Source organism: Squalius cephalus (assembly GCF_949319135.1).
Source record: "Squalius cephalus genome assembly, contig: scaffold_48, whole genome shotgun sequence".
NCBI classification, from domain to species: Eukaryota; Metazoa; Chordata; class Actinopteri; order Cypriniformes; family Leuciscidae; genus Squalius; species Squalius cephalus.
This window is the reverse complement of record NW_027645803.1, coordinates 620804-890935: the sequence shown is the minus strand read 5'-3', so window position 1 is coordinate 890935 and position 270132 is coordinate 620804. Positions and strand designations below refer to the sequence as shown.

Here is a 270132-nt window from a genome sequence, read left to right as displayed (position 1 = left end):
GTGTGTGTGTGTGTGTGTGTGTGTGTGTGTGTGTGTGTGTGTGTGTGTGTGTGTGTGTGTGTGTGTGTGTGTGTGTGTGTGTGACAGAGAGATTTTCTGAAAAAGATTTTCTGATTTCTGATTAAATGAAAAATTGTGCCGTTTAAAAGGCTACTGATTTAGCCGAAAACACTTGAGTTAATTTTGTTTTCTCATATTATGACTTTTACAAAACAGAGAAATACACTGAGCAGAAATATTTAACACACACAGTATAGCCTCATATACTTGATATTGATATACTTCATACTTGATATGCAAGATTTGCAGTTGGCATTAAGATACTAGACTAACCCGATGAGGAACACTGGCAGCTGAACTTGAACTTTACTCAAGCGTGTCAGAGGTGTTGGGTTCTAATCCGCATCCGTAGTTTTTTTTTTTTTTTTTTTTTTTTTTTTACCGATTATGCTCATCAGTGGTTGTATGTCAAGCAGGGACACTTTGTGTCCATTATATTTTGTGAGACTTATATATATTTTTATATTTATATTTTTCAAACTTCATTCACGCACATATGAAACCCTTGCATTCATATAGCCTACTAAGTAGTCACACATACATGTATACTGCTGAATGCTCAAACTAATACATATGAAATGCACAACGTCACATCTAAAGTCGCTCACGCACACACACGCAAACTCTACACACACGAGACGCGCGGAACTCTCCGCGCACATACTCATCTGACACGCGAGCACACACACACACACACACACACAAACTCTCCGCGCACATAATCATATAGACGGCGCCTCATAAATAGATCGATCTCCGCAACGTATTGAAGCGCGCGTCCGAGTGCAGTGCGGTGTGCGCGAGCCACAAGAGAAAACACTGTATCCGCGCCACTGATCGCAGTGGCAACGAGCACTTTGATCACTTGATTTAAAAAAAACACATTTCAGCGCTAGATCTCTTATATAACAAACGAACTAAATGAACGCTATGCTGGTTAACTGGAGATGTTTTATTATTGGATCATTCGTGCCGCGAGATGTTTTATAGGGGGCGGTAAAAAACGTCAGGCACCGAAATCAGGCACCGAAAGTTTCGTTCTTATTCGGTCTCGTTACTACCGTTTACGTCGGAACCGGTTCCCTTTTGGAACCGGGTTTCGGTACCCAACCCTAGTTTTAATAGTGACACTATGGTAACACTATGGTTATAATGGTAACAAGGCATGATGGATCCATGTTCTCATTCTGTTTACGCCAAATTCTGACTCTACCATCTGAATGTCTCAACAGAAATCGAGACTCATCAGACCAGGCAACATTTTTCCAGTCTTCAACTGTCCAATTTTGGTGAGCTCGTGCAAATTGCAGCCTCTTTTTCCTATTTGTAGTGGAGATGAGTGGTATCCGGTGGGGTCTTCTGCTGTTGTAGCCCATCCGCCTCAAGGTTGTGCGTGTTGTGGCTTCACAAATGCTTTACTGCATACCTCGGTTGTAACAAGTGGTTATTTCAGTCAAAGTTGCTCTTCTATCGGGTTGAATCAGTCGGCCCATTCTCCTCTGACCTCTAGCATCAACAAGGCATTTTCGCCCACAGGACTGCCGCATACTGGATGTTTTTCCCTTTTCACGCCATTCTTTGTAAACCCTAGAAATGGTTGTGTGTGAAAATCCCAGTAACTGAGCAGATTGTGAAATACTCAGACCGGCCCGTCTGGCACCAACAACCATGCCACGCTCAAAATTGCTTAAATCACCTTTCTTTCCCATTCTGACATTCAGTTTGGAGTTCAGGAGATTGTCTTGACCAGGACCACACCCCTAAATGCATTGAAGCAACTGCCATGTGATTGGTTGATTAGATAATTGCATTAATGAGAAATTGAACAAGTGTTCCTAATAATCCTTTAGGTGAGTGTATATATATTTATATATTTATATATATAGTCCTTGCATCCTTTCCTGTGGCTCAGTGACACACCTGAATGAAAGGCTCATTATGTATGCGGCCCCCATTGTCTCCTCAGGTGTGAATTACTCTATATTCATGATGGTGTAGGATCGTTGACGCCCCTGCGCATATTGCCTTTCCAAACAAAAAGTGTTCTACAAAATTTAAATCAATGTATTGTTTTATGTGAATGATTAGGCAGGATTATTTTCACATCATTTTGAAGAAAAAACTCTAGGCGACAAAATGCTTTAGTCAAAAGTCTTGTTGACACATATTTAGTATGTGTTTTGTGGCCTTATTTCAAAAACTTTCATTTTTAGTTTTCAATAACCATGCATAAACATTATTCTCTCAAAAATACAAACATGTACATACATTTTGCTCACATATTATGGTAGCCCTGTTTGTGCTAAATAGAGTGTAATTATACCTTTGCCATTAATATGTTTATAAGCAACTGAAAAAAGCACAAATGTCAGGGCATGTCAGAACATCTCAAGGACCCCAAAAACACCTTAGACCCCAGAGGGTTAAATATTATACTTTCTATCTGAAGGTGTCTAGAATTTGTATCCCGTTATCCCTGGGAGACAGTGTGAAAAAATGTTTTCATTGCAGAGATTCTAAGTGTCAATGGTTTATGTTAACTAAGATGATTTTTGTGCATTGTGCATAGTATGAGAATGAGATTGGGTGACCAAATTTAAATAGAAATTGTGATTTGAACAAGCACATAACAGACATCTTAGAGTCATTTTATTTTGGTTTCTTGTAAAAAAGAGAAAAGACAAAGAAATTTACATTTACATTATACACTATTCTAATTAGAGTAGTTTTCTTGCTTTTTCCTGCGTTTTGCAACGGAGAATGCTTGCTTTTTTCCACAATGAAAGACTAAGCTTTTTAATAAAATGAAGAACTGCTGTGTTCTTCACAGAAGAGACTTTTGGAAATTAAGCTGTTTAATTTTTGCGGTTCTCTGAGTGTTCAAAATTTCATACAGCTGCCTTGAAAGGTGTGATGACTGCAGAAAAATAAAAGAGGAAGTGGGGCCTGCAGCCACCCTCCTGAAAGAGGAATTTGACACCTCTGAGAGGGGTCAGCATGGGGAGACTGATTCAGTGCAAAGGTGACAATTTCACTTGAGACTAAAGACAATTTTGCAACGCATTATGCAATTTTGTGGCAGGATGGCTCAAAAGCCAGACCGAGGAGAGTGTCACAGCCAGACGATCCAATGTATCAGCCTGAAGTCAACTGAATGACAATCCACACAGAAAGACATGTATCAGCCCAGTGGGCTAGGTGCTGCATTTTCAATGATCACTACAGAGACCGTTTCAAATTTAGTTAATTATATTAACTTGATTGTTTTTGATTATCCACTGGTTTCAGCAATTCTTCATATTTCTTCAACTAACACTTTGAATCTGCTTTCAATAGGTACCAGTAACAGCCCTATTGCAGGAAGTTCAATAGCGGAAGTGAGAACATGACTCACAAATCAGTTAAAACTGGGGCTGGATTCTCTGGAAAAGACATTATGACATTAACCAACTAGTTGTAAAAGCATGAATAGGTTATTGACTACGCAGAATTCTATGGAAAAGAAAAATACAATATATGCCACAAGGCGTCCAAAGAGAAATTATGGCTAGAAAAGCAAAAATATTGATCACTCCATTTCACTTAAAGGTAATTTTCATTTCAATAAAAACAATGAATAATTATTGAAATCACTTTTGAAATCACATGCTGTCATCACCAGGGCGAGATGGAAATGTTATTTTTTCTTTTTGGCCATGAATCCAAGATTGTGTGAAGATCTTCAGATCTTCTTTTAAATAAGCTTACGAGCAACAACTAAAAGTTTGGAAAATTGAAATTGTGCAATGAATAATAAATTGCATTTGAGAAATTAAAACGGATTCTCTCAACAGCAATTGTAGGTCTATATGATTATTATTTTAAAGTGTTTAATCTATTTGATTTTTAAAAGTTAGGTTTACATTCACTGTGTTAAACTCAATCACATGGCGACTGCATCGGACAATTGAAAATTGATATACTAACGTTTAGACACTGTCGCAAGGGAAATACCACAGTGTGTCTACGTTCAGTAGCTCTGTCGTCGTAAAAGTTGTTACCGTTCAGAATTGGTGGTATTCCATACATAATAAATATATATGTTCCCCATTCAGTTCATAAACTGCTAAGGCAGACAAAAAGGTATGAATCTCTGGCCAGAGTGGGGTGTGTGAAAGTGGGTGTGTGAAAGATGGTGTTCTGAGAAACACCAAGACAAATAAATGATGTATCTAAATTTATAAAGTGGGCCCACAGGGTAAAATATGCCCAATAAAATAACGGCCATGGATGATTTTGGCTAACTATCCTGGCCTGTGTTATTATTGTGGCAGAAAGAAACAGTGCCACACCTAACGCAGCTAACTAAGCTTGCCCTGTCCATCCCATAATTAACTTTTTCCTTTTTACAAAATGTCATGATGGATCCCATCGAACAGAACTGATTCTGCTCCAAATGTATAAAACATTTTTTTTGTCTTGTTACTGTTTAACATGAAATTTCACAGGTATCATCAAAAAAAGGACGACCGGCCAGACAAGCAGATGAGTTAATACATGTTGTCACGAACAAAAATACTTAAGGTCTCCATTCACAGGTGAAAGCAGCCAGGAAATGGTTCACTCCACAAACAAGGTCCAGTGGGGTGCGGTTGTGATCTGAGGAAAAATCTTGCAACTATCAGCAAGAGTGTGACACCTCCATCCAAACCTCTCACCTTAAACTACACCAATCAGCCTCAGCAAACCCCACACGCCAACGGCAACGCCAACGCAAAGCATAAAGTATGGGATCAAGGACGTGCTAGTAATGTCAAGGGAAAACCCATTGCAACAGTTCGCAAAGAGTCACCCTGGTGAAGATGGAACGTCCATGGGGCAACGAGATGATCAACACATCTGGAAGAAAATGTGGACAAACTAATGCTTTAAGCTTAGCATAAAAAACAATTCGTTTGATGTTTATTGATGTTTATTAATGTTTATTTGGTTCAATTAAACTATACCATAGGGCTAAGTATTTAGATCTCATGATTTGAACAATTACTGATTAATTTGAAATTTCAGGTACATGTAAATTGAGAAGAAGAAAATCTCTTAATTCTGTAGAGTATAGGGACTCTAAATAGGTACATTACTGTAAAAATAATAAATAATCTAGGGACTATTTTTGAAGAAACTTGAGGGTTTTAAAATCCTAATGCAGACATCATAGATGCTAAAAAAAATAAATTAATAATAATAATAGTTGCAATAGTTGTTCCCTAATAAGAGAGAATGGGTGATAAGTTACTTTGACGGACTAAGTCCGAATAGATAATTGGGTAAATTTCTATATCGATGAATGAATGACTACATTAAATATATTTTAGGTGTTTCCATTTGCTAAAATAGCAAAAGAAAAAAAAAAAGAATTGATTTTGGGAAACATTTAATTTCTGGATTATTATTAAGTTGAAGAGCTTTATAGCATAACCAAATTTCCAACTTATTACTAAAGATTTTAAAGTTTTAATTAAGCTCAGAGCATGAATTAAAACAAATTATGTAGTGGGCACACAGTTAAAACCTAGACCAAGAACAATGTGACCCAAACATGTTAAATTTAAACTAAAAATTAGTCTAAACATGTTTAGACATTTCAGCGAAATTCTGAAAAGCTTTCTTAATTCACAATGAAGATTTAATGATCTGGATCAATGGATCCATTATGACCTATTCCGCATTACCAAAAAATAGATGCATAGAGGCTTCATAGAATTTCATCCAGCGCTGCAGAAAAAATGACCATTTCCCCCCCATGACAGGAAAAAAAAACCCTAATTTAATTCCGGCGCTTTCTGGCGCTTGCGCACACGTCACACACCAGGAAGCGCTCAGATCACTTGGATGTGTTTTTTTTTTTCCTGTCATGGGGGCTGAGAGTGGACGGAGGAGCTGAACGCAGCGCCTCTATGCGCCTCTATATGGGTAAATAAAGGGAATTTATGTCGGTTGATAGGTTAAAGAAGTATAGGAAAGTGTCAATGGTCCATTTCTGAGATAGGTGGCGGTAATGCACATATTTCTTTGCGATCCGCCGTGAAAAAAACAAGCAGCAAGCGCCGGAAGCGCGCGCGCCCTCAGATCACTTGGATGTGGTTGTATACAAGAGGTAAAAACGATATAAATACTGTTCGTTTTCTCACACAAACCGCTCGTTTCGTGTCTTAGGCCATCAATGTGTACTTACGATGGGGAATTGTTTAATTTGGACTTCTCTGTGCATGCTCTTTCAGATAGTGACCATACACCTGCATTATATGACTGACAGACAAGAACGGTTTGACCTAAAAATATCAAAATTGAAACTACTGCAGAAACAAAGACACCTACATCTTGGATGCCCTTGAGGTAAGCTAAAACATACCAAAATTTAATTTTAAAGTGAACTATCCCTTTAAACAGAGTTAATTTTAAAGTAATGACATTGTTTGAAACAAAATAATAAAGTTATTGATATTTGTGTTAAGGATAAAAATGAAAAAATTCTAGATTTTCTTTTTTGGTTAGATTTTATTACACAGATCTTTAAATAGAGCTTACTAAGTAAAAAAAAATCGCCTGCTTTAATTAAAAGCTAACAAAATAAGGTTAAGAAAAATGGTTAATCAGCAGTATCAGCCTGTTAAAGGCCTAATAGATCAAAATTGTTTATTGTATTTGTTTAATGTGTTTATTGCAGCCCTGAGAGGACTACAGACACTCGATTTTTATACTCTCATTTTCAGAGTACTTACATTTTAATTATGTATTGGTATATAAAGACAGTTTAAACAAATTTGGGAAAAAGGTTTTTAGAAAAAAGCCTGCCTACCCTGCCTTTAAGAGAGCAGCCAGAAAAATGGAGCGCAACTGGAAGAAAACAAAACTAGAGGTATTTCGCATTTCATGGAAAGAGAGCTCGATTGCATACAGAGAGGTCTTAAAAGCTGCTAGATCTGCTTATTTTTCAACCCTATTAGAATAAAATAAACAAACCCCTAGGTATTTATTTGAAACAGTGGCTAAACTAACAAAAAACAAATCTTCAACCCCAGATGTTTCCAAGCAGCACAGCAGTAATGACTTTATGAACTTCTTCACTTACAAGATTGATAATATCAGGGAGAAAATTATAACTATGCAACCGTCTACTACAGTATCGCATCAGGCAGTGCATTGTAGTCTCCCTAAGGAAAAATTTGATTAATTCATTGCTATAGAAGAGGAAGAATTTGTTAAACTTGTTAAATCATCTAAATTGACAACATGTATGTTAGACCCTATACCGACTAAGCTACTGAAAGAGATGCTTCCAGAGGTCACAGATCCTCTTCTTATTATCATTAATTCATCTTTGTCATTAGGATACGTACCAAAAACTTTTAAGCTGGCTATGATTAAACCGCTTGTTAAAAAAACGCAACTTGATCATACAGAATTAGTCAATTACAGGCCGATCTCTAATCTACCTTTCTGTCAAAGATACTAGAAAAGGCGGTATCCTCACAACTATGTTCCTTTTTAGAAAGAAATGATATCTGTGAGGATTTTCAGTCAGGATTTAGACCGTACCATAGTACTGAGACTGCTCTCATTAGAGTTACAAATGATTTGCTCTTATCATCCGATCGTGGTTGTATCTCTCTATTAGTGTTACTCGATCTTAGTGCTGCATTTGATACTATTGACCACAACATTCTTTTAAATAGACTCGAAAATTATGTTGGCATTAGTGGAATTGCATTAACATGGTTTAAATCATACTTATCTGACCGTTATCAGCTTGTAGCAGTAAATGAAGAGATGTCTCATTGATCACAAGTTCAGTATGGCCAGAGATGGGCATAAATACATGGAAATGTATTTAAAATACAAATACAAAATACTGTGTGGAAAAATGTATTTAAATACAAATACAAAATACTGTGTGAAAAAAATCTATTTAAATACAAATACAGTATTTTGTATTTTGAAAATACACAAAATACAAGTGGAATTGGCCATCCAGTGCAGGTATAGGTCACAGTGAATGAAGAAACTACATAGGCCTACTGACTTTTCATTCTTAACCACATCTCTGCCCTCTCTGTCATTCTTTCTGTCTTTCTTTCTTTCTTTCTTTCTTTCTGGCAATTACAAATAAACTTGTGCAAAATAGCAGCCATTTATATACTTATTTCTGGTTACAATGTAGTCTATTACTTGTGGAACACTATTAAAAAATTCATACTGTATGTAAAACTGTGGGAACATTTTCTAATATCTAGCAAAGAATATGGGTGGGCGATATGACCAAAATCTTAATTTTACTTCACAGTAACAATATCATGTTTTCACAATTCTCAATATCAGTTTTGATTCCACAGCATAAACTGAATTTCAAACTCTTTTTTTTTTTTTTTTTTTTTTGCAGGTAGTCCAATGCTTTTTAACCCTCTGGGGTCTAAGGTGTTTTTGGGGTCCTTGAGATGTTCTGACATGCTCTGACATTTGTGCTTTTTTCAGTTGCTTATAAACATATTAATGGCAAAAAAACAGGGCTACCATAATATGTGAGCAACAAGAATGTACATGTCTGCATTTTTGAGAGAATAATGTTTATGCGTGGTTATTGAAAAAACTAAAAACTAAAGTTTCTGAAATAAGACCACAAAACACATACTAAATATGTGCCAATAAGACTTTTGTCTAATGGATGTCATCGTCTAGTGTTTTTTCTTCAAAATGATGTGAAAATCACCCTGCCTAATCATTCACATAACACAATACATTGATTTGAATTTTGCAAAGCACTTTCTGTTTGGAAAGGCAATATGCGGAGTGGGCGTCAACGATCATGCATATTTAGTGGTTCACACCTGAGGAGACAATGGGGCCCGCATACTTAATTAGCCATTCATTCAGGTGAGTCACTGAGCCACAATAATGCAAGAGCAACAGTTGGAAGCATCTCAATTCTTTTTCATTTTTCCACATATTGTGCTTGCAATTTGGCCTATAATATCCAAGGAAAACATGTCTAGTAATTGTGCAGTTAATTCTCATACTGTATTTTCAGTTTTGGAATATTTATCCTCTCCCCAAATTTGTCACTAATAAAACACAATAAAAATTATTTAAAGAAAAGGCTTATATTTACCTTTTAATAGTTTGTTTACATCTACCTTGTAAATATATTTTTTTATTAAAAAGGTTACAATTACAACAACAATTCAAGTGTAATCTTTCGTTGTAAAAACTAAAGTATACATTTTATCATACATATTTCAAAGTTAAGGATTTGATTGATTATTTGATTACTTTATTTTTGACAAAACACTATATTTAACATGAGCAAAAATTGGCAAACAAAAGCTTATTTGAGGTGGCAGATATTTTACAGTAAAAATGTATAATCTATCCAAAACTAATCAACGAAATGTTGTCTTTCATATGTCTGTACATATAGGTCTTTCATTTTTATTATAAGAAATATAAATGTTAATTTGCAGTTTAATACGTTGCTTATACAAATACATTTTATTTCAACATATTTCAGTCGATTTTTTCTCAGTATAGCAATACAGTTTGCTAAAACCGAAACATTCATGCACAAACAGAAACGCCTGACTGTAACGTTGTTTTTATGAAATATTAGGGCATATAAATGTTAATTTTCAGTTTAATACGTTGCTTATACAAATAGCCTACATTTTATTTCAACATATTTCTGTCGATTTTTACTCAACTCAGTATAGCAATACAGTTTGCTAAAACATCATCATTCATTCACACAGAGACGCAATTTAAATTTAAACTGTCTTTTTGCGAGCTGTGGTAAACAGCGCGCATCTCTGCGGCTGCCGTTCATTCATTCACAGAAACGCGATTAACTTGAGAAGGAAAAAAAACTTACTACAGTATTCGGATCCTCTCTCCTCGCAATACCCGCACTCTGAGGTAGATTTTCCATTATTATTATTCCTCACAGCGCTGCCAGATGGTGTAAACACGTAGGTTACAATGATATGATTAAACTTGTGTTTTCTCGAGCTGATATGGGGGGCGTTCACAGGTTTGCTTGGATTGCCTCAGTAATTTGCGTGTGAATAGCACGCGCTCTCCGTGGGCGGGTTCACATTACCTTTGAATGAGCTCTAATTAGCTCGACTGGAATCGCTCTCTTTTAATACAGATTTCACAAGATGAGAATATTTGTTTTTTATATAAATTACCTCATTTAAAAGAAGAGAATTCAAGCTTCATGCCTGTGTGTCTGTATGCCTGTTTGACTGAGTATTCGCTGAGTTACAGTTCATTTTCGGACGCGTTTCAGAATGGTCTTCACTGACAGAGAGAAGGCAGAACTTGCATCACGTTTATTTTTCTTTATTTGGCAAAAAGCACAACACTTTGTTTTTATTGTGAGTATACACAAAAATAATACACATTTAACAGAATCGATTGATGTATGAAACTTGCTTGTAATATCAAAGTCCACAGAGCAAAATTAATTTCTTTTGAACTGAACTGAAAAAAAGCGAGCTGGTATCGCCGGCGATACCGTCGACCCCAGGGGGTTAAGTAATTTCATGTTTATTTTATGTAAAGTTTATTTGTTTCTATAAGTTTATTCAAATTAGAAAGTGTATCTAAATAGAGATTTCATTTAGAATTAATTTAGATTCATTTGACACTATTTTCCCCTTTTTTATTATTATTTTTCATGTACAATAAAACTAAAAGCTGAAGATTTTTGTGGAGTATCATTCATCAGTGTTTGTTTTTCCACTCCAACGTTCCAATAATTCCTGCCCACTAAAAGCTGCACGGATAAATTTGCTTACCCCACAATTAGGCCCATCTATGTCAACGATTTAGAAAAAGTTCCATCAATTAACACTTTATATCATCACTATGATAGTGTCATATCACCCAGCCCTAACATGCAGTAATGCTTTAAACACATTTGACAAGATAGTTGATAAAAATCAACAACCGGTCAAGACTGATTGGCTAACGCTATTTTCCTAGCCTGGTTAAAACCAGACCATTCTCAGTAATAACTGAGTTATGGTCTGGCAAAGCTTCATCAATAACTAATTTCCAAGGGGGCGTCACCAACGGACAGGGATGGATTACTGACCGGGCCTATGGGGCCAGTGCCCAGGGGCCCTTGCCTACCAGAAGTCCGGGGGGGCCCTGGGGTTTAAGGCCACGCAATCCAGTTTGGTTCAGAAAACCCATTAACAATGAAAACAAATGTTTATTAATTCTGTAATATATGTGTACCATAGCCTACACAAGGCCTCTTAAACAAGGCACTTGGACTATGAGGGCTCCCTGGAACTTACTGTTGGGCCCTATGTGAATATGAAGGCCCTGTGGAGTTACAAATTTAAGAATCTGTATAAGATCTGCTGATCTTATGTCCTTACATATCATAACTAAGTTAGAACAATACTAAGGTAGAGCACATTGAATTTAGCATTTAAGGTTATGATGATGATATCAGCTGTTAATCAAAGTTTCCAGCAAGAGATTCGTGCCAGTCCTGTTCTCTCTATTGTAAGTTAAATGAGTCAGATTGGTAGTCTAACAAAGATATCAATAGCAAGATTAGTTTTAATATTATGTGACCATTGCATATCGACATGATGAAAATATTCATTCAAAATCATTTGTGTATTAATGCTGCATAGAATGCGTTGACGAGTTTCCACAGCGCACAATGCTTAAGGGAACGTCTGCCAATTCCACCAGCTGCGGTAAACGTAGCCTATAATTTCTATTATTTAAAATGACTTTTAACATTTAAAAACAGTCGTTTTCAAATTCCAAAGCTTGCAGAAGGTTCCTAATGGCAATACTGACTTAGGCTACAGCTTTCCTGGTAGCCTTGAGTAAATTAACTTGTCTAAGAAAATGATTCATAAAACGTATAAATATCAGTTGAGCCTATGTTTACTTTCGTCACTGACACAGACGAAAATGAAAAGACTAAGTTCAGCTTTAGGAGGGGAAGAAATAGGCCAGGATAAGAAGACTGGGAGAAAAAGAAATATGAAGATGAGGAGAGAGCAGGTATTGAAAAATAATCTAATGACAAGGTTTTAAAGCTTGCCTATTTCTTATAATTTTTTGGCCTTCAAAAGTCCTAAATTGCACATATGTAGATCAGAGAAATCCAAATTTGAGTCTTGTTGCCCAGGGCACAGGAAATTGTTAATCCGGCCCTGAGCTCAATGAAATAACAACTTATGATTTCGGGGGTTTTCATAGCAGGCTATTGTCCGGTTTCCCCCGCAAAATCGACTGACGCCGCGTCTGATCAAAAGTAACCTGCCTTGTCTTGTCTGTTGGTGTCAGTGGCCTCTTTGCTTCGGGATTTTTCATTGCGTGAAAAAACGGAGAACAGTGTCAAAACGATGCGTGAGATTTGGCAGCCCTGTCTTCACCAACAACATTGTGCATTATATTTATCGAAAAACGATTTTATTATCGAACTGAGGGGGGGCTGGGGGGGCCTTTGGAGATAACTGGCCCCAGGGCCTTTACAAGTCATAATCCGTCCCTGCCAACGGACGTCGCTCAAATGCCTCTGGGCGCAATTGGATAGACCTAAAACCAGTCAGAGCGATCGTCATCGTGTAAAGCCCGCCTCAACGTTTCTGATTGGTGCCTCGATTTGGACGGATTAGAAATCGGCTTGAATGGGCTCTTTGCCAGTCTACTTGCAGAGCAAATCTAAATTTGCCGGAAGTTTGTCTGGGTTTTCCAAGGCTACTATTTTCCCACTTGTCTGTGCACTTTTATTCTTTCATGTTAACTAAAGTGAATAATGCACTATTTTAACTTTAACCCTCTGGGGACTAAAAACGCGCCTGCGCGTTTTGCTCGTTTTTTTTTTTAGCAATGTAAAATAATCACTAAATGCTCTGTTAATTTTGATCTTTCATTTTCGTGTAATACATCAATCGATCCTGTTCAGTTTCTATTTTTTTCTGTATACTCACAATAAAAATAAAGTGTTTTGCTTTTTGCCAAATAAAGAAAAATTAACATGATGCGATTTCTGCACTCTCTCTGTTAGTAAACTCCAATTTTAAACGCGTTCGAAAATGATCTATAACTCCGCGAAAATTCAGTCAAACAGGCAAACAAACCCACGGGCATAAAGCTTGAGATCGCATCTTTTAAATGAATATATAAATGAATTTTATATAAAATGAAAATGAAAATAAATTTTTTTATATAAAAAACAAATATTCTCAGCTTGTGAAATCTGTATTAAAAGAGAACGATTCCAGTCGAGCTCATTACGAGCTCATTCAAAAGTAATGTGACCACTCCCCGGAGAGCGCGTGCTATTCAAACGCAAATTCTGAGAACCATTTCAGACCTGTGAAACGCCCACATCAGCTGTAAACAAAGCGCCGCGAGTGAGGCATAATATAGCCTACCTTATGGAGAAAAGTTTCCTCAGAACAGTGCTGATATGAGGAGCAATAGATCCCGCTGAGGAGTGAGGTAGGCTGTTATCTTTTCTCAAGTGTTAATGTGGAATAACGTTATGGAATAACGTTAGTGTAGGCCTATGTAAACTGCAAAAAGATGAATCGCGTTTCTATAATATTTCTGTGAGATGAATGAAGGGTACATATTTGTAAAGACTGTTTAGCCTAAATATGAATCGCGCGTCTGTGTGTGAAAGAATAAAGTGCTTTGCTATAGCCTACTGAGATGAGTAAAAATCGACTGAAATATGTTGAAATAAAATGTATTTGTATAAGCAACGTATTAAACTGCAAATTAACATTTATATGCCCTAATATTTCATAAAAACAACGTTACAGTCAGGTGAAGTATGAAAGACAACATTTTGTTGACTAGATTTGGGTACAGTTTTTACTGTAGAATATACTGCCACATCAAATAAGCTTTTGTTTAGCAATTTCTGCTCATATGTTATATATATATATAAAATACTATTTTTGTCAAAAATAAAGTCATAGACTAAGATGTTAGATGTTCCAATGTTGGCTATATTCAAACTAATGAATACATATGATAAAATGTAGGCCTATAATCTTTTTTTTTTTTTACAAAGAAAGAGTACACTTGAAATATTGTTGAAATTGTAATTATTGTTGTAATTGTAACCTTTTTAATAAAATAGCAAAACATATTTACAAGATAGATGTAAGCGAAATCTTAAATGGTCAATATAAGTCTTCTTCTAAATATATATTTTGTCCTTGCATTGTGGCTCAGTCAGTGTCACACCTGAATGAATGGCTAATTATGCAGAGTGGGTGGGACATTGTATTCTCAGGTGTAAACCACTCCTCGTTCACGCCCCCCTTGCATATTGGCTTTCCAAGCAAAACCTGTTTCACATCAATTTAAATCAATGTATTGTTTTATGTGAACGATAAAGCAAGACTATTTTCACATAATTTTGAAGCCAGAACTCGAAGGAACAACATCCATTAGTCAAAAGTCTTGTGGACACATATTTAATATGTGTTTTGTGGTCTTATTTCAGCAACTTTCATTTTTATTTTTTCCAATAACCACGCATAAACATTATTCTCTTAAAAATACAAACATCTACATACACGTTGCTTGCATATTATGGTAGCCCTGTTTGTGCTATATAGAGTGAATTTACACCTTTGCCATTAACATGTTTATAAATAACTGAAAAAAGCACAAATGTCAAGGCATGTCAGAACATCTCAAGGGCCCCAAAAACACCTTGGTCCCCAGAGGGTTAATCAACAAGTAGAATAGATCATGACATTCTCACCTTATTCCAAAAAAAAAATCGTTGATCCAATACTGAGCTAGTGAATGGGCCCTATTTTAACGGTCTGAAGCGCAAGTATCAAGCGAGAAACACAAGTAACTTTGTGGGCGGGTCTCGGGCGCTGCTGCTATTATACCGGCGGGATAAATGACTCTTGCGCCAGACGCAAATCAAAAATGTGTTGGTCTGAAGTCGCTTCATTACTCATAGGTGTGGTTTGGTTAACGTGAAATAAACCAATCAGAGCGTCATCTCACATTCCCTTTAAGAGCAGGCGCGCTTGTTCCATGGCGGATTGCTATTATAACGGCGGATTTGCAAGACGCACGCCAGGAGCGGTTCACAGCCGAGGAGACCGACGTTCTCGTCAGGGCCGTAAAACACAGAGAAGTGACATTGGGGATGGAGAAACACACCCAGATTAACTTCGGTTAAACAGGCGTATGATAATTTGGGTAAATGTGTAAGCTAGATGTATGCTTTTATAATAAACTATCTATCTATCTATCTATCTATCTATCTATCTATCTATCTATCTATCGTAATAATGTATGATTTGCAAAAATGAAAACTGCTGCTTTTGTGTAGATGAGAGAATCAAAGTGCATGCGCGTTGTGCACACGCTACGCTACATTGATTATGGCCAAGCATGCGCCCTTAAAATAGCATATGAATAACATGCGCAACGCGCCACTTAGTGGCGGAATTGTTTTCTAAACCTGCAAAATAGCATGAGGGAACGTTTGTGCCGGAACACGCCTCCTCTTTGCGCTGAACCGCCCCGGGGAGTGCAAGTGTATTTCTTAGTTAACCGATGTGCGTCTGTGGAGGGAAAAGTCCGCTGTGCGCGGGTGCAAAATAGGAATGATACATGCGTCGGTGTACAAAGTCAATTGCGCTGGGTGCAAGATAAGGCCCAAGGTCTGAACTAGTTGATGCACAAAATCAATACCCTGATAAAGAGGTTACAAAACTGGCAAAAAGTATTTTATGTATTTTGAAAATACAAAAATACACACCTTAAATGTATTTAAATACAAATTACATTTGAATTTTTCCAAAGGCTTTAAAATACAAAATACAAAATAGTATTTTGTATTTCAAATACGTATTTTAAATACATGTATCTGAAATACTGCCCATCCCTGAGTATGGCGTACCACAAGGTTCAGTACTAGGACCGTTGCTGTTCACTCTGTACATACTACCCTTGGGAGATATCATTAGGAAGCATGGAATTAGTTTTCACTGTTATGCCGATGATAATCAGCTCTATATTTCTTCACGCCCTGACGAAACTTTCCGATTCACTAAATTAACGGAATGTATAGGTGATATAAAAAATTGGATGACTAGTAATTTCCTACTACTTAATTCTGAAAAAACAGAGATTCTAATTATTGGACAAAAAAACTTCCTCACGTAATAATCTAGAATACTGTCTAACACTTGATGGCTGCTCTGTCAAGTCTTCGTCGTCAGTTAGGAACCTGGGTGTGCTCTTTGATACCAATCTTTCATTTGAAAGTCACGTGTCTAGTATCTGTAAAACCGCATTTTTCAATCTAAAAAATATATCTAAATTATGTCATATGTTCTCATTGACAAATGCAGAACAATTAGTCCATGCGTTCATGACATCAATGCTAGATTATTGTAATGCTATTATGGGTGGTTGCCCTGCATGCTAAAACAAATTACAGCTGGTCCAAAACGCAGCAGCTAGAGTTCTTACCAGAACCAGGAAGTATGACCATATTAGCCCAGTTCTGTCAACACTGCACTGGCTCCCTATTAAACATCGTATAAATTTTCAAATATTGCTGATTACATACAAAGCACTAAATAGTTTAGCTCCGCAGTACTTGAGCAAGCTCTTAACGCATTATAGTCCTTCACGTCTATTGCGATCTCAAAATTCCGGCCAGTTGATAATACCTAGAATTGGCAGTAGATCCTTTTCCTATTTAGCACCAAAACTTTGGAACAGTCTTCCTAACATTGTCCGGGAAGCAGACACACTCTGTCAGTTCAAAGCTAGATTAAAGACACATCTCTTTGACCTAGCATTCACATAATACATTATAGACTTCTATAATTCAATGTTAGGCTGCATAGATTAGGTCAGCCGGAACCGGGAACACTTCCCATAAATCCTGATGTACTCATTACATCATAAGAAGAATGGCATCTACGCCAATTTTAGTGTCTTTGTTTATCCCGAGGTTTTCCCGCAGCCTGCCGGATCCAGGTTGTATCCAGATCTGACGGAGGACCTTCGCCTGGACCCGATGACAACGCAGTGCTGAAGTGCCAACTAGTCTCTCCCTATGGAGGATCCCTTTCCCACTCTACAGATAAAGCGTTGTCGGGAAAATTCATTTCACGTACCTACCCCGAAGTGATAAAATAAAATAAAATTCTGTATCAAAATTTATAAGGAAAGACCAGTACTTTGTTTAGGCTTGGTTTGTAGGGAATTACAAACCTGCGTACATATATTCAAACGTACATAACTAAAGAATCGATTCTTAATGCTCGTGAACGCCATCAGCGTTTATCACAGGTTCGCGTTTAAAGTCTGTGTAGAGAGAATGGTGTCGTCTTGGAGGCCCCTAATTTAATAACATATGATCGTTACGATGGAAGCGAATCAATCAAAACTAACTTTAGCTGGAAAATAACTATTAAAGAACCTCTATAAAGCCAAAACAATCTCTGTTACCTTAAATTATACGTTTATCTCTGTAAAGCTGCTTTGAAACAATCTACATTAGTTAAAAGCACTATATAAATGAAGATGACTTGACTTGACACACATTCCAGCATTGCAATCTTGACATCGCAGCCTGTTCATTATAGCCTTAATAAAATATAATAATAAAATAGTCAACCTAACATATAAAAATGACACTGCTCTGTTTAAATAGTCAGTAGTACAATTCGTACATTCACAGTAAGCACCGCTCCACTGTGATGTTTCCAAGCACATTTTTGCGCATGTGAAGAGGATGATTTTTTTCTGTCGATATTGGAAAACGAGTGAAGTACAAAGCCTATAATAAAGAATAGTTTAGCATCCAAATACATTGCAAATGTTGAAACATTTTGATTCTAATGAGAGAGTTACGTGAGCCCAACACCGCTTACTTTCACTTTTGCTGTAAAATATTTTGTTTTGGCTTGTTTATAGTTATTTTTTTATTCTTGTTCTGTTCTGAATATCATTCAATTTAAAGTATTTGTTGTGGAATATTTTGAGCGTATCATAAAATCACAATAATTCTCTCGGTTTAGTGATTCCCTAGTTATTTTTTAAAATGTTTTTTTTTTTTTCATTGAAAAAAAAATTAAAAAAATAAAAAATTATATATATATATATATAGTGCCCCCTACCTCCTTTTCTAAAGTTTCAGTAAGGGACAGCACCAGGTTCAATAAACTAGTGCCTAAGAGATGTTGTATTACAAGGCCCCTCTGATGTCACTGAAATAAAATTAATTTTCTTTTAGAAAATTAGAATAATAATCTATACTTTCCTTTTACGAAGTTACTCAGAATTAAATCTCTACGCCCCTTAACTGATGAAGTCAACATAAATACTTCTGAAAGAATAACACACTGGTAAGGATTAAATAAAGATCAAAAGGATTTAATTAGAATAGAATTATCAAATACTGTGTTTAATGTTTTAGCACTTCTCCATAACATTATCTAAACAAGAAATTCTTATGGAGCAGCAGAGGAACACTGTAAGGATGGTGCAAGATCTCAAAGGAAACAACGTTCAGGAGATCACAGAGGCACAGAACCAAAGTCCAAAACTGTTTCCAAATGAAGACTTAAGGTCATTAACTTCCCTGGAAAGTGATCTTCGATCATGTCCAGTAACAAGACAAAAAGTGGTAGGTAACACTGTCAGTAATGCACAGTTGCATGCCGTTATCACTCACAAGTCTGGTTGTAATTACTGTTGCAATTAAATGGTGTGTGTGATCAATCTAAAACATGAAAAATCTAACAATAACAAAAACTATTTATATTTTTCTAATTTGGTAAATATAATATCGATATTAGAAACAAAAGCATGTTTTAGTGTTTTGACTTAATAGTGATGGCATGTTTTAAAATATTTCAGGTACTTGAACTGGTATTGTTGGGTGGAGCCGACATAAAGGACACGTCTGGCAGATTATGAGGCAAGCAATCAAAAATGACTTTGCCAAAGTGGTAAACTGGAGAGGTGTACATGGGAAAACACCTTTCCGAAGCTTGCAGCTTAAAAACATTGTGATTGGTAAGTGCATTTTTATTGTATCTAAGTCTATCTGGAACTTCATGACTATTCCCTCATGTCATGAATGAATGTTGAAAGTTTTAATTCTTTGACTGGTGGTGTCTTTTAATACAAATGCTTTACGTCTCTATTGTTCATTTTATTTAAAAGTATTTTTTAACTCTGTATTTGTATGCTCCTATTCTAGAGGCTGTAAGAAGAAATCCTGTGTGTACACAGACATCTGAGCTGGAGGTCGAAAAAGTTATTAAAAGGTGGTTTCATCTAGCTGGTGATCGCGAGGGTGATAGAAAAAGGACACCATTAACCAAATGTTAATGTAAACCACACATTTTAAGTTATTAGGGACTCTGTTTTGCATTGTTGCACCTTATATTTTTACCTTTTTTGCACATCTGTAAATATAAATTGTATTTAATTTGTCTTTTATAACCAGCTTTTAGTTTGTTTCTGTATTTTACAATTTATGCATGACACTTTTACACTTTTGCTTTATTGTTTGTATCAATTTAATTTATTGCATGGTTTCTGTTGCTTTTTAGTACGGTGGCCGAGAGGGCTCAACACGCTGCAACAGAAGGAAACGCATGGAAATAGAAAAAACAAGCAAATTTAGAAAACATCTTCATTAGTTTGACAGCACATGTGCTGCAAATATGCAAAGCACAACCAAATACAGAAACGCGCTGCAAATGGCAGACCAACAACGCAAATATCTACAGTGGTGTTTGTTTTTTATTTTGTTATTATTATTTATTGGTTGCATTGTATTTGCAGCATATGTGTTGTGAAACTGATGTTTTCTTAACTTGCTGGTGTTTTTCCTATTTGCATGTTTTCTTCTGTTGCAGGACGTTGAAGTCTCTTGCTGTTTGCAGCGAGTTTTTGTATTTGGTTGCGTTGAGTATTTTCAACATGTGTGTTGTCAAACTGATGAAGATGTTTTCTTAATTTGCTGGTGTTTTTTCCTGTTTGCATGTTTTCTTCTGTTTCCATGCGTTGAGATCTCTCGGCCACCGTATTTTGGTTCGTTTCTGTATTTCATTATTTAAGCATGCCACAAACTTTTTTTTCAATTGCATAATTGCATTATTTTTGTAACATTTTAATTTAGTGCTCTGTCTTTTTTATTATTCTTGTATTGTGACTATTTGTTACTTTTCTTTTGCCTTACTCTAGTATTGGTTTATCTTGTCTTTTTCCCATAGTTTTTATTTTTACATTTATCTGGCTGAGCTTTTCTTCCCCTCTCAATAAAATGCTGTACTTTGCATTTGTGTAGTGTCATTATTTTATTATTCCTTGCACAATATATAAGTATTACACAGGGATAATTTCTGGTTCGGTTTTGGGCACTGGTATAATATTGGCCCCGTTATGGCTGAGTTCTGGGGTAAAGCTGGTGGCAGTTTGGCCCTTGTCTGGCTGACATCTGGGGATTACGGTGTTGTTTTGGGCCAGTTCTGGATAATGTCTAAATTATTAAATGAATAATTGTAAAAAATGTACATTGTAAAACTCTGGGTGAGTTTTGGTCTGCTTCCGGCATTGATCTGGTTGACTTTCGGCAAACAACACTTGGGCCAACCTTGGACCGTAATTCCATGCGGTATGTGGGCCAAAATCTCAGACGAAATTTAGCCAGATTCGATTGCTATCTGGGATGGCATTTAAATCTGACACAAATTAACCCCTGAAGGGCAATATCTCAGATGCCAGACCTACTGAAATTAATCTCTAGGTCAAATACACTCAGTATAGATTGAACCAATGAACTCAATGGGATGAATGTATACAATAACTCACAGATTCTAAAACATATACTCTGAGTATTCACATATTCTTTTCAGTGCACTGAATAATACTAAATGAACCAATATTTAATGCTGTGGGCCCACACACACACACACACACCAGTGCGTTCGCAGGCCTGAAACGTGGCTCGTGTTCGTGGTGGCCGGGAAACTGACAAATGGCCCCTTCACTCTCCTGAGCACAAAACAAATCAAAACGATTCCAGAGATTAACGTGTCTCTTAGAATAGAGGCAACTCTCTGATCAAAGGGTGTAAGTTCATCGGCCCCTGTACCACCGCCTGTTCTGCCCACACTTTGTCGGTGCGCAGCAGTTCTCCGCTTAACTTCCACCTTTATGTCAGACCATTTCTTCTTCAGTTCATTTACGGTGCGACTCTCAGATCCCACCGCGTTGACGGCATCAGACAAACTCTCCCACTCTTTTTTCTTTCTTTTGTTATTAATTCCAGAGAACAAAGTTCCAAATAAAATATTTTTTCTTGTTTCTACCTCTGATAGTAGCACCTCTAATTCATTTTCAGTGAAATTTCGTTTCTTGCTTGCTTTAGCCATGTTCTTGCAGGTTTCTTTTGCCAAATTGGACTAATTACCATATTTAAATTAATTTAATTGAGGGAGGAGACAGGGTGTGGTGTTGTGCTTGTGCATGTGCGCTCAATTTCGCGTTAATTGGGATGTACAAAGAGAATGTATGTGGAATGCTGTGTACGCAGAGATTCATACATCTGATTTTTTTGGTGCGTACGCACATTTATAGCTTTTTCCCTACGCAATGTTTTACTATGATTTCAACGCAAGCCTTTGTACATCAGGCCCCTGGACTGTTTTTATTTAATGTTTTGTTTGATTATGTGTGGTGGCAGTCGTCCGTGAGGGGCTGCCGTCTTTACTTTCATTTTGTTTATTTATTTATTTATTAAAGTCTTTAAATGTTTGCCGGTTCCCGCCTCCTCCTTCCCATAACAACTCTTTGGATGCAGAAAAAATATGAAGGTAATATGATACCATTAAGAATCGCATGCGCAGGGTAAGATTTGTGAAAGTGTATTGCAAGTGTAAATTAAATTTGCATGCACAAGAGAAGATTTGTAAAGGTGTAAATCACCTTTCAAGTGTAAGAACAAAATATTTGCAGCATTTTACTGTTATTCGTAAGTGTAATTCATGTATTGTGAAACTGCAGCTTCATGTTAACTTGCTATTTCGGTCCTAAATTCATTGATATGATTCCTGTTATATAGAAATCCATCGGCAACTGTCCATACTAACTCCGATTTATCTTCACACTTAAATTCGTCAAGGGGAACCAGACAGGGATCCGCTACTTTTTGATCTGGCGGTGGAATCCCTGGCCATTGCAATACGGGCACACAAATCAATCTTTGGGCTAGAGACAGGAGGCTATGTACACAAAATATCATTGTACGCGGATGATGTAATATTGTATCTTACCAACCCTGAATCATCTCTGCCTACATTGGCAGACCTATCTTGTCTACCTAATAATTGACCAATTATTGGAAAACTTAAGATAAATATCTAAATATAAAATTAATATAAGCAAAAGTGTTATGATGTCACTGAATTTGGCTGTGGAGTAAATGCCCTTAAATAACATCCCTTTTCATGGAATTCAGAAAAGTTTATTTAGGACTAAATATTCATTCGAAGTTGGAAGAAGCATTTTTTAAAATTATTTTCCATTACTTAAAAAGGTAATGAGAGACCTGCAAAGATGGAACTCACTACAGTTATCACTAATTGGCAGGATAAATTGCATAAAAATTAAAGTTCTTCCTAAATTATTATATTTTTACAAACTCTTCTGACTATCCCAAAAAAGTGTTTTAATAATCGTAATAGTTTGGATAGAAAATTTATTTGGAATAATAAAGCTCAGAGAGTTAAATTTAAGACATTACATATGGCATTTTAAAAAAAGGAGGATTACAACTCGATTTTTTGCTTTATTTCTGGGCAGCACAAATGAGAGCAGCATTGTTTTGGCAGCTGAATAGTACATCTCCACCTCCATGAATACAAATTGAAAAATATCATGTAGGAGAAATACCTCTCGAAAAGGCTTTATTCATCCCCCTAACTTGTGTTACGAATAGGGATGGGTATCGTTAAGGTTTTAACGGTACTTTAACGGTATTCTTATCGGTTCTTTTTGTTATATAAAAAAAAAAGAAAAAAAAATTTGAATATAATTAATATTGCTTTATATTTTGAAATGTAAAATAAATATCTACAGCAAAAGAAAAAGCAATGCTTTAACAAAACAAATAAAACATGTATGTAATGCAGAAGGGTGCAGGCTTTTGTGTTTTATATACAGAAGACATAGGACATCAAAAACAAAATACAAACACATGGTCAAACAAACAAAAAAGTACACAATAAAACAAATATACAAATTATATACCCAGTGCTTTAATTTCAGTAATGTTTACTGACATTACTGTTCAGGAGTAATATGGGGTAAAAAGACATCTAATAAAGTCAGATGCAAAATAACACTGCATAGTTTATCATAGATAGGCCTAGATTAAAAGCCAAAATGATTCATTCAAGAGCTGCGACTGATTTTCTCTTTGCCTTTTGTTGTTTGATTCACATTAATGGAGCAATCGTCAGCAGGTTTATTAGACTGCTGCCTCTTTAAGACCAAATGTAGATCTAATCATTATTACGCATCATATTTTCTCCCAACTATTTACGTCCATTTAAGGCATAAACTGTATTTAAGTGAATAAACTGTTTAAGTAAATCTCCAAGATGGCCATTTTGACATATTTGTGTGTATATTTGATAGTTTAGATGCGCACACGAAGCCCAAAATATACGTTGCTTGTCTCGTTGCGGTGTGTTTCGGAGCGCGCACCGCATTTGGAACAGCGTCTATTGCTCAATTTTGGTACTTTTAATAGCCTTTTATTATCAAACGCGTCCCGCAGTTTAGCAACAGTATAGACTACATTTTACAACAATCACCGATCATGCAGATTCTGACGTTACGTTTGGGTTTTAAACGTAACGTGGACGTTCCACTAGAAAGTGGACGTTCCACTAGAAACAAACATTGATGTATTGTTTTAATTTACTACTGTGAAGCTGCTTTGATACAACCTATGTTATGAAAAGCGCTATATAAATAAACTTGACTTGACTTGATTTGACTTTTAGGGAGAAATGACAGCGCACCGCTGTGAAGGGAAGGAAGTTGCACTAGACAGAATGCGGCTTTAGTTTTTATTGGAAGCCAAAATCTAAATCTAAAATAAAATTAGTTTAATATCAAAGATCTAAAGTGTAACCGTTTGAATGTTTAGTTCTGTCCTCATCGTCACTCATTAAGCAGGGCTGTAGTGTTGTGCGCGCCGTGGCTCCGAGTGAAAGATCGCTCTCTCTCTCACACACACAAACTCTCTCTCTCTTTAGCAAAAATGCATCACAGACAAATGGTTCAATATTATTATATATAGAAGTGGCTGGCGAGATTAAATTAGCAAGATAATAATTTCTTAATAGCAATAATAAATAGCACATGTATGTAGGATTATCCTTGAACAGTCCATTTCATATGAACCCAACACCACATTCCACAGTTCGGAACGATTCCCCAGTGAACCATTAGTAAGTCATAAAACACAGTCATGGTGCCGAGATGGCTAAAGGAGATGTCACCCCCCTTCCCCTTGTTGTGCGTGTCTAATCTCATACCAGCAATGCCAGGAAAGCAGGAAAAGATTCCTCTTTGTTCCCCAAACTTAAGACCAAATGGCCAAGAAACCCTGTGGTGACCCCAATGCATAAATCCACAGCCTTATCAGGAAACGAAGGATGCTAAAGCATTCCTATGGCCCAGAATCACCACAAACCCTAAACCAGGGGACACCTCCTTTCTGCAGTTGTAAATTCCAGAGACTTTTGTCTCCAAAACCAACAGACTGAAATTAACCCACTTGTGGTTTAATACAAACAACGGTCTCAAAATTGCTTCCAATAAGCTGAATGGATCACCAGTATTTACCTCACATATATCTTATGTATCATGTATGTTTTATATAACCTGTGGAGTTCTTTCTGTGTGTTTAACTTTCATTACAGCATATTTGTAAGGTTTTCTACCTCAGTTATAGGAACTAATCACCAGAAGTTGCCTCATACATGTGTATTCTCTGTATTATGTATGCTTTATATTACTGAAGTTAATTTTGTGTTAAACACTTATCACAGCTAAATCCTTATTTACTTCCACCCCAACTATGGGAAGTATATGTATTTTGGTACCTACTTGATGGGTAAATTATTTCTAGAATTTTGATATAAAGTAGATGTGTGTAGGATGCACCATATTTAAACTATTAAGTTTGCTTATTAAAGCGTTTAACTAAACTCTCAGGAGTTTGGGCACACGTGATCACGTGGACATTACGCTAATTACATGCAAGAACCGGAGAACGGGGCGTAGGTCCCGCCCAAGACAATATCTGATTGGCTGTCGCACTAGGAAGGACGGGTCAGATGGACACGCTTATAACCCAATGACAAGCAGCTATGCGTTGCTTTTTGCCTGCCTTTTGCCTCCCTTTTGCAGGGACTTTTGCTCTTGCCTATGTTTGTGCTGACCTTTCCATCGTCCAGCGTGTATGCTTACATACTCTTCAAACCACCAAGAGCTCACTCAAAACTCATCAACTCTTCCGTAAGATCCTTCGTTGAACTTCGTCAAAGAAACCCCTCTCAGAGTCGCTCCAGACTCAGAGGAAACTCCGTTGCATAGCAACACGCAATCCAGGAAATCCCGCGAACGAAGCGCCACCCGGCAAAGCCAACCAACCACTCACCATCGAGTGCTGTCCCTCAGAACGCATCATCGACCGACTGCCAGCCAATCAGCGCCAGAGATTCCCTCTCCAGCAACTTCGTCACAGGGAACGCACGCGCTCAGGAGCATCCAAACGCAAGTACACAATATCTCCTAATTCTGGCTGAACTGGTGCAAATCTTATTAAGAAAACGAACTAAGATTAAAGTGCTAGTAGATTGATTCTCTCAGGTTGCGGTCAAGAAATAGTGTCTAACTCTAGACATTTGGGACTCCATTCACCCTCCGTTAATAACATCACTTTCTCTGTCACTGTTTGAATGAATGTTTGTGTGTTTTCGTTAGTTTAGTTTGTGTGTATTAGAGTAGTTCAATAAAGTCTTGGTTGATTTTACATACAAGCGTCTTGTGCTGTGTGCTTACAAGTTACTGCCTTAAACTGTAGATTTTGCTACCTTGCTCATTTTAATCAGTTATCATAACTTTATGATATTATTACCGTAGGCCACGGGATAATATTCTGTCCAGAATTGATAAAATACCCTAATCTCAACTTATCGGTGGACGAGTAGTTGATAGTGTTAAATATTAATTCTGAATAATTTGCATATTAATTTGGTTCTTATTCCCTGTAATTCAATCCCCTTTGAATTATATTGATCCTAATTCCTTTATTAATCTTACATGTACTTTCTTAATTTCTCCAGTACCGACAGCAGAACCGATAACATCCAAGCTTATCGATCCAGCGGTCTTTCATAATTCAGCACCGGGGCCCGTTTAATACCGGGTTTCGGTACCCATCCCTAGTTACGAAGGAGGTTAATAACCCATTTATTAGACACTTGCAAATTGGGATTTGAGATCAAGGAAAAATTTAAATGGCTATTACCAGTATATAACAATACTCAGCCTCTTCCTGAAGTACTAAAAGATGCGATAACACAATATTGGTTGAAAAGGGGCATTCAAGTGTTTGGAGATTTACAGTAGTCCACATATGAATAGCCCACACTGCGCATGGGTGTGGCCACATTACAGATAAAGAGCAGAGACGTGAGAAACTGTACCTCTTGTTTGTTTCATATGATTACATAAACAGAATTTTTTTTTTTTCGATATGACTTCATTTAAAAGTAGATACATCAAGCTTTCAAAAGACACATCTCTCATGTCAGTGTGGCAAGTATTCGCTGAGTTTCAATTCATTTTACAAAATTAACTTTTTTTTTTTACATGATGAACATATATTTTACAAAAGCACATAGTTTTGTTGTTATTGTGGGTGTACACAAATAAAAGCAGACCCTTTAAAGTTTCTAATGATGTCTTTCAAAAATGTCTGACCAAAAATTTAGTATTTCAACCCTTCTGGGGTCTGAGGTGTATTCTTGGCCTTGTAGGCGTTTTGATATTCCCTGATATTTGTTCTTATTTCTGTTATAACATTTTCATGGCAAAAGTTTGATTACACTGTATGCAGCACAAACTCTGCTACAATAATATGTGAGCAGCATGTATGAAAAAGTTTATAGTTTTGAGAAAATTACATTTATGCATGGCAAGTGAAACTTTAAGTCATTGAAATAAGGCCATAAAACCCACACTGAATATTTTTTTCCAGAAGACTTTTTAGAACTGGGTCTTGTAGCCTAGAATAATTGCTTCAAAACTATGCGAAAATCATCCTTTTCCACTCCTTCACATAAAACAACATGTTTTGTGTCTGAAAGGCTGTATGCAAAGACGCATGACTGATCATAAATATAGATGATTTTCACACCTGGGAAGAAAAAAAAACCTCCCCCTAATGACCCTTTCTGTTGAACAGGACTGCGCAGGAACTAGAAGAAATAAATAAATATTAAAATATTGGCTTTTTTGATTTTATTTACAACACAGCATAATCCAAATATACACAACGAAGGACAAAAAATGGACATTATTGAGCACACTGATCTAAACACTGAGACTTGAACAGTCACACACCTTTGTGCCATTCCTTAAACAGTTCCTGTTCAAAATACCTGGCATTTCCAAGGTGTTTGCTTTTTCTTTTGCCATGCACTGAAGAAAAAACTGCCCTGCCATCAGTAGTCAGTAATGAAGCTTATTTAACCATGTTCATGTAGAATACCAGTCCAGTGTAGTTGAACAGCTTGCTGATGATGGTGCAGCACTCTCAGATTAAAACAGTTTGAAGAGACCTGCATGAAAGTTTGAATCAGCAGGACTCATCAGAGGATTCTGGTCCCTGTAAAAACAACAACAACAACAAAACAACTGTGAACATGCTGATATTAGGAGCAACTAGGGATGCACGCTTTGGGAAAAAAATCTAATTTTTTTTTTCTGGTTAAAATTGTGATTTAAAATTCACAATTTGGCCCAAGAATTTAGTGCTTATATATCAATATGACTAATAATATTAATAATTATGATTGTTATCAATATTACTAATAATAATTATGATTGTTATTAGTACTAAATAAAATGATTACAAAATAATAATATTACTGTAGTAACAACACCATTTTATTATTGAAAATACTATAAAATACTATATATTCTGCCCCATTCTGTGAGAAGCAAAATCAGTTCACAGAAGGAAGTTATTTCAAACTGGTTGCCATGAAAATGTTGTTTCTTTTGTATGCAATGATATAATTTATTTATTTATTTTTAATAAAGTTAAACATTGCATTATTTAATTACATTTGTTTTCCAATATATCGTTATCGTGGATTCTTTTGGCCATAATAATCGTGTACTGAAAATGTGATATTGTGACAGCCCTAGAGTCATACAACATTTATATATTTCTATATATTATACCTATATATTTCATATTTCAACATGTTTCACTCGATTTCACACATTTCAGTCTGGCCATATACAGTAGTCAACATATGAAATGGATCAAAACCTTTAATCAAAGTTATACATGAATTTTGAACAATATTTGAAAATAATATTTTGGAACAATATGTTCTTGTCTTAGGACAACTTTGATTAACTTTTTTGATCCACTTCAAATGTTGACTACTGTAGTTTGAGAAAAGCCCAAGAAGTAACATGAGTACAAGTTTATGTAAAAATAACAAGTTAACTAAAGTAAGAAAGAGTAAATTACTTACTCGTTACATCTGAAGGAGCTCTTCTGAGGTAAACTCAAGGCTTATTCCTCACAGTCCCTCTTCTTCCAAAAACGATGAAAAGTAGATAAACGAAATGCTTTGTTTGATCAAGGTGATGGGAGGTGTTTACATGTTCATCTGGCTCACACAGATAGTTACTGTAAGAATAGCCTGCGCTGCGCGTGGGTGTGACCACATTACAGATAATGAGCTCAGATGGGAAAGGCTGTAAGCACTTGAAATACTCCTTAGTATTGTGTTGTGGCAGGAAAAAACAACATAGAAACAAAGGATGACAATGATAATCTCAGGTACTGATTATGTGATTTATTTAATGTTTTAAGAATTTAATGTGAGCTTGAATATAATTTTGGATGACCTTTATAGACATACTGGAAGCAACAATAGATAATTCATCTGAGATCTTGAAAATATTTGAAAGGAAACAAGAATGTCCAACTGCCAACTCAAGGTGAACAAACAAGAGTATATTACAAAAATTGTTTCAGAATGTTAATAATGTTAAAATGGTGTAATATTTATGAATTTGATTATGCACTTATCCATACTGTTGCGAGTGCCGTGTACCTGCAGAGAGAGCTTGCCCACATTTTCTTCTGATTGGCTGTGATTTTTGGTCTCTTAAGCCCGGGGACACACTTAACAACCATAAGGCCGATTATGAATGTAATTTGATACTTAAGACTGATCATGCCCAACACGCCGAGTCGCATTCAGTCGGTGTTCACAGTCGGTGTTTAAAATCTGCTAAAGTCAATGGAAACAGTCTGTAAGTGTGTTCAGTCAATCTTAGAATGTTTCAGCTAGTCATTAATGTGTCCCCGGCATTAGTCGCATCGCGTCTGGTGTGGACAGACAAACTGCTTGTCGCTGGAATCTTATTGCATCGCATCTGGTTAGAACATGGTGTAGTGCTGTTTAAAGAGTAGACAAAATACAATATATAGATTTATCAGTGATAAATCTACTCTTACAATAACTGTTCTGTTAATTATCCTCTTGATTCAACTGTCCATGAACAGGGACACAAAAATGCTATCAAATCTAACTTCACTGACATTTTTGAACCGGAACAAAAACTTGAACTAATTGCAGCTGGATAATGACAACACAGTCTTCTGTAGAGCAGCTTTTGAAGTTGTGTATGTAGATGTAATGTATAAAGCACTATACAAATGTGAAAAAGGAGTGGTATCAGCACTACTTTGTATTGTGTTACTTTAGCTAGTAACACAATACTTTTAAACTGGCTATTATTTAACCTCCTTTAAAAAAAACACAACTTGATCCTAAAGAATTAGTTAAACAGACCGATCTTGAATCTTTCTGTCAAATCTTTTCTATCTTTTCTGTCAAAAATACTAGAAAAGACAGTATCCTCACAACTTTGTTCCTTTTTTTTTTTTTTTTTTTTGGAAAGAAATGGTATCTGCGAGGATTTCCAGTCAGGATTTAGACCGTATCATAGTACTGAGACAGCTCTCATTAGAGTTACAAATGATTTACTCTTATCATCCGATCGTGGTTGTATTTCTCTATAAGTGTTTAATGGACCTTAGTGCTGCATGTGAGTATAGAGAATAGACCACAACATTATCTTTCAAATAGACTTGAAAATTACATTGGCATTAGTGTTATTGCATTGGCATGGTTCAAATTATACTGATCTGACTGTTACCAATTTGTAGCAGTAAATTAAGAGGTTGTCATTTCAATCACAAATTCAGTATAGAGTATAGCAAGGCTCAGTACTAGGACCGTTGCTTTTCACCCTTTACATGTTACCCTTAGAAAGTAACATTAGGAAGCATGTGTAACGACTGAGTGCGAATCAAACACAAATGAAGCTTCCAGGTGTTTTGTTAAAACGTAACTCCACACAGAACTCAACATTCCAGACCCCAAATCACCCATCCCGGCACCAGCAAGGCTACAAGAAGACCTTTTTATGGCCAAACTAAAGGAAGAACTTGTCAATGTGAGATGGTTTGGAAAAGAATGATTGATTCAGAGAGGGCACTGCTCGGTGCCCGACTAAGAGGTTGCCTGACCCCCACAGATACACAAAACAGACTTCCTCCTCCTTAAGGACCTCTGAATGACCCAGAGTAAAATCTCTCCAAACCACAAGAGAACTGAGATTTTACCTATAACAATAAAAAAATGTACCTATAACCAGAACAGTTTTCGATGGACTTATAATCAAACATCATGCAACTATATAATTCTGTTGTTTCTACCACTTATATCCATGTTTAATAAGCTTAGATCCCATGTAAGTCATTTAATGATTATAACTGTTAGATGTTTGAATGAAAGTGTGTTGTGTTTCATATCAGTATGATCGTATGCTCGTGATTCAAAAGATGGCTTGATTGAAATCTGTGTAAAATGTTTTGTGTTCTTATAATAGTAATGATGTCTAAACTGGGGCCTCTGTTCTCTCTGCTAGTAACGAGATCCCAGATAAGCAATGATTTATGGTAAGAAGTGAAGAGAACGCCACCTCCTAAATAAAGCCAGTGTCCAATTAGTCAAATCTCTTCAGGACGTTGGACAAACTTTTGAGTTTAAAATCTTAGACCCGAAACAAAGGTCTCTCTCTCAAGAAAGTCTCTCTCTCAAGAAAAAGCAACCATGTAGACGCGCAGAGACAAAGAACCCAAATCAAGATCAGAAGAACAGGTTCAACAGCTTCATTCAAGCCATCTAACTACTCTCGTCTCAATTTTCTTTCTTTTCTTAGTTCTCTTATTTTCCGTTGTGAGTCTCGGTTGTAAGTTAAGTTTTGCGGCAAGATTTCGGTCCACGTTTCTTCTGCAAAGCCAGCTTCAACAAAGACTTTCATTCATCCGCCAACACACCACGTGATTGGCCGCCCCAGACATCTATTCAAGCACGAGGACATCAACCAACGAACAAACCCAGGAAACCCCCTTTTACGCTGACAAAAAGGGAATCCCTACGCAACACAAGCAAGTAACCTCCAGACTAAAAGCTGAACTGGTGTATTGTATTGATTTAATAACCTGCCTAAGAAGGGTTATATTAATGATTGATGGTTCTTCAGGTCATGTCTTATAAGTGCATAGAATCTTGAGATTTCATCATCTCACTCTTTAACTCACTCTTTCCTCACTCTCTTCCTTTCTGCAACTCGTATGAATGTGTGTGCGTGTGTTTGTGTTAGATATTATTTTTAGTCTATGTGTTAGAATAATCAATAAAGTCTTGCTTGTATTTTAAAGAGAAGTGTTACTTGTGTTATGTGCTTACGAATTTAATATCTTAAACTGCTGTTCTAAGTTACCTTGCTAATAAATAGTGTTTCACTATAGTTTGGAAATTGATATCCACTGCAGAGCGGATGGTTATGGCCGGTTCAAATGAACCCTGAACGAGTCATTTGCTCGGTCGTAATAAGTGATTCTTTCGAATTCCCTATAAATTGATTAATAATTCCTTTTAGCTAAATTAAATAGTCAGAATCACTCTATTAACGCTACACATGGCATTAGTTTTCAGTTACGCTGATGATACTCAGTTCTATATTTCTTCGCACCCTGATGAAACATACCCATTCACAAAATTAATGGAATTCACAAAATTAACAGAATGCATAGTTGATATAAAAAAAGTTTAAGAACTAGTCATTTCCTTCAACTTAATTCTGAAAAAACAGAGATTCTAATTATTGGACCAAAAACCTCCACACATAATAACCTAGAATATTGTCTAACACTTGATTCTCAGCAGAGACCACAAGAATCAGACAGGTCCTCCGCACAGACCCTATTGCCAGCTTCAGCTCCATACCGGCGTTGTTATGATGCAGAGCAGGATCAAAGGAGGAAACAGGATCCAAATCCACATGCAGCACTTTATTAAATAAACCCAGAACTTCACAGATGCAGACAGACTCAAGATCAAGACTCAGGAACAGAACAACATTCAACATCAAGAACCCACAAACACTGACACAAGACAGGGTTTAAATACAGAGGCAAACAAGCTAAACAAGCTAACAAGGGGGTGTGGCTAATCAGAAACACCTGGGGAAACTAATCAACATAACAGGGAACTGCTAACCATGGGACAAGACAAGGGAACACAGACATGAATCATAACATAACCCACCCTCTATGGGCGGCTCCCGACGCCCATCAAAAAAAAAAAAAAAAAAAGTTCAGGAGGGTGGTGGAGCGGAGGCGGACCCTTCGGGCGGCCAGGAAGGAGACGACCCGTCAGGCGGCCAGGGCGGAGACGACCCTTCATCCATCTTGTCCGGAGACACTGGCTCGGCGGGCGTGACGTGAACAGTCTCTGGATCGGCAGAAGCGACGTGAACAGTCTCTGGATCGGCAGATGTGACGTGAGCAGTCTCTGGATCGGCAGAAGTGACGGGAACAGTCTCTGGATCGGCAGACGTGACGGGAACAGTCTCTGGATTGGCAGGACCAACGTGAAGCTCTGGCTCGGCAGGACCAACGTGGAGAAGCTCAGGCTCGGCAGGGCCGATGTGGAGAAGCTCAGGCTCAGCAGATGCCAAACTCACATAAAAGGGTGAAAACAGTTGCAGGGCCAAGACAATATACTGTTTCAGAGTCCAGCTAGGGTCATGCAATGGCATAAGGTTGTTAAGCGGTTCAGATAGTCCTCCCCGAAAAAATATCATCAAGCATAACTCTTCCATGCAAGTCTGGTGAGCAAGCTCCAAAAAGTCAACCACGTACTTCTCTATGGTTCGATCTCCTTGACGGAGAAGCATAATTTGTGCTGCTGGATTCATCTTTGGTGGGTTCTTCTGTTATGATGCAGAGCAGGATCAAAGGAGGAAGCAGGATCCAAATCCACATGCAGCACTTTATTAAATAAACCCAGAACTTCACAGATGCAGACAGACTCAAGATCAAGACTCAGGAACAGAACAACATTCAACATCAAGAACCCACAAACACTGACACAAGACAGGGTTTAAATACAGAGGCAAACAAGCTAAACAAGATAACAAGGGGGTGTGGCTAATCAGAAACACCTGGGGAAACTAATCAACATAACAGGGAACTGCTAACCATGGGACAAGACAGGGGAACACAGACATGAAAAGCTCTTCAAGCAAAAGGAACTGGATGCATATTTGAATGCTACCGATCCCAATCTGAATTCTGACTTGTGAATGCAGCCTGAATCATAATGACACCGTTTTCATTCGTTGGCCAGAGAATTGCCCCCCCCACCTGAGCCTGGTTTCTCCTAAGGGTTTTTTCTCCATATTAATTTTCTCCTGATGGAGTTTGGGTTCTTTGCCACTGTTGCCTCTGGCTTGGTCAGTTGGGGACACTAAATATTCAACAATATTATTGATCTGACTGTACTAACGCTGTTGTATGAGAACTGAACTGAGCTGGAGAATGCAGAACTGTTTTATAGATGAAATGAACTACTTTAATAATTGATTATTTTTACAATGGAATTGAATCAACACTGAACTGACTTCAGCTGATCTACAGCTGAAATTCATATTTTTAACTTTTATCACTGTAAAGCTGCTTTGAAACAATCTGTATTGTATAAACCTCTTTATAAATAAAGGTGACTTATTGTACAGTGAAACATAACTAAGGTGACAAGATATTTGTATTAACTGCTGAAGATCTGGAATCATGTCAACCCCAGATCATAGTATAAATTAGTCAAATCCAAGATCCTGTACATCACTGGTTTTCAATCCTGATCCTGGGGACCCAGCACTTGGCACATTTTGTATGTTTTTTTATCTGACACACTTCACAGTTAATTGAACTCTCACCTATTCACCTAATGAGCTGACGATCTGAATCAGGTGTTAAATAATATACATATAAAATGTGCGGAGTGGTGGATTCACAGGACCAGGATTGAAAACCAGTGCTGTACTGTGATTTTTGCATTACTTTAGTTGCATCAAGTTTTTTTTTTTTTTTTTTTTTTTTTTTTTAACCAGCATTTTAATTTCCTTTAATTTGATAAAATATTTGTGAACCATAAAAAAAAGTAAAAATTTACATTTGGAACTAAACTAAATTAAGACATTTAAAAACAAACTGATGTCTTTGGTACATTTTACTAAAAGTTAACTCTCTTACCTACTAGTGCAGGCTGCACTGTCAGTAATTGGCTGGAAGAACTTGGAGGAGCTGATTTTTTTGAACTGAGCTTGTTCGTTTGGGTACAATAGGATCAGTGGAAGGGTAAAGTCGAATGTGATCCTCAAACCATCCACCATTTCTTTACAGAGATCCTCACTGTAATGGAAGAACAAAGAAAGCCCACTTAGCTTCAAGATCTGAGTAATTTCTGTAAAATTTCAAGTAGACTTGTATCACATGGCATCTCTTCACATAAGAGGTTAGAAAGACAAATGTGTGCATCTGGATAGAATGATAAGCCGTACTGTATCGTGAAAACAGTCATGGGTGAGGGGGTTTGTCACGACGTGAATAGCATCAGTAAACTGCAATAGAATGTTCCCCATGCTAGGAACATTTCCCTAACAATATCCGTCGACTACTGAATTGTCCCTAGCAATAATTTTGAACAAACAATTAAATATATATTTATATGCAGCCACTGTTGTAATTTTGGTCACATCTGAAATGGGTCATACCATGACATTACCTCATTACATTACATTACATTACAGGAGTCAAAGTAAATACGTTAGTAAGCTGCATGCTCTCTTTCAAGGCCATGCAATTTAATGCAAGAACGGATAACATAAGGTAAGTGTTTAAACGTACAGTTCAGTTGAATGATAAAAGTTACCTTCTTTAACTTTATGTTGCTAAACTGAATGTACAAGGCTAACTGTTAAAAATCAAATTAAAAACAACATTGAAAAAACTAAATGACAAACAATGAAATAAAAACGTGAGGTTTATCTGTTAAACCCCAGGTGGTCGGCTGGTTTGTTATCAGTGCGAAAGAGACTCAAAATACTCCATTGATTTTGGTAATACAGATAAGTGTTGTACATCATTCAAAACTGTTAAGTGTCTACTTTTATTTGTGTACACACAATAAAAACAAAATGTTGTGCTTTTTGCAAAATAAAGAAAACAAACATGATGCGTGATCTGCCATCTCTCTCTCAATGAAGTCGATTCTGATACTCATCAGAAAATTAACTGTAACTTAGCGAATTCTTGTCACACAAACATGTGACATGTCTAAAGAAATGTTGAAATGTCAGGTTTTAAATAATGCAAGTCAAATCGACAACAAATGTTCTCTGTTTATGTAAAATTAACATTTATAGGCTCTATAATATAACAAATACAGTACATAAAATGTCATAGACGTAATATGAATGTTTAGACAAGATTTCTTTGGCCTGTTTTGTACAGATTATGAAGTGTTTACTCCAAAATAGCTTAGTGCCACATCATTGAAGCTTTTGCTCGCATATTTCTGCTCAGATGCTAAATACAAAACCGGTCAAAAGTTTGGACACATTACTATTTGAAATAATGTTTTTGAATGAAGTCTCTTAAGCTCATCAAGCCTGCATTTATTTGATCAAAAATACATAAAATATTAAAATTTATTATTAAAATATTATTAAAGTTTTAAATAATGGTTTTCTATTTGAATGTACTGTAAAATATAATTTATTTCTGTAATGCAAAGCTGAATTTTCATCAGCCATTACTTAATTTATTCATCAAAGAATCCTGAGAAAAGTATCACAGGTTATAAAAAAATATTAAGCAGCACAGCAGTTTCCAACATTGATGACAAATCAGCATATTAGAATGATTTCTGAAGGATCATGTGACACTGAAGATTGGAGTAATGGCTGATGAAAATTCAGCTTTCCATCACAGAAATAAATTATATTTTGAAGTATATTAAAATAGAAAACCATTATTTTAAATTGTAATATTACACAATATTACATTTTTTTTCTGTATTTTTGATCACATAAATGCAGGCTTTTTTTAACCAAATAGATCTATTCTGCCTGTTTTAACTTATACATAAAATGGATTTGGTTCTAATATTTGTATAATTTTATATATACCGGTATATAAAAAGGTGTATAATTAAATATTTCAAATATATGAGACATTTCCTGCTTCCTTTTCTGACGTGTTTAATCCCTCGCCATAGCAAAACTGTTTGAGATATTCAATATCCGTTCACAATTTAGCATCTTTAATGTATTTATAATATTGAAAAAATTTGGCGAGAATAAAATAAACCACCTAAGAAGAGTGGGTAAAAATTCAGAAGCTGATTTTTCAAAAAAATCCACATTCAGACCAAAATATCTGACTTCCTGTAAGTCGGAGCTAATGACTGTAAATTAGAAAGTTGTCCGGCTTGATGAGAATGATATACGTACCGAGTTTTGTGACTGTAGATAAAACTACACCCCAAAAGGTGTCAAAAGGTGGTGCTACTGAGCCCCTCATGCAATTTCAAACATGCTAAGAGTCTCAAAAGCATCCAAAAAGAATATTAAAGTTTAATATGTAAAGATCTCAATAATCCTTTCAAAGGTCTACATCTGCCATGTGTTTTCATTACACAGATAAAGTTTTAAGCAAATCAGGTAAAAAATTAGAGGGTGATTTCAAACCACTTTGAAAGTGACACACTTCCTGCTGCCAGTTGGTGGCACTATAACTTTGACTCACAATAGTCACATCCATGTGATCGGCCTCTTACAACGAACACACAGCTGAAGTTTCATCAAGCTCAGTTAATGTATGCAGAAGTTATAACACACTTCCTGTTTCTCTTTTCTCGCCATAAACCGTTCGAGATATCAAAAATCTGTCCACAATTTAGCATCCTCAATGTCTTGAGTTCATGCTGACAGAGTTTCGATCGGATGAATTCCCTAGGAGTATTATTTCAAATTCCAAATTCCAACTGAATATTCAGGGCTTGAATGTTCAGGGAAATTCCTTTCAGGGCTTGGGCCCTAATAAACGGAGCAGATCCAATAGGGTCCTCTCACCATCGGTGCTCAGGCCCTAATTAAAGCTGCAAACAGCAATAAAAAGGGCCCTTGCATCCGTGCCACCGCCACCCGGCAGCTTTAGGAAAACAGAGCACAGTGAACAGTATGTAAATATAGGAGGACTATGTCAAAGTCATTTGTATTTGCCACACTTCCTGCTACCAGCAGGTGGCACTATTACTATAACTGAATATTGGCATGTAGATGTCTTCAGGACAGGACTCTTATCAAACATGTGAAGTTTGGGGCAGATTGGACATTGTATGCCAGAGTTACAACAACTTCCTCTTTCGTGGCGTTAATCGCATAAATGAGCACTTAGCCAAGTGTTGCATGATTTAACATGTTTCTATCATATTTGGTACTTCATGGCATATTTAAATATGTTTCTGGGAGTGAATTACAGTGTAAAGCATTTCCTGTTGCCAGCAGGTGGCACTATGACTAGCTGAATATTTTAGTAAGAAGAATAATAATAATAATAATAATTAAAGCTGCAAGCAGCATTTATCGGGGGTTCAAGCAATTAAGGCCTTTAAGGCCTTTAAGCACAAAAGCATCAAAAGTTAAGTTTTATTTAACAAGCATGTAACCACTGACATAATAGATGGAAAAGACCATTTACAGCCAATACTGGCAATGTACCATAGGAAATATATGGTTTTAAAGCTTTTTAACAGTTATAGTGCCACCTATCGTCCGATCTCCATAAAATAGTGCATGCTTGTTAATGATGTTATGTCACATATGCTCACCAATGTTTGTGAAGTTCTGAGTTTTCATTTAGGATTTATAGGCTTTTTAGTGTATTTTGCCACACCCCTTTTCTAAATGACCCTATTACAGCCATCCAAATGCAAAAGTTCAACTTTTTTTTTTATAATTACTGATCTAGAGTGTCCAGAGAATTGTTCTAGACTGGTCTGGTTCCGATCAGGCGAAAACCTAGGACTAGTTAGTGCTCAGCTGGCAAGTGACGCTGCACATCAAGAAAGGTGCCGTGAAGCTGAGGAAGAGGACGAATGCCATGCTCAGCTGGCAAGTAACGCTGCACGACTGAAAAGGCGCCGTGAAGCTGAGGAAGAGGACGAACGCCGTGCTCGGCTGGGAAGTAACGCTGCACATCAGGAAAGGCGCCGTGAAGCTGAGGAAGAGGACGAACGCAGTGCTCGGCTGGCAAGTAACGCTGCACGTCAGGAAAGGCGCCGTGAAGCTGAGGAAGAGGACGACTGCCATGCTCGGCTGACAAGTAACGCTGCACGGCTGAAAAGGCGCTGTGAAGCTGAGGAAGAGGACGAACGCAGTGCTCTGCTGGCAAGTGACGCTGCATGTCAGGAAAGGCGCCGTGAAGCTGAGGAAGAGGAAGAACACCGTGCTCGGCTGGCAAGTAACGCTGCACGTCAGGAAAGGCACCGTGAAGCTGAGGAAGAGGACGAACGCCGTGCTCGGCTGGCAAGCGACACTGCTCACCATGCTAACATGAGAGATAAGGAAACACCTGAGATACGAGCGGATCGCCAGATGCATGACTGTCAACGACACAACCTTCTGAGAGAGGAGGAGACCCCTCAGCAGCAAGAGGAACGACGAGCAAGGGATGCCACGTGCCATCAGATGCGTCTCGCCCGTCTGGAAAAGGCACGAAAAGACAATCGCAACCTTACTCGGTGTGACGATACAGACTTCTTCCAAGAGGAACTTCATGGTGATTATAGGCACATGCTGAGCAAGACCTCACTGTTTGAATGTCCAACATGCTAACACTGTGGTGCCTATGTATGGAAAGAGGAGAGAAAAGGATTCTGTTGCAACTCCGGTAAGATTAACCTTACATATAACGCCACAAATCCCAAGCCTGGCTCAATCCCACCACAGCCTCCAGATGCTATTAAGGACCTTTTCCTTGATCAAAGTTTTGTGAAGCAAGCAAAACAATACAACAATGCGCTGGCAATGGCAAGAATTGGTATTAAAGAGATAGCTATGCCTGGCTTCAACCCAGGTGTGCGTATACAAGGCAAAGTTTATCATTACATTGCCGGCCCCCTTCCTGAACAAGGTCGCACACCACTATTTGCTCAGATCTATTTCCACGATCCTGCTCATGAGCTGGAAAACCGTTGAGCCCATGCCTCAAACAGTGATCTGAATGAAGATTTTTTACTGAGGACGCAAGAGGCCATTCACATGTGCAATCCATACGTGCAACAGACTTAATAGCTTAAGTCAGCCATTGAGTATGTGACCCAAAATGACAATGCCAATGAATTGAAAATTGTCCTAACAGCTCGCACACGACGTCATGACCTTCATCGTGGCACTGTGAATCTTCCATCACTGAATAGTGACGTGGCTGTCATTGCTCCAGGAGTAACAACTACACAGCAGTTTGGGAAACTGGCTGTCACTCTTCATCTCAGAGGAGGAAGGCTTCAGACAATCGACGCCATGCATCCAGCATATGACCCATTGTCATATGTGCTTCTTCTGCCTCAGGGTTCCCAAGGACACCACACTGAGCTGGCAGGCATCACACCAACATGCTTTTACCATTACCATCTTCAAGTGCATGACATTGCTCAACACTTCAATTTGCTGATTCGTGGTGGGAGACTGACACAGCAATACGTATGTGACATGATGGCAAAAATTTAGTCACACCGCCTCAACTGGATCCGCCACAACCAGAAGTCTATCAAGGCTGAAAAGTATAAAATCATTGTTGATGCCCTGAATAGTCACTCTGAGATCATTCCTGGACGCCTAACCATCCTGCCACCCACACTTTACGGATCACCCCGATGGTACGCCAAGGAGTTCCAAGATGCCATGGCCTTGGTACGAATCAAAGGAAAACCTGACTTCTTCCTCACCTTCACTTGCAACCCGCACTGACCTGAAATCAAAGGATCACTTTTTGAGGGTCAACAGACCAATCAGAGACCAGACATCATTGCTCGAGTATTTCACATGAAGGTGGAGGCACTGCTCACAGACCTCCTCAAGCGTGACATCTTGGGACACATTGCTCATGACCATGGTAGCAAGCGACAAACCCAGGACCGCCAGCGATATTGACCATGTGGTGTCTGCAGAGATTCCTGACAAAAGCACAAATATGGAACTACATCGCATTGTAACATCACACATGATTCACGGTCCATGTGGACAATGGAACAGTGCCAGCCCCTGTATGGTAGACAAAAAGTGCACCAAAGAGTATCCCAAACAATTGAGACAGAACACAAGCTTTTTAGACAACTCCTACCCATTGTACCGAAGACGAACAGAAGGAGCACCTGGTTCTCCCATCACCAAGACCATCAGAGGTGGCGTCAATGTACCTGTCAATAATACATGGGTTGTGCCATACAATCCGTACATCCTGCTCCGATACAATGCGCATATTAATGTTGAAATTGTGTGTGCTGTCTCCAGTGTCAAATATCTGTATAAATATTTGGAGAAGGGACCTGATCAGTGCATGGTGAGACCCGTGAGATACTACGACGTGATGAGGTAACACGTTATGAGTTAGGGCGTTACATCACTGCATCTGAGGGATACTGGCGCATATACGACTTCCCCATTCAGCAGAAACAGTAAAGACGCTTGCAATTCATCTAGAGGATGTTCATCATGTTCAATGATGAAGGCACTGCCCAGAACCTGCTGGACTCAGGGCCACCTGCCACCACACTGACCGCCTTTTTGAAGCGATGTCTCTTCATCCACACATGCGACACATTGTGTACCCAGATGTGTTTCAACTCTTCACATACACACGAAAGAAATTTCAATTGCGTAAAAAAAGACTGAGTTCTCACGATGACCGCATGGCTGACACCGTTGGATGAATTCCAATGATTGCCTTCAACCCTCACACTGCTGAACTATTCTATCTCTGCATCCTTTTGTACCGCCTGCCAGGGCCAACGTGCTTCAAAGACCTCCGACGAGTTGGAGATGTGGTCATGGACACCTATCTGGCAGCTTGCATTGCGCATGGCATTGTTGACAATGACCAAGAAGTAGATTCTGTTATGGAGGAGGCTGCAAATGTGACATTTGGCTCAGCACTGCGTGAGGTATTCGCCAACATGCTAATGTTTGTTCTTAGAGGGGAACACTTGCAGTTCTGGGAAAGGCACAAGCATGTGCTGTGTGAAGATTTCATGCACAGGGCCAATGTGAATGAGCCAGATGAATTTATTGTGACTCAAGTGCTACTTGACCTTAAGGACCATGTTGAAAGACATGGTTTTAATTTAAATGGGAACTTTGGCCTCCCTGAGCCTGATCCACTTCACGTCCGGAGTCAAATTCCCTGCATCATTCAGCATGAGACTGAGCACAACATAGAGGAACTTCAAACTATCATTACTGACACAGAAAACAGCCTCAATGACGAACAGCAAAAAGTTGTCGAAACAGTGATGGTGGCTCAGAGGTTCAGACAAGCCATTTGGTGGCATCACAATGGTTTTCAGCGGTGACTGGAGACAAATCCTTACTGTTGTCCCACATGGTAGCCAAACCCAGATCATAGGGAGGTGTTTCAAGAGCTCACACCTATGGAAAAATGTTGAGATTCTTCGTCTAACAGAAAACATGAGGATCACTCAAGCTGCTGGAGATCAACAAACAGAAGCAGATTGACAAATTCCTTTTGAACCTTGGTGAGGGGAAAATTCCTGTGGTTCCAGAAGAGGGTGAATTTGCAATTGAGCTCAATGAATCACTATCAATTTCTGGCGAGAACCTTGAGGACATTGTCAATTGGGTATACAGTATGATGACATGACAGTCAACATTTCCAATCCAAAGTGGCTATGTGAACGTGTCATACTGTGCCCAACCAACTCTGAAGTTGACAAAGTGAATGAATATATGACAAAGAATTTTCCTGGAGAAGAGCATGTTTGCAACAGTGTGGACACTGCAGAATCTGAGGGTCACCATATGTACCCAACTGAGTTTCTATACCCTCTGCCCATCTGGTATGCCTCCCCATCGCATCACTTTAAAGGTGGGAATCGTGATCATGCTACTTCGAAATTTCGACCAACAAAATGGACACTGCAATGGATCGAGATACATCATTGAACAAATCCTGCCTCATCTTTTGGTTGCGACTTCTGTGATCGTATTTTTGCTCAAGATGATGAAACAAACAAAAAGCGCCACTTTCTGAGCAATGTTGTCTATAAAGAGGTGCTGACACAATAACAACATGTAATCTTCAAGAACAGCCAGTCTGCACTAACAAAACACAAATATCCACTCTAAATATATCCTCCAATGCATCATTATGTCAGTATCAGTATTTGCTTTCTACCATGCACAAATAAAAATGTCACTGAACTTTTGCTGTGTAATTGTAACAATGAGCACTCAAACACACCAAACCAACAATTACTAAAAATGCATACAAAAACTGATTTTGCACGGGCACTTTGCACTAGGTTATATATAAATGGGTCAATGACGTGACGGGTCATTTTTTTTGTCCAAAGGCCTTAATAATAATAAAAAAACAAATATATAACATCCAAAGTATGTAAGGTAGTACAACTTGATCTCTTATACTGAATCCAAAAGGTTTTAATTATATTTTACTACAAATAAAGGTATTTTAAAGATTTTGAAGTGTCAAAAGGTCATTCGGTAAAACCGATATAGTAAATATTTAAATGGAATAATATTGTTTTTAATAACTAAAGGAACTACAATAATACAAATATAAAGCAGATAAGGCTCTTTTTTTTACATTTCCCCTTTTCTCCTTTCCCTGTGCAATGTTTTACTTTAATATGTTTGAGTGTTTAGAGTAGTCCAATAAATGATTACATTTATGAGATCAGTGATAATTTGTTTTAATATTTCTTCTGTGGTACACACTATATACTATCTCAACATCTTATACATCTCAACAAGATATACTATCTTTTCCATCTTGTAAAAAATGACAAAAAACAGTGTTAATTGATTGTACAAACCACAAAATCTTAAACTAAAAAAACTAAGTAAACTAAAAAATGGTTTCAAATATAGTTATATCTCCATTCTATTTTTTTTTTACACTTTTAAAAACCTTATTCGTCAATGACCCAAATACAATAAACAATGGGCCTACCTGATTTTGAACACAAGAGGGCAGTATAAACCTATGTATGACATGATTTTTTATTATTTGACTAAATAGCGCATCCTGGCTGTTTTTAAACTTATTCATAATTCTTAAATTGAAAAAAAAAAAAATAATAAAATGGATTTAGTTCTGATATTTGTATAATTTTATTTAGAAATAATGGTGTATAATTAAATTTTTAGAAGATATGAGGCTTTTAATGTTTCCTTTTTATTTTTACATGACTTTAATCTCTAGCCATAGCAAAACCGTTATTTTTCGGATATTTCATATCCGTTCACAATTTAACATCTTTAATGTATTTTCATCATGTTGAAAAAGTTTGTTGGGAATTAAATAAAAAACTTAAGAGTAGTGGGTAAAAATATCTGACTTCTTGTTGGTCGGAGCTAATGACTGTAAATTAGAAAGTTGTCCGGCTTGATGAGAACAATATACGTACCAAGTTTTGTGACTGTAGGTAAAACTAACCCCCACCGCCATTATGTGTATAATGTGTTTACATTATACACAAAGTTTTAAGCAAATCGAGTAAAAATAAGAGGGTGATTTCAAAGCATTTTGAAATTGTCACACTTCCTCCTGCCAGTTGGTGGCGCTATAACTTTGACTCACAATAGTCACATCCATGTGATCGGCCTCATACAACGAACACACTGCTGAAGTTTCATCAAGATCAGTTAATGTATGCTGAAGTTATAACACACTTCCTGTGTTTCCTTTTTTTGCCATAAATTCGTTTCCTCGCCATGGCCAAACCGTTTGAGATATAAAAAGTCTGCTGGCAATTTATCATCCTCAATGTCTTGAGTTCATGCACACTGAGTTTGGTGGCGATCGGATGAATTGCTTAGGAGGAGTATTTCAAATTCCAGAGCATGCGTTTCCAAACAACTCTTTAAGGGCTTGGGCCCTAATAATAAAAATCCTAAAGAAAACAATAGGGCATTCGCCCTTTCAGGGCTTGGGCCCTAATAAAGAATAATCCTTAGGAAAACAATAGGGCATTTGCTCTTTCAGGGCTTGGACCCTAATAATAATCCTTAGGAAAACAATAAGGCCTTCGCCCTATCAGGGCTTGGGCCCTAATAAGAATCCTAAGGAAAACAATAGGGCCTTCGCGCTTTCAGAGCTTGGGCCCTAATAATACAAATATCATATAAATACAATAAAACCAAGCAAACAAACACAAGTCATATTATACATTTTTTTTAAATTAACATATGAGAAGAACAATCCGAGAATCCGAGACAATTCCTCCATTGTCCAAAACAAGGAGTGTCTTGGAGGAGCTATTTTCAGAGGAGAACAGAAAATTGAGGTTGATGATCCAACAGGATACCTCGGCCCTCACCCTCAGCGAATGTGTTGACCTAGAGGTTAAGCTCTACAAAAGCCTGCCTCCCATTCCTATGGCTGAAAATCCTGTGATGTGGTGGTGGGAGAAGAGAGCTATTCTGCCCTTCCTCACAAACATTGCAACAAGCTACCTCTGTGCTCAAGCCTCCTCCACCCCAAGTGAGAGGGTGTTTTCAACTGCAAGGAACACATTAGGCCAGAAGAGGTCCCGTCTTTTGCCAGAAAAGGCAAATATGTTAATCTTTCTCCAGAAGAATTGTAAAAAACTCTTAGTCCTTTTGTTTTACGTTGCTCAGTTGGATCATCTTCATATTAGATGTTGTCTAATAGTGCCTATCACATTGATCTGACATCGCTAGTTTTTAATTAAATCGTTATCGCTAGCACAACGCGCTAGCATTTCGCTAGCCTGTTAACCTGCCATCCGTGTTTGCCGTCTTTTCCACTCACGCCTTTTACGAGTCCATCAAACGACTGTGGTGAGTTGGATCGTGAGTCATGTCTTCTCCTGTTATTGTCACTTGCACTGCCTGCTACATGTACAGTATTGACTTCTCTGTCAGTGAAGAAAGCTTCACATGTCATAAATGCAGGGAATTAGTCAGGCTGACGGAGAAGATTTCAGAACTAGAGACACTCATACAAACTTTAATCGAGAATAGTAAGAATGCAACGGCTTTAGATACTGCTTTGGATGCAACTAACTTAGTGAACTCTGTACATTGTTCAGTACCAGCTGTAGAGTCTGTGCAGCAGGGCAACTGGGTGACCACGAGACGCTATAGTCGAGGGACAAAACACTGCTCTTCCGTTCCGATTACAACATCAAACAGGTTCTTCCCACTCAGTGACGCACCCACTGAAAATCCTGTTGAAAGTGCCCTACTTATTGGAGACTCTATTACACGTGTAATGGAAAATTTTGATTCTCATTGATTTACAGTGTTGATTTTCATTATTTTCATTATTAAGACATTGAAATGATCTTTGCTGGACTGTATGTAGTCTGCCAACATATGACTAATGTGTGTGTGTGTTTTTAAACACTGGGAAACAGATGAGACATCAAGAGGAGGCAGATTGAAAAGGGGCTCTGACCCCTAGGGTCAGAGGCCGTCCAATTTAGAACTTGTGAGTTTGTAAGAATAAACTCAGCAGAATTAGATGACTAGCAGAGAAACCTTCCCTTGTTTAGATAAGGGCCTGTAAGCAGGAGACCTTGAAAGCAGTATAAAGGCTCCTCTGCCCTCCCTCTCGTCGTCGCACTTATTTTACAGACTGTACTGGTGACTTCTGTGTGGCAACTGGGCCTTCTTGCAAGAATAAATACTTTTAAAAGACAATTTGACTCAGAAATGTCTCTTACGCAGTGATTGATTGTTTAATGAATATTTTTGCCACAACACACGGAACGTGAAAATAGAGACACCAGCCACCATAGTCACATGTTTGTCGGGTGCCGGGAGCACCTGACATCAAGGCAAATTGAAAAGTGCTGGCTAATGCTAATTGTAAATTATCTAAGATTATTGTAGAGTTAGTATTGGCTTTAGATAAAGTTCTTATTGTTGGCGATTTTAATATCCATGTAGATAATGAAAAAGACGCATTGGGATTGGCATTTAGAGACATTCTGAACTCTATTGGAGTTAGACAACACGTGTCAGGACCTACTCATTGTCGTAATCATACTTTAAATCTAATATTTTCACATGGAATCAGTTGATGTCGTTGAAATTCTGCAGCAGGGCGATGACATCACAGATCATTATCTAGTCTCATATATACTTCATTTAGCCAAGGTTTCTAAGCCGACTTTGTGTTACAAATGTGGTAGAACTATCAATTCTAACATTAAAGATTGCTTTATAAATTTTATAAATGCTTTATAAAGATTCCTAATCACTTTCATCTCCTCAGCATCCCAGATAGCTTAGAAGAATGTCGATGTTGCAACAGAAACTATTGACTCTCTTTTCCAGCACTTCAGACACAGTTGCTCCTTTGCGCTTAAAGAAGATTAAAGAAAATAGTCCAATGCCGTGGTACAACGAGCACACTCGGGCCCTGAAGAGAGCATCCAGAATACTGGAGCGCAACTGGAAGAAAACAACATTGCGTACAGAAAGGCCTTAAAGGGATAGTTCACCCAAAAATGAAAATTAGCCCATGATTTACTCACCCTAAAGCCATCCTAAGTGTATACAGTATGACATTCTTCTTTCAGACGAATAGAATCGGAGTTATATTAAAAAATGTCCTGTCTCCTCCAAGCTTTATAATGAGAGTGAATGGCTGGAGAAAACTTGAAGCCCAAAAAAGTGCATCCATCCATTATAAAAGTAATCCATATGGCTCCGGGGGGTTAATTAAGGCCTTCTGAAGTGAAGCCATGTGTTTGTGTACGAACGTTTGTGTACAAAATCCATAATCACCCGCTTCCAACAGACGGCTGTACGCATCGATTTACGGTGGAAGACTACCCCTGACCTGACGCACAACATAATGACGAATGCGGAAGCTCAGAGGAAAGAGCAAAACAAAACACCGGTCACAAATTAGCCATTTTGAAGAAATTTTGAGTATTTCTTTATAATAGAAGATGAGATTCAGTTTGTTGCACAGCTTCAGTTTGTTGTTAAACTGCGAAAATCCTACGTCATACAAGCGCCACGAGTTAGTCTTGTGGCGCATGCGTACAGTCGTCTGGCAGAAGCTAGTTATTTTAGATTATAAAGCTGTATTTATGGTATGGGCTGCAAATTTTTTCCAGCCATTCATTTCCATTATAAAGCATGGAAGAGCCAGGACATTCCTTAATATAACTCCGATTGTATTAGTCTGAAAGAAGAATGTCGTGTACACCTAGGATGACTTGAGGGTGAGTAAATCATGGGCTAATTTTCCTTTTTGGGTGAAATAACCCTTTAAAAACGGCTAGATCTGCTTATTTTCATCCCTCCAAGATGAAAACAAACACAACCCAAGGTATTTATTTGAAACAGTGGCTAAATTAATGAGAAATAAAGCTTCAACCCCAGACGTTTCCAAACAGCACAGCAGTAATGACTTTATGAACTTCCTTACTTACAAGATTGATAATACTAGAGAGAAAATTATAACTATGCAACCGACAACTACATTATCACATCAGAGAGTACAGAGAGTACATTGTAGTCTCCTGGAGGAAAAATTTGATTCATTCATTGCTATAGGAGAGGAAGAATTGTCTAAACTTGTTAAATCATCTAAATCAACAACATGAATGTTAGACACTATACCAGGGGTTGGCAAATAAGTTTGGGATCGGGCCAAAAAACAATTTCGCCACTAGATGGCGGACCAGAACATTGTCAAAGGATAATTTAAGAAATTAGTTGAAAAAATGCACCTAGAATTGCCTGTTACAGACTGTTGATAGTGTCTTTTGTAACTGGTAGTGAGCTGTTACTCTGTGTTAAATCCTATAGAAGGACAGTCATTGACAAAAAGCCACATATGTGTGGCGGTGTCCGGGTTTTACACTGGATAAATTAATAAAGCAGTAGTGACACGTAACCTGGCAAGTATCTTCATTCACCAACTTGCAACACAGTTACCTTGCTAAAACAAGATGCAGAATGGATAAAAACTCAAAAAATAAAAAAGGATTTGAATAAGCCCATTAATGGCATGTTTGAGTCATGCTCTTAACGAACAATGTTTTATTTCCTCTTCCCATATTGTGAATAATAAATTTGTATAATTTTAATTTGCTTGTTACACAATGGAGTCTAACTTATTGTAATAATTATTTGACGTAGCCTACTTTTACAATCAAAATTATTCCTTGGCATCCTCACATACTAAACTGCATTTTTTTTTTTTTTTTTTTTTTTATTGTTTGCGTGCTGGAGGTAAGCTATTACCGTAAAACTTCAAATAATAGCCCAGGCTTTTATTTTTCCAAATCGCCGAACTGCACCGGCTTGTATTTGAGACAGGCGTCTATATGAGACAGGCCTTTAATTTAGTGTTGAGATGAGCATGACAGTAGGAGGTTACCATATCTGTGTTTGTGTTTAACAAATCAGTTAATGTCAGAATTAGCCTACTATATTTCCGTATGTCTAAAGGGGGTCGCAGACCAGAAGAGAAGCGCAGCGCCACGTCTTTAAAATTCGAACACATAATTCTCTGAGTGTACATTGTCTCAAATCGTCTGTGCTGCAATATACATTCAGTTTTACATTCATTAACAGAAATCAGCTGCTTGAATGAAAATTGCTGATGTTATCCGATTTTCAGGTGATATTCTCAATTCATTCAGTTAACGGACGCTCTGAGGTAAAGTGAATTCAGACTGCAGACTAAGCAACGATTGTATTTAATTGCACAGTACAATCATAACATAGTACAGACATGGTATTAATTCCATAATATCCTTAAACATAATCGTTCGTTCGTTCGTTCATTTATTTATATAGCACCTTACAGACTACCACTGTAGTTCCAAAGTGCTGTACATTGCAATAAAACCGACAGGACAGAAAAAAAAATATCAACAAGACATACAACATCCATGTACAAAAGTGCTAAAAAGCCAAAGAAAACAGATAAGATTTTAAACGGCCCTTAAGATTCAAGGAGGATCTAACGTCCAGTGGAAGATTATTCCACAATCTAGGACCAGCAACAGTAAAAGCACGGTCACCTTTCATTTTAAGACGCGCACGGGGAATCGTTAAGAGAAACTTGTTTGCTGATCTTAGTCTTACACCTGCGCTATAGGGCTTAATGAGCTCAGCCAAGTATTCTGGCGCCATTCCGTGTAGTGCTTTAAAAACATATATCAGGATCTTGTACTGTATCCTAAATTGTATTGGTAGCCAACCTAACACAGATAGAAGGGGAGTAACATGGTCTGTTTTCCTAGCATTCATCAACAGCCTTGCAGCAGCATTTTGTACTAGCTGCAAGCGGGCAATGTGCGTTTGACAGGTCCCAACATAAAGTGCACTACAATAGTCTAGATGTGAAAAAATATACGCGTGGACAACTTTTTCCAAGTCGCTGGCTGAGAGAATTGGTTTCAGTTTTGCTATTGCTCTTAAATAAAAGAAGCAATTGCGTACTACTGTCTTTATCTGTCTATCAAAAATTAAGGATGAATCAAAAATGACTCCCAAGTTCTTTACTTGATCCTGCAAGTATCCCTTCCACGGGCCCAATTGATCGGTTAACATTTGGCTACCAGCTGTGCGACCAAAAATAATAATTTCTGTTTTATTTTCATTCAATTGGACGAGATTTTCAACCATCCACAGCTTTACTTCCTCCAGACATTTAAGAAGAATGGCATTTGAATCCCTACCACCGGATCTCAAAGGCACATAGACTTGAGTGTCATCTGCATACAGATGGTAAGAGATGCCATACTTCCTAAAAATCATTCCCAGCGGGAGCATATACAGTGAAAACAGAGTGGGACCTAAGATGGACCCTTGCGGAACCCCACAGCAAATAGGTGACGGTACGGAGTAATTATTACCAATCTTCACTAAAAAGGATCTACAATCCAAATAAGAGGCAAACCATTTTAGGACCAACCCCTGAAAACCAACGAGCTGCTTTAAACGAGTCAGAAGGATTCGGTGATCAATGGTGTCGAAGGCTGCTGACAAATCCAATAAAATTAATGCTGCATGATTACCTGCATCTGTAATTAAAAAAAGATCATTAACAACCCTTAAAAGGGCTGATTCTGTACTGTGACCACCCCTAAAGCCGGACTGAAATGTATCCGAGATATTATTCTTTGTTAGGAGAGTGGATATTTGTGTAAGCACAACTTTTTCAATTATCTTGGACAAGGCAGGCAATTTTGAAATCGGCCGATAGCTTTTTAGATCATAAAGATCCAGGTTTGTTTTTTTAAGATAGGGCTCAACAATAGCTTGCTTAAGGCAAAGCGGTACGATGCCATTCTGTAAACTACTATTAATAATAGATAAAATACTTGGGCTGACTATATCGACACCTTCTTTAAGAATGGACAGCGCAGCTGCATCAGAGGGACAAAATGATCGCTTTAAGTGAAGAATGACATTTCTAATATCAGAAATTGACACTAGTTTAAACTGGCTAAAAGAGGCCATCTCAATTAAATCTGTTAACACTGGGTTAGCAACCATAGATGAAAAATTTCCCTTGATGCCATTTATTTTCTCGACAAAAAATTTCAAGAAAGAATCACACATCGCCGAATCTACAGTAAGGCTAGGTTTTGTGCTTGGACAGATCAGTCTATTGATAGCAGCAAAAAGTTCATGTGGTGGATTTTTAGCAATCACATCAGACAAGTAACATGCTCTAGAGTCATTCACAGCTTTTTGGTATTTTGTCAGACTTTCCCTTAACATTTGTAAGGACACCTGCAACCTATCTTTCCTCCACCTCCTTTCTGTTCTTCTGCACTCCCGCCTAAGAGCCTGAGTCTGTTCGTTTAACCAGGGTTGTGTTTTGTGTTTCCTTTCCTTTGCTTTATATGGAGCAACAGAATCCATGATATTCATACAGACAGAATTAAACTTTGTAGTCAACTCATCTGGATCGACAGAGGGGGGTGCTGACTCGATACAAGGGATTTGTGGAGAGGCAATAAAATGATTTAAAAATTCTGATACTGTAAGTGGGGTGAGTATACGGGAATATACCACCGACATAGGAACAGAAGGACATACACTTGGGAGATTCACATTAAATACCACTGGACAGTGATCAGAAAAACTATGTGCAATAATATTAAGATCACAGATCGAGATTCCTAAAGACAGAACAAGATCGAGAGAGTGACCAAGTTCATGTGTGCCACTCCTAACAGACTGAATCAAATGAAAAGAGTCCAACATTCCTAGGAATTCGGCAACCATAGGTTTTCCTGGGCAACAAACATGAACATTAAAATCACCAACAATTAAGATTGCATCAGACAATAGTACAATGTGGGACAAAAAGTCTGAGAAATCCTCAATGAAATCTTTGTGATATTTAGGTGCACGATAAACATTTACACAGAGCACCGGATTTTTATAGTCCAACATCATCACTTGGGCTTCGAAACTCTGATAGGTCCTAAAGGTAATAAGCGACATTTAAAACGTTTGTTAAAAATAATGGCAAGGCCACCGCCCCGCCCAGAGTTTCTAGGAGAGGTGAAAAAGTCACAGTCGGCCGGAGTTGCTTCCATAATAGGGGTGAGATCAACAGCATTCATCCATGTTTCAACAATAAATAGAAAATCCAAGTCGTTGTGTATATAGAAATCATTTAAAATTAATGATTTGTTTGCAAGGGATCTGGCATTGACTAATGCCATCCTTACCAGGGTAATCCCAGTCGGTACATCCGCGCCCCCACACTCTTTTATCTTCTGCACGTAGCACAAATTACCGTGATTTATACCTTTCCTGACGTGGTCCGACCGCCTTGATACAAAAGGTCTGGGCACGGACAGCAGCACTACTGGACAGGCAGCGCGAAGGCACGGAAATCGCAAATCCCGCGTCCTCAAGGAAAAAACATTCCACGCTTTCTTTGCTTTCTCCGCCGCACCCGCTCTGCAGCCACGCTTCCTCCGGCGTTTTTTTCTTTTTCTATCACTGGCATTCCCCGTCGGTTGAATTATCTCCGTGGGTAGGGTTCTTACAAGCCAAGGATGAAAACAATATTGTCCAGCACCAGAGAGGTTGGGTACAGATAAACGGATATTTAATAGCGCTTGACGATCGTAAGTCCATAAAGTTTGGCCATATTGAGGAAGTAAACACAGCACAAAAAGTGATAACAATAAAACAAACTGAGCGAGACGAGCAGCCAACACACCACCGGGCGCCACAATATTGCTGGCCATAAAATGACAAAGTGCGTGTCCAGTGTGCAATACCTCGAGTTGTCATAGATGCGACGCGGCGCTTCTCGTACGGTGTGCGACCGCCTTTAGATTATTGGCAGCATAAAAATGTTACAGCCATGGGCTGAACAATACAAGTTACCGGTAATATCCATCGATCCTATGAACTAGTTGCCCGAAACACATTAACAAGAAAGAATGAAGGCTACCCTGTAAAACAACTGCAATCATGTGATACAAAAGGACCCTATATTCATCACTATCATCATCACCGATCCTCAACTACAAATTCATTGGCGAATTCCTCCTCCTTGTCGCTCTCCTCCACTTCCCTCTCCGGCCTCCGCTAACTCTGCCTGCCTTGCTTGCGCTAACAGCTCCCGCCCAGATGCGCAGGGCTCTCTTGCGTGCGCAATCTGCTCCATAGAACTGGCTTAAACAGACGTTCTGACAGGTTTTAGAAGATTAAATACAACCTGAAACTAAAAACAGACCGGGCCTCTATTTGAGACCGGCCTTTATTTATCCAAACCTGTAGCCACACCAGGCGTGTAAAAGAGACAGGCGTCTATTTGGGACTCGGCTATTATTTGAAGTTTTTCGTTATGTCGTGTGCAGAGTGATGTTAACATTTAAGCTAGCTGGTGAGGGAAAATGGCACCATCAAAGAGTCTAACGAGGAAAGTTGACAGCGAAAATGGGAAATACAAAGAAGAATGGAAAGACAACTATGCATTCATCCTACCTAGTTTTGTGAATGCAAAGCCGGTGTGTCTTATCTGCAAAGAAGCGATCCACAGACTCCTTTGAATGTCTTTCAGAACTTCTCAAATTAAAAGCTCTCAATTCATCTCAAAATAAAACATTGCTTCAAAAACTTTCTCGTACTTTTATTTTGAAGGCAAAATCACTAAAGACAAAGTGATTGTGAGTAACTGTTGCTCTCATGACAGATCTATTTCAGAACCAGCCGCTACCAAAATAATCTGGCTGTGGGCGTGGGCCAGATATTATTGCTGGCTGGCCCGCGGGCCGCCTGTTGCCGACCATTGCCCTATACCGACTAAGCTATTAAAAGAGATGCTTCCAGAGGTCATAGATCCTCTTCTTAAAAGGGTAACCAAACCCCAAAACTTTTTTTAGTTAATGATTTGTAAGACTGGGGCTTTATTAGTGCTGTTCATTGATTTGAGTAAATTTTTTGACATTTGGGTATAAAGTGTTTTAATTCTACAATATATGGTGTAAAAACATCTGAGTGCTGCCCTCTTCAGGTTGAATGGTGGGTACTGCAGTTGAATTTTCCTATTGGAAGCTGTGGTGCCGCGTGACGTAAGCATGCACCAGCTCACCAAGCCCTTGGTACGAGCTCACCATGCCCTTGGCATAGGCTCAGCCCCTTGTATAAAAAATTCTTGTTCCGTCAAAACCACTGTAGCGAGTCAGGAGTTGGAATTGCGAGTATTGAAAATGATCAGGATAGCGTATTAGCATCTAGTTAGCATAACATTTATATAGTTATTTAGCTTCTCCAAACAGCTCGCGCTGAAAAGCGACACAGTGCCAAACGCTGCTCCTCCTGCCAAACGCTGCTCCTCCTGCATGGACTCCACCTCTGCAGAGGTGTCATATATTTTTAATCACAATTCTGAGCATATATTTTTAATCACAATTTATGTTCCTTCCTATTAGGCTAAAGTTAACCCTCTGGGGTCGACAAACTCGCCAGCACGTTTTTGCTGGATTTTTTCACATAGCAGCACAATAGACTAAAAATACTCATTTATGTCATACAGACTTAAGAAATATGAAAAAATAAACTGTAAAACTGTACTTTTTTATGTGTTCACTTACAATCTAATCAAAACATTGCGCTTTTGTAAAATAAAGAAAATAAACAGGGTATGCTTTCTGCCTCTCATCTCCGTGAACTTTTTTCTGGAGCAGGTCTCTAAACTTAAACAAAGCTCAGCAAATACTAGTCACACAGGCATAAGCAATATATCTTTATAAACATTTAAGTCTCTGCTATTAAATTATCTAATTCAAAATGAAAAAATTATTATCTGTTTATGTAATCTGTATGAAAAGATAGAGATGTCAGTTGTTCTCATGGCAACTCATTATCTGCTAATGTGAACATGCCTACAGAGAGCGTGCGCTATTGAGACGCAGGTCTCAGGTGCACGCCCCCCGCTCAGCCCCACCCTCGGTTCATTCCCTCTATCTCCGCTGGGCACTGCCCACTTTTCCAGCATTTTTCAAATATTGCCAGTGGGTGGAGTCAGGCTCTGACCAGGGGCTGAGTTACCCTTTAATATCATTAATTAATCTTTGTCATTAGGATACGTACCAAAAACATTTAAGCTGGCTATTATTAAACTGCTGGTTAAAAAAATGCAACTTCATCCTACAGAATTAGTCAATTACAGGCCGATTTCGAATCTACCTTTTCTGTCAAAGATACTTCAAAAGGCAGTCTCCTCACAACTATGTTCCTTTTTAGAAAGAAATGGTATCTGCAAGGATTTCCAGTCAGGATTTAGACCGTACCATAGTACTGAGACAGCTCTCATTAGAGTCACAAATGATTTGCTCTTATCATTCAATCCTGGTTGTATCTCTCAATTAGTGTTACTCGACCTTAGTGCTGCATTTGATACATCAACCACAACATTCTTTTGAATAGACTCGAAAATTATGTTGGCATTAGTGGAATTGCATTGGCATGGTTCAAATCATGCTTATCTGACCTAGTGGAATTGCATTAGCATGGTTTAAATCATACTTCTCTGAACGTTATCAGTTTGTAGCAGTAAATGACAGAGGAATGTCTTATCGATCACAAGTTCAGTATGGAGTATCACAAGGCTCAATACTATGACCGTTGCTGTTCACTCTGTATATGCTAACCTTGGGAGATATCATTAGGAAGCATGGGATTAGTTTTCACTGTTATGCCGATGATACTCAGCTCTATATCTCTTCGCGCCCCGACGAAACTTGCCAATTCTAGAAATTAACCGAATGCATAGCTGATGACCGGATGACTAGTAATTTCCTTCTACTTAATTCTGAAAAAAACAACAAAAAAAACAGATTCTAATTACTGGACAAAAAAAATCATCATGTAATAACCTAGAATACTGTCTAACACTCGATGGCTGCTCTGTCAAGTCTTCGTCGTTGGTTAGGAACCTGGGTGTGCTCTTTGATACCAATCTTTCATTTGAAAATCAAGTTTCTAGTATCTGTAAAACCACATTCTTCCATCTTAAAAATATATCTAAATTATGTCATATGCTCAATGACAAATGTGGAACAATTAGTTCATGCGTTCATGACATCAAGGTTAGATTGTTGTAATGCTATTATGGGTGGTTGCCCTGCACGCTTAATAAATAAACTACATCTGGTCCAAAATGCAGCAGCTAGAGTTCTTACCAGAACCAGGAAGTATGGCCATATTAGTCCAGTTCTATCAACACTGCATTGGCTCCGTATTAAACATCGTATACATTTTAAAATATTGTTGATTACTTACAAAGCACTAAATGGTTTAGCTCCCCAGTACTTGAGCGAGCTCTTAATGCATTATAGTCCTTCACGTCTATTGCGATCTCAAAATTCCGGCCAGTTGATTGGGAAGTGAACCGGGAACACTTTCCATAAATCCTGATGTACTCGTTACATCATAAGAAGAATGGCATCTACGCTAATTTTAGTGTCTTTTGTTTATCCCGAGGTTTTCCCGCAGCCTGCCGGATCCAGGCCGTATCCAGATCTGATGAAGGACCTGCGCCTGGACCCGTTGACAACGCAGTGCTGAAGTGCCAACTAGTCTCTCCCTATGGAGGATCCCTTTACCACTCTACAGATAAAGCGTCGTCGGGAAACTCAATTCGTATATCTACCCCGAATTGATAAAATAAAATAAAATTCTGTATCAAAAATTATAAGGAAACACCAGTACTTTGTTTAGGCTTGGTTTGTAGGGAATTACAAACCTGCGCACATATATTCAAGCGCACTTAACTATAGAACCAATTCTTAATGCGCATGTGATCGCCATCAGCGTTTCTCACAGGTTCGCGTTTAAAGTCTGTGTAGAGAGAATGGTGTCGTCTTAGCGGCCCCTAATTTAATAACAAATTATCGTTGTGACGGAAGCGAATCAATCAAAACTAACTTTAGCTGGAAAATAACTTTATTAAAGAACCGCTATAAAGCCAAAACAATCTCTGTTACCTTAAATTATACGTTTATCTCTGTAAAGCTGCTTTGAAATAATCTACATTGTTAAAAGCGCTATATAAATGAAGATGACTTGACTTGATAATACCTAGAATATCAAGATCGACTGCTGGTGGTAGATCCTTTTCCTATTTTGCACCAAAACTTTGGAACAGTCTTCCTAACATTGTCCGGGTAGCAGACACAGTCTGTCAGTTCAAATCTAGACTAAAAACACTTATCTTTGGCCTAGTATACACATAACATATTATAGACCTCTATAATTCAATGTTAGGCTGCATAGATTAGGTCAGCCGGAACCGGGAACACTTCCCATAAATCCTAATGTACTTGGTATATCATAAGAAGGATGGTGTCAACGCAAATATTAGTCTCTCTGTTTATCCCGAGGTTTACCGCAGAACGCCGGATCCATGCCGTATCCAGATCTGATGAAGGACACGACGACAAAGCAGTCCTGAAGTGTCAACTAGTCTCTCCCCTGTGAAGGCCTCCTTCCCTTCCCTTTACCTCTGTACAGATAAAACATTGTCAAGACGATTCCGGTTGACATGGATACATGGAAGCGACAAAAAAAATTCTGTATTGTGAATTTTTAAGGCCAGACAAGTAGTTTGTTGAGGGTTGATTTGTAAAGGACTACACGCCTGCACACATATATATTCAAATGCGCATACCTATGGACTGAACACGTGATGCGCATGTACGCGACGTTGCCGTTTTCACAGGTTTGCGTTTTGCACAGAGATAACTGATAATCGTTTGTAACTTGGAACCTATTTCAGGGAGTGTCGTTCTCAAGCCACCAGGCACTGTTTTGTGCGGATGAGCAACCGGAGCGCGTTAAGGGTTTTCTGTTAGAACGGTGTCGTGTTAACGGCCCCTAGTTAATAACTAATGATCTTCGCAATGGAAGTGAATCTATCAATTAAAACTAACTTAGCTGGACAATAACTTTATCCTAGAGCTGCTGTAAAACCAAAACAATCTGCTACTGTAATTTCCTATTATCACTGTAAAGCTGCTTTGAAACAATCCATATTGTTAAAAGCGCTATATAAAAAATATATCTAAATTACAACATATGCTCTCAATGACAAATGTTAGTTCATTAGTTCATGACATCAAGGCTAGATTATTGTAATGCTCTTATGGGTGGTTGCCATGTACGCATAATAAACAAACTACAGCTGGTTCAAAACACAGAGTTCTTAGATTAAAATTAAAAAAATTAAAATATTGCTGATTACCAACAAAGCACAAAATGGTTTAGCTCCTCAGTACTTGAGTGAGTTCTTAATGCATTATAGTCCTTCACATCTATTACGATCTCAAAATTATGGCCAGTTAATAATGCCTAGAATATCAAAATCGACTGCAGTCAATAGATACTTTTCCTATTTAGCACCTAAACTTTGGAACAGTCTTCCTAACATTGTCCAGGAAGCAGACACGCTCTGTCAGTTTAAATCTAGACTAAAAACATATCTCTTTAACCTAGCATACACATAACACATTATCAACTTCTATAATTCAATGTTAGGCTGCATAAACTATGTCAGCCAGAACCGGGAACACTTCCTATAACACCTGATGTACTTGTTAATTCTTAAGAAGAATGTCGTCTATGCTAATATTAGTCTCTCTGTTTATCCTGACGTTTACTGTAGTCTGCCAAATCCAGATCTGATGAAGGACCTGCGCCTGGACACGACAACAACGCACCCCCAAAGTGTCAACTAGTGCTGTGAAGGCCTCCTTCACTTCCCTTTACCTCTGTACAGAAAAAAACTTTATCAAAATGATTCCAATTCACATGAAAACAACTAAAAATTCTGTATTATGCAGGCCAGACAAGTAATTTGGTGAGGTCAAGTCAAGTCATCTTCATTTATATAGCGCTTTTAGCAATGTAGATTGTTTCAAAGCAGCTTTACAGAGATAAACGTATAATTTAAGGTAACAGAGATTGTTTAGGCTTTATAGCGGTTCTTTAATAAAGTTATTTTAAAGCTAAAGTTAGTTTTGATTGATTCGCTTCCGTCACAACGATAATTTGTTATTAAATTAGGGGCCGCTAAGACGACACCATTCTCTCTACACAGACTTTAAACGCAAACCTGTGATAAACACTGATGGCGTTCACATGCGCATTAAGAATTGGTTCTATAGTTATATGCGTTTGAATATATTTGTGCAGGTTTGCAAACCAAGCCTAAAAGTACTGGGCTTTCCTTATAAATTTTGATATAGAATTTCATTTTATTTTATCACTTCGGGGTAGGTACGCGAAACGAATTTCCCGACAACGCTTTATCTGGAGTGGTAAAGGGATCCTCCATAGGGAGAGACTAGTTGGCACTTCTACTAGAGAGACTAGTTGTTATCGGGTCCAGGCGAAGGTCCTTCGTCAGATCTGGATACAGCCTGGATCCGGCAGGCTGCGGGAAAACCTCGGGATAAACAAAGACACTAAAATTAGCGTAGATGCCATTCTTCTTATGATGTAACGAGTACATCAGGATTTATGGGAAGTGTTCCCGGTTCCGGCTGACCTAATCTATGCAGCCTAACATTGAATTTTAGAAGTCTATAATGTATTATGTGAATGCTAGGTCAAAAAGATGTGTCTTTAATCTGGCTTTGAACTGACAGAGTGTGTCTACTTCCCGGACAATGGTAGGAAGACTGTTCCAAAGTTTTGGCACTAAATAGGAAAAGGATCTACCGCCAGCAGTCGATTTTGATATTCTAGGTATTATTAACTGGCCGGAATTTTGAGATCGCAATAGACGTGAAGTACTATAATGCGTTAAGAGCTCGCTCAAGTACTGCGGAGCTAAACCATTTAGTGCTTTGTAAGTAATCAGCAATATTTTATAATGTATACGATGTTTAATAGGCAGCCAATGCAGTGTTGACAGAACCGGGCTAATATGGTCATACTTCCTGGTTCTGGTAAGGACTCGAGCTGCTGCATTTTGGACCAGCTGCAGTTTGTTTATTAAGCGTGCAGGGCAACCACCCAGTAGAGCATTACAATAATCTAGCCTTGAGGTCATGAACGCATGAACTAATTGTTCCGCGTTTGTCAATGAGAGCATATGGCGTAATTTAGATATATTTTTAAGATGGAAAAATGCGGTTTTACAGATACTAGACACGTGACTTTCAAATGAAAGGTTGGTATCAAAGAGCACACCCAGGTTCCTAACCGACGACGAAGACTTAACAGAGCAGCCATCAAGTGTTAGACAGTTTTCTAGGTTATTACGTGAGGACGTTTTTTGTCCAATAATTAGAATCTCTGTTTTTTCAGAATTTAGTAGTAGGAAATTACGAGTCATCCAATTTTTTATATCAGCAATGCATTCCGTTAGTTTTGTGAATTGGTAAGTTTCGTTTTGAAGAAATATACAGCTGAGTATCGTCAGCATAACAGTGAAAGCTAATTCCATGTTTCCTAATGATATCTCCTAATGGTAGCATGTACAGAGTGAACAGCAACGGTCCTAGTACTGAGCCTTGTGGTACGCCATACTGAACTTGTGATCGATGAGACATCTCTTCATTTACTGCTACAAACTGATAACGGTCAGATAAGTATGATTTAAACCATGCTAGTGCAATTCCACTAATGCCAACATGGTTTTCTAGTCTATTTAAAAGAATGTTGTGGTCAATAGTATCAAATGCAGCACTAAGATCCAGTAACACTAATAGCAAGATACAACCACGATCGGATGATAAGAGCAAATCATTTGTGACTCTAATGAGAGCTGTCTCAGTACTATGGTACGGTCTAAATCCGGACTGAAAATCCTCACAGATATAATTTCTTTCTAAAAAGGAACATAGTTGTGAGGATACTGCCTTTTCTAGTATCTTTGACAGAAAAGGTAGATTCGAGATTGGCCTGTAATTGACTAATTCTGTAGGATCAAGTTGCGTTTTTTTAACAAGCGGTTTAATCATAGCCAGCTTTAAAGTTTTTGGTACGTATCCAAGAGACAAAGACAAATTAATGATATTAAAAAGAGGATCTATGACCTCTGGAAGCATCTCTTTCAGTAGCTTAGTCGGAATAGGGTCTAACATACATGTTGTAGATTTAGATGAATTAACGAGTTTGCAAAATTCTTCCTCTCCTATAGCAATAAATGAATCAAATTTTTCCTTAGGGAGACTAAAATGCACTGCCTGATGCGATACAGTAGTAGACGGTTGCATAGTTATAATTTTCTCCCTGATATTATCAATCTTATAAGTGAAGAAGTTCATAAAGTCATTACTGCTGTGTTGCTTGGAAACGTCTGGGCTTGAAGCTTTCTTTTTCGTTAGTTTAGCCACTGTTTCAAATAAATACCTAGGATTATGTTTATTTTCTTCTAATAGGGTTGAAAAATAAGCAGATCTAGCAGCTTTTAAAGCCTCTCTGTATGTAATCGAGCGCTCCTTCCATGAATTCTGGCTGCTCTCTTAAGTGTGCTCATTGTACCACGGCGTTGGACTATTTTCTTTAATCTTCTTTAAGCGCAACGGAGCAACTGTGTCTAAAGTGCTGGAAAAGAGAGAGTTAAAAGTTTCTGTTGCAATATCAAGTTCTTCTAAGCTATCTGGGATGCTGAGATGATGAAACTGATTAGGAAGATTATTGATAAAGCAATCTTTAGTGGCAGAAGTGATAGGTCTAACATATTTGTAACACGGAGTCGGCTTTGCAGCCTTGGCTAAATGTAATTTACATGAGACTGGATAATGATCTGAGATGTCATCGCTCTGCTGCAGAATTTCAACGGCATCAACAGTGATTCCATGTGATAATATTCGATCTAGAGTATGATTACGACAATGAGTAGGTCCTGACACGTGTTGTCTAACTCCAATTGAGTTTACAATGTCTTTAAATGCCAAACCCAATGTATCTTTTTCATTATAGATGTGTATATTAAAATCACCAAAAATTAGTACTTTATCTGCAGTCAATATTAATTCTGATAGAAAGTCAGCAAATTCTTTGATAAAATCTTTATGGTGCCCTGGTGGCCTGTATACAGTAGCCAGCACAAATCTCAAACGTGATTTATCGTTTACATTATATATTTTTACATTAAGAACCAACACTTCAAAAGAAGTATATTTAAAACTTGATTTCTTAGTGGTTTTGAAAATATTACTATAAATTACAGCAACACCTCCCCCTTTGCGTTTCAGACGAGGTTCATGTTTATAACAGTAATCTTGCGGGGTGGACTCATTTAAAGTAATGTAATCGTTTGGCTTTAGCCAGGTTTCTGACAAACACAGCATATCTAGGTTATTAACTGAAATCATATCATTAACTGAGTGCTTTTGGAGTAAGGGATCGAATATTCAGCAACCCAAGCTTTATCATTTGCTCATCTGTATTATAGCTGTTTTTTATTTGTTGAACATCAATTAAATTTTTAACCTTAGAAGGGTTTGGACGTTTTTTTGGATTTTCAAATTCGGGGAACAGACACAGTCTCTATGTGATGATAGCTAGGTGAAAGAGGCTCTATGTGAAGGGATTTATCTGACCTTGGTGACGCGAGGCCGCTAGCAGACAGTCAGTTAAGCCAGTCTGTCTGCTTCCTGACCTGAGCCCCAGATTGTCATGTTTTATCTAAGACTATGAGCCAAATTACTAGAGAGAAGAGCAGAACCATCCCAGGAGGGATGAATACCATCTCTTTTCAACAGGTCAGGTTTGCCCCCAAAAACTTTTCCAATTGTCTATGAATTCTATATTATTTTGCGGACACCACCGAGACAGCCAGTGATTCAGTGAACACAATCTACTAGCTATCTCATCACTCCTGCGAACGGGAAGGGGGCCAGAGCAAATTACAGTGCCTGACATTGTACTTGCGAGTTCACACACCTCTTTAATATTAATTTTGGTGATCTCCGACTGGTGGAGTCGAACATCATTAGTGCCGACGTGAATAATAATCTTAGAGAATTTACAATTAGCATTAGCCAGCACTTTTAAATTTGCTTTGATGTCAGGCGCTCTGGCTCCCGGCAAACATGTGACTATGGTGGCTGGTGTCTCTATTTTCACGTTCCGTGTAATAGAATCGCCAATAACTAGGGCACAATCAACAGAATTCTCAGTGGGTGTTTCACTGAGCGGGGCAAATCGATTTGTTATGGTAATCGGAACGGAAGAGTGGTTTTTTGATCCGCGACTAGAGCGATCCCTCACTGTCACCCATTTGCCCTGCTGCATGGGCTCTACTTCAGCCAGAACCGAGTCATGTAAAGAGTTCACTATGCTAGGCGCATCCAAAGAAGTATCTAAAGCTCTAGCACTCTTACTATCCTCAATTAAAGTTTGGATGCGTGTCTCTAGTTCTGAAATCTTCTCCGTCAGCCAAACTATCTCGTTGCATTTATCACATATACATTCTGTATTGCCAACAGAGAAGGCTATGCTAAACATGTTGGTGACAATAACAGGACAAGACATTACTCACCGTGTTTGTTGACTGATTCTTACTCACCTGGGCTTTTTATGAACTCAAAGGCGCGAGCGCGCGAGAGAAAAATACATAAAAAATAACTGAGCGCACGGGTGGCACGTTAACAGGCTAGCGAATTACTAGCGTGTTGTGCTAGTAGTAACGGAAGCTAGCGATGTCAGGTTAATCTGAGATGTTGGGTAAGCTGTATTTAGTAGTATAAACAACCTGAAATTGTAGTAAATGATGGTTCAAAAAAAACAACAACCGAGGCTAAGACGGAGCTTACAGCACCGAAGCAAACAAACTCACAGCAGGCAGCGAGGCAGACAGGAGCAATCGATCAGCAATTCTCAATTTGGTCAACTTGTAAAGAAAGACTACGTGCCTGTGCAGATATATATTCAAATGTGCATAGCTATAGACTAAACACATACTATGCATGTGCACGCCGTTACCGCTTTCACAGATTCATGTTTCATTCATCTCTCACACAGAGATGATAACGTTTTTCAAAAATGTTCAAAACTTGCACCTTGGAACCCATTTCAAAGTTTGCATTCTCGAGCCACCAAACACTGTTGTCTTGCAAATGAACGGCCAGAACACATTAAAAGTTTTCTGTTTTCAGTTAAAACGGTGTCGTGTAAGCAGCCCCTAAGTTAATAATTAATGATCTTTGCAATGAAAGTGAACCAATCAAAAACTAACTTTAGCTGGACAATAACTTTATTCTAGAGCTGCTGTAAAGCCAAAACAATCAGTTACTTTAATTTCCTATTATCACTGTAAAGCTGCTTTGAAACAATCAATATTGTTAAAAGCGCTATATAAAAGAAGGTGACTTGACTGGACTTCTAATTTTGTTAATTTGTGTCCTCATAGTAATATTCTCATATCTACAGGTAGTACTTTCTCCATTAGTTAGGTCAAGTGATTGCCTCCCATATTGGTTGTGGTTTGTGTAGTTTACTTAAAGTGTTGAATACGCTAAAGATTTCAGTGTTGTTTCTAAATTTTTTTTTTTTTTTTGGTAGACAATTTAGAGGGTGTGGGCTATCAGTTATGGGAATCATTTGGTTTTGATCCTTTCTTTGATTTGGTAACACTCGTTTCCTTTTCTTTCTCTATGTTCATACTTATTTTATTTCTATTGTGTAAATTGTCTAAGAAATAATACTCATTCTTTGTTGCTGGCTGTTTCTGTTTATTGCACTTACTGTAACAAAAATATCTCACTTAAATGTTAAGCAATCGTCGCTTTACAACATCAAGCATATAACACTGTGCTTTATAGTGAAGTAGTCTACTAATACCCTGTATTTCATTTTTATTTATTTATTAATTCTTAATATCTATTATGTTATTTTCTCCTTGCAATAAAAAACTAAAAAAAAACTATAGAAAATGTGAATTATATAGGCTACATATTTGCATGGGAGTGTTAAAGGGATACTCCACCGTTTTTTCATATTAAACTATGTTATTCCCTTAACTAAGACGAGTTGATACATACCTCTCTCATCTCAGTGCATGCACTTAATTGCTCTAGCGCGCGGTGACACTTTGAAAGCACTTAGCTTACCCCAGTATATTCAATGGTATCTAACAGCAATAAATTTAGAAGTGACCAAACACATCAACGTTTTCCCAATTTAAAAACAGTTACACGAGTAGTTATAGGACCAAGTATGGTGACACAAAATAAAACGTGGCGCTTTTCTAAGCGGGTTAAAAAGGATAACTCTAATGTATGGCGTAATAGCACTTTTGAAAGTACTTCGACTCGGCGCAGTAAAAAGTCACGCCTGATCCTCTTCCTCTCACTTCTGTCAATGGTGGAAAGAGGATCAAGCGCCACGTTTTATTTTGTGTCACCATACTTGGTCGTATTTAATATGAAAAAACGGTGGAGTATCCCTTTAAGAGTGATCGCCTAGTTTCTAATACATAAATGAGTAGGTTTTCCCAGTGTTGTGACCACATTAGCCTATTTGTCACAAATTAAAACATCTGAAATGTACAGTTTGCTGATCAAGCAAACAGGTCTGTTGATCATGCAGTCCACATGGGAAATGCACATGCAAAATCTGGACAAACCAGGGACTTATGTGAGGATCCTGTTTGTGGACACTATAGCCCCTTTCACACAGTGCTTTGAACCCGGAAAATTGCCGGCAAATTGCCAGAGTGCCTTCTGTGTGAATGCAAACACGACCCGGGATTGATGCTGGCATCGATGCCGGGTTGGGGACCTACTAACATTGCCGTGTTCAGTCCCGGAACGTGTGCTGTGTGAACAAAAGCCATAATAATGCCGTGTCGTAGTGATGACGCTGAAGCCGGGATTGTTCGCCAGCTAGTGAAACGGTAGCCTACGTAATGCGCAAGTTTATGATCGAATCAGAGAAAAAAATGCACAAGCGTGGTTTCTCAAGAGAGAAATCGCAGCTCATAAGCAAACTTAAGATGCTGCTGAGACATTACAAGTCACATCGACGTCATGTGTCTTTACGGGATTTTTTCGGGTTGTGTGTGAACGCACTCTCTGATTCCGGAAAATCACTGGCAATGTGAATGAACCAAAATCAAACGAACCCGGGTCAAATCCCGGGTCACTTTATCCGTGTATTTTCCGGAATCTCTGTTTGAAAAGGACTTATCATTCCAGATATCCTCCAGACTAAACTAAATCAGCTCTCTGTACCCACCTCCATCTGTCAGTCGATAATCAACTTCCTGACAGACAGACAAGCTGGGAAAAGTCTCATCCAACACCCACACGATCCGCACTGGCCGCCTACAGACAGGAGGTTAAAGAGCTGGCTGTCTGCTGCAGTCACAACAACCTGGAGCTAAACAAGCTCAAAACAGTGAAATTGATTGTGGACTTGAGGAGAAACACCCAGCACTCCCCCCACTCACCATCACGAGCAGCACTGTAGGTGCAATGGAATCATTCAGGTTCAACCTGCCATAGGAGTTGCTGATACAGTTCTACTCAGTCATTGAGTCTGTCCTCTGCACTTCTATAACTATTTGGTTCTGCTCAGCTACCAAATCAGAACTTAGAAGACTACAGCAGATAGTCCGGACTGCTGGAAGAATCATCGACACACCCCTTCCCACTCTCCAAGAACTGTACTCATCCAGAGTGACTAAAAGGGCTGGCAGATCATTCTGGACCCCTCACACCCAGGTCACTTCCTTTTTTGAACTTTTGCCTTCTGGTCAGTGCTACATTGCACTGAACAACAGAACAGCCAGGCACAAGAAAAGTTTCTTTCCTCAGGCCATCTACCTCATGAACAGTTATATGCCCCCACTGGACAATAAACGTGCAATACAGAACACTATTTATACTTATTAACATTATTTATAACACACCATACCTCTTATTTACATTTCCTTGCATTTGTATATAACATATCTATACATTAATATATTATTGTCTATTTTGTGTATTTTTTATCTTTTATATATTTGCATTTTTTATTCCCTTATTCCATTTTTATTATCGGTCTTGTCGCTGTCATTAGGTAATGTGGAAGCTTCTGTCACCAAGACAAAATTTCTTGGCAATAAAGCGGTTTCTGATTCTGAGTTTACTTAGTTTATTTATAAAGCAAAATTTAATACAACTGCAGTTGCCCAAAGTGCTGTACAAAGATAAAAATAAATAAAACTGGACATACAGAGGTGAATTCAAAGTACATACAGAATTTAATTTAAAACATGCCTCAATAACTCAGTAGAATTAAAAGCCTGAGATAATAAATTAGTTTTCAACAGAAAAATACATCACACAGTGAAAACAAAATGAATATGACACAGTGGGCAACTGGATATAGCACAGCATAAGCTGATCTTCTGTTCGCATTCACTCACTTCGCACGGACCGAGCGTCACTCGCAGTAACACGTTTTTGCAGGCTACAAATGCACACTTCACAAGATATCACAGCTGGATTCCATTAAATCTGCAAGCTTTGATGAAATTAAATGTTTATTAGATATTCAGAGATTTGTTTAAATGATGTAGAAGATGCGCATTTTCTGAATGTTGACGGTAAATGAATAAGTATTTTAGCCTGATTGTTTGCCTTTTCTGTCACAAATAATATAAAAGCAAACACTTTACTTTTTCACATACCATTTAATTTCTTTGTTTACCAGTTCTGTCTAACAAAGTATTAGATATGACTGACAGAGATGGTAAACTAATGAAGACGGAGAATGTGAGTGAGCGCTGTGTGATCCAGTGTTGCCAACTATTTTCAATAAAAAAAGTAGCTAAAGCCTGCTCGAAAAGTAGCTAAATGTCGCCACATGACGTCATGCGTCATTAGTATATTAATGATGTCATCACGTCGTATTTACATTCTGCCTAATTTGTCTGTACTTCAGTTTATAATAATGGTTATCTCCCCTAAACCGTACTCACATACGTTTTTTATATAAGTATATAGCCGAATGTCCAGTAAAGCTGTTCTCAATTACATATTTTCTGAACTTAGGCTAACGTTACATGTTAACCAGCAGTTACTTACACAGCACTGACAAATTTCCGGATTTGTAACCTCGACGTTGTTGGACAAAATCACTATACATGTAAGTTGAAGACAGCATAACTGCTGTGATATTATCAGTTATATTTACATGTACATTGATAACTCATAGAGACAATTAGATTCCACAGAATGTGTTTCTTATTCTCTAACAACATAGGCCTATAAGCCACAACAATGATATTCAGTTCCAGTCAGAGATGTTAAGGATAATCTGCCCCTAGAAGGTAAACCTTAGGTTGAATTAATTATATATATTTACAAACAAACTATGTGCAGATGTACAAAAACAAAAGCAAACCTGGGCACATTTACAAGCAAACTGTGTTTATATTTACAGATCACATCATTAGAATGTTGAGACCGAATTCATCTTCATCTACAAGATCCATACCCTGAGTGCTCCTCCTTCTGTGGGGTGATATAGGATGCAGAGGATGAGCCTGGACAGGACTTAAAAGAATAAGCAGCTGAAGTTCCAAAGAGCTGCAGCACTTTATCAGGCAGTTTGTGCTCATAGCATGCTTCTCCAGCCAACCTCAAACCATATTTGATGTACAGAATAAAGCTGAGGGTCTGCAGGGACATGCGGTTCCTCAGCTTGTTTTTAACGACACTCATTTGACTGAACAGCCTTTCTACCTCAGCGTTTGAGTGTGGGAGGGAGAGGACAGAAACTGCAGCAGAAGCCAAGTCTTCATATGGGTTTATGCCAGCTGAATCTCTGTACTTTTTAACTTCAGCTCAGAATGCCAATGTGTTTGTTGTTTCCTCCCATTTCTGAAGGTGAATAGACCTCCACTGATTAATAATTGCATCAATTGTGTCCGGGCAATATCCTAAAAGATTTGCAAATTTGACCATGTCTGTCAGGCTCTTGTTGTGGTTTAGTGTCTCCCCCACATTGAACAAAGACATGTGCTGCAGTATCTCCAAATTTTCTGGAAGCCTCGCTCTCAGTTCATTTGCTAAGGAGATGGTGTAGGTCACACATCTCCTTCAAACACAGTCCTCCTCCTCTGGAGAGAGGTTTAGCTGTGCTGCCTTGGACTCAAATATATAGCCAAGGTATGGCTTGGGAGAAATGTGGCCATCTATTGATTCTTTTAGAACATAAATTTTTGCCATTGGGTTAATGACCCTGCTGCAAACAGACTTTATTAGCCTCATTAAACAGTCAAGCAGCTTGAGCGGATCTGACTGTTCCCCCTCAAAAGCCTTAACAGCGGACTGCACCTCATTAATAATAGATTTTTAAAAAGTGAGATACAGGAGGTTATGTGGGTCACTGTACATGGAATGTAGAACATCTGCCATGTAACAGTGTTCACTTGACATGGTAAGGCTGAAATGCAATTTTAGCTCCTCCAACTGATCAAGGATTCTGGACACAGCAGGCTCTATGGAAAGCCAGCGTGTGGCACAGACCTTTGTTATCAGCAAAGGCTTTTCCCCACAGTTTATTGTTTGATAGACAGCCTTGTATGCCTCTCTGCGCTTTGAAGAAAGAGAGAACCAATTGTATGTTTCTCTAACAAGAAATTCTACACTACGTGGAAGAGTGTTTTTGGAGGCATAGCTTACAGCTAACTGCAGTGAATGACACACACACAGAGGATAAGGACAATATGTTGTAAGCCTTCCTCCTCCCTAAGAATTTTGTGTACACCATTGTACACTCCTGTCATTACAGATGCATTATCTGTGCCAATGCCAAGCAAGTTCTTCTCCTTGAGGCCACACTTCCCAAGAAAAGCTAGAACTGCTCTGGCTATTGATCTAGCATCCCCTTCCTCCAGCTCAACAAGGACTAGGTAGGTGGCCACTACATTTGCTGTCTCCTCACTAAAATACAGAATCACGATTCCGAGGTATTTTGAGACTTTTGTACTTACATCGGTGCTCTCATCAAGGAGGCGGCTGTATTTGGAGTCACCAATATCAGCCACCAGTCTTTCAAAGAAATATGGGGCCAACACCCCATTTATCATTTCCGTACACTTGGTACGGTGCATCCGAAAATGTTGGGCTGCAGTAGAATCGGAAAAAGCAGCTTAGCATGCCTTACCAATGTGGTCACAAGAAAGAATGGAACAATGCTCTGCAATCGCCATTGCCATGGTTGCCTCTGCATGTTTGCAAGAGTCTGCATTTTTTGGAGCAAATGTTAACATTTTTTGCTTGGATTGATTGAAAGGACTTTTCATTGTGCTTTTGAGTTGAGGCATGCTTTTTAACATCGGACAACTTGGCCCAAAATTCTGTCTTGCAGTACAGACAGTAAGCCCTTGTGTCATTGCCCACATAGGGCTTCAGCCACCCCTTAACCCCCTGAGGTCGGCAATCACGCCGGCGTGATCTACTCGTTTTTTTTTTTATCAGTGCAAAATACTCTGTTGATTTTGATTTTACATACTTGTGTTGTACATCATTCAAAGCTGTTAAATGTCTTCTTTTATTTGTGTACACTCATAATAAAAACAAAATGTTGTGTTTTCCGTAAAACAAAGAAAATAAACATGATGCGCGTTCTGCCGTCTCTCTCAATGTGAAACTCATTCTGAAACGCGACAGAAAATGACCTGTAACTCAGTGAATGTTTGTCACACAGACTTGAAACGCATGTCTATACAACGCTTGGAATCTCTATTTTTAAAGTATGTAAATAATATAAAAAACAAATATTCTATTTTTAAGTAATCCATACGAAAGCAGCGGCATGTACAGTTTCTCAAACGCGTCCTCATTAAATTTAATTTGAACACGCCTACGAGCGCACGAGCGATTGACATGCAAATGATCCATGCGGAGAAACGCAGACCTGTAAACGCCCTCATCACCTCAAAACAAAGAAGCAGAGACTTCGTAACTTACTCCTTACTGTGTTTGAAAGACGCGCCAGAGCTTACATTGGATTTAGGCTACCTCAGAAGAAGAAGAACGCGATTTGAAGACAATAAAGATTTAAGGTAAGAAATTTTTACATATTAGTTTGTTATTGTTGCATAAATGTCACATTGCAGTTGAACTGTTGCTAGATATATGGGGAATATTATAATATTTAGACCCGTGTTTACTGTTAAGCCTACTGTGTTTGTGGATATCTGGTCAAACGTAGATATGTATGGTAACCATAATGTTTTATATTTGAGCGCGATCGCGTTTGAATGTATCAGATTTTGCAGCGCGATCGCGTTTGAATGTATCATTTGAACATTTGAAAAGCAAAACGCACCAAACGGCTTCATGTTTTTACTATTATCTCATTTCATATCATCATAACGAATGGAAACATTTGAAGTAACATGATAATCAATATATTTTTCTCTAGCTTGGTTGTTACTGAAATATTTTGGAAGATTTATACTGCTATCTATTGTTATTATTATTTTACCCAGCACTGCGCATAGCTTATGCCTACAACCTTGTGTTCATTATATTATATATTGTTGGAAACATTTGTGTGTGCGTGTGTGTGTGTGTGTGTATTTTGTGAACTTTAAAAAGCAATTTTAACCAGAAAAATCTAATATTTATTTCCAAAATCGTGCAGGCCTTTCTCTTGATATCAGTATGTTCACTTTTTTTTCAGGGCCCAGATGCCACTGAGTCCTGCCGACTTCAACATTCACATGAGTCTCTGGAACATGAACATGGTAAAGTGAAAATCAAACACCTTGGAAATTAAAGGTATGTATAATGTTTTTAGGAATGGCACAAAGGTCTGTCTTTGAAGTGTTTTTTTTGGCATTTGTTGTGTATCTTTGGGTTATGTTGTGTTGTAAATAAATCCAAACAATTTAAAAGCCATTCTTTTTTAAATCTCCTCATTTACAGTATTGTGCAAGGTTGCTCAGAATGACAGGGCTATTAGGAGCTATATTAGGATAGCTCCTAATAGGGCCGTTGGGGAGGTTATTTGTCTTTCTCAGGTGAGAAAAGCTTACATATTAATGAGCTGCCGCATAAGGCTTTCTAACACAAAACACGTCGTACAATTTTTAAATCAATATATTGTCTTCTCTGAATGAGCAGTCAGGGTGATTTTCACATTGTTTTGGAGCAAATATTCTAGGCTACGTGATACAATTTTCAAAAGTCTTGTGAAGAAATAATCAATATGGGTTTCATGGCCTTATTTCAGTGAGAATTTTTTTTTTGTATTTTCACAAACCACGCATAAATGTCATTATCTCAAAACTACAAACTTTTACATACATGCTGTTGATATATTGTTGTAGCAGAGTTTGTGCTGAATACAGTTTAATTATTCTTTAGCCATGAAAATGTCACAAGTAACAGAAATAACCAGAAATGTCAGAGCATGTCAGAACACCTCCAGGGCCCAGAAAACAGCTCAGACCTCAGAGGGTTAAATTCAGGAATTAACTCCCATTCTTTCCTGTACTTTTGTAAATATACCTTACAGTGTGACATGTTTGCTATTTTAAATGTTTGTAATGTTCTAGCTGTGTGTATTTGTATTTATATTTGCTTGTTTATATATCCGCCTTTTATATTTATATTATGTTCATATATTTAATAAAGCTGAATTTAGATTGTGTGTATATGCGTTTTTGTATGTGTATATGAGTTTGAGGGAAAAAAACGGTCAAATTAAATGGTTTGAATTAAAAACAAAGGAGAAGGCAGCTGATATGTGATCACTGATTGGTCCCTGCTAACACAGCGTGCACATGCGCAGCTCATTCATTTCTATGTCAGCTGGCATGCAGTCAACGGAATGTGTTGCTCCTCTCAGCCGCTCACTGAACAGAGCAGACACAGAGATGTGGCTGCAGCGGGGAAGTAAGACCTCACGCTTGCAGTACTGGCGATATTTGGAAAGTTGCTAAGGTTTGTCCAAAAAGTCGCTAGATTTGTCGCTAGTCGCTTTTTTGAAAAAATGTCGCTAAAGGGGTCTGAAAAGTCGCTAAAAATAGCGACAAAGTCACTAAGTTGGCAACAATGGTGTGATCAGGCACTGCTGTTCTCTTCTCAGGTGCTGATGTTCTCAGCGCCGGCCGTCAAAATTAAAGTCCCAATTCCAACACATCGGCCAATTAGAAAAAGTTATCAGCCGACGCCAATATTTTAAAAAATGCCATATATCGGCCTTGGCGATATATCGGTCGACTACTAGGTAAAATATTCCACAGTCTAGGTGCAGCTACCGAAAAGGCCCAGTTAACCCATAGTTTTAATCTAGACCTATAGGAACAGATAATGCATTTTAAAAATACATTATCCTTATGAAAATTCCAGAGATGGGTTGAAGAACACAGATAATCCATAATGCTGTCGCAATGTTAACTTTCTGTATGCTTAGTATTATACATATCAGTCACAATGTCTCTATCTACATTTTATTCATAGGACCTCAGAGATCTAGTAGATGTTAGTGGTGCAACGGATCATCATTGATCCGTGATCTGTTCGGATCAATATCTTTGGTTCGGCACACACGTGATCCGCGGATTGATTTATGAAAAAAAAAAAGTTGTGCGCATGTTCAGTCCACACACAGCGTGGTCATGGCGAGCGGAGTAACGGAGGAGCTTGAACGCCCCGTGTCATTTAAATCCCCTGTATGGGAGCATTTTGGCTTCCCTGTCAAATATAATGATGAAGGAAAGAGGTTAGTGGATAAAACCGTGACGGTGTGTAGGCACTGTGGCACAAGAAAGCCATATGAGAGTGGAAACACATCAAGCATGGCCACGCATTTGAAGCGACATCACCCGGTGTTTCACTGAGTAAAAACGAAGGCTGCTCAACAACCGCTTATCACTGCGGCATTTAAGCAGCCCCTTGTTGCACAATCAGACCGGCTAAAGCCATCACAAACGCTATCGGTGTGTATTTATGTTTTTCATTGATTATGTTATAAAGAAGATATTATGCCTTGTGCACTTTAAGTTGATTTTATATATTTTAATTTAATAATTTAAAAGTGTTAATAAACAAAAAGACAAAACTTATGTTTATTTGTCTTGTCTTTTGTTTTGTTTTTTGCTGATCCGAAAAATTATCCGATCCGTGACTCTGATCCGAGAAACGATCCGAACCGTGAGTTTTTTGATCCGTTGCACCCCTAGTAGATGTGTGCCGTTTTAGAAGGTCTGCAAGGTAAGGTGGCGCTAACCCATTTAATGATTTAAAAACAAACAATAAAAGCCTAAATTCTATTCGGGAATGTACATGCAACCAATGAAGGGAAATGTGCTCTCGTTTTCACGTACCAGTCAGCATCTTAGCGGCTGCATTTTGGACTACCCGAAAACGCAACAACGCTGTCTGACTGAATCCTATATAAAGAGAATTACAATAATCAAGCCTTGAAAAAATAAAGGCACGAATGACTTTCTCAATTTAAACAATCAGTTTTAGACACTTCAAGTCCTTCGGATGAGACGTTAAACCGAGGCCCTAACTCTCTGTGGTCATTAAAGATCCCTTGGCACTTCTTGAAAAGAGTAGGGGTATAACCCGGGTGTCCTGGCCAAATTCCATCCATTTGCCCTTGCCAATCATGGCCTCCTAATAATCCCCATCCATTGAATTGGCTCCATCACTCTCTCTCCTCTCCACCTGTAGCTGGTGTGTGGTGAGCGCACTGGCGTCGTAGTACTGTGGCTGCCGTCGCATTATCCAAGTGACACTGGTGGTGGTTGAGGAGAGATCCCATGATATCATTGTAAAGCGCTTTGGGTGTTCAGTAGTGCATATGAAAGTGCTATATAAATGCCTCATTAATTCATTCAAGTAAAAACTGCACCTTTGCATTTGGAAGCGAATTTTATGAATCAGGCTACTCTGTAGTCATTCAGACCAATAAGTCACATCTGCTATACAGAACCTCTAGCCTGTGCTGAGTTCGAACAATCTGCAATAGTCATCTTCATAAAAGGTTGACATGTAAATTAATATATATAGGCCTAATACATATCTCATTAAATGAGTTATGAGGTAGAGGTTTTATTGACCTAGCACAGGACCTAATAAACATGGGGGATTCCAATGGTCGCATCTCAGGGGAAAGTGTGCAAACAGGTCTCTGTGTGGGCCCTCAATGAAAAGAAGCTGGACTGAATCACTACAGACAACGGGGGAAAACATTAATCGATGTAGGCTACAGTTCAATACTCTGAACTAGGCCTTTCACGATATCAGATTGTTCACTAAACTGTTATAGTGGCCAAAAGAATTCACGATAGCGGTATATCATGATATCTATAGAAATCTTGAAAAAAAAAAAAAAATGTTATCAGTCAAATAGAAATTAAAAATAAATTATTTTATAGTATTTTAAACAGTGATAAAGGCCATGTCAATTTGCATTGCATTTTAAAAATACATTATCCTTATGAAAATTCCAGAGATGGGTTGAAGAACACAGATAATCCATAATGCTGTCGCAATGTTAACTTTCTGTATGCTTAGTATTATACATATCAGTCACAATGTCTCTATCTACATTTTATTCAGCTACAGTGAAGGATTTCCTGGAACTTATTGCTCATCATGAGTCTCACTTGTGGACTTTCTGTGTGAGGCCCTCCAGCGTCGAGTATGAATTAAACATAAATTACATCTCAATCTCAATTTATTTATAAAGCACAATTAAAAACTAGATTAAAAAGTTCGTCGAGACAAACTTTAAGTTGGCTTGAGAAAGCCGGACCAGAAAGTTTGAAGAAGTTTAAAGTAGTTTGGAGTTTAAAGTAGTTTGAAGTTAGGATAGGTTTAAAGGTTAAATTAGTTTGAAGTTTAAAGTAGTTTAAAGTTTAAATTAGTCTAAAGTTTAAATTAGTTTAAAGTTTAAATCAGTTTGAAGTTTAAAGTAGTTTAAAGTTTAAAGTAGTTTACAGTTAAAAAGTTGTTGGGGGTTTTCTAGTGGGTTGCTAGGGTGTTCTGGGTGGTTGCTATGGTGTTGCTAGGCGGTTGCTAGGGTATTCTGGGTGGTTGCTAGGCGGTTGCTAGGGTGTTCTAGGTTCTAGGTGGTTGCTATGGTGTTGCTAGGCGGTTGCTAGGTTGTTCTGGGTGGTTGCTATGCTGTTGCTAGGCGGTTGCTAGGGTGTTTTGGTGGTTGCTATGGTGTTGCTAGGCGGTTGCTAGGGTGTTCTGGGTGGTTGCTAAGGTGTTGCTAGGCGGTTGCTAGGGTGTTCTGGGTGGTTGCTATGGTGTTACTAGGTGGTTGCTAGGGTGTTCTGGGTGGTTGCTAGGCGGTTGCTAGGGTGTTCTGGGTGGTTGCTATGCTGTTGCTAGGCGGTTGCTAGGGTGTTGCTAGGTGGTTGCTAGGCGGTTGCTAGGGTGTTCTGGGTGGTTGCTAGGGTGTTGCTAGGTGGTTGCTAGGGTGTTTTGGGTGGTTGCTATGATGTTGCTAGGCGGTTGCTAGGGTGTTTTGGTGGTTGCTATGATGTTGCTTGGCGGTTGCTAGGGTGTTTTGGCGGTTGCCTTGGTGTTGCTAGGCAGTTGCTAGGGTATTCTGGGTGGTTGCTAGGGTGTTGCTAGGCGGTTGCTAGGGTATTCTAGGATGTTGCTAGGGTGTTTTGGTGGTTGCTAGGGTGTTGCTAGGCGGTTGCTAGGTTGTTCTGAGTGGTTGCTATGCTGTTGCTAGGGCGGTTGCTAGGGTGTTTTGGTGGTTGCTATGGTGTTGCTAGACGGTTGCTAGGGTGTTCTGGGTGGTTGCTATGATGTTGCTAGGTGGTTGATAGGGTGTTTTGGTGGTTGCTATGGTCTTGCTAGGGTATTCTGGGTGGTTGCTAGGGTGTTGCTAGGTGGTTGCTAGGGTGTTCTGGGTGGTTGCTATGGTGTTGCTAGGTGGTTGGTAGTTGTCACATATGGTTACTATGGGGTTTTTATAGAGTTCTTAGCATGATCTTGGCATGATTTAGCATTTAACTAATCGCTATTAGCATGTAGCTATTCACTGCTAGCATGTGTAGCATGTTGGAAGTGCTGTTTGCTAGCATGAGTCAAAAGAGCCAAACCTCATCTCTATACGATGTTCTGATACAGAGATATAGGTCTTGCAAAACGGTTGCTAGGGTACTCAAGTTTGGGTGCTATGGAGTTGCTTGGGAGCTGGCAGCTTTAAACTTAAGAAGTTTAAAGTGGTTTGAAGTTTAAAGTAGTTTACGAGTTTTTGAGTTTTGAGTTTTGAGTTAAGTTTAAATGAGTTTAGAGTTTAAATTTAAATGAGTTTACAGTGTGTGTGTGCGTGTGTGTGTGTGCACACACACACACACACAGAGTTTATGAGTTTAGAGTTTATAAGTGTATAAATGGATGAGTTTATAAGTGTACACGTTTTTGAGTTTAGTTTATAAGTTTAAATGAGTTTAGAGTTTATAAGTTTAAATGAGTTTAGAGTTTATAAGTTTGAATGAGTTTAAGAGTTCAGAGTTTATTAATTTATGAGTTTTAGAGTTCATAAGTCTATGAATTCATTAGTTTATAAGTTAATTAGTTTATAAGTGTATGAGTTTAGAGTTCATTAGTTTAAATGAGTCTCAGTGGCTCATATAGTATATAGAATGGCAGTTTGGTTTAGTCTTCAAGGTGTTTAGATTTAAATTTTCGTCGGTTGGTGAGTTTGAATCTGGATTTGAATTTTTTAGAACTCCCCAATGCAAGTCAATGGGAGTTTTTCCGAGTTTTGATCGTCATTTTTAGGAAAACCGTAAGTCCGATCAGTCTGAAAAGATATAGCAACTCGAGTCAGAACAGTTTGAAGGTCTGAGCCGAGTTTGGAGTATGTAGAGTTAAAGCTCTAGGAGGAGATGCATTTAGTTTTTTTGAGTAAGAAGAAGAATAATAACTAGATTAAAAAGTTCGTCGAGACAAACTTTAAGTTGGCTTGAGAAAGCCGGACCAGAAAGTTTAAAGAAGTTTAAAATAGTTTGGAGTTTAAATTAGTTTAAAGTTTAAAGTAGTTTAAAGTTTAAATTAGTTTGAAGTTTAAAGTAGTTTAAAGTTTAAATTAGTTTAAATTTTAAAGTAGTTTAAAGTTTAAATTAGTTTGAAGTTTAAAGTAGTTTAAAGTTTAAAGTAGTTTTAAGTTTAAATTAGTTTGAAGTTTAAATTAGCTTAAAGTTTAAATTAGCTTAAAGTTTAAATTAGTTTAAAGTTTAAATTAGTTTGAAGTTTAAAGTAGTTTAACGTTTAAATTAGGTAGTTTAAAGTTAAAAAGTTGTTGGGGGTTTTCTAGTGGGTTGCTAAGGTGTTCTCGGTGGTTGCTAGGCGGTTGCTAGGGTGTTCTGGGTGGTTGCTATGCTGTTGCTAAGCGGTTGCTAGAGTATTTTGGGTGGTTGCTAGGCGGTTGCTAGGGTGTTCTGGGTGGTTGCTAAGGTCTTTTGGGTGGTTGCTAGACGGTTGCTAGGGTGTTCTGGGTGGTTGCTATGGTGTTGCTAGGTGGTTGCTAAGGTATTTTGGGTGGTTGCTAGGCGGTTGCTAGGGTTTTCTGGGTGGTTGCTAGGGTGTTCTGGGTGGTTGCTATGGTGTTGCTAGGTGGTTGCTAGGGTATTCTGGGTGGTTGCTAGGTGGTTGCTAGGCGGTTGCGAGGGTGTTCTGGGTGGTTGCTAGGCGGTTGCTAGGGTGTTCTGGGTGGTTGCTATGGTGTTGCTAGGCGGTTGCTAGGGTATTCTGGGTGGTTGCTAGGCGGTTCTGGGTGGTTGCTATGGTGTTGCTAGGCGGTTGCTAAGGTATTCAGGGTGGTTGATATGGTGTTACTAGGTGGTTGGTAGTTGTCACAGATGGTTACTATGGAGTTTTTATAGAGTTCTTAGCATGATCTTGGCATGATTTAGCACTTAACTAATCGCTATTAGCATGTAGCTATTCACTGCTAGCATGTGTAGCATGTTGGAAGTGCTGTTTGCTAGCATGAGTCAAAAGAGCCAAGCCTCATCTCTATACGATGTTCTGATACAGAGATATAGGTCTTGCAAAACGGTTGCTAGGGTACTCAAGTTTGGTTGCTATGGAGTTGCTTGGGAGCTGGAAACTTTAAACTTAAGAAGTTTAAAGTGGTTTGAAGTTTAAAGTAGTTTACAGTAGTTTGAAGTTCATGACAGATAGATAGATAAATAAGTTAGATACACACACACACACACACACGCGCACACACACACACACACACACACACTAACTCGCTCACACACTCACTCAGACACACACGCACACTCAAGAGTTTATGAGTTTAGAGTTTATAAGTGTATCAATTGATGAGTTTATAAGTGTATGAGTTTTTGAGTTTATAAATTTAAATGAGTTTAGAGTTTATAAGTTTAAATGAGTTTAAGAGTTCAGAGTTTATTAATTTATGAGTTTAAGAGTTCATAAGTCTATGAATTCATGAGTTTATAAGTTAATTAGTTTATAAGTGTATGAGTTTAGAGTTCATTAGTTTAAATGAGTCTCAATGGCTCATATAGTATATAGAATGGCAGTTTGGTTTAGTCTTCAAGGTGTTTAGATTTAAATTTTGTCGGTTTGAATTTTTTAGAACTCCCCAATGTAAGTCAATGGGAGTTTTTGAATGAGTTTTTTCGAGTTTTGATCGTCATTTTTAGGAAAACCTTAAGTCCGATCAGTCTGAAAAGATATAGCAACGCGAGTCAGATCAGTTTGAGTGTCTGAGCCGAGTTTGGAGTATGTGGAGTTAAAGCTCTAGGAGGAGTTTGAGTTGTAAATTTTTACGGTCAGAATAATAATAATAACTAGATGCAAAAGTTCGTCGAGACAAACTTTAAGTTGGCTTGAGAAAGTTTGGACCAGAACGTTTTTTTGATAGGCGGTTGCTAGGGTGTTCTGGGTGGTTGCTATGCTGTTGCTAGGCGGTTGCTAAGGTATTTTGGGTGGTTGCTAGGCGGTTGCTAGGGTGTTCTGGGTGGTTGCTATGGTGTTGCTAGGCGGTTGCTAGGGTGTTCTGGGTGGTTGCTAGGGTGTTTTGAGTGGTTGCTAGGCGGTTGCTAGGGTATTCTGGTTGGTTGCTATGGTGTTGCTAGGCGGTTGCTAGGTTGTTCTGGGTGGTTGCTATGGTGTTGCTAGGCGGTTGCTAGGGTATTCTTGGTGGTTGCTAGGCGGTTGCTAGGGTGTTCTGGGTGGTTGCTAGGCGGTTGCTAGGGTGTTCTGGGTGGTTGCTATGGTGTTGCTAGGCGGTTGCTAGGGTATTCTGGGTGGTTGCTAGGTGGTTGCTAAGGTATTTTGGGTGGTTGCTAGGCGGTTGCTAGGGTGTTCTGGGTGGTTGCTAGGGTGTTGCTAGGCGGTTGCAAGGGTGTTCTGGGTGGTTGCTAGGTGGTTGCTAGGGTGTTTTGGGTGGTTGCTAGGCGGTTGCTAGGGTATTCTGGTTGGTTGCTAGGGTGTTTTGGGTGGTTGCTAGGGTGTTCTGGGTGGTTGCTATGGTGTTACTAGGTGGTTGCTAGGGTATTCTGGTTGGTTGCTAGGGTGTTCTGGGTGGTTGCTAGGCGGTTGCTAGGGTGTTCTGGGTGGTTGCTATGGTGTTGCTAGGCGGTTGCTAGGGTGTTCTGGGTGGTTGCTAGGCGGTTGCTAGGGTGTTCTGGGTGGTTGCTATGGTGTTGCTAGGCGGTTGCTAGGGTGTTCTGGGTGGTTGCTAGGGTGTTTTGAGTGGTTGCTAGGCGGTTGCTAGGGTATTCTGGTTGGTTGCTAGGGTGTTTTGGGTGGTTGCTAAGGTGTTCTGGGTGGTTGCTAGGCGGTTGCTAGGGTGTTTTGGGTGGTTGCTATGGTGTTGCTAGGCGGTTGCTAGGGTATTCTGGGTGGTTGCTAGGCGGTTGCTAAGGTATTTTGGGTGGTTGCTAGGCGGTTGCTAGGGTGTTCTGGGTGGTTGCTAGGGTGTTGTTAGGCGGTTGCAAGGGTGTTCTGGGTGGTTGCTAGGTGGTTGCTAGGGTGTTTTGGGTGGTTGCTAGGCGGTTGCTAGGGTATTCTGGTTGGTTGCTAGGGTGTTTTGGGTGGTTGCTAGGGTGTTCTGGGTGGTTGCTATGGTGTTACTAGGTGGTTGCTAGGGTATTCTGGTTGGTTGCTAGGGTGTTCTGGGTGGTTGCTAGGCGGTTGCTAGGGTGTTCTGGGTGGTTGCTAGGCGGTTGCTAGGGTGTTCTGGGTGGTTGCTATGGTGTTGCTAGGCGGTTGCTAGGGTATTCTGGGTGGTTGCTAGGCGGTTGCTAAGGTATTCAGGGCGGTTGATATGGTGTTACTAGGTGGTTGGTAGTTGTCACAGATGGTTACTCTGGAGTTTTTATAGAGTTCTTAGAATGATTTAACACTTAACTAATCGCTATTAGCATGTAGCTATTCACTGCTAGCATGTGTAGCATGTTGGAAGTGCTGTTTGCTAGCATGAGTCAAAAGAGCCAAACCTCATCTCTATACGATGTTCTGATACAGAGATATAGGTCTTGCAAAACGGTTGCTAGGGTTCTCAAGTTTGGTTGCTATGGAGTTGCTTGGGAGCTGGAAGCTTTAAACTTAATAAGTTTAAAGTGGTTTGAAGTTTAAAGTAGTTTACGAGTTTTTGAGTTTTGAGTTTATAAGTTTAAATGAGTTTAGAGTGTGTGTATGTGTGTGTGTGTGTGTGTGTGTGTGTGTGTGTACACACACACACACACACTCAGAGTTTATGAGTGTAGAGTTTATAAGTGTATAAATGGATGAGTTTATAAGTGTACAAGTTTTTGAGTTTAGTTTATAAGTTTAAATGAGTTTTGAGTTTATAAGTTTAAATGAGTTTAGAGTTTATAAATTTAAATGAGTTTAAGAGTTCAGAGTTTATTAATTTATGAGTTTTAGAGTTCATAAGTCTATGAATTCATGAGTTTATAAGTTAATTACTTTATAAGTGTATGAGTTTAGAGTGCATTAGTTTAAATGAGTCTCAATGGCTCATATAGTATATAGAACGGCAGTTTGGTTTAGTCTTCAAGGTATTTTGATTTGAATTTTCGTCGGTTTGAATTTTTTAGAACTCCCCAATGTAAGTCAATGGGATTTTTGAATGAGTTTTTTCGAGTTTTGATCGTCATTTTTAGGAAAACCGTAAGTCCGATCAGTCTGAAAAGATATAGCAACGCGAGTCAGAACAGTTTGAGTGTCTGAGCCGAGTTTGGAGTATGTGGAGTTAAAGCTGTAGGAGGAGTTTGAGTTGTAAATTTTTACGGTCAGAAGAATAATAATAATAATAATAATAATAATAATAATAATAAGTTTAAATAGGATTTCAATATGTTGGCTCTCTCAAGCCAACTTAATAATAATAATAATAATAATAATAAGTTTAAATAGGATTTCAATATGTTGGCTCTCTCAAGCCAACTTAACTAGATGCAAAAGTTCGTCGAGACAAACTTTAAGTTGGCTTGAGAAAGTTTGGACCAGAACGTTTTTTGCTAGGCGGTTGCTAGGGTGTTCTGGGTGGTTGCTAGGCGATTGCTAGGGTGTTCTGGTTGGTTGCTAGGCGGTTGCTAGGGTGTTGTTAGGTGGTTGCTAGGGTGTTCTGGGTGGTTGCTATGGTGTTGCTAGGCGGTTGCTAAGGTATTCTGGGTGGTTGCAAGACGGTTGCTAGGTGGTTGCTAGGGTATTCTGGGTGGTTGCTATGGTGTTGCTAGGGTGTTCTGGGTGGTTGTTATGGTGTTGCTAGGCGGTTGCTAGGGTGTTCTTGGGTGTTGCTAGGCGGTTGCTAGGGTCTTGTTAGGCGGTTGCTAGGGTGTTCTGGGTAGTTGCTATGGTGTTGCTAGGCGGTTGCTAAGGTATTCTGGGGGGTTGCTAGGCTGTTGCTAGGGTATTCTGGGTGGTTGCTAGGCAGTTGCTAGGGTGTTCTGGGTGGTTGCTATGGTGTTGCTAGGCGGTTGCTAGGGTGTTCTGGGTGGTTGCTAGGCGGTTGCTAGGGTGTTCTGGGTGGTTGCTATGGTGTTGCTAGACGGTTGCTAGGGTGTTCTGGGTGGTTGCTATGATGTTGCTAGGTGGTTGCTAGGGTGTTCTGGGTGGTTGCTATGATGTTGCTAGGTGGTTGCTAGGGTGTTCTGGGTGGTTGCTATGATGTTGCTAGGTTGTTGCTAGGGTATTCTGGGTGGTTGCTAGGTGGTTGCTAGGGTGTTCTGGGCGGTTGCTATGGTGTTACTAGGTGATTGGTAGTTGTCACATATGGTTACTATGGGGTTTTTATAGAGTTCTTAGCATGATCTTGGCATGATTTAGCATTTAAAGGGGGGGTACAATGGTGTTTCATGTATTCAGAGTTGTTTACAGTGTTAAAGAGATAGATTCTCATGCTAAACATGGGCAAAGTTTTAAAAAAATATTTTGGACGAATAACGGAGAATTTCTATGCTGAAAATCTTACTTCCGGGTTGGTACAAGTTTCGGCTGTTTTTTTTTAGATCGTGGATCTAATGACGTAGATAAGAGTGGAACTCCTTATATGAGCATTTCTCTCGGAAAAGCTCGCCCGCGAGCACGTCGACTAGAGGAGAGCGAGACCGCGCACATCAACGCGCTTCAACAGGAAATCATCGGCAGCGCTGCATAGGATTTGTTCAAGAATGTCTCCAAAAAAGTGTGTATTTGGATGTGAGGGAAAGCTTACCGTGTTCAGTTTTCCAAAGAACCCAGTGTTACAGGAACAGTGGATGCAGTTTGTTTTTCCGGGGCAGCAACGGAGTGTAGGAAGTGCGGTTGTGTGTTCTGGTCGTTTCAGTGACGAATGTTTTATTAACAAGGCTCAGGTCGACGCTGGATTTGCAAATCGTTTGCTATTAAAACGTGGAGCGGTCCCAGTGATAAAAGACCACATTCATGTAAGTACAACTGGATCAGATTTCTGTCTTTTGCTGGAAATCAAGAACTACCGCTTGACTCTATAGCTCCGCCTCCAGGACCTCGGCTTTTTCCGGAGAGAATCGGAAAGCTGTATTTTTCTTTTCTAAATATAATAAAACTAAACACTTTTTTGAGATATTAAAGATGCACTACTACTCTATAGGTACTCAAGATTAACATGAGATTAGGTGAAACTGTGCATGTTATGTACCCTTTAACTAATCGCTATTAGCATGTAGCTATTCACTGCTAGCATGTGTAGCATGTTGGAAGTGCTGTTTGCTAGCATGAGTCAAAAGAGCCAAACCTCATCTCTATACGATGTTCTGATACAGAGATATAGGTCTTGCAAAACGGTTGCTAGGGTACTCAAGTTTGGTTGCTATGGAGTTGCTTGGGAGCTGGAAGCTTTAAACTTAAGAAGTTTAAAGTGGTTTGAAGTTTAAAGTAGTTTACGAGTTTTTGAGTTTTGAGTTTATAAGTTTAAATGAGTTTAGAGTATAAGTTTAAATGAGTTTAGTGTGTGTGTGTGTGTGTGTGTGTGTGTTCACACACACACACACACACACAGAGTTTATAAGTTTAGAGTTTATAAGTGTATAAATGGATGAGTTTATAAGTGTACAAGTTTTTGAGTTTAGAGTTTATAAGTTTTAAATGAGTTTAGAGTTATAAGTTTTAATGAGTTTAAGAGTTCAGAGTTTATTAATTTATGAGTTTTAGAGTTCATAAGTCTATGAATTCATGAGTTTATAAGTTAATTACTTTATAAGTGTATGAGTTTAGAGTGCATTAGTTTAAATGAGTCTCAATGGCTCATATAGTATATAGAACGGCAGTTTGGTTTAGTCTTCAAGGTATTTTGATTTGAATTTTCGTCGGTTGGTCAGTTTGAATCTAAATTTGAATTTTTTTAGAACTCCCCAATGTAAGTCAATGGGAGTTTTTGAATGAGTTTTTCCGAGTTTTGATCGTCATTTTTAGGAAAACCGTAAGTCCGATCAGTCTGAAAAGATATAGCAACGCGAGTCAGATCAGTTTGAGTGTCTGAGCCGAGTTTGGAGTATGTAGAGTTAAAGCTCTAGGAGGAGTTTGAGTTGTAAATTTTTAGGGTCAGAATAATAATAATAACTAGATGCAAAAGTTCGTCGAGACAAACTTTAAGTTGGCTTGAGAAAGTTTGGACCAGAACGTTTTTTGCTAGGCGGTTGCTAGGGTGTTCTGGGTGGTTGCTAGGCGATTGCTAGGGTGTTCTGTTTGGTTGCTAGGCGGTTGCTAGGGTGTTCTGGTTGGTTGCTAGGCGGTTGCTAGGGTGTTCTGGGTGGTTGCTATGGTGTTGCTAGGGTGTTCTGGGTGGTTGCTATGCTGTTGCTAGGCGGTTGCTAGGGTATTCTGGGTGGTTGCTATGGTGTTGCTAGGCGGTTGCTAGGGTGTTCTGGGTGGTTGTTATGGTGTTGCTAGGAGGTTGCTAGGGTGTTCTGGGTGGTTGTTAGGCGGTTGCTAGGGTGTTCTGGGTAGTTGCTATGGTGTTGCTAGGCGGTTGCTAAGGTATTCTGGGTGGTTGCTAGGCGGTTGCTAGGGTGTTCTGGGTGGTTGCTAGGCAGTTGCTAGGGTGTTCTGGGTGGTTGCTATGGTGTTGCTAGGCGGTTGCTAGGGTATTCTGGGTGGTTGCTAGGCGGTCGCTAGGGTGTTCTGGGTGGTTGCTATGATGTTGCTAGGCGGTTGCTAGGGTATTCTGGGTGGTTGCTAGGCGGTTGCTAGGGTGTTTTGGGTGGTTGCTATGCTGTTGCTAGGGTGTTCTGGGTGGTTGCTATGCTGTTGCTAGGCGGTTGCTAGGGTGTTGCTAGGCGGTTGCCAGGGTGTTCTAGGTGGTTGCTATGATGTTGCTAGGAGGTTGCTAGGGTGTTTTGGTGGTTGCTATGGTGTTGCTAGGCAGTTGCTAGGGTATTCTGGTTGGTTGCTAGGGTGTTGCTAGGTGTTGCTATGCTGTTGCTAGGCGGTTGCTAGGGTATTCTGGGGGTTGTTAGGGTGTTGCTAGGCGGTTGCTAGGGTGTTCTAGGTGGTTGCTATGATGTTGCTAGGCGGTTGCTAGGGTGTTCTGGGTGGTTGCTATGGTGTTGCTAGGCAGTTGCTAGGGTATGCTGGGTGGTTGCTAGGGTGTTGCTAGGTGGTTGCTATGGTATGCTAGGGTGTTGCTAGGCGGTTGCTAGGGTGTTTTGGTGGTTGCTATGGTGTTGCTAGGCGGTTACTAAGGTATTCTGGGTGGTTGCTAGGTGGTTTCTAGGGTGTTCTGGGTGGTTGCTATGGTGTTGCAAGGCGGTTGCTAAGGTATTCTGGGTGGTTGCTAGGTGGTTGCTAGGGTGTTCTGGTCTGTTGCTATGGTGTTACTAGGTGGTTGGTAGTTGTCACAGATGGTTACTATGGAGTTTTTATAGAGTTCTTAGCATGATCTTGGCATGATTTAGCACTTAACTAATCGCTATTAGCATGTAGCTATTCACTGCTAGCATGTGTAGCATGTTGGAAGTGCTGTTTGCTAGCATGAGTCAAAAGAGCCAAACCTCATCTCTATACGATGTTCTGATGCAGAGATATAGGTCTTGCAAAACGGTTGCTAGGGTACTCAAGTTTGGTTGCTATGGAGTTGCTTGGGAACTGGGAGCTTTAAACTTAATAAGTTTAAAGTGGCTTGAAGTTTAAAGTAGTTTACGAGTTTTTGAGTTTTGAGTTTATAAGTTTAAATGAGTTTAGAGTGTGTGTGTGTGTGTGTGTGTACACACACACACACACACACACACACTCAGAGTTTATGAGTTTAGAGTTTATAAGTGTATAAATGGATGAGTTTATAAGTGTACAAGTTTTTGAGTTTAGTTTATAAGTTTAAATGAGTTTTGAGTTTATAAATTTAAATGAGTTTAAGAGTTCAGAGTTTATTAATTTATTAGTTTTAGAGTTCATAAGTCTATGAATTCATGAGTTTATAAGTTAATTACTTTATAAGTGTATGAGTTTAGAGTGCATTAGTTTAAATGAGTCTCAATGGCTCATATAGTATATAGAACGGCAGTTTGGTTTAGTCTTCAAGGTATTTTGATTTGAATTTTCGTCGGTTGGTCAGTTTGAATCTAAATTTGAATTTTTTAGAACTCCCCAATGTAAGTCAATGGGAGTTTTTGAATGAGTTTTTCCGAGTTTTGATCGTCATTTTTAGGAAAACCGTATGTCCGATCAGTCTGAAAAGATATAGCAACGCGAGTCAGATCAGTTTGAGTGTCTGAGCCGAGTTTGGAGTATGTAGAGTTAAAGCTCTAGGAGGAGTTTGAGTTGTAAATTTTTACGGTCAGAAGAATAATAATAATAATAATAACTAGATGCAAAAGGTCGTCGAGACAAACTTTAAGTTGGCTTGAGAAAGTTTGGACCAGAACGTTTTTTGCTAGGCGGTTGCTAGGGTGTTCTGGGTGGTTGCTAGGCGGTTGCTAGGGTATTCTGGGTGGTTGCTAGGCGATTGCTAGGGTGTTCTGGTTGGTTGCTAGGCGGTTGCTAGGGTGTTCTGGGTGGTTGCTATGGTGTTGCTAGGCGGTTGCTAGGGTGTTCTGGGTGGTTGCTATGCTGTTGCTAGGCGGTTGCTAGGGTATTCTGGGTGGTTGCTATGGTGTTGCTAGGCGGTTGCTAGGGTGTTCTGGGTGGTTGTTATGGTGTTGCTAGGCGGTTGCTAGGGTGTTCTGGGTGGTTGTTAGGCGGTTGCTAGGGTGTTCTGGGTAGTTGCTATGGTGTTGCTAGGCGGTTGCTAGGGTGTTCTGGTTGGTTGCTAGGCGGTTGCTAGGGTGTTCTGGGTGGTTGCTAGGCAGTTGCTAGGGTGTTCTGAGTGGTTGCTATGGTGTTGCTAGGCGGTTGCTAGGGTATTCTGGGTGGTTGCTAGGCGGTCGCTAGGGTGTTCTGGGTGGTTGCTATGCTGTTGCTAGGCGGTTGCTAGGGTATTCTGGGTGGTTGTTAGGCGATTGCTAGGGTGTTCTGTGTGGTTGCTATGGTGTTGCTAGGCGGTTGCTAGGGTGTTCTGGTTGGTTGCTAGGCGGTTGCTAGGGTGTTGTTAGGCGGTTGCTAGGGTGTTCTGGGTGGTTGCTATGGTGTTGCTAGGCGGTTGCTAAGGTATTCTGGGTGGTTGCTAGGTGGTTGCTAGGGTGTTCTGGGCTGTTGCTATGGTGTTACTAGGTGGTTGGTAGTTGTCACAGATGGTTACTATGGAGTTTTTATAGAGTTCTTAGCATGATCTTGGCATGATTTTGCACTTAACTAATCGCTATTAGCATGTAGCTATTCACTGCTAGCATGTGTAGCATGTTGGAAGTGCTGTTTGCTAGCATGAGTCAAAAGAGCCAAACCTCATCTCTATACGATGTTCTGATGCAGAGATATAGGTCTTGCAAAACGGTTGCTAGGGTACTCAAGTTTGGTTGCTATGGAGTTGCTTGGGAGCTGGAAGCTTTAAACTTAATAAGTTTAAAGTGGTTTGAAGTTTAAAGTAGTTTACGAGTTTTTGAGTTTTGAGTTTATAAGTTTAAATGAGTTTAGAGTGTGTGTGTGTGTGTGTGTGTGTGTGTGTGTACACACACACACACACACACACTCAGAGTTTATGAGTTTAGAGTTTATAAGTGTATAAATGGATGAGTTTATAAGTGTACAAGTTTTTGAGTTTAGTTTATAAGTTTAAATGAGTTTTGAGTTTATAAATTTAAATGAGTTTAAGAGTTCAGAGTTTATTAATTTATGAGTTTTAGAGTTCATAAGTCTATGAATTCATGAGTTTATAAGTTAATTAGTTTATAAGTGTATGAGTTTAGAGTGCATTAGTTTAAATGAGTCTCAATGGCTCATATAGTATATAGAACGGCAGTTTGGTTTAGTCTTCAAGGTATTTTGATTTGAATTTTCGTCGGTTGGTCAGTTTGAATCTAAATTTGAATTTTTTAGAACTCCCCAATGCAAGTCAATGGGAGTTTTTGAATGAGTTTTTCCGAGTTTTGATCGTCATTTTTAGGAAAACCGTAAGTCCGATCAGTCTGAAAAGATATAGCAACGCGAGTCAGATCAGTTTGAGTGTCTGAGCCGAATTTGGAGTATGTAGAGTTAAAGCTCTAGGAGGAGTTTGAGTTGTAAATTTTTACGGTCAGAAGAATAATAATAACTAGATGCAAAAGTTCGTCGAGACAAACTTTAAGTTGGCTTGAGAAAGTTTGGACCAGAACGTTTTTTGCTAGGCGGTTGCTAGGGTGTTCTGGGTGGTTGCTAGGCGGTTGCTAGGGTATTCTGGGTGGTTGCTAGGCGATTGCTAGGGTGTTCTGTGTGGTTGCTATGGTGTTGCTAGGCGGTTGCTAGGGTGTTCTGGTTGGTTGCTAGGCGGTTGCTAGGGTGTTGTTAGGCGGTTGCTAGGGTGTTCTGGGTGGTTGCTATGGTGTTGCTAGGCGGTTGCTAGGGTGTTCTGGGTGGTTGCTATGCTGTTGCTAGGCGGTTGCTAGGGTATTCTGGGTGGTTGCTATGGTGTTGCTAGGCGGTTGCTAAGGTATTCTGGGTGGTTGCTAGGCGGTTGCTAGGGTGTTCTGGGTGGTTGCTAGGCAGTTGCTAGGGTGTTCTGGGTGGTTGCTATGGTGTTGCTAGGCGGTTGCTAGGGTATTCTGGGTGGTTGCTAGGCGGTCGCTAGGGTGTTCTGGGTGGTTGCTATGATGTTGCTAGGCGGTTGCTAGGATATTCTGGGTGGTTGCTAGGCGGTTGCTAGGGTGTTTTGGGTGGTTGCTATGCTGTTGCTAGGGTGTTCTGGGTGGTTGCTATGCTGTTGCTAGGCGGTTGCTAGGGTGTTTTGGTGGTTGCTATGCTGTTGCTAGGCGGTTGCTAGGGTGTTTTGGTGGTTGCTATGCTGTTGCTAGGGTATTATGGGGGGTTGCTAGGGTGTTGCTAGGCGGTTGCTAGGGTGTTTTGGTGGTTGCTATGGTGTTGCTAGGCAGTTGCTAGGGTATTCTGTTGGTTGCTAGGGTGTTGCTAGGTGTTGCTAGGCTGTTGCTAGGCGGTTGCTAGGGTATTCTGGGGGTTGTTAGGGTGTTGCTAGGCGGTTGCTAGGGTGTTCTAGGTGGTTGCTATGATGTTGCTAGGCGGTTGCTAGGGTGTTCTGGGTGGTTGCTATGGTGTTGCTAGGCAGTTGCTAGGGTATGCTGGGTGGTTGCTAGGGTGTTGCTAGGTGGTTGCTAGGGTATTCTAGGTGGTTGCTAGGGTGTTGCTAGGCGGTTGCTAGGGTGTTTTGGTGGTTGCTATGGTGTTGCTAGGCGGTTACTAAGGTATTCTGGGTGGTTGCTAGGTGGTTTCTAGGGTGTTCTGGGTGGTTGCTATGGTGTTGCAAGGCGGTTGCTAAGGTATTCTGGGTGGTTGCTAGGTGGTTGCTAGGGTGTTCTGGGCTGTTGCTATGGTGTTACTAGGTGGTTGGTAGTTGTCACAGATGGTTACTATGGAGTTTTTATAGAGTTCTTAGCATGATCTTGGCATGATTTTGCACTTAACTAATCGCTATTAGCATGTAGCTATTCACTGCTAGCATGTGTAGCATGTTGGAAGTGCTGTTTGCTAGCATGAGTCAAAAGAGCCAAACCTCATCTCTATACGATGTTCTGATGCAGAGATATAGGTCTTGCAAAACGGTTGCTAGGGTACTCAAGTTTGGTTGCTATGGAGTTGCTTGGGAGCTGGAAGCTTTAAACTTAATAAGTTTAAAGTCGTTTGAAGTTTAAAGTAGTTTACGAGTTTTTGAGTTTTGAGTTTATAAGTTTAAATGAGTTTAGAGTGTGTGTGTGTGTGTGTGTGTGTGTGTGTGTGTGTGTGTGTGTGTGTGTGTGTGTGTGTGTGTGTACACACACACACACACTCAGAGTTTATGAGTTTAGAGTTTATAAGTGTATAAATGGATGAGTTTATAAGTGTACAAGTTTTTGAGTTTAGTTTATAAGTTTAAATGAGTTTTGAGTTTATACATTTAAATGAGTTTAAGAGTTCAGAGTTTATTAATTTATGAGTTTTAGAGTTCATAAATCTATGAATTCATGAGTTTATAAGTTAATTAGTTTATAAGTGTATGAGTTTAGAGTGCATTAGTTTAAATGAGTCTCAATGGCTCATATAGTATATAGAACGGCAGTTTGGTTTAGTCTTCAAGGTATTTTGATTTGAATTTTCGTCGGTTGGTCAGTTTGAATCTAAATTTGAATTTTTTAGAACTCCCCAATGCAAGTCAATGGGAGTTTTTGAATGAGTTTTTCCGAGTTTTGATCGTCATTTTTAGGAAAACCGTAAGTCCGATCAGTCTGAAAAGATATAGCAACACGAGTCAGATCAGTTTGAGTGTCTGAGCCGAATTTGGAGTATGTAGAGTTAAAGCTCTAGGAGGAGTTTGAGTTGTAAATTTTTACGGTCAGAATAATAATAATAACTAGAATGTACATTTCCTGAAGAAAATGTGAAATGGTGCTTGCAGTGGCAAAACTCTCCACTCGGTTGCTAGGGTGTTGTACATGATTGCATACGAGCCAACAACCATGTCTGTACGATGTTGTGGAGCTGAAATATAGCTTCTATATGTTGCAATATGGTTTATATGTGGCTCTAAACGGTTGCTAGGGTGTTCCGGGTGGTTGCTAGGCAATTGCTAGGGTATTCTTGGTGGTTGCTAGGCAGTTGCTAGGTGGTTGCTAGGGTGTTCTAGGTGGTTGCTATGGAGTTGCTAGGCGGTTGCTAGGGTATTCTGGGTGGTTGCTCGGGCGTTGCTAGGCAGTTGCTAGGGTATTCTGGGTGGTTGCTATGGTGTTGCTAGGCGGTTGCTAGGGTATTCTGGGTAGTTGCTTGGGTGTTGCTAGGCAGTTGCTAGGGTATTCTGGGTGGTTGCTATGGCGTTGCTAGGTGGTTGCTAGGGTATTCTGGGTAGTTGCTAAGGTTTTGCTAGGCAGTTGCTAGGGTATTCTGGGTGTTTGCTATGGCGTTGCTAGGCGGTTGCTAGGGTATTCTGGGGCGTTGCTAGGGTATTCTGGGTGGTTGCTATGGCGTTGCTAGGTGGTTGCTAGGGTATTCTGGGTGGTTGCTAGGCGGTTGCGAGGGTATTCTTGGTGGTTGCTAGGGCATTGCTTGGCAGTTGCTAGGGTATTCTGGGTGGTTGCTATGGCGTTGCTAGGTGGTTGCTAGGGTATTCTGGGTGGTTGCTATGGTGTTGCTAGGCGGTTGCTAGGGTATTCTGGGTGGTTGCTAGGCGGTTGCTAGGGTATTCTTGGTGGTTGGTAGGGCGTTGCTAGGTGGTTGCTAGGCTGTTCTGGGTGGTTGCTAGACAGTTGCTAGGGTGTTCTGGGTGGTTGCTACGGTATTTTTGGTGGTTACTAGAGCGTTTCTAGACGTTGCTAGGGTGTTCAGGATGGTTGCTAAGGTATTTTTTTTAGTTGCTATGGTGTTACTAGGTGGTTGGTAGTTGTCAAAGATGGTTTCTATGGAGTTTTTATAGAGTTATTAAAATCTTTAATAACGAGTGCCTTCAGTACGAATAGTACTGAATCATACTATGGCCGAATAGGCACAAGCATGGAGCAATATCGCAAGGCCACGAGTGTAATATTGCGTTAAAAAATACAAAAAAATTTAACCCCCTGAGGTCGGATGACGCGCGGGCGCGTCAAATCGATGTTTACTAAATGTTTCTATTAAGGCGAGACACTACAGGTGAATAGGGTAAAAATTTTAACTAGCAGATATCATCATGAAACTTTTCCAGTTGATTACCAACATTAAGATGAGAAAAAAATGTATTACAAGTTTTCTGTAATTTGATGTTTAAATATGCAAATTAGGCAATATCTAATCAAATATGCACTAATTTGCATATATTTTAAAAAACGAAATCTGAGTATTGGATAAAGCCAGGTTAAAAATTATTTTTTCATTGTGTTCACATATTAGATGGGAAAAAAATTACAGAGGGATTTATGGATATCTACTTTTGTTATCCTGTAAATCAGAAAATACTGTAAATAGCCTTAAAAAAATTATTTTCGCCATGTTTTTTGGAATAAAATGTTATATAAATCAGGCTAGGAATAATTTATTTACAAATCCCTCTGTAAATGTCTTCATAATATAACTAGGTACAAGACTGGAAGGTTTGGTGTATAGGTGCTACTGAAGTGGAGATTTCGAACTTAGAGTATGAGAGAAAAGTCATTTTGAGAAAACGGGCTTTAAAGATTTTTCATCAGCCAATGAGATTGCGCATTCAGCCCTTTTACTTTCGCGATTGGTTGCTGATAAAAAGGAAATGACCATATTTGGATCCGACAGGATTGTACACAAGAGAGAGAGCTTCCTAACGGTGCTTCTGATGAAAGGGTGCCGGCAGAGATCGCGGAGCAGCATGTTGATTAAGAACGCAAACTTTTGTTGAATTTATGAGAAATCTACAGACGCAAACAGGCAAAGTGTAATAAAATAAAGACCTAAATGTGTATTTCGGACTTTTTTTCAACACAAGTCTGAAAGAACACATGTTATTGAAGACAAATATCCAAAAATCTCAAAATTGACCAGTAAAAAAAAAACGATGTTTTTGCCTGCCGTGTCTCGCCTTAATATCTCCGCGATTGTGCAGCACACATAAATGGTTCTGATTTTGCCGTAATCGATAGATTCTCAGCTTCAACGTCCTTATTCTCGCGAGATCGTACGTGACTCACACAGAGAGCAAGAGGGAAGACAAGATGACTGTTCACCTTGTGTGATTGGTGGGCTAGCTTGCCTGTCTGCATTTTGTGTAAAACCAACCAATAGATTCGGTTGAAATCGCTAAGTACCCTCCCATCTCCTCACAGTGAGGAAAATACCAAGCTGACATGGAGAGAGAAAGAGTAAAAAAGTCCGCGAAAGAAAAAGACCGCGAAAAAAACATGGCAAAAACATATATAAAGAAGAGGAAAAGTAAGAAGAAGACGAGGAGAGATAATGGCGAAGACACTGATATTGAAAGACGTACTTGCGGCGGTTTTGGAGAGCAGCGACGAGGATGAACGAGTTTCCGAGCCTGATGGATTTTCTTCTGATGTAGATGATGACGATTATGATCACAGAAGAGATCCAGTTGAAGACGGGTAAGCATATTTATTTTATAAAAACCTTGTTCGCATGGTGCACTTTGTGCTAGGCTAACTGTGACCATCTTGGCTAAAATAAGCTGCGCTGCTTTGTGTAAATTATCTGAACTTGCGCCTTTAGCAAAGTGTTTACTTTATGTAAAAGTTATTTTCTTGTGTAAAACTGGGGTAAGTTACACTTAAAAATAGTAACGATGTAGGCTGTTCTTAGTGTTCTCCTTTTGATAACTAATGTAATATTTCTTCACCTCAATTCACAATTTGAATAACATTATCTCTTGTAGTGATGCATCGATATGTTTTGGGAATTGACTATTTTATCATATTTTTTATACTTGTATAGATGTGGCTTGATCTTTCATATCATTTTATTTATTTTTGTTTAGTAGGCCTATATTTATACTGAATATAAAATTGTAAATCTCTGTAGAGTTTTGAAATGGAAGAGACAGTATTCACACATCTCATTCAGGTGTGTTTTTTTTTTTTTTTTTTTTTGCTGTGATTTGGGGTGGACAGGACAGCTAGCACATGTGATAAATTGGAATAGATAAAGAGAAGATTAGCTGAAGGATATGTCAAATCCTCACACATCCTCCACATTCTTGTTAGGTGTAGATTGATTTGTGTGTGTGTGTGTGTGTGTGTGTGTGTGTGTGCGTGTGTGTGGAATCTGGAATGAAGATGAGAGGTGTAAACTTTATTTCAATGAAATTGATAATGCAAGTACTAACTTATTTGTTTTTGTTTTTTTTCAGAGAGGATTCACAGCTACCAGGGCCCACTGTAACACAGGCAGCCTCACCTGTGCCTGCCATCAGGTCACCACCAGCCCCTACACCGCAGTCATCATCGCCACCCCGGCCAGCCAAGAGGTCCCGTACCCCCCAGCATCAACCAGCACCCCCACCTACACAGCAACCATCATCATCAACCCGGCCAGCCAAGAGGTCCCGTATCCCCCAGCATCAACCAGCACCCAAACCTACACAGCAGCCAGGTCCACTGTCTACACAGCAGCCAGGTCCACTGTCTACACAGCAGCCAGGTCCACTGTCTTGGAAGACGGAAAAAGACCCAGACATCGCTCCCCCTGTCTCCAGGTTTCAACCAGCTCGAACACCAGGGCCACAGCTCAGCTCCACTTCCACATATACACCTCTTGACCTCTTCAAACTTTTCTTCCCTGTACAAACTGTACAAACACTGTGCCAAAACACAAACAAGCAGGCTGCTAAACAAATGGCACAGGGAAAGAAATATAAATGGTTGGATGTGAACGTAGGGGAGTTTTACAAGTACATTGGACTGCTTCTGTACATGGCCATGGTGAAACTCGACAGCATTGCAGATTACTGGAGACAGAATCACTTCTTTTCTTTGCCAATTCCAGTACAGATCATGCCACGGGACAGATACAGAACACTTTCTTGGAACCTTCACCTTAGCGACCCTGAAGAGGATGTCCAGAACGACAAAAAAAAGGGCACAGCCGACCATGACAAACTTTTCAGACTGAAACCTCTGTTGAACACCATCAAAAATGCCTGCAAGTCATTTTATCATCCTCACAGAGATGTGGCTGTGGATGAAAGAATGGTTGCATCAAAGGCCAAAACTGGGATGACGCAGTACATGAAGGCAAAACCGATAAAGTGGGGATTCAAGTTGTTTGTCTTGGCAGACTCACGGAATGGCTATACAGTGGACTTTTCCGTTTACACCGGCAAAAGTGACATCCCCTCTGGACATGGCCTTTCCTATGATGTTGTGATGTCCCTGGTACAACCAGGTTACCTTGGCACGGGCTACCACATTTACATGGACAATTTTTATTCTAGCCCCAAGCTCTTCAGGGCTCTCCATGAGCAAAAATTTGCTGCCTGTGGGACCTACAGGGAGAACCGCAAGGACTGCCCTCGTACAACAAATAACGCCCTCACAAAAAAATCAGAAAGAGGCTCCATAAGATGGATCCGGGACGGCCCCCTCATCTATGTAAAATGGATGGACACGAGGGAAGTATCAGTCTGCTCCACACTTCACACAGCACACTCTGGTAACGCTGTGCAGAGGAGGGTGAAACAACAAGATGGCTCTTGGACAAAGACATCAATCCCCTGTCCCACACCAGTTATGGAGTACAATGCACACATGGGGGGAGTTGATCATTCAGACCAGCTCATTCAGTATTACTCTGCACAACACAAAACAATGCGCTGGTACAGACACCTGTTTTACCATTTTCTGGACATTGCCACCACCAACAGCTACATCCTCCACAAGGAACTCTGTCTGGCCCAGCAAACAACACCCATGACACACAGAGCTTTCATGGAGGAGCTGACTGTTGAACTCTGTGGTAAGCCTCTCCACACTGCTCCGGTCCCGGTACCTGCAGGTCATATTCCTGTGCCAATTGCCGTTCATGCAGCAGATTCTTCCACAAAAGCCACCACAGGTCGCAGCAGGTGTGCGCATTGCCAAAGCCAAGGCCAGAGAAAGGACACACCTTGGAAATGCAGGGAGTGTGATGTTGCGCTTTGCGTGCAGCTGGACAGAAACTGTTTTGCAGCATGGCATGACAGCTGAAAAACTGAAACATTAAAACATGCACATTGTGTAAATATTGTAAATAGTGGTGGGTTTCTGTGTTATTTCTTATATATATATAGTTCATCTTTGGTTTGAAAAAAAAAATGTTGACAAGTTGAAAACATGAAAATGTGTAAATTTTGTGAATATTGTTAGTAGTGAGTTTTTTTCACAAAGTAAACGTTTTGCTTGAAAGAAAGACCTGTTGTAATGCTACTTTTTCATATGCACACATCCCATAAAGCTTGATATGTAGTAGGAAGTTATTTTAGTCCTATTTTATCTCAGTCCCTCTAACATTTGGTGAAGGCAGAGTCACAGACAAAACTTGCACTAAAAAAACGATTTTTCAAAATGTCACTTTAGACAATTATTATTCATTATCTACTATTTTATTCATATATTACACTACTTTTGTGACCCAAAGACTTTGGTAAACCCATATCAAGGACCAAAATAATTCGTCCACATGAGTAATGGTATGTTTCAACAAGAGATTTGAAGAATTTCAAAAATCGGACTTATATTTTTCACCTTTTAGAGCCAAATTATCCCTCTCTCTTTCTTTACACAATGCTCTAGGACAAGTGGTGAGTTCATCAGTAAGAGAGCTGGGTTTTCTCTGCACATTTTGATATAAAACACATGGGATTATGTTATGTAATTGCCTTTTAAAAGGTGAATTTAATAAGATGTGTAAAATCGAAGAAAAAATGAAAAAATGCCCTTAGACCTCAGAGGGTTAAAACATTTTTTTTTTTTGGTTTAGGGTGGTTGCTAGGGAGCTCTTAGTGGTTGCTAGGGTGCTGAAACTGGTTGCTAGGGTGTGGCTATGAAGATTTTAGGCCATTACTTATTGGCTGCTTGATAATATAAATCCTCTGAGGGAGAGAGAGAGGGAGAGACGCAGGGGTGTCAGGCCCTTTGGAGTCTGTGTGTGTGAAAACGTCGGTTTGGATTTGAATATTTTTAGAATGCCCAATGTTAAGTCAATGGGACTTTTTTGGCCACTTTTTCGTCCGCTGTGCGAACATCGTACACCCGATCGCTTAGAAAAGTCATAGCACACCTCTCCTCAATGAGCCGGTCGATTTGACACCTCACTCAGGGGTCTGTGACAAACGGTGCGGGGCGCATTACGCGCCAAACTTTGTGTGGAATATAAGTATGAGCAATAACAATAGTGTTGCTTTGAAAAGCACCACTAATAATAATAATAATAAGTTTAAATAGGATTTCAATATGTTGGCTCTCTCAAGCCAACTTAATAATAATAATAATAATAAGTTTAAATAGGATTTCAATATGTTGGCTCTCTCAAGCCAACTTAATAATAATAAGTTTAAATAGGATTTCAATATGTTGGCTCTCTCAAGCCAACTTAACTAGAATGTACATTTCCTGAATAAAATGTGAAGTGGTGCTTGCAGTGGCAAAACTCGCCACTCGGTTGCTAGAGTGTGGTACATGATTGCATGCGAGCCAACAAACATGTTTGTACGATGTTCTGGTGCTGAGATATGGCTTATTCATGTTGTTCAGGTGGTTGCTAGGGTGTTGCTAGGGTGTTCTGTGTGGTTGCTAGGGCTTTGCTAGGTGGTTGCTAGGGTGTTCTGGGTGGTTGCTATGGTGTTCTGGGTGGTTGCTAGGCGGTTGCTAGGTAGTTGTTAAGGGGTTCTGGGTGGTTGCTAGGCAGTTGCTAAGGTGTCCTGGGTGGTTGCTAGGCGGTTTCTAGGGTATTCTTGGTGGTTGCTAGGGCGTTGCTAGGTGGTTGCTAGGGTGTTCTGGGTGGTTGCTATGGTGTTGCTAGGCAGTTGCTATGGTATTCTGGGTGGATGCTAAGGTGTTGCTAGGCGGTTGCTAGGGTATTTTGGGTGGTTGCTAGGGCGTTGCTAGGCAGTTGCTAGGGTGTTCTGAGTGGTTGCTAAGGTGTTGCTAGGCAGTTGCTATGGTATTCTGGGTGGTTGCTAGGCGGTTGCTAGGCAGTTGCTAATGGGTTCTGGGTGGTTGCTAGGCGGTTGCTAGGCAGTTGCTAAGGTGTTCTGGGTGGTTGCTAGGCGGTTGCTAGGGTATTCTTGGTGGTTGCTAGGGTGTTCTGGGTGGTTGCTATGGTGTTGCGGGTGGTTGCTATGGTGTTGCTAGGCAGTTGCTATGGTATTCTGGGTGGATACTAGGGTGTTGCTAGGCAGTTGCTAGGGTGTCCTGAGTGGTTGCTAAGGTGCTGCTAGGCGGTTGCTAGGGTATTCTGTGTGGTTGCTAGGGCGTTGCTAGGCAGTTGCTAAGGTGTTCTGAGTGGTTGCTAAGGTGTTGCTAGGGTATTTTGGGTGGTTGCTAGGGCGTTGCTAGGCAGTTGCTAGGGTATTCTGGGGGTTGCTATGGCGTTGCTAGGCAGTTGCTAGGGTATTCTGGATGGTTGCTAGGGTGTTGCTATGGTGTTGCTAGGGTATTCTTGGTGGTTGCTATGGTGTTGCTGGGCAGTTGCTAAGGTGTTATGGGTGGTTGCTAGGCGGTTGCTAGGGTATTCTCGGTGGTTGCTAGGGCGTTGCTAGGGGGTTGCTAGGGTGTTGTGGGTGGTTGCTATGGTGTTTCTAGGCAGTTGCTATGGTATTCTGGGTGGATGCTAGGGCGTTGCTAGGCAGTTGCTAGGGTGTTCTAGGTGGTTGCTAGGTGTTCTGGGTGGTTGCTAGGCAGTTGCTAGGGTGTTCTGGGTGGTTGCTAGAGTTTTTTGGTGGTTACTAGAGCGTTTCTAGATGTTGCTAGGGTGTTCAGGGTGGTTGCTAAGGTATTTTTGTTAGTTGCTATGGTGTTACTAGGTGGTTGGTAGTTGTCAAATATGGTTACTATGGAGTTTTTATAGAGTTCTTAAACTCTTTAATAACGAGTGCCTTCAGTACGGCACGAGGCCTGCGGCCTCGTGCCTATGGCCGAATAGGCACAAGCATGGAGCGATATCGCAAGGCCATGAGAGTAAAATTGCTTTAAAAAAAAAAATGTTTTTTTTTTTTTTTTTAGGGTGGTTGCTAGGGAGCTCTTAGTGGTTGCTAGGGTGCTGAAACTGGTTGCTAGGGTGTGGCTATGAAGATTTTAGGCCATTACTTATTGGCTGCTTGATAATATAAATCCTCTGAGGGAGAGAGAGAGGGAGAGACGCAGGGCTGTCAGGCCCTTTTGAGTTTGTGTGTGTGAAAACGTCGGTTGGGATTCAAATATTTTTAGAACTCCCAATGTAAAGTCAATGGGGACTTTTTTGGCTGCTTTTTCGTCCGCTGTGCGAACATCGTACACCCGATCGCTTAGAAAAGTCATAGCACACCTCTCCTCAATGAGCCGCTCGTTTTGACGCCTCACTCAGGGGTCTGTGACAAACGGTGCGGGGCGCATTACGCGCCAAACTTTTGTCCAGAACAATAAGAAGAAGAAGAATAATAAGTATGAGCAATAACAATAGTGATGCCTTGCTTTCAGCAAGCACCACTAATAATAAGTTTAAATAGGATTTCAGTAAGTTGGCTCTCTCAAGCCAACTTAATAATAAGTTTAAATAGGATTTCAGTAAGTTGGCTCTCTCAAGCCAACTTAACTAGATTAAAAAGTTTGTCGAGACAAACTTTAAGTTGGCTTGAGAAAGCTGGACCAGAAAGTTTGAAGAAGTTTAATGTAGTTTGGAGTTTAAAGTAGTTTGAAGTTAGGGTTAGTTTAAAGTTTAAATTAGTTTGAAGTTAAAATTAGTTTAAAGTTTAAATCAGTTTGAAGTTTAAAGTAGTTTACAGTTAAAAAGTTGTTGGGGTTTTTCTAATGGGTTGCTAGGGTGTTGCTAGGCGGTTGCTAGGGTATTCTGGGTGGTTGCTAGGCGGTTGCTAGGGTGTTCTGGGTGGTTGCTATGGTGTTGATAGGCGGTTGCTTGGTTATTCTGGGTGGTTGCTATGCTATTGCTAGGCGGTTGCTAGGGTATTTTGGTGGTTGCTATGGTGTTGCTAGGCGGTTGCTAGGGTGTTCTGGGTGGTTGCTGCGGTGTTGCTAGGTGGTTGCTAGGGTGTTCTGGGTGGTTGCTAGGCGTTTGCTATGCTGTTGCTAGGCGGTTGCTAGGGTGTTCTGGGTGGTTGCTATGGTGTTGCTAGGTGGTTGCTAGGGTGTTCTGGGTGGTTGCTAGGCGGTTGCTAGGGTGTTCTGGGTGGTTGCTATGGTGTTGCTAGGCGGTTGCTAGGGTATTCTGGGTGGTTGCTAGGGTGTTTTGGGTGGTTGCTAGGCGGTTGCTAGGGTGTTCTGGGTGGTTGCTATGGTGTTGCTAGGGTGTTCTGGGTGGTTGCTAGGGTGTTCTGGGTGGTTGCTATGGTGTTGCTAGGGTGTTCTGGGTGGTTGCTAGGGTGTTTTGGGTGGTTGCTAGGCGGTTGCTAAGGTGTTCTGGGCGGTTGCTATGGTGTTGCTAGGCGGTTGCTAGGGTGTTCTGGGTGGTTGCTAGGCGGTTGCTAGGGTGTTCTGGGTGGTTGCTAGGCGGTTGCTAGGGTGTTCTGGGTGGTTGCTAGGCGGTTGCTAGGGTATTCTGGGTGGTTGCTAGGCGGTTGCTAAGGTGTTCTGGGTGGTTGCTAGGCAGTTGCTAGGGTGTTCTGGGTGGTTGCTATGGTGTTGCTAGGCGGTTGCTAGGGTATTCTGGGTGGTTGCTAGGGTGTTTTGGGTGGTTGCTAGGCGGTTGCTAGGGTGTTCTGGGTGGTTGTTATGGTGTTGCTAGGCGGTTGCTAGGGTGTTCTGGGTGGTTGCTATGGTGTTGCTAGGGTGTTTTGGGTGGTTGCTAGGCGGTTGCTAAGGTGTTCTGGGTGCTTGCTATGGTGTTGCTAGGGTATTCTGTGTGGTTGCTAGGGTGTTGCTAGGTGGTTGCTAGGGTGTTCTGGGTGGTTGCTATGGTGTTACTAGGTGGTTGGTAGTTGTCACAGATGGTTACTATGGAGTTTTTATAGAGTTCTTAGCATGATCTTGGCATGATTTAGCACTTAACTAATCGCTATTAGCATGTAGCTATTCACTGCTAGCATGTGTAGCATGTTGGAAGTGCTGTTTGCTAGCATGAGTCAAAAGAGCCAAACCTCATCTCTTTACGATGTTCTGATGCAGAGATATAGGTCTTGTAAAACGGTTGATAGGGTACTCAAGTTTGGTTGCTATGGAGTTGTTTGGGAGCTGGGAACTTTAAACTTAAGAAGTTTAAAGTGGTTTGAAGTTTAAAGTAGTTTACGAGTTTTTGAGTTTTGAGTTTATAAGTTTAAATGAGTTTAGAGTTTGTTTAAATGAGTTTAGAGTGTGTGTGTGTTCACACACACACACACACACACACACACTCAGAGTTTATGAGTTTAGAGTTTATAAGTGTACAAGTTTTTGAGTTTAGTTTGTAAGTTTAAATGAGTTTTGAGTTTATAAGTTTAAATGAGTTAAAGCTTAAGTTTGAAGTTTAAAGTAGTTTAAAGTGTATATTAGTTTGACGTTTAATTTAGTTTGAAGTTTAAAGTAGTGTAAAGTTTAAAATAGTTTGAAGTAGATAGATAGATGAGTTTATTAGTTTAATTGAGTCTCAATGGCTCATATAGTATATAGAACGGCAGTTTGGTTTAGTCTTCAAGGTGTTTAGATTTGAATTTTCGTCGGTTGGTCAGTTTGCATCTGGATTTGAATTTTTTAGAACTCCCCAATGCAAGTCAATGGAGTTTTTGAATGAGTTTTTCCGAGTTTTGATCGTCATTTTTAGGAAAACCGTAAGTCCGATCAGTCTGAAAAGATATAGCAACTCGAGTCAGATCAGTTTGAGTGTCTGAGCCGAATTTGGAGTATTTAGAGTTAAAGCTCTAGGAGGAGATCCATTTAGTTTTTTTTAGTCTCAGAAGAATAATAATAATATGTTTAAATAGGATTTCAGTAAGTTGGCTCTCTCAAGCCAACTTAATAAGTTTAAATAGGATTTCAGTAAGTTGGCTCTCTCAAGCCAACTTAACAACCACAGTTGACCAATGTGCTGTACAATGTTCTAAAACCAAAAATAATTAATAAATATACCTGCAAGCAGCAATTACCGGGGTCAAGCAGAATAAGACGACAAGACATGCCAACATTGCTGAAAGTGTCAGATCAACTGCAACAATCAGCAATTAAAGACATTTAAAGAAGATTTTAGGCGAAATGCCTGAAAAATCATATAAACAGTAATTAAAAATATGATTTAATGGATTATCACTTTTCACCAATAGGTGGCGCAGTCACAAAACTGATGTGATGTGGTCAGAGTGAGGAGACAATGACACATACAAAGTTTGGTGTCAATATGTCAAGGCATTGCAGAGATAAAGCCTGAATAGTCCTTGTGTCATAATGCCTCAACTTTGCTGCTGCGGTATACAAAAACGGTTTCGTCAATCGACACAAAATACATAACTTTTAGTCGGTACAGTCTGGAGATGATACGATTCGATTTTGGTGACAATCGGACAAACGGTCTAGGAGGAGTTCGAAAAAGTAGGTTTTGAATGAAAATCAAAATGGCGGACAAGAAGTTTGACCAAATAAGGAAAATTTGGTATCTATGTTCTCGGCTTGACCCAAGGAATCTATTAAGGCCAGTGGCATTTACATAGGCCGATGTATTCAAAAGTTATTAGCAGTTTTGGAAATTTTGTTATAACTTTTGACCACTAGGTGGCGCTGTCTCTAAATATTTTGGGTACCTTCAGGGGATGGTGCTGATGGCGCATTCTGAGTTTCGTAATATTACACCAATGCATTTGTTAAGTATAGCGTTTTATCTCACAAAACTGCATTGAAGTCAATGGGAATTTCATGTTTTGTTCTATTATAGCGCCACCAAGAGGCTCAGTCCCACCATTTTTTTTATGTGTCCTCAGAGTGAGCCCATACATATGTGTGTCGATTTTGGTGAAAATATCTCAATTTGCTTCGGAGTTATAGACATTTATATGAAAAAACACGTAAAAAATGACTGACACATGACTTTGATTGGAATTTACTACCCCTAAACATCAATATTTTCGCATTTGGGGATTGGCATATTGCTATCGACCTATGTTTCCAAACTTTTGACGGTGGTTTCGTCTCGATCGGACTAGCGGTTTCGAAGACATAGCCAAATGTTTTTTAAGCGCTAAATCACAACGCTACACAAACCGTAAGGCGAAACCTAGCATGTTTGGTATCGTAGGACTCGGCAAGGTTTCAGGAGTCTAATTAGATGAGTCTCGTGAAAATAAGTCCACCACACCCAATGTTATAAGCATTTGAAAAAAAAAAATTCACCAATAGGAGGTGCTGTTTCGAAACTTCTCACGCTCGTTCAGGACATTGTGCTGATGACCCATACCAAGTTTCGTAACAATCCGTTCATGCGTTCTTAAAATACATCATTTTAGCACAAAATTCAAAATGGCCGACAGTCAAAATGGCCGATATGGTAAAATTGGATATCAGTCGACTCGGCATTATGCCCTGAATCTAACGAGACCAATCTTATGATTTTTGGACAAATTGTTCAGAAGTTATAAGCTAAAATAGCCATTTTTCATATCTCTGGACCAGTAGGTGGCGCTGCGCCGAAACGCAGCATGTTGCCTCATGTCATGCTTGTGATGACATGTACCAAGTTTGGTCTGAATACAATAAACCGTTGCGGAGATACAGCCTTACGACTGTTTTCGCAAGCGCTACGTAAAATTTGTTCGAGCGTTTATCAAAAACGGTTTGACGAATCAATTTGAATTCCATAACTTTTTGTCAGCACTGCCTGAAGATGATCTGGTTCAATTTTCGTGCAAATCGGACAAACCGTCTAGGACGAGTTTGAAAAAGTAGGTTTTTTGAAAAATTCAAAATGGCGGCCATATTTTTATTATGGAAAATGAAGTCATAGGATGCAATCGAATCGGCATGAGCTCAGGAATCAGAGGAAAAAATAATTTTGTTGATTGGCCTTACATTTCAAAAGTTATTAGCAAAATAAAAGTGAAACTTTGGACAGGTGGTGGCGCTAGAGGGAATGACTTAGAAACACCAAAATTGGTGTATTTAATGTTGGGACTGTGCTCTATCAGAATGTCAAACCAAAACAACTTTCCCGCAATCGGTTCTATGGGCTGCCATAGACTCCAAGAGCGGAAGAAGAAGAAGAATAATAAATATAGCTGCAAGCAGCAATTACCGGGGCCAAGCAGAATAAGACGACAAGACATGCCAACATGTCTGAAAGTGTCAGACCAACTGCGACAATGAGCAATTAAAGACTTTAAAGAGGATTTTAGGCAAAATGCCTGAAAAATCATAGAAACAATAATTAAAAATATGATTTTATGGATTATCACTTTCGACCAATAGGTGGCGCAGTTACAAAACTGATGTGATGTGGTCAGAGTGAAGTGACAATGACAATGACAAAGTTTGGTGTCAATATGTCAAGGCATTGCAGAGATAAAGCCTGAATAGTGCTATTATCATCATGCCTCAACTTTGCTGCTGCGCTATACGAAAACGGTTTCGTCTATCGACACGAAATCCATAACTTTTAGTCGTCACGGTCGGGAGATGATACGATTCGATTTTGGTGAAAATCGGACAAACGGTCTAGGAGGAGTTCGAAAAAGTAGGTTTTGACTGAAAATAAAGATGGCAGACAGGAAGTTCGGCCAAATAAGGAAAACTTGGCATCTATGTTCTCGGCTTGACCCAAGGACTCTATTAAGACCAGTGGCGTTTCAATAGCCATATTTTATTCAAAAGTTATTAGCCTTTTTGGAAATTTTGTTATAACTTTTGACCACTAGGTGGCGCTGTTTCGAAATATTTTGAGTACCTTCAAGGGATGTTGTTGTTGGCACATTCTGAGTTTCGTAATATTACACCAATGCATTTGTTTAGTATAGCATTTTAGTACACAAAACTGTATTGAAATCAATGGGAATTTCATGTTTTGTTCTATTTTAGCGCCACCAAGAGGCTCAGTCCCACCATTTTTTTTATGTGTCATCAGAGTGAGCCCATACATATATGTGTCGATTTTGGTGCAAAAATCTCAATTTGCTTCGGAGCTATAGACATTTATATGAAAAAACACGTAAAAAATGACTGACACATGACTTTGATTGAATATTACTACCCCTAAACATCAATATTTTCGCATTTGGGCTTTAACATATAGTTAACAAGCTATGATTCCAAACTTCTGACGGTGGTTTCGTCTCAATCGGACAAACGGTTTCGAAGATATAGCCTAATGTTTTTTAAGCGCTAAATCACAACGCTACACAAACCGTTAGGCGAAACCTAACATGTTTGGTATCGTTGGACTCGGCAACGATTCAGGAGTCCAATGAGATGAGTTTCGTGAAAATAAGTCGATCACACCCAAAGTTATAAGCATTTGAAAAAAGAAATTCACCACTAGGTGGCGCTGTTTCGAAACTTCTCACACTCCTTCAGGACATCGTGTTGATGACCCATACCAAGTTTCGTAACAATCCGTTCATGCATTGTTAAAATACAGAATTTTAGCACAAAATTCAAAATGGCCGACAGTCAAAATGGCCGATATGGTAAAATTGGATATCAGTCGACTCGGCATGTTGCCCTGAATCTAACGAGACCAATTTTATGATTTTTGGACAAACTGTTCAGAAGTTATAAGCAAAAAGAGCAATTTTTCATATCTCCGGACCAGTAGGTGGCGCTGCGCCGAAACGCAGCATGTAGCCTCAGGTCATGCTTGTGATGACATGTACCAAGTTTGGTCTGAATACGATAAACCGTTGCGGAGATACAGCCTTACGACTGTTTTTGCAGGCGCTACATAAAATTTGTTCGAGCATTTATCGAAAACGGTTTGACGAATCAATTTGAATTCCATAACTTTTTGTCAGCATTGCCTGAAGATGATCTGGTTCAATTTTCGTACAAATCGGACAAACCGTCTAGGACGAGTTCGAAAAAGTAGGTTTTTTGAAAAATTCAAAATGGCGGCCATATTTTAATGACGGAAAATGAAGTCATAGGGTGCAATCGAATCGGCATGAGCTCAGGAATCAGAGGAAAAAAGAATTTTGTTGATTGGCCTTACGGTTCAAAAGTTATTAGCAAAATAAAAGTAAAACTTTGGACAGGTGGTGGCGCTAGAGGGAATGACTTAGAAACACAAAAATTGGTGTATTTAATGTTGGGACTGTCCTCTATCAGAATGTCAAACCAAAACAACTTTCCCGCAATCGGTTCTATGGGCTGCCATAGACTCCCATGGCGGAAGAATAATAATAAGAAATGGAACAGATACAATAGGTGCCTCCGCACCTTCGGTGCTGGGCCCCTAATAAGAAGAATGCGAACGGATACAATAGGTGCCTCCGCACCTTCGGTGCTTGGCCCCTAATAAATATAGCTGCAAGCAGCCATTACCGGGGCCAAGCAGAATAAGACGACAAGACATGCCAACATGTCTGAAAGTGTCAGACCAACTGCAACAATGAGCAATTAAAGACATTCAAAGAGGATTTTAGGCAAAATGCCTAAAAAAATCATACAAACAATAATTAAAAATATGATTTGATGGATTATCACTTTCGACCAATAGGTGGCGCAGTTACAAAACTGATGTGATGTGGTCAGAGTGAAGTTACAATGACACATACAAAGTTTTGTGTCAATATGTCGAGGCATTGCAGATATAAAGCCTGAATAGTCATTTTGGCATCATGCCTCAACTTTGCTGCTGTGCTATACGAAAACGGTTTCATCAATCGACACGAAATCCATAACTATTTGTCGGCACAGTCTGGAGATGATACGATTCGATTTTGGTGAAAATCGGACAAACGGTCTAGGAGGAGTTCGAAAAAGTAGGTTTTGACTGAAAATCATGATGGCGGACAGGAAGTTTGGCCAAATAAGGTAAACTTGGTATCTATGTTCTCGGCTTGACCCAAGGAATCTATTAAGACCAGTGGCATTTCAATAGCCAGATTTATTCAAAAAGTTATTAGCCTTTTTGGAAATGGTGAAAATAAGTCGACCACACCCAAAGTTATAAGCATTTGAAAAAAAAAATTCACCACTAGGTGGCGCTGTTTCGAAACTTCTCACGCTCCTTCAGAACATTGTGCTAATGACCCATACCAAGTTTCGTAACAATCCGTTGATGCGTTCTTAAAATACAGCATTTTAGCACAAAATTCAAAATGGCCGACAGTCAAAATGGCCGATATGGTAAAATTGGATATCTTCGAAACCGTTTGTCCGATCGAGACGAAACCACCGTCAGAAGTTTGGAAACATAGGTCGATAGCTATACGCCAATGCCCAAATGCGAAAATATTGATGTTTAGGGGTACTAATTTCCAATCAAAGTCATGTGTCAGTCATTTTTTACGTGTTTTTTCATATAAATGTCTATAACTCCGAAGCGAATTGAGATATTTTCACCAAAATTGACACACATATGTATGGGCTCACTCTGAGGACACGTAAAAAAATTTGTGGGACTGAGCCTCTTGGTGGCACTATAATTGAGCAAAATATGAAATTCCCATTGACTTCAATACAGTTTTGTGAAATAAAATGCTATACTAAACAAATGCATTGGTGTAATATTACAAAACTCAGAATGTGCCATCTGCACCATCCCCTTAAGGTATCCAACATATTTAGAAACAGCGCCACCTAGTGGTCAAAAGTTATAACAAAATTTCCAAAATTGCTAATAACTTTTGAATAAATTGGCCTATTGTAATGCAACTCATCTTAGTAGATTCCTTGGGTCAAGCTGAGAACATAGATACCAAGTTTACCTTATTTGGCCTAACTTCCTGTCCGCCATCTTGATTTTCATTCAAAACCTACTTTTTCGAACTCCTCCTAGACCGTTTGTCCGATTTTCACCAAAATCGAATCGTATCATCTCCAGACCGTGCCGACTAAAAGTTATGGATTTCGTGTCGATTGACGAAACCGTTTTCGTATAGCGCAGCAGCAAAGTTGAGGCATGATGCTAATAGCACTATTCAGGCTTTATCTCTGCAATTCCTTGACATATTGACACCAAACTTTGTGTGTGTCATTGTCACTTCACTCTGACCACATCACATCAGTTTTGTAACTGCGCCACCTATTGGTCAAAAGTGATAATCCATTAAATCATATTTTTATTTACTGTTTCTCTGATTTTTCAGGCATTTTACCTATAATCCTTTTTAAATGTCTTTAATTGCTCATTGTCGCAGTTGGTCTGACACTTTCAGCAATGTTGGCATGTCTTGTCATCTGATTGTGCTTGGCCCCGGTAATGGCTGCTTGCAGCTATATTTATTCTTCTTCTTCTTCTTCTTCTTCTTCTTCTTCTTCTTCTTCTTCTTCCGCTCTTGGAGTCTATGGCAGCCCATAGAACCGATTGCGGGAAAGTTGTTTTGGTTTGACATTCTGATAGAGCACAGTCCCAACATTAAATACACCAATTTTGGTGTTTCTAAGTCATTCCCTCTAGCGCCACCACCTGTCCAAAGTTTCACTTTTATTTTGCTAATAACTTTTGAAATGTAAGGCCAATCAACAAAATTATTTTTTCCTCTGATTCCTGAACTCATGCCGATTCGATTGCATCCTATGACTTCATTTTCCGTAATAAAAATAGGGCCGCCATTTTGAATCATTCGAAAAAAACCTACTTTTTCGAACTCGTCCTAGATGGTTTGTCCGATTTGCACGAAAATTGAACCAGATCATCTTCAGGCAGTGCTGACAAAAAGTTATGGAATTCAAATTGATTCGTCAAACCGTTTTCGATAAACGCACAAACAAATTTTACGTAGTGCTTGCAAAAACAGTCGTAAGGCTGTATCTCCGCAACGGTTTATCGTATTCAGACCAAACTTGGTACATGTCATCCCAAGCATGACCTGAGGCAACATGCTGCGTTTCGTCGCAGCACCACCTACTGGTCCGGAGATATGAAAAATGGCTATTTTTGCTTATAACTTCTGAACAATTTGTCCAAAAATCATAAAATTGGTCTTGTTAGATTCAGAGCAACATGCCGAGTCGACTGATATCCAATTTTACCATATCGGCCATTTTGACTGTCGGCCATTTTGAATTTTGTGCTAAAAAGCTGTATTTTAAGAACGCATGAACGGATTGTTACGAAACTTGGTATGGGTCATCAGCACAATGTCCTGAAGGAGCGTGAGAAGTTTCGAAACAGCGCCACCTAGTGGTGAAATTTTTTTTCAAACGTTATAACTTTGGGTGTGGTCGACTTATTTTCACGAGACTCATCTAATTAGTATCCTGAAACCTTGCCGAGTCCTACGATACCAAACATGCTAGGTTTCGCCTTACGGTTTGTGTAGCGTTGTGATTTAGCGCTTAAAAAACATTTGGCTATATCTTCGAAACCGATTGTCCGATCGAGACGAAACCTCCGTCAGAAGTTTGGAAACATAGGTCGATAGCTATACGTCAATGCCCAAATGCGAAAATATTGATGTTTAGGGGTAGTAAAATTCAAACAAAGTCTTGTGTCAGTCATTTTTTACGTGTTTTTTCATATGTCTATAACTCTAAAGCAAATTGAGATATTTTCACCAACACTGACACACATATGTATGGGCTCACTCTGAGGACACGTAAAAAAAATTGTGGGACTGAGCCTCTTGGTGGCGCTATAATAGAACAAAACATGAAATTCCCATTGACTTCAATACAGTTTTGTGATATAAAATGCTATTTTCATTCAAAATCTACTTTTTCGAACTCCTCCCACACCGTTTGTCCGATTTTCACCAAAATCGAATCGTATCATCTCCAGACTGTGCCGACTAAAAGTTATGGATTTCGTGTCAATTGACGAAACCGTTTTCGTATAGCGCAGCAGCAAAGTTGAGGCATGATGCTAAAAGCATTATTCAGGCTTTATCTCTGCAATGCCTTGAGATATTGACACCAAACTTTGTACGTGTCATTGTCACTTCACTTACACATATGTACCGAATTTCGTACACATACATGGAACATAGCGGGAGGCGCACTCTGTTGAACTTTTATAGGTGGCGCTATCGAGCCATTTTGCCCCGCCCAATTCTGAAACCTATATCAGATGTAAATTTTCACCAGTTCTGACGCGTGTGCAAAGTTTCGGGAGTTTTGGAGCATGTTTAGGCCCTCAAAAATGCGATTTAATGCGGAGAAGAAGAATAATAAATATAGCTGCGAGCAGCGATTACGGGCCCAAGCCGGTGGCACCGCCACCCGGCGGTGCCGCCGGCTTTGGCCCTTCATCGCTGCTCGCAGCTATATTTATATATATATATATATATACACGTACACATGTACATTATATATATATATATACAGTGCAATGCATAAGTTAATACACCCATGCTAAAGTTGACTAAAAAGAGGAATAAAAAATCATATTTTGGAAATTGAACTTAATGCCTTAATTTAAAAAATTAGGAAAAATCCAACCTTTTAGGACACCAATTTTCTTTGTGAATGAATAATGTATCGTAAATAAATAAATGTTCTTCCTTAAAATACATGGTGCATAAGTGTGTACACCCCTATGTTAAATTCCCATAGAGCCAGACAGATTTTTATTTTTAAACTTTTTTTATTTTTAGACTCGTTTCATTTTTGCGGTCAAATTTCCAAGTCCAGGGAAGACAACGATTTCTACACGGTTGGTTGACTGAGATTATTACTCGTGACAATAAAACAAAATATATGGATATGAGAATGTGTATACAACATAACTAAATAAACGATCTCATACATATTTTCTAATTTCACTAAACATTTCATTAAGTTTCGTTAACATTTTTATTAAACATGGACCTTTATGTTCATTAAAAATACTTTTTATGCTATTGTATGCTCATTTTTTAAATGTAAGCAACTAATTTAGACGTGCAAACTGGGTGCCGGTGTGGTGAGAAGTTCGAGCTCGGCCAGATTCGGCTCGAAGTCGGATGCGGATGTGGAGCCGCGCGCGCTGTTACAAAAAAAGCAATGAACACCGCCAAGCGAAATGTGGTCTAGCGCACCGCCAACGCGCACGACCGCCCACACCGCAATTATGTCATTTTTGCCGCGCACACCTTCGCGCTTGTGCGGACGCGTCGAGTATACCTAGTTTTAAACCGCAGCGACACCGGCGAGTACCATCTGTAGTTAGGGGGCCCCCTAGTGGCGGCGGGGCCCTAAGCAGCCGCTTAGTTCGCTTATAGGGAGAGCCGGCTCTGTTACTGATCAATGGTAACAAGGTTGCGCTGCTGAGGCTCGTGCAGCTTCTCCAGGAGAAATGTAAACAAGTAAGCGCAGCACACATAAAATAAACTCAGTTAAGAACATAGGCCTAACGACTAAAAATTACAAATATGGAGGTTTTTTATATTTTATAACATATGATAGGCTACAGTTAAGCAACCTCGAGTCACTTGACGAGTGTTATTTCCTGAATAAATTAACAGTTGAAACTGTGACATACAACAGGTTAATAAACAGTTACAATTAAGTCACTTACATTTTAGATGCAGTATTGACTGTTTTTGTTCTGTTTCAGCAGCGAAAATAGTTAAACAAAGATCACAGCAGAACCATCACGCATCACGTGTTTTCTCATAACTGAACAATTCAGCATTTTTAACGAATCGGTTGACTCAACGTTTGAATGATCAATCCATAAACATCTGTCTTAATCATGATCGACTCATTCGAATGAATCGTTTGAACGAATTAATCAATGACTCGCTTATTAAGATGGATGCCTGGCGACACCTAATGGCGATTTAGTGTTGTTTAAAAGCATCATTCTTTCCAACGTGTGTGTGATTTGTGTGTGCAACATTATCAATGTCAGTGCGGACGTCCGTATTTTTCTTTCACTTTTATATTAGCAATTTAAAAGCACCCGCTCGTGTCACACGTCGATTAACCGGTGGGAAAATATCCTCAGACACATACCTAATAAATGTATATTTAAATACAATATTGGCCTACCTGGTAAAAAGTTTTATATACTATTTTGATGTCCTTTTGGACACAAGAGGGCAGTATAGCCCTATGTATGACTTTTTTTTTTTTTTTACTTAACTGTTTTTAATTTTAGAATAAAATTAGAATAAAATTCTTTTTAAAAACAGAATAAAATGGGTTTAGTTGTAATATTTGTATACTTTTATATAGAAATAAATGGTATATAATAAAAATTTTAGAAGATTTGAGGCTTTTAGTGTTTCCTTTTTGGACATTACTTTAATCCCTCGCCATAGCAAAACCGTTTGAGATATTTATTATCCATTCACAATTTAGCATATTTAATGTATTTTCATCATGTTGAAAAAGTTTGGTGGGAATAAAATAAATAGTTTAAGAGGAGTGGCTAAAAATTCAGAGGCTGATTTTGCAAAAAAATCCACATTCAGACCAAAATATCTGACTTCCTGATGGCCGGAGCTAATGAATGTAAATTAGAAAGTTGTCCGGCTAGATGAGAACAATATACAAACAAATTTTTTTTTACTGTAGTTAAAACTAACCCCCCCACTTTTGTCAAAAGCATGTTGAAAGTGACACACTTCCTGCTGCCAGTTGGTGGCGCTATAACTTTGACTCACAATAGTTACATCCATCTGATCGGCCTATTACCACGAACACACTGCTGAAGTTTCATCAAGATCAGTTAATGTATGCAGAAGTTATTCCACTTCGTGTTTCTCTTTTCTCGCCATAAATTTGATTCCTCGCCACGGCCAAACCGTTCGAGATATCAAAAATCCATCCGCAATTTAGCATCCTCAAAGTCTTGACTACATGCACACCGAGTTTGGAGGGGACACGGTGAATTTTCTAGGAGGAGTATTTCACATTCCACAGCAAGCGTTTTCCAAACAACCCATAATAGCCGACTTCCTGTTGGGCTGGCGTAAAACTTGACCGGGGAAAGTTGTTCGGCACGATGAGATCTATATGTGTACCGAGTTTCATATTAATTCATGCAAGCGTGTTTGATCTATGGACCAAGTTTTGGGACCCCGTTCAAGAGGGCGCTGTTGAGCCCCCCTGCCACGCCCGGGTACCAGCTTCAGCCCGTCCCTGATGGCAGGGGGTTCTGACTTGTGTGCAAAGTTTCAAGAGTTTTTGAGCACGTTAAGGACCCCAAAAGCCCCTGAAACCTTGATTAACAATATAAAAGCAACAGTCAAATCCCCCCCTCCCCTCACACACACAGAGACACAGAAAGAGGGAGAGAAAATTCTTCAGAAAATCCACATTCAAACCAAAATATCTCTCTTCCTGTTGGTCGGAGATAGTTAATGTCAATTAGAAAGTTGTCCGTCTTGATGAGAACAATACACATACCAAGTTTTGTTGCTGTTGATAAAACTAACCCCCCCACTTATGAGTAAAGGTGGCGCTGTTGAGCCCCCCTGCCACGCCCGTTTCTGAAACTTTGCACATGTCTACTGGCTAATAAGTATTATGTGTCTGTCGAGTTTCATCCAATTTCAAGCATGCTAAAAGTCTCAAAAGCATCAAAACAGAATATTAAAGTTTGAAGCATTGCCACGGCAACAGTATCTAACATATCAATCATCCTTTCACAGGTCTTCATCTGCCGTGTGTCTACATTATACACAAAAAGTTTGAAGCAAATCAGGTAAAAAGAAGAGGGAGATTTCAAAGCATTTTGAAAGTGACACACTTCCTGCTGCCAGTTGGTGGCGCTATAACTTTGACTCACAATAGTCACATCAATGTGATCGACCTCTGACAACGAACACACTGCTGAAGTTTCATCAAGATCAGTCAATGTATGCAGAAGTTATAACACCCTTCCTGTTTCTCTTTTCTCGCCATAAATTCGATTCCTCGCCACGGCCAAACCGTTTGAGATATCAAAAATCTGTCCGCAATTTAGCATCCTCAATGTCTTGTCTTCATGCACACCGAGTTTGGTTGCGATTGGACGAATTTTCTAGGAGGAGTATTTCAAATTCCAGAGGATGCGTTTTTCAAACAACCCATAATAGTTGACTTCCTGTTGGGCTTTTGTAAAACTTAGAGCACGAAAGTTGTTCGGCCCGATGAGATCTATATGTGTACCGAGTTTCATATTATTATATGCATGCGTGTTTGATTTATGGACCAAGTTTTCGGACACCATTCCAGGGGGCGCTGTCGAGCCCCCCTGCCACGCCCGGGTACCAGCTTCAGTCCGGCCCTGATGGCCGCGGGTTCTGACCCGTGTGCAAAGTTTCAAGAGTTTTTGAGCATGATAAGGGCCCCAAAAGTGCCCGAGAAGTAGAAAAAAAAAAAAATAATAATAAATATATATATATGTTTGTATAATATATATATATATATATATATATTAGGGATGCCACAATTCTCAATATAATATTGAACCGTTCGGTACGACATCCACGGTTCAATACGCGCTTATGAATTGCGGTTTTTTTGGTTTTACGTTTAAATAATTTATTTCTCTCCGAATTGACTCTTTGTGTGTGCCTGTAAGTCTACAAGCTGATAAGGAAATTCCCCGCGAGTAAATATTCAATCACTATGCTCTAAAGTTAGGGGGTGCTTAACCATCATTCCACACTTTAACATGGCAAGCGGCGGTGAAGTGAGGCTACAGTACGAGGAAGCGCCGGCGTCTTTCAAATCCGTGGTGTCGGGACATTTCGGTTTTGCCGTTGAGTATAGTGCCGAGGAAGAAAAAACGGTAAAAAATAAAAATAACTGTGTGCAAGCATTGTTATACACGTCTAGCCTACTCAAACAGAAACACTTCCAACATGACTGCACATCTGCGGCACCATCACCCAGCAATATCACTGTCTGAAGGCACAAATATGTTTATTTGAAATGGTCAATTTAAAGGGGTCGCACACCGAACGCGCAGCGCCACGTCTTTTAAATTTGAACACATTATTCTCTATGAGTGTACGTAGCGCTACACACACCGTTGGCGCCTTTCGGCGTCTGTCCGCGGCGCCCAGCAACGGCTCAGGACCGTGTTCAAAATCCTGCCGCGCCACAGAGCGCCATCTACATAGTTTTACATTAAATGTACATTTATTTGTCTCAAATCGTCGTTCATGTATATACTGACTTCACCCTGTGCTGCAATATACATTTAGTTTTACATTCATTCACAGAAATCAGCTGCTTGAATGAAAATTGCTGATGTTATCGGATTTTCAGGTGATATTGTCATTCATTCAGTTAACGGACGCTCTGAGGTAAAGTGTTCAGACTGCAGACTTAGCAACGATTGTATTGTACAGTACAATCATAACATAGTACAGGCATTATCTTAGTTTCATAATGTCCTTATAAACATAACAATATTGCTGGCCATAAACTGAGAAAGTGCGCGTCCGGTGTGCGATACCTCGAGTTGTCCTAGACTGACCCCCTTTATGTTTACTAAAATGTAGGCCTATGTTTATTTTCAAAATTTAGGAATTTGTGTGTTCCCCAGTTTACATGGGCTACCAGCAGCTGTGAGATGTCAGTGTTAATTGTATATTATACAATACACTAGGAACTAGTGGACTTTGCTTAGCTTTTAAGTAAAATAAAGGAGTATTGCAATAAATCGTTTTTATTTTTTTTCTCCTTAACCTCTTACTGTTCTTATTGCCTTAGCACAGAATAACAAAAAAAACACTCTTATGTGTCAAGCCATCAGAACCGAACCGAACCGAAAACCGTGGTTAAAAAACCGAGGTATGTATTGAACCGTGGGCTAACTGTATTGTTGCATCCCTAATATATATATATATATATATATATATATATATATACCGTTCAAAAGTTTGGGGTCAGGAAGATTTTTAATGTTTTTAGGAGAAGTCTCTTCTGCTCACCAAGGCTGCATTTATTTGATTAAAAATACAAACAAAAACAGTAATATTGTGAAATATTATTCCAATTTAAAACAGCTGTTTTCTATTTTAAAATATTTTACACTGTAATTAATTTATGTGATCAAAGCTGAGTTTTCAGCATCATTACTCCCATCTTCAGTGTCACATGATCCTTCAGAAATCATTCTAATATGATGATTGATGGTCAATAAATATTAATTATTATTTTCAATGTTGAAAACAGTTGTGTACAGATTTTTTTCAAAATGCGTTGATGAATGTAATGTTCAAAAGAACAGCATTTATTTCAAATATAATTTTTTTTAACATTTTAAATGTCTGTACTGTAACTTTTGATCAGTTTAACTCATTCTCGATTAATAAAAGTATTGATTTATTTTATTTCTTTCCCCCAAAAATAAAATTAAAATTATTACTGACCCCAAACTTCTGAACGGTAGTGTTTAATGTTACAAAAGCTTTAGATTTCAGATAAATGCTGTTCTTTTGAACTTTCTATTCATCAAAGACTGTACACAACTGTTTTCGACATTTAAAATAATAATGAATGTTTCTTGAGCATCAATCATCATATTAGAATAATTTCTGAAGGATCATCTGACAGTGACGACTGGAGTAATGATGCTGAAAACTCAGCTTTGATCACAGGAATAAATAACAGTTTAAAATATATTAAAATAGAAAGCAGCTGTTTTAAATTGGAATACTATTTTACAATATTACTGTTTTTGTTTGTATTTTTAATCAAATAAATGCAGCCTTGGTGAGCAGAAGAAAACCTCGCTTAAAAATCTTACTGACCCCAAATTTTTGAACAGTAGTGTATATATATTATATAAAAATGTAATGGATAAGACACAGATAGTTTTACTTGCCTGACCTGATTAGAACAATGAAAAAACTTAAATGAAAAAATAACTTGGGAATCTCTAAAACGAGGGCGCGATTAAACAGTGGACACATAAAAACATACTCTGTCATTTTGTTCAGAACGTCATTTTGTTCAGAACATCATTCAAACTGCAAAGTGTTAACTTATATTTTTGTACAGTAGCAATAAAACACAACATTGTGCTTTTTTAAAATACATTCAAGCAATCCTCCCCGAAAATGAAACTAAAATGCTCACGGCTGCACAGGCATTCATAATGGTGCGCGTCCTCAGCGAGGAACGAGCAGAACAGAGTCAACGTTTTTTAGGTCATTCCTCCTTCCATAGGAAGTTATTGAAAATGCTCGCTCTGCTCCGCACCATTATCAATGTCCGTGCGGACGAACATATTTTACTTTCGTTTTTAAGTTAGCGATTAAAAAGCCCCCAGCGGTGTCACACGTCAGTTAACCGGTGGTAAAATATTCTTACCGTCACATACCTAGTATATTTTTATATAGATATAATAGGCCTACCTGATTTTGAACACAAGAGGGCAGTATAGCACTATGTTTGACTTTATTTATTTATTGTTTAGACTAAACAACCATTCTGGCAGTTTTTAAACTTAAACTTCATTCTTAAATTAAAAAAAAAAAAAAAATGAGTTAAGTTCTGATATTTGTATACTTTTATATAGTAATAAATGGTTTATAATTAAATTTTTAGAATATATGAACCTTTTAGTGTTTCCTTTTTAGACAATACTTTAATCCCTCGCCATAGCAAAACCGTTTGAGATATTTATTATCCGTTCACAATTTAGCATCATTAATATATTTTTATCATGTTGAAAAAGTTTGGTGGGAATAAAATAAACCACTTAGATAAAGGTGGCTAAAAATTCAGAGGCTGATTTTGCAAAAAAATGCACATTCAGACCAAAATATCTGACTTCCTGATGGTCAGAGCTAATGACTTTAAATTAGAAAGTTGTCCGGGTCGATGAGATCAATATATGAACTGAGTTTTTTTTACTGTAGTTAAAACTAACCCCCCCACTTTTGTCAAAAGCATGTTGAAAGTGACACACTTCCTGCTGCCAGTTAGTGGCGCTATAACTTTGAATCACAATAGCTACATACATCTGATCGGCCTCTTACCACGAACACACTGCTGAAGTTTCATCAAGATCAGTTAATGTATGCAGAAGTTATTCCACTTCGTGTTTCTCTTTTCTCGCCATAAATTCGATTCCTCGCCACGGCCAAACCATTCGAGATATCAAAAATCCGTCCGCAATTTAGCATCCTCAATGTCTTGACTTCATGCTGACTGAGTTTGGACGTGAATGGATGAATTCCCTAGGAGGAGTACATTAAATTCCACAGCATGCGTTTTCAAACAACCCATAATAGCCGACTTCCTGTTGGGCTGGCGTAAAAAGGAAAAGTACGAAAGTTGTTTGGCCCGATGAGATCTATATGTGTATTGAGTTTCATATTATTACATGCAAGCATGTCTGATTTATGGACCAAGTTTTCGGACCCCGTTCAAGGGGGCGCTGTTGAGCCCCCCTGCCACGCCCGGGTACCAGCTTCAGCCCGGCCCTGATGGCCGCAGGTTCTGACCTGTGTGCAAAATTTCAAGAGTTTTTGAGCACGTTAAGGACCCCAAAAGTGCCCGAAAGGTTGACAGAAAAATAATAATAATAATAAATATAGCTGCGAGCAGCGATTACGGGCCCAAGCCGGTGGCACCGCAACCCCGGTGCCTTTAGTTACCTAAAGGCACCGGGGTGGCGGTACCGCCGGCTTTGGCCCTTCATCACTGCTCGCAGCTATATTTATATATATATATATAAAAGACCAAAAATATTGCTTGACTTACCTTATTCTGATTTTATGATACACTCAAAATATTCCACAACAAATCCTTTAAATTTAATGTAAAAATAAAAATGAAAGAAAGCAGTGTTGGGCTCACGTAACCCTCTTGTTTCAACATTTGCGATGTATTTGGATGCTAAACTATTCTTTATTATAGGCTTTGTTCTTCACTCATGTTCCAATATCGATGGAAAAAATCATCCTCTTCACAAGCGCAAAAATGTGCTTGGAAACATCACAGTGGAGCGGTGCTTACTGTGAATGTATGAATTGTACTACTGACTATTTAGAGCAGTGTAATTTTTATATGTTAGGTTGACTATTTTATTATTATATTTTATGAAGGCTATAATGAACAGGCAGCGATGTCAAGATTACAATGCTGGAATGTGTGTGTGTGTGTGTGTGTGTGTGTGTGTGTGTGTGTGTGTGTGTGTGTGCGTGCGTGTGTGTGTGTGTGTGTGTTCATGTTTTTCTATCCCGGTGGGGACTTCAACCTGAATGCACACCGACTCATGGGGACTCGTGTCACAGTGGGGACCTAAATAGAGGTCCCCATGGGTAAACAAGCTTATAAATCATACAGAATGAGTTTTTTTTGGAAATGTAAAAATGCAGAAAGTTTTCTGGGATAGGTAGGTTTAGGGGTAGGGTTAGTGTGAGGAGATAGAATATACAGTTTGTACAGTATAAAACCATTAAGTCTATGGAGAGTCCCAACAAAGATAGTAAACCGTGTGTGTGTGTGTGTGTGTGGCGTGGGTGCGATTGAAAAAAAAAAACATACTCCGTCATTATACAGGACGACATTCAAACTGCAAAGTGTTAACTTATATTTGTGTACAGTCGCAATAAAACACAACATTGTGCTTTTGTAAAATAATTTCAAGCAATCCTCCCCCCAAAAGGTGCTAATTTTAAAATTAAACTAAAATGCTCATATTAGCGATTTAAAACGGTGCGCATCCACGGTGAGGAACGAGCAGAACAGAGTGAACGTTTTTCAGTTAATTCCTACTTCTATAGGAATTCATTTGAAACGCTCGCTCAACCACTATCAATGTCAGTGCGGACTAACATATTTTACTTTCGTTTTTAAGTTGGCAATTCAAAAGCCCCCAGCGGTGTTACACGTCGATTAACCGGTGGGAAAATATCCTCAGACACATACCTAATAAATGTATATTTAAATACAATATTGGCCTACCTGGTAAAAAGTTTTATATACTATTTTGATGTCCTTTTGGACACAAGAGGGCAGTATAGCCCTATGTTTGCTTTTTTGTTTAACCAAATAGCACTAAATAGCCTGTTTTTAACTTTTTCATTCTTCTTGAATTGCAAAAACAGAATAAAATGGGTTTAGTTGTGATATTTGTATACTTTTATATAGAAATAAATGGTATATAATTACATTTTTAGAAGATTTTTAGTGTTTCCTTTTTGGACATTACTTTAATCCCTCGCCATAGCAAAACCGTTTAAGATATTTATTATCCATTCACAATTTAGCATATTTAATGTATTTTCATCATGTTGAAAAAGTTTGGTGGGAATAAAATAAATAGTTTAAGAGGAGTGGCTAAAAATTCAGAGGCTGATTTAGCAAAAAAAATCCACATTTAGACCAAAATATCTGACTTCCTGATGGCTGGAGCTAATGAATGTAAATTAGAAAGTTGTCCGGCTTGATGAGAACAATATAAAAACAATTTTTTTTTTACTGTAGTTAAAACTAACCCCCCCACTTTTGTCAAAAGCATGTTGAAAGTGACACACTTCCTGCTGCCAGTTGGTGGCGCTATAACTTTGACTCACAATAGCTACATCCATCTGATCGGCCTCTTACCACGAACACACTGCTGAAGTTTCATCAAGATCAGTTAATGTATGCAGAAGTTATTCCACTTCGTGTTTCTCTTTTCTCGCCATAAATTTGATTCCTCGCCACGGCCAAACCGTTCAAGATATCAAAAATCCGTCCGCAATTTAGCATCCTCAAAGTCTTGACTACATGCTGACTGAGTTTGGAGGTGATTGAATGAATTCTCTAGGAGGAGTACATCACATTCCACAGCAAGCGTTTTCCAAACAACCCATAATAGCCGACTTCCTGTTGGGCTGGCGTGAAACTTGACAGAGGGAAAGTTGTTCGGCCCGATGACATCTATATGTGTACCGAGTTTCATATTAATTCATGCAAGCGTGTTTGATATATGGACCAAGTTTTCAGACCCCGTTCAAGGAGGCGCTGTTGAGCCCCCCTGCCACGCCCGTTTCTGAAACTTTTCACATGTCTACTGGCTAATAAGTGTTATGTGTCTGTCGAGTTTCATCCAATTTCAAGCATGCTAAGAGTCTCAAACGCATCCGAAAAGAACATTAAAGTTTGATGCGTTGCCACGGCAACAGTATCTAAGATATCAATAATCCTTTCACAGGTCTACATCTGCCGTGTATCTACATTATACACATAAAGTTTGAAGCAAATCGGGTAAAACTAAGCGGATGATTTCAAAGCATTTTGAAAGGGACAAACTTCCTGCTGCCAGTTGGTGGCGCTATAACTTTGACTCACAATAATTACATCCATCTGATTGGCCTTTTACCACGAACACATTGCTGAAGTTTCATCAAGATCAGTTAATGTATGCAGAAGTTATAACACACTTCCTGTGTCCCATTATTCGCCATAAATTCGTTTCCTCGCCACGGCCAAACCGTTCGAGATATAAAAAATCCGTTCGCAATTTAGCATCCTCAATGTCTTGACTTCATTCACACCGAGTTTGGTGGCGATCGGATGAATTCCCTAGGAGGAGTATTTCACATTCCATTGTATGCGTTTTCCAAACAACGTATAATAACCGACTTCCTGTTGGGCTGGTGTAAAACTTAGAGCACGAAAGTTGTTCGGCCCGATGAGATCTATATGTGTACTGAGTTTCATATTATTACATGCAAGCGTGTTTGATTTATGGACCAAGTTTTCAGACACCATTCCAGGGGGCGCTGTCGAGCCCCCCTGCCACGCCCGGGTACCAGCTTCAGCCCGGCCCTGATGGCCGCGGGTTCTGACCCGTGTGCAAAGTTTCAAGAGTTTTCGAGCATGTTAAGGGTCTCAAAAGTGCCCGAAAGGTTGACAGAAAAATAAGAATAATAATAATAAAATATATATATATATATATATATATATATATATATAAATATAGCTGCGAGCAGCGATTACGGGCCCAAGCCGGTGGCACCGCAACCCCGGTGCCTTTACCTAAAGGCACCGGGGTGGCGGTACCGCCGGCTTTGGCCCTTCATCGCTGCTCGCAGCTATATTTATATATATATATATATATATATATATATATATATATATATATATATATATATATATATATATACAGTATATATATATATATATATATATATATACACACATATATAAATATATAAAAGACAGAAAATATTACTTGACTTACCTTATTCTGATTTTACGATACACTCAAAATATTCCACACCAAATCCTTTAAATTTAATGTAAAAATAAAAATGAAAGTAAGCAGTGTTGGGTTCACGTAACCCTCTCATTAGAATCAAAATGTTTCAACATTTGCCATGTATTTGGATGCTAAACTATTCTTTATTATAGGCTTTGTTCTTCACTCGTGTTCCAATATTGATGGAAAAAATCATCCTCTTCACATGCGCAAAAATGTGCTTGGAAACATCACAGTGGAGCGGTGCTTACTGTGAATGTACGAATTGTTCTACTGACTATTTAGAGCAGTGTAATTTTTATATGTTAGGTTGACTATTTTATTATTATATTTTATTAAGGCTATAATGATCAGGCTGCGATGTCAAGATTGCAATGCTGGAATGTGTGTGTGTGTGTGTGTATATGTGTGTTCATGTTTTTCTATCCCGGTGGGGACTTCAACCTGAATTCACACAGACTCATGGGGACTCGTGTCACAGTGGGGACCTAAATAGAGGTCCCCATGGGTAAACAAGCTTATAAATCATACAGAATGAGTTTTTTGGGATATGTAAAAATGCAGAAAGTTTTCTGTGATGGGTAGGTTTAGGGGTAGGGTTAGTGTGAGGAGATAAAATATACAGTTTGTAAAGTATAAAAACCATTAAGTCTATGGAGAGTCCCCACAAAGATAGTAAACCGTGTGTGTGTGTGTGTGTGTGTGTGTGTGCGTGTGTGTGTGTGGCGTGGGCGCGATGGAACAGTGGACACATAAAAACATACTCCGTCATTATACAGGACGACATTCAAACTGCAAAGTGTTAACTTATATTTGTGTACAGTCGCAATAAAACACAACATTGTGCTTTTGTAAAATAATTTCAAGCAATCAACCCCCGAAAGGCGCTAATTTTAAAATGAAACTAAAATGCTCATGGCTGCACGGGCATTCATAACGGTGCGCATCCACGGCGAGGAACGAGCAGAACAGAGTGAACGTTTTTCAGTTAATTCCTACTTCCATAGGAATTAATTTGAAACGCTCGCTCAACCACTATCAATGTCAGTGTGGACGAACATATTTTACTTTCGTTTTTAAGTTGGCGATTCAAAAGCCCCCAGCGGTGTCACACGTCGATTAACCGGTGGTAAAATATTCTCACCGTCACATACCTAGTATATTTTTAAGTAGATACAATAGGCCTACCTGATTTTGAACATAAGAGGGCAGTATAGCCCTATGTATGACTTGACTTTTATGGGACTAAATAGTACAATTACTATTTTTAAACTTATAAATATTTATTAAATTGAAAAAAAAAAGAATAAAATGGGTTTAGTTGTGATATTTTTATACTTTTATATAGAAATAAATGGTGTTTAATTACATTTTTAGAAGATGAGGCTTTAAGTGTTACTTTACTTTAGTCCCTCACTATAGCAAAACCGTTTGAGATGTTTAATATCCGTTCACAATTTAGCATCTTTAATGTATCTTTATCATTTTGAAAAAGTTTGGTGTGAATAAAATAAACCAGTTAGGAAGAGTAGCTAAAAACTCAGAGTCTGAAATATCCAAAAAATCCACATTCAAACCAAAATATCTGACTTCCTTTTGCTCTGAGCTAATAACTGTAAATTAGAAAGTTGTCCGGCTCGGTGAGACCAATATATATACTGATTTTTGTAACTGTTGGTAAAACTAACCCACCCACTTTTGTCAAACGCATGTTGAAAGTGACACACTTCCTGCTGCCAGTTGGTGGCGCTATAACTTTGACTCACGATAGTTACATCCATCTGATCTGCCTCTTACCACGAACACACTGCTAAAGTTTCATAAAGATCAGTTAATGTATGCAGAAGTTATAACACTTCGTCTCCTCTCTTTTCTCGCCATAAATTTGTTTCCTCGCCACGGCCAAACCGTTCGAGATATCAAAAATCCGTCCGCAATTTAGCATTCTCAATGTCTAGACTTCATGCTCACTGAGTTTGGAGGTGATTGAATGAATTCTCTAGGAGGAGTACATCACATTCCACAGCAAGCGTTTTCCAAACAACCCATAATAGCCGACTTCCTGTTGGGCTGGCGTGAAACTTGACAGAGGGAAAGTTGTTCAGCCCGATGAAATCTATATGTGTACCGAGTTTCATATTAATTCATGCAAGCGTGTTTGATATATGGACCAAGTTTTCAGACCCTGTTCAAGAGGGCGCTGTTGAGCCCCCCTGCCACGCCCGTTTCTGAAACTTTTCACATGTCTACTGGCTAATAAGTGTTATGTGTCTGTCGAGTTTCATCCAATTTCAAGCATGCTAAGAGTCTCAAACGCATCCGAAAAGAACATTAAAATTTGATGCGTTGCCACGGCAACAGTATCTAAGATATCAATAATCCTTTCACAGGTCTACATCTGCCGTGTGTTTACATTATACACATAAAGTTTGAAGCAAATCGGGTAAAAGTAAGAGGGTGACTTCAAAGCATTTTGAAAGTGACACACTTCCTGCTGCCAGTTGGTGGCGCTATAACTTTGACTCACAATAGTCACATCCATGTGATCGGCCTCTTACAACGAATACACTGCTGAAGTTTCATCAAGATCAGTTAATGTATGCAGAAGTTATAACACACTTCCTGTGTCCCATTATTCGCCATAAATTAGTTTCCTCGCCACGGCCAAACCGTTCGAGATATCAAAAATCTGTTCGCAAGAATTCATCCTCAATGTCTTGACTTTATTCTCACCGAGTTTGGTGTCGATCGGATGAAATCCCTAGGAGGAGTATTTCACATTCCATTGTATGCGTTTTCCAAACAACGTATAATAACCGACTTCCTGTTGGGCTTTTGTAAAACTTAGAGCACGAAAGTTGTTCGGCCCGATGAGATCTATATGTGTACTGAGTTTCATATTATTACACGCAAGCGTGTTTGATTTATGGACCAAGTTTTCGGACCCCATTCCAGGGGGCGCCGTCGAGCCCCCCTGCCACGCCCCGGTACCAGCTTCAGCCCGGCCCTGATGGCCGCGGGTTCTGACGTGTGTGCAAAATTTCAAGAGTTTTTGAGCATGTTAAGGGCCCCAAAAGTGTCAAAAAGGCAAAAAAAAAAATAATGAAGAAAAAAAAAAATAATAATCCTTACGGAAACAATAGGGCCTTCGCCCTTTCAGGGCTTGGGCCCTAATAATAATAAATAATCCTACCGAAAACAATAGGGCCTTCGCCCTTTCAGGGCTTGGGCCCTAATAATAATCCTACCGAAAACAATAGGGCCTTCGCCCTTTCAGGGCTTGGGCCCTAATAAATAATCCTACCGGAAACAATAGGGCCTTCGCCCTTTCAGGGCTTGGGCCCTAATTAAAGCTGCAAGCAGTGATGAAAGGGCCCTCGCACCCGTGCCATCAACACTCGGTGGCTTTAGGAAGGCAGAGCATGGTTGGGAAATGTACATTTAAGGAGGTATATATAGTAAGAGTATGTCAAAGTCAGTTACAAAATGTTTTGTATAATGGTGATAATAGCATGCTTCATGACTCAGCTAAGTGTTGCTAGCATGTTCAGTCTGTTTCTAGCATGCTTAGTACACAATAATTATGTGGTTAGTACTGCATTACTGTGTTAACCATGTCAGTTTCTGTTGCCAGTAGGTGGCGTTATGACTATAACTGAATATGAGCATGGATGTGTGTTCAGGACAGAACTCTTATCAAACGTGTGAAGTTTGGTGCAAATTGGACATTGCCTTCTTGAGTAACAACAAAGTCATGTTTCATTGAATTAGCATTCTTTAGAACTTAGCTAAACATTGTTAGCATGTTTTAACATGTTGCTAGAACGGCATCAACGTGTTAAACATGTCACTTCCTGTTGCCAGTTGGTGGCGCTATTACTATAACTGAACATTCTCATGTAGATGTGTTCAGGCCATGACTCTTATCAAAAGTGTGAAGTTTGGGGCAGATTGGACATTCCATGCCTGAGTTACAGCAAATTCCTATTTAATTGCAATAATAGCATGCTTTAGCACTTGGCTAAGAGTTTGCTAGCATGTTTTAGCATGTTTCTAGTATGTTGTTAGCATGTTTAACACTTGCTGGCACTTTTTTATATGTTATTAGGAGTCCACAACAGTGTTAAACATGTCACTTCCTGTTGCCAGCAGGTGGCGCTATGACTGTAACTGAATATAAGCATGGTCATGTGTTCAGGACAGAACGCTTATCAAAAGTGTGAAGTTTGGGGCAGATTGGACATTCCATGCCTGAGTTACAGCAAATTCATATTTAATTGCAGTAATATCATTCTTTAGCACTTAGCTAAGTGTTTGCTATTATGTTTTAGCATGTCTCTAGTATGTTGGTAGGATGTTTAGCACCTACTGGCATTTTTTTATATGTTATTAGGAGTCAAGAACAGTGTTAAACGTCACTTCCTGTTGCCAGCAGGTGGCGCTATGACTATAACTAAATATGAGCATGGACATGTGTTCAAGAGATAACTCTTATCAAACGTGTGACGTTTGGGGTAGATTGTACATTGCCTTCTTGAGTAACAACAAAGTCCTGTTTCATTGAATTAGCATGCTTTAGCACTTAGCTAAGTATTGCTAGCATGTTTTAATATGTTTCTAGCATGTTTAGAACTCAATGGCATTTTTAACATGTTGCTAGAACGGCATCAACGTGTTAAACATGTCACTTCCTGTTGCCAGTAGGTGGCGCTATTACTATAACTGAATTTGAGCATAGGCATGCGTTCAGGCCATTATTCTTATCAAACATGTGAAGTTTGGGGCAGATTGGACGTTCCATGCCTGAGTTACAGCAAATTCCTATTTAATTGCAGTAATAGCATGCTTTATCACTTAGCTAAGTGTTTGCTAGCATGTTTCTAGTATGTTGCTAACCTGTTTAGCACTTGCTGGCTCTTTTATATATGTTATTAGGAGACCACAACAGTGTTAAACATGTCACTTCCTGTTGACAGCAGGTGGCGCTATTACTATAACTGAATATTCTCATGTAGATGTGTTCAGGCCATGACTCTTATCAAACGTGTGAAGTTTGGGGCAGATTGGACATTCCATGCCTGTGTTACAGCAAATTCCTATTTAATTGCAGCAATAGCATGCTTTAGCACTTAGCTAAGTGTTTGCTAGCATGTTTTAGCATGTTTCTAGTATGTTGTTAGCATGTTTAGCACTTGCTGGCACTTTTTTTATATGTTTTTATATATCCACAACAGTGTTTAACATGTCACTTCCTGTTGCCAGCAGGTGGCACTATGACTGTAACTGAATATGAGCATGGTCATGTGTTCAGGACAGAACGTTTATTAAAAGTGTGAAGTTTGGCGCATATTGGACATTGCCTTCTTGAGTAACAACAACATCCTGTTTCATTGAATTAGCATGCTTTACCACTTAGCTAAGTATTGCTAGCATGTTTTAACATTAGCTAGCATGTTTTAACATGTTTCTAGCATGTTTAGACCTCAATGGCATTTTTAACATGTTGCTAGAATGGCATCAACGTGTTAAACATGACACTTCCTGTTGCCAGTAGGTGGCGCTATTACTATAACTGAATATTCTCATGTAGATGTGTTCAGGACAGAACGCTTATCAAAAGTGTGAAGTTTGGGGCAGATTGGACATTCCATGCCTGAGTTACAGCAAATTCCTATTTAATTGCAATAATAGCATGCTTTAGCACTTAGCTAAGAGTTTGCTAGCATGTTTTAGCATGCTTCTAGTATGTTGTTAGCATGTTTAGCACTTGCTGGCACTTTTTTATATGTTATTAGGAGTCCATAACAGTGTTAAACATGTCACTTCCTGTTGCCAGCAGGTGGCGCTATGACTATAACTGAATATGAGCATGGCCATGTGTTCAGGACAGAACTCTTATCAAACGTGTGAAGTTTGGGGCAGATTGGACATTCCATGCCTGAGTTACAGCAACTTCCTGTTTCATGGCGAAACATCGAAATTTGTAAGGCCGCCGAGGACCCGCCCTTCGACGAAAACTCAAGATCTTCGCAATTTAACGTCGCAAAGGCCTTAAGATTACACTCACCAAATTTGAAGATGATCAGATTAAAACTGTAGGAGGAGTTCGTTAAAGTACGAGGCCTGAAAATGGCAAAAACTGCACAAAAATCTGAGAGGAAGTTCAAAATGGCTGACTTCCTGTTGTGTTTAGGGCTATGCTCCAAGAGACTTTTTTGTAGGTATTAGGTCATTACACGTATGTACCGAATTTCGTGCACGTACGTTGAACGTTGCGGGAGGCGCACTCCGTTGAACTTTTATAGGTGGCGCTATCGAGCCATTTTGCCCCGTCCAATTCTGAAACCTATATCAGATGTAAATTTTCGCCAGTTCTGACGCGTGTGCAAAGTTTCGCGAGTTTTCGCGCATGTTTAGGCCCTCAAAAATGCAATTCAATGCGGAGAATAATAATAATAATAATAAATATAGCTGCGAGCAGCGATTACGGGCCCAAGCCGGTGGCACCGCAACCCCGGTGCCTTTAGTTACCTAAAGGCACCGGGTGGCGGTACCGCCGGCTTTGGCCCTCCATCGCTGCTCGCAGCTATATTTATATATATATATATATATATATATATATATATATATACATACATACATACATACATACGTACACACAAATTCATATATATGTATATATATATATATATATATATATATATATATATATGTATATATATATATATATATATATATATATATATATATATATATATATATATTATTGTTCAAAAGTTTGGGGTCAGTAAGATTTTTAATGTTTTTAGGAGAAGTCTCTTCTGCTCACCAAGGCTGCATTTATTGATTAAAAATACAAACAAAAACAGTAATATTGTGAAATATTATTCCAATTTAAAACAGCTGTTTTCAATTTTTAAATATTTTACATAGTAATTCATTTCTGTGATCAAAGTTGAGTTTTCAGCATCATTACTCCAGTCTTCAGTGTCACATGATCCTTCAGAAATCATACTAATATGATGATTGATGCTCAATAAATATTCATTATTATTTTCAATGTTGAAAACAGTTGTGTACAGATTTTTTTTTTTTTCAAAATGCTTTGATGAATGTAAAGTTCAAAAGAACAGCATATATTTCAAATATATATATTTTTAACATTATAAATGTCTTTACTGTAACTGTTGATCAGTTTAACTCATCCTTCATAAATAAAAGTACTGATTTATTTTATTTATTTCCCCAAAAAATTAAATTTTAATTATTACTAACCCAAAACTTTTGAGCGGTAGTGTTTAACGTTACAAAAGCTTTAGATTTCAGATAAATGCTGTTCTTTTGAACTTTCTATTCATCAAAGACTGTACACAACTGTTTTCGACATTTAAAATAATAATGAATGTTTCTTGAGTATCAATCATCATATTAGAATTATTTCTGAAGGATCTTGTGACAGTGACGACTGGAGTAATGATGCTGAAAACTCAGCTTTAAAATATATTAAAATAGAAAGCAGCTGTTTTAAATTGGAATAATATTTTACAATATTACTGTTTTTGTTTGTATTTTTAATCAAATAAATGCAGCCTTGGTGAGCAGAAGAAACTTCTCTGTTATGTGCGCACCACAGACTGCACGCACGTCCGCTTAGAGTTCCGCCTTTTGCCTTCCGTCAATATTACGTTATTAGAAAATATTTTTTTTAGAGAATCGATTTTTTGACATTTGTAAATCGATTCAGAATCGTCCACGTCCGCATCGCGATGCATCTAAGAATAATTTTTTTCTCCCACCCCTAGATTTCATACAACAGGTTAATAAACAGTTACAATTAAGTCACTTACATTTTAGATGCAATGTTGACTGTTTTTGTTCTGTTTCAGCAGCGAAAATAGTTAAACAAAGATCACGGCAGAACCATCACGCATCACGTGTTTTCTCATAACTGAACGATTCAGCATTTTTAACGAATCGGTTGACTCAAAGATTGAATGATCAATCCATAAACATCTGTCTTAATCATGATCGACTCATTCGAACGAATCGTTTGAACGAATGAATCAATGACTCGCTTATTAAGATGGATGCCTGGCGACACCTAATGGCGGTTTAGTGTTGTTTAAAAGCATCATTCTTTCCCACATGTGTGTGATTTGTGTGTGCAACATTATCATTATTTTTCTTACACTATTATATTAGCGATTTAAAAGCACCCACTCGTGTCACACGTCGATTAACCGGTGGGAAAATATCCTCAGACACATACCTAATACATGTATATTTAAATACAATATTGGCCTACCTGGTAAAAAGTTTTATATACTATTTTGATGTCCTTTTGGACACAAGAGGGCAGTATAGCCCTATGTTTGCTTTTTTGTTGAACCAAATAGCACTAAATAGCCTGTTTTAACTTTTTCATTCTTCTTGAATTGCAAAAACAGAATAAAATGGGTTTAGTTGTGATATTTGTATTCTTTTATATAGAAATAAATGGTATATAATTACATTTTTAGAAGATTTTTAGTGTTTCCTTTTTGGACATTATTTAATCCCTCGCCATAGCAAAACCGTTTGAGATATTTATTATCCATTCACAATTTAGCATATTTAATGTAGTTTCATCATGTTGAAAAAGTTTGGTACGAATAAAATAAATAGTTTAAGAGGAGTGGCTAAAAATTCAGAGGCTGATTTTGCAAAAAAATCCACATTCAGACCAAAATATCTGACTTCCTGATGGCCAGAGCTATTGAATGTAAATTAGAAAGTTGTCCGGCTTGATGAGAACAATATACAAACTATTTTTTCTTTACTGTAGTTAAAACTAACCCCCCCACTTTTGTCAAAAGCATGTTGAAAGTGACACACTTCCTGCTGCCAGTTGGTGGCGCTATAACTTTGACTCACAATAGCTACATCCATCTGATCGGCCTCTTACCACGAACACACTGCTGAAGTTTCATCAAGATCAGTTAATGTATGCAGAAGTTATTCCACTTCCGTGTTTCTCTTTTCTCGCCATAAATTCGATTCCTCGCCACAGCCAAACCGTTCGAGATATCAAAAATCCGTCCGCAATTTAGCATCCTCAATGTCTTGACTACATCCACACCGAGTTTGAAGGGGGCACGGTGAATTTTCTAGGAGGAGTATTTCACATTCCACAGCAAGCGTTTTCCAAACAACCCATAATAGCCGACTTCCTGTTGGGCTGGCGTAAAACTTGACCGGGGTAAAGTTGTTCGGCCCGATGAGATCTATATGTGTACCGAGTTTCATATTAATTCATGCGAGCGTGTTTGATATATGGATCAAGTTTTAGAACCCCGTTCAAGGGGGCGCTGTTGAGCCCCCCTGCCACGCCCGGGTCCCAGCTTCAGCCCGGCCCTGATGGCCGTGGGTTCTGACCTGTGTGCAAAGTTTCAAGAGTTTTTGAGCACGTTAAGGACCCCAAAAGCCCCTGAAACCTTGATTAACAATATAAAAGCAATAGTCAAATCCCCCCCTCCCCTCACACACACACAGACACAGAGAGGGAGAGAAAATTCTTCAGAAAATCCACATTCAAACCAAAATATCTCTCTTCCTGTTGGTCAGAGATGGTTCATGTAAATTAGAAAGTTGTCCGTCTTGATGAGAACAATACACATACCAAGTTTTGTTGCTGTTGATAAAACTAACACCCCCACTTATGACTAAAGGTGGCGCTACTGAGCCCCTCACCACGCCCGTTTCTGAAACTTTGCACATGTCTACTGGATAATAAATGTGATGTGTCTGTCGAGTTTCATGCAATTTCAAGTATGTTAAGAGTCTCAAAAGCATAAAAAAAGAATATTAAAGTTTGATGCGTTGCCACGGCAACAGTATCTAAGATATCAATAATCCTTTCACAGGTTTACATCTGCCGTGTGTCTACATTGTACACATAAAGTTTGAAGCAAATCTGGTAAAAATAAGACAGTGATTTCAAAGCATTTTAATAGTGATGTACTTCCTGCTGCCTGTTGGTGGCGCTATAACTTTGACTCACAATAGTCACATCTGTGCGATCGGCCTCTTACAACGAACACACTGCTGAAGTTTCATCAAGATCAGTTAATGTATGCAGAAGTTATAACACACTTCCTGTTTCATTTTTTCGCCATAAATTCGTTTCCTCGCCACGGCCAAACCGTTCGAGATATCAAAAATCCGTCCGCAATTTAGCATCCTCAATGTCTTGACTTCATGCACACCGAGTTTGGAGGCGAATCGATGAATTCCCTAGGAGGAGTACTTTAAATTCCACAGCATGCGTTTCCAAACAACCCTAAATAGCCGACTTCCTGTTGGGCTGGCGTAAAACTTAGAGCACGAAAGTTGTTCGGCCCGATGAGTTCTATATGTGTACCGAGTTTCATATTATTACATGCAAGCGTGTCTGATTTATGGACAAGTGTTCGGATCCCGTTCCAGGGGGCGCTGTCGAGCCCCCCTGCCACGCCCGGGTACCAGCTTCAGTCCGGCCCTGATGGCCGCGGGTTCTGACGTGTGTGCAAAATTTCAAGAGTTTTTGAGCATGTTAAGGACCCCAAAAGTGCCCGAAAGGTTGACAAAATAATAATAATAATAATAATTAAAGCTGCAAGCAGCGATGAAAGGGCCCTCGCACCCGTGCCATCAACACTCGGTGGCTTTAGGAAGACAGAGCATGGTTGGGAAATGTACATTTAAGGAGGTATATATAGTAAGAGTATGTCAAAGTCAGTTACAAAATGTTTTGTATAATGGTGATAATAGCATGCTTCATGACTCAGCTAAGTGTTGCTAGCATGTTTAGTCTGTTCCTAGCATGCTTAGTACACAATAATTATGTGGTTAGTACTGCATTACTGTGTTAACCATGTCAGTTTCTGTTGCCAGTAGGTGGCGTTATGACTATAACTGAATATGAGCATGGATGTGTGTTCAGGACAGAACTCTTATCAAACGTGTGAAGTTTGGTGCAAATTGGACATTGCCTTCTTGAGTAACAACAAAGTCATGTTTCATTGAATTGGCATTCTTTAGCACTTAGCTAAGCATTGTTAGCATGTTTTAACATGTTTCTAGCATGTTTAGAACTCAATGGCATTTTTAACAAGTTGCTAGAACGGCATCAACGTGTTAAACGTCACTTCCTGTTGCCAGTAGGTGGCGCTATTACTATAACTGAACATTCTCATGTAGATGTGTTCAGGCCATGACTCTTATCAAAAGTGTGAAGTTTGGGGCAGATTGGACATTCCATGCCTGAGTTACAGCAAATTCATATTTAATTGCAGTAATATCATTCTTTAGCACTTAGCTAAGTGTATGCTAGTATGTTTTAGCATGTCTCTAATATGTTGGTAGGATGTTTAGCACCTACTGGCATTTTTTTATATGTTATTAGGAGTCAAGAACAGTGTTAAACGTCACTTCCTGTTGCCAGCAGGTGGCGCTATGACTATAACTAAATATGAGCATGGGCATGTGTTCAAGAGATAACTCTTATCAAACGTGTGAAGTTTGGGGTAGATTGTACATTGCCTTCTTGAGCAACAACAAAGTCCTGTTTCATTGAATTAGCATGCTTTAGCACTTAGCTAAGTATTGCTAGCATGTTTTAATATGTTTCTAGCATGTTTAGAACTCAATGGCATTTTTAACATGTTGCTAGAACGGCATCAACGTGTTAAACATGTCACTTCCTGTTGCCAGTAGGTGGCGCTATTACTATAACTGAATTTGAGCATAGACATGTGTTCAGGCCATGATTCTTATCAAACGTGTGAAGTTTGGGGCAGATTGGACATTCCATGCCTGAGTTACAGCAAATTCCTATTTAATTGCAGTAATAGCATGCTTTAGCACTTAGCTAAGTGTTTGCTAGCATGTTTCTAGTATGTTGCTAACCTGTTTAGCACTTGCTGGCTCTTTTTTATATGTAATTAGGAGACCACAACAGTGTTAAACATGTCACTTCCTGTTGACAGCAGGTGGCGCTATTACTATAACTGAATATTCTCATGTAGATGTGTTCAGGCCATGACTCTTATCAAACGTGTGAAGTTTGGGGCAGATTGGACATTCCATGCCTGTGTTACAGCAAATTCCTATTTAATTGCAGCAATAGCATGCTTTAGCACTTAGCTAAGTGTTTGCTAGCATGTTTTAGCATGTTTCTAGTATGTTGTTAGCATGTTTAGCACTTGCTGGCACTTTTTTATATGTTTTTATATGTCCACAACAGTGTTTAACATGTCACTTCCTGTTGCCAGCAGGTGGCACTATGACTGTAACTGAATATGAGCATGGTCATGTGTTCAGGACAGAACGTTTATTAAAAGTGTGAAGTTTGGCGCAGATTGGACATTGCCTTCTTGAGTAACAACAACATCCTGTTTCATTGAATTAGCATGCTTTAGCACTTAGCTAAGTATTGCTAGCATGTTTTAACATGTTTCTAGCATGTTTAGAAGTCAATGGCATTTTTAACATGTTGCTAGAATGGCATCAACGTGTTAAACATGACACTTCCTGTTACCAGTAGGTGGCGCTATTACTATAACTGAATATTCTCATGTAGATGTGTTCAGGACAGAACGCTTATCAAAAGTGTGAAGTTTGGGGCAGATTGGACATTCCATGCCTGAGTTACAGCAAATTCCTATTTAATTGCAATAATAGCATGCTTTAGCACTTAGCTAAGAGTTTGCTAGCATGTTTTAGCATGCTTCTAGTATGTTGTTAGCATGTTTAGCACTTGCTGGCACTTTTTTATATGTTATTAGGAGTCCATAACAGTGTTAAACATGTCACTTCCTGTTGCCAGCAGGTGGCGCTATGACTATAACTGAATATGAGCATGGTCATGTGTTCAGGACAGAACTCTTATCAAACGTGTGAAGTTTGGGGCAGATTGGACATTCCATGCCTGAGTTACAGCAACTTCCTGTTTCATGGCGAAACATCGAAATTTGTAAGGCCGCCGAGGACCCGCCCTTCGACGAAAACTCAAGATCTTCGCAATTTAACGTCGCAAAGGCCTTAAGATTACACTCACCAAATTTGAAGATGATCAGATTAAAACTGTAGGAGGAGTTCGTTAAAGTACGAGGCCTGAAAATGGCAAAAACTGCACAAAAATCTGAGAGGAAGTTGAAAATGGCTGACTTCCTGTTGTGTTTAGGGCTATGCTCCAAGAGACTTTTTTGTAGGTATTAGGTCATTACATGTATGTACCGAATTTTGTGCACGTACGTGGAACGTTGCGGGAGGCGCACTCCGTTGAACTTTTATAGGTGGCGCTATCGAGCCATTTTGCCCCGTCCAATTCTGAAACCTATATCAGATGTAAATTTTCGCCAGTTCTGACGCGTGTGCAAAGTTTCGTGAGTTTTCGAGCATGTTTAGGCCCTCAAAAATGCAATTCAATGCGGAGAAGAATAATAATAATAATAATAATTAAAGCTGCAAGCAGCGATGAAAGGGCCCTCGCACCCGTGCCATCAACACTCGGTGGCTTTAGGAAGACAGAGCATGGTTGGGAAATGTACATTTAAGGAGGTATATATAGTAAGAGTATGTCAAAGTCAGTTACAAAATGTTTTGTATAATGGTGATAATAGCATGCTTCATGACTCAGCTAAGTGTTGCTAGCATGTTTAGTCTGTTTCTAGCATGCTTAGTACACAATAATTATGTGGTTAGTACTGCATTACTGTGTTAACCATGTCAGTTTCTGTTGCCAGTAGGTGGCGTTATGACTATAACTGAATATGAGCATGGATGTGTGTTCAGGACAGAACTCTTATCAAACTTGTGAAGTTTGGTGCAAATTGGACATTGCCTTCTTGAGTAACAACAAAGTCATGTTTCATTGAATTAGCATTCTTTAGCACTTAGCTAAGCATTACTAGCATGTTTTAATATGTTTCTAGCATGTTTAGAACTCAATGGCATTTTTAACATGTTGCTAGAACGGCATCAACGTGTTAAACATGTCACTTCCTGTTGCCAGTAGGTGGCGCTATTACTATAACTGAACATTCTCATGTAGATGTGTTCAGGCCATGACTCTTATCAAAAGTGTGAAGTTTGGGGCAGATTGGACATTCCATGCCTGAGTTACAGCAAATTCCTATTTAATTGCAATAATAGCATGCTTTAGCACTTAGCTAAGAGTTTGCTAGCATGTTTTAGCATGTTTCTAGTATGTTGTTAGCATGTTTAACACTTGCTGGCACTTTTTTATATGTTATTAGGAGTCCATAACAGTGTTAAACATGTCACTTCCTGTTGCCAGCAGGTGGCGCTATTACTGTAACTGAATATAAGCATGGTCATGTGTTCAGGACAGAACGCTTATCAAAAGTGTGAAGTTTGGGGCAGATTGGACATTCCATGCCTGAGTTACAGCAAATTCATATTTAATTGCAGTAATATCATTCTTTAGCACTTAGCTAAGTGTTTGCTAGTATGTTTTATTATGTCTCTAGTATGTTGGTAGGATGTTTAGCATCTACTGGCATTTTTTTATATGTTATTAGGAGTCAAGAACAGTGTTAAACGTCACTTCCTGTTGCCAGCAGGTGGCGCTATGACTATAACTAAATATGAGCATGGACATGTGTTCAAGAGATAACTCTTATCAAACATGTGAAGTTTGGGGTAGATTGTACATTGCCTTCTTGAGTAACAACAAAGTCCTGTTTCATTGAATTAGCATGCTTTAGCACTTAGCTAAGTATTGCTAGCATGTTTTAATATGTTTCTAGCATGTTTAGAACTCAATGGCATTTTTAACATGTTGCTAGAACGGCATCAACGTGTTAAACATGTCACTTCCTGTTGCCAGTAGGTGGCGCTATTACTATAACTGAATTTGAGCATAGACATGTGTTCAGGCCATGATTCTTATCAAACGTGTGAAGTTTAGGGCAGATTGGACATTCCATGCCTGAGTTACAGCAAATTCCTATTTAATTGCAGTAATAGCATGCTTTAGCACTTAACTAAGTGTTTGCTAGCATGTTTCTAGTATGTTGCTAACCTGTTTAGCACTTGCTGGCTCTTTTTTATATGTTATTAGGAGACCACAACAGTGTTAAACATGTCACTTCCTGTTGACAGCAGGTGGCGCTATTACTATAACTGAATATTCTCATGTAGATGTGTTCAGGCCATGACTCTTATCAAACGTGTGAAATTTGGGGCAGATTGGACATTCCATGCCTGTGTTACAGCAAATTCCTATTTAATTGCAGCATTTGCATGCTTTAGCACTTAGCTAAGTGTTTGCTAGCATGTTTTAGCATGTTTCTAGTATGTTGTTAGCATGTTTAGCACTTGCTGGCACTTTTTTATATGTTTTTATATGTCCACAACAGTGTTTAACATGTCACTTCCTGTTGCCAGCAGGTGGCACTATGACTGTAACTGAATATGAGCATGGTCATGTGTTCAGGATAGAACGTTTATTAAAAGTGTGAAGTTTGGCGCAGATTGGACATTGCCTTCTTGAGTAACAACAACATCCTGTTTCATTGAATTAGCATGCTTTAGCACTTAGCTAAGTATTGCTAGCATGTTTTAACATGTTTCTAGCATGTTTAGAAGTCAATGGCATTTTTAACATGTTGCTAGAATGGCATCAACGTGTTAAACATGACACTTCCTGTTACCAGTAGGTGGCGCTATTACTATAACTGAATATTCTCATGTAGATGTGTTCAGTACAGAACGCTTATCAAAAGTGTGAAGTTTGGGGCAGATTGGACATTCCATGCCTGAGTTACAGCAAATTCCTATTTAATTGCAATAATAGCATGCTTTAGCACTTAGCTAAGAGTTTGCTAGCATGTTTTAGCATGCTTCTAGTATGTTGTTAGCATGTTTAGCACTTGCTGGCACTTTTTTATATGTTATTAGGAGTCCATAACAGTGTTAAACATGTCACTTCCTGTTGCCAGCAGGTGGCGCTATGACTATAACTGAATATGAGCATGGTCATGTGTTCAGGACAGAACTCTTATCAAACGTGTGAAGTTTGGGGCAGATTGGACATTCCATGCCTGAGTTACAACAACTTCCTGTTTCATGGCGAAACATCGAAATTTATCAGGCCGCCGAGGACCCGCCCTTTGACGAAAACTCAAGATCTTCGCAATTTAACGTCGCAAAGGCCTTAAGATTACACTCACCAAATTTGAAGATGATCAGATTAAAACTGTAGGAGGAGTTCGTTAAAGTACGAGGCCTGAAAATGGCAAAAACTGCACAAAAATCTGAGAGGAAGTTCAAAATGGCTGACTTCCTGTTGTGTTTAGGGCTATGCTCCAAGAGACTTTTTTGTAGGTATTAGGTCATTACATGTATGTACCGAATTTCGTGCACGTACGTGGAACGTTGCGGGAGGCGCACTCCGTTGAAATTTTATAGGTGGCGCTATCGAGCCATTTTGCCCCGTCCAATTCTGAAACCTATATCAGATGTAAATTTTCGCCAGTTCTGATGCGTGTGCAAAGTTTTGTGAGTTTTCGAGCATGTTTAGGCCCTCAAAAATGCAATTAAATGCGGAGAAGAATAATAATAATAATTAAAGCTGCAAGCAGCGATGAAAGGGCCCTCGCACCCGTGCCATCAACACTCGGTGGCTTCTGGAAGACAGAGCATGGTTGGGAAATGTACATTTAAGGAGGTATATATAGTAAGAGTATGTCAAAGTCAGTTACAAAATGTTTTGTATAATGGTGATAATAGCATGCTTCATGACTCAGCTAAGTGTTGCTAGCATGTTTAGTCTGTTTCTAGCATGCTTAGTACACAATAATTATGTGGTTAGTACTGCATTACTGTGTTAACCATGTCAGTTTCTGTTGCCAGTAGGTGGCGTTATGACTATAGCTGAATATGAGCATGGATATGTGTTCAGGACAGAACTCTTATCAAACGTGTGAAGTTTGGTGCAAATTGGAAATTGCCTTCTTGAGTAACAAAAAAGTCATGTTTCATTGAATTAGCATTCTTTAGCACTTAGCTAAGCATTGTTAGCATGTTTTAACATGTTTCTAGCATGTTTAGAACTCAATGGCATTTTTAACATGTTGCTAGAACGGCATCAACGTGTTAAACATGTCACTTCCTGTTGCCAGTAGGTGGCGCTATTTCTATAAATGAACATTCTCATGTAGATGTATTCAGGCCATGACTCTTATCAAAAGTGTGAAGTTTGGTGCAAATTGGACATTGCCTTCTTGAGTAACAACAAAGTCATGTTTCATTGAATTAGCATTCTTTAGAACTTAGCTAAGCATTGTTAGCATGTTTTAACATGTTGCTAGAACGGCATCAACGTGTTAAACATGTCACTTCCTGTTGCCAGTTGGTGGCGCTATTACTATAACTGAACATTCTCATGTAGATGTGTTCAGGCCATGACTCTTATCAAAAGTGTGAAGTTTGGGGCAGATTGGACATTCCATGCCTGAGTTACAGCAAATTCCTATTTAATTGCAATAATAGCATGCTTTAGCACTTGGCTAAGAGTTTGCTAGCATGTTTTAGCATGTTTCTAGTATGTTGTTAGCATGTTTAACACTTGCTGGCACTTTTTTATATGTTATTAGGAGTCCACAACAGTGTTAAACATGTCACTTCCTGTTGCCAGCAGGTGGCGCTATGACTGTAACTGAATATAAGCATGGTCATGTGTTCAGGACAGAACGCTTATCAAAAGTGTGAAGTTTGGGGCAGATTGGACATTCCATGCCTGAGTTACAGCAAATTCATATTTAATTGCAGTAATATCATTCTTTAGCACTTAGCTAAGTGTTTGCTATTATGTTTTAGCATGTCTCTAGTATGTTGGTAGGATGTTTAGCACCTACTGGCATTTTTTTATATGTTATTAGGAGTCAAGAACAGTGTTAAACGTCACTTCCTGTTGCCAGCAGGTGGCGCTATGACTATAACTAAATATGAGCATGGACATGTGTTCAAGAGATAACTCTTATCAAACGTGTGACGTTTGGGGTAGATTGTACATTGCCTTCTTGAGTAACAACAAAGTCCTGTTTCATTGAATTAGCATGCTTTAGCACTTAGCTAAGTATTGCTAGCATGTTTTAATATGTTTCTAGCATGTTTAGAACTCAATGGCATTTTTAACATGTTGCTAGAACGGCATCAACGTGTTAAACATGTCACTTCCTGTTGCCAGTAGGTGGCGCTATTACTATAACTGAATTTGAGCATAGGCATGCGTTCAGGCCATGATTCTTATCAAACATGTGAAGTTTGGGGCAGATTGGACGTTCCATGCCTGAGTTACAGCAAATTCCTATTTAATTGCAGTAATAGCATGCTTTATCACTTAGCTAAGTGTTTGCTAGCATGTTTCTAGTATGTTGCTAACCTGTTTAGCACTTGCTGGCTCTTTTATATATGTTATTAGGAGACCACAACAGTGTTAAACATGTCACTTCCTGTTGACAGCAGGTGGCGCTATTACTATAACTGAATATTCTCATGTAGATGTGTTCAGGCCATGACTCTTATCAAACGTGTGAAGTTTGGGGCAGATTGGACATTCCATGCCTGTGTTACAGCAAATTCCTATTTAATTGCAGCAATAGCATGCTTTAGCACTTAGCTAAGTGTTTGCTAGCATGTTTTAGCATGTTTCTAGTATGTTGTTAGCATGTTTAGCACTTGCTGGCACTTTTTTTATATGTTTTTATATGTCCACAACAGTGTTTAACATGTCACTTCCTGTTGCCAGCAGGTGGCACTATGACTGTAACTGAATATGAGCATGGTCATGTGTTCAGGACAGAACGTTTATTAAAAGTGTGAAGTTTGGCGCATATTGGACATTGCCTTCTTGAGTAACAACAACATCCTGTTTCATTGAATTAGCATGCTTTAGCACTTAGCTAAGTATTGCTAGCATGTTTTAACATGTTTCTAGCATGTTTAGACCTCAATGGCATTTTTAACATGTTGCTAGAATGGCATCAACGTGTTAAACATGACACTTCCTGTTGCCAGTAGGTGGCGCTATTACTATAACTGAATATTATCATGTAGATGTGTTCAGGACAGAACGCTTATCAAAAGTGTGAAGTTTGGGGCAGATTGGACATTCCATGCCTGAGTTACAGCAAATTCCTATTTAATTGCAATAATAGCATGCTTTAGCACTTAGCTAAGAGTTTGCTAGCATGTTTTAGCATGCTTCTAGTATGTTGTTAGCATGTTTCGCACTTGCTGGCACTTTTTTATATGTTATTAGGAGTCCATAACAGTGTTAAACATGTCACTTCCTGTTGCCAGCAGGTGGCGCTATGACTATAACTGAATATGAGCATGGCCATGTGTTCAGGACAGAACTCTTATCAAACGTGTGAAGTTTGGGGGAGATTGGACATTCCATGCCTGAGTTACAGCAACTTCCTGTTTCATGGCGAAACATCGAAATTTGTAAGGCCGCCGAGGACCCGCCCTTCGACGAAAACTCAAGATCTTCGCAATTTAACGTCGCAAAGGCCTTAAGATTACACTCACCAAATTTGAAGATGATCAGATTAAAACTGTAGGAGGAGTTCGTTAAAGTACGAGGCCTGAAAATGGCAAAAACTGCACAAAAATCTGAGAGGAAGTTCAAAATGGCTGACTTCCTGTTGTGTTTAGGGCTATGCTCCAAGAGACTTTTTTGTAGGTATTAGGTCATTACACGTATGTACCGAATTTCGTGCACGTACGTGGAACGTTGCAGGAGGCGCACTCCGTTGAACTTTTATAGGTGGCGCTATCGAGCCATTTTGCCCCGTCCAATTCTGAAACCTATATCAGATGTAAATTTTCGCCAGTTCTGACGCGTGTGCAAAGTTTCGTGAGTTTTCGCGCATGTTTAGGCCCTCAAAAATGCAATTCAATGCGGAGAATAATAATAATAATAATAATAAACAGAGCAATTCCAAGAGGGTCCTCACACCATCGGTGCTCGGGCCCTAATAATTAAAGCTGCAAGCAGCGATGAAAGGGCCCTCGCACCCGTGCCATCAACACTCGGTGGCTTTAGGAAGACAGAGCATGGTTGGGAAATGTACATTTAAGGAGGTATATATAGTAAGAGTATGTCAAAGTCAGTTACAAAATGTTTTGTATAATGGTGATAATAGCATGCTTCATGACTCAGCTAAGTGTTGCTAGCATGTTTAGTCTGTTTCTAGCATGCTTAGTACACAATAATTATGTGGTTAGTACTTCATTACTGTGTTAACCATGTCAGTTTCTGTTGCCAGTAGGTGGCGTTATGACTATAACTGAATATGAGCATGGATGTGTGTTCAGGACAGAACTCTTATCAAACGTGTGAAGTTTGGTGCAAATTGGAAATTGCCTTCTTGAGTAACAACAAAGTCATGTTTCATTGAATTAGCATTCTTTAGCACTTAGCTAAGCATTGTTAGCATGTTTTAACATGTTTCTAGCATGTTTAGAACTCAATGGCATTTTTAACCATTGAACGTCTAGAACGGCATCAACGTGTTAAACATGTCACTTCCTGTTGCCAGCAGGTGGCGCTATTACTATAACTGAATATTCTCATGTAGATGTGTTCAGGCCATGACTCTTATCAAACGTGTGAAGTTTGGGGCAGATTGGACATTCCATGCCTGTGTTACAGCAAATTCCAATTTAATTGCAGCAATAGCATGCTTTAGCACTTAGCTAAGTGTTTGCTAGCATGTTTTAACATGTTTCTAGTATGTTGTTAGCATGTTTAGCACTTGCTGGCACTTTTTTTATATGTTTTTATATGTCCACAACAGTTTTTAACATGTCACTTCCTGTTGCCAGCAGGTGGCACTATGACTGTAACTGAATATGAGCATGGTCATGTGTTCAGGACAGAACGCTTATCAAAAGTGTGAAGTTTGGCGCAGATTGGACATTGCCTTCTTGAGTAACAACAACATCCTGTTTCAGTGAATTAGCATTCTTTAGCACTTAGCTAAGCATTGTTAGCATGTTTTAACATGTTTCTAGCATGTTTAGAACTCAATGGCATTTTTAACATGTTGCTAAAACGGCATCAACGTGTTAAACATGTCACTTCCTGTTGCCAGTAGGTGGCGCTATTACTATAAATGAACATTCTCATGTAGATGTATTCAGGCCATGACTCTTATCAAAAGTGTGAAGTTTGGGGCAGATTGGACATTCCATGCCTGGGTTACAGCAAATTCCTATTTAATTGCAATAATAGCATGCTTTAGCACTTAGCTAAGAGTTTGCTAGCATGTTTTAGCATGTCTCTAGTATGTTGGTAGGATGTTTAGCACCTACTGGCATTTTTTTATATGTTATTAGGAGTCAAGAACAGTGTTAAACGTCACTTCCTGTTGCCAGCAGGTGGCGCTATGACTGTAACTGAATATGAGCATGGTCATGTGTTCAGGACAGAACTCTTATCAAACGTGTGAAGTTTGGGGCAGATTGGACATTCCATGCCTGAGTTACAGCAACTTCCTGTTTCATGGCGAAACATCGAAATTTGTCAGGCCGCCGAGGACCCGCCCTTTGACGAAAACTCAAGATCTTCGCAATTTAACGTCACAAAGGCCTTAAGATTACACTCACCAAATTTGAAGATGATCAGATTAAAACTGTAGGAGGAGTTCGTTAAAGTACGAGGCCTGAAAATGGCAAAAACTGCACAAAAATCTGAGAGGAAGTTCAAAATGGCTGACTTCCTGTTGTGTTTAGGGCTATGCTCCAAGAGACTTTTTTGTAGGTATTAGGTCATTACATGTATGTACCGAATTTCGTGCACGTACGTGGAACGTTGCGGGAGGCGCACTCCGTTGAACTTTTATAGGTGGCGCTATCGAGCCATTTTGCCCCGCCCAATTCTGAAACCTATATCAGATGTAAATTTTCGCCAGTTCTGACGCGTGTGCAAAGTTTCGTGAGTTTTCGAGCATGTTTAGGCCCTCAAAAATGCAATTCAATGCGGAGAAGAATAATAATAATAATAATTAAAGCTGCAAGCAGCGATGAAAGGGCCCTCGCACCCGTGCCATCAACACTCGGTGGCTTTAGGAAGGCAGAGCATGGTTGGGAAATGTACATTTAAGGAGGTATATATAGTAAGAGTATGTCAAAGTCAGTTACAAAATGTTTTGTATAATGGTGATAATAGCATGCTTCATGACTCAGCTAAGTGTTGCTAGCATGTTCAGTCTGTTTCTAGCATGCTTAGTACACAATAATTATGTGGTTAGTACTGCATTACTGTGTTAACCATGTCAGTTTCTGTTGCCAGTAGGTGGCGTTATGACTATAACTGAATATGAGCATGGATGTGTGTTCAGGACAGAACTCTTATCAAACATGTGAAGTTTGGTGCAAATTGGACATTGCCTTCTTGAGTAACAACAAAGTCATGTTTCATTGAATTAGCATTCTTTAGAACTTAGCTAAGCATTGTTAGCATGTTTTAACATGTTGCTAGAACGGCATCAACGTGTTAAACATGTCACTTCCTGTTGCCAGTTGGTGGCGCTATTACTATAACTGAACATTCTCATGTAGATGTGTTCAGGCCATGACTCTTATCAAAAGTGTGAAGTTTGGGGCAGATTGGACATTCCATGCCTGAGTTACAGCAAATTCCTATTTAATTGCAATAATAGCATGCTTTAGCACTTGGCTAAGAGTTTGCTAGCATGTTTTAGCATGTTTCTAGTATGTTGTTAGCATGTTTAACACTTGCTGGCACTTTTTTATATGTTATTAGGAGTCCACAACAGTGTTAAACATGTCACTTCCTGTTGCCAGCAGGTGGCGCTATGACTGTAACTGAATATAAGCATGGTCATGTGTTCAGGACAGAACGCTTATCAAAAGTGTGAAGTTTGGGGCAGATTGGACATTCCATGCCTGAGTTACAGCAAATTCATATTTAATTGCAGTAATATCATTCTTTAGCACTTAGCTAAGTGTTTGCTATTATGTTTTAGCATGTCTCTAGTATGTTGGTAGGATGTTTAGCACCTACTGGCATTTTTTTATATGTTATTAGGAGTCAAGAACAGTGTTAAACGTCACTTCCTGTTGCCAGCAGGTGGCGCTATGACTATAACTAAATATGAGCATGGACATGTGTTCAAGAGATAACTCTTATCAAACGTGTGACGTTTGGGGTAGATTGTACATTGCCTTCTTGAGTAACAACAAAGTCCTGTTTCATTGAATTAGCATGCTTTAGCACTTAGCTAAGTATTGCTAGCATGTTTTAATATGTTTCTAGCATGTTTAGAACTCAATGGCATTTTTAACATGTTGCTAGAACGGCATCAACGTGTTAAACATGTCACTTCCTGTTGCCAGTAGGTGGCGCTATTACTATAACTGAATTTGAGCATAGGCATGCGTTCAGGCCATGATTCTTATCAAACATGTGAAGTTTGGGGCAGATTGGACGTTCCATGCCTGAGTTACAGCAAATTCCTATTTAATTGCAGTAATAGCATGCTTTATCACTTAGCTAAGTGTTTGCTAGCATGTTTCTAGTATGTTGCTAACCTGTTTAGCACTTGCTGGCTCTTTTATATATGTTATTAGGAGACCACAACAGTGTTAAACATGTCACTTCCTGTTGACAGCAGGTGGCGCTATTACTATAACTGAATATTCTCATGTAGATGTGTTCAGGCCATGACTCTTATCAAACGTGTGAAGTTTGGGGCAGATTGGACATTCCATGCCTGTGTTACAGCAAATTCCTATTTAATTGCAGCAATAGCATGCTTTAGCACTTAGCTAAGTGTTTGCTAGCATGTTTTAGCATGTTTCTAGTATGTTGTTAGCATGTTTAGCACTTGCTGGCACTTTTTTTATATGTTTTTATATGTCCACAACAGTGTTTAACATGTCACTTCCTGTTGCCAGCAGGTGGCACTATGACTGTAACTGAATATGAGCATGGTCATGTGTTCAGGACAGAACGTTTATTAAAAGTGTGAAGTTTGGCGCATATTGGACATTGCCTTCTTGAGTAACAACAACATCCTGTTTCATTGAATTAGCATGCTTTAGCACTTAGCTAAGTATTGCTAGCATGTTTTAACATGTTTCTAGCATGTTTAGACCTCAATGGCATTTTTAACATGTTGCTAGAATGGCATCAACGTGTTAAACATGACACTTCCTGTTGCCAGTAGGTGGCGCTATTACTATAACTGAATATTATCATGTAGATGTGTTCAGGACAGAACGCTTATCAAAAGTGTGAAGTTTGGGGCAGATTGGACATTCCATGCCTGAGTTACAGCAAATTCCTATTTAATTGCAATAATAGCATGCTTTAGCACTTAGCTAAGAGTTTGCTAGCATGTTTTAGCATGCTTCTAGTATGTTGTTAGCATGTTTCGCACTTGCTGGCACTTTTTTATATGTTATTAGGAGTCCATAACAGTGTTAAACATGTCACTTCCTGTTGCCAGCAGGTGGCGCTATGACTATAACTGAATATGAGCATGGCCATGTGTTCAGGACAGAACTCTTATCAAACGTGTGAAGTTTGGGGGAGATTGGACATTCCATGCCTGAGTTACAGCAACTTCCTGTTTCATGGCGAAACATCGAAATTTGTAAGGCCGCCGAGGACCCGCCCTTCGACGAAAACTCAAGATCTTCGCAATTTAACGTCGCAAAGGCCTTAAGATTACACTCACCAAATTTGAAGATGATCAGATTAAAACTGTAGGAGGAGTTCGTTAAAGTACGAGGCCTGAAAATGGCAAAAACTGCACAAAAATCTGAGAGGAAGTTCAAAATGGCTGACTTCCTGTTGTGTTTAGGGCTATGCTCCAAGAGACTTTTTTGTAGGTATTAGGTCATTACACGTATGTACCGAATTTCGTGCACGTACGTGGAACGTTGCAGGAGGCGCACTCCGTTGAACTTTTATAGGTGGCGCTATCGAGCCATTTTGCCCCGTCCAATTCTGAAACCTATATCAGATGTAAATTTTCGCCAGTTCTGACGCGTGTGCAAAGTTTCGTGAGTTTTCGCGCATGTTTAGGCCCTCAAAAATGCAATTCAATGCGGAGAAGAATAATAATAATAATAATAAACAGAGCAATTCCAAGAGGGTCCTCACACCATCGGTGCTCGGGCCCTAATTAAAGCTGCAAGCAGCGATGAAAGGGCCCTCGCACCCGTGCCATCAACACTCGGTGGCTTTAGGAAGGCAGAGCATGGTTGGGAAATGTACATTTAAGGAGGTATATATAGTAAGAGTATGTCAAAGTCAGTTACAAAATGTTTTGTATAATGGTGATAATAGCATGCTTCATGACTCAGCTAAGTGTTGCTAGCATGTTCAGTCTGTTTCTAGCATGCTTAGTACACAATAATTATGTGGTTAGTACTGCATTACTGTGTTAACCATGTCAGTTTCTGTTGCCAGTAGGTGGCGTTATGACTATAACTGAATATGAGCATGGATGTGTGTTCAGGACAGAACTCTTATCAAACATGTGAAGTTTGGTGCAAATTGGACATTGCCTTCTTGAGTAACAACAAAGTCATGTTTCATTGAATTAGCATTCTTTAGAACTTAGCTAAGCATTGTTAGCATGTTTTAACATGTTGCTAGAACGGCATCAACGTGTTAAACATGTCACTTCCTGTTGCCAGTTGGTGGCGCTATTACTATAACTGAACATTCTCATGTAGATGTGTTCAGGCCATGACTCTTATCAAACGTGTGAAGTTTGGGGCAGATTGGACATTCCATGCCTGAGTTACAGCAAATTCCTATTTAATTGCAATAATAGCATGCTTTAGCACTTGGCTAAGAGTTTGCTAGCATGTTTTAGCATGTTTCTAGTATGTTGTTAGCATGTTTAACACTTGCTGGCACTTTTTTATATGTTATTAGGAGTCCACAACAGTGTTAAACATGTCACTTCCTGTTGCCAGCAGGTGGCGCTATGACTGTAACTGAATATAAGCATGGTCATGTGTTCAGGACAGAACGCTTATCAAAAGTGTGAAGTTTGGGGCAGATTGGACATTCCATGCCTGAGTTACAGCAAATTCATATTTAATTGCAGTAATATCATTCTTTAGCACTTAGCTAAGTGTTTGCTATTATGTTTTAGCATGTCTCTAGTATGTTGGTAGGATGTTTAGCACCTACTGGCATTTTTTTATATGTTATTAGGAGTCAAGAACAGTGTTAAACGTCACTTCCTGTTGCCAGCAGGTGGCGCTATGACTATAACTAAATATGAGCATGGACATGTGTTCAAGAGATAACTCTTATCAAACGTGTGACGTTTGGGGTAGATTGTACATTGCCTTCTTGAGTAACAACAAAGTCCTGTTTCATTGAATTAGCATGCTTTAGCACTTAGCTAAGTATTGCTAGCATGTTTTAATATGTTTCTAGCATGTTTAGAACTCAATGGCATTTTTAACATGTTGCTAGAACGGCATCAACGTGTTAAACATGTCACTTCCTGTTGCCAGTAGGTGGCGCTATTACTATAACTGAATTTGAGCATAGGCATGCGTTCAGGCCATGATTCTTATCAAACATGTGAAGTTTGGGGCAGATTGGACGTTCCATGCCTGAGTTACAGCAAATTCCTATTTAATTGCAGTAATAGCATGCTTTATCACTTAGCTAAGTGTTTGCTAGCATGTTTCTAGTATGTTGCTAACCTGTTTAGCACTTGCTGGCTCTTTTATATATGTTATTAGGAGACCACAACAGTGTTAAACATGTCACTTCCTGTTGACAGCAGGTGGCGCTATTACTATAACTGAATATTCTCATGTAGATGTGTTCAGGCCATGACTCTTATCAAACGTGTGAAGTTTGGGGCAGATTGGACATTCCATGCCTGTGTTACAGCAAATTCCTATTTAATTGCAGCAATAGCATGCTTTAGCACTTAGCTAAGTGTTTGCTAGCATGTTTTAGCATGTTTCTAGTATGTTGTTAGCATGTTTAGCACTTGCTGGCACTTTTTTTATATGTTTTTATATGTCCACAACAGTGTTTAACATGTCACTTCCTGTTGCCAGCAGGTGGCACTATGACTGTAACTGAATATGAGCATGGTCATGTGTTCAGGACAGAACGTTTATTAAAAGTGTGAAGTTTGGCGCATATTGGACATTGCCTTCTTGAGTAACAACAACATCCTGTTTCATTGAATTAGCATGCTTTAGCACTTAGCTAAGTATTGCTAGCATGTTTTAACATGTTTCTAGCATGTTTAGACCTCAATGGCATTTTTAACATGTTGCTAGAATGGCATCAACGTGTTAAACATGACACTTCCTGTTGCCAGTAGGTGGCGCTATTACTATAACTGAATATTATCATGTAGATGTGTTCAGGACAGAACGCTTATCAAAAGTGTGAAGTTTGGGGCAGATTGGACATTCCATGCCTGAGTTACAGCAAATTCCTATTTAATTGCAATAATAGCATGCTTTAGCACTTAGCTAAGAGTTTGCTAGCATGTTTTAGCATGCTTCTAGTATGTTGTTAGCATGTTTCGCACTTGCTGGCACTTTTTTATATGTTATTAGGAGTCCATAACAGTGTTAAACATGTCACTTCCTGTTGCCAGCAGGTGGCGCTATGACTATAACTGAATATGAGCATGGCCATGTGTTCAGGACAGAACTCTTATCAAACGTGTGAAGTTTGGGGGAGATTGGACATTCCATGCCTGAGTTACAGCAACTTCCTGTTTCATGGCGAAACATCGAAATTTGTAAGGCCGCCGAGGACCCGCCCTTCGACGAAAACTCAAGATCTTCGCAATTTAACGTCGCAAAGGCCTTAAGATTACACTCACCAAATTTGAAGATGATCAGATTAAAACTGTAGGAGGAGTTCGTTAAAGTACGAGGCCTGAAAATGGCAAAAACTGCACAAAAATCTGAGAGGAAGTTCAAAATGGCTGACTTCCTGTTGTGTTTAGGGCTATGCTCCAAGAGACTTTTTTGTAGGTATTAGGTCATTACACGTATGTACCGAATTTCGTGCACGTACGTGGAACGTTGCAGGAGGCGCACTCCGTTGAACTTTTATAGGTGGCGCTATCGAGCCATTTTGCCCCGTCCAATTCTGAAACCTATATCAGATGTAAATTTTCGCCAGTTCTGACGCGTGTGCAAAGTTTCGTGAGATTTCGCGCATGTTTAGGCCCTCAAAAATGCAATTCAATGCGGAGAAGAATAATAATAATAATAATAAACAGAGCAATTCCAAGAGGGTCCTCACACCATCGGTGCTCGGGCCCTAATAATAAACAGAGCAATTCCAAGAGGGTCCTCACACCATCGGTGCTCGGGCCCTAATAATTAAAGCTGCAAGCAGCGATGAAAAGGGCCCTCGCACCCCTGCCACCGCCACCCGGCGCCTTTAGGAAATGCCTTAAGATTACACTCACCAAATTTGAAGAGGATCAGATCAAAACTGTAGGAGGAGTACGTTAAAGTACAACATCAGGAAATTACGAAAAATGTCCAAAATCTTGGAGGAAGTTCAAAATAGATCACTTCCTGTTGTGTTTAGGGCTATGCTCCAAGAGACTTTTCTGTAGGTATTGGGTCAATACATGCATGTACCAAATTTCATACCTGTACGTGAAACCAGGAGCCGGGGCAAAATGTGGGGGCAATAATTTACCGAATTTGCCCCCCCCAATTCTGAAAACCATATCACACGTAAATTTTCACCACTTCTGAGGCGTGTGCAAAGTTTCATGATTTTTCGAGCATGTTTTGTATTTGCCACACTTCCTGCTACCAGCAGATGGCGCTATTGCTATAACCAAATATGAGCATGGTCATGTGTTCAGGACAGGACTCTTATCAAACATGTGAAGTTTGGGACAGATTGGAAATTGTATGGCTGAGCTACTGCAGGCTGTCTGTGGTTGCCTAGCAACATCGGAACTGCATTCAACATTAATATTGAACTTATCTGATCATGTATATCACCAGAAGGCCGAAATTGGGTGAACGTTTGTCAGGCCGCCGAGGGCACACCCTTCGACGAAAACTCTAGATCTTCGCAATTTAACGTCACAAAGGCCTTAAGATTACACTCACCAAATTTGAAGAGGATCAAATCAAATCTGTAGGAGGAGTTCGTTAAAGTACAACATCAGGAAATTCCGAAAAATGCCCAAAATCTAGGAGGAAGTTCAAAATAGCTCACTTCCTGTTGTGTTTAGGGCTATGCTCCAAGAGACTTTTCTGTAGGTATTGGGTCATTACATGTATGTACCAAATTTCATACCTGTACATGAAACCAGGAGCCGGGGCAAAATGTGGGGGCAATAATTTACCGAATTTGCCCCCCCCAATTCTGAAAACCATATCACACGTAAATTTTCACCACTTCTGAAGCGTGTGCAAAGTTTCATGAGTTTTCGAGCATGTTTAGGCCCTCTAAAAAGCGATTCACTTTGGAGAAGAAGAAGAAGAAGAATAATAAACGGAGCAAAAACAATAGGGTCCTCTCACCATCGGTGCTCGGGCCCTAATTAAAGCTGCAAGCAGCGATGAAAAGGGCCCTCGCACCCCTGCCACCGCCACCCGGCGCCTTTAGGAAATGCCTTAAGATTACACTCACCAAATTTGAAGAGGATCAGATCAAAACTGTAGGAGGAGTACGTTAAAGTACAACATCAGGAAATTACGAAAAATGTCCAAAATCTAGGAGGAAGTTCAAAATAGATCACTTCCTGTTGTGTTTAGGGCTATGCTCCAAGAGACTTTTCTGTAGGTATTGGGTCAATACATGCATGTACCAAATTTCATACCTGTACGTGAAACCAGGAGCCGGGGCAAAATGTGGGGGCAATAATTTACCGAATTTGCCCCCCCCCAATTCTGAAAACCATATCACACGTAAATTTTCACCACTTCTGAGGCGTGTGCAAAGTTTCATGATTTTTCGAGCATGTTTTGTATTTGCCACACTTCCTGCTACCAGCAGGTGGCGCTATTGCTATAACCAAATATGAGCATGGTCATGTGTTCAGGACAGGACTCTTATCAAACATGTGAAGTTTGGGACAGATTGGAAATTGTATGGCTGAGTTACTGCAGGCTGTCTGTGGTTGCCTAGCAACATCGGAACTGCATTCAACATTAATATTGAACTTATCTGATCATGCATATATCACCAGAAGGCCGAAATTGGGTGAACGTTTGTCAGGCCGCCGAGGGCACACCCTTCGACGAAAACTCTAGATCTTCGCAATTTAACGTCACAAAGGCCTTAAGATTACACTCACCAAATTTGAAGAGGATCAGATCAAATCTGTAGGAGGAGTTCGTTAAAGTACAACATCAGGAAATTCCGAAAAATGCCCAAAATCTAGGAGGAAGTTCAAAATAGCTCACTTCCTGTTGTGTTTAGGGCTATGCTCCAAGAGACTTTTCTGTAGGTATTGGGTCATTACATGTATGTACCAAATTTCATACCTGTACGTGAAACCAGGAGCCGGGGCAAAATGTGGGGGCAATAATTTACCGAATTTGCCCCCCCCAATTCTGAAAACCATATCACACGTAAATTTTCACCACTTCTGAAGCGTGTGCAAAGTTTCATGAGTTTTCGAGCATGTTTAGGCCCTCTAAAAAGCGATTCACTTTGGAGAAGAAGAAGAAGAAGAATAATAAACGGAGCAAAAACAATAGGGTCCTCTCACCATCGGTGCTCGGGCCCTAATAAACAGAGCAATTCCAAGAGGGTCCTCACACCATCGGTGCTCGGGCCCTAATAATAATAAACAGAGCAATTCCAAGAGGGTCCTCACACCATCGGTGCTCGGGCCCTAATAATAATAAACAGAGCAATTCCAAGAGGGTCCTCACACCATCGGTGCTCGGGCCCTAATAATAATAATAATAATAAATAATCCTACCGAAAACAATAGGGCCTTCGCCCTTTCAGGGCTTGGGCCCTAAATAATAATAATAATAATAATAATAATAATAATAAATAATCCTACCGAAAACAATAGGGCCTTCGCCCTTTCAGGGCTTGGGCCCTAATAATCCTAACGAAAACAATAGGGCCTTCGCCCTTTCAGGGCTTGGGCCCTAAATAATCCTAACGAAAACAATAGGGTCTTTGCCCTTTCAGGGCTTGGGCCCTAATAATAATAATAAATAATCCTACCGAAAACAATAGGGCCTTTGCCCTTTCAGGGCTTGGGCCCTAATAATAACAAATAATCCTAACGAAAACAATAGGGCCTTCGCCCTTTCAGGGCTTGGGCCCTAAATAAACAATAATCCTTACGAAAACAATAGGGCCTTCGCCCTTTCAGGGCTTGGGCCCTAAATAATCCTAACAACAATAGGGCCTTCGCCCTTTCAGGGCTTGGGCCCTAATAATAATCCTACCGAAAACAATAGGGCCTTCGCCCTTTCAGGGCTTGGGCCCTAATAATAATAATAATCCTAACGAAAACAATAGGGCCTTCGCCCTTTCAGGGCTTGGGCCCTAATAATCCTACCGAAAACAATAGGGCCTTCGCCCTTTCAGGGCCCTAATAGTAATCCTACCGAAAACAATAGGGCCTTCGCCCTTTCAGGGCTTGGGCCCTAATAATAATAATAATCCTTAGGAAAACAATAGGGCCTTCGCCCTTTCAGGGCTTGGGCCCTAATAATAATAATAATAATAAATAATCCTACCGAAAACAACAGGGCCTTCTCCCTCTCAGGGCTTGGGCCCTAATAATAAATAATCCTACCGAAAACAATAGGGCCTTCGCCCTTTCAGGGCTTGGGCCCTAATAAACAGAGCAATTCCAAGAGGGTCCTCACACCATCGGTGCTCGGGCCCTAATAATAATAATAATAATAATAATAAGAACGCGAACAAAAACAATAGGTGCCTCCGCACCTTCGGTGCTTGGCCCCTAATAATAATAAGAAACGGAACAGATACAATAGGTGCCTCCGCACCTTCGGTGCTTGGCCCCTAATAATAGGAACGGGAACAGATACAATAGGTGCCTACGCACCTTCGGTGCTTGGCCCCTAATAATAATAAGAAGAACGGGAACGAAAACAATAGGTGCCTACGCACCTTCGGTGCTTGGCCCCTAATAATAATAATAAGAAGAACGAGAACGAAAACAATAGGTGCCTACGCACCTTCGGTGCTTGGCCCCTAATAATAAGAACGGCAACGAAAACAATAGGTGCCTACGCACCTTCGGTGCTTGGCCCCTAATAATAATAAGAACGCGATCGAAAACAATAGGTGGCTACGCACCTTCGGTGCTTGGCCCCTAATAATAAAAATAGGAACGGGAACAGATACAATAGGTGCCTACGCACCTTCGGTGCTTGGCCCCTAATAAGAACCGGAACAAACACAATAGGTGCTTGGCCCCTAATAATAAGAAACGGAACAGAAACAATAGGTGCCTCCGCACCTTCGGTGCTTGGCCCCTAATAATAAGAACGGGAACGGATACAATAGGTGCCTCCGCACCATTGGTGCTTGGCCCCTAAAAATAAAACAAAACAACAACAGACAACAAGGGACATCACAAGTTACAGGCTACAGAGAAGAGATACGTTTTTAATTTTAATTTAAAAATATAGCTGCGAGCAGCGATTGCGGGCCCAAGCCGGTGGCACCGCCACCCTGGTGCCTTTAGTTACACTAAAGCCACCGGGGTGGCGGTGTCACCGGCTTGGGCCCTCCATCGCTGCTCGCAGCTATATTTATATATATATATATATATATATATATATATATGTGACCTGATCCAGCAAAATGAGTCACAGTGACCCAAATTTCAAAATTGAGATTTTGGTATTAATGGAAAGAGGAGACCATAAGCTTTCAAATGATATCCAAGTCAAAGTCATACCTTGAATGGTTGTAAAGATATACACATTTGAATTATGGTCGTCTGTCCTCTTTTTACAAGTGAAAACCTGAGAAAATCGCTTTTAAAGTTTTTTGCCCGTTTTTTGTTGATATCTTTCAAAATCCATTGCATTTAAAGGGGTAAACTATTTATTGTACAGCTTAATTTGACCAAAGACATTAATATATGCTATTAAACCAGGCTGAAGCTCAAATTATTTTAAAGTTTTTATTTTAATACATAATTTAAAAGGCACTTTTACAAACATTTACTAAAATCAGAAAGATTGAACAGAGGTGCTACAGTTTTCCTTGAGATAGGGTGTGTGTGTGTGTGTGTGTGTGTGTGTGTGTGTGTGTGTGTGTGTGTGTGTGTGTGTGTGTGTGTGTGTGTGTGTGTGTGTGTGTGTTTGTGTGTGTGTGTCTGTGTGTGTGTGTGTGTGAGAGAGAGAGAGAGAGAGAGAGAGAGTGAGAGAGGCAGATAGACAAGGAAACAGAGAACAAAATAATGTTAGCCTATGCAATCATATCTTTGTGTAGGCTAGTTGACAATAATAGTTTAACACATTCATAACGGAGATACCAACAGTTAAATATTGGGTTAAAATAAATCAAACACATTGTAATGGATTCTCCTTGCAGATAAATACACTCACAGAATAATTGCACTCACTCACATCCATACACAATAAATACCACAGGGCTGTCACTGCTGTCGCTGTCATCAGAGGATGACACGTCTCCAGATCCAAAACAATCACTGACTAGCCTTAGCCACTCTTGATGACCAGCAGCAGAGCTTAGGTTAGAAGCCTCTAGTTATTTCAACGCTTTTGGCGACTTTGCTCTCTTTTGACAGCGACATTTCTCAAATTAATAATATTTAATCTTTCTGAGGAGATCTGCTAGCTTGTTTACACATAGCGCTACGGGTCTGACAGGAGGATGGCTGGACCAATCGCGTGCCGGTCAGTCGAAACGGGGCTTCCCATTGACAAATGATCAGCGTTTGTGTACATTTCTAAGCTCTTTGATTGGTTCTATACAACGTGAAACTCCATTTGGAGAGCAGAGACGTTTGAGGGGATTCCCGGGAAATGCTCAGAGGTGTCGAGAGGAGTTGAGAAAAGCAATATTCATTTTCAGCGAATTTAGTAAAACTTTGTAAACTTTAATAGTCATTTAAATACCTTTACTCAATTATCTGGACTACGAAACTTTAGGAGATTATTTTTGAATGTCTGTTCTTTGGATTTTAGCAAAAAAATTTTTTTTAAAAAAATCTATTATTTCATTGTTTTTCCACATAATCGGCCCATATCTTAAAATGGAACGTTGCGACTTCCGACTCATTTCGCCAGATCGGGTCACATATATATATATATATATATGCCAGTTGGTGGCGCTATAACTTTGACTCACAATAGTTACATCCATCTGATCGGCCTCTTACCACGAACACACTGCTGAAGTTTCATCAAGATCAGTTAACGTATGCAGAAGTTATATTACTTCGTGTTTCTCTTTTCTCGCCATTGTTTCCTCGCCACGGCCAAACCTTTCAAGATATCAAAAATCCGTCCGGAATTTATCATCCTCAATGTCTTGACTTCATGCTGACCGAGTTTGGAGGCGATTGGATGAATTCTCTAGGATGAGTACATTAAATTCCACAGAATGCGTTTTTCAAACAACCCATAATAGCCGACTTCCTGTTGGGCGGAGCTAATAACTTAGAGTGCGGAAGTTGTTCGGCCCAATGAGATCTATATGTGTACCGAGTTTCATATTAATTCATGCAAGCGTGTTTGATATATGGACCAAGTTTTCAGACCGTGTCCAAGGGGGCGCTGTTGAGCCCCCCTGCCACGCCCGGGTACCAGCTTCAGCCCGGCTCTGATGACCGTGGGTTCTGACCTGTGTGGAAAGTTTCAAGAGTTTTTGAGCACGTTAAGGGCCCCAAAAGCCCCTGAAACCTTGAAAAACAAAGATTAAATGGAATAGACAAATCCCCCCCCACACACACACACACAGACACACAGAGAGAGAGAGAAAATTCTCCAGAAAATCCACATTCAAACCAAAATATCTGACTTCCTGTGGGTCTGAGGTTATGACTGTAAATTAGAAAGGTGTCCTGCTTGATGAGAACAATATACCTACCAAGTTTTGTGATTCTATGAAAAACTAAGCCCCCATTTTTGACTAAAGGTGGCGCTACTGAGCCATTCCACCACGCCCGTTTCTGAAACTTTGCACATGTCTACTGTATAATAAATGTGATGTGTCTGTCGAGTTTCAAGCATGTGAAGAGTCTCAAAAGCATCCGAAAAGAATATTAAAGTTTGATGCGTTGCCACGGCAACAGTATCTAAGATATCAATAATCCTTTCACAGGTCTACATCTGCCGTGTGTCTACATTATACACAAAGTTTTAGCAAATCGGGTAAAAATAAGAAAGTGATTTCAAAGCATTTTGAAAGTGACACACTTCCTGTTGCCAGTTGGTGGCGCTATAACTTTGACTCACAAAGGTCACATCCATGTGATCGGCCTCTTACAACGAATACACTGCTGAAGTTTCAGCAAGATCAGATAATGTATGCAGAAGTTATAACACACTTCCTGTGTCCCATTATTCGCCATAAATTCGTTTCCTCGCCACGGCCAAACCGTTCGAGATATCAAAAATCTGTTCGCAAGAATTCATCCTCAATGTCTTGACTTCATTCACACCGAGTTTGGCGGCGATCGGATGAATTCCCTAGGAGGAGTATTTCACATTCCATTGTATGCGTTTTCCAAACAACGTATAATAACCGACTTCCTGTTGGGCTTTTGTAAAACTTAGAGCACGAAAGTTGTTGCCCGATGAGATCTATATGTGTACTGAGTTTCATATTATTACATGCAAGCGTGTTTGATATATGGACCAAGATTTCGGACCCCATTCCAGGGGGCGCTGTCGAGCCCCCCTGCCACGCCCGGGTACCAGCTTCAGTCCGGCCCTGATGGCCGCGGGTTCTGACCTGTGTGCAAAGTTTCAAGAGTTTTTGAGCATGTTAAGGGCCCCAAAAGTGGCAAAAAGGCACCAAAAAAAATAATGAATAAAAAAAAAATAATAAATAAAAAAAATAATCCTTACGAAAACAATAGGGCCTCCGCCCTTTCAGGGCTTGGGCCCTAAATATATAATGTTGGTGCAGTTCTAATATGAATCGGTACACTTGTTTACATGTGAGACTTTAGCCCTCCATAATGCTCACATCATCCTATTTTGGGTAAAAATAGAATAATACGGCTCTCTAAAGATATTTGAAGTAAACACGATAATCCATGTGTTTTTATCCGAAATGCACACTTTTGAACTAAAATCCCAGAGGGATGTTAATATAATAAAACAGAAAGGCATCAACAGTTAACAGGTTAAAGACTAGCAAAATAATGACAACTTACTCTATGTAGAGTGGCCAAATCTGAAGGATAAGGAAGGCTTTGCCCCCTTTTCTGCAGACTGGGCTGATTAACAAGTAATTTTCACAGAAACCAAAAAAATTTCCACACTGGCGAGCAAAGTTTCTTGAAGTGCGGGTAGAGTGTCTCGTCTGTCATATCCGATGACATACTTTAATGCGGCAGTAGCAGCTGATTGCTGTGTGTGTCTGCTTGTGTTACATGACGTGGCAACCAGCGTTAAGGTGCAATACCGACACCTACTGTGCCTATCAGATGTTTTTGATAAATCAGCGTGCTACCATTGACAAGGAAACAACCAATAATATCTAAACAGCCAGGTTGCGTTGCTCTCGTGTTCAGTTGAGTCACCGCTTTGACATCCCAATATCTCTTACAGCTTTAGAGGTTTGTATCGTCCTAGGGGTGTAACGATACACGTATTGGTATTGAATCGTTCGGTACGAGGCTTTTGGTTCGGTTGCCCAACATCAATAGGCAGACATAATGAAAGTGGAACGAAACCGCACTACTGATTTTGTGCTTCACAGACCGCTTTTAAGTTTGGACCAATGTAAATGCAGCGCGAGCCGATCTTGATCAAGCGACACTGTTACTACACAGCACAAAGACATCCAGTTAAGAAATAATTTGAATTCGCCACTGAATTAATAACATCGCTGCGAGATCTAGTGAGCAGCATTCAAATTTCTCTGTTATTAACGGATCAAACAGTACTGATGTGGAAACCAGGAGAAACATTGTGCCATGAATGAACTATAGTTTTAAGCTTTAAGTCCACAGATCAGCAACATTCACCATAGATTTAATGTAGTATTACCTGTAACGACTGAGACAAGTCAGACATGAATATTTGTTATAGTTTAACAACTGATATTTAGAACTCACTCGGGGAATCTGTGTCCCAGCCCCCAAACAGGCCAAGAAGATCTCAGTTACCCCGGCAACGATCAGATAAGGAGTTTTATGACTTTTAGCAATGTGGACAGAGCCTCTGCTGCAATACTAGAACAAACTCTCCTGCATTCATTTAGCAATGAACTGACTAACATGAAATTAACATACATTCCAGAACATTTTGTGAATGATTTACTGGCTTGTGTACTATTATGTATATACTTTGATATATATTTGATTATACAACCAAAACGGGACTCTCACTTAATTCTCGCTGAGAAGGAGAGATAAACCCTATTAATCATATGTATTCTATGTATAACCTCTTGAGAAATGTGTAGACATGTATCTAATTTTCCCACCTCATGATTTTCAGACTTTGTTGCATACTATGGTTTACCAAAATCAGATGTGTGGCGTATTTGGTCTCTATAAACTCCAATCTGCGTCCCCAATTTGTTAATTTACATTACATTTTGCTACCTTTGTGACGCATTAGAATTATAAGAATCTTGAAGATTATTTTCTTAAGCACCCAATGAAAGTACACATTGCAAATGAGCATGCTTGAACAAAGGTCATAAAAAATACATTTTCCCTCCAAAGGAAGACACTTCTTATTGGCTCTTGCACCTCCAAATGGGTGTGCCATCTTCACGCTTTAAAAGTCACTGACCACAAGATCCGGCCCTCTTAGCTCTTGTCCTCGGACCTAAACTGCAGCTCCAAGTGAATCCTGTGGGGGGGGGGGGGGGCTTTCCCCCCACTGGGCCCTGCAGGCCTCTGCAGGCCGAGTCAGACTGCCTTTCTTAAATCCAACCAAGAAGAAAACGGTTGAGGCGTGGCCTCAACAGGCCCAGGGCAGGAGGCTTCGAAGCATCCAGGACATGTGCTCACTCCAGCATCAAGGACAACCTCAGCAGTTCAGTGACTTCATTCAACACAGACGAAGTCCCTCGCAACTCTCACCATGTGCTCTTTGTGTCCTGCTGGCCTTTTATAAAACTAAAAGTTTCAAGATATAGGAAAACTCACACTTATTTAAAAAGAATTGTTCTTTTAATAAATATTGATACTTTGCAGTCACGTGATATCTGGCGGGCAACAAACGCGGTTAGTGCATCCAATCGCACAACAACTATCTGGCATGTCGTGTACACCTCAAAACACCAAATTTTGTATATTAAAACTGGCAACGTCCTGCCAAGATCCTTGATTAGTTTACTGGTTTTCGTTGCTAGAGAATGACGTTCTTGCCCGCCAGCCAGTACAACTGACGTCACGTGCAAAGTATCAATATATATTTTTAAAAATCAAGGAAATTTCTCTGGCATTTCTTTCTTTTTGTTGTATCGAAAACGTACCAAACCGTGACACCGCTATGTCGTATTGAATCGAACTGTGAATTTTGTGAACCGTTACACCCCTGCTTATTACATGTTGATCTACCTCAAAGTTTGCCTTGATTGTTCAACGTTTACACTTTTACACTTTTTAGTTCGAGTTTCTTTAACACTTATTTTATCTTAATATAAGACATAAAGAAGATATTTTTGTATACATTTTATTATTTGTTTTTGATTGCTAAAACTAATATAATTTGTTGTTTGCCTTAATAATGTGGATAAAAAAAAGTGTTTTAAATTCAAACTTTTCTTCTTTAAAAAAAAAAAAAAGGTTATAAAAATGTCAATAATTATCGATACCGAACGATATGAAACATTATATCATGATAATTTTTTTTTCTATATTGCACAGCCCTAGTACCTACAGAGTGAAATTTAAGCATTTCTCCAGCACTTTCAAGTTTTACTTGTGCGGCAATAAAGCAATGCACACAATATGAAATGATTCATGATTTGTTTTTTAATAAAAAGGTTGTTTTTTTGTTTGTTTTTTTTAACAACATTGGATTCTATATTCAAAATTCCAGCACATTTCAAACCCTGAAAACATAACAGTTTAAATCAAGCATTTTCAAAACTCTGAACAAACCCTGTAAATCACTTGTCATATGTAGGATTGTGGGAAATCTGGAATCTATCCCATTGTCTCAGGCCAAAAGCAGGGAGCCGAAGCCTGGATGGATGACGAGTGTACCATTATGTATATAACAAATAATTTTTTTTTTTAAATGGCTACAACTTACTTCCTCTCAGGTGGCATATAGTGTAGACTCATATTGGTCTGCGTGGAGCTCTGAGGGTGCCGATAGCGCTCATTAGCTGAGAAAGCTGCATTTAGGGTGAAGTGTTTCACATAGGACTCCAGAATGTTTACTACATTCATCAGGCATGGAAGCTTCACCAGCTGTTGTCAATGAAACAAAATTAAATAATAATTTTTGTTAACATTAGACAATGCCCTTAAAAGGAGACTAATTTTGAAAATGTTAAGCTTTAAGGTCAAGAAACCAAAGTAAATCTGAACTTATTGGTAGACCAAGAGAGATGATGTGGTGTTTCCATTTTAATCATATTAATTAGAGACATTAAATCAAGTTCTGGTAAAGGGCTGCACGATTAATCGAAATCGAACCGAAATCGCGATTTGGCTTAGTGCGATTATGAAATCGCAAAGGCTGCGATTTTTAATTAAATAAATATATGCACAGCGTGTTAGTGAAGAGCACTCTGACTCTCAGAAGCGTGTCTCATGTCTGTTTTAGAGACATGTTACAGCTTTTTGATAAAGCTCTAATTGGTTTCCTTTGGAAATATGTTTTAAATTCACACTAAATGCATTTATGAATGTAAAGCGTGTCTGTGCGTGTCAAAATTGTGATTCAAATCGAAATCGCAAAATTGATCAAAGAAATCGTGATAGTTTTTTTCGGTCCATATCGCACAGCCCTATTCTGGTTTGCATTGAATCATGCTCTTTTATGTACATGTTACCTAAGGAGTAACATGATTACCTTCTTTCTTTTGTTGATATAGTAACAGTCATCCTCCAGCTTCTTCTTGAGCACATCAGGGATGTCAATATTTATAGTGATGCTCTTGTCTTCACTCTCCCTTTTGGTCTGCGGCTCTTGCTCTTCCCTCTGTGTAAAAGCATAGTATTAAGGTTAGAAGAGCATGTGTAATTCCATGTTCCAAGTCATGCAAATTCAGATTACAAATAATAAACAAAGTAGTGTCTTGACCAATTAGACGGACAATTATTCATTATATTTTATTAATGATCCAGCAAGCCCCTAGCGAAAACCCCCCAAAAGGGCAGAACAGGCCCCTGGTTACCAGGGTAACAAAAGACAAATCATCACAATAAGACTGGTTGGTTTATAACTCAAAAGGAATGTAGTGTCTCACTCTAAATTCACTCTGAAACAGACAAATGTACCCTTTTCCTAAACAGTGCATCCTAATTCTACACCCTCTACAGTATATATAATCACTTGATATATGTACAAACGCGTATCCAGTTTTCCCAAGTAATCATACTGTATGTTTCGTCAGGGCGTGAAGAAATATAGAGCCGAGTATGATCAGCATAACAGTGAAAACTAATGCCATGCTTCCTAATGATACCTCCCAAGGGTAGCATGTACAGAGTGAACAGCATCGGTCCTAGTACTGAGCCTTGTGGTACTACATTTTGAACTTGTGATCGATAAGACATCTCTTCATTTACTGCTACAAACTGATAACGGTCAGATAAGTATGATATAAACCATGTTAATGCAATTCCACTAATGCCAACATAATCTTCGAATCTATTTAAAAGAATGTTGTGGTCAATAGTATCAAATGCAGCACTAAGATCAAGTAACACTAATAGAGAGATACAACCATGATCTATGGAGGGATTATTGGGTCAGATTTAAAACAAAGTCTAAAACTAAAAGTCTTAAATGAAAACTAAATGTCTAAATTTGAAACAAAGTCTAAGTTGAAAACTAAAAGTCTAAGTCGAAAATGAATTTGGTATTTAGGATTGGGCATTTGATATTTAGGATAGGGCATTTTGTATTTAGGATTGGGCATTTGGTCATTTAGGATTTAGGATTGGGCATTTAGGGATTTAGGATTGGGAATTTGGTATTTAGGATTGGGCATTTAATCATTTAGCCATTTAGGATTTAGGATTGGGAATTTGGGGATTTAGGATTGGGCATTTGAGGATTGAGGTTTGAGGAGTGTATGCAAATAAGGAGGCGTGGCCCAAATACTGGAGGCTGGGTTTGAAATGGCTGGTGCGCAGAGGCACCTTATGGACAGCAGAGGAAGCTCCCATTGCTAAGGAGCACTGTAATGAAACCAAACAGAGCAAGTGAGCAGGGCTGGAGCGAGGACTGTACTTTATGTAAGGGATAATGTACAGTATAGGGGGCGGTTGTTATAGCGAATAACAACCCCGACAGGCTGAACTTGAATCAGCCTGTCGTCGGGGTTGTTATTCGCTATAACAACCGCCTCGCTATACATTATCCCACTTATTACATGGCTACCTACAAAATACATAAATAATTTGACACAAAATATTGATTTAAGAAGGAGTTTATTGATTTAAAAACGATTGTATTGCTTCCGCTAAAGAAAATAGTCCGTTCCGCGTCCATAGCAACGCTCAGTTTTTCATGGCAACGGTGTGTTATACTTCGCAGCGGTCTGTTATCAAGAAATAACAGACCGCATTCTACATTAGAATTCAACCAAGCCAAGTAAAAAAAATATATATTTTAATGCAACGCATCAGAAAAACAAGGTTAGGAAACAGTAACTGTACGTTTACAACGCCGCCGACTTGAGCTGCAACCCTGTCAAGGACGCTTGTCAAAAAGTACGGGCCACTACGGTGAAGCTTGTTGACGCTTGTTGACAATGACAACGGTTGTTGATAGTGAGTGCGCGCGCGCAGATCTATTGTAACAGTACACAGTGATATTGTGAAAGCCGTGGCAAGAGACAAAGCAGCTTCTTTATTACTATACCTGTGTGCTGTCTATTACAACTTATGCTTAAACTGGTGGTTCCTATCATTATCGGATTAATTGCACAGTTTAACCATCATAGAGTGAAAGTTTATCATTTGCATGTCAGTTTAACAAGGGCGCGCTTGACAGGGCATATATATTCAAGAACGAGCAGAGAGAGAGAGAGAGCCCCGGCCGCGCGCGCGCACTCACTATTAATAATAATAATAATAGTTATTCTCGTCGTCAGACCGATAGCACTCCTTTCACTGGTGACTTTGTGTGCGAGGCCACATAAATGTTACAACGCTGTAATTAAGTTGAAGTTATCACATTGTAAAGTACAGTCCTCGCTCCAGCCCTTCTCACTTGCTCTGTTTGGTTTAATTACAGTGCTCTTTTTCACTGGGAGCTCCCTCTGCTGTCCATAAGGTGCCTCTGCGCACCAGCCATTTCAAACCCAACCTCCAGTATTTGGGCCACGCCTCCTTATTTGCATACACTCCTCAATCCTCAAATGCCCAAACCTAAATCCCCAAATTCCCAATCCTAAATCCTAAATGGCTAAATGATTAAATGCCCAATCCTAAATACCAAATTCCCAATCCTAAATCCCTAAATGCCCAATCCTAAATCCTAAATGACCAAATGCCCAATCCTAAATACAAAATGCCCTATCCTAAATACCAAATGCCCAATCCTAAATACCAAATACATTTTCGACTTAGACTTTTAGTTTCAAATTTAGACTTTTAGTTTTCGTTTAAGACTTTTAGTTTTAGACTTTTAGTTTTAAATCTGACCCAATAATCCCTCCATAATGATCGGAAGATAAGAGCAAATAATTTGTGAGACTAATGAGAGCTGTCTCAGTACTATGGTACGGTCTAAATCCTGACTGGAAATCCTTGCAGATACCATTTCTTTCTAAAAAGGAACATAGCTGTGAGGATACTGCCTTTTCTAGTATCTTTGACAGAAAAGGTAGATTCGAGATCGGGCATGTAATTGACTAATCCTGTAGGATCAAGTTGAGGTTTTTTAACAATCGGTTTAATCTAAGACTTGTATTATATCTTGTAAAAATGTAAAACACACACATAGGGTTGGGAACCGAGAACTGGTTTGTGACGGCCCGAGTGGTGGCCGCACAAGAGCGGTAATGTGCATGTATCAACACACACACACACACACACACACACACACACATTTACACGAAGGACATGTATTTAAGAATAATCTTTATTTAAACTTTATATATATAATTAATTATTTATTGTTAGGTTTTCATACGTTTACATTTTTATATACATTGTTACTGATTTGAAGTGCACACAAATTAGCTACGTTGTATATGTTACTTATATTTGTTTCTATTTTGAGTTTAAGTTTACCGTGATGAACTTCAGACATGGTCCGCTGCAGCCGCATCCTGGCGTGATGAGGATTAGAGTCCGGGCAGGAACAGAACTTAAGCATTATTGGTTCCGCCCGGACATACCATTTGCTGGGAATTGCCCGGGGGAAGAAGAAACATTAATGTCTTTATTAATTGATTTAATTAGTGATTTATTTATGATATTTGACTACATTTTGCTTTCCTTATCTTTATTTACTATATACCTCTGTTTGATTTGATTTTCTTAAGGTTGTATGATGAATGTAAAGTTGAATTGTTTTCCCTCTTAATTTGTAATGGGCCCATCCTTTCCTTTATATGCTTTGTTCATTTGAGCAGGTCAGCTTTAGTTCGTTTGGTTTGTTTTTGTCTAACTGGTTTTGATCTAATTTTCTGTTTGTTTATTTTATTTTTGTTGTAAGAAATGTATGAGTTTGTAAAGTAAAATTTTTTTCTTGGGTTCAAATAAAGTTAAAATAAAAAATTTTGTGCAAAGCTTGTGTTCCTTGTTCTTGGCTTCTCGGCCCCTCACACGGTTCTTATGCAGAACCGATTATGTGGGTTTTTTTTACCACATAAATACCGGAACCAAACGAAATTTCGAAGTTTCGGTTCCGAAAAAAGCTGTGAGCGTATCCTTTAACCCCCTGAGGTCGGCTATCGCGCCGGCGCGATAGGCTCGTTTTTTTCCTTATCAGTGAAAACAAATAAATAAAATAAAATATTACTTTTTATCTTATATGCTTGTGTTATACATCAATCGATCCTGTTAAGTGTGTATTATTTTTGTGTATACTCACAATAAAAACAAAGTGTTGTGCTTTTCGCCAAATAAAGAAAAATAAACATGATGCGAGTTCTGCCTTCTCTCTGTCAGTGTAGTCCATTCTGAAACGCGTCCGAAAATGAACCATAACTCAGCGAATACTCAGTCAAACAGACATACAGACACACAGGCATGAAGCTTGAATTCTCTTCTTTTAAATGAAGTAATTTATATAAAAAACAAATATTCTCATCTTGTGAAATCTGCATTAAAAGAGAGCGATTCCAGTCGAGCTAATTAGAGCTCATTCAGATGTAATGTGACCCCGCCCACGGAGAGCGCGCGCTATTCAAACGCAAATGGCTGAGGCAATCCACGCAAACTGTGAACGCCCACATCAGCTCGAGAAAACACATCAGATCATTGTACTTGTTTACACAGTCTCGCAGCGCTGTGAGGAATAATACTATAATGGAAAATTTACCTCAGAAGTACGAGGAGCAACAGATCCGAGGCTATGGAATAATGTAGTGTTTTTTTTTTCATTCTCAAGTGCGACGCGTATCTGTGCATGAATGAATGAATGAACGGCAGAGATGCCGCTGTTTACCACAACTGGCAAAAGACGGTTTAAATTTGAATCGTTTCTGTCTGTGAATGTTTCGCTTTTAGCAAACTGTATTGCTATAGGCTACTGAGTAAAAATCGAGTGAAATATGTTGAAATAAAATGTATTTGTATAAGCAACGTATTAAACTGCAAATTAACATTTATATTTCTTATAATAAAAACGAAAGTTACTATGTTACAGACATATGAAAGACAACATTTCATTGATTAGTTTTGGATAGATTATACATTTTTACTGTAAAATATCTGCCACCTCAAATAAGCTTTTGTTTGCCAATTTTTGCTCATATGTTAAATATAGTATGTTTTGTCAAAAATAATCAAATAATATGTTATAGTGTTTATTCCAATGTAGCCTAGGCTATATTCAAGTAATGAATCCTTAACTTTGAAATATGTATGATAAAATGTATACTTTAGTTTTTACAAAGAAAGATTACACTTGAATTGTTGTTGTAATTGTAACCTTTTTAATAAAATAAAAAAATACAAGGTAGATGTAAACAAACTAATAAAAGGTAAATATAAGCCTTTTCTTTAAAATATTTTTTTATTGTGTTTTATTAGTGACAAATTTGGGGAGAGGATAAATATTCCAAAACTGAAAATACAGTATGAGAATTAACTGCACAATTACTAGACATGTTTTCCTTTTGATATTATAGGCCAATTTGCAAGCACAATTTGTGTAAATATAAAAAAAACACGAGATGCTTCCAACTGTTGCTCTTGCATTCTTTCTTGTGACACACCTGAATGAATGGCTCATTAAGTATGTGGGCCCCATTATCTCCAGGTGCGAACCACTAAATAAGGCATGATATTGCCTTTCCAGACAGAAAGTGTTTTGCAAAATTTAAATCAATGCATTGTGTTATGTGAATGATTAGGCAGGATAATTTTCACATCATTTTGAAGAAAAAACTCTAGGCGATGACATCCATCTTATTGACACATATTTAGAATGTGTTTTATGGCCTTATTTCAGAAACTTTAGTTTTTAGTTTTTTCAATAACCATGCATAAACATTATTCTCTCAAAAATACAAACATGTACATGCATGGTGCTCACATATGATGGTAGCCCTGTTTGTGCTATATAGAGTGAATTTACACCTTTGCCATTAATATGTTTATAAGCAACTGAAAAAAGCAAAAATGTCAGGGCATGTCAGAACATCTCAAGGACCCCAAAAACACCTTAGACCCCAGAGGGTTAATAGCAACATCTCACCTCATGAACATCCATTAAGTTCCCCACCGCTTACAGGAGCGCAACCAATTAACTAACTCACTCACTGCTACTCATTTACGATTTGTGTAAGATATTTTCTTGTTGACCAGCATGGCGAAGAGAAAGTCAAAAGTTGTGGATTCATTTCGAAAGGTTTAATGATGATTAAGTACAATGTAACACGTGACGAGCTAATAACATGCAATGCAGGCTGTATTAGCAATATGACTAAATATTTGCTACAGCACAGAATCAACCTCAAACCATGCAATGTTTTTGACTGTTTCAAAATTCTCTAAATTCTGGCCAGTTGATAATACCTAGAATATCAAAATCGACTGCTGGCGGTAGATCCTTCTCCTATTTAGCACCTAAACTTTGGAACAGACTTCCTAACATTGTCCGGTAAGCAGACACACTCTGTCAGTTTAAATCTAGACTAAAAAACACATCTCTTTTACTTGGCATTCATATAGAACATTATACATTTCTATTATTCAAATCACAAATGATTATTAGGCTACATAGATTAGGTCAGTCGGAACCGGGGACACTTCCCATGACACGGATGTTCTCGTTACATCATAAGAAGAATGGCATCTACACTAATGTTAGTCTTTCTGCTTATTCCGAGGTTTACTGAAGTCAGCCGGATCCGGGCCGGATGCAGATCAGATGGTGGACCTGCGCATGCACCCATCCACAATGCATCCCTGAAGTGCCAGCCTCATCAGCCTTGTGAAGGCCTCATCGACACGACAGCCATCGGCACTGATCCTCAACAAACTCGTCTCCATACTGGCGTGATGACTCCAACTTCCAACCAGATGGAACTGGATAAATATTCTGATCCAATCTGACTTCACTCTTTGGCCAGAGGAGAACTGGCCCTGACTGAGCCTGGTTTCTCCCAAGGTTTTTTTCTCCATTCTGTCTGTGATGGAGATTTGGTTCCTTGCCACGGTTGCCTTGGCTTTGGCTTGCTTAGTCAGGGATATTTAATATTCAACAATATTCTTGATCTGCCTTACTTAAGGTGAACGATGATGCAATTTTCTTCTAGAAACAAACTTTGTTGTATTATTTTCATGTTATCACTGTGAAGCTGCTTTGATACAATCTGTATTGTAAAAAGCGCTATATAAATAAAGGTGACTTGACTCGACTGTTTAAAGAAGACTACTGCACCTTGCACGTCCCCATTGCCAGGTAGGAATTCATTAGGGCTGGGAGAAAAAAAAAATCGATTCACCTAGGTATTGCGATTTTTTTTTTTCCAAACGATTTTAAAACCGATTTTTTTATTACAGAATCAATATTAATCAGGCATGTGATTGGCTAAGGACAAAAAAGCAGGAAAATATACCGGGATTAAATCAATGCATGCTGATGAATAGTGGTCTTAATCTGCATACCCTAGTTTTGCACTGATGTAAAAAGACTGACAGTGACAAGACCTCATGTTAGCAAAATGTTTTAATCTTTTAACTCTCAAAAAAACTATTAAAAAAACATGTATGTTCTTTAATGTTTGATTATAATTTTACTGTCTTCACATAGGGATGGGAATTGATAAGATTTTATCAATAATAGGCTAATGCCACTGACGATTCTGATTATCGATCCGATTCTTTAACGATTCTCTTATCGATTCTTGATAGCACTGTGTGGAAAAATGTAGTCATATGCTTTTCAAAAAAACAAGTGGTTTTATTTATTTTAAAGCTTGCTTGAGTAAGCAAACTGTACTTTTTATGTCATTTATGTAATAAATAGAACCTTATTGTAAAGTGTTACTGATTAGTTATACACCGATTCAGATGTCTCCTGAGTTCTCTGTTGGAAAGATCAGTTGTTTTAACCATTCATTAAAATTAATCGGTTCAAAGGAGTCATTAGTTCGCGAATTGGACGAGTCATGCGCGTTGTGTGATTATCCCAGCACTGGACATGGACATCCAAGATTTCTGTCAACACAGAAAACATTTCATCACTGGATAGTTTTTTTCGTTAAATTAAAGTAAAAAACACATTTACTTCCTGCTCAGCTACTGTTCGGACGCTCTTGCTTACTGCTCCGCGCTTTGCTCTATCGCTTTTACATTTTATTTCCTATTTTTTTTATTTTTTTTTATTTTTTTTATTTCCTTTTATCACCTAATTTTAACTTCAGCAAATCAACACAGTGCTCATACGACAAAGTTTGGATTACTACAAAAACGCAGAATTCTTTTACCCGACCAGCTTACATTCCGGGAAAGGAAAACACAACTGCCTACAAGGATAAGAGAAAATGCCTCAAGAATCTACTTGCTGCACTAACTGCCACAGACTTTTAAAAAGGATTGCAGTTCTTGAAACAAAATTACTTACGGGACCAACAAACCAGACGGAGCACACAACAGAGCTTCGTCATGGACACCCTCAGCATATAGCCGGTGAGTCCCATGAATCTAGTGCTCCTCGACAGGTAGAGAAACAAGCCGATCGACTTACTAATCGATGGCACAAACAGGGAGCGAGACCCAAAGGCACTCGAGACATCAGATTGTCACGAGCCTCACATATTGCCGCAATAGCATCCTCTACCCCAGATACAGCTCTGACAAGGATTGCAAACACTGGTCTCCTACCACCGCCTATACATCTTGAGAACAGATTTGAAGTACTAATGAATGTAAATGAGGAATCCCCAAATGTGATGAATGTGATCGAACACAGACTGAATGGGCCAGTAGCTAACACTGATGCTAACTGGCGCTCAAGGTCGAGCAGACAGCGGCACTCAGCTCTGAGCGCAGCCGAGCCCAGGACTCTGATAGTGGGGGACTCCATAATCAGAAACATTAGCGGCAGGGATACAACTACGTGCTGCCTTCCACAAGCAACAACTTCTGATGTAAACAGGGAACTTCAGAACATTCTGATGAAACATAAGACTGCAAATCGACTCATCATTCATGTGGGGAAGAATGATATTCATAAAGAGCAGTCAGAACTCCTTAAGAAGGATTACAATGAACTTTTTGAAACACTTAAAAGACTGAAAGTTCAAACATTCATCAGTGGACCTCTCCCAGCAAGAGGAACAAACAGGTTTTCACGGCTGCTTGGGCTTAATACGTGGCTGCAAAAAACCTGCAATATAAAAGGAGTGAACTTCATTGACAATTTCAATCTTTTCTGGAGTCAACGACAACTGTTTCATCGGGATGGCCACCACCCAAACAAACTTGGTTCAAGAGTGCTAAAGGACAATATCTACTTCTCCCTCAATCATCCTTCTGCAGTGTGTGCCAATCCACTCAATCTGAACAGCACACACACACCCGGACACAGTATGAATGACGACAGGACTTCACTTCAGCAGCAAAATGGACATGCAGTTGACATATCACACAAGGACAATGATAACACCACTCCGCCACAACAACCTCTGCTCACGGACTCAATCTCAGCTGAGCCCTGCCCACAGAGCTCACCACAGACAGACATATTAGAACTGCTCGAAGATTCAGCACCCAAGGACGACTTCCTGGAAAACAGCCAAGGAAGCCAAGACAGCATATCACAGCCTCCGATAACACCAGAGCAACAGGCCCTCTCACCAGACACTTTTTCCCTCTCTCCAGCATCGCCACTTCTGTGTTTCTCACAGAAAATGGAAGAACTGGTGTATGCTGGAACCAAACTATCCCACTCTTTTGCTGCAAGCCCCCAGATACCAACCAAAAAACGTCAGGCACCTCAACCACCCGTACCAAAGCCTGCGGGCCCAGCTCGCCCTCCCCCTCCTCCTGTGAGAGCTCTTCGGCCTCTGCCACAATGCCAGGGCCCACACCCTCCTCCATCTGCTCGAGGTGAACCAAAAACAACTGATACCAGCTCTCAGTGATATGTGTCGGGTCCCCGCTCTGATAACAGTAACTTTCTCAAATGTTTACAAAACAAGCGGGAACCCAGTGTGCCTGTATCTTTCTCTATTGCTGTTCTATTACATGATAGAAAGTCAAAGGCCTTCAATAGCCGTACAGCAAACCCAACTAATCTGGTGCCTATTACACGTCAAACTAATATTGCTGTGGGGAAAAGTAAGACTGTTAAGTAGGCACTTTTTAACATTCGCTCACTTAAAAATAAATCACTTCTAGTCAACGACTTAATAACCACAAACAACCTGGATTTTATGCTTCTAAATGAAACCTGGCTAGAAGACAGCTGCAGTGCAACAATCCTCAATGAAACATCCCCTCCTAACTTTACTTTTATGAGTGTCTGCAGAGCTGTTAAGAGAGGTGGGGGTCTAGCTGCGCTTTTTAAAGATATCTATCAATGTAAGCAAACATCATTTGGGAATTACCCGTCTTTCGAATATCTGGGTATTGTGTTAAAAGGTCCTCCACGCATTTTACTTATCATTATTTACAGGCCTCCAAAATACTCTCCAGCCTTTGCTGAGGACTTTACAGAACTGTTATCAACAATTACCTCAGAGTTTGATTGTTTTGCCATTGCTGGGAATTTTAACATTCACATAGATATTGCAGAAAACAATATGGCAAAAGAAATCAAAACTGTTTTAAAAACTTTTGATCTGACTCAGCATGTACATGGACCCACACACAATCATGGACACACTCTAGATTTACTTATCAGTAAGGGTCTAAACATTTCATCGATTGTTATTAAGGATGTAGCGCTGTCTGATCATTTCTGTATTTTCTTTGATATATTGATCTCTTCTGCCATTGAAGCTAGATCTGTGTCTGTAAAGAAGAGATGCTTAAATGAGAACACTAGTGTGCTATTTATGAAGGCTATATCCTTAACACCAAGCATATCTGCAGACTCTGTTGATTTTCTCCTTGATTCTTTTAACTCAAAAGTTAAAAGTGTAATTGATGAAATTGCTCCTGTTAAAGTCAGGAAGAAGAGTGGCAGACAAAAAGCACCTTGGAGAAACTCAACAACAGTGCAAAATATGAAAAGACAATGCAGAAAAGCAGAGCGCATGTGGCGAAAGACAAAACTTGTAGTCCATTATAACATCTACAAAGACAGCATCCATGCTTTCAATATGGAACTAGGCAAAGCTAGACAGACTTTCTTTTCAAATATTATAAACAGTAATTTAAACAACACACGCACTCTTTTTGCTACTGTAGAGAGACTGACAAACCCCCCAAGTCAGATTCCCAGTGAAATGCTCTCAGACAACAAGTGCAGTGAGTTTGCTTCTTTCTTCTCTGAGAAAATCAATAATATCAGAAAGGTGATCAGCACATCCTTGAGTTGCGCTGGGGTCAGACAGATCAGACCACCTGAGAAAGTAGTTACTATGTCTGATTTCAAAGAAATTGATGGCAAAATTTTGGAAGAAACCGTACAGCACCTTAAAACATCAACCTGCGCTCTTGACACGCTTCCCACATCATTTTTCAAAAGTGTGTTAAACAGTTTAGAAGCAGATCTTCTAGAACTGGTAAATGCCTCACTTCTCTCTGGGAGTTTTCCAAACTCCCTGAAAACTGCAGTTGTCAAGCCCCTCCTGAAAAAGAACAATCTGGATAAGACAATATTAAGCAACTATAGGCCGATTTCAAATCTTCCTTTCATAGGCAAGATCATTGAAAAAGTTGTCTTCAATCAGCTGAACAAATTCTTATGCTCGAATGGATACTTTGACAATTTTCAATCTGGTTTCCGACCACACCACAGCACAGAGACAGCGCTCATAAAGATAATAAACGATATTCGCTTAAATACTGATTCAGGTAAATTATCAGTGCTGGTACTACTCGACCTCAGTGCTGCATTTGACACTGTCGATCACAACATACTTCTTGACAGGCTGGAAAACTGGGTGGGGCTTTCTGGGATAGTCCTAAAATGGTTCAGGTCATACTTAGATGGGAGAGGTTATTATGTGAGTATAGGAGACCATAAGTCTGAGTGGACATCCATGACATGCGGAGTCCCTCAAGGCTCAATTCTTGCGCCACTCCTGTTCAACCTGTATATGCTCCCAATGAGCCAAATAATGAGAAAGAACCAAATTGCTTACCACAGCTATGCAGACGACACACAGCTCTACTTAGCCCTATCGCCTAACGATTACAGCCCCATTGACTCCCTGTGCCAATGCATCGATGAAGTCAACAGTTGGATGTGTCAAAACTTAAAGATGAAGTTCTCAAGGTGAACGCATACCTTCACTCTAGGGGTCAAACAACTAAAAATCAAGTTAGGAATCTTGGTGTGACACTACAGTCAGACCTTAGTTTCAGTAGTCATGTCAAAGCAATAACTAAATCAGAATACTATCATCTGAAAAATATTGCAAGAATTAGATGCTTTGTTTCCAGACAAGACTTAGAGAAACTTGTGCATGCTTTCATCACCAGCAGGGTGGATTATTGTAACGGACTCCTCACTGGCCTTCCCAAAAAGACCATAAGACAGTTGCAGCTCATACAGAATGCTGCCGCCAGGATTCTGAGCAGAACCAGAAAATATGAACATATCACACCAGTCCTCAGGTCTTTACACTGGCTCCCAGTTAAATTTAGGATTGATTTTAAAGTATTATTACTGGTATATAAATCATTCAATGGCCTAGGACCTCAATATATTGCAGATATGCTCACTGAATATAAACCCAACAGATCACTCAGATCACTAGGATCATATCAGCTAGAAATGCCAAGGGTTCACTCTAAACATGGCGAGTCCGCTTTTAGCTACTATGCCAGCCGCAGCTGGAACCAGCTTCCAGAGGAGATCAGATGTGCTCCTACAGTAGTCACATTCAAATCCAGACTCAAAACACATCCGTTTAGCTATGCATTTAATGAATGAGCACTGTGCCAATATTCGTCCGACTGTACTGTACTGTATTTTATTTTTTATTTTTCTAAACTGTTTTAATTATTCTCATTTCTTTTTATTATTTTAATTTCTTCTATGTAAAGCACTTTGAATTGCCATTGTGTATGAAATGTGCTATATAAAAAAACTTGCCTTGCCTTGCCTAAAGTGTTGTTTTATGTCAGCTGAATGTCCGGAAGGCTTTTCAGAGAAGATAAGGCAACTTATTTAGCACAATTCACACTCAGCGGTAATTCAGGAAAAAAAAAATCTCCGAATGCTCCACATGAAAATTTGGTCTTCCGACCTTTTACCACCGTGTCGATTTATTTTGATTATATGTGCGAGGGAGAGAGAGCAAGACAGCGCTTAGTTTGGAGACGGTGAAGTCGTTCATACTTTCGCCTGGCTCCGAAGAGAGAGAGTGTGCGCGCGCTCTCTGCTCGTTCTTTCAGTTAAACATGCGCCCTGTCACAACAGTTCAGCGCAGCAGTTCATCTACATTACTCACCGATCAAATAAGACTTTGGTGGGACAGAAAAATCACTTTGGTGGGCGCTAAAACAAGTTCAATGCAGAAAAATTCATGCGTGAATTTAACTGAGTACATGACCATGCACTCGCACAAATGCGACCACATAAAATTTTACCTCGCACATTCTCAAAAAATGGTCGCAGTCTGGAACCCTGACCATTCACAAGAAATTAATTTATAAGTTGCCAAAACCTTGAAATCGACTCATACATCATACAACGATTCATATACAGCAAAGTTTTAAGGGTGGCTAGTAGTAGCTAACTTAGCTATCTTATTATTATATTGCTAGCAAATACAAGTAAGTTAATGTTAACGCAGCTTAAACATCCTGCCATAGTGGAAAATCAATCAAAATCGATTATCTAATCAATCGACAACAAAGTCAAATTAGTAACTTATAGGTTATAGACACAAGCAATAATACATACTCAGATATCCGATCCGGCGATGTTCTTGTCACGATACCACTGTAGCGCGAGAGCGACTGAGGTACAGTGAAATTGAGCAGGTGAATAAGCTGAACTCAAATACGTCCTTGTTGATACTTGGAAAGGAAGGAAAAATGCATCTCTTTGCCATCTAACCATAGTGACGTGCCGCCCGGTGTGGCCCTGTTGCACGGGGACGGCGATTGTGGTTCCGTCCCGGGTTACCATGGTGACGGCTGTGAGATGCCAGTGTTGCTGTGGTCATTCCCTGTGTGCTCCGGCACTGGTGACGGTCACATTTCCTAAAAGAGCAACACGGGTGCGTTTGCATCTTTAAAAAAAAAGATGTCATTCTTGCCCGTGCGTTTCTGGATGCATTCGTTCCCTGTCTCTCTCTGAAACGGTCACAATTGTTGCAGTCTTACCTGGTGGCTAGACTGGCTACCTCATATGTTCAGTGTCAAGCTAAAAAAGCTGTCAAAGAAACTGTTCAGAACTAGAGTGCGGATCGGGCCGAATTTTTCTGTCTGAGCCCGGCCCGCGTCCGACAGAGCAGTAACCGAACCCGACCCGAGACCGACAGTTAAAATCCCATTTTTTTCCTCATACTAATGACACATGTACGTTTGTTTGTGTGGAAAGCCCGCTTTTATTAAGCAGCACGCACGGAGCAACAAGCGCACTTAACACAGGTGCGCATGCACGTGTTTCGTTGTCACGGCTACATAAACAAATTTCCGCACACAGGAAGACAGATGTTATGGTAATATTTTAATCACAAAAACGAACGTTTGCATCAAGTGAAAGCATCAGGCACATTGGTTACCTACATAATAAGCTGTTTTAAATTTAAAATGTTCAATGCCTTATCGCGCTGATGTGCCCGAACCCGACCCTTCTAAATATCTGTCCGAACCCGGCACGGCCCATCGGGCTCGGGTCGGTTATCCATCCTCTATTCAGAACAGGCCACTTGCTGCACTTTTTAACTCTCCATTGTTAATTGCAATACTGCCCTTTCAATAAATGGAACTAATTTTCTCAACATATCTTTGATTATTTTTGTCCAGCATTTGCAAGCTGTAGACTCTCTGTCCAGTCAGAGACACATATTGTGTAATTGATGTTTTTAGTTTTCAGTTCAATTAATTCAATCCAAGTAAACTGAACACTCACAAGATGTCACTAAAATCACTCTGTCCCCTTTAAATCTTTCATAAAATGATGTAAGTGTATCGAATTATATCGAATTGTATCGTTGGCTGAATATCGTGATATATATCGTATCGTGAGCTGAATATCGTGTATTGTATCGTATCGTGAGATTAGTGTATCGCTACAGCCCTAATCAGTAATACCGTAAAACTTCAAATAATAGCCCGGGCTTTTATTTTCCCAAATCGCCGAACTGCACCGGCTTGTATTTGAAACAGGCGTCTATATGAGACAGGCTTTTAATTTAGTGTTGAGACTTCACCCTGTGCTGCAATATACATTTAGTTTTACATTAATTTACAGAAATCAGCTGGTTGAATGAAAATTGCTGATGTTATCAGATTTTCAGGTGATATTCTCAATTCATTCAGTTAACGGACGCTCTGAGGTAAAGTGAATTCAGACTGCAGACTAAGCAAAGATTGTATTTAACTGTACAGTACAATCAAAACAAAGTACAGACATGATATTAATTCCATAATGTCCTTAAACATAACAATATTGCTGGCCATAAACTGACAAAGTGCGCGTCCGGTGTGCGATACCTCGAGTTGTCATAGACGCGATGCGGTGCTTCTCATCCGGTGTGCGATACCTCGAGTTGTCATTGATGCGACGCGGCGCTTTTCGTCCGGTGTGCGATACCTCGAGTTGTCATAGACGCGACGCGACGCTTAACTCTCTCTGCCTGCCTTGCTTGCGCTAACCCAGATGCGCAGGGCTCTCTTGCGTGCGCAATCTGCACCATAGACCTGTCTTAAACAGACGATCTGACGGGTTTTAGAAGATTAAATACAACCTGACACTAAAAACAGACCAGGCCTCTATTTGAGACCGGCCTTTATTTATCCAAACCTGTAGCCACACCAGGCGTGTAAAAGAGACAGGCGTCTATTTGGGACTCGGCTATTATTTGAAGTTTTACGGTATTGTTGAATATTAAATGTCCCCAACTAAGCAAGCCAAAAGCCAAGGCAACAGTGGCAAGGAACCAAAACTCCATCAGGTGACAGAATGGAGAAAAAAACCTTGGGAGAATCCAGGCTCAGTTGGGGGCCAGTTCTCCTCTGGCCAATGAGCGAACAGTGGAATTATTAGTGGAACTAGTGCAAAGTGCCCGTGCAATCAGTTTTTGTGTGTGTTTTTAGTAATTGTTGGTCCGGTGTGTTTGAGTGCTCGTTACAATTACACAGCAACTGCTCAGTGACTTGAGCAAATAGTTTGTGAATAGGCTACTACAAATGATGGTCACGAAAGAGACTGTGAATGCATTGAATAGGATATGTTTAGTTGGTGAATAGCATAGGCTACTATTACACAGTAGCGATAACGTTAAGCGCACCAGAATAAAATATAATATTCAGAAATAAACGTGTAGCTGACTTACAGATTCAATTGACCCTTCGCAAAGACCCGCCCCCCTTAGTTACTGTCACTATGCCCGACAAGCTACGCTGCTCTCACGCCACTCCATGTTCTCACGCAGTGAAAAATACATCGCGGAGCAGAGAGGAGACTGACAACACGCTGACAGACAGGACGGACCAGGTTACTTTTCGGTTACTTTTGATATTAGACATATTAAACAAAGTCTCACCTTTCAAATTTGGTCATTTTTTAAAAGAAATTTAAACGATACATACCGTTTTGTAGCTCTTAAATGTGTCTGACAGATCGCTGTAGAGCATCAGTTAAAGCTGCTCGTGAACCGATCATCTCTTCCTTCTAGTTAATTTATAGCATCAAATAAACATGAATGAACATAAGAAGGAATGTTGTTTTAACCGTGGAAAGGCGTCAGTACATTCCGTTTTTCAAGTTCAAATTCTCCCATGTTAATCTGCTATCTCTCCTGACTGCTTTGTCGGACAAAATGGCGGATGGCGGATTATGATTGGTTAGATCGCCTGTCAATCAAGCTCCCTGCGAAGGGTCAATTAACATCCACAAATGAATAAGCACGACCATTCAGGAAACAGGCTACACAGTGAACTCCGAGATGTCAGTTTGAAATCCATCTGACTAACGGTTCGAGAGATATGCAAATAACAGACACACACACACACACACACACACACACACACACACACACACACACACACACACACACACACAGAGACAGAAAGACGTACCTGTAATTTATAGATATATATAATATTCAGAAGTAACAGATTGAGTTAACATCCACAAATGAATAAGCGCAACGGTTCAGGGAGCAAGCTACACAGTGAACTCCAAAAAAAGCTACGCTTAAATAATAATAATTAATAATAATTCGTTACATTTATATAGCGCTTTTCTAGGTTCTCAAAGCTCTTAACATGGAAGGGGGGAATCTCCTCAACCACCACCAATGTGCAGCATCCACCTGGATGATGCGACAGCAGCCATATTGTGCCAGAACGCCCACCACACACCAGCTTACTGGTGGAGAGGAGACAGTGATGAAGCCAATCAGTATATGGGGATGATTAGGAGGCCATGATGGACCGAGGCCAAGGGGCAAATTTGTCTAGGATGCCGGGGTACTCTACTCTTTTTCGAAGGACATCCTGGGATTTTTAATGACCACAGAGAGTCAGGACCTTGGTTTAATGTCTCATCTGAAGGACGGTGCTCTTTTGACAGTATAGTGTCCCCATCACTACACTGGGGTGTTAGGACCCACACAGACCACAGGGTGAGCACCCCCTGCTGGCCTCACTAACACCTCTTCCAGCAGCAACCTGGTTTTCTCAGGAGGTCTCCCATCCAGGTACTAACCAGGCTCAACCCTGCTTAGCTTTAGTGAGCAACCAGTCTTGGGCTACAGGGTGATATGGCTGCTGGCTTGAGCAAACAGTTTGTGAATAGGCTACTACAAATGATGGCCGTGAATAAAATATAATATTCAGAAGTAAACAGTGTAGCTGACTTAGGGCCTGCTCACATATCGCGTCTTTTGCGCGCGCAAGTTCGTTATTTCAAATGTAGCCGCGCGGTATGCGCGCTCATAATGGAAGCGACGCGGTCGCGGTGCGACGCGCTCGTTTTTTCCAAGCGCGTCCGCGCCGCATCGAGATAAAAACATCTCAACTTTTCAGAATGCCGCAAGCGCACCGCAGGTCACGTGACAAGAACCAAGCTTAGCAACGACAGACGCCTCCGGAGCGCAACCACCCGAGCGCTTTGGAAAAAGGAGAACGCGTCGCGCCTAGCGTTTTCGACGCGTTTTTATGCGCGATATGTGAGCGCGGCCTTAATGTTTAGCTGACAGAGTGTTTATGTCAGAATGTTTATTTTTAAACCACAACCCTCTAATGTCAGAATGTTTATTTTTAAACCACAACCCTCTAATGTCAGAATGTTTTTTTTTTAACCACAACCTTCTAAGTGCTTCTTTTACCGATATATTTAACAATATCTTTTGCATTTCTAATCCAAACAACGTCAAACTTGGCACTGCACTTTCTCGAATCCAAACAACAAACTTGGCACTGCACTTACTCGTGCCCGTAGCAAGACACCTGTCAAGTTTGAAATCCATCAGACTAACGGTTCGAGAGATATGCGAATAACAGACAGACAGACGTTTCTGTAATTTATAGATAAATATTAAACGAAATATAGTAACACATAGCTGTGGTGCGCAAGCTGATAAGAGAAAACCGCGTAGTGGATTGAGCGCACAGCAGCACAAATGCGCGAGCTATTCGAGCGTATCCCTTTTTACAGACATCAGTGGAAAGTTAGTAGTTCAATCGGATGTCAAACTTCTGTTGAATGCACTTGATTGCTGATCGTTCACTCAGCACGTTTTATTTGGATTAAAACTAAATCGTATATGTAAGTAAAACATGAACTGTTACCTGATTTACACTTAACAAAATTATAAACGCAACACTGAAGGGCATTTATTATAATGGGTTTATGTGAAGATTGTTTTAAGTTTACTTAAATTAAAAGTTCTATTATTTAAAGCTTAATAAATGTTTAAAAAGTATAGCTTTCAATTATAATCTAATGCTGAATGCCTATTATTAATGGCTAAAATTGAGGGGGGGGGGGGTTAATTTCATAGAGACATCATAGCAGTATTGGTATTGGTGATACTGGCCTTCTTTCATAAAAAGATGCCATTAAACAATTAAAATACAGGCTACTGTCTTTATGCCGTTTCTACGCTAATGTGGAGATTAAATGTGAAATGATTACAACATAAAAATATATTAAAAACTTTATTTTAGGTTTATTAATCGCAATTAATTCTATTCTATTCTATTCTATTGTTATATACATATATATATTACAGTGACGATTACAGTGATATTTAAAAAAAATTAAATATCGTTGTAGTGTTAATTAGCAGTGTTGCAATATAGCGGTATTGGTGATAACAGTAATATTTCAAATGAATAGTACACGCATGATAATATGGCATGTAAATTATCCAGCGCCAGTATCTGGTTGACATCCCAACATACAGTAGGTGTCGGTATTGCACCTTAACGCTGGTTGCCACATGTCATAAAACAAGCAAACAGCGTGCAGCTGCTACTCACGTGTAAAACATGCGCTCAATATATATATATATATATATAGTATATATATACTGTATATATATATATATATACTTGGTAGCACAGCAAAAATTTAGGAGCACCCACCAAATTTGACGTTTAGCTCTGCCAGTAGAGCAGAACGACCGGCAGCATCCTGGCGATTAAAAGCCTTAATAATCGAACCTGATGAACCTGATTTGTTTGCCACACACTTGTCCCTGCATTTTTTGTGCTTGGCACTCTCTCTGTGTTTAACCCTCTGGGGTCGGCAAACGCGCCAACGCGTTTTGCTGGATTTTCTGTGTTCACTTACAATCAAATCAAAACATTGTGCTTTTGTAAAATAAGGAAAATAAACAGGGTGTGCTTTTCTGCCTCTCCGTCTCTGTGAACTTTTTTTTCTTGAGCACGTCTATAAACAAACAAAACTCAGCGAATACTTGTCACACATTTATAAGCCATATATCTTTATAAACATTTAAGTGTGTACTTTTAAATGATTGGATTCAAACTGAAAACAAATATTCTCTGTTTAAAGCTACACTGTGTAACTTTCTTAGTTGATTCTTAGCAAAAAACACTTAGTTCTTTCAAAAATATATGTGCTCATTAATGTATATTTACTTCTTTCAAGTAATAAAGTATTCTCTTAAGTTTATAATCTGCCATTGAAAGTACATACGGGTGAGGGGTTCGTATGCCGGTCGCCATGTTGCCCCTCCATCTTGAAACTACATTAGCCAAAGAGGGACATGCCTGTAAATTCAAGCTTCGCCTTTTGCGTTTTTCACTCAGTGACACCTGACGAATGCGAGGGGGAGATTAATCGCGAGCTCGCGAGTGCCGGCAGATTTGAAAGATAGTGTGGTGTGTGTGTGTGTGTGTGCGTACTCACATTTGAAAGAGAGAATTAAAACGTCAACGCGACAGACAAATCAGCAAGACCATAGTCAATATTGGAGTAACTTTTCCCAGATGGAAAGAGCTCATGAGGAGAAAATATTTTAAAACGGACGCCGAGGTTGCCTGCTTTCTTCTCGACAGGTAATTCAGCCTGTTGTAATTCATTTGTGTAAATTCGAAGTTTTATAGTTGCTTGTCTAACCATAGCATGGTTGTGCATAACGCCAGATCGACCTCTAGTATAACTTCATCCTCGCGTCAATGGTGAAAAAGTATTGTTTACCTTGTAACATAAATCTGTGCTGCGACAGATCACAGGTAATGAATAGTTTTAAAGGTGCAATTTTTTAAGCTATATAAAAAAAGGACACTGTAAATTTTAGTTATTTTTAATTGCTTTTACTTTGTACACATTGTAACATTAGCCTAATCTGATTATGCTGGGATAGCCGATTCCAAGGGTGACGTTTACCTCCTGACATCTGTCCTGTAGTTTTATTAATTTTAGATGTATTGTTTATTATTGTCATGGACGAAGTGATAACTGGAAGCCATGTTAATCTTGGAATAATACGGCCACCGTAGGAGTTAAAACGCTCTCGGAATTGAGAGGAACAGAAACTAATTTTCACTGGGTAGTCATATACAATTTCACCGCTAGATGGGGGTAAAAATCACACAGTGTAGCTTTAAGTAATTTGTATAAAACCAACAAGATGTCCAGTTTCTCAAACCCTTGCTCATTAGTTTGACCACGCCCATGCGCACAAAATAGATTGACATACAAATCATCCACATGGAACGCGAAGGCGCTCATTACCTCAAACACAAAGCACCAAACTTCATCAGTCTCTGCTTTTCGTCGAGTTTGGAAGACACACCGTGAGCTTACATTGGATTTACCTCAGAAGAAGAACGCGATTTGAAGACAAGAAAGATGTACGGTAAGAAATGTATTCTGAATTATATTAGTTAATGTTATTGTTGCATAAACTTCACATTGCAGTTGAACTGTTGCTAGATATATGGTGAATATTATAATATTTAGACCCGTGTTTACTGTTAAATACTGTGTTTGTGGATATCTGCTCAAACGTAGATACTGTATGTATAATATGGTAACCATAATGTTTCATATTCAAAACGCGCTGTGCGTTTGAAAAGCAAAACGCACCAAACATTAGGCTTCATGGTTTTACTCCAATCTCATTTCATAACATCATAACGAATGGAAACATTTGAAATAACATATGATAATCAATATATTTTTCTCTAGCATAGTTGTTACTGAAGTGTTCCTTTTTAAAGATTTAGGGCTATAGGCTGCCTGCTATAGGCTATTGTTATATTATTTTATGCAGCACTTCGCTTAGCCTATGCCTACAAGGCACAACAAACCTGATGTTCATTATATATTGTTGGAAACATTTGTGTGTGTGTGTGTGTGTGTGTGTGTGTGTGTGTGTGTGTGTGTGTGTGTGTGTGTATTCTGTGAATTTTAAAAAGCAATTTTAACCAGAAAAATCAAAAATGTATTCCCAAAATTGTGCAGCCCTATAGTTTCTCTTCATATCAGCATGTGCACCATGTTTTTTTTTTTTTTTTTTTTTTACAGGGACCAGATGCCCCACTGATGAGTCCTGCTGACTTCAACATTCACATGAGTCTCTGTACATGAACATGGTAAAGTGAAAAATCAAACACCTTGGAAATGAAAGGTATGTACAGAGGTCTCTGTCTTTGGATCATTGTTTTCAGTAATGTGCTTTTTTATCATTTGTTGTGTATCTTTGGATTATGTTGTGTTGTAAATAAATCCAAACAATCAAAAAGTCATTATTTTTTAAATCTCCTCATTCATTGTGCAAGGTTGCTCAGAATGATAGGGCCTGATAGCACCTAATAGGGCCATTAGGGGAGGGTCTTTGTCTTTCTCAGGTGTGAAAGCCATTAATATTCAGGATGTGTTTACGCCTACTCGCATAAAGCTTTCTTACACAAAACACGTCTTACAAATTTTAAATCAATATATTGTCTTATCTGAATGAGCAGTCAGGATGATTTTCACATAGTTTTGAAGCAAATATTCTAGGCTACGTGATACAATTTTCAAAAGTTGTGTGAAGAAATAATCAAAAATGTCATGACCTTATTTCAGTGTTTTTTTCTTTTTTTTCAAACCACGCATAAATGTCATTACCTCAAAACTACAAACTTTTACATACATGCTGCTGACATATTATTGTAGCAGAGTTTGTGCTGAATACAGTGTAATCAGACTTTAGTCATGAAAATGTCACAAATAACAGAAATAAGCACAGATGTAAGAGCATGTCAGAACACCTCCAGGGCCAGAAAACACCCCAGACCCCAGAGGGTTAATCAAGCTCTCACGCTTAAAATGTATTGATTCAGTTGCGAATGCTGTGTTACCTCATTAAACCATCAGCATAGCGGAGCCACTTGAAATATTTTAGCCACTCTCTCCGAAAGCTGTACGATTTCTTTTCAGCTGGTGGATCCACATTAACCACATCACAAACTCCAGGATTATTTGTGATTTAGGTGACGGCTTACAAGAGAAATCTGTCAGCATTACAGGGTTTTTCATGGGTCAAAATTGGTGGTGGCCGACGGACAGTGTCATCCTTTCTTGCCTTCTTTTTCTTTTTAGCTGTAATTTTACCACTGGATTTCACGGCTTTGTAAGATAAAATTACTTATTTGCTAGACCTAATAATTATTTTGGTATATAATCATATCAATATCAAAAAGTAGAATAAAAAAAGTAGTATTAAAAAGTTTATTTTAACTAATAGTCCAATTTTCTACCATATACAATTGAATACAAACAGCAGCTAGCTAAAAACAACTTGTTTTGCCTTTTTTTTTTTTTTTTTTTTTCTTCTGGTTTCACCTCACCCCAGTCTAAACGAAAAGTTTTTTTTTTTTTTTTTTTGGTAAGTTTTCTACACATTGTCATATAAATAACCTGAAAATACTGTAGTTTATTAAGGTTAAATCTTACTAACCACTCTTACTAAAAAAAAAAAAAAAAAATGGGGTAAGCACACTTACATTCTCATTTTAAGAAGTGTTCTCAGTAAATGTGGTTTGATTTGTTAACATTAGTTAACCCTCTGGGGCCTAAGGTGTTTTTGGGGTCCTTGAGATGTTTTGACATGCCCTGACATTTGTGCTTTTTTCAGTTGCTTATAAACATATTAATGGCAAAGGTATAATTACACTCTATTTAGCACAAACAGGGCTCCCATAATATGTGAGCAACATGTATGTACATGTTTGTATTTTTGAGAAAATAATGTTTAAGCATGGTTTTTGAAAAAACTAAAAATGAAAGTTTCTGAAATAAGGCCACAAAACACATACTAAATATGTGTCCACAAGACTTCTGCATAATGCATTTTGTCGCCTAGAGTTTTTTCTTCGAAATGATCTGAAAATCATCCTGCCTAATCATTCACATAAAACAATACATTGATTTAAATTTGGTAAGACACTTTTTGTTTGGAAAGGCAATATGCGCAGGGGCGTAAACGATCCAACACCATCATGAATAATAAGTGGGTCACACCTGAAGAGACAATGGCCCGCGTAATGGGGCTGCATACATAATGAGCATTTCATTCAGGTGTGTGACTGAGCCACAAGAAAGAATGCAAGGACAAATAAATAAATATATATATATATATATATATATATATATATATATATATACACACACACACACACACATTATATATATATACATATACATACATACATACATATATATGTATATATATATTAGGGGTGTGCAAAGCAGCCGGTATTTGTATCTGTATTTGTTGAGGGGGGAAAAGTATTTGTATTTGTATTTGTATTCGAATAAAATTCAAAATAGGTGTAAAAATCCAGTTTTTTGCGTTACACTTCTAATTTACGTTATAGTGTAAGTATTCTTTAATTATATCCATTATAATAATTATGGATATGCAATATTGGTTGATGTTTTTCCATAAATCCAGCAATGAACATGTAACAAGAAACGTCATTGAAAAGAAAATAACATAACAGCCATTACCAACGTTAACGTTACTCTGTCAACAGCCTATTGTCTAAATTACCGAGCTAACAGAGCTACTAGTGTTGTCACGGTACCAAAATTTCAGTATTCGGTACCAATACCAGTGAAAACCCACGGTTCTCGGTACCAATTTCGGCACCAAAGCTTAATTTAGATTAAATGTACATATATTAAAGTGTACATCACGGTTACAAAGATGGAAAATGTAGTATTAAAAACACTTTACAATAAGATTCCATTTGTTAGATAACATTAGATAAAATGACCTAACAATAAACAATTATATACTGTTGCAATTATTCTCCTTGGGGTTAATTTAAAAATACATTTTTAAAATCAAAAGTTAACATTATTTATGTTAACATTATTTAATGCACAATGAATGAAGTGAACAAACATGACCAATCAAGTGTTTGTATTAAATAACATTCACAAACATTAATTAATGTTGTAAAAATATATTGTTCACTCAATGTGTTGATGTTAGATAACGCATTAAGTAATGTTAATGAATGGTATCTTATGTTACCAAACTATACAGGAGATAGAACGTGTTTTATTTGACTTGACTGTACTTTTATTTAATCCAAAACTGCATTCATATTTAATTTTAAAAGGGCTTTTTAAACCTGCTAAGAGTTATCCAGCCAAGAATAAGCCTAGAACTGCTTTTCTGACGGACTGATATTAATGACATAATGACGGCTTTTTATTTAATTTCTCATCTCCATATCTAAAGATAATGTAAGGGCTAAAAAAAATCAATTAATTCTTTGCTGATACTTCCTCGTCATCATGGAGAGCGCAGTTCGCAGCGCTTTCTCCTTTCCACAAGCGCTTGCTCTGTCGTGGCGTCTGTCGTTGCTATTCAACCATGGACATAGGCGCGCCTGGAAAAACGAGCGCGCCGCTCGCTTCTATTATAAGCGTGCTTGCCGCGCCTAGATTTGAAATCTGCACGCGCAAAAAACGCACTAAGTGAACGGCCCCTTATGACAACGTGACATTAGCCTAATCCAAAATATATCCATATGTGGCTCTTTCCTCCTTTCTTATCAACAAGTGGATTTACAGCCACCACATCAGCAGCGCCGCCTGTCGCCATGTCTCATGAGGAAACGTAGCTTTTTGATATAAAGTTTTTCTTGTTCCCGAATACAAATATTTTTAAAGTATTTGTTCGAAATAAGTATTCGTAGAAAACACATTATTTGTGCCTTTCCGAATACCGTATTCGGGTTCGGCTCCACCCCTAATATATATATATATATATATATATATATATATATATATATATATATATATATATATATATATATATATATACATACACATACATATACATATATATATATATATATATATATATATATATATATATATATAAAATTGTTTCACAGTTGGAAACACAGTTGTTGTTTTTTTCCACAAATTGTGCTTGCAAATTGTATAATATCCAACGTAAACATTTCTAGTAATTGTGCAGTTAATTGTTCTCATACTGTATTTTCAGATTTGGAATATATTCTCTACCCAAATGTGTCACTAATAAAACACAAAAAATATTAAATATATTAAGGCTTATATTGACCTTTTAAGATTTTGTTTACATCTATCTTTGCATATATATATATATATATAAAATTTACCTCAGAAGTGCTGGAAGTTTCATTTCGAGGAGCAACGGATCCAGTTGAGGAATAGGTCAGTTTCTTTATTTGCTTTGTTCTAATCGCAATAGTGTCTGTATGCAAAAAGACTGTTTAAATATGAATCGCGTTTCTGTGTGTGAATGAATGAATGCACAGTTGCGCGCTGTTGTGTAGCTACTACAGCTGGCACAAATACTGTTTCAAAATAAATCTCGTTTTTGTGTGTGAATGAATGAACAGCTTTTACCGAACTCTATTGTTTTACTGAGATGAGTAAAAATCGACTACAAAAATCGGATGGATTATAAAGTTTTTACTGTAAAATACTGCCACATCAAATAAGCTTATACTGTTGCCAATTTCTGCTCATATGTTAAATATATATATATACTATGTTTTGTCAAAAATAAAGTCATCAAAAATTTATATATATATATATATATATATATTTTTTTTTTTTTTTTTTTTTTTCTATTTTATTAAAAAGGTTATACAATTACAACAACAATTAAAATTGTCACAATATTTCCAGTGTAATCTTTCTTTGTAAAAACTAAAGTATACATTTTATCATACGTATTTCAAAGTTAAGGATTCATTAGTTTGAATATAGCCTACATTGGAACAAACACTATAATAACATCTTAGTTGATGACTTTATTTTTGACAAAACATAGTATATATATATATTTAACATATGAGCAGAAATTGGCAACAGTATAAGCTTATTTGATGTGGCAGTATTTTACAGTAAAAACTTTATAATCCATCCGATTTTTGTAGTCGATTTTTACTCATCTCAGTAAAACAATAGAGTTCGGTAAAAGCTGTTCATTCATTCACACACAAAAACGAGATTTATTTTGAAACAGTATTTGTGCCAGCTGTAGTAGCTACACAACAGCGCGCAACTGTGCATTCATTCATTCACACACAGAAACGCGATTCATATTTAAACAGTCTTTTTGCATACAGACACTATTGCGATTAGAACAAAGCAAATAAAGAAACTGACCTATTCCTCAACTGGATCCGTTGCTCCTCGAAATGAAACTTCCAGCACTTCTGAGGTAAATTTTCCAGGATTATTATTAAGATAGTATTATTCCTCACAGCGTCGTAAAGTACATGACTCTGATTACTCGCGGTGTGTGTTATCCAGCTGATGTGGGCATTCACAGGTTTGCATGGATCGCCTCAGATCATTTGCGTTTGAATAGCGCGCGCTCTCCGTGGGCGGGGTCACATTAAAACATAATGACCTGAGATGAGAACGACTGACATCTCTCTCTTTTCATACATATTACATAAACTGAGAATATTTGTTTTTTATAAAAATTCAAGGTTCATGCTTATGTGTCTGTATGCCTGTTTGACTGAGTATTCGCTGAGTTATAGTTCATTTTCGGACGCGTTTCAGAATGGACTTCACTGACAGAGAGAAAGCAGAACTCGCATCATGTTTATTTTTCTTTATTTGGCAAAAAGCACAACACTTTGTGTTTATTGTGAGCATACACAAAAAAAATACACACTTAACAGGATCGATTGATGTATGAAAATTGTATGCAAGATCAAAGTCAACAGAGTATTTTGAGTTTCTTTTGCACTGATAAGAAAAAAAGTGAGCCTATCGCGCCGGCGCAATTGTCGACCCCAGGGGGTTAATGTATTAGGCTAACTAACATGAACCATGAGCAATACATTTGTTACTGTATTTATTAATCTTTGTTAATGCTAGTTAATAAAAAATACAGCTGTTCATTATTTGTTCATGTTAGGCTACTTCACAGTGCATTAGGCTAACTAATGTTAACAAATACAAATTTTGATTTCACTAAGGCTACTAATAAATGGTGAAATTAACATGAACAAAGATTAATAAATGCTGTAGAAGTGCAGTTTATTAATAGTTAATGTTAACTAATGTAGTTAACTAGAGTTTAATAAATGGAACATTATTGTAAAGTGTTACCGATTTGTTATACCCGATTCAGACGTCTCGTGAGTTCAGTGTTGGACAGATCAGTTGTTTTAACCATTCATTAAATGGAATCGGTTCAAAGGAGTCATTAGTTCGCGAATAGCAGGGTTTCAGTCACGTGATTATGATGACGCGCAAAGGCGGGGCAATTTCAGATGGAGGGCAGGAAGTAAACATGGAGAATTGTTGTCAGCTGGCTGATTCGGTTTGGAGCTTTCGGCTGTCTGCGTCAGATCCGGGCTCTCATCTGTCTGTTGGAGATCCAACATAGCCTCTGCACATTCCGACCGTCTTTGTTGGTCTTCCTTGAGCTTCATCCTCTGCTCTCGCTTAAGAGACGCCTCTGATTTGGGCTTAGTTTTTTGATAACCTAGGTTGACCGTCGGAGCCCAATCTACCGACTCAACGTCACCCAAAGCGCTAGGGCAGCCTAAAAAGCCCCAATGAAGTCCATATTAGACTACCGGTAACTTAATAATCATTACTAAGTAAATGAGCATTTAACGACAACCTAATGCTATATAAACACAGACACAAAAAACACGTTGGCTAGCTAACATACCTCCGACAAAGTGGTCGCTGCAGACACGGGCATTAACAGACTCTGCTCCTCCCGACCGCAGACGTCCGTTAAAAATCCACTTTTTACGGCGTTGTTCTGTGAGCTTTTTACATTTCTCACTTTTATGAGTGTTAATCTTTGGTACTCTGTAAAACCCCTTTCCCTTTTCTCGGTTAGAACGATTGGAGCAGCCGTAAACTACACAAAACATTGGCATTTTTTCAGACGGCAGATCCTCAGCTATTTCACTTCCTGCCCTCCATCTGAATTTCGCGCTCTCGTGATGCAGCAGCGTGACCGTGAGCATGAGCGAGCGTTGTTAACTGACAAGCTGAGCCATATCGCATTAATTATCGCAGGCGATACGTCCGCAATATTAATGCGATATGGCTCAGCTTGTCAGTTAACTACGGCTCTTTGTAGTGAATGCCGCTCCATCTGAAAGCAGGTGATGGCGATTTACTACTAATCAAGGAACCGGCTTTACTGACGAGATGCGCCTAACAATGTCATGCGATATATCGCCCAGCCCTAAATTACACTATAACAGAATAACAAAACAAAAAGACCTATCGACGTATACAACGTCATTGTTTCAATCAAGCACGTCATCACGCTTATAAGGCTACAAGACTATTAGTTTGAGACAAAAAGTATTAGCTTGAGAACGTTGCATCAGAATGAGTAAAGACAGCAGCCAAGCAAAGAAAAGGAAAAAAACATACTATTTTCATGAAGAATGGGAAAGTGAGTTTTTCTTTACAAATGTAGGCGAACATGTGTGTGCCTAATTTGCGGCGCTAGCATTGCTGTCAGTAAAAAGTGTAACGTTGCGCGGCATTTCACTCAAGTTTATGGGAACTTAGCACGAGACTTTCCTGCGGGTAGCAGGCTGCGGACTGAAAAGGTAAAACAGCTGAAAGCAACACTACTGTAGCGACAATGCCTGACATGCGGTCACATGCTGTTCCAATTAGTAATTCCTTGTTTCCAAACCCATCCTTCGTTGTCTTTGTAGACAACGGGTCTGTCCACGGCGTCACTAAGTCTGCTTGGACATGTCAAAATGGCAATTTGGTGCTCCCCAGAGGGACATTTTTAGTCACAAAAGGAAACCTGTTCTGGACAATCTCCTCTAAAACCCCCATTTCAATATGGACTTCCTGTGACCTTACAGCCTCGTGACATTCCACACACACACACACACACTCGTGGACTTTCAACCAGAAACCCACCACGAGATGCAACTGAAGCACATTTCCATATATGGACTTCCACATAGTAAAATTTCATTTTACCATTCATTACAAATTTATAATAGAGGTGTGACTTGCTAGAGTAAAATCTTTAATTCTGAAGGTTCATGAAAGAAGTTCCTCAATAGTGTCTTGTGGTAACCCTACCTCAGACCATAAAACTTTACAACCCAAGAAAACTAACATTCCAGCGAGTCACGTCCCAAACGCACCACACACACACACACAGATTTTCCATTGACTTACCCACATAGGACATTACCAAAATGTTGATATGTATTCCTATGTTTCTCAAGTGTCTTCACATGCCATAACGGAAATACTGACCATTTCATTGTGTGTTTAATCAAACTTTATTTGTGTGTAATTATGCATATAAATGTAACGTTATGTTTCCCCAATCTTTACCTGTCATAATGGATATCTATGTAATCCTCTCCATCTCACGGAGACGAATCTTGACTGCAAAGTACAATAATATGCATTTGTTCCAGGAAATATCATATTTCTAAGTATGAATCCTTTCCCTCATGAAACATAGGGTAAGAGGGGGCGTGCTTTTCTTCACACAAAGAAGACGTCTTCCCGCTACAGATCAGAAGTTTTGATTCGCTCTGTCACAAAACAAGGCGTAAACAGATTGTCTGTTAAAAGGAAGAGACCCCCACTCTTCACTCTCTTGCTCTTTCTTCCCGGATCTTCTCTCTCATCGATCCCGCTGACCTCCTCCTCCTCTTCTCCACAGCTCCAAGAAACATCTGAAAGGCTCCGGCCTTCTCCTCGGACGAACACATGTTCGAGTCGTAGCTGCCGTTCTTTGCAACTAAGTTATATCTTGCCTCTTCCTTCACGGAAGATGAAGACGAACTTTCTCGGTAACGTTACATTTCAGTGAGCCTTTTCAAGCTTCCCGCGACACCGGAAGACGCAGTCGAAACAGGACCTCGTCCGCGCTTTCAGCATCAACCAAACAGAGAACAGACTTGCAAGTATATTTAAAAGCTGCTTTTCTGGGGTCCGGCTTTTAGGTTTCTGTATGTAACAATTACTAGCTGTTCCTCTTCTCTTTTCTTTTTTTTTCTTTCTTTCATTTCATTCTGATCACTTATGTTATTATTGTTTAAATGTTTGTTTGTGTTTATTGTTTGCATTTTTACGTACGTTTCTATTCGTAGCTCATATAATCTTTAGTCACATTTATTAAAATACATTTATACTTTTCACTGTCTCTGTGTTTGAAAACCCACCATTCTAAAGTCAATGAAACAAAAGATCCAGCTACAAGCTCGATATTAGACTACATGAAAGTGAAAGTGACACGTGACGGCCAAGTATGGTAACCCATACTTGGAATTTGACCTCTGCATTTAACCCATCCAAGTTAATGCACACACATTAGGAGCAGAGTAGTGAGTAGTTAACACACACACACTGCAAACGTGGATACACACCCAGAGCAGCGGGCAGCCTTTGTGTGGCGCCCGGGGAGCGATTAGGGGTTAGGTGCCTTGCTCAAGGGCACCTCAGTCATTTCCCACCAGTTCTGGAATCGAACCAGCAACCTTTGGGTTACCAGTCCAACTCCCTAACCACTAGGCCATGACTGCCCCATTCAGTAGTTTTAATTAATAAACTCATAAAGTTTACTGTTCGTGGCCAGAACCTAAACTTTATTGGAGTTTGTAAATACCCCCTTCTTAACTGTACTGACCTTACATCTACTCGCTGGCCGAGTTAAAGGTTGGTCAGACCAGTTACAGAACCAGGTAATCTCGATAATTGATAAAATAAATGTACATGCGACTTATGAATTATGACCATGAGTCATAAATATTAATATTCCGAGAATTCCCCATATTCTTGAGCTAATTCATATTTACCCAGAGTCGTATTCGTTACACTACAAAAACAGAAATCTTTATTCACCAAACCGATAAAGAGAGGAAATGCTGTTACGGAGGCATCATTTAAAGTGGCAAGCATCTTAACAAAACACAAGAAACCATTTACTGATGGTAAACTCGCAAGGAAACTCTCCTTGCCACGGGTGTTGGCACATAATTTCAACCTTGCTTTTGTGGTCCTTCAATAAAGTTTCAGCCACCACTGTCATTGCGTGCATTACCATGGCGCCATCGGTGAATGGTTTCTTGTGTTTTGTTAAGATGCTTGCCACTTTAAATGACGCCTTTAGATACAGCAATCTTTAGTGAATAAAGATTGCTGTATCTATGACAACAGACGGAGCACCAGCCATGATAGGGCACCACTCTAGATGTATTGCGCATTGCAAGAACAACCCAGATTTTCCTGCATTTCTGAACTATCACTGCATCATTCATCAGCAGGCAATCTGCAGTAAGGTTATGCGCTTTGATCATGTCATAACACCGGTTTTTAAGATTATCAACTCAATTCACGCAAAGTTCAAACAACACAGATGCTTCAAAGTGTTTCTTGATGAACTTTCTGCAGAGTATGGTGATCTCTTACTTCACAAAGAAGTCAGATGGTTGAGTAGGGGTAAGGTACTTCACCGCTTTATTTCCTTGCTGAGTGAAATTAAAGCTTTTATGGAAGCAAGGGGGGAAGAAACCAAACTGCTGTCTGATGCTGGGTGGCTGCTTGATATTGCATTCTTGGCTGATGTGACAGAGAAACTCAATCAGCTCAATCTTCAGTTACAAGGTAAAGACAAATTAAGTCCTTAAAAAAGACCTTATGTGATATGATCAGTGCTGTGAAGGCTTTTAAAGCAAAACTGTCATTTTATGTTCATCAATTGAAAAATAACAGATTGCAGCACTTCCCTTCAGTGTTGATGTTAGAAAGCCACACAGATGCAACTGAAATTTTTGATGTACACAAGTATTGTGACCTGTCCAGGCTTGGGCAGGAGTTTGAGGGATGGTTCAGTGATTTTGAAAAACTTGAGCCATACACCTTGAGCATATACCTCTTCAACCCTTTTATGGAGATGGACATTGATAACATTTCAAAGCAGATAGCTGAACTCTTCAGTGTCAGTGCTTTAGAGATCTCTCACTGAAAGCATCTGCTTTATATGGATCTACATACCTTTGTGAAGCAGCATCTATAACATCAATAGGGTTGCAAAGGGGCGGAAAATTTCCGGTAAATTTCCGGAAAGTTTCCGGTAAATTTCCATGGGAAGTTAAGCTGGGGAATTTTGGAAATATGCATTACCACGGCAACCGCTTGCGCGTCCACTCTGAAAGTAACTGTATACATAAGAGACGGATAGATACATTAAGGTTATTTCTATTCGTTAGAATATTGATATATGAACTTGTCAATTAAACCCCGTTGTGAGCATGTGCGTCTCTCTAAACTTTCACTGTGCTGCACTGCTCTAGTTGACTTCTGCGCCCGAAAATATCACGTTAATTTTGAAAACATAATTCCTTTTGTGGATCTTCTTGGTCTTTCTTCATGTTTCTTTGACAAATATCAGTGTCTCAGTCTCACGCACGCTGCACGCGAGTTAACCACGCCTACTTATTTACATGTCGCGTATACACGGAATAAAAAAATCTGTTACGGTTGACATTTTCTTCCGCGGTAACGATATATACCGTCATACCGCCCAGCCCTACTTATGTGGTAAATAAAGTTATGCTAGCTTATTTAGCATCTAACTTATCAGCTTGCTATTTACTAGATGAATACATTTGTATGTGATATTTGCAATTTAAACATTTAATAAATATATTTCCCCATAATATCATCAAAACTTACTTCACATTGTTTAGTCCACAGGCTCAAATGTGTGCCTTCAATAGTCTTGTGCTTTGGGCTTCTGTACATGTGATGGAGGCGTGCACAGTGCCAGTAGGGGGTGTGGTCTCAATAGCCATGCAGTAAGCAGTGGGCTATGTGCATGTGATTGAGGAATGGCATGGATATTCAAGTGTATTTGAATGGCATCTGTTTGTTTTAGTCAAGATTATGCTAAAATATACTTTCCTCAACTATATTTAAGTTCCCTATGAAGAGCCAACCCTCAACTTTGAAAATTCCCAGTTTATTCCTGTTTATTCCCATAAATTCCTGTTAATTCCCTTAAATTCACATTAATTCACATGGAAAGTTTCCATCTTTGAAAATTCCCATAATTTTGCAACCCTAAACATCAATAAGACTATTTAACCCTCTGGGGTCGACAAACACGCCCGCGCGTTTTGCTGGATTTTCTTCACACTGTAGCACAATAAACTTAAATTACTCCGTCATTTATGGTCATACAGAAAAAAGAAATATGAAAAAAGAATCTGTGATATTTCTACTTTTGTATGTGTCCACTTACAATCAAATCAAAACATTGTTCTTTTGTAAAATAAAGAAAATAAACAGGATGTGCTTTCTGCCTCTCCGCCTCGCTGAACTTTTTTTTTCTTGAGCACGTCTAAAATAAACAAACAAAACTCAGCGAATACTTGTCACACATTAATAATATATCTTATCTCCATATATCTTTATAAACATTTAAGTGTGTACTTTTAAATGATCGGATTCAAACTGAAAACAAATATTCTCTGCTTAAGTAATTTGTATAAAACCAACAAGATGTCCAGCTTCTCAAACGCTTGCTCATTATTTTTAATTTGACCACGCCCACACTCGCAAAAAGAGATTGACATGTAAATCGTCCATGCCTCACACGAACGCGCTCGTTACCTCAAAAACAAAGCACCAAACGTCACCAAAGTCTCTGCTTTTCGTCGAGTTTGGAAGACATACACGCCGTGAGCTTACATTGGATTTACCTCAGAAGAAGAACGCGATTTGAAGACAAGAAAGATGTAAGGTAAGAAATTCTTAATTATTAGATTATGTTATTGTTGCATAAACTTCACATTGCAGTTGAACCGTTACTGTGTTTGTGGATATCTGCTCAAACGTAGATATGTATAATATGGTAACCATAATGTGTCATATTTTGGAGCGCGGTCTGCGTTTGAATGTATCATATTTTGGAGCGCGCCGTGCGTTTGAATGTATCATATTTTGGAGCGCGATCTGCGTTTGAATGTATCATATTTTGGAGCGCGCCGTGCGTTTGAAAAGCAAAATGCACCAAACAATAGGCTTCATGTTTTTATATTGTAATCAATATATTTTTCTCTAGCGTAGTTGTTACTGAAATCTTTTGGAAGACTTAATTTATTGTTATTATTATTTTATGCAGCACTGCGCGTAGCCTATGCCTACAAGGCACAACAAACCTGGTGTTCATTATTGTTGGAAACATTTGTGTGTGTGTGTGTGTGTGTATTCTGTGAATTTTAAAAATAAATTTTAACCAGAAAAATCTAAAATCTATTCCCAAAATCGTGCAGCCCCAGTTTCTCTTGATATCAGTATGTTCACAGGTTTTTTTTGTTGTTGTTTTTTTTTTTTTTTTTTTTTTTTTTTTTTTTTTTACAGGGCCCAGATGCAACTGAGTCCTGCTGACTTCAACATTCACATGAGTCTCTGTACATGAACATGGTAAAGTGAAAATCAAACACCTTGGAAATGAAAGGTATGTACAATGTTTTTAGGAATGGCACAAAGGTCTCTGTCTTTGGATCATTGTTTTCAATAGTGTGCTTTTTGTCATTTGTTGTGTATCTTTGGATTATGTTGTGTTGTAAATAAATCCAAACAATCAAAAAGCCATTCTTTTTTCAATCTCCTCATTCTTTGTGCAAGGTTGCTCAGAATGACAGGGCCTGATAGCTCCTAAAATAGGGCCATTAGGGGAGGCTCAGATGTGAAATCCATGCATATTAATGATGTGATCACGCCTCCCGCATAAAGCTTTCTTACACAAAACACGTCTTACAGTTTTTAAATCAATATATTGTCTTCTCTGAATGAGCAGTCAGGGTGATTTTCACATAGTTTTGGAGCAAATATTCTAGGCTACGTGATACAATTTTCAAAAGTCTTGTGAAGAAATAATCAGTATGGGTTTCATGAGCTTATTTCAGTGACAATTGTTTTTTGTATTTCCACAAACCACGCATAAACGTCATTATCTCAAAACTACAAACTTTTACACACATGCTGCTGATATATTATTGTAGCAGAGTTTGTGATAAATACAGTGTAATCAGACTTTAGCCATGAAAATGTCACAAGTAACAGAAATAAGCACAAATGTCAGAGAGCATGTCAGAACACCTCCAGGCCCAGAAAACACCTCAGACCCCAGAGGGTTAAAATAACATTTGCTCGCCATCTAATGGACAGGTATATCTGTGACCACTGAGATGGCTTCATGGCCTCCCCCTGATGCTCATTCTCTTGGTTTGTTGCTGTCTTGTCTAGGAGTTTTGTTGTGTATGTGGTATTTATGTTCTGCAGAGCAGGAACCTTTTTATACTGAGTCAGGCCCGATTGTCTTTAATCTTTTCATGTTTAAAATATAAATAAATAAATAAATAAATAAATAAATACATTTTCTGATATGAATTTGATCAAATGTAAATTCAGAACAAGACTGACAGATGAACATTTGAATGATTGCATTAGAGTGAACCTAAGTGCATACACACCAGCATATACCTCTCTTGTGGAAACAATGCAGTGTCAGTCAGCTCATTAAATGTAAGAAAATGTGAATGCACATCATGTGTCCCTTCATGAACTTTTGTCATTTAGCTACACTCTTATTTATGTAGCATACATATTAGTTCAGAATGAAGACCAACATTTGAAATTGTTCTGCTGTTTGTTTCCCAGTTTAATTTACTTTGAACTTTACTTTTATTAATGCATAGAAATGAACCATATAGTTATGTGTAGCCAACAACTTATCTGATTCCGTTCTGTAAATTTAAAGAATGAAATGAGTTTACAAAAACTTATTTGAGAGTTATGATGATGAACTATAAACAATAATAAATAATAATAATGTTTATTTTTATAGCGCCAAAATCAAGCAAACAAACAGAAAAGCAGATGGAAACAAGCAGACACTATGACTTAATGAACACAAGTCAAAGATAACAAACATATAAGCCTTTTTGCAACATATAAATTTCGGCAAAGTATGTAAAATAAAATAAAGGTGAGAGAGTGGTAGACAGAGAAATAGAATTGAAGATTATTTATTGAGCATGGTAAATGTTACGATGAGGTAGAATCAAAGGAGGAAGCAGGATCCAAATCCACATGCAGCACTTTATTAAATAAACCCAGAACTTCACAGATGCAGACAGACTCAAGATCAAGACTCAGGAACAAAACAACATTCAACATCAAGAACCCACAAACACTGACACCGGGTTTAAATACAGAGGCAAACAAGCTAAACAAGATAACAAGGGGGTGTGGCTAATCAGAAACACCTGGGGAAACTAATCAACATAACAGGGAACTGCTAACCATGGGACAAGACAGGGGAACACAGACATGAATCATAACAGTAAATGGGTCAATGACGTGACGCCTAAATTTTCTGTCCGATTGCATTTTTTCAGGCAAAAATGGGTTTAAATGCATAAAAAGATACTGTATATTTATAGTACACCTCTCCCATGTATGTACTCACTTTAACTTTTAAAAAACCTTTACTTTGTTATTTTGTTTGTTATTTAAAGTGTCAAAACATCATGTGGTGCGACCGTCCGGCCATAACTTCTGTTTTGAAAACGTCTTTGAAATTACTCTGAATTTATTCAAATTTATTTTCTGCACTATTTGGCATGATTTCCAAAATGTTTTGTAATCCTTTAAAAAAATTCAAAGCATTTGCATTTATATTTCCATCATAATATACAAACAAACTTTGTCCGATGATGTCCATTTTATGAAATATCATGTGGTGAGACCATCAAGGAACTACCATTTTGGGACTTATATGTTGAAAACTATTCAAACACAGGAAGTTACATCATAAACCAATTTACCAAGGACCCATGGAAGCAGCAAGCAGGTTTGTAATTCTCTCAAATTGGAAAAAAAATAAACCTTTGTAATGGTTGGTATGTAGTTGCCACATTTGGATGTCATGTGGTATGACCTCAAAAAAAAATTTATATTAAAGTTATTTCTACAAATATATATTTTTATTATAAATTTCATAGTGACCTTTTTTGGCAAGCTAGCTTGTTTTGTTTAGGTGGCCAATTCTGTGCCTGTAAATTATGACTGAATTTGAAAATATCATGTGGTGCGACCACTGCAGACTATTTTCCATGATAGATATATGTCCTAGATTGGCAGTTTTATGCTTTTATATTCAATTGACGGTTTATATTAAAAAGTACTTTACTTTAGTATCATTTGGAATAGATTTTTATGCAATTTGGGATCTTTTTTATAGATTTCAGACAGTTTGTGTTTACTCTTTCTACAATATGAGAAAAATGCAACAAAAAAAAAATTAGAGCATGTAATTTCAGTTTAGTAATAATGCATTTATTAGTAGTGTATTTATTATTGCCTATTTATTTATTTAAAACTATTTTAATCTATTTTACCAGATGCCACTGCCAAGCGAAAAAATTCTAACCCTGCAGCAAGAGCAGAGTACCTTCATAGGAGAAGAGTGAAATATTATTACAGTTTAAAATATCTGTTTTCTATGTGAATATATAGTAAACTGTAATTTATTCCTATGATCAAAGCTGAATTTTCAGCATTGTTACTCCAGTTTTCAGTGTCACATGATCCTTCAGAAATAATTCTAATATGTAACCCTAGACCACAAAACCACTCAATGGGTCAATGTCACATGGGTAAATTTTTTGAAATTGAGATTTATACATCATATGAAAGCTGAATAAATAAGCTTTCCATTGATGTATGATTTGTTAAGATAGAACAATATTTGGCCGATACAATTGAAAATCTGGAATCTGAGGGTGCTACAAAATCAAAACATTGAGAAAATCGCCTTTAAATTTGTCCATTTATGTTTGCAATATTGCTATATTCACTCACAAAAATAAATGTTTATAAATTTATGGTAGGACATTTACAAAATATAAAACATGATCTTTATTTAATATCCTAATGATTTTTGGAATAAAAGAAAAATCGATAATTTTGACCCATACAATGTATTGTTGGCTATTGCCACAAATACCGTGTGCGACTTGTGACTGGTTTTGTGATCCAGGGTCACTAATGATTTGCTGCTCAAGAAACATTTCTGATTATTATCAATGTTCATATTTTTTTTGGAAACTGTGATACATTTTATATGTCAGGATTATTTGATGAATAGAAAGTTCAAAAGAACAGCATTTATTTGAAATAGAATCTTTCGGAACATTATAGCCTGCGCCTGAATGTGACACTGAATGTGTCCTTGATTAATAAAGTATTAATTACTTTAAAAAACTATTGACCCCAAATGTTACCTGTATACAATACTTTTATGAAATAATTTATATCTATAACATTATTATTTGTTAGAAAGAAATTCTAAGTCAAGTTAAATTAAATGGTGCACTTGTGTTTGTGAAGTGATTTTTTTTATAAAAGTGAGTTTATAAAATGTTTATGTTCAGGAAAATTCTGTGAAATTTGTATAAAATCTGGTTTAAATAAAAAATGTTGTATAAAATGTATTGTTCATTGATCTCTTTAAATAGATTTTTAACTATATAAGGTTTTCGTGTCATTTGGAGCGACCACTTATCATGTGGTGCGACCAATAAAAGCTATCACTGTATTAAATTTAAAATAAAATATCTTATTTCTGTGGCTGAAATATGAATCACTGATACAGTATGCTTTAGTAAATTATATTTTAAAACATTTCTATCAGTTTTATGCGATTTACAGGAAAAATAAGTCTGTTAACTGCATTTTAGAAGGCGACTGAAATTGCAGAACAAGAATATGAGATCATTATATACAAAAACTCAAAAGAAATTCAAATACTCTGTTTTTAAACACTTTAATTACTGAGAACATGTAAAAAAAAATACATTTATGTTAAAGGTCCCGTTCTATGTGATCCCATGTTTCAAACTTTAGTTAGTGTGTAATGTTGTTGTTAGAGTATAAATAATATCTGTAAAATTATAAAGCTCAAAGTTCAATGCCAAGCGAGATATTTTATTTAACAGAAGTTGACTACAAAAAACGGCTGGATTGGACTACACCCCTCTACTTCCTTCTATAGTGATGTCACTAGAACCGTAACCTCCGCCCACAGGAACACAGGCGTATTGATGGCGAAATGTCAACAGACGTGGTTGATGTTTATCTATAATCGGATACCGCAAAAGTTTAATTCGAAGTTGTTAGTTTGCTCTGTCCATTTCACCACGGACTGTTTTTCTAACCTGGAATAATATCAAGCAGGCTTCTCTCAGCGTTTCATAATGACGAAGGGGACAATTTCAACTATATTCCAGCAAGCGGTAATTAGTGATTTAATATGGAAGTAGCGATCACTCTTCACATCGTTCGTTTCTCTTATTAGGATGAAAATAATCTTACTTAAACTGTGATTAATATACAGAAAGCGATCAAAGAACAATCCCTTTCCAATCGCCCAAGCTGCTGTCGGTGACACAGCGCGAGTTTATCTGGACACTTGCCAAAACTCGTTATGAAATCAATGACGCTGTTACACTGCACAACGAAGCTCTTAATGTATTTATATGCCTCATGTTTGCATTGGTGAAATCATTAGTGAGAGTGCAGAAACTGCGTTGCAATGATAAGATCTTTCACGCGATCAACAGACTGTCATCTGCTCAATGCTCATAACTGCAACCTTTTATGTGATGGTAATAGATCTAAATACTTAAAAAACTTCTCATGATTCGTTAATCCCGATAGCTGTAATAGTAAAAACGTATAATAGCTGTAATAGTAAAAGTTTTCCAGATAGTTCCACATGTAATGCCAGATATTTCATATGCAAGCATGTCAGCCAATCACAGCAGAGGGCGTTTACACTGAAGTCTCACAGCAGACACGCCCCTTCAAACAGAGTGTTCAAACCAGGGAATGAAATCAGGCTAGGAAATATGCCTTTTATTTCTAAATTATAACAATTTTTGATCTAAAAAACATACTAACATTATAAGGGCACCCCTGGAAACATTATAAAATAATAAAAATAATCCATGGTATGGGACCTTTAAGGAAATTAATTAATTTTAAGATAAATCACGGTCGCCCCACATGACATTTTTTAAGCCTATGGACAATTCATCTAGATGAAAAAACACTAAAATCACTTAATTTAAATGTTTTATTTGAATTTATATGTACACAACATTCTTAATGATTGAACAATTGCAATATATATTGTTAATTTTCGTATTTTAAAATTGGCCTGTTGAAAATCCTTATACGTCATTGACCCAATATATGAGTTTTAAATTTTGATTTGAAGATCTGGAGGTTGTCGATGGCACGAAGATTAGGGGGCAGTTTATTCCATAGCTTAGGGCCTACAACACTAAAAGCCCTACCACCCACAGTAGATAGTTTAAACCTGGGGACGACAAGCAAATTTTCGTTTTGCTAGATCTAAGAGTAAACAACTGGTATGTTTAGCCAACAACTTCTCTGATACTGTTCAGTAAATTTAAAGAGTGAAATGAGTTTACAAAAACTCAAATTTTGCTCAATTTAGAGTTAGAATGCACTATAAATATGTAACTTATTTGTTGACAACTACGGTATAATTAGCAACGGTACTGTTTTCCATGAACTGATTTGTTTTTATCACTCTGACATTAAAAGGTGATATGTATATAAAAACTCTTTCAGGTAACAGTTTGGATTTTTGTCAATTTGAGAGTTATGATACATTATTTAAGAGATTTAAGTGTTGGAAAATACGAGTAGCTCTCAGCCACTTTCATTTAATAAAAAAAAGTGGTTCTCAAATTAAATAAGATTGGAGACCCCTGTTTTAGAGGCTCTGTAATACGGTGCTAAGAATATCATGAGAAGAAACTCAAAACGCTGATAATCTGCCACAATAATTCAGTTGTGTTTGACAATCACTAAAGAATCACTAAACAGCTGCCATGAAAACACTTCTTGTATGATACATTTATTTTCATTAAATAATTTTAAATTCATTAGATTTTAGAGAAAACTAGAAAACTAAACAGGGGCAATAGTCTGGAAATGAAAATATTTTTCCATACTCTGCTTTCTTTTTTCCATACTTTTCCAACCCGGATGAGCAGAGCATTTGACGTACAGTAAACTCTAGTGTGAAGGCGCACGACTCGTTGACAGGGCCTCAGACAGGCAAGAGAAGAGCGCCCGCACACGCACGGTAAGAGTCTCACATGCCACGTAGAATTGATGGGCCACATGTAAATGATATTCTCATTCAGAATTATTCTCATTTGGAATTATAAGAACAAGCAGAAGCAAGCCAATGCCAGTTTCTCTTGTAGTGGGCGGAACTAATGCGCAAACGGCAATCTCATTGGCTAACACTCCCCTATTATCGTTCCTGTTTTGATTTGAGCAAATCAGCTCGAGCAAACGCAAATAACGCAATTAATATTCATTAACCTGGCAGCTCACCAATCCTTAGTGAGATCTCCAACGAAGTTCAAACAAGACTATTAAAGGAACACACCGACTTTTTTGGACTTTAGCTTATTCACCGTATCCCCCATCGTAACTCTGTCTGATGCACCCACCGCTAGCCTAGCTTAGCACAAAGACTGGAGGTAAACGGCTCCCTAAACTACCTCTAGCAGTAGGCCTCCAGTATTTGTACCACCAGTGCTAAGCTAACATAGCGGTGGGTGCGTCATACAGAGGTACGGCATGCACGGAGATGAGAAGGGTATGTGTTCCTTTAAGGCTGAAATGAAGGAGGCGTGTTCCTTTAAGGCTGAAATTTAAGGAATAACGTATATTCATTGTACACTTACTACACTTTTTTTTAACACAGAAATAAATTACACTGACATGAAATATTGAATTGAGATGTTTTAAAATCTTACCAGTTTATAAATCCATTTTGTACAGTGTACAAAACAATCATCCAGACAAGATGATCACAACAATATTATATTAATACTAAAGTTCTCTGATTTCATTTTCAATACAATCAAAAACTGAGACGCAAGATGCCAAGTTGCATTTGAATGAAACGAGAGCGTGTCCGCGGTACCATGGATGTGTTATAATGCATTGCTATTGACGACGGTCATTATAAGGAAGGAAATGTCGCCGAAAAGAATATTGCTTTAAGAAAATTGCATAGAGCTGCTTATTTTATTTGTTGATTTTCTAATATAAATTGTTGAAATGTTTTCAGTGTGTGTATTAGTTCTTTTTGAACAATTTCATCTTATTTTAGCAAAACCGTGTAGAATTGATAATCGTGTTAATTTTGGTCACCATAATTAGTAGGGTAGGAAGGGGGGGTTCACCTGCACCCGAAAGGTATATTTTTTTAACCTAGTTTTTTGTAATCCTTAAGGTGTCTAGTAAAGGAATTGTGATGTTCCCCACGCAAATTATTGTCCCATATGTGATTTTTTGTATCATCTTTTGTGTCCGTGCTTGATTTTCGGCTGTGAAAAATAAAAACTTTAAATCTACATAGAATCTGAACAATACATCCTACAGACACAATCCACCCCATTTTCTATTCGTCTTTGCATGAGGAATTGATAGATATGAGGATTGTCATGATTAGATGATGTATGGTGCATTAAAACTCAAATAAACGCAAAAAAATAAAAAAAAAATCGGTGACATTGGATCACTGGAACTCCTCCCCTATGGACCCTATTGATATATGTTTTCTAACTTTTTATTTTTATAGTCTTTATGATGTCTAATAAGCAAATGTTGATGATCCCTACTTGAAAAATTGACACATGTTGGTCCAAATGAACATCTCCCATAATAAGGAGTTACTATTCAAACCGTTATATTGGTATTATATTTATTGAAACAAAACAGATAACCACTCATATAGTCAAATGTGTGTATATATAGGGTATAACAAATCCCCATTAGAATAAACTGAAATAGAAAAAAGGGATTCTAATCAAAGGTCAAAAGGTCAAGGGCAATGATGTCTATTCATCATAAAGCAGGTCTTCATAATAGTCCTCTTGCTCCTCGTCTTCTTCACCATCTCCATCCATCTCCTCGACTGTTTCCTCCAGCAAATTAGTGAGTAAAGTGGGGAGGATAGGTCCACAAGACCACACTGGTTCCAGGGTACCCTCTTCAGTCTTTTCCCAGCCTTGGCCAGGATCATGGGGAACACCAGAATATCGGTGTGGCTGCTCTCTTGTAGTTGGCCAGACGGTGGTCGACACGGTTGATGTGTGGGACCAGGTTGTCTCTCCTGGGCGGGAGCCGGGACAAATCCACCTTGAATCTGGTGGTAAGCGTCTCTGTTAGGATGAATTAATCTGTGTTCGTTTGGTAACGCCTCGCTGCATGTTTAGGTTGCAGCTGTTTTGGTCTGAAATGTTTGGTTCCGGTTTGTCCGAAAAGTAAAGAGAGTTGCATGCATAAATCTCTCGTCCAGCATCCTTTTTTATACACAACAATTGGCGACGAGGATGGCTGAATTTTCTCTTCCTCCTCCACCTACTTTCCTCGCACTTCCCGGTGAGCCTACAATACCGTGGAATCACTGGCATCAGTCTTTTGAAACATACCTACAAGCTACGGGACTAGCTGACGTGAGTGCAGTTCGGAAAACAGCATTGCTGAGGCACTGTTTAGGAGTCGAGGGACAACGGGTACTGGAGACGTTAACTGGCAACGGGACAAATACAGACTATGCAGGGACAGTGAAACTTTTAAAAGACCAGTTTGCTGCCCCACAGAGTGCTTTATTGAGACGGTTTATGTTTAGACAACGACACCAACTACCAGGGGAGTCCATCCATCAGTACGTCTCCAACCTAAAAGGTTTAGCCAGCCATTGTAAATTCAGCGCATTGACAGACGAGATGATACACGATCAACTGATTGAGCACACTACACAGGCTAAAATCAGGGAGACGTTGCTACTCGAATCAGACGACTTAACACTAGCTAAGGCTGTTGCCATTGCATTCCAAATTGAAAGTGCAGCGGAATGTGCAGCTAAATTAACACAGACAGAATCATCATTAAGCCAAGCAGTATGCATAAGAGCACAGTCACATGACCAGCAACAGCAGCAGCCATCTAGCTCTGGTTTGGATATACCAGATACAGCCCCAGACCCAGTCATGCATCTCACAAGACAACAAGGGCCGCGTCAGCGTCAAAGGCAGTTTTCCTGCGGTAACTGTGGATCAAACACGCATGCCACCAGAGCCCGGCACTGTCCAGCTAATGACCACACATGCCGTAACTGTGGCAGGAAAAATCACTTTGCAAAAATGTGACGCTCTGCCCCCTCCAGGTCGGATGCACACACTCCCCGTGGTTCACCCACCATAATTCGCCATGTAACATCGGGGCCCATGCAATTCAAATCATGTACAGTGAATATAAACACAGTGTGTATTCCCCTGCTGCTAGACACAGGTGCAAGTGTCTCCCTTCTGAATGCCAGTACATACCATAAGTTCTTTCATTCCTGTCCACTGTCCATGCCCACTGCTGTCCTACATGGGTATGGTAACTCAAAAATTGACTTGTTGAGGTCCATCAGAGTGACTGTTAGCTATGGCACTAGGGTCTTGCCCTCCTTTGTCTTCAATGTGGCCTGACGAGGGGTGAATTTAATGGGGCTGGATCTGTTCATGGCATTGGGATTTTCACTCATTGACACAGGGGGGGCTGCCATTATGACTGTCGCTGCCGGACCACATCAGAAGTGGTCATCACTGTTTGAAGGGCTGGGCTGTCTGTCTGCTTTTGCCCATCAACCCCTCATTGACTCCTCGGTGACGCCAGTCGTCCAGCCACTGTGCCGTATTCCACTGGCCCTGAAGGGATGGAGTGTCTGTTGAGCTGCAGCGGCTGCTGGATGCCGGTATCATTGAGCCGGTTGATGCTTCACCATGGATTTAAAATTTGGTTGTGGTAAGAAAGAAAACAGGGGCTCTGCGAGTCTGTGTGGACCTCCGCGCAGTAAATAAAGCAGTCATCCCAGACAGATACACATTGCCCACGTTGGAGGAGCTCACGGCACAATTTCACGGCTCCACTCTCTTTTCGAAACTGGATCTCAGAGAGGGCTATCTCCAGGTGCCCCTCAACCCTGAAAGCAGAAACCTGACGGCCTTCGTTACACACCTCTGTGTTTTCCACTACACGAGGATGCCGTTTGGCCTTAGCTCCACCCCCTCCTGCTTTCAAAAGGTCATGACCTCAGTACTGGCAGGTATACCAGGTGTTGTTATTTACCTTGATGATGTGGTGGTACATGGTGCTACTACGGCTATCCATGACAGTCGCCTGCAGAGTGTGTTCGAAGCCCTCACCAAGCACAGTTTAACCCTCAATGGCAGCAAATGTGTTTTTGCTGTGCCGGCCATTGAATGTGTAGGCTTCCGACTTTCCACAGAGGGCATCTCTCCCCTTCAATCTAATGTGGAGGCCATTCCTCTCCGTTCCTGAACCGACCTCGGCTGCCCAGCTTGCTTCATTCCTGGGCATGACGGGCTACTACATGAAGTTCATGCCTCACTATTCAGCCATAACAGCCCCACTGCGCCAGCTGCTTTGGAGAGATGAGCCGTGGGTCTGGTCGTTAGAATGCACCAAGGCAGTGCAAACTCTTAAAGCTCAACTTACCCCACCTCCAGTGTTGGCACATTTTGACATATCCAGTCACACCCTGGTCACCTGTGATACCTCGGCCATGGCGATAGGGGCTGTACTGTCACAAGTACAGAATGGCGTGGAGAGGCCTGTTGCATTAGCCTCCTGAGCTCTGAACCAAACCAAACAAAGATACTCAGTTGGGGAGCGGGAGGCACTATCTTGTACAGTATGTGGGCTTGTGAGAGATGGCACCTCTACCTTTATGGCCGCCAGTTTACGCTGAGAACAGACATCCAGGCCTTGACAGCTCTGCTTTCCTCTACTGGCACCGGGCACAGGCCGCTGAAACTGCATCGTTGGTATGACCGCCTCCGCCAATACAACTATACTCTACAGTTTACCCCGGGCCGGGATAATGTCGTTGCAGACCTTCTCTCTCGGTCAGTTCCTGCCCAGGCCCTGCCTACCAGCGTCAACCACATCGAAAGTGAGATTATTCTCACGCTACACACTCTGCTCGAGTCCACGGTCACTCTACAGGAACTGAAGGCAGCCTCAAAACAGGATCCAGTTATCTCCCAGCTCTGCACCTACATTCGTCAGGGATGGCCACGGGAATTACCAGAGGAGCTGTTAGCATTTTCTCTGGTTAAGCAGGAGCTCTCTTGTTGGAATGAGACATGTGTGGCGCGTGGGTTTTGCACCGTGATTCCAGGGGCCCTTCGCGCCCGTGTGCTGGACATGGCACATGAGGGCCACCTGGGAATAGTGAAACTTAAACAGAGATGCCGCGACCTGGTGTGGTGGCCAGGCATAGACAAAGACATTGAGGCCCTTGTTAAAGAATGCCCAGCATGTCTTGTAAGTGGAAAGACTGGTCGTCGACCCCCGCCACCCCTGGCCTGGCCCTCAAAACCATGGGAGCATCTGCAATTAGACATATGTGGCGAGATCCACGGTGCCCCCCACTATCAGCGGTTCTTGGTCGTAGTGTATGGTTTACACTCCAAATGGCCTGAGCTGACCACTACCGCCTCCGTCACCTCCCAGGTCATTGTGGACTTTCTGGAGTCTCTCTTCTCCCGCTGGGGCCTTCCACAGACCATTACCACCGACAATGGTCCACAGTTTGTATCTGTGGAGTTTACTTCATACCTGGAGAACAGGGGGATTCGACACATCGGAAGCCCTGTATCACCCACAGGCAAACGGCAGGGGGGAACGCTTCCATCAATCCCTAAAAAATGACATCAGAGCACATCAGGCCCAGGGCTGTTCCTTTAAACAAGCCATACGTCTAACACTGCTACACTACCGTGCTACCCAGCATTCAACCACAGAGGTTTCCCCAGCCTCGCTCATGCTGGGTAGGGAGTTACACCTACCACTGGACAGGCTCCACCCCACCGCAGTCCAGAACACACTCACACCAGTCAAAGCCTCAGTCACCCGCTGTCAAAAGCGGATGAAACAGTGGTTTGACAAGAAAAAGAAGGTCAGGATACCAGATATCGCTGTGGCAGACTGGGTGAGAGCTCGCCAACCGCACAGGGAAAACAAGATGGCATCATTTTGGTCCACTCCACAGCAAGTGGTCCGCCGACTGGGACCAGCCACATACCTCCTAGATGATGGCACCCGCTGGCACGCCAGCTGCCTTCAGAAGGTGCCAGCACCTCCTGCAATGTTAACTCAGAACAGCGGGGACATAATGCCACCCAGAGCGGAGCAGGAGGACTCCATACCACAAGCAGCCGCACAGCCTGAAGATACTCCCTCGTTGTCACACCCAGTGCCCCCATCATCATTGTTGCTGCCCCTTTCCCCAGCCTCCCTACCACTGTTCGCCTCACCTTCAGCTGTGTGTTCTCCACAGCCAGTGCAAAGTCACAATGTATCAATACCTATGTTAAGCATTAATTGCCATTACATGCTACAGGATATCTGACTAAAAATACTCACTTGAAGGCTGCATGGTACTTTGGATTACTCTGCAGCTTTTTCAGAGGCCCAACCTTCCCTTTGCCTCTAAAGGTACTTGTAACGTCTTCTCCTGTGAAGACATATAGGCAGAGTATTGTTGTGCAGTAGTCTGTCCCCTTACATTCTACCAGTTCGCTGACATTTAGGATCCGCCTGTGCTTTCCGTTACCAATGTCGACGTACTAATTATTTATGTCCTCAGAAAACTTGGTGATCAGTGCTCTGTGGAGCCAGATGTGGTGGAGGACATTGAGGTATTTACATGTGTAATGTATGGCCATGCCCGTGAAAAATCTGTGAACAACGTGCGCAGCATCATGCTGAAAAAAATGATTGGAGCGGATGAGACGCTTGCCACCAGATTCAAGGTGGATTTGTCCCGGCTCCCGCCCAGGAGAGACAACCTGGTCCCACACATCAACCGTGTCGACCACCGTCTGGCCAACTACAAGAGAGCAGCCACACCGATATTCTGGTGTTCCCCATGATCCTGGCCAAGGCTGGGAAAAGACTGAAGAGGGTACCCTGGAACCAGTGTGGTCTTGTGGACCTATCCTCCCCACTTTACTCACTAATTTGCTGGAGGAAACAGTCGAGGAAATGGATGGAGATGGTGAAGAAGACGAGGAGCAAGAGGACGATTATGAAGACCTGCTGTATGATGAATAGACATCATTGCCCTTGACCTTTTGACCTTTGATTAGAATCACTTTTTTCTATTTCAGTTTATTCTAATGGGGATTTGTTATACCCTATATATACACACATTTGACTATATGAGTGGTTATCTGTTGTGTTTCAATAAATAGAATACCAATATAACGGTTTGAATAGTAACTCCTTATTATGGGAGATGTTCATTTGGACCAACATGTGTCAATTTTTCAAGTAGGGATCATCAACATTTGCTTATTAGACATCATAAAGACTATAAAAATACAAAAGTTAGAAAACATATATCAATAGGGTCCATAGGGGAGGAGTTCCAGTGATCCAATGTCACCGATTTTTTTTTAATTTTTTTGCGTTTATTTGAGTTTTAATGCACCATACATCATCTAATCATGACAATCCTCATATCTATCAATTCCTCATGCAAAGACGAATAGAAAATGGGGTGGATTGTGTCTGTAGGATGTATTGTTCAGATTCTATGTAGATTTAAAGTTTTCATTTTTCACAGCCGAAAATCAAGCACGGACACAAAAGATGATACAAAAAAATCACATATGGGACAATAATTTGCGTGGGGAACATCAAAATTCCTTTACTAGACACCTTAAGGATTACAAAAAACTAGGTTAAAAAAATATACCTTTCGGGTGCAGGTGGACCTCCCCTTCCTACCAGACTAAATCATGATATGAAATTTTCATACGGTTTCATCAGTATTAAGTTTTTTTCTTTTTCTTTTTACAGATACACTGACCAACAATGTCTCAAGCACCACCACCAGTCCTAAGGTCTGTTAAAAAATGACAAATATGCATTATACATTTTTATTCATAATGGTTACCATGTTTTAGTTCTAATTACTTAAGTTCTATAATAAAAAAAAAAAAGCTTTATTGACTGATGTAATGTAATTTCAGATCACATCAAATATGAATGCATCTTAATTAAAAAAGATGTGCCATTTTACAAAGATAAGCTGTTTTGGTGGAATACTTCATAAACAGTAGGTAGTCAACCAGAATGCCTATTACCAACGCGGCAAAGATAAAACAGCTGCATTTCAATTAACAGTAAGGATGAAACTACAACTATGGTAAACAGAATAGAAACATTTTTTAGAACAGAAAAATAGAATCAAAAGTTAATAATAGAGATGACAACAATATAGCCTATAAATAGCTTATTTCATATTGTAGACATTGGTGGGCAACATGCCTATTCCCTGGGGGAGCAGCGTGATAAAAAAAAAAAAATGAATAACAAAAATAACAAAAAATTAAAGCTGCAAGCAGCATTTATCGGGGTTCAAGCAATTAAGGCCTTTAAGGCATATTCTAGTATTATTTACTATGATTTACCATGTTTCTAGCGTGATTTACCATGATTTACCACATTACTAGCAATTATGTGAAGTGTCAATGCAAATGAAGTGATAACACAAAATATGATTGTGTTATAATAGTTATTGTTATATAAGTGATTTTTTAAGTGTCTAAATATGAATGATACAAAATCACATGTAAAAAGACTTCATTGATAAGTAGAATGGCCAGCAGAGGGCAGTAGAAGACCACTTATTGGCTCACTTTCACTTTAAACTTCATGATTTTCATCAGTTTTCTGCACTAAAGCAAAACAGTTTTTCCATGTTTAACTCCATAATGCATGCTTACACACACACACACATTTTTAATGTTTTTGGGATATGTTATTGATAAAATATATTTAATTGTCTATAGGCATTTCTTTGTGATCTAATAATATAAAACTTCATCATAATCATAAAAAAAAAAAAAAAAAAAAAAAAAAAAATTATATATATATATATATATATATATATATATTAGAGGTGGGCATAGATTAATTTTTTTAATCTAGATTAATTTTGAAATTAATCTAGATTAATCTAGATTAATTTTGAAATTAATCTAGATTAATCTAGATTAAAATGGCTCATTTGAATTCTGCCGAAGGCATTCAGAATATGTGTGCTACCCAAATAATGACTATAAAAGTAAGTCTTTGAGAACGGGTTTCTCAAGCCAGGTGGCGCATTAGACCAAGGGCTCATCTCCTGTTTCCAAAATGCATCACAAACTGCTTGAGAAAGCTGTTCTACTCATAGACTGTAAAAGGTTACTACTGTACTGTTACCGTCCGTAGGCAACATTAGGTAGGCCTATGTTATTATCAACTACTATAGGCTATCAATTAGGGATGGGCGATATGGCCTAAAATCCATATTGTGATATACATTGCAGCCTCTTGCGATAACGATATTATAATAAAACCATTTCAGAACAGGTTACACAGACCCTGCAAAACAACTGCTAAATGTTTTTTTTTTTTTTTTTTTTTTTTGAAAGGGTGTATGTAGTTCTGAGAACATATATTGTGCAAAACTGTAAGTATACAACATAATTTTGCAGATAAATAAAATTTAAGTACACTAGCTGCAGAGACTTAAGTAGGTCTAATGTTTATTATGGCTTGGAGCTTATGAAACCCCAAATTTAAAATTAGAATATTGTCTAACTGATGTCTTTTCAGTTAAAAAGAAACACAACAACGATTCTTAAAATCGGGCGCTTTTAATAAAAAGAGATTATATGCTACACCACTCACTAAGCTTTATTGGGAATATTACGCGTGCGCTGGTATTCAGTGATATGTTTCGTTTTGAATTTGAGGTGGTAGAACGGATTAGTCGTGTGTTAATTTACCGAACTGTTACACCACATAGTCTACGTCGGATGTCTTAAATACAAACCAAGTCCAAATAATGGATGTTGCACCGATCTTTTACACCAGCTTTCACTTTCAGCCGTGTTTACTTAAGATGACGACGAATACGATGCGTTGCAGCCGGGTGATCCTCGCGGCCGCGGGTAGATTGCGTCATCATAGCTTGTGTAGCTTGAGCCAGCTCCCAACCCAACTTGGAGAATAGATTAACAGCTATATTTTTTTTATCGCGCGATAAGAGTCTCGCGTTAACGCCGATAACGGCCCACCACTAATATATATATATATATATATATATATATATATATATATATATATATATATATATATATATATATATATATATATATATATATATATATACACAAATATCATAAAAAAATAAAAAACATCATAATAAAAAAGATTGCTTTTTAAAGCATTTGTTTGTTTCCCAATACTGAAAGCTAATGAAAAGATAATGTGTAATCCTGCTGCTCCCTCAAGTGGACAGAAGTGGTATTATAGCTTACATTTTACAATGAAGTGTTTGAATGAATGAGTGAATGAATGGGAATTTGGTTTTTCACTTATATCTTGGTAACCAGAAGGCGAAAAATTCTGAAACTCAGAGCATAGATAGTGCTCGAGGAGCCCTGTTCAATGAGACCATCACTTTGTTTTTGGGCGATTAGGGCCGGGAGTTATGACCATTCAAAGGCATATCTTTTTGGGCTTTTATCTCTGGAATGCCCAGGGCAAATAACACCACATTTGAATCGAAGCTAGCCAACGACGGGCCCTTTCCAATGAGCTCTCACACAAGGTTCGGGGTGGTCTGGGTCAGGAGTTACGGCCGTTCAAAGTCGGGGGTCCCACCTTCTAGCGATCCCCGGGGGGCGCGCTCCCAAGGCCCGCGACGACACGTTTCGATCAAGAGCCTGGAGAGGACCTTACCATCAAAATTTGAGCATGCAACGACTTTCCGTTTTCGAGTTATGAGTGAATTTGTATTCGGGGGCGTGGCTTAAATGGCCGTTTTACTTTTTGTTTCTACTATTCACTTTATGTGACTCAGCTATCAATAGTAATACTCCAAAAGATGAATTTTGACAAAATGTGATTGTAAATGTTAAAATAATGATTTTATAAAGTCTAAATATGAATTCTATAACAATATTAGGGAGTAGTATAATGAAATGACAGCAGGGGGCAGTAAAATACCACTTATTGGCTTAATATGCTATGTTATTCATATAATTTTCACCTTTTTTAACTGTTATAGAGGCAAATTTTGTCCGATCTGTCTGAAATGTTTCATTCTTGTCAAGAGTCACATGTTCTGACTAGATATGAGCATTCATTTAAAATATATAGGCTTTCGGGGACACTTGGTCAAGACTACATATTGAAGTGACCCTATTATAGCCATCCAAATGAAGAAGTTATACTTTTCTGATAATTATTGATCTAGAGAGCCAGAGAATTGTACTGCACTGGTTTTGAACATTATGATATGAACATTATATGATCATAGATGGAAAACACCATTCACAGCCAATAAAGGCAATTTACCATAGGAAATATATGGTTTTGAAGCGTCTTAACAGTTATAGCGCCACCTAAGGTCTGATCACCATAAAATTTTCCTTGTTTCTTTAGCATGTTATGTCACATATGCTAATCAATTTTTGTGAAGTTCTGAGTTTTTGTTTAGGATTTATAGGTTTTTGAGTGCATTTTGCCATGCCCATTTTCTAAATGACCCTATTATAGCCATGCAAAAAATGCAAAAGTTCAACTTTTTTTTGATAATTATTGATCGAGAGAGTCCAGAGAATTGTCCTAGACTGGTCTGGTTCCGATTGGGCAAAAAACCTAGGACTAGTTTGCAAAAATAGTTTTTTTACATATTTGCGAATATTTAATGAACGGTTTGATTGACAGCAATGGTTCTTGAGGCAAAGTTGTTCAGGATGAGGAGACATACATGGCACTTTGGACCAAGACTAACGGACTAACGGTCAGGTGGTCTTAGCTCTTTTCATGTTTTTTTTCAATTTATAGCGCCACCTAGTGGTAAAAGTAGTCAAAAGTCTTGTGGACACACATTTAGTATGTGTTTTGTGGCCTTATTTCAGAAACTTAATTTTTTTGTTTTTTCAATAACCATGCATAAACATTATTCTCTCAAAAATACAAACATGTACATACATGTTGCTCATATATTATGGTAGCCCTGTTTGTGCTAAATAGAGTGTAATTACACCTTTGCCATTAATATGTTTATAAGCAACTGAAAAAAGCACAAATGTCAGGGCAAGTCAAAACATCTCAAGGACCCCAAAAACACCATAGACCCCAGAGGGTTAAACGCTCATTATGGTTAGGTATTCCCCTTAGTATATTTAAGTAAATTAATATAAACGTGTGATTAGTTCCCTTTTGGCTTAAATGAACTAGTCGACTAGAAAAACCTTTAGTCGGGGGCAGCCCTACAGAAAATACAGTTTTGTGAGCATCACCTTTCAAACAGATGGTTTACTTTGCTGAATATAGCAAATGATGACAAAATGAACATTATACAGACACACAAACACAAAACACTGCCACCGTCACATCCCTATATTACAGTCAGCATTCGGCAATGTATGAGGGTGCACAATGGTAGAGCCTTTGTAAACAGGATGAGTGCTGCATTCATCCAATAAATGACACTGACACCACAAATATGCAAATAAGAACATTATAGATATGGTAGGCAATGTTTTTCGTGAACACTTTGTTATAGTGCTTAAAACTCCACATCCTGATAGCAATAATAGAAGGGGTCTAAATATAAAAAATAAAAAAAACTCTTCTGTGGAAGTATCAGGGCCAAAAATATATCCTACTTACCCGTCAACGAATACCTCTGTGCACCCTGCTCTCGCAGACGTCACACATCATCAGCACGTTTTATGAGGCTAAACAGAGTTGTAGACAGAAAGTCACTGAGCACCACAAACAAACAGCAGCCACCTTTTACATTTCCTCCTGAACAAAAACAACGAGCTTATGCTGCATTCATGCCATAACTACCGTAATTAAAGGGGTGATATAATGATTTTATAGAGTATTTCACACTTTAAGGTCTCCAAATAGGGTATGTAACATTGGTTGGGCTGAAAATGCCCCGGTGGCTCTTTTATACGCCCTAATGCAACCCTGAGAAATAGCCCCAGAATGAAACAAGAGTTTTTTTTCCCTTTTATGGTATGCTCATGAATATTTAGATGAGCTGCATGCTGATTGGTTGGTTTACAACGAGGAATCTCCAAAGCAAAGACGCAACATGCCCAATGAAGATTGGCAGCACTCACTGTGTATCTTAACTACTATCGAATAAATATTTAAATTAAACCAAACCGTCACACTAACTGTACCTGCTACATAACAATAGCTACAGGGTGTCTACAGATATGAACCATAAACGGAACCAAGCCATGAACCAAGTCTGTTACCATAAATTAAACGTTTATCTCTGTAAAGCTGCTTTGAAACAATCTACATTGTTAAAAGCGCTAGGCTATATAAATGAAGATGACTTGACATGAACAAGTTAAATTTAAGTCTTTTTAAGACCTTTTTAATACCACCTTATATGAAATTTAAGACCAAACCTGCTATGGAAATACACACGTACATAAAAAAAAAAAATGTATATATATATATATATATATATATATATATATATATATATATATATATATATATATATATATATATATATATATATATATATATACACTGCTCAAAAAAATTAAAGGAACACTTTGAAAACACATCAGATCTCAATGGGGAAAAATATCATGCTGGATATCTATACTAATATGGACTGGGTAATGTGTTATGAACGAAAGGATGCCACATCGTTTGATGGAAATGAAAATGATCAACCTACAGAGGATTGAATTCAAAGACACCCCGGAAATCTAAGTGAAAAAATGATGCAGCAGGCTTGTCAATTTTGCTGAAATTTCATTGCAGCAACTCAAAATGCTACTCAGTAGTTTGTATGGCCCCTACGTGCTTGTATGCATGCCTGACAACGTCGGGGCATGCTCCTAATGAGACGACGGATGGTGTCCTGCGGTATTTCCTCCCAGATCTGGACCAGCGCATCACTGAGCTCCTGGACAGTCTAAGGTGCAACCAGGTGATGTCAGATGGACTGAAACACAATGTCCCAGAGGTGTTCTATTGGATGTAGGTCAGGTGAGCGTGGTGGCCCTTCAATGGTATCATTCCTTCATCCTCCAGGAACTGCCTGCATGCTCTCGCCACATGAGGCCGGGCATTGTTGTGCACCAGGAGGAACCCAGGACCCACTGCACCAGCATAGGGTCTGACAATGGATCCAAGGATTTCATCCCGATACCTAATGGCAGTCAGGGTGCCATTGTCTAGCCTGCAGAGGTCTGTGCGTCCCTCCATGGATATGCCTCCCCAGACCATCACTGACCCACCACCAAACCGGTCATGCTGAACGATGTTACAGGCAGCATAACATTCTCCACGGCTTCTCCAGACCCTTTCCTGTCTGTCACGTGCTCAGGGTGAACCTGCTCTCATTTGTGAAAACCACAGGGCACCAGTGGCGGACCTGCCAATTCTGGTGTTCAATGGGAAATGCCAATCGAGCTCCCTGGTGCTGGGCAGTGAGCACAGGGCCCACTAGAGGACGTCGGGCCCTCAGACCACCCTTATGAAGTCTGTTTCTGATTGTTTGGTCAGAGACATTCACACCAGTGGCCTGCTGGAGGTCATTTTGTAGGGCTCTGGCAGTGTTCATCATGTTCCTCCTCGCACAAAGGAGCAGATACCGGTCCTGCTGATGGGTTAAGGACCTTCTACGGCCCTGTCCAGCTCTCCTAGAGTAGCTGTCTGTCTTCCTGGAATCTCCTCTATGCTCTTGAGACTGTGCTGGGAGACACAGCAAACCTTCTGGCAATGGCACGTATTGATGAGCCATCCTGAAGGAGCTGGACTGCCTGCGCAACTTCTGTAGTGTCCAGGTATCGCCTCATGCTACCAGTAGTGACACTGACCCTAGCCAAATGCAAAACTGGTGAAAAACAGTCCGAAAAGATGAGTAGGGAAAAAATGTCAGTGGCCTCCACCTGTAAAACCATTCCTGTTTTGGGGGTTGTCTCACTGTTGCCCATCTAGTGCACCTGCTGTTAATGTCATTAACACTAAAGCAGCTGAAACTGATTACCAACCCCCTCTGTTACTTAACTGACCAGATCAATATCCCAGGAGTTTAACTGACTTGATGCTATTCTCTGATTAAAACGTGTTCCCTTTATTTTTTTGAGCAGTGTATATATATATATACAGTGTATATATACAGTGTATATACTATATATATATAGTATATATATACATATATACTATATATATATATACAGTGAGGAAAATAAGTATTTGAACACCCTGCTATTTTGCAAGTTCTCCCACTTAGAAATCATGGAGGGGTCTGAAATTGTCATCGTAGGTGCATGTCCACTGTGAGAGACATAATCTAAAAAAAAAAAAATCCAGAAATCACAATGTATGATTTTTTAACTATTTATTTGTATGATACAGCTGCAAATAAGTATTTGAACACCTGAGAAAATCAATGTTAATATTTGGCACAGTAGCCTATGTTTGCAATTACAGAGGTCAAACGTTTCCTGTAGTTTTTCACCAGGTTTGCACACACTGCAGGAGGGATTTTGGCCCACTCCTCCACACAGATCTTCTCTAGATTAGTCAGGTTTCTGGGCTGTCGTTGAGAAACACGGAGTTTGAGCTCCCTCCAAAGATTCTCTATTGGGTTTAGGTCTGGAGACTGGCTAGGCCACGCCAAAACCTTGATATGCTTCTTACAGAGCCACTCCTTAGTTATCCTGGCTGTGTGCTTCGGGTCATTGTCATGTTGGAAGACCCAGCCTCGACCCATCTTCAATGCTCTAACTGAGGGAAGGAGGTTGTTCCCCAAAATCTCGCAATACATGGCCCCGGTCATCCTCTCCTTAATACAGTGCAGTCGCCCTGTCCCATGTGCAGAAAAACACCCCCAAAGCATGATGCTACCACCCCCATGCTTCACAGTAGGGATGGTGTTCTTAGGATGGTACTCATCATTCTTCTTCCTCCAAACACGTTTAGTGGAATTATGACCAAAAAGTTCTATTTTGGTCTCATCTGACCACATGACTTTCTCCCATGACTCCTCTGGATCATCCAAATGGTCATTGGCAAACTTAAGACGGGCCTTGACATGTGCTGGTTTAAGCAGGGGAACCTTCCGTGCCATGCATGATTTCAAACCATGACGTCTTAGTGTATTACCAACAGTAATCTTGGAAACGGTGGTCCCAGCTCTTTTCAGGTCATTGACCAGCTCCTCCCGTGTAGTTCTGGGCTGATTTCTCACCTTTCTTAGGATCACTGAGACCCCACGAGGTGAGATCTTGCATGGAGCCCCAGTCCGAGGGAGATTGACAGTCATGTTTAGCTTCTTCCATTTTCTAATGATTGCTCCAACAGTGGACCTTTTTTCACCAAACTGCTTGGCAATTTCCCCGTAGCCCTTTCCAGCCTTGTGGAGGTGTACAATTTTGTCTCTAGTGTCTTTGGACAGCTCTTTGGTCTTGGCCATGTTAGTAGTTGGATTCTTACTGATTGTATGGGGTGGACAGGTGTCTTTATGCAGCTAACGACCTCAAACAGGTGCATCTAATTTAGGATAATAAATGGAGTGGAGGTGGACATTTTAAAGGCAGACTAACAGGTCTTTGAGGGTCAGAATTCTAGCTGATAGACAGGTGTTCAAATACTCATTTGCAGCTGTATCATACAAATAAATAGTTAAAAAAATAATATATTGTGATTTCTGGATTTTTTTTTTTAGATTATGTCTCTCACAGTGGACATGCACCTACGATGACAATTTCAGACCCCTCCATGATTTCCAAGTGGGAGAACTTGCAAAATAGCAGGGTGTTCAAATACTTATTTTCCTCACTGTATATATATATACATATATATATATAGAATCAGCGATGTGATTTTATATATATATATATATATAAAATCACATCACTGATTCTTGACAAAACATGTCCCACATAGAAAAGTCTAATTTATAGCAAAAATTAAGAAATTCATCATGATTGACATGCTTACAAAGTTAAATCTAAAAGGAATTGTATATACCTATCTGATTTTTAGAATAAACTTTATCTTTTTGGGGAAAATTTGTTTAAATGTATGGTCTGTGGTAGGGGTGTGCAAAGCAGCCGGTATTTGTATCTGTATTTGTATTTGTATTTGTTGAGGGGGGAAAAGTATTTGTATTTGTATTTGTATTCGAGTAAAATTCAAAATAGGCGTAAAAATCAATTTTTTTGCGTTACACTTCTAATTTACGTTATAGTGTAAGTATTCTTTAACTATATCCATTATAATAATTATGGATATGCAATATTGGTTGATGTTTTTCCCTAAATCCAGCAATGAACATGTAACAAGGAACGTCATTGAAAAGAAAATAACATAACAGCCATTACCAACGTTAACATTACTCTGTCAACAGCCTATTGTCTAAATTACAGAGCTAACAGGGCTACTAGTGTTGTCACGGTACCAAAATTTCAGTATTCGGTACCAATACCAGTGAAAATCCACGGTTCTCGGTACCAATTTCGGTACCAAAGCTTAATTTAGATTAAATTTACATATATTAAAGTGTATATCACGGTTACAAAGATGGAAACTGTAGTATTAACAACACTTTACAATAAGATTCAATTTGTTAGATAACATTAGATAAAATGACCTAACAATAAACAATAGTTATATACTGTCGCAATTATTCTCCTTGGGGTTCATTTAAAAATACATTTTTAAAATCAAAAGTTAACATTATTTATGTTAACATTATTTAATGCACAATGAATGAAGTTAACAAACATGACCAATCAAGTGTTTGTATTAAATAACATTCACAAACATTAATGTTGTAAAAATATATTGTTCACTCAATGTGTTGATGTTAGATGCGCATTAAGTAATGTTAATGAATGGTATCTTATTGTAGTGTTACCAAATACAGGAGATAAAACGTGTTTTATTTGACTTGGCTGTACTTTTATTTAATCCAAAACTGCATTCATATTTAATTTTAAAAGGGCTTTTTAAACCTGCTAAGAGTTATCCAGCCAAGAATAAGCCTAGAACAGCTTTTCTGATGGACTGATGATGGCTTTTTATTTCATTTCTCATCTCCATAAATATATCTAAAGCTAATGCAAGGGCTAGAAATCAATTAATTATTTGCTGATACTTCCTCGTCATCATGGAGAGCGCAGTTCGCACCGTGTCTGTCGTTGCTATGCAACCAACATAGGCGCGCTTCTAATATAAGTGCGCTTGCCGCGCGCCTACATTTGAAATCTGCACGCGCAAAAAACGCGCTGTGAACGACCCCTTATGGCAACGTGACATTAGCCTAATCCAAAATATTTCCGTGTCATTTCCTCCTTTCTTATCAACAAGTGGATTTACAGCCGGAGGAAACGCAGCTTTTTGATATAAAGTTTTTCTTGTTCCCGAATACAAATATTTTTTAAGTATTTGTTCGAAATAAGTATTCGTAAAAAACACATTATTTGTGCCTTTCCGAATACCGTATTCGGGTTCGGCTCCACCCCTAGTCTGTGGTTAGAAGGTCCATGTTATTGCACTTGTCCTCAGCAAGAGGTCACAATTAGCCTGGATGCCAGCCGAACTTAGCCCCGCCCACAAAATGTTTAGGTCGGGAAGTTCGGTCTGGACTCGATCCGCTGATGAGCTATTATGCCCGAACAAAAATTGTTCGGACCAATCAAATTGTCAGGGCGGGGTTTATACGATGATGGACAGATGAGCAACGGTAACGTAATCATGCACGTCATCAACGAGCGCTTGGGTTGAATTCAAATGACTGCCGCTGGAGAATTGAGATTTCACGAGTTCACGCTTACAAATAAGTCAGATAGAATAAATGCATATTTGGCGTGCTGTCTGAGGAGAGGGCTCGGGCTCGGTATTCGTCCCGAAACCAAAGTACTCCCCCCGTATTCCTGGCTGTGGAAGAACAAGCCGAGAGTAAGTGGAGGGATGCTGAAAACTGTCAAGGAATGTTAGGTGAGTTGACAGAGTGAATAAATATGCTTCCTCTCATGCTGATAGTGTAGTAGACTGTAGACGGTTGATTGGATTGATTATTTGAACCTGCTCCTCTCGAACTTTGTTTATAAAACATTATGTGTAGATTCCGCCATCGCGTCTGTTATAGAAGATATCGAAGCGCATTCTTTTTAAAAGAGGAACAGAGAACCGCGATCAAGGCATTTGTCAATCGGAAACATGAATGAAAAACATGCGTCACTTACTCCGTTGCTCTGATTGGTTAGGTCTATCCAATTGAGTGCAGAGGCTCTTTTTTTTTCTGGCTCGGTTAAAACACGCCCCATAATCAAAGCTCAATGGAGCAGTATCAGACTCACATTCTGACTAGAATCAGAGTATGACGACGTCAGGCTAGGTCACAATATTAACCATCCCAAAAAAACTTTAAAAAAGCTCTACAATTGTGAAAACATATATATCAAATAAAAAAATAAGGGGTATAAATATAACAAAACAATGCATGAAGTGAACATCAAACAATATTTTCCATAAAAATCTGCCTATTAAAGTTGTGTCCTCAGTTTCTGTCAACTCCGTCAGGTTTTTTCATAAAGCTCTTTAAATCAGGAAATAGCATGGTCAGCTATATCCCTGAGGACCCCTTTTCATCTCCCTGCCTGTGGTGAATGCAGCACTACCACACATGCTCTGGTACGTTTTAAATTTTTTTATATTTTAGACAAACAATGTCAATATTCCTATGGACACAGCTGCACCATGCCAATACCATCTTTCTGTTAAGATACTTTTTTTAAACCATAGTGGATTGAATTGAAGCATTTTAGTGAGGTTATTGGGACAGCTAGCAACTGAGGAAAAACTACCTAGCTGCAGTGTACAATACATGTTTTGGAGGGAAAATACATGCCCTTACGTCAACTCCGTCAGGTTCTATGTCTGACGGAGTTGACCTGTAAGCTGACGGAGTTGACAAATCCACCAATAACCTCTTAATGTGCAAATATAATATTATTTGTGAATATAGTGAAGGGTTAAACTGTTATTTCAGGGTTTTATTTACACATAAATGCACATACATAGCATGCATTACATTATTTAACCATACGCATCTGACTTGTAGAGAATGGGCAGGCAGTGGTCTGCTTATTATTGTGTAACATGTAACTTTGCCAGCACTTTAACCTGTTAAGCTGCAACCCCACTTTTGAAAAATCCCCAGAAATGACATACCCAAACTGAAACAGATACAGTTCATGAACCCTTTGCACTAAAAGCACAAGTATGATCTCATTTGAAAGCTGACACCTGGTAGTTTATTGTAAATGTAGAATTAATTATTGTCATAATGATTTTTTTTTTTTAAATAGCTTCAAAGTTTTGTAAAGTTATTAGAACTTTTTTTTTATGAAACATATTAATGAAAATAAAATTGAAGTTGGCACTGGAGCAATCTAGAAATGCACTACAGCTAAAGCCACATGTCTGACCATGTTATATTTAAAATATGAAGATAATAAGTCTAAAACTCTGTATTTAGTTAAATGTTTTTCAAGATCATGTCATGACTTTATTTTGATTAGGCTACTCTAAAAATGCTACTGATGTTTAGTCGTCGTCTAAGCATCCATTCAGTCTTTTGTCTCTATTGTTTTGTGGTGCAAACGAGCCCCATTCAGTCTCAGTCTCCCCCTGCACACATTCACACCTCTCCAGCCTGGTTATGGCTCGAAATATGCATTTCTTTTGTCTGCATTATAGTTACTAACGACTGGCTATTCACAGGGTTTTAATCCCTAATTTCTTTTATCAAAGTTCTCACTTCACATTTGAAGTGCACTAAATAGTGGTCAAATGCACTAAAACATATCAGTAAGCATTCTTATTTAGAACAAAATTCATAAAAGAATAACCCCTGGTGGCAGGTGCACCTGGGCTAGCTAGCATGTTAGCTTAGCACACCATCAATACACGACCATTTATGAGATTAAAACCATGTTTGTGCTCCAAACTTACTTCATAATGCAATCGAGTGTTTTAAATAATCTTCTGTGATATAATTTGGCTTCAGATAAAAAAAAAATCAGACAGAAAACATTATTTATAGTTTTATGCACAATGATAAAGTCTATATCGATTAGCATTACATTATAAATATAATATAAAATATAAAATACCTGGCATGGCTTGAAGAACACAGGCAAATCAAATATCATAGCAAACATGTTTATTGTCTTCAAAACATCTTTTATCTGCATATTACAGCGATCTCTGTAGCTTTGTGTGTAGCAGTGACGTCCTGGAATGTCACATGATTATGGCTCTTCTTCATGTCCCATATATGGATTATTTTTTGTGCATATAGCGCCCTCAGGCTATTGGTATGAATTGAAAACACTGCACATCTCAGTAAGAAGCGATCATAATGATTACATCGACGCATTTGGGTATAAATTCAATAAATATTATTCCTGTCTTTAGAAATATGACGTGAATCTATGAGAATATATCAATATTTCTCCAAGTTTGCACATTTTTGAGCTAAAAGCCCTGAAGGACGTTGTTTTGTGTATCGCTGTCATGACGACAGCACGGGAGTTTTTTATGAATGGAAGCGACTGACGCGCATAATTCATATTAAAGGTATGGACTCATTTTTTCATTTCATAACTCCTGACACAAATTAAGACATAACTGTCACTATAAGTTTCTCAGAATACAATAGTGGTCAAATACTGAAACTTGAGTATTATATCTTTTTAATGATGTATAGTTTGTCAAGGTATAACATTAAATCTGATAGTTAACTTTGAACTATATAAATAAAAAAACGCTTCAGTGCGCCCACGCACTGGTGAAGCTTAACAGGTTAATATATATTATTTATTTAGAGACAGAGATAGAGAAATGAGAAGCCAGTGTGTAGATTTTCACAACATCTGGTTATGAAAACTACATGCTGCACCTTGAGGATTTTACATCCATCCATCCATCCATTCATCCATCAGTCAATCAATCATGTCAAGTAAATAAAAATCTGATTCTATAGTCTTATTCAAGTACATTTTTCTTTATTTCAATTTGTATTGTAGGAAAGCATGGCTGGGCAGAAATTGTCAGTTGAGGAGCAAGGAAGAAGAAATAGAGAGTATCAACGAAAGAGAAGAGAAAAATTAAACAGTGACCAAGAGAGCAAGCATGCTATGCAAGAGAAGGAAAGACAAAGGTGGAAGAAGAGAGTTAAAGACAAAAAAGTAATACAAATAGACGAGATGGGAGACAGGGCAAAGAGGAATTGGAGAAAGTATTGGAGAGAGGCACAGAAAAGGTCCAGAGAGAAAAGATCCAATGAAGATGCAGTGTTGAAGGCACACACCCCTCCAGATAGTCCGCAAGATCAGGATATTCAAGAATACAATGCCAGACACAGCAGACAGTCTCTCAGACAGGAAAGGGAGAGAAGTAAAACGAGAAAAAGGCATTCAAGAGAAATAAAAACTTTGAAAGAGAAGCTTAAAAAGGTAAAAAAGCAACGAAACAAAATGAGAAAGAAAATATATTGAAGAAGAAACGCTACAAATAAAACACCACTTGACTCCCCAGGCACAGAAACAAAGAAGATGCTATCAGGAAGCAACATTAGGAATCCAAAAATCAAGAAAGCCCTTCTATTCCACAACATCCTCAGAAGAGAGCTGAAGAAAAACAAACAAACTCCTGGGCCACGGCGTCAGGAACCAGCACTAAGTGTGTCATCAGGCAAGATTCCAAAAAGTATCGTCTCCTTCACCAAATCCACCAGTTTGGGATAACCTACAAGTTAATGAGAGGAAAGAAACAGACAAAGAAAAAGCCAACATTCCTAAAGGGTATAACAGAGACTGTTAAGGATTTCTTCCTGAACTCTGCACGTGTGACCACTGATAAGACTGACACCATCACTAGGAATAAGATAAAGCAGCAGAGAATGACCCTGGCAGACTCCATGATCAACCTCTACTCTGATTTCCTCATTAGGAACCCCACTGTGAAGCTGAGCTATTCTTCTTTCTATACTCTGAAACCATTCTATATTACAGCACCAAAAGCATCTGATCGGAAGACATGTCTATGTCAAAAGCATGAAAATGCATACTTAATGCTTGAGGTCCTTAGAACATCTGGTGTTGTGAAGTCAAACAAACTGGATGACAGTTTTCAATTAGTTTGTTGCTCTCCAGCAAGTGAGGCCTGCCTTCTTCGCACCTGCTCACGATGTCTAAAAGGAACAGTTACAACCCAAGAGCAAGACAAAATCCATGTTCAGTGGAAGCAGTCCACACAGGGCGGGGTTTATACAGTGGCAGTCTTTCAGAGCTCATCAAACTCTGAGCAAATACTCAGAAATGAAACCACAACACGTGTGTTTAGTGCAAAACCAGTCAAAAGCATACAGAAACACAATTGAGACTTGTGAAGAAAGTACAGCAATTGTTCACGTTGACTTTTCAGAATCCTGGAGATGCAAGTATCAATCTGAAGTACAGGCCTGCCATTTTGGACAAAATCTGCCACAGATAACGCTACATACCGGAATGTATTACATTAAGGGTGGAAAGGCAGGGTTTTGCACACTTTCAGAGTCAAAGAGACAGGATGCTGCAGCAATCTGGACACACATGGATCCAGTCCTAAAAGATATCAAAACGAGATATCCACAGGTCACCACCGTGCACTTTTGGTCTGATGGTCCAAGTAAACAGTACAAGAACAAGAAGAATTTTTTCCTTCTGTCTTGTATCCCCCCTACATTTGGGTTTGAAAGAGCAACATGGAACTTCTTCCCCACTTCCCATGGTAAGGGCGCACCAGACGGCATTGGCGGAACAGTGAAAAGGACAGCTGACAACCTGAGTTGGATGAGGAGCCTCTGAAAGGTCCTGAGGGTACTGTGACAGTAACGACTGTTAGCAGCCTTAATAATGGAGACTGGCTAGCAGTAGTATATGATGACCACTGGTGGCTAGCCAAGACCATTGCTGTGGATACTGAGCATCAAGATGTGAAAGTGGAGTTTCTGCATCCCCATGGTCTAACAGCAAAGTATCAGCCTAAGCTTCTCACAAAGGATGTCTGTTTCTGCCCAGTTGAAGACATCAAAGTGAAACTAATGGGAAACGCATCACCAGTCAAATTAAGAAAACGAGAGATCTACAGTTACAGAGAGATCTACAGAAAACGAGAGAGCTACAGTTATCCGGCAAATGGAAGATGATCTAACAGTATGCAACTGCTTTTAAGTGTCTTTAATTTGTTTGTGTGATGTTTATCTGTGATGGAATTGATTGTACTGCTGCACATTTTGGCCAGGACACTCCTGTGAAAGAGATTTTTAATCTCAGAGAGCTTTTTCTGGTTAAATAAAGGTTAAATAAAATAAAAATAAAAACAGCATAGCCCCTGATGTGATGGACTTCATAGAGCGTGAGCATGTCCGACGCCTGCTGCTCAAGGCATAAGCGCAGGATATACAAAAATTAAATCTTAAGTAAGCTAATTGAACCTGATTCTAAGCTACAGATTATGTGTTGCAGTATTGTCAAGGAATGTCAATTTAAGATCACACCCAGTATAAAGTAGGCAGTGCAGGGCAATCACACATCCAACACACACATGCACGCACGCACACACACGCCACTTTAAAGTAAATGGCTACTTACAAAGGAGGAAAGGAAGAGGAGAAGAGGTGGATGAGAAAAAGGAGAACAGGAAGTGGTATAGGGGAGGTAGATGAAAACAGAGGGGGAGGAGGGCCCCTGGTTTCCCTTATTGTTTTTTTTTTTTGATAGTTGGAAACGGTGTAAGTTATAATAGTTGGAAACGGTGTATGTGCAATATGTTTATTATAGTTTGCTTTACAGTAAGTTCAATACTCTAATAACAAGGAGTAGTTTTTGTAGTAGTGTTTAAAAAGCACATCTGTTCAATAATCAGCAATGCACACATTTTTTGTCAACACCGTCAGTTTTTCGTCAACACCGTCAGATCTTCGTCAACAGCGTTGGATGTATGTTTTTGTTAATTTTTTGGGAAAAAAAATATTCTTCCTTCAGTTTATGTTGTTTTTATAATAAAGGACCATCTGATCTACATCCTCTTATGTTTTATTTATTTAAGGAATTTGTTTTTACAATATTGAAATTAAAATCAAAGTTTGAAAATGCAAATATTTAGAAATCTGAGCTTTCAGAATAGTGTGAAATCACAACTTAAGTTTATATATCGTATTTTTTTTACATAGAGTAACTAAACACTATTGCAATATACTTCAGAACTTTAGATTCTAGTTGGATTGGAATAATTAAAATTGTATACTTTTTAGTGTGTCTGACGGAGTTGACACAAATCCAGTTCTGAAGGGAAACATGTTTATTTGTTAAAAATGTGCTTTTATTTAGAACCTGTTCCTTTACATGGTTAACCCTCTGGGGTCTGAGGGGTTTTCTGGGCCCTTGGGATGTTCTGACATGCCCTGACATTTGTGCTTTTTTCAGTTATTTATAAACATGATAATGGCAAAGGTGTAAATTCACTCTATATAGCACAAACAGGGCTACCATAATATGTGAGCAATATGAATGTAGATGTTTGTATTTTTAAGAGAATAATGTTTATGCATGGTTATTGAAAAAAATAAAAATGAAAGTTGCTGAAATAAGACCACAAAACTCATACTAAATATGTGTCCACAAGACTTTTGACTAATGGATGTTGTCGCTTCGAGTTCTGGCTTCAAAATTATGTGAAAATAGTCTTGCTTTATCGTTCACATAAAACAATACATTGATTTACATTGTGTAAGACAGGTTTTGCTTGGAAAGCCAATATGCAAGGGGGGGTGAACGAGGAGTGGTTTACACCTGAGAATACAATGTCCCACCCATTATGCGTAATGACTCTGCATAATGAGCCATTCATTCAGGTGTGACACTGACTGAGCCAAGAATGAATGCAAGGACAAAAGATATATTTAGAAGAAGACTTATATTGACCATTTAAGATTTTGCTTACATCTATCTTGTAAATATGTTTAGCTATTTTATTAAAAAGGTTACAATTACAACAATTACAATTTCAACAATATTTCAAGTGTACTCTTTCTTTGTAAAAAAATGATTATAGGCCTACATTTTATCATATGTATTCATTAGTTTGAATATAGCCAACATTGGAACAGCTAACATCTTAGTTGATGACTTTATTTTTGTCAAAAATAGTATTATATATATATATATATATATATATATATATATATATATATACACTGCTCAAAAAAATTAAAGGAATACTTTGAAAACACATCAGATCTCAATGGGGAAAAATATCATGCTGGATATCTATACTAATATGGACTGGGTAATGTGTTATGAACGAAAGGATGCCACATCGTTTGATGGAAATGAAAATGATCAACCAACAGAGGATTGAATTCAAAGACACCCCGGAAATCTAAGTGAAAAAATGATGCAGCAGGCTTGTCAATTTTGCTGAAATTTCATTGCAGCAACTCAAAATGGTACTCAGTAGTTTGTATGGCCCCCACGTTCTTGTATGCATGCCTGACAACGTCGGGGCATGCTCCTAATGAGACGACGGATGGTGTCCTGGGGTATTTCCTCCCAGATCTGGACCAGCACATCACTGAGCTCCTGGACAGTCTGAGGTGTAACCAGGTGATGTCAGATGGACAGAAACACAATGTCCCAGAGGTGTTCTATTGGATGTAGGTCAGGTGAGCGTGGTGGCCCTTCAATGGTATCATTCCTTCATCCTCCAGGAACTGCCTGCATGCTCTCGCCACATGAGGCCGGGCATTGTTGTGCACCAGGAGGAACCCAGGACCCACTGCACCAGCATAGGGTCTGACAATAGATCCAAGGATTTCATCCCGATACCTAATGGCAGTCAGGGTGCCATTGTCTAGCCTGCAGAGGTCTGTGCGTCCCTCCATGGATATGCCTCCCCAGACCATCACTGACCCACCACCAAACCGGTCATGCTGAACGATGTTACAGGCAGCATAACATTCTCCACGGCTTCTCCAGACCCTTTCCTGTCTGTCACGTGCTCAGGGTGAACCTGCTCTCATTTGTGAAAACCACAGGGCACCAGTGGCGGACCTGCCAATTCTGGTGTTCAATGGGAAATGCCAATCGAGCTCCCTGGTGCTGGGCAGTGAGCACAGGGCCCACTAGAGGACGTCAGGCCCTCAGACCACCCTCATGAAGTCTGTTTCTGATTGTTTGGTCAGAGACATTCACACCAGTGGCCTGCTGGAGGTCATTTTGTAGGGCTCTGGCAGTGCTCATCATGTTCCTCCTCGCACAAAGGAGCAGATACCGGTCCTGCTGATGGGTTAAGGACCTTCTACGGCCCTGTCCAGCTCTCCTAGAGTAGCTGTCTGTCTTCCTGGAATCTCCTCCATGCTCTTGAGACTGTGCTGGGAGACACAGCAAACCTTCTGGCAATGGCACGTATTGATGAGCCATCCTGAAGGAGCTGGACTGCCTGCGCAACCTCTGTAGTGTCCAGGTATCGCCTCATGCTACCAGTAGTGACACTGACCCTAGCCAAATGCAAAACTGGTGAAAAACAGTCCAAAAAGATGAGTAGGGAAAAAATGTCAGTGGCCTCCACCTGTAAAACCATTCCTGTTTTGGGGGTTGTCTCACTGTTGCCCATCTAGTGCACCTGCTGTTAATTTCATTAACACTAAAGCAGCTGAAACTGATTACCAACCCCCTCTGTTACTTAACTGACCAGATCAATATCCCAGGAGTTTAACTGACTTGATGCTATTCTCTGATTAAAAAGTGTTCCCTTTATTTTTTTGAGCAGTGTATATATATATATATATATTAGGGTGTATCAAAAAACACAATTCTTGAATTTTGATATGGCTGGGTGCTAAAAGTGTTCTCATGCAAAATATTTTCCCAGTACATGATGATTTAGGGGTGCCACCGCACATCTGTTTTTGTTGGATAAAGTGGTTAACAGTGCTCAATGGTCACTCAATGGAGATCATGGAGATCTGAGGTAAACAATACTACAGCTCAAGAACACTGAGGTGATCTTTCTGTTTGAGGTGATCTTTCTGTGTTGGGTATGTATTATTACATATTACTATCATATCTGTAGTTGTGTCTTTGTATACTTATTTATCATAAGTCATTTAAGTCATATTTATAGGTATTTGGTGCTCATTACATCTAGCTAACGTTAGCTAGCAACAGTTTGCTAACCACAGTTAGCTATCTATGTTAGCTAAGCTATTAAGCTTAACATCAATAGTATTTTAGAGTGGACAATGTCATATTCAGAGTATACAGTGGGGAGAACAAGTATTTGATACACTGCTGATTTTGCAGGTTTTCCTACTTACAAAGCATGTAGAGATCAGTAATTTTTTATCATAGGTACACTTACACTGTGAGAGACGAAATCTAAAACAAAAATCCAGAAAATCACATTGTATGATTTTTAAATAATTAATTTGCATTTTATTGCATGACATAAGTATTTGATCACCTACCAACCAGTAAGAATTCCGGCTCTCACAGACCTGTTAGTTTTTCTTTAAGAAGCCCTCCTGTTCTCCACTCATTATCTGTATTAACTGCACCTGTTTGAACTCGTTACCTGTATAAAAGACACCTGTCCACACACTCAATCAAACAGACTCCAACCTCTCCACAATGGCCAAGACCAGAGAGCTGTGTAAGGACATCAGGGATAAAACTGTAGCCCTGCACAAGGCTGGGATGGGCTACAGGACAATAGGCAAGCAGCTTGGTGAGAAGGCAACCACTGTTGGCGCAATTATTAGAAAATGGAAGAAGTTCAAGATGACGGTCAATCTCCCTCGGTCTGGGGCACCATGCAAGATCTCACCTCGTGGGGCATCAATGATCATGAGGAAGGTGAGGGATCAGCCCAGAACTACACGGCAGGACCTGGTCAATGACCTGAAGAGAGCTGGGACCACAGTCTCAAAGAAAACCCTTAGTAAAACACTACGGCGTCATGGATTAAAATCCTGCAGTGCACGCCAGGTCCTCCTGCTCAAGCCAGCGCATGTCCAGGCCCGTCTGAAGTTTGCCAATGACCATCTGGATCAGGGATGGGCAACTTCGGTCCTGGAGGGCCACTGTCCTACAGAGTTTAGCTTCAACCCTAATCAAACACACCTGAACAAGCTAATCAAGGTCCTCAGGATTACTAGAAAATTACAGGCAGCTGATTTTTTCAGGGTTGAAGCTAAACTCTGTAGGACAGTGGCCCTCCAGGACCGAAGTTGCCCATCCCTGATCTGGATGATCCAGAAAAGGAATGGGAGAAGGTCATGTGGTCTGATGAGACAAAACTAGAGCTTTTTGTTCTAAACTCCACTCGCCGTGTTTGGAGGAAGAAGAAGGATGAGTACAACCCCAAGAACACCATCCCAACCATGAAGCATGGAGGTGGAAACATCATTCTTTGGGGATGCTTTTCTGCAAAGGGGACAGGACAACTGCACCGTATTGAGGGGAGGATGGATGGGGGCATGTATTGCGAGATCTTGGCCAACAACCTCCTTCCCTCAGTAAGAGCATTGAAGATGGGTCGCGGCTGGGTCTTCCAGCATGACAACGACCCGAAACACACAGCCAGGGCAACTAAGGAGTGGCTCCGTAAGAAGCATCTCAAGGTCCTGGAGTGGCCTAGCCAGTCTCCAGACCTGAACCCAATAGAAAATCTTTGGAGGGAGCTGAAAGTCTGTATTGCCCAGCGACAGCCCCGAAACCTGAAGGATCTGGAGAAGGTCTGTATGGAGGAGTGGGCCAAAATCCCTGCTGCAGTGTGTGCAAACCTGGTCAAGAACTGCAGGAAACGTATGATCTCTGTAACTGCAAAAAAAAGGTTTCTGTACCAGATATTAAGTTCTGCTTTTCTGATGTATCAAATACTTATGTAATGCAATAAAATGCAAATTAATTAATTAAAAATCATACAATGTGATTTTCTGGATTTTTGTTTTAGATTCTGTCACTCACAGTTGAAGAGTACCTATGTACCTTCTCCCCACTGTAGATGTCTCATGTGTATTGAGAGTAGCATTGTAGTTGTTACAGTAAATTAACAGGGTAAGGCCACGTGCATGTCCCATTGACCTCCATTCATTTTGTCTACAGGACAAATGAATGGATAATCTTGAAAGTTGAATTCTGAGAAATGTCCAAGTTGCCCAAAGCGTAAACAAACAACTTTTACTTTGATAACCCTATACAACATGTTACTGTATAAAAGTTCACTGTACTCAACATTTCCAGGTCAACCTTTTGGCAATTAGACAAAAAAATGCACATTTTTCGAAATTTCGACAAAGTTCATATGTGTTAGGTGGCACCCCTAAATCTCAATGGAATTCCTCAAAACGTTGCAAAAGTCATTTTTATGTTAATTGGAACAAAATGCAATGCCAGCCAAATTGATATTTTGAAATTAAAATTTCCCATTCAAATTTGATGCACCCTAATATATATATATATATATATATATATATATATATATATATATATATATATATATATACACACTCACCTAAAGGATTATTAGGAACACCTGTTCAATTTCTCATTAATGCAATTATCTAATCAACCAATCACATGGCAGTTGCTTCAATGCATTTAGGGGTGTGGTCCTGGTCAAGACAATCTCCTGAACTCCAAACTGAATGTCAGAATGGGAAAGAAAGGTGATTTAAGCAATTTTTAGCGTGGCATGGTTGTTGGTGCCAGACGGGCCGGTCTGAGTATTTCACAATCTGCTCAGTTACTGGGATTTTCACGCACAACCATTTGTAGGGTTTACAAAGAATGGTGTGAAAAGGGAAAAACATCCAGTATGCGGCAGTCCTGTGGGCGAAAATGCCTTGTTGATGCTAGAGGTCAGAGGAGAATGGGCCGACTGATTCAAGCTGATAGAAGAGCAACTTTGACTGAAATAACCACTCGTTACAACCGAAGTATGCAGCAAAGCATTTGTGAAGCCACAACACGCACAACCTTGAGGCGGATGGGCTACAACAGCAGAAGACCCCACCGGGTACCACTCATCTCCACTACAAATAGGAAAAAGAGGCTACAATTTGCACGAGCTCACCAAAATTGGACAGTTGAAGACTGGAAAAATGTTGCCTGGTCTGATGAGTCTCGATTTCTGTTGAGACATTCAGATGGTAGAGTCAGAATTTGGCGTAAACAGAATGAGAACATGGATCCATCATGCCTTGTTACCACTGTGCAGGCTGGTGGTGGTGGTGTAATGGTGTGGGGGATGTTTTCTTGGCACACTTTAGGCCCCTTAGTGCCAAATGGGCATCGTTTAACCTGTTAACCGTTGTCAGTGCGCGGGCGCACTGAAGCAGTTTTTTTTATATATAGTTCAAAGTTACTATCAGATTTAATGTTATACCTTGACAAACTATACATCATTAAAAAGATATAAGACTCAAGTTTCAGTATTTGACCACTATTGTATTCTGAGAAACTTATAGCGACAGTTATTTCTTAATTTGTGTCAGGAGTTATGAAATGAAAAAATGAGTCGATACCTTTGATATGAATTATGCGCGTCAGCCGCTTTCATTCATAAAAAAACTCCCGTGCTGTCGTCATGACAGCGATACACAGGGCTTTTAGCTCAAAAATGTGCATATTTGGAGAAATATTGATAGATTCTCATAGATTTACATCAGATTTCTATAGACAGGAATAATATTTATTGAATTTATACCCAAATGTGTCGATGTAATCATCATGAGCGCTAAGATACTCTGATACTGTGTTTTCAATTCATACCAATAGCCTGAGGGCGCTATATGCACAATAATAGTCCATATATGGAACATGAAGAAGAGCCATGATCATGTGACATTCCAGGACGTCACTGATACACGCAAAGCTAACAAGAGATCGCTGTAACATGCAGAGACAGACGTTTTGAAGACAATAAACATGTTAGCAATGATATTTGAGTTACCTGTGTTTTTCAAGCCATGCCAGGTATTTCCATAATAATAGATTATATTTATAATGTAATGCTAATCTATATAGACTATCATTGTGCAGAATCCTATACCAATAGTATATTTTCTGTCTGATTTTTTTATCTGAAGCCAAATTAGATCACAGAAGATTATTTAAAAGACTCACTTGCGTTATAAAGTAAGTTTGGAGCACAAACATGGTTTTAATCTCATAAATTGTCGTGTATTGATGGTGTGCTAAGCTAACATGCTAGCTAGCCCTAGGTGCACCTGCCACCTAGAAGTTATACTTTTATTATTTTTTGAATGCTTACTGAAATGTTTCTTTATTCAAGAAATGCATTTGATACAGTTTAAAATGTGAGGTGAACTTTGAGAAAATAAATTAGGGATTGAAACCCTATGAATAGCCTGTGAATAGCCAGTCGTTAGTAACTAAAATGCAGACAAAAGAAATGCATATTTCGAGCCATAACCAGGCTGGAGAGGTGTGAATGTGTGCAGGGGGAGACTGAGAATGAATGGGGCTCGTCTGCACCACAAAACAATAGAGACAATATACTGGATAGATGCTTAGAAGATGGCAATAAACATCAGTTGCATTTTAGAGTCAAATCAAAATAAAGTAATTTGACATGGTCTTGAAAAACATTTAACTAAATAGAGTTTTGGACTTATTATCTTCAGATTTTAAACATAAAATGTTTAGACATGTGGCTTTAGCTGTAGTGCATTTCTAGATTGCTACAGTGCCAACTTCAATTTTATTTTCATAAGGATGTTTCATAAAAATTAATTTCTAATAACTTTACAAAACTTTGAAGCTATTTATAACAATTTTTTTCATTATGAAAATAATCAATTCTACATTTACAATAAACTGCCAGGTGTCAGCTTTCAAATGAGATCATACTTGTGCTTTTAGTACAAAGGGTTCATAAACTGTATCTGTTTCAGTTTGGGTATGTCATTTCTGGGGATTTTTCAAAAGTGGGGTTGCAGCTTAACAGGTTAAATGCCACGGCCTACCTGAGCATTGTTTCTGACCATGTCCATCCCTTTATGACCACCATGTACCCATCCTCTGATGGCTACTTCCAGCAGGATAATGCACCATGTCACAAAGCTCGAATCATTTCAAATTGGTTTCTTGAACATGACAATGAGTTCACTGTACTAAAATGGCCCCCACAGTCACCAGATCTCAACCCAATAGAGCATCTTTGGGATGTGGTGGAACGGGAGCTTCGTGCCCTGGATGTGCATCCCACAAATCTCCATCAACTGCAAGATGCTATCCTATCAATATGGGCCAACATTTCTAAAGAATGCTTTCAGCACCTTGTTGAATCAATGCCACGTAGAATTGACCGTTCGCAAAAGCCACGCCCCCTAGTTATTGTTACTACGCCCGTCAAACAATTGAGAAACAGACACATGGCTGGGTTGAGCTCCATACCGGTATAAGTGATTGGTTTTGGAGTAATGCAGCAGACATATCCTCCAGGGCACGACAGAAAGGGCTGCAATATGCAGTGGAGGGATATGTTCAAAATTTTAAAATAAGCAAAGACGGGAATATTACAACAATCGAGGCCAGTGCTTGAAGTGGGGGAAAAAAGGTGCCAGTAGGCTAACTGTTACTCTCTTGCATTGGCAAATCATGACATTTGAGATTAATACAGTGAAAAACAAAACTTGAAGATATTGCTGTACAACAACAATTTATTGTTATTTATTAACCCTCTGGGGACCAAAAACGCGCCCGCGCGTTTTGCTCGTTTTTTTTTTTTAGCAATGAAAATAAACACTAAATGCTCTGTTAATTTTGATCTTTCATTTTCGTGTAATACATCAATCGATCCTGTTCAGTGTCTATTTTTTTTCTGTATACTCACAATAAAAATAAAGTGTTTTGCTTTTTGACAAATAAAGAAAAATTAACATGATGCGATTTCTGCCTTCTCTCTGTCAGTAAACTCCCATTTGAAACGCGTTCGAAAATGATCTATTACTCCGCGAAAATTCAGTCAAACAGGCAAACAGACCCACGGGCATAAAGCTTGAGATCGCATCTTTTAAATGAAGTCATTTATATAAAAAACAAATATTCTCAGCTTCTGTAATCTGTATAAAAAGAGAGCGACTCCAGTCGACCTCATTACGAGATGATTCACAGTAATGTGACCACGCCCCGGAGAGCGCGTGCTATTCAAACGCAAATTCTGAGAACCATTTCAGAGCTGTGAAACGCCCACATCAGCTGTAAACAAAGCGCGTCGCGACTCCTCGCGAGTGAGACATTATAGCCTACCTTATGGAGAAACGATTCCTCAGAACAGTGCTGATGAGGAGCAATATCTCCTGAAATGAGGAGCAGATTCCACTGAGGAGTGAGGTAGGCTGTTTTCTTTTCTCACGTGTGGAATAACGTTATGGAATAACGTTAGTGTAGGCCTATGTAAACCGCAAAAAGATGAATCCCATTTCTATAATATGACTCGCCTTTCTGTGAGATGAATGAAGGGGACATATTTGTAAAGACTGTTTAGCCTAAATATGAATCGCGCGTCTGTGTGTAAAATAATAAACTGCTTTGCTATAGCCTACTGAGATGAGTAAAAATCGACTGGAATATGTTGAAATAAAATGTATTTGTAAAAGCAACGTATTAAACTGCAAATTAGCATTTATATGCCCTAATATTTCATAAAAACAACATTACAGTCAGGCGAAGTATGAAAGACAACATTTTGTTGACTAGACTAGGGTACAGTTTTTAGGCTACTGTAGAATATACCGCCACATCAAAAAAGCTTTTGTTTAGCAATTTCTGCTCATATCTAACGTTATATATATATATATATATATATATATATATATATATATATATATATATATATATATATATATATATATATATATATATATATATATATATATATATATACTATTTTTGTCAAAAATAAAGTCAGACTAAGATGTTAGATGTTCCAATGTTGGCTATATTCAAACTAATGAATACATATGATAAAATGTAGGCCTATAATCTTTTTTTTCTTTTTTTTTTTACAAAGAAAGAGTACACTTGAAATATTGTTGAAATTGTAATTATTGTTGTAATTGTAACATTTTTAATAAAATAGCAAAACATATTTACAAGAGAGATGTAAGCGAAATCTTAAATGGTCAATATAAGTCTTCTTCTAAATACATCTTTTGTCCTTGCATTGTGGCTCAGTCAGTGTCACACCTGAATGAATGGGCATTAGGCAGAGTCATTATGCAGAGTGGGTGGGACAAACTACTCCTCCTCCACGCCCCCCTCGCATAATGGCTTTCCAAGCAAAACCTGTTTTACACCATTTAAATCAATGTATTTTTTTTTGTGAATGATAAAGCAAGACTATTTTCACATAATTTTGAAGCTAGAACTCAAAGGGACAACATCCATTAGTCAAAAGTCTTGTGGACACATATTTAATATGTGTTTTGTGGTCTTAATTCAGCAACTTTCATTTTTATTTTTTCCAATAACCACGCATAAACATTATTCTCTTAAAAATACAAACATGTACATACACGTTGCTCGCATAATATGGTAGCCCTGTTTGTGCTATATAGAGTGAATTTACACCTTAGCCATTAACATGTTTATAAATAACTGAAAAAACCACAAATGTCAAGGCATGTCAGAACATCTCAAGGGCCCCAAAAACACCTTGGTCCCCAGAAGGTTAACAATATAAATGTATTTAAACAAGTCGTGTGTGTGTGCTTGTGTGCAAATGGAACTCCTCCAAGTCTGCAAGTCCAAAAATACATTTAGGCTATGGTGAGTTTACTACATTTTATTTTATTAAATGCATTTATGGTGAGATTATTATATTTTCATGTCAATCTGTGTCCGTTTTGACCAAGAACCATGCGCTGTCACTTTAATTCAGCGCGTGCAGCACACGATTGCAGCATCCGCGTGCAGTGTGAAAGCTTTACCTGTTAACATGGGTGCGAAAAAAAAAAAAAACGCACTGTAAACGGACTACGGAGTATATGTGAAACGGGCGTGACTGACGCTTATATATTATATACGCCGACATATGTATGCTTAATAATCTTCGAGGCATTTAGCTGTGAGTGAGGTCTCCCACACTCCTTAATCCATTGTCGGCATCTTTCCGATTGGGTCTTGGGTTTTGGAAAGGCGAAAAAACGACCCCTCCCTCTAAACTTTTGGGGTACCTAGTGTCAGACTTGCAGGTGCCATAGGCGCATCGTTTCACCATGTGCTGAAATCGCAATGTTTGACGGAGGTCCTTCTCCTTAGTTACAGTTGCTGAGCTAGGATTGGACGAGGACCGTTCGAGGGCGGGGTTTTGCGAACGGTCAATTAAGGCAGTTCTGAAGGCGAAAGGGGGTCAAACACAGTATTAATATGGTGTTCCTAATAATCCTTTAGGTGAGTATATATATATATATATACACACATACATACAGTGAGGAAAATAAGTATTTGAACACCCTGCTATTTTGCAAGTTCTCCCACTTGGAAATCATGGAGGGGTCTGAAATTGTCATCGTAGGTGCATGTCCACTGTGAGAGACAATCTAAAAAAAAAATCCAGAAATCACAATATATGATTTTTTAACTATTTATTTGTATGATACAGCTGCAAATAAGTATTTGAACACCTGTCTATCAGCTAGAATTCTGACCCTCAAAGACCTGTTAGTCTGCCTTTAAAATGTCCACCTCCACTCCATTTATTATCCTAAATTAGATGCACCTGTTTGAGGTCGTTAGCTGCATAAAGACACCTGTCCACCCCATACAATCAGTAAGAATCCAACTACTAACATGGCTAAGACCAAAGAGCTGTCCAAAGACACTAGAGACAAAATTGTACACCTCCACAAGGCTGGAAAGGGCTACGAGGAAATTGCCAAGCAGCTTGGTGAAAAAAGGTCCACTGTTGGAGCAATCATTAGAAAATGGAAGAAGCTAAACATGACTGTCAATCTCCCTCGGACTGGGGCTCCATGCAAGATCTCACCTCGTGGGGTCTCAATGATCCTAAGAAAGGTGAGAAATCAGCCCAGAACTACACGGGAGGAGCTGGTCAATGACCTGAAAAGAGCTGGGACCACCGTTTCCAAGGTTACTGTTGGTAATACACTAAGACGTCATGGTTTGAAATCATGCATGGCACGGAAGGTTCCCCTGCTTAAACCAGCACATGTCAAGGCCCGTCTTAAGTTTGCCAATGACCATTTGGATGATCCAGAGGAGTCATGGGAGAAAGTCATGTGGTCAGATGAGACCAAAATAGAACTTTTTGGTCATAATTCCACTAAACGTGTTTGGAGGAAGAAGAATGATGAGTACCATCCCAAGAACACCATCCCTACTGTGAAGCATGGGGGTGGTAGCATCATGCTTTGGGGGTGTTTTTCTGCACATGGGACAGGGCGACTGCACTGTATTAAGGAGAGGATGACCGGGGCCATGTATTGCGAGATTTTGGGGAACAACCTCCTTCCCTCAGTTAGAGCATTGAAGATGGGTCGAGGCTGGGTCTTCCAACATGACAATGACCCGAAGCACACAGCCAGGATAACCAAGGAGTGGCTCTGTAAGAAGCATATCAAGGTTCTGGCGTGGCCTAGCCAGTCTCCAGACCTAAACCCAATAGAGAATCTTTGGAGGGAGCTCAAACTCCGTGTTTCCCAGCGACAGCCCAGAAACCTGACTGATCTAGAGAAGATCTGTGTGGAGGAGTGGGCCAAAATCCCTCCTGCAGTGTGTGCAAACCTGGTGAAAAACTACAGGAAACGTTTGACCTCTGTAATTGCAAACAAAGGCTACTGTACCAAATATTAACATTGATTTTCTCAGGTGTTCAAATACTTATTTGCAGCTGTATCATACAAATAAATAGTTAAAAAAATCATACATTGTGATTTCTGTATTTGTTTTTTTAGATTATGTCTCTCACAGTGGACATGCACCTACGATGACAATTTCAGACCCCTTCATGATTTCTAAGTGGGAGAACTTGCAAAATAGCAGGGTGTTCAAATACTTAAACAGAGATATATGTGTGTGTGTGTGTTGGTGTGTGTGTGTGTGTGTGTGTGTGTGTGTGTGTGTGTGTGTGTGTGTATGTATATTAGGCTTGGCACGATAGTCGGTGTTACCGGTGTTACACGGTGTTCAGTCGCAACACCGGTTTCATCACTTGCCCACCGCAGCACCGCAATTATTATTTTTTTTTTTAAACAATTACGCAGTATCCGTATTTCCTATCACCAGTTGACTAGCGTTGTATGATCACGCTCAACCATTTAAGCGCGACAAAACAAGAGACCGCGCTGTAAGTCCTGCCTATTACACATACACACGTACACACGGAAAAGACGCGCGTCAGTATCGAGTTCTCTTTTCGGCCTTGAACAAAACATAACACACACAAATTATGCCAAAATGTCCGTTTTGTCGAGTGTCCTCATAAGAGAAAATTTAAATAACATCATAAATGAATGTAGAGATTTGTGAGAAAATGGGACGCCAGGAGGATTAGTATACCGGTAGCCTAATAATCATGAATGCACTCTCGTGTACATGAATGAATCTTTTAACACATCTCCGGCGAACGGCTTCTTCACGCAAAAGAAAAACTCTTCATAAAGCGCAGTGAAATTCATGTGGCGTTTGCTGATGGAACGAGGTTGTTCGTTAACTTCATTTTATACGTGCAATTCACACAAGCTCTAAATGAACAAGCTCTTTATTAATGAAACAAAATCAAGGGAATAGTTTCTTTAATGTATTTTTTATTTTATTTTTTAACGGTTGGCCGTCACACGGCTTTCATAGTTTTCAGTTAGGCTAGTGCGTAGACCAGGCCCGGGTTTCCCGATAACGATGTATCTTAGCTCCTAAGAGCATTCTCTATGTGCAAGGTTACGAACGTTTCCCAAAATTGCACTTAACATGAATGCGCGAGAACGCGTTCGTGCTACTTAAGAGTCGCTGTCCATTCGCGAAGTGCTGAAATATAACCTTATATGCGTTTTTCATGAATAATAACGAACCGACCATTCAAACACTGTGGTTGAATCCGAAATCGCGCCCTATACCCTCAAATAGGGCGTTTTTGTTCTCAACATGATCTCAAGCAGTGAAAAATAGAGGACACTGACAACGCGCTGAAAGACAGGACCAAGCAGGTAATATTTAATATGAAACAAAGTCTCAACTTTCAAATTTGGTCAGTCAAACAAAAATAAAATAGGCCTACCATTTCTTTGGCTCTTTAATGTGTCGTGACAGATTGCCTCAGTTAAAACCAAGTTCAAATCCACCGAAGTTAATCAATAATTCTTCTGACTGCTTTGTCACACAAAAATGGTGGAATTTGATTGGTCAGATCGCATCTCAATCAACCTCAATAAGAATGATGAATTGACGCCATGTAAAAAAAAAAAAAATTACATCACTCTAACACCCCCCACCCCCACGATGAAACCGGTAATACCGGTGTTGTCACAAGTCGATTAACCGGTGGGAGAATATTATCACTGTCACATCTCTAATGTATATATATATATATATATATATATATATATATATATATATATATATATATATATATATATATATATATATTTATATTTATATATACATACATACATACATACATATACAGTGCCCTCCACAATTAATGGCACCCCTGGTAAATATGATCAAAACTGGCTGTAAAAAATAAATCTGCATCGTTTATCCTTTTGATCTTTCATTCAAAAAAATGTGCAAAATTCTAACCTTTCATTGAAGTAAAAGAATTGAAAGTGGTTGGGAAATCACATTATGAAATAAATGTTTTTCTCCAAAACACGTTGGCCACAATTATTGGCACCCCTAGAATTTTTTACGAGTAAAATATCTCTGAAGTATATTCCCATTAATATTGACCTTTTTTAGTACACCAGGGTGACTAGGAACATGAAACTGTCCAGCTATGACTTCTTGTTTCACAGGAGTTTAAATATGAGGAAACACAAAGGCCAAATCCCCTTAATCATCCATCACAATGAGTAAAACCACAGAATATAGTTCTGATGCGCAGCAAAAGATTGTTGACCATCACAAAATAGAAAGCGGCTGTAAGACAATAGCTAAAGAATTGAAAATCTCCATTTTGACCATCAGGGCAATAATTAAGAAGTTCCAATCAACTAAAGATGTTACGAATCTGCCAGGAAGAGGACGTGTGTCTATATTGTCTTAATGCACGGCGAGGATGAAAGTTTGAGTGGCCAAAGACTCTTCAAGGATCACAGATGGAGAATTGCAGAGATTAGTTGAGTCTTGGGGTCAGAAAGCCAAAAAAAAAAAAAAAGCTAAAAAAAAACCTACATCCCCACATGTTGTTTGGGAGGGTTTCAAGAAAAATCCTCCTCGCTCATCCAAAAACAAACTCCAGCAAATTTAATTGTCAGACATGACTGGAACTTCAAACGGCACAGGGTTCTGTGGTCAGATGAGACTAAAAAAAGAGCTTTTTGCCAGCAAACACGCTAGATGGGTTTGGTGCACACAAGGATAAAAAGTACCCCATGTGTACAATTTAATATACCATTGGATCTTTAATGTTGTGGGCATATTTTTCTGCTGGAGGTCCTGGACTTCTTATTCAGATACATGGCATCGTGGATTCTATCAAATATCAACAGATAAAAAATCAAAACCTGACGCCTTCTGCTAGAAATCTTATAATGGGCCGTGGTTGGATCTTCCATCAGGACAAGGATCCAAAACAAACATCAAAATCAACACAAAAATTTGTTGCGGAGCACAAAATGAAGCTTCTGCCATGACCGTCCTAGTTCCCTGACCTGATGAGTGGAGTGAACTAAAGAGAAGAAGCACCAACATGGATCTGGGAATCTGAAGGATCTGGAGAGATTCTGTATGGAGGAAGGGTCTCTGATCTCTTGTCAGTTGTTCCCCAAACTCATCAGGCATTATAGAAGAAGTAGGGCTGGACCCAAATATTCGTTCGGTGGGTTGGTATTCGATTTGAAAATTTGACATTCGAATATTCGTTTTTTTTGCACACCTGGCATCCCCCTCGAAACGGTTCTCATTCGCGATTGAATATCACGCTTGAGGACAGTTGAAGGAACCCAACCTCGTTATACTTAATACATATATTTGCTTCTTCTTGGACTACTAAAGTGTTCCTGCAACGGGAGTATTCTCTGGCTAAAGCGCAGAAAGGCGGAGTTTGTATGGACAGAAGTGCATGCCTGAGCTTATATTTTGGGTTAAGCTGCGTTGCTTTGACATTGTGGAAAATAGAATAATAGAAACAAAATGTATTATCCTTTTTACCCGTTATTATCAATCTAAATTAATCTACTGCGAAATATAGGAGACTTTGATATTTTACTGGGACGTCACGTCACGTGCCCCAGTTAAAACGCCCATGAGTTGAACGTCAAAAAATGGTATTCGGTCCAGCCCTAAGAAGAAGACTCAGAGCAGTTATCTTGGCAAAAGGAGATTGCAAAAAGGTATTTAATAAAAGGGTATGAATAATTGTGGCCAACGTGTTTTGGAGAAAAACATTTATTTCATAATGTGATTTCCCCCCCACTTTCAATTCTTTTACTTAAATGAAAGGTTTGGATTTTGCCAATTTTTTGAATGAAAGATCAAAAGGATAAACGATGCAGATTTATTTTTTACAGCCATTTTTGACCATGACTGTATATATTATATATATATATATATATATATATATATATATATATATATATACAGCGTGGGGGGGGGACGACGACGGGGGGGGGGGGGGGGATAAATGAAAACAGTTGACAATGAATAGACAGGAGTCCAATAATAGCAAAACGAATCACTTATTCTAAAAAGAATATCAAGTATAAGTTAGACGAATCCGACATATGAGGGCTGTGTTAACAGTAGGCTAAAACGTCCGTCATTTAACGAATTTTAAAAACACGGATGGATAATACAAAATGCTTTCTGACATTTTGACAGAAAAAAAACAAGCAAGAACAAATTTTAAACTTAGCCTATCAATTTTCTTTCTCTGTGTGTGCGCATCCGTGTTTGTGAGAGAGAGAGCTCGCAGCACTGATACAACGGTAGTTCTCTTACGAGAGGTCTCTCGTATTGCGTAAGGTTAGCTTACGCATCGGGAAAGTCTTCTTTCTTAGAGATCTGAAGCCAAAAAATTATCCTTAATTTTGTATACATTGTCAACGCAGTGCAGCAGCCGACAGACCTAGGCAGGCTGTATAAGCGTGCTCATTGGCTGCTCGGCGGCAACTGCTTAAGCCTATCGGTGAGCGCTCTGAACGCGGCAACCAATGAACGCGGCGCTTCGCGCCCTCCACACCCTTCTAACCGTCAGAATGGGTGTGGCCAGCGTGTATATATTCAGCGCTCATAGGCTAAAATTCTGATTTTCTTGTCTTCCAGCGAAACCTTCCTTGTTGAAACCAGCGACCAGCAAGCTTAGGACAGCGCCTGAGGAAGCCGGCCGTCTTCGCCGCCTTCAGCCATCCGTGCCTGCTACGCTATCCGGCGACATATCCTTTACATTATTACTGTTTCTGTGTGTACTCTAAAAGAGCACGAGGCGTTTTTGTAAAAACTCAGCAGCTCAGCAACGGAGACCGCCACCTCTCTGCGCTCTCCGCCTGGGCCGCGGGCACGGCGCCACCGCATTCTCCGAGTGCGAAGAGCTTTCAATGTCGACCCTGCGGGCTCGACTTGAAGCTTTCGACCAAGCTGCCGCTCCGCCTGTCCCTGCCGGGCCGCGCAATAAGAAGCGCCGCTCGCAGCGACCACCGGAGACTGTTGTGACTGAGGAGCTCGCCGGAACCTCTCCCTCGAGCTCTCTCTCGCCCTCTCCCTCCCGGCCGCTCAACCGCCGGCTCTCGCCCGCGCCGCCGCCGCGTCAGGAGATGAGGCGAATGTGATAGATACCCGTACTCTCCCTCTGTTCGAGCCGTGCAACTACGCTGCTCACAAGGGATGGCAGAAGCGGACGGTCTCGGAGCGAGTTTCCTCTCCCTCTGTTCGAGCCGCGCAAACTGAGCCGCTCACGAGGGATGGCAGGAGCGGACGGTCTCGGAGCGAGTTTCCTCTCCCTCTGTTCGAGCCGCGCAAACTGCGCCGCTCACAAGGGATGGCAGGAGCTGACGGTCTTGGAGCTCTCTTTACGTTACAAGAAAGCTACTCCGTCCTCGCGCGTCACTCACCGGTGAAAGGGGAACAGAGTGTTTTCGTCCCGCCGTGGCCTGGACTATAACCTCCATTTCTCAGTCCCCTCTTAAGTTCAGGCGACTGGAATTGTTACTATTGCAGTATACGAGCCTGTTATAAATACACGCTCGCCTGCAAGCAAACGCCGTCACAAGACATGATGACGCTAACCGAGTACTAATGTATTCTCCCCTGTGGCTCAGTGGCGGAATCCTAGACTGTCAAGCTAGAGACCGGGGTTCGGTCCCCGTTCTCGCGGCAGTTAAAGTTTATGCTGTTCGCTTCTCCGAGCTCGCGGCCAGTTTTTCTTACATACAGAAAACAAGCCCGCTCTCTCCCTCGTTGGGCCGCGCAGATTGCGCCGTTCAAGGGATGACAAAGCGGACGGTCACGAGCAGCGTTCAGCGTGCGCGCCTCACTCACCGGCGAAAAGAGAAGAGAGTGTGTTAGTCTCGCTACGGCTGGACAACCGCCAATCCTCACACATTTCTCAGTCCCCTCTTAAGTTCAGGCGACTGGAAATATTACTATTGCAGTAAACGAGGCTGTTTTAAACACACGCACGCCTGCAAACAAACGCCGACGCGACACATGAGGTCGCTTTTTATATGCTCGCGCTAACTGAAAGCTTATGTGTTTTCCCCTGTGGCTCAGTAGCAGAATCATACGCTTTCATGCGAGAGATCCGCGTTCGATCCCAGCTCTCGGGGAAGATAAAAATTTATGCTGCTTGCTTCTCCGAGCTCGCGGCCAGTCTTTCTTACTTACAGAAAGCGAACCCGCCTCTCACACCACACCTTCTCAGGGTGCTCGAGTATTTTTGAGCGTCTAAACACGAGAGAAGAAAAGACGGTTAAATCCCGCAGCCCTGCGGCTGGACCACCGTCGATGCTTAACGCTCTGTCAGTCCCCGTTGCCACGGCTACTGCAGCTGTTTACCCCGCAGTCAACGAGCCGGTATCTACCCGCTCGCCTGCGCGCATCCGCCGTTCTCACGGCAACCCAGAAAAATTTCAAAAGAGCATAATGTCTGGTTGCACGGCTGACGCCGTATGTGTTTCTAGTACAGTGAATGTGCCCACGTTCTGTGCTCACCCCTGTACACAAGCACTATACATCCCGTGTCTCTCACAGAGCCCATCACTCTCATGAAGCAGGCAAAAGCCGCTTTAGTGTTAAAAGTAGGTCACGTGTCCACTTCTCCGTGCCCACACCTACTCACTGCCCGCTCTGTCACACGGCCTCGCACGACCGGTCATGTTTTAAATGTAAGTCCTGTGCCCGCCCTCGAGCGCTCACACATACTAACTAACATTTTCGCCCCGACATCGCGCCTCACACTATATGTTCCCCGTCCAAAGCCACCGGGACACTGTGTGTAAAACGGCCAGCTATCGCTACGTGCGATCCGCCGTATCTAACCACCAAGAGCGCGCACGCCACGCCCGCGCCGCGCCCGCCCCTGAATGTAAGTCTTGTGCCCGCCCTCGAGCGCTCACACATACTAACGAACATTTTCGCCCCCGACGCCGCCATCGCGCGTCGCGCCTCACACTTTATGTTCCCCGTCTAAAGCCACCGGGACACTGTGTGTAAAACGGCCAGCTATCGCTGCGTGTGATCCGCCGTATCTAAGCACCAAGAGCGCGCGCGCCGCGCCCGCCCCTCCGTTTCGAGCTCTCGAGCCCGCAATGCGCGGCGATCGGAGCCCGGAGGCCATTCTGCCCCTGGCTGCACACGCAAAAGCGTGGGAAGCTATTCCAGGCGCATCAGAACGGGTGCTAAGCACAGTAAAACAGGGCTATATTCTGCAGTTCGCTCGCCGCCCTCCGCGCTTTCAAGCGCGTATCGAGACCAGAGTGAATGGGGAAGTAGCACATCTACTTCGAGCAGAAATAGCTACACTTCTGTGCAAAAGGGCTATAGAACCGGTTTCCCCTTCCATGAGCGAGTCGGGCTTTTACAGCCGTTATTTCCTCGTTCCCAAGAAGGACGGAGCTCTCAGACCAATTTTGGATCTGAGACGTTTGAACAAGGCTCTTATGAGAAGACCGTTCAAAATGCTCACAACCAGACAAATCCTCGCGCAAATTCGCCCGAGGGACTGGTTTATATCTCTCGATCTAAAAGACGCGTGCTTTTCAGATCCTGATAATACCCCGTCACAGGCCATTCTTGAGATTCGCCTTCGACGGTCAGGTATATCAGTACACGGCCCGCCTGTCGACACAGCGCACGCGCTGCATTCGACGCCTGGCCGCGTCCCTCCGGCCGGGCAGCACCGTACCTCTCAAAACATTTCAGAGGTTACTGGGTTGTATGGCCTCAGCCGCAGCAGTGCTTCGGCTGGGTCTTTTACGAATGCGCCCGCTACAACGCTGGCTGAATGCCCGAGTGCCTCACAGAGCATGGGCTTCCGGCGGTATCCGCATCAGAGTGACTCAGAGCTGCGTTTCAGCTCTGAAGCCCTGGTTAGCGGCCGACTGGTACCAGCGGGGAGTGACAATGGGAGCTATCTCGACGGACGCTTCCACCTCAGGCTGGGGCGCTCTGTTCGAGGGCAAACCGGCTTTTGGCCTGTGGTCAGACCGGGAAAAATGCCTCCACACATAAACTGTTTGGAGATGATAGCGGTCGAGAACGCGCTCAGACGCTTCCTCCCATTCATACGGGATCACCATGTGCTAGTCCGCTCGGACAACACGTCCGTGGTATCCTATGTGAACCGACAGGGCGGTGTCAGATCCAGGAATCTGTGCAGGCTGACAGAACGCCTTCTCGTGTGGGCTTACCGCTCGCTGCACTTGCTGAGAGCCGCGCACGTGCCGGGCCACCTGAATGTCGGTCCAGACAGACTGTCCAGGGACAACATTCCCCCGGGAGAATGGTCTCTGCACCCCCAGACAGTCCAGTTTCTCTGGCGCCTATTCGGCAGAGCGGAAATCGACCTCTTTGCGTCGAAAGACAATGCTCAATGCCCGAAGTTTTATTCGAAGAGCGAGGACGCGCTGTCCCAGACATGGCCCAGCCTCCCGCTGTATGCTTTTCCTCCGATCTCCCTGTTGCCACAGGTCATTTCGAGGATCAGAGAAACGCACCACTCAGTGCTGCTTATAGCCCCACGATGGGAAAACCAAACTTGGTACCCAGAGCTTGGTTCCCTCGTGGGATCTGTCCTTGGTCCTAGCGGCCCTAGAGGCTTTTCCCTTTGAACCGCTTGAATCCGCGGATCTAAAGTATCTGTCGCTTAAAACCGTTTTTCTGATAGCTCTGTCTTCAGTCAAACGAGTGGTGATTTGCACGCGCTATCTTTTAGCCCTGCATGTCTTGAGTTCGGGCCGAATGACTCGAAAGTCATTCTCAGACCGAGACACGGTTACATCCCCAAAGCGATTGGAACCCCGTTTAGGGCACAAGTTATGTCCCTCTCGGCTCTGCCAGCATCCGACAGTGGGGACAGTGATAACCTCCTATGCCCTGTCCGGGCGCTGAGAGTTTACATCACGCGCTCCGCCGCTTTCAGGCGTTCAGAGCAGCTCTTTGTTTCCTTCGGCGGACGCACCAAGGGTCTTGCCGCCTCGAAACAGAGCTTGTCCAGGTGGATAGTGGACGCGATAGCAGCAGCTTATGCCTCCAGACACCTGCAGTGCCCTCTGGGCATCAGAGCCCACTCCACTAGAGGCATGGCCTCGTCGTGGGCCTGGTCCAGCGGAATTTCTAATCACGGTATTTGTATGGCGGCGGGCTGGGCCTCCCCGTCAACATTCGTGAGGTTTTATAACCTGGAAGTTCCTGCCCTACAGGCAAAAATACTGTCAGCATAAGTGACATGTATGCTCTGCCCATTTCTCGTGTGCAGACTACGTTCATATGCTGGCGCTATTCTGGTACTATACTCAGGGTGAAGTGTTTGACTCAGACCGGCTGATCCGCTCTGTTTCCTATTTCCCGTTACGCGCTGTTGTCGGTGCTGGCCCGCGCTGCTGGCCGCCCGTATTATTCTCTGTCGCGCGGGAATTTTTCCCTTCATGTGAGACCGACTATGTCGTTTTTCTCCTACCCTTATGAGTGCTTATGTACTGTATGGGCTCGCTCTGCCGGCCCTACTGTTTGTACTGTTATATGTTTATAGACCGGCCGCGCCGCTCTATTTCATATGCTGCATGAAGTGCCTGTACTGCGCTGGCCCGTCTCTCCGACCGGCCACATTTCCCAGCAGAGTGTTTTCCCCGGTTTCCCTGGGATTCATGGGCTGGATGCTCGGCGCACACGGCGTTGACAAAGGGTTCCCGATGCGTAAGCTAACCTTACGCAATACGAGAGACCTCTCGTAAGAGAACGTACTCGGTTACTAATGTAACCTCGGTTCTCTCTAGAAGAGGGAACGAGTATTGCGTAACCTGCCGTGTCGCGCCACGAGCTTTTGCGCTTCAGACTGCGAAAACCAGAATTTTAGCCTATGAGCGCTGAATATATACACGCTGGCCACACCCATTCTGACGGTTAGAAGGGTGTGGAGGGCGCGAAGCGCCCTCATTGGTTGCCGCGTTCAGAGCGCTCACCGATAGGCTTAAGCAGTTGCCGCCGAGCAGCCAATGAGCACGCTTATACAGCCTGCCTAGGTCTGTCGGCTGCTGCACTGCGTTGACAATGTATACAAAATTAAGGATAATTTTTTGGCTTCAGATCTCGAAGAAAGAAGACTTTCCCGATGCGTAAGCTAACCTTACGCAATACTCGTTCCCTCTTCTAGAGAGAACCGAGGTTACATTAGTAACCGAGTACGTTTTCAATCCAAGTAAACTGACGCGCTAGTTTTCACACAAAATAAATATGTAACATAATTAACATTAGGTACTATTAACACAATAACGTAACACATGAAGGCTACGTTTCTTAACACTGAGAATGAATAAATAAACGCCTGTTTCTCCAGACTCGCGCTTATCGGTAATCCACAAATCACAGCACTTTCATAATCACTAAGCCATAGCGATTTCAGACTTACTAAGATTTATTGTTCAGCATTACTTGAGCATTTTATTATTTGCATGGCTGAATGATGTCTTCCTCTTTTCTGAGTGACATGAATAACGGAGTATTTTAAGATAATCCATGCGATCCGTGTGATCATCGAATCGAATCCATAGGATTAAATTAACTCAATACAATATTTCAACTTTCCACATCGAGCCCAGACCGTTTACCTTCAGGAGTCAGAAGTACAGTGACTACTGTACTGTCCTCGTTTATGATATCAGTCAGACGGCGGCCGCTGGAGTGAAAGGGGGATCGAGCGGGATTCTTTATTGGTGTCGATTTTCAGTCTCTCTTTAATGATAGGCCTTACGCATCTGTCAATCATCCCCGCTTGCTATTTGGGGAATGAACCCAGCGCTATGATTGGTCGAACTCTTCTTCTTTTGCTGTTGCTTGATTTAACGACTGCGCATGCAGAGGCGTCACCAGGTTTTTGCGTAGTTTAGAGTAACAAATCATACCATCGTACTTTGAAGTCAAAATGCGTATCCGCTACGCAAAATGCGTACAGGTTGGCAGGTCTGCATATCACAAAATATCATTGCTGTCAAAAATTCTATTTATTATTACAATATACAGTGAGCTTTTCATATCAGCAGAGCAGACAATATCCAAGGGGCTGTTAACACCGGATAGCTATCTGATTTATCAAAACGATTCCATTTACACCTGGTCCGATCTTCAATTCACACCCTATATGCAGATTTAATGGAGTTCACGTCACTGAAAGCAACAGATATGAGCTGCATTTTACTGATCATCAGCTAAAATTTCAAAATCAAAGATCGCAATAAGAGAGAGCGGCAACAGCCCTGGTAAGATCATTTTGTTTCTTTACTTTTAACGATGAGGATTGTGTTTTAAGCGTATGTGACTTACTTTCATTCTGATTTGCAATAGTTTCCACGTTGGCTTAATGAATAGATGCTCAGTTTCTCATCTGCGGCGATGCGTGTTGCAGTAGTGCCGTCATATCTAACTATAACATGACATAATAGCCTATAACACGCTCTCACACGTTTATTTTTTTAGCATTTTTGGGAGGAGTACAATTTACATATGTGGTTTCAACAACCAGATGCATTTACACTTGTCTTGTTTCATCTGGAACGTGGCCCAGACCTCCTCCTGAAGTGGTTTGAGTGATCGGATTCAAATCCGTCTTGAATGCGTTTCGGAGGGCATTTACACCTGGTCTTTTCACGATCAGATAGCTATCCGATCACAGAAAACGCATGAAGTGGCCAGGTGTAAACAGCCCCCAAGAAATCAAAATTGACAGCAACCAAAGAGCTAGAGAAATTCTTTTGAAGGAGAAAATGATTTTTCAAATACCTTGATTCCCACTGTACCCAGTTTAAAACGTCTTTAACAAACGCCGCAGTTTGCCTCTTATACATTTCCAGGCACCGGCTATAAGCACCACGAGAACTCATCATTCCCATTGCGGCTAAACTATGTCTGACTGCACGACCATCATTGATATTCCAAGGCCCAGAAAGTGGGCTGTGTGTATGCAAATTTAGGGGCATAACAAAGGTACAGACCAGATTCAAATAAGGAAATTGATTGCGCTATATGACAGATGTAGCGCTTTTATTTCTAAATATTAACAAACTTGCTTACCATGTCATCAACTTTCTTAAATTCCAATTCTCAAATACGTGTAAGTGAGTTTGTTTTGTCGTTTAAAAACCTTTATAAATGATCTTGATCTGTAAGGAGTAGATGGATGCCGCCATGTTTGTTTGGGCCGCAGTTCAGAGATTTATGTCTGTTGGATTTATTAAAGCACATGAATTCATCAGTTTCTCCCGAAATACATGAAAGTAAGTGGCCGGTGAACTGGAAGAAAAATAGAGTAAACTTTATAGTTACTTACACTGTGTATCTGATATGAATTAAAACAAGTCTGCAAATATATTTGAATGGATTGTTATTGCTGCTTCCATATACACCATTGTGTATTTTACAAACTATAAATGTATTGTTTTGCTATAAATTATATGCATTTAAATGTCTGAAACCTAAAATAAAAATTATGTGGTTAAAAACACTGAATAGTTGTGAAACATGACAAGCGCTGAGCACGTCCATCATTGGCTCAGCGCCAGCCATAGCGCGAAAGCAGTTTGGATCTGGCAGTTATGTCACGTCACTGTACATTCACTCCTCAGTGGTCAGCTGCTGCAGAGCATAATCAAAATTGCTGATGAGTGGTAGATTCAGGACCAGTCGTCTATAATATGCTTAAATTATGCAATCTCTTTAGCCTGGTAATACCAAACTCTGCTACTTCGCTTTGCTTCGTACACAGAGTCTGGAAGGGCATAACTGAAAAGCGTTTTCTTTCTCGCGGGGGGGGGCGCTTGTCTGAAGTTTAAAATCATTGGTTACCCGTAAGCCAATCACATAACGTTTGGTTATGACGTGTGTTATGCGCCGGCTCAGCCGCATCGAACTTCCACCGTAAACACATGTATGATGCGAAAACAAAACCAGAGCGAAATACCGGAGTGAACATGGCTGTGAACGACTTTTGCAGATTATGTGAAGTAAATCTATGCATCCACGGTACAATCAGGGCCTCTAAACTAATATTTGACAGTAGAGAGAAACAAGAAAATATTTGCAGCCAACTGTCAAAGTTAGGATTAGTTCTGTTAAACACAGCTCTTTGTTCATCTCGAGTCTGTCGTAAATGCTGCAACTTAATTGCAAGATTACAGCATGACATGGCAATATTTAAGGACTGGAAAAGAAAGGAGACACTGACCTGTCAAAAGGGTGCCAGTTCGAGCTCGACAGATAAAAGAGACCGAGATACACCCTCTAAAACTCCAAGGACCATAAAAAAGCCAAGGAAGGCCATGGACTTGCCATCAACGGAGCAGTGTCACCGAGGTGGGTTAAACACTACAATGCTAGGTTTGAAATAGGGCCAGTACTTTTACCTGTTTGCAAATTCCCTAACCTAAACTACAATCTTAAACTCGGCGCTTAGTGTCTACATCACAGCTCTCAGCCCGCCCTCTGTTTGTTGATTGGCCGGCTGTTTTGAGGCCGGAGGAAAACTGGGAGATAGGTCGCTATCTATCAGTATGAGTATGAGTACAGAAGCGAACTGAAATTGAGCGGAAGTACGAAGTCTGACGTAGTCAGGCTACAATCTCTTACCATATTGCTTAAATCCTCAGAATCAGATGAGTCACTCTCACTTAAAGACGCCTGGTCTGAGACGTCTTCGTCACTATCATCAGATGGTGAGATCAAAGCTGTAAAACATATCAAAAAGGGAGGACATTTACAATTTACAAAATCTTTTTTGTTTGCATGCAGGTGGGTACTCAAACGACCTCTAGTAAACATTAAATACTCACAAGCATCATCACTCTTCTCCTTTTCTTCTTCAGTCAGGGTCTTCAAGATTGGGTTAACACCTGGCAGACGACAACGTCGCTTCTTCCATCCCTTTTTCCTCCTTTGCAGGAAAATAAATACATTTAAAAAAATATAATATACTGATTTTTCTGCATCAAATTGACCTTAAACAGTCACAATATCAGTACGCTTACATGGACAACAACATTCAGATATTAAGCCGATTGACAATACACTGATTAAGAAACTACCATGTAAACAGCGATTTCTGATTACCTTAATCCAGCTAAAGTCATACTTGAAGTAAACACAAATCAAATTAAGTGTGGAGTATTCCTATTAGTCGCATTATCGAAGTACATTATAGACATGTACACACCTTAATCAGACTATTAACGTTGTGTGGAAGTTTTCGCCGCATTTTGTGACTGGACAAACACACACACACAGTAGTGTTCAACCGTTTGACGGCAGACAAGCATGGCTTCAAGCAAGAAGGCCGATTTTTGGTCAGAGCGGGAAACAATGGTAATGTTAAGAATTCTGAAAGAAATGTATGAAAGTACAAAAGAATGAAAGTACAGAGGAGCCCTGTTGCTAGAGAATTTGTATCCGTCGTTGTCTATTTGCACGTATAGCATGACAAATAATTAACTGCACTTGAAGCTTTCGTAAAATTAAAAATGAAACACCCAAAACTGTATATGGTACCATTAATGAAGACGAACTGTATGTTGATACGCGAAATTCTGGAGGGAACGTCGGACGGCGTACCATGGGGACGTAATGATGTGTGCCATTAATCGAGCGATGTTCTGTAACATGTAAAACAGGAACATGAAAGGAATATTCTAAAAGCAACTCATGTAAACACCTTAATCAGTATATTGTCTTATTCAGAATAAGGTCAATAATTAGATTACTGCTGTCCATGTAAACATAACCAATATGATGAACTAGAACAGGCATCCTCAAATAATGGTCTGATCTTTCCATTTCCATTCTGTGCGCGTTGATTCTCTCTCCTGTTAAAGCACCACATAAAGAGCTGCAGATGACAGTTATTTTGACAGTAGCAGAAACACAGTGAGCAGTAAAATAGACTTATACTTTTACTAAAACACTGCAGAAAACAAAAATGCTGCAAATACAATTATTTTCATCTGTCATTTATATTTATTTTCATCTGTACATATACACACACTCAGGCCATTCAAATACGTTTTTTAACAAGACTTTTTTTTTTTACATCTACATTTATCATTACTAATCAGCAAGTTAAGAGCATTTCATAATAAACTACGTAATAATTGGGAAAAGTATTTGTAGATGGCAAGGAAAGACAATTAAAACTTTGGAATTTCTAGTAACCTTTGTTTTCGGCTCATTATAGCAAAAAACAGGGCATTTTGATTATTATGCACATTGTTTGTTTGTTTTTAAAAGATACTTAACGCAAAATATAAAAACGGTCCAGACTTCTTAAGAGGAAAACCCTGAACCTTACATACAGTGGTGGTCAGAATTAATGGCACCCTGCCCTGGTAAATATGATCAAAAATGGCTGTAAAAAAATTAATCTGCATTGTTTATCCTTTTGATCTTTCATTAAAAAAATTCGCAAAAATCTAACCTTTCATTGAAGTAAAAGAATTGAAAGTGGGGAGGAAATCACATTGTGAAATAAATGTTTTTCTAAAAAAACAGATCGGCCACAATAGTAAAATATCTCTGAAGTACATTCCCATTAATATTTACCTTTATTTAGCACACCAGGGTGACTAGGAAAATGAAATTGTAAATATAATGAATAAATACATGAATAAACAGGAGTAAATATGACGAATACACAAAGGCCAAATTTCTTTAATCATCCATCACAATGAGTAAAACCAAAGAATATAGTTCGGATGTGCATCAAAAGATTGATGAGCATCACAAAATAGAAAGTGGCTGTAAGAAAATAGCTAAAGAATTGAAAATCTCCATTTTGACCATCAGGGCAATAATTAAGAAGTTCCGATCAACTAAAGATGTTACGAATCTGCCAGGAAGAGGACATGTGTCTATATTGTCTTAATGCACGGTGAGGAGGAAAGTTTGAGTGGCCAAAGACTCTCCAAGGATCACAGATGGAGAATTGCAGAGATTACTTGAGTCTTGGGGGTCAGAAAGCCTAAAAAAATTATCAAACAACCCTTACACAACCACATGTTGTTTGGGAGGGTTTCAAGAAAAATCCTCCTCGCTCCTCCAAAAATAAACTCCAGCATATTCAGTTGTCAGACATGACTGGAACTTCAAAAGGGACCGGATTCTATGGTCAGATGAAACAAAAAAGGGCTTTTTGGCAGCAAACCCACCAGATGTGTTTGGTGCAAACAGGGATAAAAAGTACCCCATGTCTACGGTTAAATATACTGCTGGATCTTATATGTTGTGGGCCTATTTTTTTTGCTGGAGGTCCTGGACATCTTGTTCAGATACATGGTATTATGGATTCTAGCAAATACCAACAGATAAAAAAAATCAAAACCTGTCTGCCTCTGCTAGAAATCTTATAATGGGCCGTGGTTAGATCTTCCATCAGGACAACGGTCCAAAACAAACATCAAAATCAACACAAAAATGGGTAACTGAGCACAAAATGAAGCTTCTGCCATGACCGTCCCAGTCCCCTAAACTGAACCCTATAGAAAATGAGTGGGGTGAAGAAACACCAACATGAACTTCTGAATCTGAAGGATCTGGAGAGATTCTGTAAGGAGGAATGGTCTCTGATCTCTTGTCAGTTATTCTCCAAACTCATCAGGCATTATAGAAGAAAACTCAGATCTGTTATCTTGGCAAAAGGAGGTTTCAAAAAGTATTTAATAACAGGGAGCCAATAATTATGGCCAGCGTGTTTTGGAGAAAAGCATTTATTTTATAATGTGATTTACCCCCCACTTTCCATTCTTTTACTTCAATGAAAGGTTATATTTTTGCAAAAAATTTTGAATGAAAGATCAAAAGGATAAACAATGCAGATTTATTTTTTACAGCCATTTTTGATCATATTTCCCAGGGGTGCCATTAATTCTGACCATCACTGTATGTCTCTAAATTAAAAAAAAAAAAAAAAAAAAAAAGCCTGGTCTTACCTTTTAATATTCATATATAATAAGGCTCAACTGAAGTTTTTTTTTATAAATTCTCAAACACCACTGCTTTGGACCCAATATTCTCATCTTTGATGACTATTTTGATTGTTTAGAATTATTTTTCTTTTACAAAGTACTACTGTTGCCCAAATGGAAATTTATAACAATTCCAAAAAAGTATTGTCCGTCTGGACAATACTCTGCTGGGAAAGAAATATAGAGACTGGACTTCTTGGAACTTTAATTGAATACCCCTGAACTAGAAGTTAAATGTCATACTGTGTATTTAAAGAGTTAGTTACCCCAAAAAATGAAGAATCTGTCAATATTTATTACTCACCCTCATATCGTTCCAATCCAAACCCATAAAAATTTTGTTCATCTTCAAAACACAAATTAAAGTCCCCGTGAACCAGATGTTGCAAACGACATTTCTCCAGTGTTTTGACGTATTTCCAAGTGAAACGGAATACTGAACAGAGGGCAGGGTTTTACTTTAGCGCGCCTCCTCTCCATCTCTGCTAATAGCAGACTAACGGTTTGAGGGGAGTGGTTAAGCGTTTTCAACCCAAGCCATCAAACTGACGTCATCAGAAAAGGAACGCCATTCCAGACCGGTAGTAACTTTTCAGATTTTGATTAAAGATTACCTCGGCAAATAATTTTTTTCTGTGTATCAACTTGCACAGATTAATTGTTCACCACAAGACTAGTAATATGTACTAACAAAGTAAATAAGGTCAATTTTGATTTCATGTCGACTTTAAGATATTTTTGATGAAATCCGAGAGCTCTCTCATCGCTTCATAACATTAAGGTTGAACCACTGGAGTCACATGAAATATTTTAACGATGTCTTTGCTACCTTTCTGGGCCCTGAAAGTGGTAATTATACTGCTGTCTATAGAGAGGTCAGAGAGCTCTCGGATTTCATCAAAAATATCTTAATTCATGTTCCGAAGATGAACGAAGGTCTTACGGGTTTGGAACAACATGAGGGTGAGTAATTAATGAAAGAAATTTTATTTTTGGGTGAAAACATAAAAAATGCTCAATTAATAAGGATTACTTTTGAGATGTTTTTATGTAGGTAAATTATTGCTTAAAATTTTTGGATGGGTGAACTTTCAATGGAAGGACAATAATTATGAGGAAAATATTAAAAATGTCTGTTTCAAGGTGAACAAAAGTGTAATGGGTTTATAAAAAGAAAATGGAGCGAGTGGTGTCAATTTAAATATTTGGATTAACTAACCCTTTAAAGCTAGTAGATTTCTAAAACATGCAACAATTCAATTTTCATTGTATGGGGTCTTTAAAGCCAGATACCCATTGTACCATCTATGGAAGTATGCCAGATTTGATTATGCTATTATTATTCATAAAGAAAGTCAATTAATTGTATTTGAATTACCAGACAAAACATTTTGCATAACTAAACAATGCGAACAAGCAGCGGCTCATTGAAACTCACATGCGAGCCAAAGCTTTGCGTGCCAGTTTACGTTGTAATTTGCGATTATTGTCAGAATCTCTGAGCACATGATCCTCTGCAGCCCAGCGATCCCAACTGCAAAACAGCAAAACAACAAATGCTTCAGTATATGAATTCGCCGCACTGACAACATTGAAAGTGGCTAACATTAGCAATTTAATTTTATTTACTTTAGCGATATCAATATTTGTACCACTAAAATGTCAAATACTTACAATAATGTTAAAACCATTTTAAAAAAAAAACACTGTCCCGCTAAAATGTCAAATCATTAGCTATACACAAATGTTAAAAGCCAAAAATGCGACCTCTTCTTACCTTCTGTTCCAACCACTAAAATGAATCAGATACTTTGGGACTCTTTTTCCCTTGTCATCTTTTACTGTTGCTATGTCAACAACCTGAAATGCAAACGCAAACACAAATTCTAATTTAATACTCACACACGATAGAATGTGGAATCGGATATGTGTATGTATGTATGCATGCATGCATGTATATGTATATCTATATCTATATCTATATATATATATATATATATATATATATATATCTTACATTTTCTGGCTAGTGAGGATTCATCCTGTGCCCTTCCCCCAGTTTGCCACCGCAGCAGCCTGTGCGGCGCATAATGCTGACGTCACAACTGTTGCTAAGTTGGCTGAGTTTAATTGTGTGCACGCAATTTTATTTCAGTTGATATCAGGGGTTACTAGCGTAACGCGGATACTTTAAATGTAGGCCATTTTATTGAAATGTTTTGCTTGATCTGGCATAAAGAGAATGGTGAGGCCTCGCATAGGGCGGATGCAGCGCTAGCTACTTAAGCGAGCTAATGTTCTATAACTTTTCCTGTTTCTTAACCAAGCAACGCCATGGACTTTTAATAATATATATATCCGTTTAACGCACACTATGATCGAGATATATATATATATATATATATATATATATATATATATATATATATATATATATATATATATATACACATACACACACACACACACGTTATTAAAGTTGATTGGGTGATACTTAGAAATTGTAATAGCAATTAGCAATAGCCGAAAAATGAATTTTAGGAAATGTGGGGGAAAAAGGAATAGCCTATCCATACATGCGTGATAGGCAACCTGTATTGCCTGTAACACACCAAAACAAGCTGTTAAAAGGCAAATGTGTAGCAACATGATCTTATTTACCTTTGCATCGTAGAGCACCTTGGCCTTGGATGGGTCAGGTTCAAAACAGAGAACTTTTTCTCCTTTATGGAATTTAAATTTCATTCCCCAAGAGTTCATTTGTTCATCGTGGCGAACAAGAGAAGACTCTGAAGCCCCGCTCCTTAACCCGTTGCATACCTCGTTGAGGAAGATAGAGAGAGCAGTGCGCAATAAAAAAATAAAAAAAAATCACATGACGTTTATTTATGTTCACGCTCGGATGGGAAGTCCCTATTTAAAAGTTCCGAAATATGTAATTATGACTAGGGGGCCGGTTGCATAAACTTATGTTAAGACGCTGTCTTAAGTTCTAGTATGACCCACTAGCAGTTAGTCAGGGAGGGAGGGGTTGGCAGGGGAGGGGAGGGGAGGGGAGGGGAGGGGAGGGGAGGTTGAGGGGGCAGTCAGTCTTACTTTTCGGTATCAAATTTGACCAATCTACGGTTTTCTGTAACTGATTAAACAATTTTTTTTTTTTTTTTTTTTTTTGCTGTCTTTTATTTCCAGACAAATATTTAAAGAATTTAGCATTGCAACGTCATGAATGCAGCAGATAAAGCATATGAATTTATTTTGCTTTTCAAGTTCACATTCTTTCACTCTGTGAATCTCGTACCTCCAAGTCGCTATATGGGCGGGGGTCCGATGACGTAACGCATTTAAGTCTGAAGCTTCAAGGAACACAGAAGTAGCCGTAAATGTTATTGTGAACTTACTAATTCTAAATTGAAAATGATGAAAAACTTTCAGTTTATTGCTTATTGTCAATCAACTTAGGCTAAGCAAACGGTAAAAGTTGAGTGATCATTCGCTAGAGACGCCGCTCAATAATCTTAATATATATGTCATTATATTGTCTATATTAAAGATTAATATTTTGGAAATTCTAATTATGATGTTCCCTATTGCTATGTGGGCCTTTCAGTATATGCAGTGGGTATAATAAAAAGTCTACACACAGCTATTCAAATTGCAGCTTTTAGATTTGAATCCAAGTAAAATCATGTCAGATCTTTTTCCATCTTTTTTTCAGATTCAGAATCAGAAAGGGCTTTATTGCCAAGTATTTTTGCACACACAAGGAATTTGTCTTGTTTACAGAAGCTTCCAGAAGGAAAGTGCAGACAAAAACAAAAAATATAACACATGAAGAAAACGACATTTAAATAATGCATAGGCTACAGTAATAGAAATATAGAAAGAAAGAAAAATATAATAATTTTATGAATGTACAGATATGTTATTTTCATGTGTACAGTTTAAGATATTTATAGATGTACAATTTTGAGATGCCATGTACAAATAGAGAGTTATGACTGACAATGTATAGTTTTAACTGAGAGTTTTAACTGTTCAGGCTGAATAATAGGTGTGTCCAAAACTTACAAAGCTTATAAAACATAAAAAAAAAAACTTATAAAGTTCATACACTACATGGTTGAGTACATAGTGCATACATAGTTTATTAGTGTATAGTGCACAGGGGCGCTGCTAAGTGGGGGGGGGGGGGTGAGGGTGGGGGTGGAGGGGCTTAGGATGATTATAAGGGCCCACGCACTTTTGGGGCCCCCAGAGATCGATTTTATTAATGGAATGGGTACAGTAGGGGGGCCCAACCTCATGTTTTTTCAAAGGGTCTAAAATTAGCGGCGCCCCTAATAGTGCGTCATTTGGGACACAGCTATACTTTTTTTGTGCCTGGCTGTTCTTGTGCTCAGTGCTCTGTAGCGCCGGCCAGAGGGCAACAGTTCAAATAGAAATGGTGTGTAGGATCCACAGTAATTTCCTTAGCCCTTTTTCTCACTCTGGTATAAAGACCTTGGAGGTTGGGCAGGGGGGAACCAATAATCTTCTCAGCCATCCTGACTGTACATTGTAGTCTCCTTATGTCTGATAGCTGAACCAAACCAGCACATGACTCAATGACGGCACAGTAGATCTGTTTTAGCAGCTCCTGTGACAGGTTGAACTTCCTCAGCTGATGAAGGAAATACAACCTCTGCTGGGCCTTTTTCACTATAGCCTCTTTCATACTGGGTAGTTTTAGGAACTTAGCTATAGGATCTAGCCACCAGGGTGGTTCCCAGAGAACTAAATGTTCCCCTAGGCCATTTCCTGGTTGCATTAGCAATGCCAGTAGGAACTCCGACGTGACGTAAGCCGCACTTGTTGTTGTGACTATTATTTTGACTGCGCAGCGGACATTTATTTTGACGGCGCTGAGAACTCCAGAGCCTGCACAGCGCTGCCATTCTCTTTCTTCATTAGTTTACAATCTGTTAAAGGAACACTCCGACTTTTTGGGACTTTAGCTTATTCACATTATCCCCCAGAGTTAGATAAGTCCATACATACCTTTTTCATTTCTGTGCGTTCTGTAAGTGTTATTTGACGCACCCACCGCTAGCCTAGCTTAGCACAAAGACTGGATGTAAATGGATAGTGTTAGCATAGTAATCCCAATAAGTGACAAAATAATGCAAACATTTTCCTATTTACATGTTGTGATCTGTATAGTCACAGCGTGTACAAAAAACAAGGCTATATGAGACAGAGACCATTTTTAATCGTATAAATACTGGGAACTATATTCTCACTCGGCGTAGGAGCACAGCTAGCGTTACTTGGGCGGAGTGGCTACTTGGGCGGAGTGATCAGCGCAGCACACGAGACGCCCTGTGGTGAGGAGCAGAGAGTTCGCTCAGAGTTGGAGTAATAGAGTCAGCAATTACTAGATAGTAAATTTATAGTTTACAGTCATGGGTGTTCGCTGTATTGTAAAGAGCTGCGACAATAAACAGGGGAGACCAGGTAATACTATGATATTTCATAGAATTCCAACCAAAAACGCTGACCTGATGAATCGATGGCTACTTGTTCTGGGTATCGATCCAAACACACCTGTAAACACCATCAAGAAGTATTTAGTTTGCTCAGAACATTTCACTGAGGACGACTATTTTGAAAAAATGCAAGTTGCCACACGGACCATGAAACGTGTGCTAAAGGATACAGCCATCCCATCGATAAAGACAGGACAAATTGGATCACCTGTTGCTGCGGTAAGTGTTCCGTTATGTTTTGAGATGACTAACATTAGCCATACTGTAACAGTGCCATGCTAATGTAATGTAAACTTAGTGAAATTATTACGTGAATAGGGGCTCCGTGTATCCTCTTTATTGTTATTATTGTGTTGTCATGAACACACTGTATCGCTCAATAACAAATGAGCGGCGCTAAATGTAACTCTCAGGACTAACGTTATAACATTTAACTTGCTAATGAATTGGAGGGGGATGGGCAGTTTTCTTTTTTGAGAAAATGTTTGTGAAATAGTAGGCTAACGTTACTGTCTGTGGGTTCATTGTGCAAAAACTATTTGCCTTGTGCAATTACTCTCCCCATATTCTAGGCTATTGTAATGCAATTATCTAACATTACTGTATTATATGCTGTTGATTACATTTGGTCAGCTGTAATAAATTGCATTTCAAATATATCTATTCCTGTAATAATTTTTTATACATTGGGCATAGTGGGCATAGGTTGGCATGTTCCACATTTACACCACCAGTCCGTGTTCGTTCTGATTCTCCCTTCGACATCAATCTGTTCGACATCTTGTCTTACAGCTTCCAAAGTTTGTAACTCCTCGTCTGTGTATTCTGGCTCAAACCTATATGGTTCGGGATCTTGGTTTGATACACAGTAAAATTCCTCTGAGTCTGACAATTCCTCAAAGTCAGCCATGATCATGAGTCACGTCTAGCGAGTTAGTCACGTTTGTTTTGTTTACGGAACCATCAACAGAACAGGGCGTCTCGTGTGCTGCGCTGATCACTCCGCCCAAGTAGCCACTCCGCCCAAGTAACGCTAGCTGTGCTCCTACGCCGAGTGAGAATATAGTTCCCAGTATTTATACGATTAAAAATGGTCTCTGTCTCATATAGCCTTGTTTTTTGTACACGCTGTGACTATACAGATCACAACATGTAAATAGGAAAATGTTTGCATTATTTTGTCACTTATTGGGATTAATATGCTAACACTATCCATTTACATCCAGTCTTTGTGCTAAGCTAGGCTAGCGGTGGGTGCGTCAAATAACACTTACAGAACGCACAGAAATGAAAAAGGTATGTATGGACTTATCTAACTCTGGGGGATAATGTGAATAAGCTAAAGTCCCAAAAAGTCGGAGTGTTCCTTTAAACAGTCCTGTCTAGTACGTTAGATTGAACTCATATACCTGTACATAGAAAGTATACAGTATATGAAAAGGTATTAAGTATGCCGTGTGGTTTCTACTGAAAAAGCTCTTCTACAGGGTCTCCTCAAGGGTGTATGTTGTCACATTTATTATTTATTCTTTACACAAATACACTCACCTAAAGGATTATTAGGAACACCTGTTCAATTTCTCATTAATGCAATCAACCAATCACATGGCAGTTGCTTCAATCCATTTAGGGGTGTGGTCCTGGTCAAGACAATCTCCTGAACTCCAAACTGAATGTCAGAATGGGAAAGAAAGGTGATTTAAGCAATTTTGAGCGTGGCATGGTTGTTGGTGCCAGACGGGCCGGTCTGAGTATTTCACAATCTGCTCAGTTACTGGGATTTTCACGCACAACCATTTCTAGAGTTTACAAAGAATGGTGTGAAAAGGGAAAAACATCCAGTATGCGACAAGTCCTGTGGGCGAAAATGCCTTGTTGATGCTAGAGGTCAGAGGAGAATGGGCCGACTGATTCAAGCTGATAGAAGAGCAACTTTGACTGAAATAACCACTCGTTACAACCGAGGTATGCAGCAAAGCATTTGTGAAGCCACAACACGCACAACCTTGAGGCAGATGGGCTACAACAGCAGAAGACCCCACCGGGTACTCCACTACAAATAGGAAAAAGAGGCTACAATTTGCACGAGCTCACCAAAATTGGACAATTGAAGACTGGAAAAATGTTGCCTGGTCTGATGAGTCTCGATTTCTGTTGAGACATTCAGATGGTAGAGTCAGAATTTGGCGTAAACAGAATGACAACATGGATCCATCATGCCTTGTTACCACTGTGCAGGCTGGTGGTGGTGGTGTAATGGTGTGGGGGATATTTTCTTGGCACACTTTAGGCCCCTTAGTGCCAATTGGGCATCGTTTAAATGCCACGGCCTACCTGAGCATTGTTTCTGACCATGTCCATCCCTTTATGACCACCATGTACCCATCCTCTGATGGCTACTTCCAGCAGGATAATGCACCATGTCACAAAGCTCGAATCATTTCAAATTGGTTTCTTGAACATGACAATGAGTTCACTGTACTAAAATGGCCCCCACAGTCACCAGATCTCAACCCAATAGAGCATCTTTGGGATGTGGTGGAACGGGAGCTTCGTGCCCTGGATGTGCATCCCACAAATCTCCATCAACTGCAAGATGCTATCCTATCAATATGGGCCAACATTTCTAAAGAATGCTTTCAGCACCTTGTTGAATCAATGCCACGTAGAATTAAGGCAGTTCTGAAGGCGAAAGGGGGTCAAACACAGTATTAGTATGGTGTTCCTAATAATCCTTTAGGTGAGTGTATGTGTCAGAGCAGTTATGACAATAAAACCATAAAATATGCAGATGATTTGGTTATTGTTAGTCTGCTTCAGGAGAATGAGATCAGTCACTGCCCAGTTATTGATGATTTTGTACACTGGTGTGAGGAATCTTACCTCCAGCTTAATATATCAAAAACTAAAGATATGCTCATTGATTTTAGGAGGAACACTTGCATGAACGAAGATACTTTAATGAGAGGTCAGACCATTGAGTATGTGCAATCCTATACATACCTTGGGACTATTATTGATGCAAAATTTTATTTTGAAGCTAATAGTGCAGCCGTGTGTAAAAATGGTCACCAGCGCTTATATTGTTTAAGGAAACTATAACACTGTCATATTGACTGAACGATAATGAACATGTTTTATCATGCTTTTATTAAATCAGTTTTGTCCTTTTCATTGGTGGCAAGGTTTGGTCATACATCCATCATCCCTGTAAACTAGACAGATACAGAGAATGGCAACTTCTATTTTAAATGGTGACTCCCACCCTTTGCATAGTGAGTTTCAGCTTCTTCCCTCTGGACGGAGGTTTTTAGTCCCAAGGTGCAGAACAAAGCGGTATAAAAACAGCATTTTTATTATTTTTTATTCTTTTTTTTATTTTAAATGATACTTGAGCACATGTATCATGTTATTGTTATTTTGTTGTGATATATTATGGTTTTTTTTTTATTATGTGTTTTTGAAATTGTGGGTCAAGAATGGATGCCATTATCATATCATTTTACTGCAAAACAAATTTACCAGCAGGTTCAAATAACGTAACATAATCTAACCTAACCTATGCTATAAGGTTGCT

At 39.4% G+C, this 270132-nt stretch overlaps 1 protein-coding gene across 6 annotated transcripts; it reads right to left on the bottom strand.

The window, feature by feature from the left end:
* Positions 1-26924: 26924 nt before the first annotated feature.
* On the bottom strand, positions 26925-264057 carry LOC307154231 (MSL complex subunit 3-like). 6 transcript variants are annotated; one of them, XM_079898996.1, is made up of 10 exons: positions 263692-264057; positions 262808-262890; positions 262469-262564; positions 257851-257951; positions 257648-257745; positions 163707-163835; positions 162939-163099; positions 35087-35245; positions 28941-29002; positions 26925-28057 (listed from the first exon to the last, which is right to left on the bottom strand). In XM_079898996.1, exons 1-9 carry the CDS (start codon positions 263788-263790, stop codon positions 28975-28977), a joined length of 954 nt encoding a protein of 317 aa, XP_079755122.1. In that variant the 5' UTR covers positions 263791-264057; the 3' UTR covers positions 26925-28057; positions 28941-28974. The 6 variants fall into 6 exon arrangements, with proteins under 6 accessions (XP_079755122.1, XP_079755123.1, XP_079755124.1 ...); XM_079898997.1 differs by lacking the exon at positions 28941-29002 and having other exon boundaries at positions 26925-28010; XM_079898998.1 differs by lacking the exons at positions 26925-28057; positions 28941-29002 and adding an exon at positions 29195-34301.
* Positions 264058-270132: the final 6075 nt, after the last annotated feature.

Coding starts and splice junctions, on each gene's coding strand:
- LOC307154231 (XM_079898994.1), bottom strand. CDS start 263,790: ATGAACTCTTGGGGAATGAAATTTAAATTCCATAAAGGAGAAAAAGTT. Junction 262,891..263,691: donor AGGTGCTCTACGATGCAAAG/GTAAATAAGATC, acceptor TTTGCATTTCAG/GTTGTTGACATAGCAACAGT. Junction 257,952..262,468: donor CGCAAAGCTTTGGCTCGCAT/GTGAGTTTCAAT, acceptor TTTCCTGCAAAG/GAGGAAAAAGGGATGGAAGA.